We start from the raw sequence: 222,010 nt of genomic DNA on the forward strand, positions 1-222,010 counted from the left end.
AGCCTCAACTCGAGCCATAAGCTCTCGCTGCCACTCAGAGCATGAGAGAGCAACCCTGTTTAAGTCAGTCTCAGGGTGTTCGATGGAGCTTTTGCCCCAGATAAGGGTGCACAGGGCTGCTTGCCGTCTAGGGCTGCATGCACTTTATACAGGGCCAAAGTACTGTGTGCGCGCGGGCGCATTCGGGGGAGAGTCCCGTGAATTCAGCTTTCCTAGGCGGGAAGGAGCAATGGTAGTAACCTCTGGCTGCGAGAGCTGGACCATAAGGAAGGCTGAGCGAAGGAAGATAGATGCTTTTGAACTGTGGTGCTGGAGGACAATTCTGAGAGTGCCTTGGACTGCAAGAAGATCAAACCAGTCCATACTCCAGGAAATAAAGCCAGACTGCTCACTTGAGGGAATGATATTAAAGGCAAAACTGAAGTACTTTGGCCACATCATGAGAAGACAGGATACCCTGGAGAAGATGCTGATGCTAGGGAAGGTGGAAGGCAAAAGGAAGAGGGGCCGACCAAGGGCAAGATGGATGGATGACATTCTGGAGGTGACGGACTCGACCTTGGGGGAGCTGGGGGTGGCGACGGCCGACAGGAAGCTCTGGCGTGGGCTGGCCCATGAGGTCACGAGGAGTCGGGAGCGACTGACCGAATAAACAACAACAAAAGGCGGGCAGGCCGGCGGCGGTTCGGGCCGCAGCAGCAGCAGCAGCAGCAGCAGGTGGCTCTCTGCATGGCCCTGCCCCTCGTGCGGAGCCGGGCCAGCTCTTCCCCGCCCCCTGCCAGGAACAGCTCGGTTCCCTTGGTAGCGGCGGCAGCAGCAGCAGCAGCAGCGAGCGAGCGCGAGCCGCTGCCCGTCCACGCGGCTCCAGGATGTCTCCGTCGCCGCTTCCTCGGCGCGCCGTGCAACTGGCGCCGAGCTCGCTGGCTCTGGTGTTGCGCCGCCTGCAGCAGCAACGGGAAGAGAAGGAAGAGGCAGCCCCGGACGAGCCCGAGCCGGGCTGCTGCTGCAGCGACCGCGGCGAGGCCGTCTTCCAGGCGTTCCGGCGCGCCAACGCCGCCTGCTACTGGAACGCCGGGCTGGCGCGCGCCGTGGCGAGGGTCTGGCTGCAAGGCTGGCTGCGGGGCGGCGTGCTCCTGCTGCAAGGCCCGGCCGCCCCTCTGCAGCTCCTCCGCGACGCTTGGCTCCGCAGGGCGCTGCGCCCCCCCGAGGGCTTCCTCATCAGGGCTGTGGGTGAGTGAGCGAGCGGGAGCCAGCCAGCCAGCCAGCCAGCGGACAGGCCACCCGTCCAACCAGCCGCTGTCGCACCGGTCCCGCCAGGAAAAGTGAGCCTTTCTCCCAGGCTCGCTTGCCGGCGTTCGGCTCTGAAAAGCCTGAAAATTCCCGGTTCCGCCAAACTCCGCCCCCAACCCGCCAGCTTCTGTCGTGGCTCCTCCCTTAACCCTGCGGATCCAGTCCTGGTTCTGCCCCCCCATCGGCCAGATGCAACCTGAATCTGCCCCTGGGGCCTGGATCCATCCACCAGGTTCTGCCCAGGCGTTGCTTAACCTGGTGTTGACCCCGTTTGAAATCGAAAGGGAGGGGGGGATGGCATCCCTAAGAATGAGATTAGGCCCTGAGCACAAGCAGTAGTCATCTGAGTGCTTTTGAGCACATGCAGAGTACTTTTTCTCAGTCCCCTGAATTACCAGCCAGTTTTTGTCACCCCTGAAATGTGAAGTGTCGGGCTTCCAGGGCAGGTGGGTGTAGCTTCCACCTGAGCTTGAGCCCTAGTACCTCTTCCTTAGAATGTAAGGATGTGATCCGACAACCACACTTACACCCAGCTCCGAAAGACGATAGTTGTTACAATCTCCCAGGTCAAAGGAGAGCTTCTGAAGAAGGGGCCACACAAATCGTCTCTTTCAAAGCAGCCATCACCCCCTCCCATAAAGAAGCATTAGCCACCTCTTGGATCCACCCAATCAGTCCCCTCTGGTTTGCTGTTAACAGCCATGAGGGGCATGGGTCAAGCACACAGGTGGTTGTCTGAACCCCTCCCAGAAGTATGTCAACATGCTCGGGGTACATCAATTGAAATGGATCCCATAGAGACTAGACAGTGCTCTGGACACCTCCACAGCAACTGTATCAGTAACGGTGTTAGATTTTGGCATGAATATGACTGATTTTACCCTCAAAGTGCCTAGCAAATTTGTCACAGCAGGCCTCTGAGGCCACCAGGGTCTGTCTGTAATAAAGAAAGCTCTGCTGTACAACTGCTTGAGGATGCAATGGCAATAGAGAAGTAAGAATGCTTTGCTACTTTCACTGCAGCAATGTAGGCACAATAACGTGCAGTCACTTGTGCCTGGTGATAGTTGCTTTGAGACTTGCACCATCTGTGTTCCAGCTGTCATCCTTCCTGATTCACAGCCTGTAGCTGCTCAGAGAACCAGGGAGCTGGTTGGGCTCCACGTCATGGGAGAGGACACTTAGGAGCGCTCGTGTCAACATCCCTCTCTATCTCACAATTCCATGGGGAGACCAGGCCTTTGACAGGAGTGCCAACAGGAAACTCCCCAAGAATATTCAGGAATCCTTTGGATTCCATAAGTCTCCAAGGAAGGACCATCTTAATGGGCCCACCACCCCTGTGGAAGAGGTTAGTCACTGGCGATCTAAACTTTACCAGGAAGCTAATTATATGTTCCTACATACCAGGAAATGAGGTCAACCGAGATTGCTGTAGGGCAGCATATGCATGCAGTTTTAAAAAATGGATTTGCCATAGATGTTACAGGATGCATGTCATGTATGTGCTAAGCTAAAGCAGGGGTGTGCAACTGTGGTACGTCTGGAGGGCATATTTGCCCCTGGATCCACGCTGCACTCCACAGAGTGCTATGCAGCCCGTGGGGTGCCTTGAAAAATAATGTTGGCTTGCTGCTGAAATTCAGTAGCAAACTGCTTCATTGCACTCCATAGCACTGTAAGGGTTAAATTTAGCTTGTTTTCAAGCTGAAAGTGACCCTTTTAGCACTCCCTAACTGATACGACATGCTAAAACAGTCAAATTTAGCTTGCAAACAAGCTAAGTGTAATACTTTTTTAAAAATGTAAAGTACCATCATTCTGTCTTTAAAAAAAAAAAATTGCTTCTGCCAAATTTGGCAGCATAGCAGGGGCTGCATGCCGCCTGCAGGCTGCATGTTACCCACTCTTGATGTGAAGTATGAAAGATCCCTTAAGGTAGATAACTGGTAGCACTGTTGGTCCCTCAGAAGGAGAGATGTTACATTAGTACTTTGATCAGCAATGAGAAGAAACCCCTGCAAATGTCACTTATCACAACTGCATACCTGTATTTGGCCTCTGAATTGGAAAAGGTGGAGGGGCAGCAGGAGGTATTCCTGAGTGGGCTGGTTTTGGTCAATGGGCTGTTGGTTGCTAACTCCTACATTAAAACAAATAAATAATTACTTCTACCTTCCATATCACCCAGTTGTAAAACACATTTATTGTCTTTACAATAAAATCAGAAGAGAATCATGAAACATTTGAACTCTAAGAAGAGTTATGAAATTAGTAATTACTGCTAGTGGTTGTTATAAAAGCATTAAAAGGTCTCTTGCATGTGTAATGCAGTGTTAGGTGTCAAGAGTGAGGTTGGACTCTAAGTAACATTTGTGAATATATACAGCATCCAGGAATGATGGTGGCTAGAACTTCTAGACAAATTATAGCCAACATGCGGAAACCACTTTAAGGGTGTGATCCTATGCATGTTTAGACAGGAAAAACGTCCTACGTCTAGCCCGGAGAGATGAGGCATGCTGGGAATTGTAGGACTTCTTCTGTCATACATGCATGAGATTGCACCCTAAATTGCTCCTAAGTGGTGGCTCCCCGCATGTGATGTGTTGTGGAGTAGACCACTTTCTTTGTGCTATTGCAGATTTTTTTATATATATATATTTTGTTTGTGATAGTGTAGAGAAAATTTCCAAATGAGTTGCGCATTTACAGCTCACCACATGGTTTGTTTTAAACTAGCCTCCAAGTGTGTGCTAGTCTTTAGCTTGTTTATTAATCTGTAGGAAAAGGATGTGATTTTCATGGACGCAGGTGGCTTCTTTTCTTCTGTTTCTCTCCAATAATTTCAAGGTCTTCCCGCCCCACTGTGTGTTGGGAGGAACTTGATTACTGTAATACAGGTTAAAAGAAGATAAGGCAAGTGAGCTGTTACCTCTTATTGAGCCAGCAATTTTTTTTTAATAGTGGAAGTGACCATCTGGACTATGAATTCCTTTTTATGATTAGGCAATCTAAACGCCAGTTTCCTGTCAGTTGGGGGTTTCATTTTGACTGTAATCTCTTCATTGCCCTAAGGGCCCCTTAGCTCATCAGGCACAACCTTGTGGTCAACCTATTGTTTGTGTGGGGGAAAGATGGAGGGATGGGGAGAGGGTAAATAAGAATTCACTACACAATGTAGGCACTCCAAAGATTAATCTTTTCCTTTTTTGCTTGCTCTGTGGGGTTAGGAAGAGTATGCTACTTTTTAATTGAAAAAAGAGGACAGGCCTTTTATGTCAGAGGGAAATAATCTCCTCTGGGGGAAGCCAGATGCCCTCTAGGTAAACAACTGACTAAAAAAAAGAAAGAGAAAATAAAATACCTTCAAGCAGGATGAGAATATTGCTTCTTTTACTCACTGAGATGTTAGCAATTGTTGCGTTGCCTCAGTAAAACTAGAGTTCCTCTATATTTTCCCCACCTTAAACCCAGTCACTTAAATATTTATATTTGTGTGGTTTCACTTTGGTGAATATTAATCTCCCTAAGCATTGGAAATGGGACTTTGTATGGATTTTGTGGCACCTGCATGTATAATACAACCAGTATGGTAGAGAAAACACGACTGTTCCCATAAACATAGCAATTTTCTGTAGTATAATTGCCTGTAGTATGGTACTCTTGATTCCATATACATGAAAGCCAACACATAAAGGAAATGGTTACAAATGCTGGATCCTAGAAACAGTATTGTAAGTTTTCACTTAACAGTTATCTCCTTGATCCTGCAATTGGATCCATCTGGGAGACTCTTGTGCCCATATGGAGTTCTGTTGAAGTTAACCGCCAAGTAATACAATTTATTTAGTGTTAGTGGGTCAGGAATTTCTTCCAAGAGGGAATGCAAGTGGTCTCATATTCAGGTGCTGGGAATCCATTGAGGAGATTGCACAGAGTTCTTTGTAGAAACTTTCTTGATCGAAGTAGATGAAAGTTCTCAGGATCCTCACTTAATTATTCAACCCTGGTTCTCTGAGTTCGTTAATTCAGAATGGTTATGGTACAATCCTATGCACGTTTAGACAGAAGAAAAGCCCTAGAACTCCCAGCATTCCCTAGCCAGTATGGCTAGCTGGGGAATCCTGGGAGTTATAGGACTTTTTTCTGTCTACGTACGCATAGGATTGTGCACTAAATTTCCTTACGTCACGTTTGAAAAGACAGTGCTGCTAGTGCTTACCTCCAGATGAACAGGAAGAGGTCAGAGTCCCAACAAAAACAAAAGACAGCTGCACCAGTGTTTACATTCCTGACACCTTTCAAGCTTCTCTTTATCAAGGGCAATTGATTTCTTCAAAACTTCCAAATAATGCTTAGAACTCCTGGCTTCTAACTCATTAGAGGTGAGATTTGTTTAGGAGCTGTTCTTCTTCCTCTTGGTTCAACCTCGGATTATTATTTTGACAGTAAGGATCAGATTAAGAGTGGTATAAACCCGAGCTAATATATGTAGGAGTCTTCTAAAGTGGTAAAAATACAAGAAGAAGAATGCTTAGGAAAAGTGCCATATATTAAGTGGGTCACACATATCATCACAATATCTTTGCAACAGACCTGTAAAAAAGGTCAGTAATGAGGCTAAACTAGATGATGGTAGAATTGGGTCTGCTGTAATGAGTGGAGTAGGGCAACTTAAAGCACAGCAGAGGCAGGCCGGACTTGGACGTTCCTCACATAGGTCTGCAATCCTATACCCACTCAGTGACTGACAGACTGCTGAATAGACATGTGTAGGATTGAATTGTCAGCCTTGCAAATAGGCTTAAAGAAGTCAGGTCCATGGTTGACCAGATCTCTCCCTACCACCCTTTCTTTCTTCTGCCTGCCTGATTGTCACTACAACCTTATTCTTCCTGTTAGAGTCAAGCAATCCTGGAACTATGCTTTCCATAAGGGGACTTAATTACAAGTGTGTGTATACATGGTGGGTGTGTGGGAATCCTAGTCTTTGCATGCATAATATGGCCCAGATTCAATCATTAGCATGTCCAGTTAAAAGTATCTCAGGTAGCAGAGCTAAGAAATAACTATTTGAGACAGAGCCACTACAAGTCCAAGAAAAGCAATAGTGAGCCATGTTGTAGAATGGGATTTATACAGTTACTGTGCCACCTATAAGAGAAACAGATTGAGATCTTGAATTACTAGATCTTGAAGAGGATAATTTCCTTCTCCTGACAAACAAACAAACACAAACCCCAACTTACTTTCTTTGCTGCCACACCACTAGAAGTCGGGTGGGATCTGCTGGTTAAGTCCCCTAAAAGTCTAACCTTCCCACAGTCCACAGTCCCCATTTGGATGCATTCCTTGCAGCTGTCCACACAACATGCTAACCCACACTCAGTGGTTGCATGTGGGTTGTTTTGAACTGTGGGTTGTTTGTTGAACCATGGGTTAGCATGTTGTCTGAACACAGATAGACTAGCTTAACTATGTAGTGTAGCTTATTTTCTTGAACAAACCACCTTGAGAACCCATCATTTGTTGTTGGGTTGTTCAGGGTGATTAACAAGTCACACTGCATGGTTAACAAACCACTTTGGCTGCATTCAGACAACATCCTAACCGATGGTTCAACAAACAACCCATTGTTCAAAACAACCTACACTCAACCACTGAGTGTGTGTTAGCGTGTTGTATGTGAGGTCAAAATCCCGACCACAATGGCTAGGAAACCACCCTGGCTAGCCACCCCTTTGTAGTGGGGTTAAGGGGGCCAGGGAGGCTTACCATGTCGTGTTGCGGGATCCCTTGTTAAGAATGGCTGCTTCATGTGAAAATGTGTCAGCCATAAGGATGGCAGCCTAGAGCATCCGCCACTTCTGGCTACACCCTAGGCAGCATGGCCATACTCTATGGTTGCTGTTGCATAGTGATGAATGGAACGGCTGGTGTGCAACATTTCCCAGCGCAACAGCTGCTGGGATAAGCAGCGGTGGGAGGACGATGTGGTAATGATGGAATGCGGATGGGTAAATAAACTACAGTGCACCACACAGTTGCCAGTCATGTGATGGGCACGCGCATCGTAGTTAGCCTAACCCTTCCTGCTCTGTATTTACCCTAACCAGCCTTCCCCTGTTTGTGTGTGAATGGGGCTATTATGTTTTTGGCAGTTTTGCTGGGCTTAGTGAATCTACACCACAACGTTTCCTTTCTCCCCCCACCCCTTACTGCTGGTAAGTGTGGAAATAATTGAGCATTAAGTGCGAAAAAGGCCATAATATAACTTTTACTTAGCAATGAAAATACTAACAACGAAAAGAGTAATGGAGAAATTGATTTCTATTTACAGCACTTGAGCAAGAGATAAAAGCAAGAAAAATAAAAGGTGGAATAAATATATTTCATTTTCTATACTTATTGTAAGACTGTAGTCCTATACCCACTTACATAGGTGTAAGCCCCATTAAAGCCAATAGGATTTAGTTCTGAGTAGACATGCACAGAATTGCATTGTAAGATGGAAAAGGGCAAGTATAATATTTCCTGTTACAGAATACACGGAGAGCCTCCAATGTCATCCCAGCTTCAAGCAAAGGGATTACCATTCTGTCTGTCCTTCCCAGACTCCTCCTCTTCTTTACTTACAATTAGGTCAGTAATTTTCCAGGGGATTCTGGTAAATCCAGTTCCTGGAACTTTTTGGATCTAGCACCTTCTGTCTACTAGAGAGAGGCACTGATTAACAATAGGTTGAGATTTATTATTTCAATTTATATCGCTCCCTCTTGCATTTTCACACACCCAAGGCAGTTGAGAAGATTTGCATTATTAACACATGTCTCTCTAATAATAACACATTATTAATATAGCAGTAGTCCAGCCTTGAGAGGCTGGTTTTGGCTAACCTCAGAGCACAAACAGGGTACACATTATTGATTTCTTAACAGAAACAGTATAAGCTAGGGATGTCAGAGAAACCTGCAATGAACAAAGAGTTGGGATTTTGATGAATCTGACTAGCAGATTCCACAGTGGACCAGCTTTTCCCCTGTCAGGCAGATTCTGCAGACTTGCGGACCATTTTTCTCACTTTCCCAGTTTTGCACAAATTTCATCATAAAAATATGGGAAAAAATGTAAGGCCCCAAATGCGCATTTCCCCATATGCTAATGTGTGAAAATGCACATTTGGGGGGATTTTGTGCATTTGGGGAGATTTGTGCATTTTTGCACCTGGGGATTTGCGCAAATTTGGGAACTAAAACAATCCAAATCCAGCAATGGGCGGACTGTGGAATGAAAGGTGCCTGACAATCCATGAAACACAGCCGGAACGGATTTTACACAATCCCTACATCCCTAGTATAAGCACAGAGATTGGGTGGAGGAGTCATTTCACAGCAAGCCATGAAGACCAGTGGCTTGACTCCGCATTAAGGCATCTACATATGGGTTGTCTGTGGCATGGGAGAGAGGGGGAGGCGTGATTGCCACTTGTCTGCTCACCCCGGGAACAACTATTTTCCCCAACCCAAGAAAGAAGACAAGTGGCCAATGGCACTAATTATAGACTGAGGCAACTGAAGAGGTTGTTTCAGGCTAACTGATTATAGAACAGAAGAAGAGCTGTGCTGGGTCAGGCTGAAGGTCTGTATAGTCCAGCATTCTGTTCCCACAGTGGCTATGTAAAAACCACAGGCAGAATATGAGTACAATAGCAACCTCTTGCTCATGTTCCCAAGCATACTGGCTCTAATCCTGGTGGTAATATATAGCCATTATCACTAGCAACCCTGAATAGCCTTATCCTTCATGAATTTGTGTAGTCCTTTTTTAAAGCCATCCAAGTTGGTGGCCATCACTACATCTTGTGGCAATGAATTCCACAGATAAACTATGTGCTATGTGAATAAATATTTCCTTTTGTCTGTCCTGAATTTCCTATCACTCAGCTTCATTGGATGACCCCGGGTTGCAGTATTATGAGAGAGGGAGAAAAACTGGGTTAACGTTTATATTGTGCTGTCCACCACAACCTCAAGATCCTTTTGCTCGTCACTCACCACAAGCTCAGACCCCTCAAAATGGAACAAAAGGGAATATAGAATATTGAGATCTTTAGCCATTGATGCATACAGAGGTCTGTGTGCAAAATGGTATAGGGGTTCCAGGTTGCAATAGATGCTGTGTGTAAACAGTGGCTTGGTTCACAAATAACAGCAACCTTGAGAATGGGTTGTTGTTGAATTTGTGTGTCCTTGTGACTATTGTGACAGGACAGTGGAATAACACTGGGGGAAAGAGCCATTTTAACTTTCACAGAGCGGGCCTGCTAGCAATGTTAGTTATAGTGCTTGAATTGGGAAGTGTAAAAATAAGTGTCACTTGTGAAATGTTTCTCTATCTTGTTTTAAGTATATCAGAGGAATCTCTCTCTCTCTCTCTCTCTCTCTCTCTCTGCTTATTACAGTTGCCCTTTTAATGGGCAGTCTCCTAAGTAGCTAAATTTCCTAACTGACAGTGACTGAAAAAAATAGCATAAAGGATTTGTTTCCTTGTCATGTTTGCCATTAATCAATAGGCATTTTATTGCAACATCATTACTTTCACACAAGCAGGTCTGAAACAAACTACAGTTGGATTACAGGACTCCTAAACTATCTTGAGGCTTCCCTGAAAAGACACAGAGAAGGGTGCTTTGGAGCTTGGATTGCAGTTTACTGATTATCTTGGATCATTTTTGACATGGAAATGTGGGCAGTCTGTGGAGTGATTATAGAACAATGTAATAGATGCCTTATGCATGGCAGTTAATCATTAAGCTACATGCTAGTTGTATGTCAATTTACAGGCTTGCTTGAGCCTGTAGATCTGAAGTGTATACATTTTACAATAAAATGCCTAAACTTAAAGGTGGTAATTATTAACACTTGTACAGGAAATGTTTGAACAACAACTTGTAACAGAGGAGAAAGTTAACAGCTGTTCACCCAGAGAGAATTCTCTCAGGGTCTTTCCAGATGACAGCTTCCCCCCCTCCCTATTTTATTCTTTGCCCCTTCATCTTGATCAATTGCTGGTGGTGCAGTATCCTACTCCCACGTAAGGGTGTAGTTTTCCTGCAGAGGAATAGTGTTTCGATTTTCTCTTTTTAAAAGGGGAAGATGTGAGGCCCTACACTGGAAAGGCTGAGTGCAGTGTTTCCACATAGCTGTGGGGGGAGTGGGGGGAGAAGTGATAAAGTTTACAAAATTGCTGGGTCCTGTCTGTGATAGCTTTGTTTTAATGCATTATGGGCCACTTAACTCCTGTGCTGAACTTACTAGAATGCTCTTGTGCTGCTCCTGCCTATTTTAATAGAACTTGTGCTGGAGATTGTGTGGGTGGCTTTTGTCTCTAGTTAGCATTCTGGCACTGTTTGGATAAGCCAAGTAAAAATGCATTTCCACACCTTAAATCTGACAACAGTTGGTATACTGTAGCTTGAGAACTCAGAAGGACTCATGGTAGAACCATATAACACGCTACACAGGACAGGCATCTATGGCCCAACAAGGCATATCTTCCTCTTACATCTGTTCTTTTAGTGTTTTCATTCCTCCCTCATTCCATAAAAATGTCTAGCTGCCTGTGACTTGCCTTTGTGGCTTTACCTTGTAACGTATTCCATATGTGTGCTGGGCTTTGAGTGAAATGGTTTCAATTTCAACCCGGTGGCTCCTTTCCCTCCCCACTCCCACACCAAATATCTCCTAAGGGCAAGAACAAGGCCTGTGTTATATATGAGCTCCAGGACCACAACCATCCGCTTCTGATTTTTGTACCTCATATTTTGATCGCTGAGCCCAAATAATTCTTTCTTCCTTCCTCATTTTAGCTATTGCTCAGTATCATTTTCTAGGTATTTTATATTAACTGTTAAACTTTGAATGACTATATTTCTGTGCACCCTCTGGAGTATTTTGGTTTTATGTTTCTCCAAAATCAATGGCCTCTTTCAGTTACTGACACAGTAATTTGAAAGATATCAATCCCACGGTGTCTCTTGAAATGCCTTGTGCTTTCCTACCCTACTACAACTTTTTTAGCCGTTTTGAAATCAGGGCTGATTCATATGATCACTGAGAGCATGGGTGCTTCCAGACGAGGCATTTGTTGTGCAGTCACCCTGCCTCATTTACTGAATTTTACAGGGGTCCCGACATTGTAACCCTCATGTGTTTTCCCACTGCTGCTTCTGTCCTTTTTTTTTTTAACCATACAAATCTGTTAAAAAGGAGAAGACAGAATGGCTGCATAACACCTTTTGATTGGTGGTACTAGGAGGTGGCCATCTGGAATGATCTGTTCCTTCCCGTGCCCCAGTGGTCTGCCTGCCCAAGCTACTGTTTGCGGCTCCCATTCGCAATAATCGGAGCCGCAAAAAGCGCAAGGAGGGGGGCATAGATCTCCCTTAAAAAGACTTGCTGGAGACTTCGGGAAGTGTGGATTAGAAGCAGGGCACCCCCAAGCATCAGGTCAACACTAAAACCCTGAAGATAACCTTGCTAAAGAAGTGATCCAGGACCGGTCCCCTTTTCCCATCCTGTCAACTGCTGTCAAAGTTGCCTACATGTAGTCCTGATCTTGTATGCTTCACACTGCAGTTGGTTCCCTTCAATAGCTGAAACATACAAGGCAATAGGCCAATATATATATTCTTTTCGACAGCTGCAACTGCACACTTGCGCAGCTGCAAAAAGCCGACTTTTTAACAAATAATGTAATAACAACAACAACATTTGAACACCTTCCTGGGTCTGAAAAGATAATTTAAAAAATATATTCTGGACACATCTGTGCAAATCTCAGGGCATGAAAAAATTTTTTTTAAGGGGCTGGTGAATGAGTGACAGCCGCTCCAGAGTGCTGTTTGGGCATTGTTGGAGGGGCTGTCACTGCAACGCAGGTGAGATTGCTTGGGAAGAGCAGCAGAGCTTTTTTCCGGTCTTGCTGAGTAGCTTGCTGCCAATCAGCACAACCCACGATGGGTTGGCTGTGCCAGGTTTGGATGACACACCAACCTATCATGGGTTAAACAACCCCAAGAACAAGCCATGGGTTGTCAGGATGGCTTGTTGGTGAAAAATAAGCCACCCTGTGGGAAGCGGTCCAATGATACGACAACCCACCGTGCCTTGTTTCACACAACAACCCCCAACTGGGTGTCATCCAAACCCAGTCTGCCACTTTGAGCTCCTTGGGCAAAAGGTGGGATAGAAATCAAATTAGTGGTAAGAATTCTGTGCATGTGTGTATACACATCTTTTCCCAGAGTATAATAATTCCTGCAGATCTGCTTTGCTGTACTACATGGTGGAATGCTCAACTTAGTTAAAGGAATCCTTTGTCCTTTCATGCTTCCTATATGTAGAAATAATGCCTGCTAAGCAGCCAGTGAAGCCCTTCTAGCCACCAGTTACTTCTAAAACCATTAACTCCAAAGTATATTAGCTTCAGCGCACGAAAGTGTAGTGAAGTGCATTGTGTGGTTGTTAATCTGTCAGCAGATACAGATAGCATTTTTAAAAATGTTCATGCTTTAAAAGAATTCAAAATTGTAGGGGCCCCAAGTCCATTGTTCAGTTACATTCTATAATAGATGGAGCTCTGGGCGTCAAAACGAAAACTCTTCCAAGGCCCATTATATTTACTGGATAGATGTGAGCCCCTGAGCTGTAGTTACTGATGGAAGAATCATGGAATTTCATGTGTGGGTAGGGAAGCTGGTATTAGCATATATCTTACTGATACAGGGATAACTCAAGCTCTTCTGGGGTCCCTCCACCTGCAGAGGAAGAGGTTTGGGGCTGAAAGATCAAAGGAAAGTGTGAGTGCTTGGAGGCTAAATTCGAAGTGAGCACAATACGTTACACTCTATACTGCTTACATGGCACAGATGTTAAAGTGGGTGCCTTAATGTTCAATATTCTATTCATTTATTTTGGTGCATGAGTGATTTTTTAAAGTGTTTTAGCTCTTTTCTAGAACTGCAGGTTTTTTATCCTAGAATCCCGTGTCGGTATAGTTTAGATATTTGCCCTGATGGAACACCATTGTATAAATAAATTCCCTATGCTGTTGCGGCTACACTACATGGCAGTCAGTGGTGGCAGAGGTTCTAGTCAGAGTTGCAATGGAAACCTGCTGGACTAGGTTCCCTTGCACCTTGTGGGTAGAAGAGGATACCCCTGGAAATGAGGAAAGGAGGAGGCAGTCCTCCTCTACTTAGTGTAGATTACAGGGACATGAAAACATGGAGAATGGAAGCTGATACTGGGAACTGCTGAGACAATGCCAGAATCCCCATTCCTAGCAATATGGGCGAAGGAGGCAGTGGCTTTTACCATTGCCAGAACTTGTGGTAATGGTAGATGAAAGTAGATAGTTACTGCCACTCCTGCTCCTGGCCAGGATCCACAGAGTGTTTTGCATGTGCCTAATGCGCTTCCACAGTAGTAGTGTGGGTTTTCTGGGAAAACCTTGAATTGGATTTTTTTCTGGAAATTTTCCTAAGCAAATTAGGCCAATTTGCATTGGGTAATTTCCATTGGAAAAGTTTTAGTTGGCATTGGAAAGTGTTCAGATGCCCTAGAGAGTGATCTCATTTAACATGTTTATTTTACTTGTATTTAGTAAACAACAAAGCTAAACAAAGTACCCCATGTTATTTTTTTTGTCCCAGCACACCACAATATTTGACCTGAAATATCTGAGGGAGGAAATTAAAGCACACTTAGGGCAGCAATCTTGACCAGATAGGCGACCACCTCTGAATTCAGAGGCGACCACCTATCCTAAGCAACACAGGAGAGGCACGGGGGGGATCGTTCCCTCCGCATCTCTTCTGCTTTGCTCTTTTTTGCTATACAGCCGTTTTCAGCTGTCTAGCGGCGGGGGGCCTGACTGGGAGAGGAAGCTGCCATATGACATATAGGATGTGTCGTATGGGCAGCTCCGTTCTCCCCACCCCGGAATGCCACCCAGCCCCGCCCCGTTTCAGTCGCTCCATGCTCGTCTTCCGAACGTGGAGGGTGGGGCTTCTCTGCGCTGCCTCAGAGGCAGCCCGGACGAGGGGGGAGGTCGGATTTCTGGGAACCGATCTCAGAGCGTAGGCTCCGAGGTTGGTTCCCGGAAAGGAGCATATCCTATTGCGCTCTAGACAGTGTCTAGTGGCCATAGGATTGCTCCCTTAATATGATTTAAATGTTTTATTATGTAGAATTTTAATTGGTATACTTGTAAAATTTTAAAGAGAATAGCATGTATTTCCCGTATTGTTTAAATTTAAGGAAAAAGTAAATGTATTGAAAGCTGCTGACAGAGTAATAAATCTTAGCAACCCAAAGAACTGTGTATGATATGCTGACAAACGCTCATTTATTTCAACAGAGTTCAACTGTCTTCCACTGAGGTTATTGGGGTTCTTTCACGTTCACTATTACTATTTATTAGTTGCATTTCACACTGAGACATATATGTATTTTAATGACATATACATATTCTCTCACCTACTTGCTAGGGATAAGCACCTGAAAAAACACTGACACTACCAAGCTGGCCTAATACTGTATTTGCAGTTAGCATCCATTCATTGTTACTAATGAACTTACAAAATGGAAAATTTTCTGCAGAAAAATAAAGCACTAGAAAAGTACCTGGAAAATTTTCTACCCCACTTCACTGTTTCACACCCACACTAAGAAGTTTCTAAATTCCCTTTCTGACTACAGCTCACTGTGTCTCACTGAGGTGGTTCAGACAATTAGCAGTGCACCACCAGTTGTTTCCCCTTCCCCTGCGTGTGCTGGTCACGTGACCGGGATTACCCTAATTACCCACGCCCACATCACAGGTTGCTGTGTCGTCCAAACCCAGCATGCGGTGCAGGCATAGTGCATTTTCACCCACCCTACAACCCATACTGCAAGCCGCGGGTTGTAGGGTGGGTGAAAATGAACTATGGCCGCGCCGTGCACCAGGTTTGGGTGACACAGTAACCCATGATGCGGCGTGGGCAATTAGGGTAATCCTGGTCACATGAGCAGCAGGGATGGGGGAAATGGACGCTGCATTCTTTCTCCTACTGACTGTCCAAACCTGGACATTGAATGCCACTCCTAAGGCCCCCACAACTTTTCAACAGTAAATTTTCAGGAGCACAAGAACTGAGTGGTTGGGGGCACCTTAAAAGCCTCAGCACATATCCTTTAGATCCTAGCCACTGTTTTTAGAGCGTTTAACATGATCATACAGCATATCACTACTTAATTTTTTTTGCCTTTCTATTAGAGGAGCTGAGAAAAATGTTACCTAGTTAAGAATTAACCACCTTTTGTCTGTGGCCTTCAAATTAAAATTTTATCTATAGAGGTTAAGAACGAAAAGGTAGAAAATAAAAGGCTGCAAACTAATGACCTTCTAACTAGTACTTGCCTTAATAGTGAAAGTCTCTGCTCCAAATACGGTGAAATTTGAAACTACTTGTTATTTCCAGCAAAACCTTTTTGCCACTAAATAATTGCAATACTCATATTTTTATAGTTGCCTTTGTGAATTTCAATTTAAAATAAATTTTGCCTGTAGTCAGTTTTAAAATACCATGACATTTTCTGTAGATTTTTAAACAAATGAACAGAACAGGAAAAAGGGGCTTCTATTTTGCCCTATCCTAGGGCTAGCAAAGGAGCTATTGGTAAAGGAGAGGGGAGACAGGGAAATAAAGTAAAGTTTGTATCATTATTTTGAATGGTTTAGCAGCCTGTGTAGTTGGGAACATCATGTCAGCATGTTAAAATATAAGGGAAATGTGTGGTTTGTAAGCAGCACACCTAACGTTTGCTTAAATATCCAAACATTCATGAATCTTGCACTAGCCACTTGTTCTATGGTGATATACCCTCAACCAACACTGCATACGTCTAATGAGGGATGACAACTCAGCAGGGGTTTGTGTATTTATATGCTGCTTGAATTCCTTTTATGACTGCCTGTCTTTCATCTCTGTTCCATGTTTTGATCCCATCTGGCAAACGAGCACAGGTTTGAAAACTCAAGGCCCATGGTCCATTAATATTGGACTTAAGAAGTACTGAGTTTTATCATTCATAATAATTGTATGCATTCATGCCTTTTAATGATGCTCTCCAAATGTCTTGATGGTCTGAAATGCACAGAATATCTTTGTACTGGATCAAATAGTCATTAAATCAGGCCAAGGAAAGCTCACAAGCAGGGCAAGATGGAGATATCCGACCCTCTTTATTTCCACCATGTGGAACTGACAGGTGTACTGCGTCAGATCATGGAGGCTTTATTCCTACCTATCAGCCATGAAAAGATGTATGCTCTTAATTTATCTGAGCCTTCTATTTATACTCTTGGTTATCACAAAAAATCCTGTGGACATTAAATTCACAAGTTAACTGCATGCCGTGTGACAGTTCTGCAACATTATTCTACAGGCATGAATGTTTAGAAGAAAAATAGGATTGAAACTTTTTGTGTTTCCAGATTTGGTTACTGATCATTTAGAGTGTTTGGAGAATTAAAGGAACAGTCTGGCCAAATGCTGGTTTCTGTCAAAAGAGACCTATATAGACAAGGCTTTGTATATACTTTATGCTTAAAAATAAAAATCACCACCCAGGCATTCCAACTTCAGTGCAATGAAGAGCTGTATTCTGTACCCTATATGAATTATACAAAGAAAGCAAATTTGCATAATATCTCTTGTTTTGCATAATGCTGATTTTACTAGGCATGAGACTGGCAAAGACATTGAACTCATTTCCCAAAACACTGGAAATCTTTTTTTAAATGAATATAACAACTACATACATACATACATATATACATCTATAATTAGACTTAAAAGTTAGATCTTTGTAAACAAAGAGTATGGATATTGTATACTGCCACTTTAAGAGGCAAGGCCAGAAAGAGCCATTTGGCCTGCATAATCTCCGGGGAGGCCAGGACAATCCTGGGTTTTTATGACAGTACCAGTTTCAAAGTCACTCTGTGTTCCTGTAAAGTATAATATATAGCTCTTGAGTGTGAAGGCATCCAGTGTGTGTTGCTGTTCCTTATATACAAAACTGTGGTGACGAGGATGGGATTGTCTAATGCTGGGAAACAAATCTGAGATTATGCCACCATTGTTTTTCCCTTTGCTTCTCTATATTGCTGCTGTGGGAAAAAGAAAAGAAAATGGCCGCATTGCACTATATTTTTTTTCTTTTGTGATTTTTTACAAAACAAACAAAACATTACAAAACCTAAAAAAAAAAGAACAAAATAAAAATACAACATGTTCAAAAATCCTCCGTTTCTAATATTACAATATGAGAGAGAGAGAGAGAGAAAATATGTTACACATAACTTCAGTAAAAGCAGACCAAATAGCCACATATAAGTCCATTTGCAAGTTACGCCTATATACCGCTCTTTCAAATGTTGCTAGTGTTGTTAAGTCTATAGGCGGTGAGCTTTTATCCTTCCAATATCATAGTATCGGTCTTTTAGCAACCAAAAGGGCACGAAAAATCCATTTGCACTGACCACGTGTTACATTCCAAGAAGCAGGTAAATAGTTTAAAAGAATATGTACATCAGTAAATATTAAAGAGCTTTCCCGTACAAAATTTATCTGTACAATAACTTCCTCTCAAAAGGAGGCAGCCATTGGGCATTTCCAAAACATATGAATAAAAGAAGCATTGACTGCATTACACCTCCATCAATTAGCTGAATTTGACAAACCTTTACTAAAAATCGTTGTGGCATCCAATAGAAACGAGCTTTTGCTGAATAAGGTGTAACCAAAGATCCATTGAAATATCCGATACAGACGCCAAAATGGCAGTCCATTGATTAAGCAAAATAGGATGTTCCACTTCCATTCCTGCTGTAAACCACTTGTAGCATATTTATTCATTGATAATAAATGTTTATAAACCTGAATCCTAGGTGGATACATCTGATCAGCTTTAGTAAGTATTTCCAATAGCGAAGGAGACTTCAAGGCAGTAAAAGCCGCAGGACCAAATCTAGATACCAACAAATGTTTCAATTGCAAGTACTGCCATTCTGCTGAAGCTGGCAGATCAAATTGACCTCATAAAGTTGAAAATAACAAAAACTCATCATCAACCCCCACTAATTGATCTAAAGTAAAGATCATCTTATCTGTCCAGGTCCACCATAAAAACATTTTCTTGCCAATTCTTAAATCTGGATTTCCCCATAAAGTCAATTTAGCATGGGAAAATGGATCAAACTGTAATTGACATGACATTATATGCCAAACTTCCCTAACTGCCAAAATTGTGGGAGGAGCTCTGTCTACCTTAATATGCTGAGAACCTAATGCCATCCATTTAAAGAGAGGCCCCAGACAAGAAGATTCCAATACTGACCACGGAGGAAACTCTAATTTGAGTGGAAAAGACCAAACTTTAGTAGAGGTCAGCAAATAGACCCAATGGTACATAGCTAGATCCGGAAAACCGAACTCTCCTTCATTAATTGGAAGTTGCATCTTTTTAAAAGATATTCTTGGTGGCGAGGAACCCCAAAAGAATTTATGAAACAAAGCATTGAGGTTTTGAAAATATTTACCAGGTATTAAGTATAGGGATCCCACATATAACATAAATAATTCGGGGCAGGGGTGTTGCTAGGTTCTTAAAAGATCTGGGGCATAGGCCCATAACACAAATTTGTGCATATCTCTCTCTCTCTCCACACACATACACACAGGAGTCTAAGTGCATGTTTAATATATGTGTGTGTGTGTGGTGTGTGTGTATAGATTACATACATACATATATAAGATATGTGCACTGACCCCCACCCCACTTCAACTCAGACTCCGATTCAGCATTTTGGAAAACATCCTGCTTCTGCTCTGGCCAATTTGTAGTTGGACCACTTCAGCTCAGCACCAAACCTGAGTCAATGTTTGGAGAAATTAGTCTTTATGCTTCCTGTTGACTACCATGGGAACTTAGAAAAAAATTGTTAACTTTTTTCTCTTGATCAGAACTGGATGATCATTTCAGGCATAGTAGCCCCCTAGAAGGGGATTACACCTGCCCAATGTCAGAAAAATAGGTGCACAGTTTATATTGTGATTTTCTTTCAAAGGGAACTGCCAATAGCATTTTTATTCCTTGGAAGAATTGAATAAAAATTTCAGGATTCATTGCCCCATCAGAGGAGATCATGTCTGCCAAATTTCAGCATGATAGCCACAAGGGTTTTTGTACAAGGGTGGCCTTGACATTTTGAGGTCTCCAAAAGAGGACATACTTATCTCCCTACATTCCTTGTGGATCATTGTTCTGAAAATTACAGACAGCCTACAGTTGTCCCTAAGTAAGAAACCAGCAAAGTTTCAGAAGGATAGGTGCAGCAGTTCATGTGGAAGAGGTGTTCTCCAGTTTGGGGGAGGGAGTGATTTGCTTTCCCTTCCATTCACCCCTTCCCCAATAGTTTTTGGGTAAATTTGTAAGACAATGCACAGGTCATTAGAGGTGTCCCCCAGGCAAGAAACCTGCAAAGTTTCTGAAGGATATACATGCATTCTAATTTAGAATGACTAGAATTTATTTACATTTCACCAACGTTAGCAGTAGGGGAACATGGGTGGGAAGGTGCTATTGCACTCATGTCCTGCTTGTGGGTTTCCTATGGTTGGCCACTGTGTGAACACAATGCTGGACTAGATAGACCTTGGTCTGATGCAGCATGGCTCTTCTTATGTTCTTAAATAGAGAGTGCCTCTGAGCATGTGCAGAATGTTTTTCTTTCACCGCTGAGCACTTACATTCTCCCCCTACCAATTCTGTTCCCTTCCATGCAACCATCCCTCCTCATCCTACCATCCTCCAGCAACTCTTCATCAAAACAGATGTCTTGTTTTGTGCAGCTCTTCTCTGCCTTCTTGTTATGCACAAGCTCTCACTGTATCTTCCTCCCCATAACTTCATTTGTGCCAAGATTTCACCAGGATTCAGCCAATGAGTCTGTTTTCAAAACTAGGGCTAAGTTATGGAGAAACTCTGAGCATGCACTAAGTGCCTTACCCTCACCACTGAAGCTAGAGTTCATGCAAAAAAAACCCCAAACCCACAAATGACAAAACATGCATAGGACTGAGCTGAAAGGGTAGTCAATTCATTAAACAGAATTGCGTAGGCATTGTATTAAGCCTGCGGTGCCATGCTCACAACTCAGGACTTATTTCTGAGTAAACATGAGGAACATCAAGGTGCAGACCTCCCTGCAAAAGTAACTTGTGCTGGAATCCTATGCGCACTTTCATGAGGGTAAGCCTCATTAAACATAATGGGACTTCTCAGTAGGCATATGTAGGATTGCATAAATTAGCAATATTTATCTCTCCTCCACTTAAAAAACAACCCAAAAACTCCTTAAAGCTTTCTGTTCAGAGGAACATAGGAACCTGCGTGTACTGAGTCAGACCCTGGGTCCATCTAGTCCAGTATTGTCAACACTGACTGGCAGCAGCGGCTCTCCAGGGTTCAGGCAGGATTCTTTCCTAGCCCTACTTGGAGATGCCAGGGATTGAACCTGGGACCTTCTGCATGCCAAGCAGGTGCTCTGCCACTGAGCTACAGCTCTTCCTATTGCTCGATAATGGCAACTGACAAACAGCCCCAGATTTGTTTCTCTGCAATCATGTGAACCCACTTTTCTCAAAGGCTTGAGTGAGAAGGAGCAAAACAAAAAGAAGGAAATGTGCGTGGGGGTGGGGGGCAGAGAGAATTCCCTAAGCCAAGTGGCTCCTTTCAGAGAGGTAGTACTTCAGAGGACTTTAGGAGGCTGTGGACGGTTTGTACTGCACGTACTTAAATGAACTTTATGAGGTGAGGTGGCTGAGGGCTTTTTCTAGCTTTTTTAAAACTGTAGAACCTATTTAAAAGCTCCAGCAGTTTCTCAGTCATGACACCACATAGTCCTAACCCTCCCTTTGGGATTATTTGAGCCCTACAGCTGTTCAGGAGAAATTAAAGTGGAGGGAGAGAAAGAAGTTTGTGGAGGCTGATTGGATCCTTTGCTGTACTGAAGCTACTAAACTTCTGCAGAAGCCAAAGTTTCCAGTTCAGGGCAGTAAAATCAGATGCTGTGTGAAATACCACTATTTCACATGGAGCTCTTTCTTCCCTTCCTTCTCCCTCTTTAAAATTTTGTTGCAGGCAAGCTCACAACAGTGGGCATGAAAGAGCAGAAAAGAAACGTAGGGGGAGGGAGGTTTTTTGCACCTCAAAAGAACCCTACACCAGAGATTAGGGATAGTGACCTACTAATGGTCACCTTAAACACATTCTGATTGGGATTTCTAATCCCCTGGGTGACTTGACAGTTTTTACTTTTTGTTTTAGACTTTGAGAAAAGGAAATTTTACTCATGGCTAGCATAAACTGTCTGAAATTCGGTAGGTTCAGTCATCTCTATAGGTGCTTCCAGGTCCCCAAATTCCATGCACATATGTGGAAGCACAAAAAAATTATAGCTCTTCTTTGACACATTTTCTTGAAAATAGCAAACTTTACCTGTGACTAGCACAAAAATAATTGGACTTAACTGCCTGAAATTGGGCAGGTTCTGTCAGCTCCACAGGGGCTACCAGGTTTCCAAATTCCATACACTTATGTGAAAGAACAAAGAAATTATAGCTCTTTGCTTTGACACATTTTCTTGGAAAAAGCACATTTTACCTGTGGCAAGCGCAAAAGCCACTAGGCCTAACTGTCTGAAATTTGGCAGGCTCAGTCATTCTGTGGGGGCTGGCAGGTCCGGGGCCTGTGCCCAGGTGGGCCGTTTCCTAACGATGCCCCTGATTTGGGGTTTGGTACTCATCTTAAGTGTATTCACCTTACCCCATAAACTCAGCTTTAAAGATGCCCATCTATCTATATCTTGTTAAATATCATTAATCAACTTGTTTACATTTAAACGAATCATTTGAGATATATCTCAAAGAATAATTATTCCCAGATAAGTAATGAACTCTGGGCACTATCGAAATTGCCAGTTTGCTAATACACTAGAGTATATCCTATGTCCAATCAGCATTATTTTTGACTTTGACCAATTAATTGAATAGCTGGACAATTTACCGAAGTTATTAATCAATTTCATCAAAGCTGGAACTGACAACTGGAGCCTCGAGATAAACAACAAACGATCATCGATCGTTGATAAACAACGATTAGCATAAAGACTAATTTTAAATTCTAATCCAAAATGGACAAATCCATGAAGACTATTATTTTGTCTAATAGCACATGCCAGGGGTTCCAAACATAAATTGAATATCAATGGGGAAAGTGGGTGACCTTGTCTGGTGCCCTGCCCTAGTAAAACTAAAAGCTGAGAATAAACCGTTAGTTGTTATTCTCACTCTAAGAGCTGAATATAAAATTTTAAACCATTCCAAAAATTCTATAGGGAAAGCAAAATTAGTCAATGTAGTAAAAATAAATTTCCAATGAATTTGTCGAAGGCTTTTTCTGCATCCAAGGAAACGATGGCCACCTGATCAGTTCTTTCAGAGTTTAAAGCAACCAGATCAACAACTAATCTAAGACTATCAGCCCCCTGTCTATTTTTAATAAATTCCACCTGGTCTGGTCTAACCAATACAGCCATGACCTGTTGGAAACTATCGGCCAAGATTACTGTTAGTATTTTGATATCTACATTAATTAATCATATAGGTCGATAGTTTGTGCAATAGGTATGGTCCTTGCTTGGCTTAGGAAACACAGTAATATAAACATCATTTAACAATGAAGAAAGGGAGTCCACTTCAACAATATGGTTACAGAGGCAATACAACTTTGGGCCTAAAAAAATAGAGAATATATTATACCATTCATCTGGGAATCCATCCGGTCCAGGTGATTTCCCAGTATTCATTTTCGTTATTGCATTCATAATTTCCTCTAAAGGCAGAGGAGCTAAAAGGAGCTGTTGTGAAGAATCTAAACGTGGAAGATTAATCTGAGGAAAAAAGTGTCCATATCTTGCACTGATATCTTATTACTGGTACTATACAGATCAGAATAAAACTTTAAAAATTGTGAGTTTATGTCTGTAGGAGAAGTATATACTTTGCCACTCCCATCTTTAATAGCTGAAATAACATTTTGATGTTGGTGCTGTTTAAGACAATGTGCAAGAATCTTACTAGGATGTTCACCATTTCCCCAGTATATCTGTCATAGACAAGTCAGAGCAAATTCCGCCTGTTGTGAAAGGATATTATTCAACTCATACTTAGTATTCTGTAGCTCTTGATAAAAGATGTGCTGTGGGGGAAGTGGCAAACTGAGTTATGAGAGATTTCAGCTTCTTATTTAAGTGCGTCTGTTGAGTTTTTTAAAGCTTTTTTTGATAAGCATAAGAGATAATTTGGACCCTTATAAAAGCTTTACTAGCCTTCCATTCAGTGGCGCATGAACCTGCTGTACCCTTGTTAGTATTGAAATACTCTATTAGTTCAGCTAACATCTGGGTTTTACACTTCTCATTAAGAAGTGAAACATTAAAACACCAAAGACCAGGGGCCCTAGGAGTATCAGAAAATTGCAGTTCCAAACATACTGGGGCATTATCTGACACTACCAATATATCAATCTTGCAATCTTTGATTTGACATACTAAAGTTAAAGAAATAAAAAAATAGTCTAATCTAAAGCAGTTATGGTGAACTGGTGAAATATACTCTCTGTCAGCAGGATGTAAAATTCTCCAAGCATCAGTTAAACCATATTCCATCATATAGGCCTGGAGTGCCAGTCTCACTGCAGATTGAGTCTTGGGAGAAGGTATACTCCTATCTAACAAAAGATCTAAGACCTCATTGAAGTCCCTGCCCACAATCAAATAATCATAGGTAATATCAACCAGTTTAGCAAAACAATCATGAAACATAGCTGGAGAATCAATATTTGGCCCATATACATTGATCATAACAATTAATTTGTTCATATACCTAATATGCATTGGGCCATATTAAAGAATTTGATGTGAAACAACCAGCATCTTGGGACTCATGTGCAGAAAAGCTAATAGAATTGAAGGTGCAGAACAGAAGTGTGCGATCCTACTAACTGTCTGTCGGGCAAAAACATTTGCCATTGTTTTCTCACAGCACCTGCTTCACCAAGCACTAATACCTATGCTGAACTGATTGCTTTGCTGAAGGCACATTTTTGCCCAACGCCCTCTGTTACCTAATAGAGGTTCCACATCTTTATGCCAGCAAAAGTATAGCTTACTATGTGGTGGAGTTACCTCGCCTTGCTGAATTTTGTGAACTTGATGATCTCTTAGGTGGCCTGATCTGTCTCATTAGTTTGGCGCTTATACTTACAAACTCAAAACAAAAACTCAGGATTCAAACTCTGCTTAGTTGAACTCATGTCTAGTAATCTTCTATACTAATATCCCTGGCTTCCCTACCTCCTCCCCTGCTAGCCCCACAGTTGTCCTCGGTTGACCCATGCACCAGCCTGGGTCGAGCATCTATGCCCACAGGTGCTACTTCCTCCCCTATTGGTTTTCACTTAACCATTGCCACCAGATAAAAGATTTTGCGGGGTGAATTTACCGATGTCTTTGCCCTGCTCTTTTGCAAGCCCGAACCCAGCGATAAAGATAGGACCCGTGACCGGGATCCTGAGCAGAGCAAAGCTCACAAGGTGCCTTGCACCTGGGCGAACTGGTTGCCAGGTTTTTTAATTTACGCTGGCATCCTCCAACAGAGATTCCCTGAGAGGGCTTGGGTTCTCACCAAGTACCTCAACATAATATACAGGGCTTACACCGAATATGAAGGGAGCGCATGGCTGGCCTACGATGAGGCCTTCCGAAGGAGGGCCGCCATTGACCCCTCCATGCGCTGGGACCTGAAGGACCAGGACCTTTGGCTCCAATTTATGACCCCTTCCAGGCCAGGCTTCGGCGACAGGTCCGACAACGGCCACATCCTGGCCAAGCTGTCACCTGCAATAGCCGCCAGGCCTATTGCGGGTACAGGGGTTCAACACCGCTGGCTGTGCTGGGAGTTCAGCTCCAAAGGTTCCTGCTCCCGAAACCCATGCCGCTTCCGGCATGAGTGCTCCCCTTGTGGCGGTCAACACTCCTGCTCCTCTTGCCCAAGAGCCAGAGGTTGGAGAGGTCCCCCAAGGGATGGCCGTGGTGGCAGAAAACAGGGCGGTGGGCATCCTCCCCCTCCCAAAGGGCCCCAGCCCAGTTAAGATTCTTCCACTCCTTCAACTTCTAGGGCGTTACCCAAATCGGCGGCAGCGATCTTCTTGGAACGCGGCTTCACACTGGGTTTCAGGATCCCCTTTAAGGGTCTGCGCAAGCCGTATTTGACCGGTAACCACCGGTCTGTTCTTTGCATGCGGCGCTTGGTGCAAGATAAAATTAACAAAGACGTTCAGTCAGGTCGGGTCATTGGCCGCTTTTCCTCGGCCCCGCTACTCAACCTGCGGATTTCCCCTTTGGGAATTATCCCCAAGAAATCGCCCGGTGAGTTCAGGTTAATTCATGACCTCTCTTTCCCCAAGGGCCAGTTGGTTAACAATGAAATCCCATGTTCTGTGCATTATACATCCTTTGACACTGCGGTAGCCATGATAAGAGCCCTGGGCCACGGGGCATTGATGGGCAAGTGTGATATCAAATCCGCTTTTCGCATTTTGCCTATCAATCCTCTGGATTTTGATTTGCTGGGATTCTCCTTCCAGGACAAATTTTACATCGACCGCGCCCTCCCTATGGGATGCTCCATCTCTTGCGCCATGTTTGAAACGTTTAGTGCCTTTCTGGAATGGGCCATATGGGATAAGACGGGCTGCGGCGATGTGGTCCTTTATTTGGATGACTTCCTGTTTGCTGGACCCGGGGACGGCAGTCAATGCTCTGACCTGATTAGGGCATTCATATCCCTTTCCTCAGATTTAGGTGTCCCTTTGGCACACGAGAAGACAGAGGGCCCAGCTGTTACTTTGACGTTCTTAGGGATCGAGCTCGATACCCTCGCACAGTGTTCTCGTCTCCCTCACGATAAATTGCTGGTACTTAAGAATAAGCTCCAGTCCATCTTGCACCTTCGTAAAGTCTCCCTTAGAGCCCTCCAAGAAGTCGTTGGCCATTTGAACTTCGCTTGTAGGGTGGTGGCCTACAACGCGCCTTCCTGCAACGGCTCTGCTGGGCAATGCAGGGTCTTCAACTCCCGCATCATCGCTCCAGAGTCACCTCCGCTATGCGCATGGACCTGCGGGTATGGCTTAAATTCCTGAGGGACTTTAATGGCATCTCCTTTTGGAGGCGCGAGTTACTTCTACGAGCCGACATGTAGATCCATTCGGACGCGGCTGGCACCTTTGGTTTTGGGCTAATTTGGCAAGACCGGTGGTGCCTGGGCCAGTGGCCGGAGAGCTGGGCGGCCGGCAGTATTTGTCGGGACCTCACCTTCCTGGAATTCTTCCCCATTTACGTGGCTGTACATATTTGGGCAGACTTGATGGCCAACTCTGTTGCCCTTTTTTGGTGCGACAACTTGGCTGTAGTGCACATCATTAATACATTATCCTCCAGAAACCAAAGGGTCATGGAGTTAGTTAGAGCATTTACCCTCCAATGCCTATGTCACAACATATGGTTCCGCGCCCGCCATGTGCCGGCTCTGGGGAACCCTGTTGCCGATGCTTTGTCACGAAACCAGATCGACAGGTTCCGGGCGTTGGCTCCGTGGGCACGTCCGCTGCCAGACCCCATGCCAGACGAACTGTGGGAGATTGGCGCTCTCAAGTCGAACACGCTATCCTGAATTCTATAGCCCCCAGCACTAGAGCTGCCTACGAGAGAGCAGGTAGGGAGTTTTGCACCTTCAGGTGCGGACTTCAGTTGCAGGATGTGTGGCCCTTACCTGTGGACTACTTGTTACAATTCTGTGTACATCTACATAACAAGGGACTGTCCGCTAGGACCATTTCGGGGAGGCTCGCCTCTTTGGCCTTCTGGGCCAAAGTGCGATGGGTGGAGGACTCCACCTCAGATTTCCGAATTAGGAGGGCTGTGCAAGGCTGGGCACGGATGTCTCCTGCCCCGCCAGATTCCAGGCATCCTTTGTCGCCAGTTATTCTTATAGGCCTTCGGGCATTGTGGCCTTCCATTTGCTCTTCTCCACACGAAGCTTCCCTCTTTCACGCTGCAGCTTTAACAGCCTTTTTGGGGGCCCTCAGGATTTCAGAACTGGTCTGGGCATCCAAATCTGACACCACCGGGGGGGCCTTGAGGTACTCCGATATCCAGATCCATCTTAGCCTGATTCACCTCCATATTCGACGATCAAAAACCGACCAGTCAGGCAAGGGAGCATTGGTGGCCCTTAACCGGGCCCAGGCCGACGAGTTATGCCCTGTCAGGGCCTTGCAGGCTTTCATTGAGCACCGCGGGGCGAGTGAGGGTCCCCTATTTTGCCATGTTGACGGTTCACCACTGACAAAGTTCCAATTTTGGGTGGTCACTAAGTTAGCCTTGACCACACTGGGTCTGGGGCATTATCGTTTCGGGACTCACTCATTCCGTATTGGGGCGGCCTCTACAGCAGCTGCCATAGGTTTTTCATCCAAGCAAGTGAAGGCGGTAGGGAGATGGCGCTCCAGGGCCTTCCACTTTTACATTTGCAAGTTGCCTGATGCTTCATGATGATTCTCTTCGCCTTCCCCAATGTTTTATTTAGATGGGATTCGACCGACGCCGGTACGGGTGCTCATTTGTGGGCACAGTATGGTTTTTTGGGCTGCCCGCAGAGCTTCTACGTCGGCCTACATTGGCTGCAGTTTCCCCAACAGGTGGCGATGCAATGGCTCGGCCGACGGGGTATGCGATGGGACTGTCTTCTCCCCACACTCTTTCAATGAGGTTTGGTCAGTTTCCCTCCACAGGTCCTGGTGTTGTACCTAGGAGGGAACGACCTGGGCTGCAAGCCTGGAAAGGGCTTGATTGAGCAGGCATTGGTCGATCTGCGGACGATCCGACATCGCTGGCCGGGGGTGACCATATTATGGTCCTCAGTGCTCCCGAGAATCATGTGGAGGGCGCAGAGCAATGCGGCCATGGAACGGGCCTGGCACAAGGTGAACAGAGAACTGGCACGTGGGTTGTCAGATCATGGTGACGGTTGCATCAACCACCAAAGAATCCATTGGACTAGGAGGGAACTTTACAGGCAGGACGGCGTCCACCTGTCAGACATAGGGAACGACTTATTTTTGTCTGATCTGCAAAGGGGCCTGCGGGAAGTTCTTCTGCGCAGGTGGGGGAAGTTTCACAAGCAATAGGCTTGTGACTCCTGTGGCGGCTAGGACGGGCAAAACAGGAAAGGGAGTAGGGATGGTGTGCATGCAGAGGCACCTTATGGTGACAGGTGATGCCTGAGGCCCCCCGAACGGGTTGTGCGGCTCGGCGGGGGGATAAGGGTTGCCTGGGAGACCAACCCTACTCACTCACCCAGGTGTTGTGCGGCACCGGGTTGGGGGTGACACCGGAAGGTCTACCTCCCCCAGAAGGGGCAGTCCGGAGGGATGGCGAGATCACCGCCACCCCTCAGGCTGGGTGTGTTTTCACCCAAGAAGTGTCAGCTAGCCGCTGACACAGTTAGATGCCCGTCCTAGTTACCCCTTTGCAAATATTTCAATAAATGTGGCCCAGTTTTCAACCCAAGCTTGTTGTCTGCGTCTTCTTTGACCCATCTCCGCTCACAGTGTAATCTCTCTTATTCTTATAACAATTTCTTGGGCATTATTGATAGGTCCAGGAAATACGTTCATTATACATCCTTTGATGGTGAGTAGATTTGACAAATTCTCTGCTGTCTGTTCCCTTCCACATTTGTAGGCTTTCCTATGCATGATTTCAAAGATGTTTATATACCACTAGATGGGATCTAAATCAGTCTAATAGCATATTTGTTTGAAACCTGTGTATATTGATTTAAAACAAATCGAAAAGAACTAATTGTAACCACAGGGAACAGTGAGGGGATAAAAACCAGTTCAAACCAAAGCAGAGCACATGGTCTAAAAAGTGGAGGGGGGTGAGGGGAAGTTGTTTGGTTGGAAATTAACTTTGAAATGGAGTTAATCCTACACTGATGGAAATGGGGGATAATGATTTATTTGCTCCCAGTTGACAGGTAAGGCAAGGGAAAACTGTCACCTAATAAATCTCCCAACCATGAGACAGATCTGTGAATGTTCTTATTGCACCTTTCTTCATTGTTCCCTTTCAACTGCAAATGAGTTACTAAAGGTTTACATATATTGCATTCTGTAGTGACCATGTGATGTTGTGATCTAAACAAGTGAAAATAAGAATAAAAACATTCAAGAAAATAATTGGCAAAGTTTGTTCTGAGGTAAATTTTTTAACAGCAGAGATGCCAAAGTCATCTATTGAGGTTATCTGTCATAGTTTTTTCTCTCATAGCTATAGTAACTAAAATAACTGTAGAAGGTTATTGTACAGGGTGCTTATAAGCCAAGAAATCCAGTTATATCATGGTACAGTTGGAAGGTTTCCGTTATTTTAATTTAGTTGGATGTTCTGGTGCTGAATTGAAGTCAAACCTAATTTGTATAACAGCTGCCCAAACACCAGTACAGTAATGAAAGTAATTAATGGTGGGAAGTGGCCTCTTAGGCAAGAATTGGGGGGGCTGGCATCTAGACCAAACAAGTGGAAGCTGGATGTTGAAGTCCCAGGAAGGAAGCAGTTAAGCAGTAGGGTGAAGGATATTCAGAGGAGAAAGGATAGGAGCGAATAGGACCAGCAAATTCAACATGGAAGTCTTGACTTCTAACTATGATCACAACAGAACAACCAGGACCAGGCCTGAGCTGGAAGGGTTTATAGTTTCGTATAAAACTCCCACCCAATTGGAGGATTGCGGTTGTATCTAATGATGCATGAGGCTGTTCAAGTTTCAAATTCTTTGAGCAAGGAAGACTCACTAAATTATGGAAATATTAATTATGGCCCAAATTCAGAGAAAATTATTCTTGACCCATTGAAATCAATAGGACAAATTAATTGCAACTAATTTATGTCCCATTAACTTTACTGTATCAAATTGTCTTTGTATTGGGGTCTGTTGTTTCGGCAAAAACAAGGGTAGCAATATAAAACCTTGTGTGAGAAGAACGGTTGGAAATACTGGGGACAAAGGAACAGAGAAGCCTTGTGGAATAGAGTGTTTCGGAAAGAGGGGAGGGAAAGTATTTACAGGCTCTTGTTCTGTCCTGATCTCTCAGCCATGAAAAAAACCCTGGCTTGGACTGTAAGAAAGTACATTTTATTTCGAGTGTCCAGAGGATGAAAATAAAATCAGAAAGAAAATGCACTGCAAAAAAATACAAGATACACAACATAGTTGCACCATGGCTGCAGTTCTAAAGACTGTTAGTAGGGAGTAATTCCCACTGAAGGTAGTGGGACTTGCTTCTGAGTAAACATGCCTGAAGGACTGCACTGAAAACTACAGAAAAAGTCGTTGTTGTTGTTCAGTCGTGTCCGACTTTTCGTGACCCCATGGACCATAGCACGCCAGGCCTTCCTGTCCTGCGCTCTCTCCTGGAGCGTGCTCAAGTTCATATTCATTGCATCGGTGATGCTATCTAGCCATCTCATCCTCTGCCGTCCCCTTCTCCTTTTGCCTTCAGTCTTTCCCAACATCAGGGTCTTTTCCAGAGAGTTTTCTCTTCGCATTAGGTGGCCAAAATATTTGAGCTTCAGCTTCAGTATCTGTCCTTCCAATGAGCACTCAGGGTTGATTTCCTTTAGGATTGACTGATTTGACCTCCTAGCAGTCCAAGGGACTCGTAAGAGTCTTCTCCAGCACCACAGTTCGAAAGCATCAATTCTTCGGCGCTCAGCCTTCCTTATAGTCCAGCTCTCACAGCCATACATTACTACTGGGAAAACCATAGCTTTGATTAGATGGACCTTTGTCGGCAAGGTGATGTCTCTGCTTCTTACTATGCTGTCTAGGTTGGCCATAGCTTTCCTCCCAAGGAGCAAGCGTCTTTTAATTTCATGGCTACAGTCACCGTCTGCGGTGATCTTGGAGCCCAAGAAAGTAAAATCTGTCACTGCTTCCATTTCTTCCCCTTCTATATGCCAGGAAGTGATGGGGCCAGATGCCATGATCTTAGTTTTTTTAATGTTGAGTTTCAAACCAGCTTTTGCACTCTCCTCTTTCACCCTCAACAAGAGGCTCTTGAGATCCTCTTCGCTTTCTGCCATTAGGGTGGTATCGTCTGCATATCGGAGGTTGTTGATAATTCTCCCGGCAATCTTAATTCCGACCTCTGATTCATCCAACCCAGCATTTCTCATGATGTACTCTGCATATAAATTAAATAAGCAGGGTGACAATATGCAGCCTTGTCGTACTCCTTTCCCAATTTTGAACCACTCGGTTGTTCCATGTCTGGTTGCTTCTTGACCCTCGTACAGGTTTCTCAGGAGACAGGTAAGGTGGTCTGGTACTCCCATCACTTTCAGAATTTGCCACAGTTTGTTGTGATCCACACAATCAAAGGCTTTAGCATAGTCAATGAAGCAGAAATAGACATTTTTCTGGAATTCTCTTGCTTTCTCCATGATGCAGCGAATGTTGGCGATGTGATCTCTAGTTCCTCTGCCTCTTCGAAACCCAGCTTGTACTTCCGGTAGTTCTCGGTTCGCATATTGCTGAAGCCTAGCTTGTAGGATTTTGAGCATCACCTTGCTAGCATGTGAAATGAGCGCAATTGTGCGGTAGTTTGAACACTCTTTGGCATTGCCCTTCTTTGGAATTGGAATGTAAACTGACCTTTTCCAGTCTTGCGGCCATTGTTGAGTGTTCCAAATTTGTTGGCATATTGAATGCAGCACTTTAACAGCATCATCTTTTAGGATTTTAAATAGCTCAGCTGGAATACTGTGATCTCCGCTAGCTTTGTTGTTAGTAATGCTTCCTAAGGCCCACTTGACTTCACTCTCGAGGATGTCCGGCTCAAGTTCAGTGACCGCACTATCATGGCTATCAGGGACATTCAGATCTTTCCTGTATAGTTCTTCTGTGTATTCTTTCCACCTCTTCTTAATCTCATCTGCTTCTGTTAGGTCCCTGCCTTCCTTGTCCTTTATCATGCCCGTCTTTGCACAAAACTTTCCCTTGAGATCTCCGATTTTCTTGAAGAGATCTCTAGTCTTTCCCATTCCATTGTTTTCCTCGATTTCTTCGCATTGTTCATTTAAGAAGGCCTTCTTGTTTCTCCTTGCTATTCTCTGGAACTCTGCATTCAGTTGGATATATCTTCCCCTTTCTCCCTTGCTTTTCGCTTCCCTTCTTTCCTCAGCTACTTGTAAAGCCTCATCAGACAGCCACTTTGCTTTCTTGCATTTCTTTTTCTTTGGGATGGATTTCGTTGCTGCCTCCTGAACAATGTTACAGACCTCCGTCCATAGTTCCTCAGGCACTCTGTCTATCAGGTCTAATCCCTTAAATCTATTCCTCACCTCCACTGTATATTCATAAGGGATATGATTTAGGTCATACCTGAATGGTTTAGTGGTTTTCCCGACGTTCTTCAATTTAAGCCGGAATTTTGCAACAAGAAGCTCATGATCTGAGCCACAGTCAGCTCCAGGTCTTGTTTTGCCTGACTGTATAGAGCTTCTCCATCTTTGGCTGCAAAGGACATAATCAATCTGATTTCGATATTGACCATCTGGTGATGTCCATGTGTAGAGTCGTCTCTTGTGCTGTTGGAAAAGAGTGTTTGCTATGATCAGCGTGTTCTCTTGGCAAAACTCTATTAGCTTTTGTCCTGCTTCATTTTGTACACCAAGGCCATGCCTGCCTGTTATCCCAGTGATTTCTTGACTTCCTACTTTAGCATTCCAATCCCCTATGAAGAAGAGGACATCTTTTTTTGGTGTTAGTTCTAGAAGGTGTTGTAGGTCTTCATAGAACCGATCAACCTCAGCTTCTTCAGCATCAGTGGTTGGGGCATAGACTTGAATTACTGTGATGTTGAATGGTTTGCCTTGGATTCGTACTGAGATCATTCTATCATTTTTAAGATTCTACCTCAGTACTGCTTTTCCCACCCTTTTGTTGACTATGAGTGCTACTCCATTTCTTCTAAGGGATTCTTGCCCACAATAGTAGATATGATGGTCACCTGAATTAAATTCGCCCATGCCTGTCCATTTGAGTTCGCTGATTCCCAAGATGTCGATGTTCAATCTTGCCATCTCATGTTTGACCACCTCCAGCTTACCTTGATTCATTGATCTGACATTCCAGGTTCCTAAACAATATTGTTCTTTACAGCATCGAATTTTCTTTTCACCACCAGACACATCCACAGCTGAGTGTCCTTTTGGCTTTGGCCCAGCCGCTTCACTCTTTCTGGCGCTACTTGGAAATACCCTCTGCTCTTCCCCAGTAGTATATTGGACACCTTCCGACCTGAGGGGCTCATCTTCCGGCGTCATCTCTTTTAGCCTTGTGATACGTTCCATGGGGTTTTCTTGGCAAGAATACTGGAGTGGGTTGCCATTTCCTTCTCCAAAGGAAAAAATCATAATCAATGTTAAAACAAGAAAGAGAAAGCTACATATACTAGTACGCAATATTTTGAATGAATGGTGCAGCTCAGTTTTGGTTGTTTAATTTATTGATTGTTAGTTTTGCTTCTTTGTGTTTTTGCTTTTTGATGCTTCTTTTAGACTGGTAGTTGTGTTTTAATGATGGATTGTTTAATTTTATGCCTGCTTTTATATTTTGTAAGCTGCTTTGACCTACCCCTTGTTGCAAGGGAAAAATGTTGTATATATTTTTGTTGTGAATAAATATAAATATCCACATCTCAGAGGGACAATAAGAACATAATATCGGAGCATCATTTATTAAGAGTATTTATATATCACTTTTCTGCCCCACCAGTTTCCTCAAAACAATGTACAATAAAATCACAGCAACAAAAACTTAAAAATATACACAGAATATTATTTAAAAACAAATCAAACACAATTTTAAAACCCAAAGGTCTGGCAAAACAATATCGTTTTTACTGTGTGAAACTCAATAGGGATGGAGTATCCCTTCGGAGGGTGTTCCACAACTGAGGTGCTACTACAGAAATGCCTTGCCTCACATACCCACCACCCTAACTTCTCTTGCTGGTGGGTCACGCAACAGAGCCTCTGATGAAGATCTCAAATAATGGGCACGTTCATACAGAAGGAGACTGTCTCTCAATATCCTGGCCCCAAGCCGTTCAAGACCAGTAATATATGGTCTCCAAAGCACATGCCAGACAATAGTTTGGCTGTTGCATTTTGCACTAGATATAGTTTCAAAACATTTTTCAAGGGTGGCCCCACATAGAATACATTACAGTACTCTAAGCAATTACTGTTATTTGTATTAGCTGAGTCAGAGTTTTGATATAACCTGAGCCCTTAATTTACCAGCAGCTACAGTAAAGACAGCTTTTACGTGTGTGATCGTTTCATTCCTGTAACAGCTGGGCCCCAGATACATGAGCCTTTTACTCCGGGGCAGCTGTGAGTCCAGGTCCTTCGGGACAGACGACGCAGTCGTCACTTCGCAGCCATCCATGCTTTTCTCCCAGAAAATGCAGATTTCCAAGGAGGCGTTTTGCTGCAGTTTTTGGTTTGCTGCGGGTTTCCCCACAGTTGCAAGCCATCCCTTCACCAAACCAGCTTCACATTTTGCAGTGGGCCTGTTGTAGGCGTGTGTAGTGCTTGCATCACTCTGTGATGCCTCTTTACTCCCCCCGTCCCTTCGCAGCTGCACAGTTACAGAGGCACAGAGAGGCGTTGTCATTTATTTAATCACACTTTCGCACATTTTTGCAGCTTCGTATCTTCACAGTGTTTGCTTTTGGACTCAGTGCCCAAGGTCTGGGGGGGGGGGGTTTGGGGGAAGACCAACTTCACTCCAGCCACCATTTCAGAGCAGTGGGTAGGCACGTACCGCTCACGCCTTGTGAGTGTGAACGATCACGAGAGTCTCAGGCTGGGGAACTGACAAGCAGATGGCATGGAAATGAAGGGGCACAGAACACCCACTTTATACCTAACGAGGGATGGACAGACACAACAGAACCCCTAAAATACAAAACAGCCACTGAAGTGTTGCACCCCCAACCTCATGGGACTGCACAACTGCACATTAAAATATAATGGCAAAAAAAGGGCATGGCAGAGTCTGTTAGGGAAGCCCGCAGTAAATCACGAGTGTATCCGAGCAGAAGCTAATTCGAAGCTGAAATGTTGCGCAGTTGCGCAGTTGTGACGAAGTGAAGGGTGAAAGCGGTGCCATGTAGACAGGGCCCTGGTGAATTTTGAAGTCCATGAGATTACGATTTTTAAAGCTCCTTCCTTTCCTACAATAAGGGGTATGCAGCAGCAGTAAAGGAAAGTGTCTTTAAAAATGTGCAGAATACTATAGTCTTTTCATTGAAAAATATCACTATTCTCTTTGCGCCCATGAACCCCCTCTCTTTCAGAGTGCCAGTTTGAGGTGAAGAGGAGTTTGAAAAAACCAAGACAAATAAGGTAATACTGTTGTCCTTAAATGCATTTTGCCCTTTTTTGCCCTTTGATCATTGTTCAAACTGCCACTGCATTGGTTACAGTTAGCAAGTAGACTGACTTGAAGACTGATTTTATGCTTGTATTTCAGAGCATGTATTCTTCTGAGCATTTATTCTGAGATTATAGACAACAAAAGTGCCTTGGAAATCAATTAGAAACATGTTAGAATTGCAAACTTGTTAGAATGAATTTAAATTTTAACAACTAGGACTGTTTTTATTCCGCAAAGATTGCCTCCCACACAGAATGTGAGTGATTCACCTTCTCATCATGATTCTACATCCCATCCAGTGTCTGGAAATGTGTATCTCCCCCCAAAAGATGGGTGGTGTTCCCGATCTTTCTGGACACCATATATGGTTTGGGGATACTACGTGTCTCTATTATTTCCTCTACGTTTGTGGGCTTAGATTCAGCCCAGGCATTTATTTCATTGCTGGTTGGAGGGGTGTGGGGAGGATGGAACAAAACCTAATTTGGTTATTATTTTTATATTGTCGTTTTAAACTTTTATATTGTATTTTATCATCTGTATTTTATCATCTTGTATTTTATGGTTTTAATTATTGTGAACTGCCCAGAGAGCTTTGGCTTTTGGGTGGTATAAAAATGGAATAAATAAATAAAATAATTTGAAGTCTGAATGTAGCAAAGCCTTGTTGGGCTGCAGATGAAAACTGAATTAGGCTGCAATTCCATATGCTTCCCTGGGACTAATCCCATTGAACTCGAGGGGGGTTACTTCTTATTAGACATTTATAGGATTGTTCTGTCAGTGGTAAGGATGTAGGAAAGTCACTTACCTTTTTGAAGGGTGACATTCGCGGTGGGGGGGGAGGCGCTCTGTCCCTCCCCCTGAAATTCTCTCTGGGCGGCTCCGCTCCAAGGAGATTCCGCAGAGCCGCCGGCCAGGGCCACCCGCAGCTGGACATCCGGCTGCTGGGCAGCCTACAGGGACGCAAATGGTGGCTTATAGCCATGATAGGCTATAGCCAATTACGGCTATAACGATTATGGCAGCCGCCATTTGCGTTCCCCCCCCTTTTTTTCTGTTTTAGCCTATGTAAATATTTACGTAGGCTATTACGGCAAAAAAAAAAAAAAGGAACGCAAATGGTGTAGTGGCCGCCATTTGTGTCCCCCCTTTTTTTTTTGCCGTAATAGCCTGCGTATTTACGTAGGCTAAAACAGCAAAAAAAAAGGGGAACGCAAACGGCAGCGGCCATAGCCGCCATTTGCGTCCACTTTTGGGGGTTTTTTTTGCTGTGATCATGGCCTCCGCAGGGATGCAAATGCCCTACGTTAGCCGTCATAGGCTATGTAATTATTTACGTAGCCTATCACGGCTATAGTGAGAAAGCGAATGGCCGCAGACATGGCCGCCAGTTGCAAGTCAGCGCGGATGGCAGCAGGTAAGTGCTCCTTTTCACGCGCCTTTCGTGGGGGGGGGGAACGGGGGGCTTTGTTCTGCCACGGATTTCAGGGGGCCGAATGCACTGGCATTCGGCCTCACCGAGATCCGTGGCGGAATTCTCTGACATCCCTAGTCAGTGGGGACAGCAGCTTCCCGGCAGGGAGAAAGCAATTTAGATTGGGAAACAGTGCAGAGGAAAAGAGTGATTTCCCCTCCTCTAGTGCCACCGCTTTGATCAAATTCAGAGCCCCTTGCCCCAGCTCCCACAGCTTTTCTAAAGTAAAAATAGAAACGTCATGAGATCCAATCACAGATCTTCCATCATGTCTCCTGTAGATTGGCCTTAAATATCAGGGCCTGCTCCAGGTTTTTGAGGGCCCTTGGGCAAGACACCCTCAGTGGGCCCCCTCTCTAAGTAAGTCTACCTTCTCACCACTGTCACTTAGCTACTATTGCTCCTCATCCTTTTTCTCATCATTGCTACCACTTGCTTGCTTGACAGGCAGAGAGCCAGTGGGCAAGGGAGAGAGGCAGGTGAACAAGCAGGTTGCAATGGGGAGGAGGCGGAACTCCACAGGGCTCTTGTCAGTGGGATGTGGATCCTTGGTAGGTGCCTGACCATGCCTTTCTTTGATGCCAGGCCTGCTAAGTAATCAGTAATGCTCATCAGTAATGTGAGCTACCAAGGTATATTTAATAGTGTAAAGAGGAATTTGGCTCCAGTGTGCAGCAGATTTGTTGACAGTAACAGAACTGTGCATCACAACTGAACCTGAATGTCAGAGAAATGTGCTACCTGCCCAGTAAAGGCACTGTTAATCTGGCAAAGCTCAAGTTACCAGGGACAGAACAAAACATCCTTTTAGGTTGGTGAAGCGTATCTGGAGAGTTTTTGTTCTTTATGTTTGGTTATCTGACTCTTGTATTGTAGATGACTTTCCCACATTTATATGCTCAGAAAATAAGTTCTCAGGTTTCATGTGTGTAAATAATTAGCTGTGTTTTGAGTAGACTGGTAAAATCATTTGAGGGTCAATAATACATGAATTTTTGGCAGGCTGTCTAGGCTAGAGTTTGGTAAACAAATTCTTTCTCCCCACCTACCCACCCACCCCCAAAAGTGATTTCACCTAATATGGAAGTTGTGCTGTATTTTAGCAGTCAGTAGAGCTTACTGACTGCTAAAATAATATAGAGCTTAGGTTCCTTCTCTCTAGGCCAAAACAAATATTCTGGGTAAGCTTTACAGATAGTTTATGAAAAGTGTCATGCCAGAAGGTGTGTCTCATTTCTGCTCTGCACAATAATAAGCTCTATATTATTGTGGTGCAGCTCGTTGGCAAGTGACCATGTAGGTTGCATCCAGAATCCGTTCGTGGAAGACCTGATTTTGGGGGATCCTCCCCCACCACAACTCACCCCATTCAGCAGGATCTCCTGACTCTCTGTGTAGCATTTTCAAAGGGCTGGAGGGGCTGCCATGGGAAGGAGGGGATGGGGAAGTCCACTTCTGTCAGTGCAGTTGAGTCAGCATAAATTTGGATCCATTCCAATAGTGCAGGTTTCTGATGCTAGGTTGTCAAGCCTGTAGACCTATTGATGCGGGGAGAGGAGTGCAGGTCCAAATTTGTACTGTGGTGAACCTGCTTTTTTTGGGGGGGGGACATCAAACCAGATGAGTGGAAAGACTTCCTCATTAAAAAAAAGACTACCTTTCCATCCCTTAGAAAGCAGAGTGGGCAGAGTGTAAAGCTGGTACTGTTCCTTTAGTTCTCTGGTGATGTTTGATAGGAACAAGAGAGACCCAGGGTAGAACCAGCACCTCCCTAGCACCTCTCTGCATGTGTAGGGTAGGTTTTTAAAGCAGATCATTAAATGCACTTCTGAACCCTTTCAAAACTATAGAATTGTTACTATTCTTTTGTAAAACAGGGAGGGTGAGATGTATGCAACTGCAGTTTGGTCACATGCAGAGTATTTGTTGATGCTGTTTATAAGTTACATAAGTTAATAACTTTCCATGGTACAATTTGAAATGTCTAGCATGGTACATTCTTCCCTCGCCCTGCCCCCGCTCCACCCTGTTCTTTATCTCTGAGGGAGAGGCTAGATTTATTTAGAGGGTCAGGGACAACAAGTTGTGGCAGAAGAAAAAGGGCTTATGGCAGGGCTGAAGAACCTCTTTCAGCCCAACAGCTGAATTCCATTTTGGAGACGCTCTCAGGAGCCATGTTCTAGTGCTGGGTGGGACCAAAAGTACAAAAAATACCAGCATATTTTAGGTTAGAGCCTTTATTTCCAATTTTGTTGTTGCTCAGTCGTTCAGTCATGCCCGACTCTTCGTGACCCCATGGACCATAGCACGCCAGGCCTTCCTGTCCTCCGCTCTCTCCCGGAGTGTGCTCAAGTTCATGTTCATTGCATCGGTGATGCTATCTAGCCATCTCATCCTCTGCCGTCCCCTTCTCCTTTTGCCTTCAGTCTTTCTTTACTTCCAATACCGAAGCCTTAGGAGAGGCATTTCAACCTTTTAGAAGTGGGGGGGGGGACCACCAAATGTTGGGTGGTTGGGGGGAAAGGGCAGGGTTTTCTGGGGAACCCCAGAGGGCCAGATTTGGATGGATTTTTCTGTCTAGGTCAAAGTTTTCAGAGGCTTGCAGTCAATCTCTACTTTGCCACATGCAAAACCTTGGCAAAGATCCACTCCACCCATGTATTCAACATGCTGATTTGGTCATACAAATTGGCCTATGGGGCTACAGCAAAGCCTTATTCTCAAAGGCCAATTGTTTTTCTTTTAATAATGGGGCATTCTTTCATTTGAATTTATAGGGTTGTATCTAATGGTGTCATTCGCTAACACAAAGCTACTACTGCTTGCAGAAACCCCCGTTTTCATCTTTGCACAGGTGTCAGATCCAATATTTCGATTCTGCTTGTGCAAGCCATTGCAGAAGGTGTTGCACAAGCTGCTCCACCAGCTGTTCCATGACGTCATTAGGCTAGTTCTGCTAATGGTTGTACAACCACTAGTGGAACAATGCCAACTCTTGTAATTTTTCCACTAGTGTAACATTGGATCTAACCCACAGCTTCTGTTCATGGAAGACTTTTATAAATAGAAGCTCTTTCCATGAATAGAACAGAACCTTTGGATCCAACCAAGAGTATTCACTAACAACTTTCAAAGTATTGTGAGCTTCTCAATGTTAATTGAATTACCTTTTCCTGTTGGACATGTTTTCCAGCTATATATTTCTTTTTCTTGCTTTCTTTTTTAATATTTAGTGTCTTCAACCCAAATTAGTTCTGGATATGAACAGTGAGCCAAAGGGTAATCTTTGTGTGTATGTCCCTTAAACACATTAACTGTGTAGATCTTAACTTTAAAAAAAAAAATGGGGGTGTAATCCTGGCATTTCAAGATGGATTCGGGTGTGTTTATTAAACTGAAAATATAAGGGCTTGAAAAACGTATTAACGAAGCATGTGTGGGAGTTAGTCCATTATACATGTTGATGCTGGTCTGCCTTTTGCTTGATGACTTTCTTTTCCTGGAAAATAAACTTTTGCAATACTGGCAACAGTAAAACAGAAAAATACCCATTTAAAGTATGCTTTGCAAGGAATTGTTCTGCTTACAATAACTAGCCTAAATTATGCACTATTCACAGTGGTTTTTCCCTGAATTCTCCTATTCCACACAAAGCAAGCTGACAATGATTTATACACCTGCTGGTAGTAGCTTAGCAACATCACTGAGGAAATTATTCTTAGGAACGTTTCTAAACACATTCTGTTCAATATAACCTTTGCTACTTCTAAAACAGAGGTCAAGAACTAACAACTTCTTCAAAAGGGACTGTTGTTTATTTTGTTGACTTAAGAGAAATAATCTTAAAGAGACTTTTTTCCCTCTGTAACTGTAACGTGAGACAACTGTTTTAGTAGGCTACACTTAATTTAAGCTGGAATTATATTGCCCTGCTCATTGAATTGCGCAAATGCTTTGGTGAGACTCCTGTAATAATGTCTAAAATGTTGTAACATGTAGGTTACATTTTTCACATAATTCCAAGGCAGACATGTAGCGTTCCCACTTTACCATGTAGGCCGCGGTGGCTTAGTGGTTAAGATGCTGAACTGCAGACCGGAAAGTCGGCAGGACAGCAGTTCGAGACCCGAGTGCCGCGTGACGGAGTGAGCTCCCGTCTTCAGTCCCAGCTTCTGCCAACCTAGCAGTTCGAAAGCAAGAAATTGCAAGTAGATAAATAGGTACCGCTTCGGCGGGAAAGGTAACAGTGTTCCGTGCACCTCGGTGTTCAGTCATGCCGGGCCACATGGCCACGGAAGCGTCTTCGGACAGCGCTGGCTCTTCAGCTTAGAAAGGGAGATGAGCACCACACCCTAGAGTCAGACACGACTGGGTGGGGACACCTTTACCTTTTACTAATGCCCCCACAGCCCCAAGAACATATGCACTTCTGTTCTAAGCATTTGAATCAGCATATCGGCCTAGAACTTCTACTCAACACATTACACATCATAGAGGTTGAAGGTACTTTGGAGGTCATCCAGTTCAGCCCATTGCTCAATGCACAATCGGCACTGAATGGTGGAAATATAGCATCGATGACAAATGGCCATCAGGCCTCTCCGCTTAAATACCTCCAATGAAGGAGAGCCCACCACCTGCCAAGACAGTGCTGTTACGATGGCTGGTATCCCCCATCTTAGCACTTTGTGTACTAGCTCAATAAGGGCTGACGCACACTCACCATGGTAGGGATGGGGTGGGGGCGCTGCTGCAAACAGCCTTCTTAAGCTGAGTGTTCCATACCGCAGCCACACCATACACAGTATATCACTCTGTGGACTTGTGGAGAATCTTCATTCCCCTGCCAGTGGTTGGCAGAGAGATCCTTTGGGGACTGAAGTCCTTTAACTGTTATGGCTTGATCCTGGGAACTCAGTTTTATGGTGGTGCTGAGAATTCTCCATTCCAGATACACAACTTTTTCATAGAAAGATCCTTTTCCAAGGGTTCTTCACCTAATGACAATTCAAAAATGATTTATTTTCATAGTTTTAGGCATAGCTATAGTTCAAGGGCTGGGTTGAAGTTGATTTAAACATAGCTTATACTGTACATTTTCTTTGGAGTAGAGCAAATTACATTGTTGAAACCTATGGTGATACAAAAATGTGTGCAGACAGAAGTCATGTATTAAGCCCTGAAATGACAACCACAATCATTGATAATAATAAAGTAAACTGTAATTAAGATATATTATCATATGTTGTTTTATTGGATGGACTGTTTTTATTTGTCTCATCTTGTGAGATGCTTTGAGTGCTCTATTGTTCAAATGTGGGATTACATCTTATTAATATTTAAATATGGTAGTTGTGTAGCAATGAAGAGCCAAGTGTACCTTGTGACTTCCTGGTCAGCCCCACCACCCTTTACTGGTTTTGTCCATTTCAATTCCTCTTCTGACAAGTAAAGATGATTATGTGCTCGGTTCTTTGGTGACAGTGGTGGTGAACCTATCAGGGACATACCAAGATGTTTTGGTACCTCAAGCAGAAAACCGAGATAGCATTATCCATTCGTCCCAATAAAAACAAACCATTTGCCACCTTTCAGTGGCCCTCAGAACTTTCTGCCAGCTGTTTTGCTCTATCTCAAGGGTGCGTAGTAGATTGGCATTTATTGGTAGTTCATTGGATTATTTGCAGTACATTGTCCAGAGTTTCTGACTCCCAGTTGTATAACAATAGCAACAACAAAAAGGCTTTAAGAAAATTAAACTGTAGGAGTCATTCCAGTGTATATGGAGGTATGCTGTAGTTAACTGGCTCTGCTCTCAAGCTGCCATTTTGTATCTGTCTCCATCCCATTCAGACACTGATTTGCAACTGGCTCTAGTTGCTGGAACTTGGATTTCTAGTAAAAAACCAAAGTAGAATCCACAAGCCTGATGTCTGCCCAAGCCTGCTGTATCGCATGGTGGGGTTGGTCATGATTCCATGGAAGTTTCTGAAAATGTATAGCATGAAGGTTTTTTAAATAGCCATTCACACTGCCTTCATACATCCCTTCTTCACTATGGGTAGAATGTGTCATTGAATATGTATTACCAAAAAAAAAAAAAAAAAAGTTTTGTAAAGGCACAGTCCTATGCATTTTTAGACAGAAAAAGTCCTACAACTGCCAGCATTCCCCAGCCAGTTATGCTATGGTGGCTGGGGAATGCTGGCAGTTCTGGGACTTTTTCCTGCTAAACATGCATAGAATTGTGCCCTAAGTGGCTTATGCATTGTGATATATTGTGCCGGTATTTTTGTTCATAATTTATGTTTGGCCTGTAATAAAATTGGTACAGTATTTGAGCCTACATATGAGGTTTGTTGTGTGTAAAATTGCCAGATTTTAAAATGGAAACATGAAACAGTGATAAAGGGTAGCTACTCTGTATGGGTTCCTTGGGAATGAGCAGGAAAAAATGCAATCCAAAACAGTTGTTTACAAGTAGGGACGTGTGTGTGTGTGGGGGGGGGGGATTATTGGCCCCAGAGGAAGCATCTCCTCTTTGTCCAAGCCTGAACCCAGTTTCCATACTTTAAGCTCTTGACTGAAGGGAAGCAAGTTTCGCCCGTCAGCCTGAGAAGTTGGAGCCACTCTAGCACAGGGCTCTCTGCTGCCTATGTTTTCCTGATGGCATGAGAGCAATGCACAACCCTCAGCCCCTGCCCATTTTAAGAGGAAGCAAGAGGTCATTTCAACTCCTCAGTGTTTTGGGTCAAAGAGTATGGGACCTAACTTTGAGGCATCTCAAAGATGCTCCCTCCATTTGGGCCTCCAGTGTGACTGAATGCAGTTCACTCAACCACTACAGTTCACTCAATATTTTGAAGCAAAAAGACATTACAATCTCTTCCTCCACTACTAGAGTAACAAACACAATTCAGCAGTGCAGTTCAAATAACTACACTTCTTCAAGGCTATTAAACAAAAAACTTCCTTGCTTTTCTGCATGTTTGAGTTTGCTGCTGAAGTTACTTTTATTTCATTGGAACTATTATCTCTACCTCTCTCAAGCTAACTTTAAAGAGGACATTTTGAAAGGGTAACTGATTAAAAAAGGACAAAATATTCAAAAGTAGAGAAAGCTCATTCTTTTTTTCTTCTCTCCTCTGTGTTCCTTTTAGGTGATGTATTTCCAGTGCACATGAATCCCATTTCACAGTCCCAATTTGTTCCTTTGGCAGAAATCTTGTGCTGTGTTATATCTGATATGAATGCAGCTCATATTACTGTTTCACAGGAAACCTTACTGGATCAGTTGGGGAAACATTATCCAGGTAATCTGTTAAATCATGGGTTGCTGACATTCAGTATAAACATTCAACTCAGAGGGTTTGCAGCTAGCAGAGTGAAAGAATGCTTACTGTCTGGGAACTGGGAAGTAATTTGAATTACGTTTGTAAATCAACATATGGGAAAATAAAATGCAAAAGTTAAGTGTCCTAACATGCTCAGTGTTGCAAATAGAGGTTTCTAGCTTGCAGTCATCAAAATTCACGAAAAATGGCACAAGGGTGATGATAATCTGGCTTCACTCAATACTGTCTCCATTGAAGAGAGCGAAAAATGTGCCCTGTTCCACCCTCAGTGACAGGGATGGACAGGGGGTCTCTGTCACTGCAGCACACTCCCCCCCACACACACACACACAAAGCCCGGTGTGCAGTGTGTCTCTGCAGCACACACAATTTGCAAAGATGTACTGTTTCTCCACACAAGGGGCCCTTTATCAGTCTTCTCTCACCCTACCCCACCCCACACATGCCCCATCTGTCACAATGACAGGTACTTTGCTAACTTTACAAATAAATCGATGTCATTTTCTCCTCCCTTCTCCCGTTACAAGTAACCCCTCATGCAACCGGATCCATTACCAAAGTGGCAAGGAAACTTGCTGTAAGCTTAGTTTGACTAGGTTGAAGAGTGGGAGATGGCCCATATTAAAACAGTGGCCTTGGCGGTGACATCTTCAAATGTTCTGAACCTTTCCCTGTGTAGAATGGGTGTAGAAAGTCCCTTTTGGACTGTGGCAGAATCAGAGCTTGACCCTCTGGAAGGACTTTCTGTTCTGATCTGCATTTTTAATTGCATTGGAGAAAGAGACAGCATGCAAATGCTGTTTAGAACAAACTGCCTTGAGTACACTTTGTGAGTTCTGTTCATTTCATCCCTTCCCCATTGTTCACATATATCTGTGAGAGCTGGTGTAGTATAATGGCCAATTTACTAGACTGTGGGCCACAAAGTCTCTGGTTCAAGTCTTGCTTTAGCACTGAATTTGATTAGGGCAAGCTGTTATCTTTCAGCCTTATTCCCCCATCATCTGCAACATGAGGAAAGAAACGCTGACCTACCTTATAGGGTTGTTGTAAGACACAAGTATCAAACTCAACCCCCATCCCACCCCAGCACATGTCCAGGAGCTGCACCGAGACATTTTCATCGATAAATTCCTAGTTCTGAAGACAGGGCAAAGTCACTAATGGGACTTGTCATTCTCACTGCACTGTTCACACTCTTTGACAAATCTGCTGCTAATTTAAAAGGAATGGTAAGCCCCTTTTGCCCTATGAAGGAAATTGTCTTCCTACCGCTGAAAATCGTGGTAGGGGTTTCATGGGCCACACTGGGGACCCCAGACAGCCTGAAGAGTTTGACAATCTCTTGTAAGGACTACTGAGATAATGACTGTGCAGTGCATCAGCACATCTCCCGCTCCAAAAGACTTCCATCTGGAAGCATCCTAAAAAGAAATGGCCAGTTCATTCCAGCACCTTCATGGTTTTAACGTGTATTTGCTGACCCCTACTGTCCAACTGGGAGAACGCATCGTGCCATTCGCATTAAAGGAAGACAATTGTCTAATTTAAAAGTATATCTAGGGAATACAAGTGGGGCCTCTAACAAAATGTTGCAGTGTGGGGTGCTCCTGTTAAGGGCTCCAGCAAGCTAACCAAGCCCTTTTCCAGGATACTCCATTCCATCCCTCCCCTGTTTTTTCCACTTACAGCATTCTGCTTTCATTGGGTTCTCCCCACACCTTAATTTTCTTTAAAGTGTTTTTGTACTTCTGCTAACCTTGTGGCTTCCCCAAGCTTGCTGATACCTCCCTCTTTTGCATGGGTAGTGCCTTTTTAGCTATATAAGGATCCACACCTGGAGAGTGAATTCACGTAATACAGGCATGGGCAACATGCAGCCTATAGGCCGCATGTGGCCCCTGCAGCCCACCAGTGTGGCCCCCTCCACCCCCTGAAATTCAGGGAGGACCCCCCATCTAAATTTTTGTTATGTTTTCAATCCCCTCCATTTTTGGCACCCCAGGGGGGGAGGGGGCCAAAATGACCCTCAGACCTCCTGAAGTTGCCCACTCCTGACTTACTCTCTATAGAGAAGACTGAGCTTGGATTTTTACATGTGTGTTAAAAGCTAGCAAAAATTCTCATGAAGCAATTGCTGCAGGCAGTGGTTTTTGGAGAGGTGCCATCTTCCTGCTTCCAATGATATCTCTGCCATTAAACAAAAAGCATTGAATTCCAAAGGTTTTGGGAGAGCATTTTGACTGCAGTTTTACCTTCCTAATTTGTGTTCTCAAAACTGAGAATGGAGATTCTTGTATTTTAAAAGCCCTCCCAGTTATTTGTAGGATTTAACATAAATATACATATCACAGGCCACTTGCTGTGGTACAGTTGCACTGAAATAAATTATACCCACAGCCAGCTCAGGACATGTGCCCTAGTGAGAAAATCTGAATATTTTTCCCCATGGAAAAAACAAATAAGAATTTGCAGTCTTTTAATGGATCCCCAAACCAGTAACCTCAGTCTGCCTAACAGTAGGGCCAGATGCCCTGACTACACCAATGTTACTGATTTATGAAGATCAATGGGACATTTTAAAAATTCGGTCTGTGTGCTCAGATCTTAGATTTTGGGGTACACATTTATTCTACATTTGCTATAGCAATCTGTTTCTAAATACAGACATTTATGATGGTGTTTCAGGGGATAGAGACCTTCATTTGGGCTTATTATTTGGAAGTTGCAGTCTCCATGCAGCCACAGATGCTGGTTGGCCATGAGTAGTTAACTATCTCTCAGCCTCATTTTTCCATCTGTAAAGAGATTAGGGCTGTAATACTATGCACACTTACTTGGGAGCAAGCCCCATTGAGCACAATGCAATTTAGGTTTGAGTAAACATAAGCTTGTGCTGTAATACTGGCTTAGCCCACAGATTTGTTCCGAGCCTGAATATGATTCTAAAGTATTTTGTTTCCTGAATATATTACAAAAATGAATAGTAATGTACTCTTGTCCTTATTATTCTAGGCATTGCAACTCCCACACATGATATTCTATACAGTACACTTGGAATGCTAATTAAAGAACGGAAGATATATCACACTGGGGAAGGATACTTCATAGTGACCCCAAATACCTATTTTATCTCTAATAATGCTATGAAGAGCAACAAGAGGGTCCTGCTGGAAGATAATTGCCCTCCAGAGCCTTCTGTTACATACCTTGTAAGCATGGAGGATGCTGCAGAGCTGATCCAAGATAATTTGCCTGTTGCATCTCATTGCAGATCCTGTCATTGTATTTCTGAGCAAACTGCAATGAATGAACAGAGACCTCAGCAGCTGATTAGCCGTGAACCTAATGGGAAAAGTCAAAAAGGGTGTTCTGAATCCAGATTTTCCGTTCAAAATGCAGCCACTGATACTCTTGTTGGCAATCATTCTTGTGAAACTGCTCGCTCTGTACATTCAATGAAGGAAAAGGAGAAGGTTAAAAAGTTCAGTCTTAGCCTTTTCTGGCGCAACACTTCTAAGAAACAAAAACCTAAAGAAGTTCACTCTTCATTTTCTGCCCAGTTTCCTCCTGAAGAATGGCCAGTAAGAGATGAAGACAATTTGGATAACATCCCACGTGATGTTGAACATGAAATTATCAAGCGCATCAACCCTGTGCTGACAGTGGACAACTTAACTAAACATACCGTGCTTATGCAGAAAATCGAGGAACAGAAGAAATATATCAGTAAAGGAACTTCTACAGAAGTGCTAACAATGAAGCACAAAATTTTTTCCAAAGGGTGCACCCGAAAAAAACAAAATAAAGCTGCAAAGCATCGGAGGAAAGTGCAGTCCAACAAAGAAAAACAAATGAGTAAGCCACAGAGAGAATTTAAAACCAACATACTTACACCAGCTAATGGCAAATTGAAAAACTCTGTTGAACATCCATTGTCTTGTGTTGCAAGTGAAGCTGTAGTTCGCAATAAACAACTGTGTGAGGATGCAATAGATATTGATTCTCACTTTATATACAAAAAAGAAATTAATAATCCATTTCAAGATATTCCATATAGAAGGAGTAAGTTAACAAAAGGACACAAAAGTCAGAAAAATACTGATGTAAAGTCCAGAGCTCCTAGATCAGAGAGGAATTTTCCAAGGTCCCAGTCTTTGGATTCCTCAAGATCTAAAACAAAACAGTCGCTTACTGTCAAGTGTGATGCTGGAGATGACAAAAAGAAACAGCTAGATTACCCACAATACCAAGTTTTACAAACAGATGACAAATGTGGATACTTGAGAGAGAGTGTAGCTTACAAACATAATTTACACAGAGGAGCAAACCCCCAAAATATGGTGGACATCCAGGTAGCTTCTAACACTTATGCTGCATTCATGGATGAAGGAGCAGAGAAAAACTATCTGCAGAATTCCAATCAAACTCACCAGTATGATCAAGCTGGTATATATGGCTTACTGGGTCAGAATTCAGATCAGGTAAAAAATGTTTATCTTCCCAGTGATTCAGATGCTGCTTACCAATTTAAACAATCTGAAAATACTGTTACCCAAGGACAAAGTAATGATTTAAAGAGTGAACTAAAGTCTAATAATGCTAGCAAATGGCGTGAGTCTATTAACCCACAATATGAAGGATCTACTTATGATGAAGAGACTCAGTATCAAAAAGTGGATGATGGTCATGCTTGTAGTTCTCTGTATCATGGTGATGATGATCAGGAACGACGTATGGAGTTGTCTAAGTTACAGTCTAACCAACTCCTATATAGTTCTTCAGATACAGGGAAGTGGAATAACATTGAACAAGAACTGGGAGCTGAAGTTTTGGGAAATGGAAGTGTTAATTCTCACTTCCCAGGGCGCAGAACTGATGTGGAGGTTGATACATGCAAGCACGACGAAAATGAATTTTTTAATCGTACTAGATGGAAGGATAGTTTAGAAGAGTATCAGAAGATGAGCCTTGAAGGAAAAAGTTGTGGGTGCCACCAGATACCTCAATATGCTTCCAAAAACAATGAAGAGAGAGAGGATGTTGATCATGGGCAGATGTCAGATATTGCTGAAAGCTGTGTGTTTGATTTCTATGACGTGCATGAGGCAGACACCAGAATTTGGCAGAAGTCGGTAAATGAAGCAGGTGGGAAACTAGCATCCTTGGCACTGTCACCAAAAGGCTGGGAAATTAAGACACACCTTGTGGAAAAGCAAGAGTCATTTGCTAAGACAAATGATGGTGCAGTTCTAGATCAGAAGATCGAGCAAGAGCAAAACCACTTGGAAGGCACAGGAAACCACAGCATTACAGGAGATAGTGGAATAGATTCTCCCAGGTAAGCACAAATGTTAGAGTGGTATTTCTGACACACGCTTCCATCAGTTATACTCACACTTTTTTTACATGGCCTTCATGAGATGTGTATTGGGAAAATGCCGATTTCCTGTTGACAGAGCAAATTCCTAACTTTGTTCATACAGGCCTCTTCTTTCTCATTCCCATTGAATGCATTGGTATGGGATCCTAAGGAATGGTTGGATAATTTTGCCCACGTCGTTTTAACTTTGGTTTTGTGAAGGAGATAAAAAACATGGTCATGGACAAAAGTGTGCTCTTATTACAGAGTATTAAGTCCAACCTGATGTAAAGAACCTATAAAGTAGCTGTTAAGACAGGCCTAGGTGCCTCCGGTGGGGACAGCATGTTGTAGGGCAAGTACTCTTCTGCAGCACAGTAGGTGGAAGGAATCATCAGTGCTATCACTGTGCACTTGCTTCTGTTCCTCAGGAACGATACAGAAAAAGGAAGACTGGAAAATCAGATACTACAACAAGGCAAGAAAAGGCCAGGCAAAAGATCTCAGTAGGTGTGGGCTGGCCGAGCTGTCCAGAAGGTGCAAAAGAGAGCCATACGTAGATGAGCAGCAGCAGTCTGCTGGGTCATGGCAGACAGGACTTGCTGAAAACAATGGAGGGGTGGGAGCCATTCAAGGAAGCAGCAGTGGCAGCCATAGGAAATGGGAAGACTTTTTAGGTTCAACAAGCTACACAAGGTCAGGCAAAATGGATGTGGAAGGCATAGTATGAAAAAGGAGGGAACCCTCTAGCTGCTTAAACAAAAAATCTCTGCAAGTTGAATGATTGTGAAGATGTTTAATTGAAGCCCAACATCTTCGCAATCATCCAACTTGCAGTGCTTTTTTGTTTAGGCACCTGGAGGGTTCCCTCCATCAGTCTGCACAGTGTTCTGGTCCCTTCCCTCTTCGTTTGTTTAGAATGAAAAATAATTCTGGATCCCATTCACAATCATATGTATTTCCCCAAGGGTGTCAAAAGCCCAACCATGAAGTAGGAGAGTCTATTGGGTTGTCAGGCCTTGTTCCCCTATTATGAGACATGATTATTTTGGAAGATGATAGACTTCGTATTCTCCAAGTATTGCCTGACTTTAAGAGTTCAGGTGTGTTAACGGGTTTACGTGCTTCTCTCTGGAAAATGTGGTCGTTACATATTTAAGCATTTTCTGAAAGCTAAATGATGTATAAAACTCTACAAAGAAATAATGCTGGCTGCATTGTTGTTGTTCAGTCGTTCAGTCGTGTCCGACTCTTCGTGACCCCATGGACCATAGCACGCCAGGCCTTCCTGTCCTGCGCTCTATTGCATCGGTGATACTATCTAGCCATCTCATCCTCTGCCATCCCCTTCTCCTTTTGCCTTCAGTCTTTCCCAACATCAGGGTCTTTTCCAGAGAGTTTTCTCTTCGCATTAGGTGGCCAAAATATTTGAGCTTCAGCTTCAGGATCTGTCCTTCCAATGAGCACTCAGGGTTGATTTCCTTTAGGATTGACTGATTTGACCTCCTTGCAGTCCAGGGGACTCGTAAGAGTCTTCTCCAGCACCACAGTTCGAAAGCATCAATTCTTCGGCGCTCAGCCTTCCTTATAGTCCAGCTCTCACAGCCATACATTACTACTGGGAAAACCATAGCTTTGATTAGACGGACCTTTGTCGGCAAGGTGATGTCTCTGCTTCTTACTATGCTGTCTCAGTATTCCTCATCCTTAAAATGAAAAGAAATACTCTGGTTTCCATAATACTCTTGAACATTGCACAATAAGGATTACTTTGGGGTTGTGGTTGTGGTGGTTGAGCCAGCTGCTATTTCTTTTGAAAGCAGTGGTTTTGCCTGTAGTTACTTTCTTGGAAAATTAGTCATGATAAATAGCTGAATATGGATAAATTGGCTTCTTAGTGAATCTTCTGTTTTACAAAATAATTCTTTCTAGGACACAAAGTATGGTTTCTGCTAATTCTGCCATCTTGGATGGACTGAAGAAAAGAAGAAGCTTTCTCATGAACTTGGAGGGCATAGAGAAGACTTTACAGAGTGGAAGGAATCTTACACGGAACTCCTTGCTCCAGTTGACTCCAGTCATAAATGTTTAACTTTTTTCTTCTTACCAAGTTTTGAGAATACCTTTGTAAATATGTTAATATATGTACTGTAAGGGAGCAATCCTAAGCATGTTTAGACAGAAAAAAAGTCCTACAACTCCCAGCATGCCCCAGCCAGCCATCCTGTCTGGGAAATGCTGGGAGTTGTAGGACGTTTTTCTGTCTAAACATGCATAGGATTGTACCCTAATGTCTTAAACAATTAAATATCTTAAAGTAGGTAAAATAATTATATTCTCATCATAAAATTATGAAAGTTTTGTAATAAACATTTTTCTGTCATTTTCTAATTTTGTTATGGTAATACTTATTATATTGACTAAAACAGTAGTTCATTCTATTTGTCTTTGCCATCCACATAGGATTCCAATATGTTCTAATTGCTATTAGATTATTGGAGTAGATGAGTCCAAGGCAGTGATCCTAAAGGTGTTTTATAGGCACACTTCAAAACAGTAGTCAACATTTTTCCCAACTGTGCAATGATCCCATCTTCCCCTGTCTTCACACTACAAGTATCAGATGTACTTGCCTCAGATTTTAAGTCTTCAATTTTGTCTCCCATCATACTTCCAGCAGGGTATCTCCTTTTTCTACTGTTCAAAGTTTGGCTTGTACATTTATGCATTTAAAAATACTTTCAGGTTTTGAAGAATTGCTTTTTCATTCAGAGGAGGGGGAGATTTCAGAGTGGCAACATGAATGCCATCCAATTAGCACTGTGCACATTCTGCTGGCTTCTGCTCCAAATTGCTGGACCTGTTTTGCCATGAGCTTGATTCTGGAAATAAATTGTATGTCTGACCAGAACACTGTGAGTAGACTTCCATGCTGGACCCACTCCTGTTTAAGTATCCTTATACGTACCCTTAAAAACACAGAATCAAGTTATACTGAAATCAGAAGGACTTTCCTCCAGCTAAATGTTCTAAGCCAGCGGCAGACAAAGATTCCCCTGGGAACACTTTCCACATCAGTTGTTAAAAATTCATAGAATCATAGAATAGTAGGGTTGGAAGGGGCCTACAAGGCCATCGAGTCCAACCCCCTGCTCAATGCAGGAATCCAAGTGAGAGAATCCCTGACAGGTGGCTGTCCAGCCTCCTCTTGAATGCCTCCAGTGTGGGAGAGCCCACCACCTCCCTAGGTCATTGGTTCCATTGTCGTATTGCTCTAACAGTCAGGATGTTTCTGCTGATGTTCAGCCGGAATCTGGCTTCCTGTAACTTGAGCCCATTATTCCGTGTCCTGCACTCTGGGATGATCGAGAAGAGATCCTGGCCTTCCTCTCTTGACAACCGTTCAAGTACTTGAAGAGCCCTATCATATCTCCCCTCAGTCTTCTCTTCTCAAGGCTAAACATGCCCAGTTCTTTCAGTCTCTCTTCATAGGGCTTGGTTTCCAGTCCCCTGATCATCTTTGTTGCTCTCCTCTGAACCCTCTCCAGTTTGTCTGCATCCTTCTTAAAATGTGGTGCCCAGAACTGGACACAGTACTCCAGATGAGGCCTAACCAGTGCTAAGTAGAGGGGAAATAGTACTTCCCAGGAATTGGAAGCTATGCTTCTATTAATGCAGCCCAAAAGAGCATTGGCCTTTTTTGCAGCCACAGCCACATTGTTGGCTCATATTCAGCTTGTGATCGACAACAATTCCAAGATCCTTCTCGCTTGTAGTGTGGTTGAGCCACGTATCCCCCATCTTGTAACTGTGCATTTGGTTTCTTTTTCCTAGGTGCAGAACTTGGCATTTATCCCTATTACATTTCATTCTGTTGTTTTCTGCCCAGCGCTCCAGTCTATCCAGATCACTTTGAATTTTGTTTCGGTCTTCCAAAGTATTAGCTATCCCGCCCAATTTTGTGTCATCTGCAAATCTGACCAGCATTCCCTGCACCTCCTCATCCAAGTCATTATAAAAATGTTGAAGAGCACTGGGCCCAGGACTGAGCCCTGCGGTACCCCGCTCGTTACCTCTCCCCAGTTTGAGAAGATCCCATTGATAAGCACTCTTTGAGTCCGATTCTGTAGCCAACTGTGGATCCACCGGATTGTTGTTTCATCTAGCCCACTTTGAGCTAGTTTGCTCATCAGGATATCATGGGGCACTTTGTCAAAAGCTTTGCTGAAGTTGAGGTATATTATGTCCACAGCATTCCCACAGTCCACAAGGGAGGTGACTTGATCAAAAAATGAGATCAGATTAGTCTGGCAGGATTTGTTCATGACAAATCCATGTTGGCTTCGAGTAAGCACTGCATTGTTTTCAAGGTGCTTACAGATGGATTGCTTTATCAACTGCTCCAGAATTTTCTCAGGGATTGATGTCAGACTGACTGGTCTGTAGTTCCCAGGTTCCTCCTTTTTATCCTTTTTGAAGATAGGGACAACATTAGCCCTCCTCCAGTCATCTGGAGGATGAACAATCATCCAGTTCACCCGTCCTCCATGATTTCTCAAACAGAATAGACAGTGGTTCTGAGAGTTCTTCTGCCAGTTCCTTTATTACTCTAGGATGCAGTTCATCTGGCCCTGGAGATTTGAACTCATTCAAAGTAATTAGGTATTCCTTGACCATATGCCTATCCATCTCAAGCTGCAATCCTGCCCCTTCAGCCTGTACTTTGCCTTTGCCAGGGGGGTCATAGACCCTCTTTTGGGAGAAGAATGAGCCAAAGTAGGAATTGAGCACCTCTGCCTTTTCTTTGTCATCTGTTATCATTTTGCCATCCTTATTTAATAGCTGAACTACTATTTCTTTCCTCTGTCTTTTACTATGCACGTAGCCGAAGAAAGCCTTTTTGTTGCTTTTAGCATCCCTCGCTAACCTCAGCTTGTTCTCAGCTTTAGCCTTCCTGACGCCATCCCTGCAATTCTGTGCTACCTGTCTGTACTCTTCCTTTGTTGCTTGGCTTTCTTTCCACTTCCCATATGTGTCCTTTTTTGTTTTCAGGTCATCTCCAAGCTTTTTGTGAAGCCACATTGGCTTCTTCTGTTGTCTTCCACCTTTTCTTCTTGCTGGAATTGTTTGTAATTGTGCCTTGAGAATTTCCTTTTTTAAAAGCTTCCACCCATCTTGGACTCCTTTTCTCATTAGAGTCGTTTGCCAAGAGACCTTACTGATCATTGTTCTGAGTTTATTAAAATCAGCTTTCCTAAAATCCAGGGTATGCATTTGACTACACTCGGCTTTTGCTTCCCTTAGAACCAAGAACTCAAGTATAACATGGTCACTTTCCCCCAGAGTTCCCATAACTGCTACTTTATCCACTAAGTCATCTCTGTTGGTTAGGATCAAGTCAAGGATAGCCGATCCTCTAGTTCCATCCCCTACTTTCTGTAGGAGGAAGTTATCCATCACACAAGTCAGGAATTTCCTGGACGGGCCATGTTTTGCAGAATTTGTCTCCCAACAAATATCGGGGAAAGTGAAGTCCCCCATTACTACTGCTACATGCTTCCTTGAAACATTGGCTATTTGCTTTTCAAAAGTTTCATCCTCGTCTTCTCCTTGATTGGGTGGCCGGTAGTAGACTCCGACCACCAGGTTCCTTTTATTCTTTGCTCCATTTATTTTGATCCAGATGCTCTCGATGGGGCTACCAAGCTCATCCTTCTGTATTTCTGTGCAGAGATAGGTATTTTTCACATACAGTGCAACCCCACCTCCCTTTCCTCTCCTCCTGTTCTTTTTGAACAAGTTATATCCTTCAGTTGCTGTATTCCGGTCATGAGAGTCATCCCACCAAGTCTCAGTTATACCTATCAAGTCATAATTTCCCTCTTGTATTAAGAGTTCAAGTTCGTTCTGTTTGTTTCCTATACTCTGGGCATTAGTATATAGACATCGAAGACCATGTGCTTCATAGTCTGGCTTTCTTCCTACATGTGTCTGAAGACTACTATTGGGCGCTATTAGAGCTGTTCTCTCCATTGCAGTGCACGAGCCTTCGTCCATTGTTACCCCCAACTTTACATCTCCCTTCCCCATAGGATTCAGTTTAAAGCCCTCCTGATGTTTTTCATGCTGTGGCCAAACGCATTCTTCCCAGCCTTTGTGAGGTGCGACCCGTCCCTTGCCAACAGCCCATCTTCCAAGAAGTATAGCCTGTGGTCCCAGAATCCAAATCTCTTGCACCGGCACCAGTCATAGCCAGTCATTCACCCGGAGTGTTTTTCTTTCCCTTTCTATCCCTCTTCTAACTACTGGAAGGATGGATGAGTAAACTATCCGGGCCCCAAAGTTCTTGAGTTTCCTTCCCAAAGCTTCAAAGTCTGACGTGATTTCTTCGTAGCTCCGCTTGGCGGTATCATTTGTTCCCACATGGATGAGAAGAAAGGGATACCTGTCAGTGGGCTTTATGAGTGCAGGCAACCTTTCAGTCACGTCTCTAATCCGTCCTCCTGGGAGACAACATACCTGGCGAGTCCACGGGTCTTCGCAACATACTTGGGGCTTGATCCCATGCAGCAAGGAGTCTCCCACTACTACTACTCTTCTTGTCGTTGTAGGCCTGGGTTTCATTGCCTCTGCTTGACTGACCTTCAGCCTCTTGCTCACTCTCATGCAGGTTCCCCTGTCATTCCACCTCTGCAGGCTGTCCTCCAGTCTCATCCTCAAGTACCTGGAATCAGTTCCACAGCTCCACTACTTCCACTGGTGCAGAGTGACGTCTAGTTCTTCTTCTCCTGTCTGTCACCCTTTTCCAAGGAGTATCCTGTACTGCATTTTTCCTCACCTCAGCATTTCCCACTTCTGCCTCAGCTTGCTGTTGCTCTTCAAGCTTCTGGTCTTCACTTTGCTGCTGTAGTTCCACCGTTCTGTCCAAGAACTCTTTGTGTTCTCTTATCCCCTGGAGGGTTGACAGTCGCTGCTCCAGTCCTCTTACTTGTTCTTCAAGCAGCGTGATCAACTTGCACTTGTTGCAAGCGTAGGCCATGTTGTTCTCAGGCAAGAAAACAAACATTGCACACACCTTGCAGGTCACCACCACTGGAGAGTCTTGTCCTTCCATAGCCTCTTTTCCCTTTTTGTGTCTAGCTTTCTGATTGTTCTAGACTAGCTTGTGCCTGCTCCTCTACTCACTAGAGGTTAAAAACAGAGTCCCACTGATGTGGAAGTGTGTGTTACAAGAAACATTATTTATTTATACACACACACCACCTTTTAGAGAACAATTGCCCAATCACATATCCTAAGGATTTTATTTTAAAAGCCTCATGATCACAAACAATTCCTGCAACATTTCTACGTTGCTAGCACCTGTATCTGACCTGCATAGCCACCGCTACTGGGAGTTGGGGGGAGGCACATGCTAATGAATTTAAAGATGTTTCAACACTGGCTCAACTGGATTATATCATTCCAAAATACATTACAATAGAATATGCTATCTGGTGGAAGAAATATGTGTCATCAGGGAAAATGGTGTAGGTTTCATTTCTATAGTACATGTGTGCTAATATATAACTCAGTTTTGAAATCCAAAAGATTATTGTATTTGGGAGCTAGGTATGTGATGAATACCTATACTAATACACTTTATACTAATTTGTTCTATCTTGGTGTTAAAAAATTGTATTATAGGTTCTTCATATTGTGTATTGCTTTGGATGTCTGCACAGAAAGGCACCCTATTATTTATTTATTTAAAATATTTCTTGGCTGCCTTTCAGAGCAGAAGCCCTCCCAAGGCGGCTTACAACAACAAAATACATAAAAACAATTAAAACATATAAATACCATACATGAAAATATTGTAATGCCTAGGCAGATAGTGCTTGTATGCTGCAATCTCCTGAAGCTTTGCCTGACACTAGACTGTTGTAGGAAAGCAACAAGTCTTATGGCATCTTAAAGGCTAACAAATTTCGTCTGACCTAAACTTTCGTGGACTCTGGGCATTTCTACACCAGCCTAAAATCCTGCATTTAAAACGGGGCTTTCTGCTTCCGTTTTAAATGCAGCATCACAACTGACTCCCTTTACACGTGCTTCCTTTTCCCCTTCCCCCCTCATCCCTCTGCCCTTATCTGAAGGGATCTCTATACACCTCAAGTTTATTGCGCATTCATGGTTGCTCACTCACTGAATTGTGCGGGTCCGTTACATGACATCGTCGTTGTCCAGTCATTATTCCACTATTTCCTCCCACCTATCCTGTATTTTCCTCAATCTGAAAAAATTGGGTATTTTTCTAGATATGCACAAATGGAGCACCATGTCCTCCCTGTGTATTTCTCCCCTAGCTTGAATGAAGCGCTGAGTGTGGTTGTTGGGGGTGTGGTCATGATGTCGAAGATGGTGATGGGTGTTCAGCCTTCCCGCTTTTGTGCCATTTTGGCTCCTTGCCATTTTCAGCCTGCCTGTGCAAAACGGAGTGGTGGAGCTGCAGCAAGTGGAGGCGGCAGAGTGGAGGAGCAGCAGAGGGGCTGAGTGGCAGGGACTGGCCAAAAGCGTAGAAGAGGGAGGCAGCGCCTGGGAGATCAGTGGGGGGGCTGTCGCGTGTCAGTCCCCATCCACCAGTTATGTGCAAAGGGAGGGAAAGGGGCAGGAACCCAGCAGCAAGTATCGCTGAACCTGGAGCATGTACAGTGCCTCTTCACAGAAACATAATGCTATGGAAATGGCCATCTACAGAGAAGGAAGCGTGTGTAAAGGGAATCAGTTGTGAACCTGCATTTAAAACAGAAGCAGAAAGCCCTATTTTAAATGCAGGATTTTAGGCTGGTGTAGAAATGCCCAGAGTCCACGAAAGTTAGGCCAGATTAAATGCAGGATTTTAGGCTGGTGTAGAAATCCCGAGTCCATTATCTGTGATTGATCTTGCACCTCTTCTTGCTGCTTTAACTCTTTTCACGGAGGAAACTGAAGAGGAACACAAAGGGGTAATTTGATAGCTCATTATCTGCAATCTATTTAAAAACGGAAGAAAGGGCATTTAGTGGAGGAGGTAACTGCAGGGTCAAACTTCCATGAAGGAGCAATCTCAATCACAGGATAAATGCTCCGTGTGATGAAGCCCTCTATTCAGACTATTATTACACTGATATCTCGCCTTTTTTCTTCGTGCAAGGAGGCGGCTTACATGATCCTCCTCCTCACAACCTTATGCCAGAATAAATGTCAGAAATATAGTTGTGCAGTATAGAATAAATTTGTTAATCCAAAGGTTTTCATTTCTTTTCTTCTAATGGAGATAGGCAGCCCGGATATAGGGCTTCTTGTAGTTTTGGTGTTAGGTGAACAAAGAACTCGGTATTAAGGTGCTCTCATACACGTGTCTTCCCTGCCGCACGCCACCTTTTCTGCATCTGTTATTGGAACCTAAGCTCCCAACTTTTGCCAAATTGCAGTTTGCAATGTAATCCTATGCAACAGATTTATTTCTGGGCAAACGTGCGTAGCGTTAGGCTGCTAATCAGTAATGCTAACCACGTTTACCTGGAACTAAAATCCTACTAAAAATCCGTAGAATTTGCATTTGGCAGTGGAAAATGCTTATATGCTATAAGCATTTATTCAGCATGCTCATACGGAATTTGTTCCAGTGGAATCAAAGGGACTTGCCTGCATGTAAAATAAAAGGATGTAATGGAATTAACTCTTTGTTGGGGGCACCACCTACTCCATTAAGGCTGCAATCCTATGCATGTTTAGACACAGAAAATCCTGCAACTCCCTGGCTGGGGAATGCTGGGAGTTGTGGGACTTTTCCCTGTCTAAACATGCATAGGATTGTACCCTGAAGCATGCTGGAAATCTTTTAAATACACACACACACCCCGATAGGAGCAGGTATGTAATCCTACCCGCCTCCCTCTCCATCCTAGCTCTCTCAAAGAGCAGTTGATGTTCATGGCTGTTGCAGCTGAGGGTGTCAGTCCAATTGATTCAGAAACATGCATGGCGGCGTCTTCCGCCCGCCTCTCTTTCCGTGGGTAGTTTTGTAGTATTGTTGCTATAGATCCCAACTTTAACACGGCTACCCCCTGGAACCCTTTGGATGCTGTTAGCGGAAAGCGAGGTCTCCTTGCTGCGGCTCTCTCCCGCCACCTCAAGACAGGCCGCTGAACTGAGGGAGGGAAGCGACAACCCGCCTCGGCTTCCACTTCACCGAGGGCGGAGCTGCTGGTAGCGGTAGTCGGCTGTGGCGCCTGTGCCGCTTCGGAGGGCATGGGATGGTTGTGTCGCGGCCTGATACCGCAACGGGCCGTCTTGCAGGCCTTGCAGGCGTCGGGCCTCCCTTCGCGGGCCGCGCTCCCTCACCCGCTCCAGAGCCGCGGCTTCTCGGCCTCGTCCCGCGCCCTTTCCTCCTTCCGCTCCCCCTGTTGGCAAGGACGGGCCTGCTCCCGGGCCGCCGCCTCCCTCCGCCATGCGCCGCCGCACTTCCTCGTGAGCGTTGCCGGGGCGGGGTTCTTTCCTTTCACGCCGGCTTCGGCCCTCAGCAGCCGCTTTTCCCACCACCTCAGCGGCGAAGAGCCCCAAGAAATGCCCGCAGCCCCCCGACCTGACTACCAGAGCGAGGACGAGCTTGAGCCTGAGACCCCCATGGAGTCCGAGACCGCCCTGGAAGCCGGCAATGGCAAGAAGCGCAAGGTATACGGGGCCGGAAAGGAGCGGGGGGGAGCGCCGGAGGAGATCGCGTAAGGCCGGCTGGGCCTCGTGGCTGCAGGCAGCGAGTGGGAAAGTAAGCCGGGCCCGGGAGGGGGGAGCCGAAGGCGGGAACAGCAGCAAGGAAAGGACGCGGCTTTTCTCTCGAACCGAGCGGCCTCTTGCACGCTTGTTAGGAAGGGGCTGCTGTTGGCCTAAAATGTGGCGAGGTGGGACCGGGCGTATCGGAGCCCCAGCCGAGTTCTCGCTGGTGAAACCGCGGAGTGTTTAGGGTGGGCCACTGCCACGCCGCCACTTTTAACAACGTGGGCCTCGCCATTTTTTTGTTTTGTTTTGTTTTAATCCTTTCAAAACCAAGCTGAAAAGTCAGGGCTCACTAGTGCTGAATTCGTAATATCAAAGATGCTGGGACCGGAGCGTGTTTGAGCAGGCAGGGTTAAGAACTTGCGTAGTGTGCGCAATTGCTGCTTAATCAGAAGTAAGCCCTATTGAGGTCAGTGGCACTAACTCCCGGGCACGTATGTATAGGATCGCAACCTCAGAGGGTGAGCTGGGAAGTGTCCAGTTAAAACATGGCCTCAGTCAGGAACTCCCTAAGCATATGCAAAATTGCATATGCTCTTTTATTAGGGTGCAAGTCTAATTAAACTCGGTGGTACTTGGATCTAAGTAAATATGCAGAGGATTGTGTTGTAAATGACATAAATGCTAAGCTTTTTTTAAAAAAGCCAGGTACTGTGGACAAGCTCAGTCTTTCTTCCCTTTTTTATTCTGCCTTTCTTGATTATGGACACGACTGAACAACAACAACAAATTGAAAACAAATTCTGATTGTTAAGTCTCCAGGGGCCTTCAAAAAAAAAGTCATGGGTTTTCTAATTTCCCCACTTCCAGATGTTCATTGGTCTCATTAGAATGCAGGGTCTAGTGTTAACAAAGCACAGTGGTAATAGATAACCATCATTCCACAGAATAAGAAACTGAAGCAAAGAAGATACTTCTAGTTAAATCTTGTGGTCTTTGTTGGAATTAAGTTTTTAACTAAGCCTGAAAAAGGGTATGTAACAAAGGTTGCTGGCACTATTTTGAAGTCTACCTAGTACAATAAAAGGTATCCTCTCAATTTCTAGACATCTTGCATTAAAACAATCTTAACCAAAGCAAGTTCCGGAGATGTTGATTGTGAGATAAAGCGGTGTCTCTGGACACACTGGCATTTTTAGAAAAGCTTGTTTTTTACAAGACAGCATGTACTGTAGTTAGAGCCTTACAACTTTTAGCCTGTCTTTCCAAGGAAGGACATATGTTGCCCTATATGGTTCTCTCCTCTCCCCTCCCCCAGTAAGTCTCTGCTGAGAATGATATAAGATGAACATGTATTTGTCGTTTTTTGTAGGAGTCTAACTATGACACCAGTTTGGCCTCCAGCCATTTATGAGGGAGGAGTGAATTAACAGAGGTTGTTTTAAGCTTAAGCACACTTTATAGCTTAAAAGAGGAAATATGTAATTAAAATTTTACATAGATACGCAGGGAAGTCAGTTAAGTTGCAAGAGGAGATGAAGTATCTTGTATCTTTTTATCTTGGTTATTTAATTAATAATTGTGAAAACATTTGGATAATCTCTTGTCATAGTACCATATTGCCGTATGCATATTTGGGGATATAAATCAGGACTTTGATTTCCATACTTGGTTCCTCAAAGTTGCCAATAAGGGAACAATCCTGTGGCCCATATTCAGCATCTGAGGGGCCATAGGATAGTTTGGATTCCCAGAACTGTGGTCAGGGACAGCGCTCTAACCTCAGAGCTGAGAATCGGCGCTCTGCCCCCTCCCCCTCACAGCCAGTGTGGAAAGAACTGTGCCAGCTGCCTCTCTGAGGTCAGGAACACTACCTTGGAAGAAGGGGTGTTTTGGGGGGAGGGGAGGAGACTGGAGAGGCCAGGATATGAGCTATCCTGAGGCCTCCCCTGCCTCCTTCCCTCCCTCTCCAAGTTGCTTTTGCTAGACGGGCAAAAAAGCCCATCTAACAAAAATGCAGGAAGGGAGGCAAAGTTCGCCCCTGCTACTCCTCCCACCCTGCATAGGGTGATCTTAAGCCTTCGAGTTCGGAGGTTTATGATCGTCACAATAGGATTGTGCCCTAAATTACTTAGTGAGGATTTGGCTTGGACCTGTTCAGTCTTCGTTAGTTCACTGTTATGAATGACAAGGCAGCAAAGGGAGAATAATAATTTGAAGATTCTACATAAGACTTCTAAAAATCAAAATTAACGAAAATTGAAAGTCTAGTGACAATCATAATAAATGAGGGCGCAATCCTATGCATGTTTAGACATTAAAAAGTCATAAAACTCCCATCATTCCCCAGCCAGCACTACTGGCTAGGAAATGCTGGGAGTTGTAGGACCTTTTTTTATGTCTAAATATGCATAGGAGCACATCTTAATTGTATTATCAGTCAGCCCAGCCATTGCTTCTTTGTTCTTTAGATGTTTGTTTTTGTTAGTAACTTACATTAGTTCTAATAGGTTAACCAAATTAACTTTAGACAAAAACATAATGTAAAAATATAAAAAACGCTCTCTGTATGTCATTAGACAATACTAAGTAACAAAAACAAAAAAGCAAGATTGTGGCTTGGTGGTGATTTCTCCTCTGGTCAATTTCTAGAGCAGGGGTAGGTGACTTGGTGATTTTGGGACTCCAGTTCTCATAATCCCTGGCTAAGATGGTTGGGGGTGATGGGAATTGTAGTCCAGAACATCTGGAGGCACCAGGTTGCCTATTCCTGTTTTAGACTATGGCATAACTTTTGTAACTGTATAGCAACAAATAATAGTAAAAATATGGTTTCCCATAGGGGTAGGTGGGGCCTGTGTGTGTTGATCTGAAATTGTTCTTTTCTGTTAATATCTTTGCCTTTCAGAAGGATAAAAAAGATAAATCTAAAAAGGAGAAATTGAAGCAAAAATGCTTACCAGAGGAAAATGAGCTGTCTGATTCGGAATTGGAGCCTCCAAAACCAAAGAAAATCAAGAAGAAGAAAGGAATGGAGGATGATATTGAAACCATAATTGCAGAATACAAGACAACATCTCCTATGAGTAATGGGGTTGACCACTCAAAAAAACAGAGTAATTCAGGTGAAGAATCAAATACAGAGTGTGAAAGTGACCAAGATCAGGTGAGATACTGCCTTCATGCCTTTCAATTTGTCTACTTAATTGGTGTGAGTAATGGAATGTGCAGAAGACTCTTTGATACCTAGGGTTTTTAAAAACGGAATTTAGTGCTGTGGGTGAGAGAGGTCAGTGAATTATCCAGTGTGCCAAGGCAAGGTGTTGGAAATCCATTTCCAAGCACAATTCAAGAATTGGTGCTTTCCTTTTAATGTGGTGTGGGACTTGAGTACCTGAAGGAATGCCTGTTTCCACATCAACCTGCCCATATGCTGAGATCATCTGCAGAGGCTCTCCTCTGTGTACCTCTGTTGTCTTGAGATGAGGTGGGATTTGTTTATGGATTTGCTTTGAAGGGAGGCTTGCCTGGTGTCAGTTTTCTTATGTTTTCAGCACCAAGTGAAGACTTTTTTTATTCACTCAGCGTTTTAAGGCTCTGTGTTCCAACTGTTACAGTGACTGGATTCACACATCATGCTAAGGTGGGTTGTTATTGTGGGTGCTCACAGGTGAATTAGCGTGACGTCCAAACCCGGAGCGGTTTTCCCACCATGGATTTTGTGCAAACAAGCCACCCTGAAGACCCATGGCTTGTAGTAGGGTTGTTTAGGGTGGCTTGTTCTCAGGGTGGCTTTTTGTTTCATCTGAACCCAGCAGCATGGTTTTTTTCGTGGGTTGTCAAGAACCAACTAGAGAGCTGGGTGGCAAGAGTGATAAAAACCCCTGCCCTTGTGATCCTGCTAGTGCTGCTGCCATTCTCTCTCATCCCTTCACAGCCTCGGGATGGATTTTTTTTTAAAAAAAAATCTGTAGGAATCGTGAAGAAGGGTTACTGGAGAGTGTCCCAAACACATTCGCAAGCACTGCTATGAATTTTGCAAAATTTTTGCGATCCCACTCACTACTCTGTAGCCCTCATATACATCTGACAGCTAGTAATGGAAACCAGTGGAGGGAAACAAGAAGCACTAGGGTGGGGAGGAAAGAAAGCGGCTGGTGGCTGCAGGAGAGAAGGAGCTTTAGGGTGGGTGTTATTACTTCAGTGCAATGTGAAGCACCCCTTTTTTTAAAGGTGTTTGCTAGGAAGGGAAGCACTGAAGAGGAGGACATTGGCAAACGTGGGATCTGGCTATGCTGGTCTCAATAGCGGGCAGACAGACTTGCGCAAGACCCCCCTCCAAATAATAATTTAAAAATCACAGACGTGTTCCCGCTTTCATAAGGGCTCAGAAAACTATTTTCTTTTTGCATTCTGATGCTGGGCGGGGGGTGGGGTCACTTGGGAAGTGCCAAAGTGGAGGGTGAAATTGATAAAGACAGTGACAAGAAGGGGGTCTGGCTATGCTGGGCTGAATACCTGACAGGCAGTCAAGGCCCCCCCCATTGTAAAAAAAAAAAAGTTTGTGAATGCATTCTTGCATTCATAAGGGCTCAGAAAAATATTTCTTTTTTGCAATCTGAGGGGGCGCAAGGGGGAGTTTCTCTTGTCAGCCAGCAACTGCAGCACACCAGTTGCATAAAGGGTGCTGAGGCAGGGAACGAGGAAGCATGGATTTCTGCCACAAAGGCCTCTGGGATAAGTGCCAGCAGCAGCCTAGAGGACTGAGGGGAACTGAGGGAGAAATAAGCCATAGGAAGCTGCCAAGCAGGCAATTGGCTTATCAGAAGTAAGGAACAAGCTACCCACCTACTTTAGCTTCTTCTTGGGGTTGCTTAGTGTGATGTGTGAACTCACCCAGTGGCTCCATTTAATCGCATAGAATTAGGCTCTAGGTCTCTTTTTTCCTGAGTTCAAATATATAGGTATATGAACTTTGGGCTAAAGGGCCATGTTATGGATGTGGTGGCAATAAATATTCTAACCAAATATTTGCTCTTTTGTTATCGCTATTCTCTTGTTTATTGCCTGTGTAATTTAATTGTATATACCTTGACTTCCATGTGTGTGGAATTACTTTTAAAAAAGGGAAATCTACTCAAATTATGTGTATATATTAGTATTTGCATCCCACATCTTAAGTACAAAGTACTCCCAGGGCAACAGTTAAAAATATTAATACAATTTAACAGTAATTACCAAAAGTAAGTAATATAACACAACAGTAAAAACTGCAGCAGCTAAGCTGCATCAGAAAGTTGGTTAAAATCAACCCAGTTGATGTTTTAAAGGCCTGGGAAAACAGACTGGTAGCCAGTGAAGCTATTTCAGGACTGGTAATATATATTCCTTAGGTCCGGTCCTGGTTAGCAACCTAACGGTTGTATTCTCAGTTAACTGAAGTTTCTGAGAAGTCATCAAAGGAAGTCCCATATGTAAATTCTCAGTTGTAGAACACATGCGTTGCATGCTGACGGTCCCAGGTTCAATCCCTGGCATCTCTAGGTTTGGCTGTCAGGCTGGGAAAGACCTGTGCATGGAACTTGAGCTGCTAGCATTCAATGTAGACTGAGCTAGATGGACCAGTGGCCTGACTTGCTATAAGGAAGCATCATATGTTCATAAAACATGGCAGTAATAAAATTTGGAAGTTATGAAAATATGGATCACTGTATTAAGGACCAACATTAATTTTTAGAATAATCAACAATTTCCTTCAGTTTTCACATGGTACCAGTTCCAGTATGTAATACCATCTGTGAGCACAATCATCAGTGATTTTTACCTTTCATTTTTTATAGAAATACAACTTGTCAGTTTTGACAGGTTGCAATTTCCCATTGTTCTGATGAATTACTATCTTGTTTATTTTACTATGATGATGTTCACACATCAACAACAACCCTAACAAACTGTGGGTTATTGGAAATACAGTGGGAGCAAGTGTACCTGCTAGTTCCCATGCACCCACTTCTGCTGCAATAAACTCAGGGACACCCTGGATTATTTATGTGACATCTGAACTTCATGTGAACAACTGTGGGTTGTTCATCCCAAAATAACCATGGTATAGCCATTCATTAACTGTGGATTGTTGGCAATGTGCGAACTGGGTCTATCTCGCACGGTACAAGAACATTATGCGAACCTTATTTACAGGTTATTTCTTGAATTTTGTTCCTTATTTTCTCCCAAAATGTTTGAGCCTGTGAGTTCTTCTATCAAATGTTACCATATGCAGTAAACGCTTCTCCTTTCTTTTGGCACTTTCATCACTTTCTGGAATATTTTTATTTTGTAGCCAATCTTTTGATATTTTAATCTAACAGGAATTGACAGCAGAGCAAAAAGAAGGAGACTTTGCCAATTTTGATCTCTCGAAAACTACTATTGACCTTCTTAAAGGTACATTCTTTGAATGTTTACAATCTGAAGCAGAACACTCTTCCTCCCCCATCTTTTTTTAATCCACGCTTCACCAGGTCTGGTAATCTGATGTTATATCTATAACAGTGGGTGAGAGTGACTGGGTGACAGTCAGTATAAGTACAAAATGATGCACACTGGGACAAAATACCCTAACTCTATAAATATGCTGGTAAGTTCTCATTTGGCTGTGATTATCCTAGAAAGACTCATAGTGGAAAGCTAACTGAAAAATCTCAGTGCAATGTGGCAGGGGGGGGAAAGCAAATTCAGTGTTGGGCATTAGTAGGAGATGAATTGAAAATAAAATGGCATGTATCATGCTGTTATGTAGATCTATGGGCTGGCTGTGTTTAGACTGTTTAGTTCTATTTATTTATTTCATTTCTATACTGCCCAATAGCTGAAGCTCTCTGGGCGGTTCACAAACATTAAAACCAAGAAGCACACAATATAACAATATAAAATATATAAAACATTAAAACCACAGTATAACAATACATCCAGAATAAAACCTAGCAGCAGTGCAGTAATTTAAAAATTCTAGGCTATCAAAAAAGGCATACTGCTGGAGAAGATGCAGAAAAGGGAAACTCTGATGCTCAAGGGTAGGAGCAACATGGATATAGGGTACAGAGTTTAGAGGATTCTAGTTTAGAAACTTCTCAGTACTCAACTGGTTCTCAAACGAAGAACCCATACATCATGGATGCACAACCCACAGGCTGCATTTGGTATAGAAGTAGCAATGCTGGCAAGGATCGCTGAAGTCTTTTCCTCCACCCAGTGACCCTGCAGTAGCCAGATCACTGCTTCCGTGCTAACTCTAGTGGCCTGGAAATGGCTATGCCTTTTCCTCCATGTGGTGACCCCACAGTAGCTGGCATTACGGTTTCCATGCCGCTAATGGCAACGCAAAAGCAGCAACGCCCTTTTGGGGTTGCCGGAGGGTGTGAAGGAGGTTTTACAGACAATTGTAAGATCATTTAGGGAGTAATCTTATGTTCCCCAGACAGTGTCTGCGGGGCCATAGGATAGTTCAGTTTTCTGGCTTCGAGGTCAGAGCCAGGGCTCTGACCCCAGAGCCAGGAAACCACATTCCCCTCCCCCTCAAAGCCCGCACAGAGAGAACCATGCGGGTTACCTCTGTGTACTCGGAAAACGGAGCATGGAGATGGGGGGAAAGGGGACGTTCCCGCGGGAGGGGGGGAGACCAGCCTCCTACCCTCCCCCTCCGAAGTGCTGCTGCCAGATGGGCGAAATTGCACAGCTAGCAGAAATGCAGGGTGGCTGGAGCACAGAGGTGAAGATCACCTCTGCTGTCCTCCCACCTTGCATTGGATAGTTGGTAGCCTCTGAATTCGGAGGCTGCCAGCAATCCACATAGGATTGCACCCTTAATTATGGAAGCGCTAATGCATGTGATAGCAATGGCCAATAATATAGAACTTGATACCCATTTCTAAATTATACTGATAAATCTTCTAAACCACAGCTCCACCTGAGCATTGCCAAACCTTTCTTATTCTATTGAGAAGTGTTTTTTAATGAGATATTGTATATTCCCATGCGTGTATGTGTGTTTTATTACTCATTTCTTGCTACTTTTATTGCTACTTGTCTTAGAAAAAATATTTTTGAAACCTCTGTTTTTGATTTTCCCCATAATTATTAAAACAATTTCACATAATGGTAGAATTCTGAGTAATCCAATGCAATTGATTGGCTGTAGGTTCAGGACAGAAAAAGGACTATGCATAATTTATGGACTCCATCGCTTAGGGAGCAGTCCTATTGTCTCTAGACAGCGGCTAGACAGCCATAGGATATATTGTTTCCCGGGAACTGACCTCGGAGCCCGTGCTGTCTCAGAGGCAAGAGAAGTGTGGAGTGGCCGAAAAGGGGCATTCTGGGGCAGTGGAAATGCCAGCCTCCTCCCACACACAGCCCTCCCACGGCTATACAGCAATCAGCTGTCTAGGCGAAAATGCAGGGCAGGAGACGCGCGGAGGGAACAATCCCCTCCGTGCTCCTCCTGCCCTGCTTTGGATAGGATTGTGCCCTTAGATTACTAGTTTAGATAGCTTTCAAGGAGGATTAAACAAATTCATAGGTCTATCCTCTGTGGCTATCAGCTATGATATATTTTCAGAGATGATAAACCCCAGTTGGTGGAGACAATTGGGTGATGGGGTAGTCACCCTGTTTGTGAGTAATTTAAACATCTGTCTGGTGTGGCTACTGTTTGATAGAATGCTGGACTGGATGTACCTTAATTTAATCCAGCAAAGCAGTTAATGATGTATTTAATTGAAATGCATGAAGCTTTGTAACTATTTATTTATTTATTACATTTATATCCCGCCTTTTTTCCTCCTTAAGGAACCCAAGGCGGTGTACATAATCCTCCTCTCCATTTTAGCCTCACAACAACAACCCTGTGAGGTAGGTTGGGCTGAGGGACTGTGACTGGCCCAAAGTCACTCAGTGAGCTTCCATGGCCAAGTGGGGACTAGAACCCGGATCTCGCGACTCCCAGTCCAACACTCTAGCCACTATACCACACTGGCTCTTTTCCCCCATATGTGAATAAAAATGCTGGTTTTGTTCATTTGCTGTGAATTTGGTTTTTTGTATAAGAATTGATGAGTGATTGCCAGCTATTGAATCACAATGAATGCACAGCTTTCTAGATAAAAGCCTAATTGTGCTCTTCCACAGCTCGTGGAGTTAACTACCTGTTTCCAGTACAAGTAAAGACTTACAGGCATATATATGATGGCAAAGATGTGATAGCTCAAGCTCGGACTGGAACTGGGAAAACTTTCTCTTTTGCCATTCCATTAATTGAAAAACTTCATAGAGATCCCCAGGAAAGAAAAAGAGGCCGAACACCAAAGGTACTGAAGTCACTGCAAGGCTTGTAAAGCTCACTTGGATGGGGAAGGAAAGTGGTATTTTTCCACATGATTACACAATACTGCTGCATAACTACCTGTTTGTGCTGCATTTGTACTCCTTGGGGGAGGTGGGGAGGTGAAATTCCTTCTCTCTTTCGTGTGCACCCAAAATCACTTGTAAGCTTGAATTGAGAAGCCATGCTTGTCTGCTTCTGGAGGGAAGCTGAACAAATTTTCAAGTGACTGAAAGTGATCTGAATGATTGAGCTGTTTTGGATAGGGTGGTTATGAGGATGGTAAAAAACAAGGTTAAAGAAATGCTAATGTAGTATGAAATGGTTGGATATTTCATGCAATGAATACAGGCTTTCTTCATATGGCAGAGGTGCAAAATGATCAGGAAACTGGGAGAAGATCTCTTTAATGATTAAGAAACTTAGGGCGCAATTAGGTTTTTCAGTTTCTGGGAACCTGACTCCCCACCCCTGCTGCCTTGTAGGTGGCACATTTTGTCCCCGGCTCCACGCTAGTAAGAGCATTGCAGAGTGGCCGAAAAGGGGCATTCCTGGGGGTGGGAAGGGGACCGCGGAAGCACCTTTATGATGCTTCCTATACCCATCTGGCCTCCCCCCCCCCCGACATGCCCTGGGTAGACAGCTGAAATCAGCCATCCAGCCGCAAATGCAGAGTGGCTAGAGCGTGGAGAAGATCCCCTCCACACTCTGCCCACCATGCATTGGATAGTTAGCCACCTCTCAAGTTTGGAGGCAGCCATCTATCCCCATAGGATTGTGCCCTGTGTGGGTAATTGGTTACAGATGGTCAGAATGGTTTTTTTTTAAGCCTGGAAATCTAAAAAACATTTAGAACGTGGATTAGGAAGATTTGGCATATGCTAGTGAATAAAATAGCACCATTTAAACATGGCTGGTCCAGAAGTTTTAATGTAGCTTCTCCAGGAAGGTTGTCCATTTATGGACTATTGAAATAGAACTCAGTAATTGGAAGCATTTTGGGATGAGTTACAACTGATGCTTTGACAACATCACAATACTATTAATGTTTGCTCAGAAGAAAGACCCACTGTGTTCAATGAAGATTGCAGCTCAAGTTTGTTTATAACAGAATAAAACATTCAGTACTGTATTTACATTCCATCTTCTTACCTCTTGCTTTTTAAGTTGATATTTTGGAAGAGTGTGTGTGTGCTCGCATGTGTTCATTTTTTCTTTTTTCCTTTTCTGTTGATAACTTAGTGCTTTCATTAGAATTGTACAACTGGAGAATTGAGGGGTTTTATTTGCTGTTGTATAGGAATTGAATGAATGTATTTTCTAATAAAAATAACTTACAAAACTCTGAAAATTGAGATCAAAAGATAATTCAGTTCTTAGTAGTACAGCACTCCACTCCTTAGTAGTACAGCTCTCCACTAACGTAACTCTATTCCTTGCTGATATATATATATGATTAATTAGGTGCTAGTTCTTGCTCCAACAAGAGAGCTGGCAATGCAGGTGGCCAGAGACTTTAAAGACGTCACGAAGAAACTCTCAGTGGCTTGCTTCTATGGAGGAACAGCATATAATGGACAATGTAAGAAATCACAAGGAGATACTTTTTTGGTGATGGCATTTATTTAAGAAATAGTTGTCTTCAGTCTCTATAGGTTCCACTACAAAGCCTTTGGGGCGGGGTGGAGAGAAAGAAAGGGCAATTAAAATGTGAAGAATAATGCCAGTTTGAAATAGGCAGGGCTCTGTGCTACATGCATTGGCATTGTGCTAGTAGGTACTAAAGAACATTCATGTTACATCCCAACTTAAAAAAAAATATCCAAATCATGTTTTACAGTCTCGTTGTGCTTGTTAAAAAAATTATGGAAGCTGTGCTGGTCCATCATAAAAAATAAAATTAAAAAGTGCTTGTAATGCTTCGCTCTGTTCATCATCTCTTGTGTTCAGGGAAGTGTGGTGAAATTTGAAAGTGGCCTACAGGGAATCTGTCGTTTGAAATAGGTGGAGAGGTACCTCAAATATGGGGGGGGGGGGGGAATCACAGCTCAATCCTGTGCACGTTTATTTGGAAGTAAGCTGCACTATGTTTAATGAGGATTACTTCCAAGTAAGTGTGCATAGTGTTTCAGCTGTAGGTGATTACATTTCTGCAGTGAAAGGTTTTAGCAGGTTACTAAAAAAAGCCTCTAAATGAGAACTAATCAGTGCGCATTTTGGAGACTTGCATGAGGATTTGGGCTTCTACCAATGTAGTGCATGCAGATTTCAGAACCTAGGTATGACTGTATGTCATTGAAGACAACATTTTTAGATGTTCAATTTAAAATTTAACAGTGCTGTTTCTACGCCACATGCACTTTGTCACGACCCTTGAAATTAATTGTCCAGCAGTTTAATATGTAAGTGTTAATGTTCCTTTCAGTTGATCTAATTCGAAATGGTATTGACATCCTGGTTGGGACTCCAGGCCGAATCAAAGACCACCTTCAAAATGGCAAGTTGGACATTTCTAATCTGAAGCATGTTGTCCTGGATGAAGTTGACCAGATGTTGGACATGGGCTTTGCTGAACAAGTAGAGGAAATCTTAGCGTATGCATATAAAAAAGGTAAATACGTCGTCTGTGCAACTGTCAATGTCAAACATAGAGGTTTCTGATTCTGAATCTATTTTCTCTGCAGGCACTCTATTGCAGTGCACCTTATTGCTCATATTCTCTAGTCTGAACTATAAATCCTCTGGAAGATTGGTGTGCAGGTGGTCAATCTGTGAAAGTCACTTGCTAATTTCTGTTACTGATTCTATATCAGAAGTCTTTAATTGCTAAATAAGTTCAAAGTGTAATATTGCACATTTATGAAGAATGTGCTATATGCACCTTGGACTTGCATTATTAAATATAGTATTTAAAAGTTAATTTAATATGTAGAGATACGGTATTTTTTTGTGAAGGGGAATGATGTTCTGAAAATACAGTCAGGGCCAGAAATACTGGAACAAGGATAACTGTTTTGGCAGTTGGCCTCTGTACACCACCACATTGAAGTTGAAAGGAAACACACCCAGATGGGAGCGAAGTCAGGACTTTCAGCTGTAATTTAAGGGGTTTGACAAAAGTGGGGCACTAACCATTCAGGAAGTACAGCATACACACACCCCCATCGTTGGTGGCTCATAAGTAATGGAACGAATGGCTGACAAGCAGCTGCATGGCTAGGTGTGGCCTGTTTCCTGGGTATCCCATGACCAATCAAGCAGATAAAAGGCCTGGGGGTGGTTCGGAGTGTTACATTTGCATTTGGTACCTGTTCACTGGAACTCCCAACATGAGGTCCAAAGAGGTGTCCATGCAAGTAAAGGAGGCCATCATTAGGCTGAGGAAACAAAATAAACCCATCAGAGAGAGAGCAAAAACAGTGGGAGTGGCCAACACAACAGTTTGGAACATCCTGAAAAAGAAGGACTTAACTGGCAAGCTCAGCAACAGCAAAAGGCCTGGAAGACAACGGAAGACAGCTCAAGTGGATGATCGTAGAATGCTGCTCATGGTGAAGAGGAACCCTTTCACAACATCTAGCCAGGTCAAAAATGCTCTTGAGGAGGTAGGCATGTCATTGTCAACATCTACAGTCAAAAGACGGCTTTATGAATGTAAATACAGAGGCTTCACAACAAGGTGCAAACCACTGGTAACGCTCAAGAACAGACAGGCCAGATTAGCCTTTGCCAGTAAACACCTAAAAAAGCCTGCCCAGTTCTGGAATAAGATTCTTTGGACTGATGAAACCAAGATTAACTTGTACCAGAATGATGGGAAAAGTCTGGAGAAGGAAAGGAACAGCTCATGATCCAAAGCATACCACATCATCTGTCAAACATGGTGGAGACAATGTTCTGGCATGGGCATGTATGGCTGCCAATGGAACCGGGTCACTGGTGTTTATTGATGACCTGACTGCTGATAAACGCAGCAGGATGAATTCTGAAGTGTATAGGGCTATACTTTCTGCTCAGATTCAGCCGAATGCTGCCAAACTGATAGGACGCCGCTTCGTATTGCAGATGGATAATGACCCAAAACATACAGCAAAAGCTACCCAAGAGTTTCTGAAGGCAAAGAAGTGGGATGTTCTTCAATGGCCAAGTCAGTCACCTGATCTCCACCCAATAGAGCATGCTTTTCACTTACTGAAGACAAGACTGAAGGCAGAAAGACCCACAAACAAGCAGCAGCTGCAGTAAAGGCCTGGCAAAGCATCTCGAGGGTGGAAACTCAGCATTTGGTGATGTCCATGGGTTCCAGACTTCAGGCAGTCATTGACTGCAAAGGATTTTCATCCAGGTATTAAAGGTGATCCTTAAGTTTGAAATGATGTTGGTTTGTTCCATTACTTATGAGCCACCAACGATGGGGGCGGGGGGTGTATGCCACTGGCTGTCCTTCCTGAATGGTTAGTGCCCCACTTTTGTCAAACCCCTTGAATTACAGCTGAAAGTCCTGACTTTGCCCCCATCTGGGTGTGTTTCCTTTCAACTTCAGCGTGGTGGTGTACAGAGGCCAACTGCCAAAACAGTTATCCTTGTTCCAATATTTCTGGCCCTGACTGTAATTGTTCTGAGATGCTCTTAGAAAGACTATCTCAAGAGTACTTTCCAATTAAAGCTTTCTAAAAATTAAAGCAGGAAGATACTCAAAAGTATAGTGTGATACACTTTATAAATGGACCTATGGTAGGTTCCCATTATCTCTTCTCTAAACCTGTTCCTGTCTAAACATATTTTGAGAAGATGTGTGAAAATTGGCAGTAAGTACAGGCACCCTGTCATTTAATTTTTCTGTTTCCTGTCTTGTATTCTGTTTGTCTCTGCTTATTGTATCTTATAGGTATTATGATTTGAAATTTCTTTATTTGTTCTCTTACTGTAGAAATCATTTGATTAGCTTTAACTTTTTATGAAAAATTTTTTTTATAAAATGTATTTGTGTTAAAGATTCTGAAGACAATCCCCAGACATTACTCTTTTCTGCAACTTGCCCACATTGGGTTTACGATGTAGCAAAGAAATACATGAAATCCAGATATGAGCAAATTGATCTTATTGGAAAGAGGACTAAAAAGACTGCTATGACTGTAGAAGTAAGTACTTTTTTTCCTAGTAAAACAAGATTAACTTTGTGTGCTTATGGTAAGTATATGTACATTTATGTAAAGATATTGCATGGTCTTTTCTGCTCTTTCATTACTAATCAACAGTTTTGTTTTCTGACAGCATTTGGCTATTGAGTGCCATTGGTCCCAGAGAGCTGCAGTCATTGGAGATGTTATTCAAGTCTACAGTGGTAGTCATGGACGAACCATCATCTTTTGTGAGACAAAAAAAGAGGCAACTGAACTGGCCCTGAATGCTTCAATAAAACAGGTGCAATGTCCCTGACGTTTGAAAAGGATTGCTACAAATGTAACTTCCTTTCAGTTAATTGTAGGGTGACCAGTAAAGAATTAATAACTTAATAAGAAATGCTTGGAACCTGATGAGTGGGGTACTTGTGAGATGTTATTTCAGATACTTCTTTTGGAATGCTTTTAAATTCATTAAGGGAGCAATCCTATGGCCACTAGTCAGCAGCTAGATGGCCATAGGATATCTGGTTTTCTGGGAACCAACCATGGAGCCCGCTCTCTGAGGTCGGTTCCCGGAGAACCAACCCCCCCCCCCCCCCACGCTGCCTTGCAGCCCCGCGCTCCGAAGAGAAGCACAGAGCAGCCAGAACGGGGCATTCTGGGGTGGGGAAGGTGGAAATGCCGGTACAACACTTCCTATGTGTCATCCAGCATTCTCTTCCCCTGCTCTGCCTTCCCACGCTAGACAGCCAAAATTGGCTGTCTAGCTGCAAATGCAGGGCAGGAGAAGTGTGGAGGGAACGATCCTCTCCGTGCTTCTCCTGCCCTGCATGGATAGGCAGTTGCCTCTGAGTTCGGCCTAACCCCATAGGGTTGCACCCTTAATCGGGCTTAATTGATCCAGCTTCTCCATAACTGCAATAACGACTCCCCCTGCCTTTCTGAATAAAATTTGCTGGGTGTAGCAGACTTTTTTATTTTTATTTTTCTGTAGTTCACTGTGGTGTGTGTTCCTTACAACTTCATGCTCTGGAACAAGGATAATCTTGATTCCCTAGTACCTGTCCCATTATATTGCTCACAGTTTTGCTTTTGTAAATTGGCTTCTGCCCATCCCACCCTGTCTCATATTTGGTTGCAGATGTCTATATACCATACAGGTAAAATAGACAGGTTCATGACATATTCCAATATATTCATTCATTTATTACATTTCTATTCTTCTCAATAGCCAAAGTTCTCTGGGCCGTTTGCAAAGATTAAAACCCTAATAGAATATAATAGAAAACCAACAAAATATAACACTGTCATCACCTTCTCAAAATACATTCCTGTAGTTTTTTTATAAAGTTCCTAGCTGTGTCAAATGGTATTAGGAGATGCAGAGTTCCCAGATGTTTTGCACGCTCTTGGGTGTCTCACTGAAGTAGATGCCATTTCAGCTGTCACATAATGCAAGACATTCATGTGAACTTTGGAATAAAAACATAGGCAGAAGATATTTTTGACATAGTGCTTTCCTTAAAAAGTAAAAAAGTAAGTATATCAGAACTTTGGGCAGATATTGGTCTGTCATCCAAAATACGTGAATGCTCATTTAAATTGCTTTGAAAAAAGATGGAAATTGTGGTTCTTATTACTTGTGCAGTTCCGTCCATAACTCTTCATAACTTTTTAATGTACTTAGGATGCACAATCCTTACATGGTGACATCCCACAAAAGCAGAGAGAGGTCACACTGAAAGGCTTTCGTAATGGATCATTTGGAGTTCTTGTTGCAACCAATGTAGCTGCTCGTGGCTTAGATATCCCAGAGGTTGATCTGGTAATACAAAGTTCACCGCCAAAGGTAAATTATTAATTTTTGGTGGGAGGGAGAGAACCCTGTTTAATTTTATTGTCATGTTAACAGAACAGGACCAGGTGATTTAATGTTGCTTGCTTAAAGTGGCCCAGGAGAGGGTTCTCAAGCCTGTTACAAAGCGGACCCACCTGTTGAATATTGTTTGGGATCCTCATGTGTGTGCCCCGTCCCTTTCAAAGTAGTAATCACTTGTTTGAGAGCACAGCACAGCTGTAAAATCAGTTGTGTTCTCTCTCTTAAGGGTTAGAACAGTTTTGTTCGAATTCATACATCCTCATTCTATTTATGTTAGCTAAACTCAACTATCTTGTTTGTCAACCCCTTTTTACAAATTTCCGGTATTTTACAAGGGATCCTAAGATTATCAATGTGTGAATTATTTTGCTAATAACTGGGAAAATTCACTCAAAAGTGGTTTTGCTATGAGGAAGTGTTACAAAGGCAATTTGTGAAGTGTGAGAAATGTAGTTTTTGGAAAGCATACAGTATGTACTTGGTGATCAGCCTTTTAGGGTGTCTGATGGTAGGTAGCTAACCACTTATTTAGGCAAGTTGTAACTAGCTTCCACACAGAACTCCACTGCGTTTCTGCAGTCATAACTACATGACCTCTCTTATGTATCAGTAAATCTGAACTTTTGGCTTCACCATAGCTTGTTGGTAAGTCAATGAAACCATTTCTCATGAATTTTAATTTGTAAAGGATGTAGACTCCTATATTCATCGTTCTGGGCGCACAGGCCGTGCTGGACGAAATGGGATGTGTATCTGTTTCTATCAGCGCAAGGAAGATTATCAGCTAAGACAAGTAGAACAAAAAGCGGTAATTATCTCTGGGTTTCTTATAGCTTTTGTGTCACTTGTGTGTTAGGTACGTAACCCACAGCATGCATCTCTACGGGTACCTTTTATTTAAATGATAAAAACATTCTTAAGCATTTTATAAATTGAAAAACTCTGTAGACATTTAAGTGCTATTCACAGTTAAGATTAAAATATTAGCACAGCTAGTTTTGTGACCAACTTCTATTAATTTAGCAATGTGTCCTTTAACTTCAGGGGATTACATTTAAACATGTAGGTGTTCCTACAGCAACTGACATCATTAAAGCTTCCAGTAAAGATGCAATCAGGTATGTTTATTTACGGTTTATATTTGGAATTAAGCCTTAAAGTTAATGTTGGTCTCTCTCTCTCTTCTCACTGAAACATCTCAGTTCTAGGGGATTTGTGTTTACTGCTTTCCTTGATTACCAATGTATGTGTCTGTTGATTTGATTAACCAGTTTTTATTTGCATAACATAAAGCTATAGGCCATCTTGCTGTAGACACATATACAACATCATTGAAATTTACCTTCCAAGTAACAACAAAGTACATTCTATTCCAAATGACATCTTGATAATGGAAATACCATTAATTTAGAACATTAAACGACACATTAAAAGTTTATTAGCAATATTGCAGTTCCTGTCTGTATTGTCACATATGATACATTTTGAGAGTACATCACTTTGACAGTATGTGGAGCACAACACTTAAATTCTATTATTTTAACACTCTTACAGGCCCTTTGAAAAGGGATGTTTACATAAATCTGAACAGGTTGTGGCAGAGTGTCCAGTAAATGCAGTGAAATCATTTTAAGTCCTTCCTTTAGGTGTTCAACTGTATTTGTACATCATGGGGAATATTTTCTTTATTACAGATTTAAGATTTTACTTAACCACCTTCTCTTTAGCTCACTTAAGGGGACAATAACATTGCTGTACATTCTGGTTAGGAAATTGCATTCTGCAGCATGATAATTAATTATTTTGTCAGCTGGGCAGAGTAGAATCTAAGATTCCAAAGCTGCAATCTTGTTTATTCAGAAGTCAGTTTCACTGTTCAATGGGGCTTACTCTACTGTTTTTTGGATTTCAGCTGTGTTTACTTTGATAATTCATATGTTCATGAAATGTACAGGCTTTGTCTCAGTAGTTTTATGTACACTGACTTTAAAAATTTTTATTCAGATTTTTGGATTCTGTTCCTCCATCTGCCATTGACTACTTCAGACAAGCTGCTGAAAGACTGATAGAGGAAAAGGGAGCAGTGGAAGTTCTAGCTGCAGCACTGGCTCACATTTCAGGAGCTACTTCTATTGAACAGCGTTCTTTACTCAACTCTGATGCGGTAAATAGAATGTTTACATAGTCAAAGGACTATTTAAGCATATCCTAATCTTTCTAACTTCCCTGAAAGGGATCCTCAAGACTTGTATGACAACACCCATGAATCACATTTTTTCATGCATGTATTGTATGTTTGCATATCAGTATGCAACATCCTCCTCTCTAAGGAGAACGTCCTCCACTCTAAGGAGCTACCTTGTATTTTATATAGGTCTAATTATCAATCATTTGATTGTCTTACAATATGTGTCTAAGGAAAAAAGTTTTTACAGGCTTTGGCTGAAAAATGGTTCTGTCTTTGTCAAAACTCTTTAACTATTAACAGTCTTAAGTTATTTTATTATAAACATGTATCACTGCTTCTTTTAAAGGGTTTTGTGACCATGACACTTCAGTGCTCAGTAGAAATGCACACCATTGGCTATGCTTGGCGAGGTCTGAAAGAGCAGCTGGGTGAGGACATTGACAGCAAAGTGAATAGAATGCGTTTACTCAAGGGGAAGATGGTAAGAAATATTGTCCCGTACATTTTGTAGATCCTGCTATTTGAGCATTTTATAGCATTTATCCCCCCCCCCCCCTTTCAAGTCTTGCACTTGAAAACCAAAATGGTAAGGGATGAGGGGAAGGTTCTTATAACATCAGACAGTGTTAATAGTGTTATCCCAGGATAGGGTTTGGACCTCTATTGGGAAGATAGAGGAAGAATCTGTGTTTGATTCGCTGCTTAGGGTGACCCTGAACAAGTCCCAGTTGTTCAACCCTCCCAGATTTCTAACACTGTAAATAGGAACATTCCTGATGTACTCAGGATGACTGTGAATGAGGATTATAAAGCATGTTTTAAAGTGTAAAAGTCCAAAAGCAAAGCTGATTATTCATTTCATTTATATTGTAACTAAAAATAAAAAAGCACTTTTTTGTAGACTCATTTTTGCAGGACAACTTTCTAATAGAAAGTTTGTAATAGAGCCAGCGTGGTGTAGTGGCAAGAGTGTTGGACTAGGAGCTGGGAGATCCGGGTTCTAGTCCCCACTCGGCCATGGAAGCTCACTGGGTGACTTTGGGCCAGTCACAGACTCTCAGCCCAACCCACCTCACAGGGTTGTTGTTGTGAGGATAAAATGGAGAAGAGGAGGATAATGTAAGCCGCCTTGGGTTCCTTGCAAGAGGAAAAAAGGCAGGGTATAAATGCAATCAATCAATCTAATACAGCTGATCACTTATGATAAGCATTAATGAGTGACTAATCCTTTCATGCTTCTCCATTTGACTTCCATTATTCACAAACCATCCACTATTATCCTGAGACAAAATAGTCCTTTTTTTTGTTATTCACACTGGTCTCTAAAGTATATGGCATTCACCAATACATGAACTAGCTCACTTAGCCCTTCTTTTATAATCTTCCTTTGAATAAATCAAATTTAGTAGGTAGCTTTGTAAAAGAATAGGCACTTCTTACTGCTGCTTGAGTGTTGTGCTTCTTAACATGTGAATTAATAAGTGTCTTATTTTCCAAAGCGTCACTTGTTAAATAACTGACAGTAAATGTTATCTCTCTTGTATGTAGGGTGTGTGTTTTGATATACCTGTAGCTGAACTAAGCAAAATACAGGTAAGGTCCTACTACTGCTCATGTTACTATTATGTTAATGGTTATGATGTTTTTCACTAAAGTGAAAAAAAATACAACCTTGACCATCAAAATAAAATTCCATTAAAATGGGATGGCTGCATTTGAATTAGCACTAAAACCCAGGGATCTCAGTTGTGGCGTTGAAGATTCCCATACACTTGGTCAGAATAACTAGACACCATTTCATGAATCCCTCTAAATCATGTACTAAGCCTCCTTTAAATACAATTGTTTCGCAGGAAAATACTAGCCACATGCTTGCCATTTCTCACCTTCTTGAGGTGATCCCTGGCCTTCGCTACCTCTTTTCTTTGACATAACTTGCCTTTGTGCACCTTTCCCCTATCTTGGACAATAGGTTATTTCCCATTGGCAAATAACCCCTCAGCTGTTACTCATGATCCCCCTGATTAGATAGCATAAAACAGAATATTTGTTCCTGTGTTTTTGTCACACTCTGACCATATCAAGAGGCCCCAAGAATTACTGAGTGATCCTTATTCTGTGACATAGTCTCATGTAAATGTATGTTGAATTGCTCAGTTTAGATTTAGGTAGATCAGCATGCTCGTTTATTTTACTTTCTTTCTTTCTCCTATTTCCCATTTATATTTTTCTTTAATAACCTTAATTAATTTGGAAACCTGGGCTGCATTGGATTCCTGTACCAACCAAGGGATAGAATTCCTTCCATGCTGCCTAGACCATTTGGGTTATTCTCAGCCTTTCCCAGCCTGGTGCCCTCCAGATGTTTTGGACTACAATTCCCAGCATTCCTGGCCATGCTGGCTGGGGTGATGGGAGTTGTAGGCCAAAACCTCTGAAGGACACCAGGTTGGAGAAGACTGTAGGTTAATGTGAGGTAAAGAGGGGAGGACGGGCTAATTGCGTGACCACTGAAGACTGGGAGCTTGGCTGGTATTCCCCCATTCCCAAATAAGTTGTGAGGAGCCTCTGTTGCCTCAAGTTAGGTTGATTTAGGAGTGAGTGATGGAGTGAAGGATACATTGATGGTAGATTGTAACCCCCATCTCTACACCAGTCATACACAATTAATACCTTGGAAAGAGTTGAAACCTTTTTGATTCTGAGCAGAATTGTGAGTTTAATAAATAAGAAATTTAGCTAAACCGGGCATGGTACAATCTCATATAAACAGGGTGAGATGGCTTGATTGTACTCTCCTTTATTATTGCAATACCTCTTGCCAGTGCCTTGATTTCATTTTAGCACAACTCTTTATCATATGTGGATAAAATTAATATTTCAGGATTAGCTTAGAGGCAGTTTAATTCACTTCAAAGAGGATGAAGTGAATGACCTCTATATTGCCTAAACACTTTTGTGTAAGGGTTAAATAGACATTTTGCTCTTTCCTCTTTTACTGTAATATACAACAATCAGCTGTAAATGATTTTAAAGGCATTTCAAACTTGCAAAAGCATTTAATACTGTGACCTTGCTCTCTCAGTGTTTGCTTTAAACTGTTACCAGAGAAAGCAGTCATAGTTTTAAAAATGCTTGCTTTGGGAAGTTTTGAAATGCCTTTTAAAGAAACTCATCTCTTAGTATAATATAGATCAAGTTTAAAGAGTAACGTACTTATTTTTTACTTGAGACACAAGGTGTGAGATAAATAAGATTTGATGACTTGTCTTGCATTTTATGTTCTGTGTAGCTCATATTTTTTATCCTTTATTTTCTGTTGGGATATTAAACATTGGTCACCATGCAGGCTTGTAAATTCAGTGCTGACTCTAGAGATAACCAAAGTAACATGCAGCTTGTTTTTTATTAGCAAACATGGCAAGACACAAGACGCTGGCAACTTTCTGTGGCAACAGAATTGCCTGAACTTGAAGAATCGCCACGTGAGGGTGGCCGAAGTGGCAGTGGCTCAGAATTCAGGAACGGAAGACGAGGTGGCGGCTTTAATAGGCACGACAGATTCAGAAACAGGGGCCAAAAACGAAGCTTTGACCGGGCTTTTTGATCATTCGTTAATGTCATATATTTAAATGGGACTAAATTTCTTGTTTTATCAAAAGTAAAGTTGATTTACACTTTTCCTACGTGCTTTTATTACCAGCTTGGATTTGTCTCATTCATACAATTCTCACTGTTAAACTTGTCAACATACAAGGAACAAAACTGGAGTGTCCTAGTTGTGAATATCACTACAAGGGCTTAGGCATAAGGCCTGCTCTACTATCATCACAACTTTTCATGTTGGCACTAGCATCACAAACCTAGTAACTACCTTGAGTTAGAGTTACTGTGAAAATTCAAAGCTGTTAAATGCAAAAGAAATGAACAGAGTATAGTGTGGCAGGGATAGAACTAAAAACAACTTACACATAATTGTAAAGACATTTTTACAGCCCATGGAACCAACCTTGTTACAGTCCTACATACCTGGAATTCTTTGGTAATTGGTTGGATGCACCTGAAACATTACTGCTATTGTTACTATTTTACTTTTCTGTGATATAGTCCCTTATTTGTAACATGTTTATCCTACCCTTCCTGTAATGGAGTGAGTGGACTTTTATTTGCTAAGCTACTTTGACAGAGTGACTAGCCAAGTTAAGTTCAGTAGCTGAAGGAGATGGTGGTAGCAAATCAAAGGAACACTTCACCTACACTTCTCAATTAACTATCTTTGTCTGAAATGCCAGTTTAATCAGGGATGGGTGGAAGATCTAGCTGAAGACTGCTGGGTGACTTGCAGTAGATGAGCAAGGTTTTCTGACATCCAATTATTTAACAAAAGCAGCAACAAAGTGACCCACACCTGCCCAATTAATAATACTGCAATACAGCTAAAATGAAGAAAGGTTGTGATAACCAGGAGTGGATTTTTGCATGGAAAGACTAATCTACATTCTGTTCTGGTACTCAAAATTCCTGGATGAAGAATTTGCCCAAGAAGTGAAGGAAAAAGGTCATAAAAGCTACCCACTTTTTTTCTTTTACATGCTAGATGTTCAAACTAGGTAGGTGGTCACAGTATAAAAATGAAATTTTCATATAAGGGAAATGATCCAGTTGGGGAAGAGTTAATATTGGCTACTACTAGATGGGAAAGTTAATACTAGATGTTTTCTTCAGTGAGTTTTTATTTTGAGCGACTCTTAATCGGTGGGGCAATGTCAGTTCCAGGTTTTTCAGGGTCCTTGGGCAAGATACCCTCAATATGCCCCCTCCCTCAGTAAGACTACCTTCTCACCACCATTGTCACTAGTTACTACTGCTCCTCATCTGCTTTCTCACCACTGCTACCACTTGCTTACCTGACAGCTGGAGAGTGAGTAAGCAGGTAGTGACGTCTATTACACCTCCTTTTCATCACCACTGTTGTTTGGGCTAGGGGCAGGTGAACAAGGAGGTTGCAATTGTGAAGAGGAGTAAGTCCACGGGGCTCTTGTCAGTTGACCCCGGCTGAACTATGGTCCCAGACATGCTTACCCTTCATGCTGGCCCTGCTGGGGATATGAAAAAATAAGCATTAATATTTTTTTTGCACTGGAAGAAGTGTCTTTGGTAAGAGACTGTCTCAGTCTATTAGTACTACAACCATACCAGTTTTATTTCAAGTTAACAGAGCCAGTGTGGTGTAGTGGCTACAGTGTTGGACTGGGAGTCAGGAGATCTGGGTTCTAGTCCTCACTCGGCCATAGAAGTTCACTGGGTGACTTTGGGCCAGTCACAGACTCTCAGCCCAACCAACCTCACAGGGTTGTTGCGAGGCTAAAATGGAAGAGGATTATGTATGCTGCCTTGGGGTCTTTGAGGAGGAAAAAAAGGTGGTATATAAATGTAATAAATAAACTGGCTTACTCCCCACATCTGCCAAAGATGTGAGAATTCTTGTTTGGTGAGGATGTCAGCAATCCTTTGCCTGCCTTCTCTCACAGAACCAGAATTCCTTGGTCAGGGCTGGAAGCGAGTTCTAAGTTTTAAAATGTAATGTGGATGCTGAATCCCAGGTTTCTGAGCAGCCACATTTACGCATTTCTATGAGGCAAGGCAGCGATTTTCCTGACAGCTTCAGCTCGCTCTCCTGCCTCGGCCGGGTCCCCAGCTACTGCTGCGGACGACGGTCCCTGTCCATCAGGCCTCCATTTTAACTAAGGGAACACCGTCATGGCGGCTGGAGCCGGCGGCGCGTTCCGTTGCGCTCGCGCGTGTCTCTGTCCGCGCATGCGAGGTACTGCGGGGAGAGTTTAGGGTGGACACCGATACAGCCAACGGACTGAGCGCGAGGACAAAGCAGCGGAACAAGGAGAGAGGAGTGGGGGAAAGGAAGAAGATGGCGACCCCCGCCGAGTGGGCCTCGCTCTGCGAGAAGTTCCGGAGCGCCGTCAATCTCTCGTATGTGGAGTCCAAGAAGGACCCGGAGACCGAGCCTTACCGCTCCAAGTACGGGGCGCGGGAGCTGCTCGAAGGCATCAAGCAGCTGCTGGGCTCCGAGGAGGCGGGCGAGGCCGAAGGCGCGCCGGGCGCTGGCGAGGACGACGGGAGGGAGCGGCTGCGCGCCGTGCGGCTGGCCGCGGTCGAGTACGAGCTGGGGGTGAACCACACGGACACCCAGGAGTGCTCCGCCGGCGAGGAGCACCTGGTGAAGTGCCTACAGCTGCTGGAGCGGCACCGCCTCTCCCGGGAGTGCGTCTCCCTCTACATACAAGCCCAGGTGGGGAAGGGCTGGCTGTGCTTCTGGTCGTAGTCGAGGGCGGCCTTTCCCAACCTGGGCCTCTCCAGAGGTGTTGGCCGCAACCCACGGCATGCTGGCTGGGGGATGCTGGGAGTTGTAGGCCAGCACCTCTGGAGGGGCCCAGGCTGGCTGGGGGATGCTGGGAGTTGTAGGCCAACACCTCTGGAGGGGCCCAGGCTGGCTGGGGGATGCTGGGAGTTGTAGGCCAACACCTCTGGAGGGGCCCAGGCTGGCTGGGGGATGCTGGGAGTTGTAGGCCAACACCTCTGGAGGGGCCCAGGCTGGCTGGGGGATGCTGGGAGTTGTAGGCCAACACTTCTGGAGGGGCCCAGGCTGGCTGGGGGATGTTGGGAGTTGTAGGCTAACACCTCTGGAGGGGCCCAGGTTGGGAAAAGCTGTTCTAAGGTTTTCTCACAGCCACGGCCAAGCGCATTGGGCAGCTCCTCTAACCGTAAAGACTGGAGAGGCAAGTGATAGCGCCATATTTATAAACCATAAAACAGGGTAGTTGTGCCCACACACACTTTAAACCCTGTTGTTGAGATATATGCTATGTACATGTATCCTTAGGAGAGAAATAGTGCACGTTTCTAGATTTCATGAGGTTCAGTAGCTGGGTGGGTTATATTGCTTGATCAGAATAGATAAGCCGTTTGACATCAGTTCAGGTGCATGTCAAAATGTGTATTATTTGCAGTGTCCAATTGTTCTTTCTGGCGAAGGACGTTAGTGGGATTTTGACACTGATAGAGTGTTTATATTGTTTTGTAAGAGTAAACTTTGAATTTCCCAGACATGTTTATAGTAGTACTCATGCAACTGCATTTCAAAATTAGCCTCTCTTCCTCTCCAGAGTTCTATCACATCATAGTGTTATACTAAAAGAGCTTCAGCTGTTGGGCAGTACAGAAAGGTACTAAATAAAAATAAATACTAAAAAACAGCAACCAATAATTGAAACAAAACATGTGAACATTGTGGTTCTGTTCTCATATTTATAGAAGTATTAACACCGTCTTAAAGCCTTAAGAAAAGTTGGCTCTACCATTTGGTGCCATAGCATAAAGGACTATCATATCTGCGTTTTCAAGCCTGGGCAAACTTAACATGGCCTGTAGCAACTGTACTTGCTAAAAGATGAGAGAGCAGGCCAAGAGATATGTTGTTATAACATTGTTTTTGTGCTTTGTCCACAAGGGTGCTTTCTGTGTTCCCTTGCTTTTTTTTGTAGCCATGTGTCTATTCTTCTGGTTTTGGTGCCAGAAGGAAAAAAGAGAGAGTGCAGATGCTGAGAGAGGGGGCGGTGTGCATGCATGTGTGAAATGCACTGCCATGCAGTGGTGGGAAACATTGTGGGAGGGGTGAAGGAAAAACACTAGTGTGGGCTGAGATGGTGGTGGCAGGCCATCCCCTGGAATAATTGTTGCAAGGCAGTAATGTTTCCACTTCAAGCAGTGAAAAGAAAAAATTGTCTCCTCAAGTGCTCTCAGCTTTGATTAGTTACCATTGCAGTGTGGAAGCTGCTATGGGCCAGCAGCAATGGCAGGGGAAGACATTTTGATATTCATCAGGTCCATATCCTTCACAGATTTTAATGGTGTGGCTTGAGACACAACATTTCCAGGAAGTTTGAAGCCAGTTTTCCCTGGAAAAATGGAAATCTTAGGAAATCTTGCAAAATAAGCAGTCCTGATTTTTAGTGCTCTTTACAGATCTAAAGCCCCGTTGTTGTTTTAGAACAACCTTCCCCAACCTCGTGTCCTCCAGAAGTTTTGGACTAAAACATCCAGCATTCCTGACCACTGGCCATGCTGCCTGAAGCTAATGGGAGCTGAGGCCCAAAGGAACATATCTTACGTATAATTTGGTTTGCTCATAAAAATTTTTAAATTAAAAACTTTAAAAAGTAAACTGTTAGTAAATCTGAAATTATTGACCGAATAAAGTATACTTTTAAATTTAATATGCCAATCATGATAATTTTATGAGCGAACCGAGATATACGTAATGCTTTTTAAGTTCCTATTTTATGTCTGAACAGAAGGAAGTTGTACTAATCCCTGAAACATCTGATTCATCCTAGAACCCAGAAGAAACACTGGAGGCAGAGGAAAATTGGTGTAAAACATCTATTCCTGTTTGTAAGGAAGTTTAGGGAACTTCCTAAAACTGTTCCTGTTTGTGGGACAGAGTCTGAAAGAAAAGATTTTCAGACTGTCACCTTTTGAGATTTAATTTATCTGGGAAAGACTCAGCTTAGGAATAGTAAGCAACCATATTTAATTTAAGAACCTTTATGCAATCTCAATGTATTATTTGAAGAGTGACATTTTATTCACTTTTGAAAATAATTTCAATTAATGAACATCTTACTTTTTGTTCAGCTTGAAAGGTTGTCTCTAGTGGTGGTGTGAATCCCAGGCCTGCACCATAGGAACCAGCCTACTGAGTTTCTTTTAGGTAGAGAGGATTTATTCTAGTGGCAGCAGTTAAAACATTTTAGAGCTGATGCAGCATTCCCTACTGTTGAGGTTGAATTGAGAACTTTATTAAAAACTGGCCATGAGTTCTATAGACCCAAGTCTCAAAGTTAATTAAACAAAAAAGAAACATAGGTGGGATAAGGATAGGAGGGAGGCTTCATCTCCTAAGTGTCCAGCATAGAATTTCTATGGGCTGGTGGTGAAGGCATGAATCGCCCTGTCTTTCTGCCACTAGAACACCATGTTTCTGTGCTAGACACACATGAGGCCACCTGCTAGCATAGAAACACCAGGCTGGCGGTGGAGGATAGTAGCACTCCTTCCCTCCACCACCATCCCTCTTGGTCTCTATACTGGACATGTAGGTGGGAGCTTCCCCTCCCATACATCCAGTGTGGCACACAGTGGGCCGCTTAAGGAGGGATGAAGCACTCTGCCCCTCCCATGGCAGCCCCACTGGTTGCTGCGCTGGGTGGACAGGAGGCAAAGCACCCTCCTACATGCCCAGCATAGAAACACAGCAGGTTGCTGGGGGAGGTTCTGAGCAAGTTCCATCCCTCTTCCGGCAGCCCACTCACTCCCCTGGATGAAATTCTTAGGGTGCAGTCCTATGCGTGTTTAGACAGAAAAAAGTCCTACAAGTTGTAGGACTTCTTTCTGCCTAAACACGCATAGGATTGCACCCTTAGTCTCCTGTGGTGACTGGGCGAGTGGTTAAAATTAGGACTGTGGTAGTGGCTCCCTCTGCCCAATTGGGTTTTAGGCGTATGGGATTGCAAAGGGTATCCAATACAACCTTGTGGACAAATTTGAATCCCTTTCTGTTTTTAGCACCTGAAAAGGGTGGATTATATTGAGATAATGTGTCACAAGTCACTGGTTTGCTTCCCAGGAGTTGCCTCTAAGGCAGCCTTCCCCAGCCTGGCGCCAGTGGCTATGCTGACTGGGGATGATGGTAGTTGTAGTCCAACACATTTGAAAGGCATCAGGTTGGGGAAGGCTCTAACAATTTTAGTATTTGCACTTAGTGTAATTCTTTTATTAGTAGTTCCAGAGTGGCCCTGTGTTCTTCCAAAGTCAGTTCAGTGAATGAGTATTTCATTCTCTTTGTGCCATTCATTATTTTAAAAATAACAATTTCATCTCCTCTTATTTTGTAGAATAATCTGGGTATTCTGTGGTCGGAAAGAGATGACATTAAAACAGCTCAGACTTACTTGGAATCTGCAGAGGCTTTGTATAATCAGTACATGAAAGAGGTAACGTATGGAATGAGTTTGCCTTATGTCTCTGCAATATGCCTTGGATGCCACAATTGCACATTTTGATGTGGTGTGCTGCAGTCATGAAATAATAGACAGGTTTTCTGGATGCATTGTTCTTCGGCTTTGAAAATTGATGGCCCTATCTTATGTTATGAAACGTGGAGCACTTTTTGAGAAAATGTGTAGCCAGGATATTTGAATGTCTTCCTCTTGGATGCTGTTCTTTTGAAAATTGATAGTAGCTCATGCCACCTGAAATACATCTACTATTGTAATTTCACTTTTAAATAACTTCAACAATGGTTAGCATTTAAGCAGAATGATTAGTGCAAACAGTTGATTAGAATATGAGCATCAGTACAAAATGAAAATTGTGTTATCACTATAACCACATAAAGCATCTATAAAACAGCTTAATGACACTTCAATTATTATTGTTACTGATTGCATTAGAATAGTCTTTTTTAAAACTTATACCTCTTGTCTGGCTGTAATTCTGCACAGAAGCAAGCACATCTAGTTGTCCAAAAAGATTTTTCTGTATATCAGGAGGACATAATAAGCTAAACCCTTTATGCATAACAAGCAGCCTTCTAAGTTGTTGCCTCTGCTGTGCAATAGCATTGGCACAATGGGGCCTTTGTTACAGTCTCTGAGGCACTATTTATACTCTCAGCTGCCTCAGGAGACATTTCCAGTGTTTTTAAATCCCCTGACACAGCTTTTATGAAAACAGTGGAATGCTGCACTTTGGCAAGTCCTAAAAAGTGATGGTGAAGATACTTCAGTTGCTTCATGTTAAATGTTGTTCTGGCCTTATTTAACTGAATTTGCCTTAACTAGAAATGATACTGTGGAGAAAGGTCTGGGGATCAAGTGCCTGTTACTTTAAAAAAAAATCCACTGTAGGTTCTGATGGTTCTGTTTACCAGGAATAGATTGGAAAACTTCTCCCACTTCTCGCCTCTTACCTACACTTTCCTGGATTGTTGCCAGTGGCCCATCTCCCTAGGTGCTCCTCTGCATGCTCAACTGGCCATTTCCCTAGTCTCAAAATTCTTGTTCCTACCGGTGTGTCCAATCCCACTAGGTCATGCCTGATTGGAGGATCCAGCTCCCCTAGTTCTGCAGGGTTAAAAATGATAATTATTTCCACTTCAGGCATTCCACTGGAACACTATTTTAAAAATCCCTAACTTGCCCTTCCTCTTGATGGATTCCAGGGTGGCATACAATAATAAAAATCTTATAACATAACACATCAACCTTCACATAAAAATACGACTGAAGGGAACAAGCAGAATGAATTGCCAAGCAGAACAGAAGCAATAAAACCAAGTTAAAATGCCTGGCCAAATAAAAATGTTTTGACCCGGCACCAGAAAGATTGTAGTGTGGCACCAGTCAAACTTCCTTGGAAAGGATATCCCAAAGTTGTGGCACCACCACAGAAAAGGTCCTCTCCATTATACCTACTTAATATCCTCACCAACTGATGGTACTCAGAAGGGTTTTTTTTGACGATCTTAATTCACAGGCAAATGGTATGGGAGGAGGTGCTTCTTGAGGTATTTGGGTTCTTGGAAAGCCCAATTAATTTGAGGGGCTTACTGGAGTGTGTTTGCACACCCATAATTAAAATGTGATTTGTAATATTTTTCCTCTTTAAAAGGAAAGGGTATTCTTCCAGAGTTTCTGACTTCTTTGTTTCTATATTGTTACCATTACTGATATTTATTTGTTTAAAAATTCCCTCTCTTACTATCAACACTACAAAACAGTTCTGCTGATTCCAGAATAGTTAACTATTTGAGTGTAGAAACAGGTTTTTAGAAGTATGTAGGGTTAGGCGTGCCTTCGGCTATTGGGTGGTATAGAAATAAAATGAAATAAATAAATAACTGCTTCTGCCATACAGTAGGGAAGCATTTTTAAGTGGTATCCAGATTTAACTACCTTGGATGTCTGGAACTTAGATGTCTTGTGCAATAAGAACATTTCAGGCCTCTTAAGGTGCTTTATTTTAGCTTTACGTTCTGTGCAGTACCAAAATGCATCCAGTAGAGAGAGCACAAAGTTACTGAATGTACTATCTCTAATATATGTTATGTTTTGCAGAATGGGAATCCTCCACTTGATTCCAATGAACACTTTATGACTGAAGAAGAGAAACTCTCTGACCAAGAGAGATCAAAAAGGTGTGTGTTGATTAAAGCAGAAGGTGGAGATGAGTGGGAGAGTGTCTGTCTTAAAATTAAATCTAAACCCCCTGTTTCCCCAGATTTGAGAAGGTCTATACTCATACGCTATATTATCTGGCACAAGTCTACCAACATCTGGAAATGATTGAGAAGGCTGCGCAGTATTGCCATACCACCCTCAAACGGCAACTTGAGTATAGTGGCTACTATCCAGTAGAATGGGCTCTCAATGCAGCTACTTTGTCTCAGTATTATCTCACAAAGGTAATTGCTTAAATATTGTCTTCTGTGTACCTAATTTGTCAAGATGCTACCATAGTCAGAATTGCTGATTGATCAGCTATCACACTTGTGGCGTGGCCCTCAGTGGCTGCCATTGGGTTGGATCTAGACTTAGTTGAACTCATTTCCTGTTTAAATCAGTGGGGCCTAAGTTCAACTTGGATCCAGAACTTGCTCCGATGAAGGGTTTCTGCAGGCAAAAAGGGTGAGTAGGTGATTTTTGCCAATTTCTTCTACCTCCCCCTGCAGCCCCATATGCCTCCAAACAGTCTGATCCAGAGGGTTGGGGACCCTCTGGGACAGCATGGGAGATGATGATGGGAGCTGCAGGGGGAAGGGGAATTGGTGAAGATCGCCTAGGGAGTGCTCCTGCTCAGGGAGGCAAACTCTAGATTCAACCCATTCTCTGCCTTTAAAAGAGTGAGTTGGCCAGACTTTACCATGGGAACAGGCTGCCAGGTCTCTGCATATATGCATGGCAGATTCTAAGAATAAGGGTCCAGTGTGCAATAGATATATAGCATCCTTGGAATACTATAACCCTACAACTGATACAGTTTTAACATCTAAAATATTGTTTACCCTATGCTCAGTCAACTTTAAAAAAAAAAAAAGCTCTAGGCCAGGAATACCCAACATGGGGCCCACAGGCACCATAGAACTCACAGGGACCTCCAGCAGTGCCCACTGCGCTCCTCACTCCCTGCCCTCTTCAAAACATTTTTTAAAATAAAGTCCTTAAAGTGTTAGGACAGTCTTCTTTCTCTCCCTTTCTAGCTTCTAGCCTTGCTCTTTCTCTCCCCTCTCCTCCTTTGCCTTGCTATTTCCATCTCCCTCCCTTCAGTCATGTTCCATGTGAGGAGTGTGGAAGGAACTTACAATGTTATGCTTCAGTTTTGCTATGGTGGCTGTGTGTCTTGTGAGGGAACTCCCAGAGAAACAATTTTGTGTTTGCCTTCAGATTTCCTCCTGTACAGTGTTGTCAGATTATGTCCCTAGATCTTTCAGCAACCACATGTTCAGGCATCCCATTTCAAAACAATAATATTCAATAACTTTTTAGTATTTATACTAAAATACTAAATACTAAGTGCAAGTAGTGGCTTGTTACTTGCCAGGAACAAACGCCACCATGCCCTCTCCCCACAGCAATGTTTCATGGAATCCAGGCATTGTTTAGCAGCTGCCAGTGTCATCTTTGGCCAAGCTGGACAAGTGCCATCTGCAGAGGACAGTAAGTCATCTCATTGCAGTCTCAACTGTTGTGGCTTTGAATTAAATGGGTTAATATGGATGTTAAATGGTCTGCTTGCTATTCAGAGTTTTAGTAACGGAACTTCCTTTCATTCCCTTCATGTGATCTGGTCTAATCAGTTTCATTGCCCCATTGATTTTGTGGGACTTCCACAAAAGTTCCAACCTTCTGGGGCCAGTGAACACATTTGGAATGTTGGAAAAGTTGGTGGGCAGTCTCACAAAATAGCTGCCATGGTGGATGTGGCCAGTCATAACACACTCATTTCCCAGAAGGCAAAATAATGAGACTAAACGAAAAGTAACTTGCCCAAGAACCTAAGTACAAGGCAGAGGTGGGGTCTGAGCTCCAAAACACAAAACCACTCCTTTGAACCCACAGTTTTCTGCTCCAACACCCATTTCACACAAGACAAACTGAAATACTCATTTCACAGAAGGCAGACTGATGGTGGTCCAAGAAATATACGTGCATGCACTCAGGTAAAGCGCGCGCACGCATGCACACCCCACAAGGACTTTGGGTGGCTAATCTTTCTTTCTTAAGAAAGCTTTTCAAAATCTAGCTGTGAACTAGAGCACTTCCAGACAAGCCTGTATTCACTCCGCCTCATTCAAGGAATTTTACAGGGGGGTCAGACATCGTTGTCTTTATTTTGTAGTGCTTCCACGTTTTCCCACCGTTGCTTCCATCTTCTTACTTTCCACAAAAAAATCCATTAAAGAGGAAAAGGTGGAATAGTTGCACAATATCTTTTGACTGGTAGTGCTAAGAGCCCTCCATCAGGAATTACCTCTAGTCTAATAAATCGGTCGTAATATTTTAATTCAGATGAAACAGAACAAGATCAACAAGATCTTCGACAGAGGAAAGCTGAAATTGCCAGATGTTGGATAAAGTACTGCTTGAACGTGTTGCAGGGAGCCCGGAAGTTGCTTGAGGTAATCAAGAAATGAGTGCAAATAACCATTTAATGTTTGCAATAGTAATTAACCCCAAACGGTTGTGCGGCTGTTAGTGATGCTGAGACTCTAGACCAGGGGTAGGGAGCTGTTTTCATCCCAAGGGCTTCATTCCCTCATGGCGTGTCTTCTGAGAGCTGCGTACCAGTGTTGGCTGGCGCCACAGGAAAAAGTGGGTGAGGCCGTCCACACACATTCTTTCTCATACAAACAGACCCATAAATTTTTGCACGTAATACAAAACACGCATGCACCTGTTTATTCTTGCACATAACATTTGCACGCACTGCATGTGCACAACCAGGCTCTCTCCCCTCACACATGCAGCAGTTAGACTTGAAAAAAGTCTCCCATTGGAGCCAGTGAGAGGCTTTTTCTCAGCCTGACTGACATGAGGGGGGAAGTGGTCATAATGGGTGGGGAAGATTAACCCTTTTTCCCTAGCTGTAACCACCTCTGAAAACCCTGCTTCATTTAGGTTTGGAAAAAAGCCTCCCACTCTGTCCAATGGGAGGCTTTTTTTCAAGTCTAATTGCTGTGAGGAGGGTGGCTACAGGCCAGTTGGGGAGGCTCTGCACATTCCTGCTTCCTCACCCCTGCTCTAGAGTATATTAAATCAAATCAAAGCTGCTGCATGTACAAAGATGGAAGCCAACTTCAGCTGAGTGCTGGAACCTATTCTTACCTTCTAAAACTGCTAGCAGTCTTCTGCCTGGGCAGTAAAGCACTTAAATCTTGTGATCACCAACTGTTTTTATCAATATATTTATTGATTTTCATTTTTAGTTTATATAAACATAATAAACATAACCATAACAAGAAAAAGACAACATAAAGTAAAAGAAAAAAGCTGGTAGAGGGAGGAGGGGAGAGGGAAAGAGGTGTGGATTGGTGGTGATAGATCTTGTTCATTCCCAAATTTTTCAGTTTATGGGAATGTCATAAACAAAATACCTTTACTTTCAGCTACTGATTTCCAGACCTGACTGATCATATCACCTTGACTATTTGATAGACCTTGATGCTTTACTGTCTCAGTGTCCAGATGGTTTCAGTTCTAGGAACTGAATATATTACCTTGCTAAGAAAGCAGAGATCCATTTTGCTAAAGCTAATCTGCCATTGGTTCACATCCCATTGTTACATGGTGTTCAACTTTGGCCTCTTTAGTGCTTTCTTCTTACCACTGTCATGTTAAAGGGTAGATATTTGGCAGTTAGGACAGGTGAGCAAGCAGGTATTCCCAGGTGTCCCTGTGACATGTCCATTTCAGCATCAGACCCATGATAAAAATTGGCTGTGTAATATTGACTGCCATGTTAGGCTTTTATGTGAGTTGTCGAGACTTTCAGTTCAAGAAAGCCATTCCTACAATCCAATACATTGTGGTGTGAATAGTAGGTTGGAATGAATAACCCACCCACCCCCAGATATAAACATGGCAGCTAAGAAGTACCAAAAATCTATTTAGGGGAGCGGCGGTAAAAAAAATAATCAAATAACAAGAATTAATGTTCGTATCTATATAATCCCTTGTGCTGTAATCCTGAAACCATTTGCTCTGTAATAATTAAGTGATGTCAAGGAAACTACCCCAGAGAACTGGTTGGAGAATTGTTGCAAAATCCGTAATATGCTCCTTGGTGCTTTAAGCTTAGTTTGTTTCTGTTGAATTGCTGCCGTAAATGAGATAAAAATATATGGAGACCTGTTACATGTTCCTGCTATATAGACATACTAAAAAATTCTGCATTGGTGCATTTAAACCTAGAAATCCAAAACTGATGGGGTTCTGTATTCTACAAGCAGCACTGGAGTAACAGAGGTTGCTCCTATGGAAGTGAATAGTTTATCAATGGTCGTATTTAATCTCTGAACCTGTTATGGCAAAAATATTTTACACCTGAGTGTTCTTGTTTTAGGACAACATTGGTGAGCTGGATCTGGACAGGCAGTCAGAGCTTAAAGCCCAGCAGAAAAAAGAGGAGGACGAGAAGGAGAAGGGCAGGAAGAAGGCCGTTCTCTTTGGAACTAGTGATCTATGTGATTCTATTTTGGCCACGGAAGAAAAAGTGAGCTGTGTGTTCCCATTAGACTTCAAAGAAGCCAGGGAAGTCTTCTTGGTGGGTCAGAATTATGTCAATGAAGCTAAAGAGTTCTTTCAGGTAGATGGGTATGTCACTGACCACATTGAAATTGTGCAGGACCATAGTGCCTTGTTCAAGGTACTGGCTTTCTTTGAAGATGATTATGAGAGGCGTTGCAAGATGCACAAGCGTAGGATCGATATGCTGGAGCCAATATATGCAGGCTTAAACCCTCAGTATTATCTGCTCCTCAGTAGGCAGCTTCAGTTTGAACTAGCAGATACCTACTATGAGATGATGGATTTAAAGGTGGCCATTGGTAATAGACTAGAGGAGCTTGATTCCCACACAATAAAGAAAATAAATTTTCTTGCTCAGCTGGCAATAAAATTCTATGAACTCTTTTTAGATTCACTGAGGAACCCTGATAAGGTTTTCCCTGAGACCCTGGAGGAGGATGTTCTTCGCCCTGCAATGGTGGCCAAGTTTCATATTGCACGCCTTTATGGCAAGCTTATTACTTCAGATGGCAAGAAACAGTTGGAGAACATGCAGACGTCATTGGAATATTACTCATTTCTGGTAGACTACTGTGAGAAGCACACAGAGGCTGTCCAGGCCATTGAAACTGAGTTAGAACTCAGTAAAGAAATGGTTGGTCTTCTTCCAACAAGAATGGAAAGGCTAAGGGCGAAGCTTTCTACTTTCACCTAAACATCTTCCTTCCCTGGAAATGTGCAATATTAACATGATCTCTGTCCAAAGAGATGGTTTCCCTTATGGAAGTTGCCTTGTAATAACCCAGCATCTTCTTCTGTTGTGAGCTCCCACTATGACAGGCAGCATAGAGCCCGTATCAAATGGAAAACTGTCAACTGTAGTAGTTCTCCCACAATTCAATATTAAATATACGAGTGGCCAACTGGTGCACTGTATTGCTTGCTCTGTACTGACATATAAACCTTCCTGACTTATTTTTCTCCATCCACTATGCAGTTTAGTTTCTGACTGTCGTGCTGTTCTCCAACAATTTCCTCCAATGGGTAACTTTTGGGGTAGGTTATGCTAACAGTCCAGTCCATCCCCACAAAATAGGCTTTAAGTACTGTGGTATAGGCAGAATTTTAGATTCCTCAACTGTCCCTTGAGGTTTTTTTTAACAGGTCGCTCATTTAATGGTGTCATATTTATTTTTGTATATGTTCAGTTGTACCTTTTTTAACCCTTTAAAGGGGTTCAGTAAATAAACATGCCTGGTAGTACATTCTCTTGACATTCTTTTGTTTGTGTGTGTGTTGTGACCGACTTGGCAGTGTAGACTAGCTCTGCTTTTTCTCTTCAGTCTTAAATGCACTCTGGATTCTATCAGTTCTTAGATCAGGGCTCTCTTTAGTCCATTCTAAAATAAGAAATAAATAAAAAGTCTACGCCAAGATAACCAAACATTATGTAAAGAGAGCCTGAGTTCTGTGACCTATATAATTCATTTGCACTTGTTTTGCATAATTCTAGGTATAAGACCAAAAAGGTATAGACAAAGAACACTAAAGCCCCACCTTACGACCATTGGGAGTTTAATTTATTTAACTGTTAAGTTATTGACTTGCTGTAAGCTGTCTGGAACTCTTTGGAGATAAGCCAGTGTATAAACATGCTAAAATAAAATAATAATTCAACTATGCCTCCACTTCTACAGCATCACAAGACATTTCCTACACACTTTGAAGTTTGTATTCACAGCTATAAGGATTAGAAGTAATAAAAGCTGAGGTTCTCTGGAAGCTAACCTTTGTGCTCAATGCCGCCTTCTGCAATTTTTCAGTTAAGCCCTGCAGAATATAATCAGCTTTGTCATAAGTATAAGGTATGGTACATGAATAGAAGACAGGAGTTTCATTTGGTACTGTTGTATTGTTTTCGGGAATACAAATTAGATGTGTACAGATCTTCAAATATGCATGTCTTTAAGGTATGTATATCATCTCTATAGAATACTGAACTCTGTGGGGATATGTTAGGACACTTACTGGTTTCCCCATAAACACCCATCTAGTTTTACCAGGAAATGGTGGTGGTTCTTTATGGTTTCTGTGCATCACACATATGGGCTCTGCGCCTGCATGGAGCTCCAGTGAGGAAACTTCGATAGCTGAGGAATTTTGACAGGAACCCAACCCCACTATCCCATTACACATGCCCAGTGGTTGTGTTCTCGCCTGACTCCTCAGTTCCCTTTTGACCGCCACTTTGGCAGCCTCGCTGGGAAGCTTCTCCATTGTTCTTTACCAGGAAAAAGAACAAGCTTAGGATCTTTTTCATTTTTCTCTCTCCTCCTTCTTATCTTTGACTTTGCATTTTTTTATTTTTCTTTGTGTTCTCCATGACAGCCTGAGGGCTTATGGCCCTCCAGAACCCCTTTCCACAAGTGTGTTCTCTGTGGGGTCAAACTTCCACAGTTTTGCCTTTTGCACCTTGCTGAAGGGCACAAGGTGGACATGTGCTCCTTTTGCCAAGCTTTTACAAAGCACAAGTGCTGTAATCATTCTGCAAGGCTCCGAGCTTTTCTCTGGCAATGGGCACTGTGGGTGGTGCCTAAGTCAGCGGAGCAGGTACTGTCAACGATCTGCTCATCTTGGAGGCTTGGAGATGTCTCCCCTTTCTAACAACCCACCTCAAGAAATGTCAGGCTTCTGACCACTCCAGTGGCATCCTTGGTGGCTTTGAGTCAGATGCTTACACCGGTACCAACCACATCTAAGAATGCAAGCGGCAATCTGTACACATCTGCTTGCTGAATATGATTGCAGCCCGGAAATTGACTAAAAAGACCTGCAAACTGTTTGAACTGACGTGGAAGAAGAAGGTCTCTGAACGTGATTCTCCTGTACTGGTATAGCTGCCGAAATGTCTATCCATCTTACGGAGCAATCCTATGGCCACATGTCAGCAGCTAGATGGCCATAGGATATCTGGTTTTCTGGGAACCGACCTGTGCTCTGAGGTCGGTTCCTGGAGAACTGATCTTCCCCCAGCCCAAGCTCCGCACTTGGAAGAGGAGTGCAGAGAGGCCAAAATGGGGCATTCTGGGGCAGGGAAGGCAGAAATGCTGGTATGACACATCCTGTGTGTCGTCCGGCAGCCTCCTCCCCCGCTCTGCCTTCCCGCGGCTAGACAGCTGAAATCGGCTGTCTAGCCGCAAATTTAGGGCAGGAAAAGCGTGGAGGGAATTATCCCTTCCATGCTTCTCCTGCCCTGCTTTGGATAGGCCGGTCGCCTGTCCCCATAGGATTGTGCCCTTAAACACCAAAGTTCAACAATACATACACTGCAATACAAAGGCAGAGCTTGTAGCCATTAATTAGCTCTGAGGTTTCCCCTAGTTGCCTGTCAAATTCACAACCAGCAGAAGCTGCCAGAGCACTTTCTTTGTTGAAAACCCCAAGTGTTCCCACACTGGAAGAGAGGGGCACACTCACAGCATGAGAAAAGTGCTCGGACAGCTCCAGAAAGCCAGGGAGTCTGAAGAGCAAAGGAAGCATTCTATGCAGGTTTAGACAGAAGAAAAGGCCTACAACTCCCAGCATTCCCCAGCATGGCTGGCTGGAGAATGCTGGGAGTTGTAGGCCTTTTCTCTGTCTAAACCTGCATAGGATTGCACCCTTAATGGCTTAAAAGACTTTTTCCAGTCTTTTTCCTTGGATCAAAGATGCCAGGCCTCTCCTCCTTTCCTGAGAAGGGAATAATGAGTGTGTGTGTGTGTGTGTGTGTGTTTAAACTGCAATTTGTTTTGGCTTTCCACTTGTTGATATCCTATTCTTGACCTCAGCCCACTGAGATGTGGTGTCTTATGCACATACAAGCTTTGGAAGTTCAGAATTCAAAGACACAGCAAAATAACAGGGCCAAAATTGGCCCCTGAATTCAATAAAAACCCTCAAAAGTTCCCTTTCCACCCCTTGGCTTTGCACAATGTTTGGCAAGAGTGGGGAACTCTTTTCAGCCGGAGAGCCAAATTCAATTTTAGAGAAACTCTCCAGGGCTGCGTTCCAGTGGGGGGTGGGGCCAAAGGCAAAAGGGGTGGGGCCAACCCCCCATATTTTAGCTTAAAGGTCTTACTGCCAGTAAATAGGCCTTAGGAGAGGTGTTTCAACCTTTTAGAATAGAGGAAAAATTGCACAAAAGCCAGGAAACCACCAAATGATAGGTGAGTGGAGGAAAGGGGCTAGGGCCAGGGGAAGGAGGTATGGCAAGTCTGGGGACCCCAGGAGTTCTGGATTGGGGCCCCAACCTGAGATTCCCCAGCCCTGCTGTATATAATCTATGGCCATAACTACAGGAGGCTAAACATTGCTTACTCTGGGGTATATGTGGGAGGTTAATTTACAGTGTTCCATTTGTAGCCCACTCACTTGCACTTCTAAACTCCAAGCTTCAAATTTCCCTGTGAATCACCACTGTGGTTCCCCACTTTTATTTGGGGGGTTGTTTCTAAATTTTACTTAAGGTCCAAACGCTCCTGTATTCGTGAATTTATAATCGGAAAAACTTCAAGAAGCTTCAAACCAGTGGAAAATAAAACTCAGATTTTGTCCCTCTACCCACTAGCATATATGAGAGTTTTGAAAATAAAGGGGGGGTGCCCACTTCCTGTTTGCTTACACTACTCTTCTGCACAGCTGATCAGTTTTTCCAGTTGTTGGTAGAAATACTGACAAACGCTCACATACCATGTACGTGGATCTGGTTTTGTGATGTATGTAATTCAAAACATCTATTGCCCAATACTTGGGGACAGTAGTTGAGCTGTGGGGTGGGCTTTGCGATTTCTGAGAGTCCATGCATTCAATTTTCCTTGGTTCAATTTTGCAAGACTTACTTTTTCTGGGTGGTAGTGTAACATTTGATGTATTTCGTATTATACATGTATGCTCACTAGCCTGGATCTAGGACCTGCCTTCTGTGGACAGAAGGGCTCCTTCCAACCACAAAAAGCTGATCCAGCAAAGCATTTCCACTGGTGGAATGGGGGAGGAGGCAATATCTGCTGATTCCACCCTACTTCTGCAGTCCCCTATCCCCCAGCTCCAAATTAGCTCTGGAGGGTTGGGGTCCTCTCCAGAACTGTGTGGAAGGTAGTGCTGGGGGCTAGAGTGCATCTCTTGATTGTTTTGGTTCTAGCATGCTTCAGACATGAAATTGCATAAGAGTTCATAGTTGACAACTGTCAAATACTAACAATGATTAAGTGTTATGCCATCAAATGCTACAAGGTGAATAAATACAATTACATGCCAGTTACTGAAAACTACCTAGTGTTATATACTATTACATGCATGCCAACCATCAAATACCGTCAAATATGATATATTTGCTAGCAGGGTATGATCTGAGAACCCATAATGCAGCCACCTTGCTGAAGCTAAGTAGATCTGGGTATGGATAGTGCTCAGACGGGCGACCACCTAGAAACTTGATATGTATTACTTTGAATTTCACAATGGAAAAGGTGAGATATAGGTGTACTAAACAATTATCATTACACCAGTATTTTGAGAAATGTTGGATTTTTTGGAAACACATGTTGGGTTTCTCAGTTTAAAACAATAGCAAAAAAACACAACTCATTCTGTAATGCACAAGCCCAGGGGAATGCATGTTGGGTGTGCTCTAGGAACACTTGCAGTTCACAATGAGCAAACTGGGGCCCAACGTTGCCCCATGTGCCCTAGAATATTTTTGTATTTTTTACACCACCCTTCCTCCAATGCTGTCAGGATAGTGTACATTTTACACACTGCCCATTTTATCCCCACAAGAAGACAAATATTGAGTGGTAGATTAGGATGAGAGGTTATTCAGTGAGTTTCACAACTGGACAGATTTGAATTGGGTACTTCCCCAGTTCTAGTCCAACAATACAATACATTACCCCACACCCAACATGCACCAGAATCTTTTGCAATGTGCAGTGTTTCTGTAGCAGACACATCAAGATTCCTTGATGGATGTCAGTGTGGAATATTGTTTCTTCCAATGTTAAAATGTTTGAAATCCACTGCAATGCATTACTGCATATTAGCTATCAAGACTTTCAAATGGCAAATAGTATTAAACATCAACCATCAAATACTGTGACATATCAACAGCTGGATATCAAATACAGAAATGGGATATCTCTGGGTCTTAAATACTAATTGGAAACATTTGGAGAACACTTGAGCAGCCAGAGAATATTCAATATAAACATTTGCAATGGCAGATTTTTGAGAATTTTGGGAAGCAAATTTGTTTCAATGAGATATGGTGCTGACCACAGTTGCTGTAAAAAAGACTCTGAAGGAGGATGCAGGGCAGGAAAGCAGGAGCTTCAAGTTGCCTACAGGAGAGGTTTGTGGAGAGGAACAGCCACCACTAGGGCAGCCATTTGCAACCCTGGGTCCTCAGATGATGATGGACTACAATTCCCATCATCCGTGACCATTGGCCTAGGGATTGTGGGAGTTGCAGAGCTGACTCGGGGCATATCCATATATGCTATAGGGAATAAATGGCCAACGCATCTGCTGTACCTTGAATTGGTGACACAGATATAATCAGTTGGGTTTTATTCAGACCCTGTTATAATGCTCTGTATTTCACAGTTCTGCCAGCAACTCAAGTTTGTATGTTAGTAATCAATGTGATATGCTTATGGAAAACTAACTGGGGAGTGGAGTCCCCAGAGGCTGCCATCCCAGTGTTCCCTGCATTGTGACTGGGGGTGGGGGGTGGGGACACATGGGTAGACTTGATGATCCTGTCCTGCTATCATTTATCTGTCCCTCCTACATTAGAGGCACATTCCATTCACTATTTGACAAAGATAACTATATTCAGAGGGCACACCATAACAGCAGGATGTTTATGTGGTAAGTTAATTGCAAGCTCATGGGTAAATGTTGGTTGTAAAAGGCAGGGAGGTATCATTGCACAAACTATTTGATGCAACTTGCCTACAATTCTTCTCTCGCCTCTGCATCCCTACTGATACTGCTTCAGTCTTTGGCTGACACATTATGGAATTCTTCAATGATAGGTCAAGTACCATAAACAGCCAGAATTAGAGGTCTGTTATTTGTTTGATTCAGTCTGGAATATTTTTAGTGAACTAGGCAGGCAACAACAAGAGGCTTTCTTAATGCCAGAGCTTTTGCTATTAGTAAGGGGGAAGGGTTGCCAAGCAGTGCCCCTGAGCAACTGTCTCTGAGCACATACTCCTTCCCTTGCCCTGCAAGACTTTTACATCACAAAAGCTGGCTGTGCTGTGGGCAGCTGACAAAGTCTCTGGCTGTGTGGGACATCCTGTGGAATGTTGAGGAAAAAGCTTGCTCTTTATTCTCACCCCTGGTAAAACTGTACATGGCTGTGCACGCCCCTCAGAGCCCTGAGTATAGAACAAGCTATATAAGCCACAGGGGGCTGCCTTTGAAGGTGGTTTAGAAACCACTGCTGGTTCAGAGTGCTGTGGCATGGCCACTGTCAGGAAATGGCTGTTTGGAGCCCATGACTCCAATACTGTAGATTCCTCGGATTGAGCTGGGGACCTCCTTGATCAGGGGTGGGCAACTGGCTCGCCAGATGTTTTGGCCTACAACTCCCATCATTCCTCATCACTGGCTATGCTGGCTAGGGCTGAAGGGAGTTGTAGTCCAAAGCACTAGAGGGCCACAAGTTGCCCACCCCCTATTCTGTATGCAAAGCCACCACTGAGCAAAAGTCCATCCCTGAGTCTCCTCTGGGCCCAAGTCAAAGTGCTGCTGGTGGGTACCTTTTAAAGCCCTAAACAACTTGCACTCAGACTGCTCAAAGAACCACCTGTTGTTGTTTATTCGTTCAGTCGCTCCCGACTCCTCGTGACTTCATGGGCCAGCCTACGCCAGAGCTTCCTGTCAGCCATCGCCACCCCCAGCTCCCCCAAGGTCGAGTCCGTCACCTCCAGAATATCATCCATCCATCTTGCCCTTGGTCGGCCCCTCTTCCTTTTGCCTTCCACTTTCCCTAGCATCAGCATCTTCTCCTGGGTATCCTGTCTTCTCATTACGTGGCCAAAGTACTTCAGTTTTGCCTTTAATATCATTCCCTCAAGAGAGCAGCCTGGCTTTATTTCCTGGAGTATGGACTGGTTTGATCTTCTTGCAGTCCAAGGCACTCTCAGAATTTTCCTCCAACACCACAGTTCAAAAGCATCTATCTTCCTTTGCTCAGCCTTCCTTATGGTCCAGCTCTCGCAGCCATAGGTTACTAGGGGAATACCATTGCTTTAACTATGCAAACTTTTGTTGTCAGTGTGATGTCTCTGCTCTTCACTATTTTATCAAGATTTGTCATTGCTGTCCTCCCAAGAAGTAAACGTCTTCTGATTTCCTGGCTGCAGTCAGCATCTGCAGTAATCTCTGCTCCTAGAAAGACAAAGTCTGTCACTGCCTCCACGTTTTCTCCCTCTATTTGCCAGTTATCAATCCAGCTGGTTGCCATAATCTTGTTTTTTTTTGAGGTTTAACTGCAACCCAGCTTTTGCACTTTCTTCTTTCACCTTCGTCATAAGGTTCCTCAGCTCCTCCTCGCTTTCAGCCATCAAAGTGGTATCATCTGTATATCTGAGATTGTTAATGTTTCTTCCAGTGATTTTAACTCCAGCCTTGGATTCATCAAGCCCAGCACGTCGCATGATGTGTTCTGCATACAGGTTGAATAGGTAGGGCGAGAGTATACAACCCTGCTGTCCTCCTTTCCCAATCTTAAACCAGTCCGTTGTTCTATGGTCTGTTCTTACTGATGCTACTTGGTCATTATACAGATTCCTCAGGAGGCAGACAAGATGACTTGGTATCCCCATACCACCAAGAACTTGCCACAATTTGTTATGATCCACACAGTCAAAGGCTTTAGAATAGTCAATGAAACAAAAATAGATGTTTTTCTGAAACTCCCTGGCTTTCTCCATTATCCAGCGGATATTGGCAATTTGGTCTCTAGTTCCTCTGCCTTTTCTAAACCCAGCTTGTACATCTGGCAATTCTCGTTCCATGAATTGCTGGAGTCTACCTTGCAAGATCTTGAGCATTACCTTACTGGCATGTGAAATAAGTGCCACTGTTCGATAGTTTGAACATTCTTTAGTGCTTCCCTTTTTTGGTATGGGGATATAGTTGGCCATTCCAATCTGATGGCCATTCTTGTGTTTTCCAAATGTGCTGGCATATGGCATGTATCACCTTGACAACAACATCTTGCAAGATTTTAAACAGTGCAGCCGTCGTCTCCTGCTGCCTTGTTATTAGCAATGCATCTTAAGGCCCATTCAACCTCACTCTTCAAGATGTCTGGTCTAACTCACTGACCACACCATCAAATCTATCCCCGATATTATTATCCTTCCTATACAGATCTTCCGTATATTCTTGCCACCTTTTCTTGATCTCTTCTGCTTCTGTTAGGTCCTTGCCATCTTTGTTTTTGATCATACCAATTTCTGCCTGGAATTTACCTTCGATGTTGCTAATTTTCGGGAAGAGGTCTCTTGTCCTTCCTATTCTATTATATTCTTCCACTTCCGCGCACTGCTTGTTTAAAAATAATTCCTTATCTCTTCTGGCTGACCTCTGGCATGTTGCATTTAATTGGGCATATCTCCCCCTTTCACTGTTGCCTTTTGCTTTCCTACTTTCCTGGGCTACTTCCAGTGTCTCAGCAGACAGCCATCTTGCCTTCTTGGTTTTCTTTTTCTTTGGGACGTTTTTTGTTGCCACCTCCTGAACAATGTTGCGAACTTCTGTCCATAGTTCTTCTGGGACCCTATCTACTAAATCTAGTCCCTTAAATCTATTCTTCACCTCCACTGCATATTTATCAGGAATATTAGTGAGCTCATATCTAACTGGAGAAGGAAATGACAACCCACTCCAGTATTCTTGCCAAGAAAATCCCATGGAACGTATAACAAGGCTAAAAGATATGACGCCGAAAGATGAGCCCCTCAGGTCGGAAGGTGTCCAATATACTACTGGGGAAGAGCAGAGGGAATTTCCAAGTAGCGCCAGAAAGAGTGAAGCAGCTGGGCCAAAGCCAAAAGGACACTCAGCTGTGGATGTGTCTGGTGGTGAAAAGAAAGTCTGATGCTGTAAAGAACAATATTGTTTAGGAACCTGGAATGTAAGATCAGTGAATCAAGGTAAGCTGGAGGTGGTCAAACATGAGATGGCAAGATTGAACATCGACATCTTGGGAATCAGCGAACTAAAATGGACAGGCATGGGTAAATTTAATTCAGGTGACCATTATATCTACTACTGTGGGCAAGAATCCCTTAGAAGAAATGGAGTAGCACTCATAGTCAACAAAAAGGTGGGAAAAGCAGTACTGGGGTACAATCTTAAAAACGATAGAATGATCTCAGTATGAATCCAAGGCAAACCATTCAACATCACAGTAATTCAAGTCTATGCCCCAACCACTGAGGCCAAAGAAGCTGAGGTTGATCGGTTCTATGAAGACCTACTACACCTTCTAGAACTAACACCAAAAAAAGATGTCCTCTTCATCATAGGGGATTGGAATGCTAAAGTAGGAAGTCAAGAAATCACTGGGATAACAGGCAAGCATGGCCTTGGTGTACAAAATGAAGCAGGACAAAGGCTAATAGAGTTTTGCCAAGAGAACACGCTGATCATAGCAAACACTCTTTTCCAACAGCACAAGAGGCGACTCTACACATGGACATTACCAGATGGTCAATATCGAAATCAGACTGATTATGTCCTTTGCAGCCAAAGATGGAGAAGCTCTATACAGTCAGTAAAAACAAGACCTGGAGCTGACTGTGGCTCAGATCGTGAGCTGCTTCTTGCAAAATTTCGGCTTAAATTGAAGAACGTAGGGAAAACCGCTAAACCATTCAGGTATGACCTAAATCATATCCCTTATGAATATACAGTGGAGGTGAGGAATAGATTTCAGGGATTAGACCTGATAGACAGAGTGCCTGAGGAACTATGGACAGAGGTCCGTAACATTGTTCAGGAGGCAGCAACTAAATCTATCCCAAAGAAAAAGAAATGCAAGAAAGCCAAGTGGCTGTCTGAGGAGGCTTTACAAGTAGCTGAGGAAAGAGGGAAGTGAAAAGCAAGGGAGAAAGGGGAAGATATATCCAACTGAATGCAGAGTTCCAGAGAACAGTAAGGAGAGACAAGAAGGCCTTCTTAAATGAACAATGCAAAGAAATCGAGGAAAACAATAGAATGGGAAAGACTAGAGATCTTTTCAAGAAAATCAGAGCTATCAAGGGAACGTTTTGTTCAGAAACGGGACAAAGAAGGCAGTGACCTAACAGAAGCAGATGAGATTAAGAAGAGGTGGAAAGAATACACAGAAGAACTATACAGGAAAGATCTGAATGTCCCTGATAGCCATGATAGTGCGGTCACTGAACTTGAGCCGGACATCCTAGAGAGTGAAGTCTAGTGGGCCTTAAGAAGCATTAGTAACAACAAAGCCAGCGGAGATTACAGTATTCCAGCTGAGCTATTTAAAATCCTAAAAGATGATGCTGGTAAAGTGCTGCACTCAATATGCCAACACATTTGGAACACTCAACAGTGGCCACAAGACTGGAAAAGGTCAATTTACATTCCAATTCCAAAGAAGGGCAACGCCAAAGAGTGTTCAAACTACCGCACAATTGCGCTCATTTCACATGCCAGCAAGGTTATGCTCAAAATCCTACAAACTAGGCTTCAGCAGCATGTGAACTGAGAACTACCGGAAGTACAAGCAGGGTTTCGAAGAGGCAGAGGAACTAGAGATCAAATCGCCAACATTCACTGGATCATGAAGAAAGCAAGAGAATTCCAGAAAAACATCTATTTCTGCTTCATTGACTACGCTAAAGCCTTTGATTGTGTGGATCACAACAAACTGTGGCAAATTCTTCAAGTGATGGGAGTACCAGACCACCTTACCTGTCTCCTGAGAAACCTGTACGAGGGTCAAGAAGCAACAGTAAGAACCAGACATGGAACAACCGATTGGTTCAAAATTGGGAAAAGAGTACGACAAGGCTGTATATTGTCACCCTGCTTATTTAATTTATATGCCAAGTACATCATGAGAAACGCCGGGTTGGATGAATCAGAGGTCGGAATTAAGATTGCTGGGAGAATTATCAACAACCTCAGATACGCAGACGATACCACCCTAATGGCAGAAAGCGAAGAGGATCTAAAGAGCCTCTTGTTGAGGGTGACAGTGGAGAGTGCAAAAGCTGGTTTGAAACTCAACATTAAAAAAACTAAGATCATGGCATCTGGCCCCATCACTTCCTGCCATATAGAAGGGGAAGAAATGGAAGCAGTGACAGATTTTACTTTCTTGGGCTCCAAGATCACCACAGACGGTGACTGTAGCCATGAAATTAAAAGATGCTTGCTCCTTGGGAGGAAAGCTATGGCACACCTAGACAGCATAGTAAGAAGCAGAGACATCACCTTGTTGACAAAGGTTCGTATAATCAAAACTATGGTTTTCCCAGTAGTAATGTATGGCTATGAGAGCTGGACTATAAGGAGGCTGAGCACCGAAGAATGGATGCTTTCGAATTGTGGTGCTGGAGAAGACTCTTACAAGTCCCCTGGACTGCAAGGAGGTCCAATCAGTCCATCCTAAAGGAAATCAACCCTGACTGCTCATTGGAAGGACAGATACCGAAGCTGAAGCTCAAATATTTTGGCCACCTAATGCGAAAAGAAAAGTCACTGGAAAAGACCCTGATGCTGGGAAAGATGGAAGGCAAAAGGAGAAGGGGACGGCAGAGGATGAGATGGCTAGATAGCATCACTGATGCAATGAATATGAACTTGAGCACACTCCGGGAGAGAGTGGAGGACAGGAAGGCCTGGCGTGCTATTGTCCATGGGGTCACAAAGAGATGGACACGACTTAACGACTGAACAACATCAACATATCTAACTGATCTGTGGGTCTTCCCTATTCTCTTTAGTCTGATTCTAAATCGTGCAATAAGAAGTTCGTGATCTGAACTACAGTCAGCTCCAGGTCTTGTTTTTGCCGACTGCATAGATGTCCGCCACCTTTGGCTACAAAGGATGTAGTCAATCTGATTTTGGTGTCCACCTTCTGGTGAAGTCCATGTATAAAGTCGTCTTTTAGGTTGTTTGGAGAGAGTGTTCGTTATGCACAGTGAGTTGTCTTGGCAAAATTTTATCAGCCTATGTCCCGCTTCATTTTGTTCTCCCAGGCCATGCTTGCCTGTAATTCCAGGTGTCGTTTGACTACCCACCTTAGCATTCCAGTCTCCTGTAATGAAAATAACATCTCTTTTTGGCATATTGTCCAGTAGGTGCTGCAGATCCTCATAGAACTGATCTACTTCTGCTTCTTCAGCATAAGTCTGCCCACCTTCTGAGATCTTTTGGAACTGCTTTACTCCTCACCCCACATCTACCTGAGGGTAGGTTTGGGTGGGTATATTGGGAAGGGCCTTCTCTGTGGTAGCTCCTAGGGTTTGGAACTCCCCAGGAACCTGTTTGACATCCACTGCTCAGCATTGCAAAAGGTTGTAAAGACAACCCTTTACAATTTTTTCTAAGTTATAATGATTTCCTATTCGGATTTTCAGTTGTTGCCTTTTTAGGGATATTTTCTAATTTTTTATTGATGGTGATGATGATGATGTGTGTGTGTGTTATTATGTAGTTTTATTGAGTGTGGTAAGAGGTTGCTTCAAGGGCCACTTTCGTGACAGAAAAGCAGCATATAAATGCTATAAATAAATTAGAATGCATGTTTAATAAGGCCTCGTTTTACCCTTGTACTTGATAGAAAAGCATAAAGTTGTGTTAATCCTAAATACAATTTAGTAATTTCTATGCTACAAATTTAAACCAGCTTAACTGTCATGTTGTTGTTGTTCAGTCGTTCAGTCGTGTCCGACTCTTCGTGACCCCATGGACCATAGCACGTCAGGCCTTCCTGTCCTGTGCTCTCTCCCGGAGCGCGCTCAAGTTCATATTCATTGCATCCGTGATGTTATCTAGCCATCTCATCCTCTGCCGTCCCCTTCTCCTTTTGCCTTCAGTCTTTCCCAGCATCAGGGTCTTTTCCAGGGAGTTTTCTCTTCGCATTAGGTGGCCAAAATATTGGAGCTTCAGCTTCATTATCTGTCCTTCCAATGAGCACTCAGGGTTGATTTCCTTTAGGATGGACTGATTTGACCTCCTTGCAGTCCAGGGGACTCGTAAGAGTCTTCTCCAGCACCACAGTTCGAAAGCATCAATTCTTCGGTGCTCAGCCTTCCTTATAGTCCAGCTCTCACAGCCATACATTACTACTGGGAAAACCATAGCTTTGATTAGACGGACCTTTGTCGGCAAGGTGATGTCTCTGCTTCTTACTATGCTGTCTAGGTTGGCCATAGCTTTCCTCCCAAAGAGCAAGCGTCTTTTAATTTCATGGCTACAGTCACCGTCTGCGGTGATCTTGGAGCCCAAGAAAGTAAAATCTGTCACTGCTTCCATTTCTTCCCTTTCTATATGGCAGGAAGTGATGGGGCCAGATGCCATGATCTTAGTTTTTTTAATGTTGAGTTTCAAACCAGCTTTTGCACTCTCCTCTTTCACCCTCAACAAGAGGCTCTTTAGATCCTCTTCGCTTTCTGCCATTAGGGTGGTATCGTCTGCATATTGGAGGTTGTTGATAATTCTCCCAGCAATCTTAATTCCGACCTCTGATTCATCCAACCCGGCATTTCTCATGATGTACTCTGCATATAAGTTAAATAAGCAGGGTGACAATATGCAGCCTTGTCGTACTCCTTTCCCAATTTTGAACCAATCGGTTGTTCCATGTCTGGTTCTTACTGTTGCTTCTTGACCCTCGTACAGGTTTCTCAGGAGACAGGTAAGGTGGTCTGGTACTCCCATCACTTGAAGAATGTGCCACAGTTTGTTGTGATCCACACAATCAAAGGCTTTAGCGTAGTCAATGAAGCAGAAATAGACGTTTTTCTGGAATTCTGTTGCTTTCGCCATGATGCAGCGAATGTTGGCGATTTGATCTCTAGTTCCTCTGCCTCTTCTAAACCCAGCTTGTACTTCCGGTAGTTCTCGGTTCGCATACTGCTGAAGCCTAGCTTGTAGGATTTTGAGCATCACCTTGCTGGCATGTGAAATGAGCGCAATGGTGCGGTAGTTTGAACACTCTTTGGCGTTGCCCTTCTTTGGAATTGGAATGTAAACTGACCTTTTCCAGTCTTGTGGCCACTGTTGAGTGTTCCAGATTTGTTGGCATATTGAATGCAGCGCTTTAACAGCATCATCTTTTAGGATTTTAAATAGCTCGGCTGGAATACTGTCATCTCCGCTAGCTTTGTTGTTACTAATGCTTCCTAAGGCCCACTTGACTTCACTCTCTAGGATGTCCGGCTCCCCCAAAGAGTCCTCAGAATGGTCATTTTGTGAGTGTGGCGAGAATGTCTTCGTAAAGATCTCTAACCCTTTCATAGATCCTCAACTCCCTGGGTTCCAAGACTGGAAGCATTAGGCTGCAACCCTAAATACCGTCACAAAGGAGCAAACCCCACTGAACACTATGAGACTGCTTATTTATATTTATATCCCACTTCTCAGGATACAAATCCTTCCAAGGCAGCTTACAAATGGCATCAACAAAAATACCGTCATAAAATCACAACAACAACATAAAAAGACAAGTCTTCAGAATCCTTCCCACAGATGTCAGAAGGCCATGAAGGAAGTGGGGGGGAACCATCCAGCTACAGCAGGCTCTGAGATAGTCTTTGCCTCCCTCTCTCTCTCTCCTGGAATCCTTCCTCCAAGCAGTTGGTGTACTTCTGAGTTTTGTTTTCCAGATTTTACCATACCTGTATCTTCCCTTCATAGTTGCTATTCTTTCGCTGCGACAAAAACTAGTGTACATGCAGCAAACACAATTGCCACACATACACACATTTTGACCTGGTTCACATGTAATGACAGCCCAGAGTACAGGTTGAGTATGGGTTGTTGTTGAATCGTGGGTTGTTATATCATGAATTGTCGTTACATGCGAACCCTGCACTATGGTTTAAGTACAGGTTGTTAACTACCAACAAACCAGAGCTCACAACCCAAGAACAAACTCAGGATTCTCTTCCTGGGTTCTTGTGGTTAACAACCCATAGTGCAGGGTTTGCATGTAACGACAACCCAGGATTCAATAACAACCCACACTTAGTCCATATTCTGGGTTGTCATTATGTGCGAACCTGGCCACAGAGTGTAAATTGGCTCTGAGGACTGATAGTCCCATTTGCAGGAGGAACATTGCCTGTCAAGTGTGACTAATTAACCATGCTTAGCCTTACAATCACGAATGATACTGTGGCAATGTTACTGAATTCTAGTTTTGTTAGCCATGGAGAGGGGAGATGGATCTATGAAGGTCAATGACGGCCAATCCTCAACCAGTGGAAAGCTTATTTAGTGACATCTGCAACATTCTGGAAACTTCCAGAACCAGAACTGTTATGATAACATTTGGTGTGCCAACCTGTGGTGGCAAGCTATGGAGCAATTTCCCCCTGCTCTGTCACAGTGCAGTCCTATGCACCTTTACTTGGAAGTAAGTCCCACTGTGTTTCATAGGGACGACCCCCTAGTAAGTGTTTAGGACTGCAGCTAACAGACTGTTCTGAGCTGTATACATACAAATTGAGCAAATCATAATGGTTAGCTGTGAATGACCGTAACACTCCATAATCATAGCTTCCCAGGAAGACTAAAAACATAGGAAAAGCTGTATTGGATCAGATCAACGTCCATCTAGTCCAGTATTCTGTTCATACAGTGGCCAATCAGCTGCCCACGGGAAACCCACAACAAGGACATGAGTGCAACGGCACCCTCCCACCCATGCTCCCCAACAACTGGTTGTTGAAAAAGCTATGGGCACTTTAGTTATGGTGTTTCGATTTGGGTAAAATTAATAAATCAAAATAATGGTTTGATGCTCCTGGTCTGTTGGTATAGAAAACGTTAGCAGCAATAGCACATCCCAAACACACAGTTTCCTCTCCAGCCTGATGTCAGCAATGATAGCAAAGGTATGGAAACTGGATGCTGATAACCAAGAGTAATAAAGGCAGTGGAAACCATATATCCACATCATCTTGCTACTTTAAAATTGCTTGGTGAAAATACTTGAAGCATGATCCAGCCAAAGGTTATCTATCTATTTCTAAGTCCCACTGATTTCAATTTAACAGTTCAGTAGGTACCATTGCAATGTAAAAACAATGAAATAATGCCAATCCTTAGCTTTGGCAAGATTGTCCTGTAGGTCTCCTTGTTATCATAATAAAAAAAGCAATAGACCTTCTGGTGTGATCCCATAATTTCCCTAAACATATCTCATTTTCACAGAATACTAAGCACACAGTGCAATTTGCATGAAGAAAGTTTACTGCACATGTTTTGAGGAGGGGGTGTAGAATACACACACACACCCCGGCTAGAAGTCCCGTTTCCGTGGAGGAGGCTCTTGAAATGTGGTGTAGTAATTAACAGTATTGTGGTATGTCTCTGATGTGGCAGTACAGTCCTTGAGGCGGGTGAGTTGTCATTGACACAACTACAAGTTCCTTGTATACTTATGGAGAAGGTGTAAGCCCCACCTGAAACATGCATAAGACTGGGTTGTAAATGGTTAATTCTGTGTTTTGCTTATTGCATGGCTTTGCAACATGTCTGCCTAACGTCTCCTGTGGCCTCAGCATGAAGCAATTGCTGTGAGAAACACGGGAATTACATACATCACCTAACTGCTAATCCACAGAGGTCAGGACAGATGTTCACAGAAAATTACTCTATACAACTATGGCCTAGTCCTTAGAAACAGCAGATGAGATGGTAAACCTGTTTCTGGACTGTGTCACTTCAGAACTACAGGGGGGGCTCACATGATTAAATGGTCCTATATGCAATTAGAAAACTAGATAAGAGAAAGAAGGCTCATAGCCTAGATTTCTCCCTGTCATACCAGCCTTTTCTATGCAGGATATTCTTTGCTTTCAGGAAAGAGCAATCGATCATGTTGTCAGAAAAAGATGAGTAGGGTCCTCACATGATGTTCAGGGGTCCTCTACCCTTTTGCGTCTATGGACACATTTGGAATTTTGAGTGTCATGGGTGCTCTCACAAAATGGCTGCCATGGGGGCTTCCCCATTCACAAAATGGCTGCCATGAGGGATGTGACTACTCACAAAACACCCATTTCTCAGAGGGTAAACTGGTGAGACTAAAAGAAAAGTAACTTGCCCAAGAATCTAAGTACAAGGCAGAAATGGGCTCAGAGCTCCAAAACACAAAACCACATTTGAACCCATACGTTCCTGCTCCAAAATAGTAGAGGGCAACTGAGCAGAGGGCAAGCATGCCCTCCAAGAGAGGACAAACTGGTGAATTTCAGAGACTAGTAATTTCACCAAGAAATTGAGTACAAGGCTGAGGTGGGGTTTGAGTCCCAAATTCCAAATCACATACTTGCCCAAAAGCACAACAAAATATATATATTTCACAAAAGGCAAAGTGATGATGCTCAGAGAAACACAAACATACAGGCAAAAACTCACACATACACAAGGCACAGGCAAAACACTCTCTCTTGCTTCCCATCCCTGTCTAACCCTCCAGGGCCATCCCCAACTTAACTTTTTCTTTTTTCTGGGAGGTTGGGCATGCTAGGCTGCAGCATCCCATCATTTTTACTTCCTGAGGAGGCCTAGGGCATTCTGGGTAAATAAAATGGAGGCCACTAGGAAACAGCTGCCAAGAGAGGCTCCACTGCTGCCAAAGGAATGTAAGCCCTCCCAGCCCCAAACAGTATAAATATGAGTAACAAAAAGTACCAATGTGTTACTAAATGCATTAGTCTCAGAACAAACAAAAATTGAACCAAATGGGCCTCAGTGGGTTCTGTTTTTAATTTGTTCTGAATGTGTACCCCAGGACTTTTAGGGCACAATCCTATGGGGATAGTTGGCCCCCTCTGAACTCGGAGGCAGCTGACTATCCAATGTAGGGTGGGTTTAGCACGGAAGGGATCCTCTCCTCCACACTTGGGCCACTCAGCATTTGTGGCTAGACAGCAGATTTCGGCTGTCTCGCCAGGGTGGGGTGGGGGGACGGTGCATAGGAAATGTCGTGACAATGCTTCCGCAGTCTCCTCTCCTCCCCAACCCCAGGAACACCCCTTTTTCACCCGCTTCATGCTGCAGGTACGAGCATGGAGACGGGTGAACCATGCTGCCTACGAGGTGGTAGGGGAGGAGGTGAGGAGTGAGGTTTCTGGGAACTTGTGGCCTTGCAGAAGTTGTTGGACTCCAACTTCCATCAGCCCCAACCAGCATGTCCAACGGTCAGGGATGATGGTAGTAGTAGTCCAACATCTGGAAGGCCACAGGTTCTCCACACCAGACCTAAAGTCAGCTGTTTAAAAAAGACCAGTTTTGTTTAAGCTAGAAAAGGCTGTTGCTGCTGCTGGTGAACTGTGGAGTTTACTTTTGCTTTTTTTGGCAGCTGACTTGAAAATAAAATATAAAAAATCTGTCCAGGCCATTTTTTGCTGGTCAGTTGGCAACCCTAGGTATGTAGATAAGCACTTGATAACTCCTGTAACCTGTGTGAAGTGGCTCTTAAAGGGAAAGTTTACTGGTCAATATCTATGTTGCTGAGGAAATAGCATCAAGTGCTGAAAACTTTAGTTATCCATCTCAAATGTTAAAGATTATACTGTTCGAGATATAATTAAAGTCGCTTGTGTTCCAGCATCTCTATCGGAAAGACTAGTCTGTTGTATATTTTTTAATATAGATTGGATCTTTAAGCAACAGCTGTTTGATGTTGATTTTTCATGCTTGGTTTTTATGCTTGGAACGATTCGTTCTTTCTACTTAAAACAGTCTTGTTCTTCTTTATTGATACAGAGACAGGATCATATACTCAATTTCTGTTTTAACACAAGCAAGATAGTAGTGCAACAGTATGTATAGGTTATGTAGAGAAGCAATATATTACCAATCCAATAAATTCTTGTATGAGATTGGCTTCAGATTAAGATTTGCTCATTTTAGGATGCTTCCAGACAAGGCTTTCATTGTGCCTTGCCTCTTTAACAGAATTTTATGGGGTCCAGATGATGTCATCTTCTATTTGTGACCCTCCCATGTTTTCCTACTGCTTCTTCCATCTTCTTTGCACAAAATATCCATTAAGGAGGAAAAGACAGAATAGCTGCACAATGTATTTTGACTGGTAGTGCTAAAAGCCCTCCATCTGGAAGCACCACTAGTTGAAATTCACCCATTTAAATGGATTTAGGCATGCCTAACCCTGTGTAGGTTTGGCTGCTTACCTTTAAATGCCTGCATGGCATAAAGGGCAGCTTTGATTAGATGAAATTGCTACCTATCAAGTCTCGCTTAACTGGATTGTGGATTGGTCTTTCATTAAAGTATGAATGTCCATTCCATAAGATGGCTGACCTGGCTCATGTGCCGCAGAATGCTCAGAAAATTTTCTTAGAAATAATTCCTGCTGAGCACAGTGGAGCTTATTTCCCTTATCACTGTCCTGAAGGAAGGCAAAAGAAAAGAAACTTAAGCCAGGGAGTTCATGCCTCAAGGGTCTGAGAGAACTCTGCTGGTCCATACTTTGCTTGTTTTTAATTTTTTAAATATTTTAAAATTGTACACACACTCAGGTGATTTGGCAGAAAGGTGGTATATAAATGCAATAAACAAACAACATAAGTTTCCCAAATGTGCATACAAAATTGCACCCTGTCAGACATTGCTGAGAGCTGTATGATGAGCCACTGAACTACAGGCAGCAGCTTTGCAGGCCGTGGGGCCTATCTTCATGGGTGATTTGCTGCGGATTGGGACCATTTGAAGGTCCTTTGTGGCACATGGTGTCGTGGCCTGTGGGGAAGCTGCATTTTTGCAATGTACTTTTACTCCATTGTTTTTCTTTAATTCAGCTCCCCTGCAGTTTAACTGCTGTGTGCCCATCCTTCCACTTTAAATTTGGTATGATTGGGTGTGTCTTTTACCTGGCCATGCATGACCTAGGTAACTAGAGTAACTAGCCTGCCTTTCTAACACATCAAAGCACTAGAGCGCTCTTTCAAGCCTTCAGAATTGTGCTGCACTTCCTTTTCACCAGTGGGAGTAACTAGCCTCAGTGATTATGCACTTCTCTGACGTTTGCGTTACTTAGTATCTCTCATGTTGTGTGAAGTTGCTTCTCTGATGTTGTGTTACCTTGCTTCTTCATGCTGCTTGAAGTAAAAATGGGTTGGGAAGCATTAGACAAATGCACATAAGGGCTTTATCGCAGTAGTGATCTACCACAGTCTTGGGATCACAGAAACAGAGAAGTGTGTCACTGCGAGCAGGGAGAATTGCCCAGAGAAGGAGAGAGGGGGGTTGGAAGCTATAGCTCCATGATAGTTTGCTGAAATGGGGCGAAATTAGGGTGGTGAGTTGCTCTCAGAGAGAGCCTTCAGATGCTGCACTAGATAGTTGGGGATTTTGGCTTCTCCATGAAAAAGTGTGCACATTTGGGAAAGCGGTGGGAGCAATAACTCCATGGCAATTTGCTGGAATGGGGCAAAATTGGGGTGGTGGGGTGCTCTCATATGGAGCCTTCAGATGCTGCACTGAATAATTGTGGGGGTGCTTCTTAATGGAAAAGTGAGCATTTTCCCCCTTATTCCCCCATTTTCCCCTATTCTCTTTCCTTTGGCATTAAACAAATGTGTATAAGGGCTTTATCGCAGTAGTGATCTACCGCAGTCTTGGGATCACGGGAGCAAAGAAGCCTGTCATTGCAAGCAGAGAGAAGTGGCCAGAGAAGGAGAAAGTGGGGATGGAGCTAGAACTCCTTGATTGTTTGCTAGAATGGGGCTTTTTTGCATTGGTGGGGTGCTCTCATGGGGAGCAAGTATCTAGCCTACCTTTTTAGTGCTGTTTCTAGCCTTCAGAATTGTGAATTAGTTACTCTCCATTCATAATAATGTTGTAGCAGGGGGAGCCTGGACAAAGGTGGGAAACAAGCCTCTCTCATTGGAGAGAGCCCCTGCCAGTTTGATGACATTCAGTTCTATTTCTCACACCCAGCCCAGAAGTATGTTTCTTTCAAGCAATGTGTGACCCGCGAAAAGTGGATTTTTAAGGTACGGTACACTCGGCTTTTCTTGCTTTGTGCGTCCCTGACAAACAAAAGCCAATTCCAAATAATACTCCAACATGTTTCTTATTCTGTTGCCGTGAAGCTCCCACCCACCCCGGACTGACTCCACCCACCTAGGCTGGGCATTGGACCCTCCTAGACAGGAAGTACTTTAAAAGGGGAGGCTTGGTTGAGTAACAAGGGCTTCCTGAGCTCTAGCACGTTCTGGTACCCTTTGGATTGGTCTTTGGTTTTTATTTTCTCTTTGGTGCTGCTGCCCATGGCCTCGTTCTGACAGAGTCTAAGAACCAAAGCAATTATACCTAAAAATGTGCTTTTTAGAAAACAATGGTACTTTAAGAGTTTGCATAAAACTGACCCCAGCAACCATTATTTTTTCAGCCCATGTTTTGAACTCCCTCAAAATAGGCAGCAATAGCTCTGAACGACTAAAATTTCCAGGCCAAAACAGCATCTTTTGTGACACAGACTGTTTTAGCATTCTAAATCAGGCAGCCTCTTAGTGAGCGGAGGGTACTTTTAGGAAACGGCTTTCCTAGTCATTACTGTGAACTTGGCACTGTCAGTATATCATTACTTTGCCTCATTCTGCTAAGACCTTGTGTTATGAATAAGTGAAATCATTGTGTTTCCAAGACTCTTATTGTGTGAGCACTTCAATTATCGAAGGCAGTGCAATAGAAATGCTGACAGAAGATTCGGAAGGCAGGGCAGGGTACATCCCAAAGGCAATGAAGATCTTATTCTACTCTAATAGTTTTCTCTGTAGAGAAATACATATGGAGAAGAGTACACTGGAAAAAGTCAAAGAGCACATTTTTTTGCTAGAGGAACAATTTCATGCGGGGGTGGGGGTGGGGGAACAGCAACAAGATTTCAGTGTGTGGAGGTGCTAAAAGATGATTCATAGTATTTTCAAAAGCCCACTCTTGGATACGTTCAAATTTAAACTGCCCCAAAGCAGTGTTTCTTGAGAGTGTTTGTTGTGTTTCTTTTCTTTTATATTCCCAAATAATGACAGCCTTGTAACTGATATAGGTCAAAGCAGTAATTTATTTCAGGGATTTATATCATATTTCTCCATGCCACAACTGTCTTGTGAGGCAGATCAGTTGCGCACCCATATGTCTGATCAGTAGGATGCCGCCACCCCATCTCCACTCCTGTTTCCCCTAACCCTGGATAGTGGGACCCCAGAACAACAAGCTAGTTACCTCTCTGAGATGAGGTAGCGACCACCTGAGACCTCCCATCTGTGGGCAGCCAGCCAGCCAGCTAGCTTTCCTCTTACTTCCTTGTAGGGACAAATATGTAAACTTACGTAGGTGAACGAAGTGGCTAGGCAGGCAGGGAGAGAAGCTTCTGCTGGAATCGCCAGAAACTCTGCTCAAAACTCAGGTCCAAAAGAAGAGAACCTATTTATTAAAGGAATATAATAGGAGACAAAAAGAGAAAGCAGAAGAAGTACTGCAGAAAATAAAGTAAAAAGCTTGCTAGCCTACATAAACTCTGAGGTAAAATACTCACAATGCAGGGGTCACCTGAGGAGTTGCAACATGCACAGCATCTTTGGGTGGTCAAAGGAGCGGGGAACCAGAGAGACCAAGTGGCAAAGGAATAAACCATATTCCATTTTAATATGTTTGGCTGTGGGAGAGGGCAGGAGTGACCACCCAACAAGTTTCACCAATCAGAGGAGTGGCATGTAAGCAGGATGATCTGCTTCTCACCTTCTAGATCTGGGAGATGGGCTACTAGAGTGTTAGTTTAAAAGGAGATGGCTTTAGCTGTCTCTGGCAGACTGGATACATCAAAAGGCTTCCTGTTTTGTGGATCTGGAAGCCCCAGGAAAGATGTATGTAATTTCAAGTGGGGTATGGATGCCAGCATCCAGGTCAAACACGCTTGCAGCTTTAAAGAAACTGAACACTGAGAAACAGCAACTCAGCATCACATTTGTGTCTTTGCATAACTAACCAGAGATGCTGGTGCTCCTGTGGAATCACATGTGGCCTTCACCTCCCTTAAATGGCAGCCACTTTGTGGGGAAGATTTGTGGCCAGAATTTCACAAGAATCTAGTATTCTGCATATAGATATTCTTCTCCAAGATCCATGTATGGTGCAGATAATGGATCTCCTACCACACCTCTGCACTGGGGCTGCAACCCACCACCCTGAAGAGGGCCCTAACAGCCTCCAGGCTGTAGATGGTGGCCTCCTGTTGCTGCCATTGCCAGGCAAATTGTAGGGCAGTCTGGGACAATGTCATTAGGATGTGCCCATGATGACATACCTGATCTTGCCACCTTGTACCAATATGGAGACCATCGCCAACTTGAGGACGTGCCCACGATGTCCTAGACATTGGTGAGCGGCAGGTGTCTTTGGCTGCCATTCTCATTACAGCCAACTCTCTCATCACGAGGACTCAACTGACAATGTGGGCACATATCTGGGGTGGTCTCTGTCCCCAATAGCCCTGGCATGCTCAGTGCTAAGATGACTGGATCCCCATTCCCCTGCTACCCACACCCCCTGGGAACACATGTTAAGTTGGCATGCTATGGGTTCCCCAACCCACCTGCTCAACTTAGCCCAGCCTATGGCCACTCCCTCTGACCCCTTAGCTGTTGCATGCTTACCTTCAGTCCCTGATGATGCATTCTCAGATTGTGATGCCATGCGGATGATGGCCATGGTGCAATGCTGGCTCCTCCTAAGGGACCAGTGGGACTTCAGGAGCATCCTCTCCCATACTTTCCCAGCCAATCTCTCTCACTTGCTCTCTCTCTCTGGGTCAATCTACACTTATGGGTTTTTTCGCTTCCAATGAGGTTTCACCGCCCCTCTTTCACACTACGCAGTAGCTGCCTCGAATTGGAACCGGAATTTCCCGCTTCTGTGCTCCTGCTTTCAATACCCTGATATGCTGGCATTTCCCCTTAATGTGTTCTGATTTTCCGCCTTTGCTACTGTATCTGGTCATAGTCCCCTCCCCTGGGAGGGGTGTTTGTACTTCGGTGTTTGTATTTCCCTCCTGTCCAATCACAGCTCTCGATGGCCCCATGTCGTCTTCCGGCTACTGATCACATAGCTTCCTCAGCACTCAATGTTTCCTCAGCAGCAAGCAAAGGGCTGGATGTGCGCACGCTTGTCTGATCTCGGAAGCTAAGCAGGGTTGGCCCTGGTCAGTAGTTGGATGGGCGACCAACCGCCTGGGAATCTTGCTTCCTTCATTGAGCAGGGGGTTGTTCTATCCCTTCAAATGAGACTAAGTTTCACCCCCTCCTTATAACCCTTTGGGATTAAGCTTTGGATTAAAAAAAAATTAAGGCGTTACCTTCAGAGAATTGTGGCTTCTCTGTGATATTTTGTTTTGTTTTTCTAATTCAGGCATGATCTTCGAAGATTCAAAAATTTGAAGATTTGAAGCTTCAAATCAGCCCTCAGCCTAATTTCATGTGGTCCTCAGCCTAATTTCAAAAGCCCTCTGCATGTGATCTGTTCAAATCTCTTTCAAGAGTGATCTGTCCCTTACCTGGTGGCCCACTGGGTGGGAAGGGAGAGAGAGAAAAAAGGGTGGCAGAAAGAGAAAAGAGGGCACCCTCCCCCTTTTGGTTCAGACCCTTCCCATTGCTGGATTTGGCCCCACCAACATGTGGCCCCCAATGGATTACCCACAAGGGAATGTGGCCCTTGACAGAAAAAAGGTTGCCCACTCCTACTGTACTACAATCTGTACTATAGTTAACTGGAAAGTGTGGGTGTGCGCGGGGGGAGGGATTCCCCTTTGGATTTGAACCAGCATGTTTGTGTCTACTGCACAGACTGCACCACAGGGGTTTCTTGCTGCTTCCGCCGCCTGGTTATTCGTCTTTTTTCTGCTGGAGCGTGTGCTGGGGAAAGGTAAAATGTTTTGCCAATGATGGACTGAACCAGCAGCCCCATTCCCCACAGATGGACCTTAATGCAGAAGGGACCTTAATTTGGCATGTATCCCTGCTTGCTCTGAAGATCTTCAGCATGTTTTTTCTGTTATTTTTTATTGAGGTCTCATGGAAATACACCATGCCTCATCTGTGCACCTGACAGATAGGTTAGCTGCACTACAGTATGAGAATCGCTGCTCTGAATTATTTTGATTAATCAGTTTGTCAGGGGTGAATATAGTGTATTGAGGAACATGGCCTGGGGCAAAGTGTTGGACTATACAAACTTCAGATGCTGCCCAGGCTGTATCTATGTTTATGAACTACACTGCATAGCTTATTCACAGGGGTGACTTAATGTTACGTGCGAACCCACCCAAGGCTTTTTGATAACTACCTCCATCCTGCATACATGTGTCTTAGGCTCGGTATTTTTAACCATACATATATGAGTCAAATAAACTATATAATCCTAGGAAGGAAATAGTTCTGAAAGCTGGGACCTGGATATTATTTCATAGAAAGGCAATAGTTTTGAAGCCTCAAGTGCTTATTTGCTCGTTATTAGCTATTCCTGAATTTCAGAAATAACCCCAAGCATGCAACAATAAGTCACATGGGGCTGCATGGACAGGCAGGCCCATAGAATTCAAAGAAAATAAATCTTTCTTCCTAAATTAATGCCTTGGAAAAATGCAAAGCTCTTAATCTACTTCACATGTGGCTTGAAAAGAGCATTTGCATTATGGTTCAAACTGTAAGAAACAGTGAAGGAAGAATGTAATGAACTGGGTTACGGCCATATATTATGTTTCCCCCAGCAGAATATACTGTATCATTTGTTATTTTTTACTTCTGGATCATCTTAGGAAGAATAGGTGATCACCCAGCTCCAAGGCAACCTTAAGAAACAAAATAGCAGAAGCATGTGCTTGTTGGTGGACCCTGCAATTTTGATAAGATCATTTGATTTAGGTTTTGTAGTTTTGGAAAGGTCGTTCTATTAGATGGCCTCCCTCCATGCATAGACTAAGTTATAATTTAAAAGACTTCTGTCACTGAAAACTTACAGTTTTGGCACCATTTAGATCAGGGATATTGAACCTCTTTCAACCTGAGGGCCCAAGTCAGTTTTGGAAAAGCTCTTGGGGGCCCCATTCCAGTGGTGGGCAGGGTCAAAGGCAAACAGGACGGGGGCAAAATACCAAAAATACCAGCATATTTTGGCTTAAAGCTTTTATTGCCAGTAACTCAGCCTTAGGACCTTTTAGAATGGGGAAAAACTCAACAAAAGCTGGGAAACCACCAAGCAATCTGTGGCCAGTGGAAGGGGTATGGTGCCTGGGAAGAGGGTGTGGCCATCTGGGGAATCCTGGAGGACTGGATTTGGCCCCCAGATATCCCCAATTTGGCCCCCAGATATCCCAGATTTGGCCTCCGGGCCTGAGGTTCTACACCCCTGCTTTAGATCAGTAGCCAAATACCCATGGGCATCAAAGAGATGGCACTTTTGATCTATCTTGGTGTAAATCACAAAGTCTAGACATGCTGTGAGGAAAAAGGAGAGGTATTCCACTTCCCAATCTTTCCTGCACTGTTACATTATCATAAACATCTTGCATGTAGTTTGCTTGTTACACACACCTCTTGGCAATCTTAATCATTTGCTTCTCCCATATTTTGATCATGTCTGCTTCTCAGGTTTGAGCTACAGATTACATTAAATGTGCAGTGGTGCCACAAATGACGGCCACATGTTTAATCCCTCCCACCCATGTGTAACTTCTAGGACAATGTGGCATGACCTCTTGGCCCTAGTCCCAAAACAAAGTCTGCTTCCCATGGCAGGCGGGCAATACTCAATATGCCACGACTTCAAGACAAAGTAATTTATTCTAGAATTAAACGCACGGCTGCTGATTTTGCTGGCAGTCATGCTTAACATAATGTGTATTTCTAGCTTCAACGCTGAAGTGCAAAAAAGTGAGGCTTGTGAAATACAGAGGTTTGGATCCAGATTTTAATGCATGCAATCAGGCTTGTAGAAGGAGACTTACCTGTCCCTCCACTCCACGGCAGCTCCTCCAACTCCCTGAAAATGCTACACAGAGGATTGGGGGACCGTCATGAATGGGATGAGCTGTCATGTGCAGGGGAAGGGGGGATCCTTGAAAATCAGGCAGAAGCACCTTCTGTGAGCTTCATCCATGGAAGGCCGATCCTGGAATGTGTAAAACATAGGGTCAATCAATGCAGATGAGCAAATGGCAGTTTACTAAGCAGTAGCTTATTGTGTTATGCATGTAAGTGCTTGGTAAGCCAGTTGTCTGTATTATTCAGCCAAAAAGCATGAAGAATTTTACCTCACTTCCACACCTAATTAGAGATCTGGACTAGATCGACATGGAAACAGAATGAGAAGCGTTTTTCTGTTATATCCAGATTTTAATGAAATCACTTTGGTCCATCAGGGGTACATGATGCAAGAACAACAGAGTATACGGTACCTAAAAACCTGCTTTCGTGGGTCACACAGCACTTGAAACCCCCATACTTCGGGGTTGGGTGGGTGGAGTAGAATCAACCCAGTAGGTGCTTCCTAGCAAATGAGAAAGGCTTGTTCCCCACCCCTGTTCATGCTCCCCTGCTCAGGGGAAGTTTACTGGAAGCACTGAATTAAGCCCCATAGTTTACCCCACACGTCTCCCCACTCATCCACTGTTGAGATATTGTGAAACATTAAAGATTAAAACTGGGCTTATATGAATGAGAAAAACAGGCTGCATTCTGTGAACTGTTAAAACTGTTACTGCAGTATTCTGACTGATTGGAACAGCGAAACTGCGGTTTTCACTATGTGATGTCAATGGGTAAAGCAGCTTGTGAATGGGAAGTAGTGCTAAGTGGGATGAAGCCTGTGCCCAAAAGCGCTACTGTGAATGTAAAGAAGCTACTTCGCTATTCTGAATTATTGAAACCATGCTACTCTAAGACTGTGAATGGGAAAAACGGGTTATTCTGAATGACTGAAACTGCCAAGAGGCATTACGTCCCTCATAGTTTTGTAAGAGCGGAGCTTTGAAGTAACAGGCTTGCCCACCCCGCTTATGCTTTTGAGGACCTCTCAACAGTGAAGGGAGGAAACTGCCAAGAGGCAGGGAGGCAAGAGGAGGGGGGGAAAGGAGAGTGTGTGACATTCCCCCCACTCCCACCTGACTCCAGGGAATTATTAGTCACCTGTTGGGGACGAGGGTATCCTCCAATCCCCACCCTCTGGTCAGTGGTCTAAATGCTGGAAACAAAGACAGGCAGGAGGTCTTCTCCAAAGCAGCTGCTGCTGCTGCCGCAGCAGCAAAACAGACAGCTGAGGAGAGATGGAGGTGGCGGGAAACTTCTGCACACATTTGCTGATCCGGAAATTTACATTTCCCAACCCCTCTCTGTTCTCGTACTCAGCAAAGTGCAACTGAACGCAATGAGTCACTTCAGAGTAGCCATAGCCTTGTGTCCACCCTTTCAAGATGCGAATGGGGAAAAACCTGTGTCCCAAAAGCATGCTGCTGCCAATAGCAGAAAATAAGGAAATGGGGGGGGGGGTGGATGGTTCCACCCCTTGACCAAAGGTCACAGCCAGGCATAGACACACCCCTAGGTATGCCCAGCATGGAGGAATTAATTCAGGTGAATGAGGCACACTGCAGCTAAAGTGATCAGGAGCCCAATTTAAGGAAAAATATGCACTAAAATGACTTTCAGAAAATGCACTTTTTCGAGGGGGAAGCTGTGGGGTTGCAACAACGCCATGTGACCTGAATCTCAGCCTGAAGTGCTTTCCCTCCACACTAAATCACACATGATGTAGATGACTCCCTGGGTAAGTAGAAAAGCAGACAGATTATCCTTGCTGAGACAATACAGACAACTAATATAGCAAGTAGTCAAGAGTCGGACACGACTGAACAACTGAACAACAACAACAAACCATTACGCCTTGGCAAATGGCTATCTGGGTGAAATCACAGTTTTGTCCTACAGATGAAACAGATGGGAATATTTCCTTCTTCTGGTCATCATAATTATGACCCCAAGGAAAAAAACAGATACAAGAAGTTATTCAGTGTTATGTTTCAAACCCTGGAGAAGGGGTTAAAGACAAGAGGAGGAAGTTTTACGCTTATGAAAAGATTACTGTTGAATTGCAAGATCAGTCTTGAGGGATTTATCAAAATCTCTAAGAAGAAGGCAGCTTCCTTCAGGGAAGTGTTTAGATTATCTTTGATAACCATGTCAGATTTTTGTCTTGGTAGCTATTTTAAACTCAAGTTTACACACATCTTTCACTGAAACATCATTCCACGGAGGCAGATATTTAGAAACCATGTTTTATGTCTCTTTCCCCAAACATAGGCCTTTTTCACTTAAATCAGTCTGCAGTGAAATCGTATAACGTACATTGTCAAGAATGCATGTTTTATCCGGCCAGAACAACATTCAACCCAAACAGTACACTTTTTGCACTGCACTGCCTTTTTTTAGGGAAGCCTTCCCAACCTGGTACCGTCCAGATGTGTTGGGCTACAACTCACAGCATCCCCGAGCCAGACATGCTGGATCTGGGGATGCTGGAAGTTGTAGTCCAACACATCTGGAAGGCACCAGGTTGGGGAAGGCCATCTTAGGGCCAAACCAGTTATACACAAATGCTGGGTTTGAAATCTTTGAAACCTGTGCTGTAAAAACCACTCAGGGTGTGCATGATGAAACAGTGGATGGAAAGGCAACTGCTCCTTTCTTCACTTCCAGTTGCCTCTTCCTGCAGTGGCTTTTCCTGTGAAGGAAACAACCATTAGGCTACTGTTAGATGTGTTTGTGTATAATGTATGGTCTGGTCCTTTGGTGTCTCGCACAAACATGGTTGCAGATTGATTGCTAGCCGCCTCTGATCTTGCACAACCCCTTACTTTCAACTGTCTCTTATGAATAGTTGAATATTTTCTTTCTTTTGTGCCTTCCTATCGGGATTGTCTTCATCTGCCCTTGGTACATCATGTACATACAACCCTCTTTTGTATCCTTTCACTGTTAACACGTAAGTATCATTCATGAGGCATTTCCTGGTGATATGCCATCTCTGGAAAACACTATTGTGCAAACTTTTTCACTGCTCTCAATCATTCTGCAAAAAATGGTTTGCTCCCCTACCTGTCCATATTTATATCATGAATTCATAACCTAAAAGAAAAAGATGGAAAACTTTTATAAAGCTTCCTTCCATGGTCACCTGGAAATGATATAATACTTGCCAAAGGTTTGTTAAAACAAATATTAAAAACAAACCTCATTTTAGGTTTTCTCAAGAACCTCTCTTTTCATCACCCATATCCAGGTGCAACCCAAACATTTTGCTACCTGAGATGAAGAACAAGATGGAGCCAACCCTTACCCCCCCATACAGAATCTGGCTGGACTGGCAGCTGAAACTTACTTCAACACTTGCAATGGGATAGGTCTTCTACCACACCTGAGGCAACAGGCCAGTTTATGGGCCCCAGGGCAGGTTGAGTGGCATACACAACTCTGCCCTTCAACAAAGGGGAACAGCTAAGGAGTTCAGGAGGAACAACTGGGTGACTGCCACAGCTGCCCCCCAGAATCTGCTGCCTGAGGCAATCACTTCACTTTGCCTAATGGTAGGGCCAGTTCTGCCCATAGGCATCTCTACACCAGTCTAAAATCCTGCATTTAAAACCGAGCTTTCTGCTTCTGTTTTAAATGCAGGATCACAATGACTCCCCTCTTCACGTGCTTCCTTTCCCCCCCACCCCCTTCCCCCTCCTTCTCATTGCCACTTTTACTCTTTTCAGGGAGGGAACTCAAGCGGAACACAACCAGGTAATTTGATAGCTCATTATCTGCGATCTATTTAAAAACGAAACATTGGGCATTTAGTGCAGGAGATGCCCTGGAGGGTCACGGCATCATTTAAGAGCCCACAAACTTCCATGAAGGAGCAATCTCAATTGCAGGATAAAAGCTCTGTGTGAAGAAAGCCCATGCGTGTCTCACACTTAAACAAAGAAGGAGGACGGATCATAACTAAGGAGAGGGACCACAGCTCAGTGGTAGACAGAAGGTGCTCTGTTCAATTCCTGGCACATCTGATTATAAGGATCCGATTGCAGGGGATGTATAAAACCTTTGCCAGACAGAGCAGACAATAGTGGGCTACATGGACAAATGGTTTCACCTGTTATAAGGCAGCTTTCTATGTAAGGAGGTATTATAATTCAAACAGCATTTAATTTATGTGTTTATTAGTCATGTTGCTGTTTTATTGATGATCTATTTCTGTGGCTCTGGAAATGTTATTTTACACTGACTATATTATAACATATTATTGGTCTTCTGCATTTTTTGAATGTTAACATTTTATTGTATTACATTATTGTATTTGTATTTTTATACTTGTATTTTGTTTGTTGCCTTGCCTGAACGTGGTCCAGAAAGGCAGCATTTATAAATATTTTATACATTTTATAAATATTTAAATAAATAAAATCACTGTCTTATGCAAGCCTCACCAGCCTGGACATTTGGCCTTTTCTCAGAGATCTCCCACTTCGTTTTGAACCTGCTGGCTTCTCCTTCATTCCTCAGCATTCCCTGCTATTGATTTCTCCATTTGTCATTTACTATTCAGTCAAGGCTCTAAGTTCTTCAGTAACTCATGGGGGATGATTTTGGTACCCATCTTATTTGTACATGGTGTCGGTAGGTTGGAACGTTTGAGCTGGGTAGCGTGGGGATAGCTGCGAATCTGCCATGTGACCTTTTAATGGCTCCGTAAGAGAGGAGTGGGACTCCCTGAAAGCGAGAACTCTGTTCATTATATCTTTCTGCGCATGTGGAAGTGCAGAAGGGGGAGTGCGGCATTTGGGTCAGAAGGGCCCATTGCTCACTTTAGACTCCATATACTGTAATCAAGCATGGAGCTCATGTTTTTTCTTCTCATTGGGAACCTTCCTGTCTTCAGTATTAATCTGGAAGACTGTTTTGCCTCTTGTTTATTAAAACTGTAATAATAGGACGTAGGAGGAGAAGTGGGGGAGGAGGAGAAGAAGAAAAAAGGGGGAAGGAGAAGAAAAAGAAGGGGGAGGCAGAGGAGAAGAAGCAGAAGAAGGAGAAGAAGAAGGGGGAAGAAGAAATAATAATAATGGAACAACAGTATCAGGGTTGTTGCCTTTTTTTTTTTTTCCGTCAGGGCTCCTGGGTCTTTGATAGGTTCTTGTCAGGCAGAAATTCAACCAGTGCAAGCATATGGTCATAAACAAAACTTCAGATCTTGAACTTATGCCTGTCGCACAGCTGTTAAGATACAGGAGCCCTGTCCTGGGGAAAAAGTGGCAGCCCTACCAAGAAAGAGCAACAACAAAACACTCTTGGGTTCTTGTCTGTCCCTCTTCAGACAGCCATGAGTGTTGCTTCAGCTGTGAAGCACACAACTAACATCCACACACACACACTCACACACGCACTCCATGCCATGCTTTATAAATACTACATTCTAGATATGTTGGAGAACAACAATCCCCCCCCCCCAAAAAAAACCTGTTTGCTAACTGGGATAAAAAAGGAGTTTGCTTCTGCTCCCCTGATGCTAAATCCATTTATGTGGGAGTAAAGGTAAAGGTAAAGGTGTCCCCAACCAGTCGTGTCCGACTCTAGGGTGCAGTGCTCATCCCCGTTTCTAAACCGAAGAGCCAGCGCTGTCCGAAGACGCTTCCGTGGTCATGTGGCCGGCATGACTGAACACCGAGGTGCACGGAACGCTGTTACCTTTCCCGCCGAGGCGGTACCTATTTATCTACTTGCAATTTCTTGCTTTCGAACTGTTAGGTTGGCAGAAGCTGGGACTGAAGACAGGAGCTCACTCCGTCACGCAGCACTCGGGTCTCGAACTGCTGTCCTGCCTACCTTCCAGTCTGCAGTTCAGCGTCTTAACCACCATTAAAGGATAGTATGTTTGAAAAGCAAACATTATAAAATGAGCATTTGTAACCATGTACCTGCCCAGCTGGCTGCCCCCTCACTGTTTTAAAAAATAAAACAAAGAAAAGATACTTCTGCAACCAATATCAGTCCCATGCTCCCTCAGGTGCCAACGCTAGGCTTGTTTGTCGCTGCCCCATCAGTTGCTGCTCTTTGGGTGGTCTTCCTCACCCCCACCCCCACCCTCGCCACCCTCTCCTGTGTTGCAGAGCACTAGATTTTAGCCCTCAGGTCCAGCCCTACCTGCATCACTGCCTCCTGATTTTTTTGGCCTACAACTCCTTTCAGCCATAGCCAGCAGAGTCAATGCTGAGGGGTGAGGGATGAAACATCTGGCGTTGCCAACCCCTGCTCTATAAGAATCAGTACGACATGTTTTGTTTTTTTCCTCCAGGCAAGGCCTTTACTGAACAATCGCCCTGCCTGATTCACAGAATTTTGTGGGGGTCCAGATGTCATTGCCTTCCATTTGTAACCCCTTCATGTTTCCCCACCACTAAATCAGTCTTTTTTTCTTAGCACAGCAAATCCATTAAGGAGGGCAGGTCGGGATACCTGCACAATGTACTTTGATTGGTAGCCCTTGAAGTGATCTGAGAGGTCTAGGGGCACCCCTGCATTTTCACACTCTGCTTCTGTTGCTGCAATTCAGTTTTAAACTTTGGGTAAGAAGAATAGTTAAAGTATTTCAATACCAAGACCAAAGTGAGATAGGCAATGGGATGGATATAGCATAGGTTTGGCTGTAGAAGCCATCTCTGCATGTGTTTATGAATGGTGGAAAACTTATGTGTGGATTTAGTTTCTTCAGCAGTTCAGAATGCTCCCATGGAAAGTTTGATATTGTTATCATAAGAACGTTTTCTGTGACACAAAGGAAGTAGCAAGAGATAAGCATTCTAATTATTCAGGCTACAGAGTCATTCTGTCCAATTAGTTTCCTCCTGAAGCTGTTTATCACCTCTTAACAAAAAGAACTCTGTTAATAAAAATAGGAAATAACAAACACATTTGCATAGGAAGTAGCAAACACTCTTGCTGCTGAATGTGCGGTCTGTCAGTTCCTTGAGGTGTGCTTCACATTATCAAGAGGTTGCTGATGGGAGGAGAAACAAGCAAACTCAAATGTGCAGACATTCAGATAAATAAATTGTAAATTGCTACTTTACTTCTTAAGAGTACAATCTCTCTTCTTGGGTGGGGGGTCGTTAAAAGGGGTGGGGGCAGGAGGGTATTGATTGTGAAGGAGGCTCTTGAAATACGTAGTTGCTCCCATAAGCCTGTTTCTTGTGGCCTGCGGGATGGTTGCTACAGCATAGTGTGGTAATGACTCTGCCTGGGTCTGCTTCCCCTGCTGGTGAAATTAATGTTCTGTATCATATTATCATCCATCTGGCACACGACGTATTAGAACTGCTTGCGTGTTTACTGAGGAAAGAGAGAGTGAGATTACTACGTGCTGCTTCTGCCCCCTGAATGGCTAAAAGTATCTGCTAGTATAGTAGTAAAACTAGCGTAGTTGAACTGAAAGAAAACACTACACCAGGGGAAAGTGCTGTTTCCCCTGGTGTAGTTATCTGATCTTCTGCCAAGCAAAGTATCACCTGTTCAAAATGGGTTAGGAAACTGCTGTCTAAAGGTGAGCATGTCACAGGTTGTTCATATACCTGACTTGCATCAACATCATTTGTAAGTGTTCCACACTTCCCTGTGTGGTAAGTTCCAGGGGCAGTGCTTACTAGGGGTTGATTTCCTTTGGAAGGAGCAGGGCTGGCCCAAGACATTTTGCTGCCTGAGGCAAAGAACAAGATGGCGTCCCCCATTTTTGTACATTCCATTTTGTATGCCTGGATTGGCAGATGAATCTGTTTTCAACACTGATGATGGGACACAGCATCAACTGCACCTGAAGGTGGCAGGCTAAGTTAGGGGCGCAGAACAGGCCTCTTACCACACATTTGGTATGAGGCTTAGCATCTGCTGTCTGAGGCTACTGCTTCACTCTGCCTTATGGTAGGGCCAGCCTTGGAAAGAAGAGATCACTGGAGACATAATGTATTTTCTAATTAAATACCTGAATAGAGCATCTCAAATTGCATCTTTTTTACTGCAGGGTATGTGTTGGGGGCATGCCCTTGTTGTCATGAGTTCATTGGCTCCCTCTGTATATGGGCAGCAGCATGTGGCACAGCCCATGATTGGTGGGCCTTGGAAGTGTTTGTAGGGTCACTGTGGGTGTGTCTGCAATTGTCCTGCCATTTCTATATTTTCTGGTTGTGTTTTCTTTCCCTCCCCTCCTGGGCTGAACATGCACTGGATATGGTGGCCATTCCACTGGAGTTGCAGTGACATATCTCCAGTTCCACTGAAATGTTGTACAGGATTGCTCTGTAAATCTACCCTTAAATAATTATGTCTTAATTTGAAAGAACTGAGGTAATTTCAGTGATGTTCAGATACATGTTAGATGCTGCAGATGTTGTCTTCTCTTTCTAATTGTTGTTTTCATGTCCAGTAAAGTGCACCTCAATACTTTTCAGACAGTTCCTTGTTTTAGGAACACTATAATTTAGGTATAAGCTGAATGAATATTGTGGACAGTGAACTTCTAAAACATTTGCCAGTACAGCTTGTCTAATAATTTGAAAAACTAACAGCAAGCAGAAGCTGGGTGAAGAAATAAGTAGAAGTGGGGTCTGAGAAGATGGCACAAGAAATCCAGTGTGAAAGTGTCCTCTGTTGCCACTTCCTTATAGTATGTGAAGTAGCTGTAAGAATCTTTCAGGAGCGTTACCCATAAGACAACTTTGTTTAAGGTGGCAGGGGGGGGGGTAGTGGCCAGGCATGTGAGGGGATTCAGTCTGCATATAATTGGACATTTTAATACCTGTACTATATCCAGACTCATAGCTTGGGAGCTTCTCCTCGCAGTTTGGATAGACTTCCCTGTCCCATGAAGGGTCCTGTAAATAAATGATTAAAAAGATACTACAAGTCTCCAGTGCTCTCCCTTCCAAAAGATACCATCCCTGGGAATCTTAGAAAGAAACCCCCACTACTCAGAAAAGCAGGAGAGAAATAAGATTTTTATCTGTTTATTCACACATACTGGCCTTCATCTGAAGATGTCATGGTGGTTTACAAAATTAAAACACTAAAACAAACAACAGTACAAATAGTGTTATTGAAATATTACAATATTTTATACTTATATATACATAATTAATATTCAGTAAACAATAGCTTCCAATTCATTCTTAAGAAATATTTGGGCTAGTATAAAACTGGTGAAGGGGAACCCTTACCTAGAGCTCCAAAACAAAAACATTAACTGCTGTATATTGTACTGAGTTCTGTGTGCAGATGCTGAAGTCTCACACTTTAACAGTACAATCCTGTACATGTCTCCTCAGAAGTAAGCCCCACTGAGATAAATGGTAATTAACTTCCAGGTAAGTGTGTATAGGATTGCAACCTAAGGCCATGATCCATAACTGTTTTTTAATGTTTTATTGAAACTGAGGCTGCAATCCTATGCACACTTGCTTCGGAATAACTCCCATTGAATTTGGTGGGACTTACTTCTGAGTAGACATGCATAGGTTTCTGTTGGAAGTCTTGTTCAGGCAACATTCTTCCTGTGGTAAGTGGATCGAGAACTGTAGAAGTAGGGACTAAGTTTTGATATGAGATGTGTCATTTTTCTGTGCTCAGGAAGTTGTGACGCAAGTCATGGGTTGGGTTTGAGGTTTTGGAAACCTTTTGTAAAGGCAATCTCCCTCCTTGTTCTGTTGCATTTCCAGAGTAGCACTGACGGTTGGCGGAGTGTGGAGGTATTCAGGCCAAAACGGAGATGCTTGTCAGACATAATGGGAGGATTTTCCTGGCTCTTTGTGTAATCCTCTTTATGGGATACACAGTACAAGGTAAAATTGCAAGTGGCTGTTCTTTTTTGTAATCTCCTTGTTAAGCTGTGTAGCACTTCATAGCAGAAACCAAATACGAGCCCAAAGGTGCAATTCTATACATGTCTATTCAGAAGTAAATTCCCGTTTAGTTCAGTTGGGGCTTACTCCCAGGTGAGTGTATAGGATTGCAGCCTAAAACATAGGGCTGTTCCAGATGATGTCCTCCTCTTCCGGATGTTATGCTTAGCCATATATACTGGTGCTAGCACCAGTAGTGTGATATCCCATTTCCAAATATGAATGTGGAAGGAGCCTTGCTACACTCTCTAGTAGCTGCAGAGGTGGCCATTGTGAAGTGATGCATTTTGTTGTTGCTGTTTTAACATTTTACTGAAAGAAATTCTTTTTTTTTTTTAGTGTATACATAAAATACACTAAAATATTTTTTAAGGGAGGAGATGTGCACTCCTGCTCCAGAAACGCAGGAGTGAACAGCCTCTGAAGATTTAAATAAGAAAATGGGAGAAAAGAATAAAAGCGGCAAATAAGGTTCTCAGTTACAGGACATTGCTGCAGAAGGAAAGGATTGCCTTGTTGGAATACGTTTGTTGATGTTGTTTCTATTTGAAAGGGCTTCATGCTCTCCTGTGTTTGAGCACCGCAATAGGGAAACATTCAACCTTTTCTTTAAAAGGTCACAAAACGGCCTAGGCATATGGGAAGGGAGTTGCGTGTAATTTGTCACAAGTGCTATCATAGTACTATCATGGACAACTATATTCCACACAGCACTCCACAGTTGCGCTGGATATGTGAGCTGGGTGGTGGTGGGAAAATAACATTTTCACAGCAACAAAAGGTGCTGGGAAAGTGCACTAGACATACAAGCTGGAAGCAACAGTTGAGTAAAAACTACACATTTATTATACAGTAAAATGGTTATCGGGAAAGGCTTAAGAGGAACATGTTATCATTCAAATATAAAGTAATTATAATAAATACTTTTATCGTCAAAAAGTTCCAGCCTCTGTAACACGAAGGTTGTAGAACTAGCACACATATTTGGAAGTAAGTTGATTAGCGAAGTAAAATAATTTTTACCCTTATATAATGTTCTATTTATATTGTTTTAAAATTTCTGATAGCACTTTAAGACTGACATGTGTGATAAATTATAGAAGTTTTAATTTAAAAGACAGCAATGCCATAACCCCCTATTGTATACGTCAGGGATGTATAAATGTCATGCTATTTCTTTTAACTGTGTCTTTAATATTATAATAACCAAAAATGTACCGGGCAGCCCAATCTTTTGCATGTTTGCTCAGAAATAAGTCCCACTGAGTTTAATGGGACTTACTCTTATGTAACGGTGGTAGCCTAAGGCTGCAAATCTAAATGAACTAACTTCTAAGTAAACATATTAATTATTAAACTGACAATTCCACATAGAAATAATTGAAATTACCCCTCTATTGTTTCTATATTTTCTAGAATTGTTTCTAGAAAATTGTTGATACCTAAACAACTGAAAATTTTACAAAATGTTAGCTTGAAGAGGAAAACAGGTTGTGCTAACCATGTTTTCTCTATGTAATACCTACATTGGCTGTGTTTGCATGTCACTTTATTTATTACATTTCTATAGTGCCCAATAGCCAGAGCTATCTTGGCAGTTCACAACAATTCAAACCACAAAATACAACATACAATACAATATAAAATGTAAAAATTCGATCCTGGTTTAATAAACCATTATGTGAATGAGCAGTGTAGAATTGCATGCAGCCAATTGCTCCTGCTTTGGTCCTCCCTTCATGAGATAAACAAACCAGGAGAGAGAGAGGGTCATGTTACATCTGAATCTGGGATTATGGTTAAGTGTGCCCAAACAAGCTAGAATTCATAAGGGAGCTTTAAACTATGGGTGGTTGTTAACTTACAAATTCTAGCTTGTTTGGACACTCTTAGGGCACAATCTATGGTTGCTAGACAGTGGCTAGATGGCCATAGGATTCGTCAGTTTCTGGGAACCAACCTCGGAGCCTGTGCCCTGAGGTTGGTTCCCAGAGAACTGCTTCCCTGCCCCCTCCCCCACCACCTTGTAGGCAGTATGGGCTCATAACAGCAGCACAGAGCTGGGTAGAAGGAGGTGTTCCAGGGGTGGGGAGGGGTGGGGAGTGCAGAGGTGCCAGTACGACGCTTCCTATGCGTCATCCGGCCTCCCCACCCCATGCTCAGACCTCCTAGGGCTAGACAGCAGAAACTGACCATCTAGCCGCAAATGCAGGGCGGCTGGAGCATGGAGGAGAGGATCCCCCTGCACTCTTCCCACCATGTATTATATAGGCAGTCACCTCCAAGTTTGGAGGCGCTGCCTATCCCAATAGGATTGATCCCTCAACCATTCTACTGGATGTGGATGTAAGCTATCCCTTCCTGGTTAGTTTCCCCCTTGGTTTATTAAGCCAGGATTCCTGCTTTAAAGTCATGTGTAAACACAGCATTGGTTTCGTCTGATTTCTTTGTGGAAATAAACAAAATAGCAAGATGTTTGAAAAGGCATTCAGCTTCCCCTGTAAGGGCATCACGTTTCTGTTCTGGTGCAAAAGGAAATTTGTGTAAGTGTGAAGAAATTGTGGGCTCTGTTCGTTAGAAGTTACCACACAGGATACTTACAGCACAATCCTATGCATGCCTACTCAGAAGTAAGTTCCACTTTTAATGGATCTTACTTCCAGGTAATTGTGCATAGGACTGCAGCCCTAAGCAGTTAAAAGGCAATGCAATTCACAATCAGACAACTGAGATGCATTTATCCTATATTCTAAGAGTGAACTCATTTTCCATATGCTGATCCTCCTTACAGAGTCAAAATGGTACCCGTCCATGCTCAGGAGGGAGGTAGCAGCAGCAGGCTCTGGAGAACCCCAAGGCTTGCAGGAGTACCAATTTTTTTTTTTTAGAAAAAACACCTTAATTTGGGGGGTGGGGTGGCAAAAGCAGTTTAATGAGGACTGATCATGGAACACTGATTAACGGAGCATCAGGGGAGGGAGGGGAGGGAGAAATGAGAAGCATGGGCGGGGGGATGGAATGGAGTATCCTGCAAGAGGGCATGGCAGGCTGAAACCCTGAACAGGAACAGTCCACATTAAGGTGGCCAGATGTGAAAGAGATGACAAGCTACACCTGCTGATGTTCCCTCTTTTACACAACTATTAATGATACAGGGGCCATGTCCTCTTTTGCTTCTGGCCACCTTACTCCACGCTGCAACATTTTGCTGTATGTCCTACTTGTGAGACCTCTAATTTTCAAGTTTCCCTTTCCTGTTAGGCTAATGAAAATAGTGGTTTATGATGAGCTGTTGCTGAACTTACCGTGCTGTGATCATAAAGATGACATTATAATATACAATCTTTATATTCAAAGCATTCAGTTCTACAGCTGGCATCCCAAGAGCTGCTTTGGTTTACACAAGGGCACTAGCCAGTGAGTGTTTTCACTTTCCCCCCCTCTTTGAATGACAGGCTCCATGCCATAGCATGAGCTGCTTTTGTAACTCTCCTTGGTTTTATCAACAGGGTTCTGTTTTTAGGATATCTCCCTTGGGCTGATGGAACTAATTTCACAGTTCTTTGGATTTCCTTGTGAAGGTGGTGCCTATGACACAAATTCTTTTTTTTAATAGCTAGTATAAAGGGACTTTTTGAAAGTACGGTATTTGACAGGGGCGTTGACCCTCTTCCTGCCCGAGGGCTGAATTCCATTTTGGAAAAGCTCTCTGGGCCCTGCGCTCCAGTAGTGAGCATGGCGGGAGGCAAAAGCGGTGCAGCCAATGGCAAAAGAGAGCCAGTGTGGTGTAGTGGCGAGAGTGTTGGACTCGGAGTCAGGAGATCCAGGTTCTAGTCCCCACTTGGCCATGGAAGATCACTGGGTGACTTTGGGCCAGTCACAGACTCTCAGCCCAACCTACCTCACAGGGTTGTTGCTGTGAGGATAAAATGGAGAGGAGGAGGATTATGTATGCCGCCTTGGGTTCCTTAAGGAGGAAAAAAGGTGGGATATAAATGTAATAAACAAATAAACAAACAAACAAATAAATAAGGGTGGGAACAAAAATACTAGCATATTGTTAGCTTAAAGCTCCCACTGCCAGTAACGAAGCCTTAGGAGAGGCATTGTAACCTTTTAAAGTGAGGGGAAAATGTACAAAAGAAACCACCAAACGAATGGTGGCCAGAGGAAAGGGTGTGTGGTCTGTGGAACCCCAGAGGGCCAGATTCGTTTGAGACTGAGGGCTCTCAGGCAGGCAAGATTTGGCCCCTAGGCCTGAGGTGCTTCACCCCTGGTATATGAGCTGAAGGTATTAAGCAAAAAAAAATTGTCATGCGCAAACAAAAGATGTATGCCTTTCAGTAGCTATCCCAAGCATTGTTTATTTAATAAAATCAGTCTGTGCTTCTCAGAAGGCTGGGAAAACAGTTTAGTGCAAACTTGGAAGTAAGCATAACCGAAAAAACACTGCCATACAACCCCAGTGAAAGTCAGGTAAAAACAAAAGGGATGAACACAACTAAAAAGCTTTCAATATAATCAGTTAATACTACTAAAGAGAGGGATGAAAGATTAAATCCGCAAATTGCTCAGCATGGTTTCAAACTTTTCATTCTACGCCTTTGAACTTCAGAAAAGGAAAAAAGAAAAAGGCCCACATTGGAATGTGGTTAAGCTAAAAAGGAAGGAGCTGAATTGAAACACTTCAGTCACTTAAGTCAGAAGGTATTTAGGAAACATCTGCAGCAACGATTTCCCACAACTGGTAAACAGGCATTTATGAGGCTATCCAGTGGTGCAGCTAGGTAATTTTAGACCTTAGACCTATTGGCCTTACCCACCCCACTTTAAGATGGATTGTGTTGTGAAGTGAGCAACTAACATGTCTCTTTTCTGCCTGCCCACCATTTCATGTGCTACAACTAATTCTGCATTGCAGATACGTTAGAGCAAAACAGAAACAACTGTTTGCCTGCCCTGATTAAAAAAGACATACTTTTGAGCACATGAAGTTTTGCATTTTAAACTCACTTAATTGTAGCACCATCATGACTATAGGAATAAAATGGAGTTTGCTTCTGCTGCCATAGTGCTAAACACATTTATTTGGGAATAAACAACATTTGTTGTAGAAAAGGATAATATATATTTAAAGTAAAAATAATAAAATGAATGTCTGTAACCATATACACGCCCAGGCAGCCAACTCTCGACTACAACAATGTTTTAAAAATAATAAAAAAGGAAGGATAGTGTGAAGAGCAGCATCAGCCCCAGAGCACACCGGGATGCCCATGTCAACCCAGGTACTGATACCATGCCTGTTTGCCGTTGCCCCATCTCCCGCTGCAATCCGGGGGGGTCATAGTGGGGTGGGTTGGTTTGCAGGGCCCTGGGTTTTGGTCCGAAGGTCCAGCCCTAACTGCACCACTGAGGCTATCATCCATTCCTATTGCCTTTGTCTAAACCACCTTCCCATCCTTTGTGTTAATATACCTGATGGCATTCCTCTGAATGGAGCAAATATCCCTACATTTGGGAACCTGGCTACTGAGTTCTCTCTTTCTGTGTCTGCCATAATCCCTCCCATATGCAAATCAGTCTATCTTTCCTCAGTCTAGATATGCCTTGTTATGCTTCTTTATTCCTTCTCTCCGCCTTTGAGTGCAAGTTATAGCTGCTCTTGGTCACCCAGGGTTAGGTGCGTCCCTGAAAGTGGGTTGGGTGGGGGGCTAGGCTAGGCAGCTAGACAAAGGCATGGGTACTTTGTCCTTTCCCCACCAGCTGTTTTACTTCTCAAAATGCCACCCCCCCATCAAACAACCCCCCCCCCCCCCGGACATATATGCTTCACTAGTGGTTCTCATTTTGTTCCACTTTGTTCACCCTTTGAAACTTCACCATCTGGGAACCAGTCAACATGTATGTGGAGGGAAAGCACTTCAGGGTCGTTTGGGACACATGAAGTTGTGGCCACCCTGCACCCACATCACCACTTCCCCTCCTAAAATGTGCATTTTCTGAAAGTCATTTTAGCGCATATTTTACTTTAAATGCAGCTCCTGCTCACTTCAGCCGCTGTGTGCCCCATTCTCCTGAATTTAATCCTGCACGTTGGGCGTGCCTAGGGATGTGTCTGTGGCTTTCTTCACACAGAGCTTTTATCCTGCAATTGAGTTTGGTCCTTCATGGAAGTTTGCGGGCTCTTCACGTGACGCCCTGTTCATCCAAGGCGTCTCCTGCACTAAATGCCCTTTGTTCCGTTTTTAAACACATCGGAGATAATGAGCTATCAAATTACCCCGAAAGAGGAAAAGTGGCAAGAGGAGTAAGATCAATGAAAGATAATGGAAAACTCAGATATGGGGAGAAGGAGGGGGGAGGGGGGAGGGGGGAGGGAGAAGCGGGTGAAAAAGGGAGTTGTTGTGATCTTGCATTTAAAACGGAAGCAGAAAGCTCTGTTTTAAATGCAGGATTTTAGGCTGGTGTAGAGATGCCCGGTGCCTGGCTGTTCCTGGTCAGGAGAGAGGGGTTGGGAGAATAGCCCGCTAGGTCTACTCGGACATAAGGAGCAGAGGCGAGGAAGCGAGCCAAAGGGGGGGCGAAGGGATGCTGTAAGGAGCTGCCATTCTGCTGCCACCTGCCCTCCCCATGGCCTCTGTAGCATCTTTTTCCCATTGAGAAAATGGGAGCCCCTCCGCCTCCCTTCCCAGGGCTGCTTTCCCATTAGAGGCTTGAGTTTTTCATAGAATGCAGTCTGTTTCCTCCCTTCTTAAAGGCGCAGTCTCACAATTCCAATGTGTCAGGATAGCGGCTTTACTCGTTCATAGAATGCAGCCTATTTTCTCCATTCATAAAAGTGCAGTTTTAATCTTTCACAATATCCCAATGGTGGATGAGAAGGGAGAGGTTTGGGGTTAAACTATGGGGGCTTAATTCAGAGCTTCCAAACTTTCCTGAGCAGGGGAGCATGGACAGGGGCAGGGCACAAGCTTCCCATTTGCTCACCAGCATCTACATATTTGATGACGTTCACTGCAAGTGGCGGGACCCTGCCCACATGACCCCACAGTAAGGAGGATTGACATGCAGTGTGACCTGTGAAAGTGTGCTTTAAGGTACTGTGTACTCTTCCTTTCTGGCTACGCGAGTCCCTGATGGACCAAAGCTGATTTCATGAAAATCCGCATTAAACCTGAAAGCGCTTCACATTCCATTGCCATGTAGATCCAGCCTGGAACTTTCCCTCCACATCTACAATTTCAGAATTTTAGTTTATCGCCAAGAAGTAACAAAGATTTATTTGCAGTGATGTAATAAAGGACTGTGTATCTAAGCATGTGCAAGAGTGCCTTTCCCAGACCAACTGCAGCTGCATTTCCACATACAGAAAAAAGAGGAGGTTGGATTTCAGTGTCGATGGCATGGCTCCAATGCAGGTCTGAACACCACCACCACCACTTCTTTTTTTAAATAGTTCCCTCACCTCCCATGCCAGCGTTCTGGAATCCTGGAACACAGTCTATTCCTTGCCACACAAAGTCCACTCCCATTTTCCTCCTCGTCTTCCTTCTAGCCTTCCACAACAACAACGAAACATCCATTTTCATAACTTTTATTCTCCATTACTTACAATAGGTAGACTAGTCTGCACAGAACAGGACAGATCCTCAGCATTTCAGCGGGATTTCTGGATTTTATGAGAAAGCAGGCTGTAGCATTGGCCAGTTAGGGGAGCAGGCTATAGCATGGGACAGCATGGCTAGAAATATGTGTGTTGTCTGAGCAGACTGAAGTATGCTGCCCCATACCTCTAAAGGGGGTGGCTCCAGCTCTTTCTACCCATGCACGTTGTGCCTCCCTTTACACAGCCAGTCAAACAGCTGACTAAGTTGGCAGGGGTGGGGATAACCTTGGCTCTGTTAGGCTCCCATCCCATGTGGTGTCTGGTGTGCCCACAGTTTGGGAAACTACATGTAACAACTGTCTGGCCCCATGTGTGTAATGTGCAGTTTGCCCCTTAGAAAGAGGAACCATTTTGCTCTAAACTGTAGGGCAGGGGTGGGAAACTTGTGGCCCTCCAGATATTTTGGCCTACAACTCCCATGATCCCTCACCATTGGTGATGCTGACTAGGGCTGATGGGAGCTGTAGGCCAAAACATCTGGAGGGCCACAAGTTGACCACCCCTGCCTTAGAACACACAGTTATACATTCTGAAATATTTTCTTTTTGTTCTGCTATGTATACATTAAAGTCCAAGAGGTGGAAATACATGACAGAAGATCACAATGGCTACTTCTGGGACTAGGAAATAAACACATGTTGCTGTTTTTTTATTTATTATTTTGGCCAGGAAGTAGCTGTTGCACTCTTCCTTCTGTCCCCACTTCAGATAATGTTAAGTAGAACACTTGCATGAGCAGTTACTACCAGATTATATGTGTATGTTACCCACTTATTTGCCCTGCTCACATATAAAATAGGGTTGGAAATGGAGCATGTGGGTGAGGGGAGCAAAACCTGTGCCCCTTCCCTGCCTTTCCTCTTTGCACTCCACTGCTTCCCCCCATTCTAGCTCCAATATTGGAAGTTTGACGAGCAGAGAGAAAACTGCTTAAAGCTAAAGAGTGCAGGAGGTGGCAGGTTTTGCTCCCCTCCCCTGCATGCTCCATTTGCATAAAGAATAGACTGCCACCTCCGCTTTATATATGAATGAGGCAAACATGTGTTTAACATACACGCAGTTGCCCAGCACATCTAGGGTGCTTCCAGATGGAGGGCTCCTAGCACTACAAATCAGAAGGCATCGTGCAACTATTGTGTTGTTTCCTCCTTAACAGAATTTCTGTTGAAAGAAAAAAGATGGAAGAAATTGTGGGTTACAAATGGGAGATGTCGTCTGGACCCCCTGTAAAATGTGATTTGGCCCTTATTTTCAAGGGTTAGCAGGCTGAAGTAATTATTTTTTTACTGGCTCTAAGGGTGCTTTCAGAGGAGGTTTTTATCATGCCATGTCCCTGCCTCATTCATGGAATTTTATAGAGGGTCCAGACAATGTTGTCTTCACTCATAACCCTCCCATGTTTACCCACCACTTCTTCCATCTTTTTTCTTAGTGTGAGAAATCCATTAAGAAAGAAAAGATGGAATGGCTGCACAATTCCTTCTGATGGTAGTGCTAGGAACCTTCTGTCTGGAAGCACCATGACTTCCTGTCATAGTATCCCAGAAGACATCCTGGTTGGCTGGTATTTGGATTTGTGTTACAAGACCTTAGCTTTGTCAAGCCTCTTGCTTTGTCCACAATCACAATATCTGGCTCCCTTCACTCAGGTAAACACCTGTTCAGGAAGATCAGCTATCTCAGCTGTTGGGAGTTTGTTTCTCTCCCTCCCCAAGAGAATTCTGCTGCGATTGTCAGTTGTTCTGTGGGTACAGATGTTAGGAGGACCCTCCCGGGTCAGAGGAACAACTGTTGCATATTCTCTTTCCCAGAGAGAATATGCACCATAACTCTCCAAGTCACTGCTGTAGTGCACTAGTTGTTTGGGGGCATTTAAAAAATATTCCAGGAAATTCCATTTAGGGGGAGCTTCTCCTTTTTTTATATACAACTTTACATATTGATGTAATTGTTATATTTGTATAACACCCTTACTCTAAGGCAATGGGGTAGGCAGAAGAATTTCTGACTCCCAATTGTTTAACAATGCAAATAACAAATAGGTTCTCCACACTAACTAAATTAGGCCACTGAAAGAAAGAAACCTGGAGGCAGGGGGTGGGTGGAGAGAGCAAGAGTTAGTTTTTGTGTGAAAGGTCTATGAGCTCAGTTCTGATACTGAAAACAAATTGGATACAACATGTTCTCAGTTGCAGCCTGTTCCTTAATTCTCTGCCCACCCTCCAGAGCCACTCTTTTTTTACACTCCAGGTAGTGGACCCTGGGGGCTCTAGTAAAAAACCAAAGTACGTCCCTCAAGCTTGCTGTCTGGCCACCCTTGCTCTAAGGAGCTTGTAGAGATGTACATAGGGTTATCCCATTTGAATCTGCACAATAACTGAGTAAGGTAGGGTAGGATGGAAGAGAGTGACTGACCTAGTTAGCTTCATTACTTCAGAGCAGGGATTGGAACTTGGGTCTCCCCACCTAAGTTAAGTGTGCAGATACTGGAAGCAGGGCAGATGACCACAGGCCCACTGCCTGCTTCATGCATTGGTTCAGCCTTCCCCAACCTGGTACCTTCCAGATGTTTTGCACTACAACTCCAATCAGTCTCAGCCTGCATGGCCAAAGGTCAGAGATGATGAGAGTTGCAGACCAGCAACATCTGGAGGACACCCAGTCAAGGAAGGCTCCATTGGCTTTGTGCATGGAGCGGGCTATTGTGGATCCATCCCCCCTTTTGTTTCTAGCCTACCCTGGTTATGAACTGAGTCTGGGATATCCCATTAGTGAGAACATGATTAGAAGTGGGCGAATCATTCTATTTCTGGTCATGGTCACTTTTGAATGTGCTTATTCATAAGTCAGTTCCACCCCATTTCTATATTAATCTGTGATTTTAAAAAATCTGCGTGAAAATTCACATGTAACTATTTTATGTTCTCTGAAAATACGCATTTCTAAACATCTTTTCTCCTAAAATATGTTTTTTTTAAAAAATGCAATTGGATAAACATTTTGAGCTGAGAACTGAATCAGAACCATTGTGAGGTGCAAATGCTGCTGGATTGCTACGTTCTGATTTGCACGGTTAGTCCAGGAGATGCAGATCAGGTCAGTTCATATTGGACTTCACAAGCGTCAAATTCCTGAAACATCCCTAAACATGATTACTTCCTTCCAGGGCATCTTTACACCAGCCTAAAATCCTGCATTTAAAACAGAGCTTTCTGCTTCCATTTTAAATGCAGGATCACAATGACTCCAGTTTTCACCCCCTTCCTTTCCCCTCTCCCCCTCCTTCTCCCCGTATCTGAGTCTTCCATTATTTTTCATTGATCTCACTCCTCTTCTTGCTGCTTTTCCACTTTTCCTGGAGGGAACTCAAGTGGAACACAAGGGGTAATTTGATAGCTGCGAACTATTTGATCTGCGAACTATTTAAAAATGGAACAAAGGGCATTTAGTGCAGGAGATGCCGTGGAGGGTCACGGCATTATGTAAAGAGCCTGCAAACTTCTGTCAAGGAGCAATCTCAATCATAGGATAAAAGCTCTGTGTTAAGAAAGCCCCAGACAGGGATCCTCTACTATCAAACCCACCAATTTTCTAGCCACTAAACCAGACTGTATTAGGGAGCAAAACCTTACACCACTCTCCTCTGAGTCCAGACTGTGTTTCATACACTGTTGCCATAGTCTGAACCATCAACTTGTCATAATTAGACTCTGGGCTTCACCACACCAGTTTTTTTTATCCCGCAACTTACCGGGGCGTCTGCTTCCGGATTCTTTGCAGGATTTAAATTGGTTGTTTACACAGCTGGTTTTTCTTTTACTACATAATGCTACTTGCCATTTACTCTGGTGGGTGGAGCCTGGCGGGATGTTATCAAAAGTCAGCAGTGTTGTATGCCCTCTGTCCACCCCTCTGGGGTAGCCCCTCCCCCCTCTTGGCATGAACTTCTCCATTTCAACTTCCTTGCTACCCGTTTTTACTTCTGCTGCCTCTGATCCCTACCTTGGCAAATTCTATATGCAATCCACAGTATGTTTGTAACTTCAGAAGTCTGCTCTCCCCCCTCCCCTGCACAAGTCAGTCTCTTCCATACTGTACTAGTGAAACATCAGTATGCCGCATGTCTGAAGTCCCCCCAGCCTCACAACTTTTCTTGTTTGAGTATATACTGGGAGAGGGGATTGAGTGGAAAGGGGTTGCAACATTGCAGGCATTTTGGAGCAGCAGTGGTCTCTGCCGTGCTGTACTAGTGAAATGCCAGTATGCTATACTAGTGAAACGCTGGTATACTGTACTTCCGAAGTTCCCAGCCTTATTCCCAGGAGCGGAATGGTGAAGGGACTGGAGGTCAAGGAAGGCCGTGGAGGGTAACACTCCCACCCAATAATCATCACTAGGTGATGTCAACACCGAACCGCCCAACACCTGCGCATGTCGTAATGTGATGTCAGGACTACACGGGCGGAGGATGGCGGATTCATTGCCTGGCTGCAAATAATACCGCACTTTCAATGTACAGAAATATCACGGAGGAAAATAGGGAAGGTGTGGGACAGCTTATGCATGACAATGACATTATGTATTGCACGAGGGAAATACCGTGAATAAAGAATGACAATCACACCTCCCCCCACAAAACCCCCTGTGAAGGAGCCTTAATACACAGTCTAATACACAGGGCCAGTTTCAGTATAACTCTTTTTATCCTCCCCAGGGCAAGAACTAAGAGTTGCTCATGCATCAATTGAGAAATCTAGGATTTTAGTATGGTTGTGAGTGGATACCATCACACACGCACACAGCAAAAACAAGGAGCTTCCTGCTCTAATATGGGTGAAAAAGTGTTTTTGTTTTTTTTTTAAGTTGGTGTTATTAGACATATAAAACTGCAGTGTGGCTGCATGCAAGTGAGTGGAGCACCTGGCTTCTTTATGCAAGCAGAATAATGCTAGATTTGGGTTGGGAGGGATTGGGCAATAAGAAGACTGACTTTTGCTGCAACCTGGAGTGTTTTTGTATGGGGGATTTCAGACTCAGCCCATCTATAATCTGCCATATTAACACTAAAGCAAATTACAGGGTTGTTGTAAGCTGTATCTTAGCCTAAGCCTGATGCCTGATCTGCAATATCATAACTAGACTACACTGCAGGGCTACCAGAAACCATTTTCTCAGCTTCAGCTCCCCCAGACCTACAATATGCAGCTAATGGACTGTCTTGGCACTGGAATTTGCATAGGCAAGTCCGTTTGTTAAATGTTTAACAAATGTAAACAAATAAAACAAAAAATCTATTTTTTCACATGAAATAAGTACCTAAAAGGTGCCTCACTTTGGTGGTACCTTTTGTTTTTTGGGAGGGGGATGTTGGTGTAAATTCTTGGGTTCTCCATTGATTACTATGGGCATTTCTCACTTTTGCCTCAGGGAATATTTAAAAATGGCTTTTCCCATGAGAACCCCAAAATGCCTCTTCCTGTTTTTCTTATCTCTGTGGTCTGAGCCAGGGGAGCTACTGAAATCATCTGATCTGTTTACAGCCAATTGCTCCACAGTGTGTCATATATAACTTCCTCTTCTTTAGGTGCTCATTGTCTGAACAGTTTGTGGCAGGGCAGGGAGTAAGTGTGTGGGATTATATTTTTCAAATTTGGCCAGACCTCATTATGTTTGTTGAAAATATGTGGGACCGTTTTAGGTCTGCTTGAAAAGAAGTCATCGTGACATGTCATTGTGCCCCATTTTGAGCACTGTTTGTCAGAGATCCTGATAGAACTGCCTTTGATCTTCCTGGCTTAATCTGCTTCATGTGTCTGCTTGTCAGCCCTTCCTTTGCGCTTCCCTGTTGGTCTTTGCCCTTGCCCAGTTCTGGGTCCAACCCTGCTAAGGATCATGCTCGCTCTAAACTCCTAACAACTACGACTTGCCGACTTGCCGTTAGAATGGTGTGATTCCTTGAGCCTGTGTTGCCATTATTCCCAGTGGTGTCTTTCCTCAGGCTCAGACAATCTCTGAGAAAAACCTGGTATGGCTAAACTTTGCATGGCCAGGGCATGATTTCCAAGGTGAAGCAGGAGATGACTTAAAATGGTTATTAAAGGTTAGGTAGGGAAAATGCCTTGGTTGGCCAAGCCACTCCCTTTAGTTGCCCAGGTGCAGATCCTGGTACAAACAAACAGATTTTCCTAAATCAGAAGTGATCTAGTCTTCCAATGGCAGGTTCCATTCCGGAATGTTTTTTAGGCTCAGAATCTGTGGCTTTAAGATTTTTTTTTTTGAATTGGTAACGTAGGAAGATGTACTTGCCAATTTTATATTGAGCAAGAGTCCATAGATTTTAAGGGTTATCTGTCTACCATCAGCCACCAGTCCCTGGTCTTGTTGCTCCCTGACCCCCTATCCCTAGCTACCATGTTTTTAAATGCTACAGCGCATATATATGCATAGCTGCCACTTTGAAAATGAAACTAACTGATGGTGCTCCCAAAAAACTGATGGTTTTGTGAGATGCAAAATATCACCCAGAGGAAATGTCAGGTTGCTTGCCTTCAGACCTTGGCAAATTGGGTGGTTACTTATGAATCGCCAAAAAAGAGGAAATACATTACCAAAGAAGAGGACGCAAGAGATATGTATCGAATTTGCATATGCTAATTTATAGATACAATAATAGAAATTACTATTATAAATTAAATAGAAATATATTACATCTCATTGTATCGTGAAAGGCTGACCAGGTAACCAGAAGCAGTGCAAGAACCTGGGGTTGTGCAGCTCCAAGGCTGCTCTTCTTTCTGATGGTTCTTTATCATTAAACCAAACTTGGACTGGACAGTCCTTCACATGGAGGACACGTTCAAAATAGAGGACAGTCCTCTGGTAGCCTTCAATTAGAAGACTGCCTTCTGTCAAAGAGGACATGTGGCCACCCTATATGGCAAAGGACACCCCTTGCTTGGAACTTTAATACTGAATTATCTTTTTTTTATAAAGTATAATAGTTGTATTGAATATGATTGTTATGTATTAGTATTTGATATTGCAGGGTTATCATGTTAGGGCTTCTCTACACGGGGCTTTTATCCTGCTATTGAAATTGGCCACTCACGGAAGTTTGCGGTTCCTTTACATCAGCGGTCCCCAAACTTTTTGGGACCAGGGACCGGTCCGTGGAAGACAATTTTTCCATGGACCAGGGGGGGGGGATAGGACCGGGCTGCAGTAGGGGTGTGGGAACCCCCCTTACCTTGGGTCCGTGGGGGGGGCGATCCATCCCCCCCCCCCGAATCCTTGTCGGCCCCGGACTCGCCACAGAGCTGCTGGCCAGCTCCGGCCAGGGGAGGACTTCCGGCCGCTGGGATGCAAATGGTGTCCGCATAGCGGATGCTATTTACGTCCCTGTTCTTTGCAGTAATAGGCTATTACTGCAAAGAACAGGGCCGGAGCTGGCCAGCAGCTCCGCATACTTGCTGCGGAGTGGAGCCGGCCAGGGCCGGCGAGGATTCCAGGGCAGGGGGGAGGGACGGATTGCCTCCCCACCCCGCGGACCCAAGGTAAGGGGGGGTTTCCACACCCCTACCCGGTCCCTAACGGGCCATGGACCGGTACCGGTCCACGGCCCAGGGGTTGGGGACCCCTGCTTTACATGATGTCATCAACCTCCATGGCGTCTCCTGCACTAACTGACCTTTATCCCATTTTTAAAATATCAGAGATAATGACCTATCAAATTACAGCACTTTGAATTTCCTTGTGAAAAGTGGAAGTCCTAAAATAAGAGGAGCTAGACCACAGTGCCATCTAATGGCTGTATAATGAAACATATAGAACATGCAGATAAGGGGGAAAAGGTGGGCAGGGGGAAGGGAAGCATGTGTAAAGGGAGTCCGTTGTGATCCTGCATTTAAAACAGAAGCAGAAAGCTCTGGTAAAGTTGGGGGATTTTAGCCTGGTGTAGAAATGCTCTTAATATTTAACTTTTAAGGTTTAGGAATAAACCTGATTCTAATAGATGTAAACGTTTTCATCAGGGGCTCCTGTTCAGAAGGGCCGATACATGTGGGTTAAGTGCAGACCTGATGCCCGTTCTGCAAATTGCATTGAAGAGCAAGGACCTCGTTTTGTAATTCCGGATGGGAGTGCTAACATGATCCTCCCTCCCAAGGCTGATCCAATGCTGTAAGTAAAATTAAATTCACCTATAATACTCATTTGCATTGATCTTGAAAATGCTGAATGTTTACTAAGCATGTGGTGATTGTGACATTTACAAGGTGATGGTGCAAAGCATTTCAGATCATATTACTTGCATAGACAGTGTGAAATATTGTACATTTTGGCAATACACATCTGTAGAAATTGCTTTGCATTTGTTCAGACCCACCATTACCTGCATTCTAAAAATGAATGCACAGATAGGTTTCTTTTTTCTGGCAGGGCAGCTCTGACAGTGGGCTGAATTTCAGGCAGTGATAGAAATTCAACGGGTGAAGCTCTTCCCACCAGGAAAGTGTCAGAAAATAGGATTCTACATGAACGGCCCAAAGAACTGCAGCTATTGGGGGGTATAGAAATGTAATAAATGAATAAATAAGCAGGTCTTGGTGAGAAGTAAGAGCTAGATTAGTGTATTTCTGATCCAGGTTCAGCCTCTCCCCCACATTTGTGTATATTTTTACTCATAAAACTCAGTGAAGCACAGTAAACATTGACAGCTTGGCATAAGTAATAAATAAAACAAAACATATGTTTATTATATTTTTGTCCTCCCTTTCTTTCTCAAATCCCACTTTTGGGGTGGGGGGGCAAGGCTTTTGGTTTAACCCCCTAATCCCAACTATAACCAAATTTAAGCATGTGTCACTGCATTTGCTCCCAATCATCCCACCCTCCTCATGTCTCTCCTTCCTTACCAGCTGCTTTCTTTCTCATTTACTATTTTAGATAGCAAGTTCCTCACCTGGGGAGGGGGAGGCAGGGAACTATTTTTTTCTTATGAAGTTCTGTAGAGAGCCATCTGCATGGATGTTGCTGTATATATAAATTTAAAAATTGTACATGCCTCCCTTTTATTATAATAGCCCTCTGAGGTAGGTTAGGCTGAGAAGGAGTGACTTGACCAAGACCATCATGTCCGCGTGGAGATTTGGACCCACATCCTCCCTATATTTTATCCATTCCATTTTTACATTTGCCTTTCCTTCCTACCCAAACCCCCATGCCTGAAAGCCTAGTCCTCTGTTTCTGGGAAGGATGCCTCTCTCATCAGGCATGGATCAGTCATAATGCCTGGCTGGAAAAGGACAGTCATCTCCTGTTGCTCAGGATCCATTTCTTAGGTAAAAGGCTACACATGTGGTCCTGTGATTCCCGACAAAAGGGCCTAGCTCTTTGCCATCTCATCTAGAGAGAGCCATTCAAACTTGCTGCCAAAGCCTGGTGTGATGGATTTGAAAGCCTCTCTCCTCTGTAGCTGGAAAGTAGTAGCAACTGTGCTGAGAAATATTCAATTCCTCTCCCAACCATTCAGCCAAGTAACTTGTTGGCTTCCCAGAAGGTGCCCTAATAATTTGCAGCTACAGCTGTGATGGATACAATGATTACACCAGAGGTGGGGGGCTTCAGATCTGGGGGGGGGGACAAATCTGGACCTCCTAGGGTCCCAATTCAGCCCTCCGGGGTTCCCTAGATGGCCCCACCTTCTTTCCCTTGAGCACTGATTAGTGATTTCTGGCTTTTGCATATTTCCCCATTCTAAAAGGTTGACATGCCTCTCCTAAGGCTTAGTTACTGGCATTAAGAGCTTAAGCTAAACTATGCTGATGTTTTCGCCCCACCCATTTTGCCCTGCCCACCACTGAAATGCAGACCCTGAGAGCTTGTCTGAAATTGAATTTGGTCTTCTGGCTGAAAGAGGTTCCCCACCCCTCAATTAAACAGCCAGCTTCTTATATCAAGGAAGCACAAATCCACTCGCTAACAGCCCACAAAGAGCCAGTCCAGCCAAATGTAAGCACTTTTAAGAATCACTGATTTCAATTGGAGAGGTCTCAGCATGTGCTGAATTTTTCCATTGAAAATGATGGTGTGTAAAAATGCTTAACTTGGGTTGAATCATGCCATATATAGTTTTTCTACATAAGGAATTTATTGTGTGCTCATCGTTACCTACTCATGGTTGTTTACGGGTTCTTTAGATGATGCTGTGACACTCCAGTTTCACTTCTGTGTCTAAAGAGTACTTTGGGGAATTTTTTTAGAGCTGGGGAAATGCGGTATTTATGTGTAAAAGCGAAAGAAACCGCTTTTTTACTTGTGTATTTGCGCTATTTCACTATACCACAGTGCCACCTAGAGTGCCTACTAGTTATATAGTGGAAAAACAGGAAAGGAAACACTCTTCGTGTAGTCCTTGGATCTCAATTCTGTGACAAAACCAAAAGTAGATACAGCGGATTAACGGACTCATGTAGAAAAATTCATAGAGCCTTTTCCCATCTTAAATGTACACACGATTGCAATTCAGTTTTTAAAAATGTGTGTGTGCGTGCGTGTGTGTGTGTGTCAGGGGGAAATAACCTGCCTAGTGCAAGAAGGAGACTGCATCGGTTCTAGCCATGGCATATTCTTCCCCATTTTTATTGGCATTCTTGGAAAGTAATTTCAAGCAGGGAAGCACACGTTGCTTCTGAAGCACTGCAAGAATAGCTTGATGCATGGAACAGGGAGAGCAAGCTCTCCACCCATCTTCTTGTTCAAAAGACTGGATTTGATTGGTAGCTTTCATGCTGGGAGCATATCAGTTACTAAAGTAATACACACTTCCAGTAAATTGTGTGACTTATCATCTTGTATGACTTGTGGTCAGCCATTATATTCCTGATCATGTGAAGAAGACGGTGACCTAATTATATATTTTGTAAGTGGTTGAGGCCAACAGATTTCCTCGCAGAATAAAGACCCCAGTTGGCAAGGTCATCGACTCCAAAAAGAGACAAATACACTTGGCTTGTTCCCTGCTCCTCCTGATATGAGTAGGAAAGGCCCTGCCTCCCTGGAGTGCAATGAAAATGATCAGGCCAGGTCTGCACGACGTGTGTTCCTCCAAGCTGAGAGCAGTGCACTTTTACGGCATCTCATTAAGGGCAAAATCAAATCTGCACTGTCTTCTGCTGGGCTGAGGCTGGATGATGAAAACCCAGGAAAGTTGTCAAGCCCCTAGCAGGCCACAACACATGGCTATTGGGCTGCACTTGGCTTGGCAGATCACACAGGAGTGGTGTCAGGGATCTGCATCCTCAAGCACCTGCCGAGGCTCATGCCTCAGCAAGGGATCCCATCACTGACCATTAGAGCTCCTGCTGCTGCTCCTCCTCTTGCCCTTGCTGCCTAGTGTATCCTTCTGGCCTAGCAGGAGAGTGTGCGTGAGGGACAGGAGCAAGGTGAAAGAGCCGCAGCTACCGGCTCACCCATTTCCCTTCGCAGCCTAGGCAGCCATGGGGTGCAAAGGCAGAGCAAGTGGGTGGTGCTGAGGAGGGCAACTTGCGCCCCTCCTGCCCTCGCCCCCCAACCCCTGGAGCCAGCGCTGAATTCACAAGTCGTACAGGCAAATTAGGGTTATGTTCATCAACATCTGGTATTTGGGAAATGCCAGTTTGCCTGGACTGTGGACTGATCTTGGGGGGGGGGGGGAGAAGCTGTGTCAGGCAGACACCGTAATTCTAGAAGGCTGATTTAGGGGAACTGCCTTGGGTTCCCCTAGATCAGCCTTCCCCAAGTTAGTGTTCTCCAGATGTTTTGAATGATATCTCTGATCAACTTCAGTCAATTGGCTGGAGGATGATATGAGTTGTAGTCCAACACATCTGGAGGGCACCAGATTGGGGAAGGGTGCCTTAGATAGCAAAGGCTGTGTCGCATAATACACTGCAGTGAATATTTGTTTACCAATGCATGTTTACATGGTGAAGAATTGCATCCAATTGTTTCTCCCTGGCAGGTATACCCATGGTAATCAAGATGCACTGGTATGCATGCGCATGCTACAGTTTTATGTATGTGTTCAGCGCTTTGAATGTATATCTTGAAACATCATGGACACAATCTAGCCAAATTATTAAGCATTTTCAAGTCCCACCATTTCAGTGGGAGAGAGTTGTGCATGCTTAAATCTCCCAGTGATATTAATGAGATGTAAATGAGCTTAACTTTGCTTGGATTATATGGTGCTTCCAGATGAGACACACTGCCTCATTCATAGAATTTTACGGGAAGTCCAGATAACAACAACTTCCATATGTAACCCTCCCATGTTTTCCCACTGCTGACCAGAAAAAAATTAGTTAAGTGGAAAAAAGATGGAATAGCTACCCAATGTCTTTTGAGTATTAGTGCTAGGAACCTGTCTATGAAAGCACTCATACTTTCAGATGAAACAGTCTGATGAGGGTCTATATCCACCTTCTGTAAACACCTAATGAAAGGACTGGTTGGCAAGCAGAACCAAAAAAGTAACCTGTTGTTGTTTTATCTGAACATTGCTTTTCTAGTGCATTTTTTCTGATTCTGATGGACCAGAGGCCATATAAAGAAGCTTCTGACTTTTATTTTAGTATCTTAAAGGTTTTTTTATGTATTTATTCGTGTCAGAAGCATCACAATTAAAAACATACTATAACACGTAACATTTAAAATATAAGATGTAGAAGCTAAAATATATAAAGGTTAGACAGCTCTAACTTTGAGAGTTGAATGCCAGAAGCATCCTAAAGTTGATTCAGCTTATTTCTGGAAAGGAGATAAGGAAGATCTCAAAGTTATATCGAAGATTTGTAATGACTGTTTTATGCTGTGTTTCAGAATGAAGACATTTCAACGCCACCCTATTAGTTTCCCAGGTACTGGAGATGAATATGGATCAGGAAATTATATCGAGCTGGAGTCTGGTTCAGGCATGGAGTACGATGTGGATGATCTCAGTATTTCTGACTCCGTGATTGACCAACCAGATCAGAAGCTGAAGCTTAAACTAACGAATGAAGATTTATTCTTCCAAGGAAACACATTGTGATCTATGTGATCTTATTTCTTCCATGCCTTTTGTGTTTTATGACGCGGTGAAGTTAGACACAGGCAAAAATATTATGTAAACTATAAAACCAACCATAAATGCCTTAATTTTTGTGTGTGCTTTTCTTTGGTATAAAATGTATTGAATGCAAGCTTTTCCTTTTTTTTAAGATATAGACTAACCTTCCAGAAATTTGGGATCTCTCTTCATTTGTGGGACAATAGAATTTGAAAGAATTGGCAGTTTTTTCAAATGGAAGCTAAATTAGGAAAAAAGGCAACTAATAAAAATAATAATGAGGCAGAAGTGCTATAATTAACCATATAAAGTAATGGAATGCAAGGCAAATTCCCTCCTCATTTCTCTCTTCCTTTTATTTGTCTGTTAACTTAGAGATGGCTGACCTATTTTGCTCATTTTTTGTGCTGCCCAAGGCAAGTCACTAGGAGTTTGCTCTGTAACCCTGTGTCATTCTGAAGTATTTTGTGGCGCACATCTCTTTGGAGGGGGCAGGCCATGCCAGAAGCAGTGCAAGAACCTGGGGCTGTGCACTGCCCTCAGTTGGTGGGCTCCCCTCGAATTATGCCACCCTAGGCAGCTTCTGTGTGTCTTGTAGAGCCCACTAATAATTTTCAAAATAAGGAGCAAACAAGCATGTTTTTGAGGTGTTTGCATTAGTAAAAAAGTGGTATTCTGGTTCACAAATTAGTTATATTGTAACCTCTCTGAAATTTGTGATTTGCAGTCCGAGGAGCCACACTTTTTAACATGCCGAAATCTCTTGTAGTATTTCAGTTACATCACTTGGCCTTGTCTTTAATCTTTTATTCATCTTAAAAGCAGATACAGCACGTGTTTTTTTTACAGTACGTTAAGCTGCTTCCCCTGATAACCTGCATTTATTCTGCTTTAATTCTATTAAAATTCAAGCTGCAACTAAAGACTCATTTTTTTATTTGTTAAATACTAGACGAAGGCTGCAACCCTATATCCACTTACTGGAAAGTTACCTGGGAGTACATTCCACTGAGCTCAATGGGACTTATTTCTGAGTAGATGTGAATAGGATTGCACTGTAAATATTTTTAGTATACTGCCAGAAATGTCTCATTAATATGCCATCCAGACAAGAACACCCGTGAAAAAATTAAAATGTTAAAATCTGAGATGCAAGAAATCCATTGTTACAGAAAATCCACAAGTTTGAATACACATGAAATGCATCTTTCAGGAAGTGGGAAGTGGGGTGGAGCGGGACTGGATTATTTGTTGATAGATTATTATCAACAGCAGCTCCTACCAAATTTCCAATCTCTCTCAAGTGAGATTGCAAGCTTGTAATATGCAAGCTTGTAATATGGTGCAGCTAAGGGCCTCGCAGCCCAGCACCTCCTTGCAATGGTCACTTGCAATGACCACCAAAGAGCAGCAGATGATGTGGGCTGTGACAAACTAGGGCCCATTAGACTGCTGCTGGTTACCACAGAATCCATATATATAAAATCTATATAGTCAGGGGCTGCCAGCTAGGCATGTTCATGGTTACAGATGATCATTGTATTTTTATTTTAAAACCATCCTTTTCTACAACAAAAAGGTGCTTATTCCCAAGTAAATGTGTTTAGCATCAAGGCAGCAGAAGCGAACTCCATTCTATCCCTGTAGTCATGATGGTGCTATGATTTAAGTGTGTTTAAAATGTGAAACTGCACATGCTCAGAATATTTTTTATTTTTAAATTAGGGTTATCAAACTGGGTTTTTTTGGTTTGGTTTTGTTCTAACCTATCAGGAACGTAGAAGCAGTTGTCAAGCTCAGAATGGCAGTAGTGTGGAGTGGAAAAGAAAATCAATATTAGTTATGTGCGTCACAACTGAAGTAATACTACATGGCCATCAAACCCCCACCCCACGCCTGCACCACCCCCCTTTCATTTCAGTGGACACAATACATACAACCAAAGTCACGCACTTTTAGTCTTCACCTAGGCACCCTTACTAGGAAGTATATCCCATACTGACAGAATCTTGAACACTCAGCTCCAACTGACAGTTGCTCTGGGACTGTCATGGAGGACCCAAGCCAGAGCGGTATCATAGCATGGACGATGTAATCCTTTGCCCCCCGTTGCAGCACCAACTGAAATTGCCTCCCGCTGTGCCTGTTTGCATTGTGGGAGAAGCTCCCATCGGAACAAATATGAGCTTCCCCTCTCCAATATTAATAGCGGGTGCAGAAGTCCCAATCCAATTGGGGTCAAATGGTTAAATCTCCCATACCACAGTCCTGATGTGTGTGTTGTGTGGGTGTGGGAGTGTTAGAAAAAGTTCTTGCTTCTGGTCAAATGAGAGGCCAGGCAGGCGACAGTGGAGCCAACAAGTTTTATTTATCGTTTTGCAAAACGGGTACAGAGCAGTCTGGACCCAGAGCGTGGCACGCCCAACCCTTTTATAGCCACTCATAACGGCTCAGTATTTTTCCATCAGCAATCTTTCTCTGCGCATGCTCTCGGCTTAAGCTGACTCATTGGTCACGTGGCATGCCTGCGTGACCGAGTCGCTAGCTACTTATGGCATCTTTTCTTTTTATCTAACGCTCCCCCCTTTAAGTCTTTTACCCATGTCTCACAGCTTGGTCTTTGCGGTCCGAGTGCTTCCCTTATCTAAAGTGGGGTTGGGAGGCCAGATTCTATTTTAACCTCCCACTGAATGAGAGCAAAATGTCCTATCAGTGACCTGACCTAATTGCATATCAGGGCATAGGATTTCCTGCCTTTATACCTTTGCTGGCCCCTTTCGGGGTGTTGGGTTTGGCTTACGTAATGTACCTTTATTTGGCCCTCTGCCCCTATTACACAAACACCTTGATTGTCAATGTGCAATCCCCCCATGAATCTCAGGTTAGGCTGAGTCGGACCTTGGCCTTCCCCAAGTGTTGGAATTTGTAAATAACAGGCGATTGTGGCTCCTGGGTGGTCTCTTCGCCTGTGTCCTTGGCAGCTTCCGGGTGAGTGCCAGGGAGCAGAGGGCTGTTGTTTCTGCCCGTGTCCCCCTGTTCTTTCCGGGTAACAGGAGGAGACAGGGGCCTCTGGAAAGGTTTTATCCGACTGCAGTGGGTCCACTTACTAGATCTTACAAGTTTTATACATGAGTGACTAGTAGGTCCCACTAAGTAAGGCCCCTCTCACTCCTCCTTTAGAGCTTCTTTATTTTACTTTTTCAGCAGCACCTCGTCCCCTGGTTGAAATTGGTGGATTGGCGCATCGAACGGTAGCCTCTGGAACGGCACAGAATAGGCCTGTAGCTGCGAGAGAACAGACTGCAGAGTAGTTAATTGCCCCCTCAGCATCTGATCTCCCAGTTCCCATTTAACCTCTTCCCTTCTCCCGCAATGCACCTGGGGAGAAAACCCAAACATTAATTCAAAGGGAGAAAGTGTATGCCTTTCTGGGCATTCTTCGAACTTTTGTCGGGGTGACGGGCAGGGCTTCGACCCATGTGAGCCTAACTCCTCTCTGGAGCTTAGTTAAAGTCTCTTTGAGGCTATGGTTGGCCCTTTCGACTTGGCCACTCGCTTCAGGTCTCCAGGGGCAATGGGGATGCCAATCTATCCCTAGGGCTTGGGCCAGTCCTTGGGTAACGGTGGAAGTGAAGTGCGAACCCTGGTCTGACTTGATAGTCTCAGGCAAAGAAAACCGTGGTATTACCTCCTGCAATAATTTGGAGACTACAGTTTTCGCCTGGCAATTTTTACATGGGAATGCCTCTATCTATCCTGTCATTTGACACACAATGATGAGCAGATATCTGTAACCCCTGCAAGGTGGCATTTCAGCAAAATTAATCTGGACCCTTTGGAAGGGATAATATGCCCAGGGCCTCCCCCCTTTGGGCGGAGGAGGCGGTTTTGCAGGGTTAGTTTTCTGGCAGATTTCACAAGTTGATGCTAGCCGATGGGCGCGAACTGTCAGACCTGGGGAAACAAACAGTCTTCTACAGTACTCAATCATGGCTGAGGCTCCTGGATGTCCGAGGGAGTGATGCACCTGTTCCAAGACGGCCTTCTGCAGGGTCTGTGGTAGAAGTAACCTCTCATCTGTCATCTGGATCCACCCATCGGCTCGGGGATGTACTCCGTGTTCTCGCGCCATTTGCACTCAGAGGAGGAATACGTAGGTGGGTCCTCCTGCCTTGGTAGGACTAGAAATACCCTTTGAGCTCCCTCTCGGGCTGCTCTCTTCGCCGCCTCGTCTGCTTTTGATTACCTCTCCTCCATTTGTCCTCCTCTTTTCTGTGGGCTCAGACGTGGACGACGGCTACTTGTAGGGGCAGTTGAAGTGCATCAAGGAGATCTACTATTAGGCCCCTGTTGGCCACCGGGGACCCGTTAGCCGTGAGGAAGCCTCTTTCCTTCCATAACTGTCCATGGGCGTGCACGATGGCAAAGGCGTTTTTGCTATCAGTGTAGATATTAATTCGCTTTCCTTTTTTAGCTTGAAGCGCTCTCGTCAAGGCCACCAACTTGGCGGACTGGGCAGAAAAATGTGGTGGTAGCCGTTCTTCATGTAACTGGACCCGTCAACAAACAAATCCTCGGCCCCTTCGATTGGCTCATCCTCTAGGTCAAGTCGGCCTTTTGTATCTAAGTCCAGTATCTCGAGGCAATCATGATCGGGTGGTCTGGAATTATCTGGACCCTGGAGTATTGGCAATAGTGTGGCGATATTAAAGCTGGAACAAGCCTTGAAAGTAAGGCTCTCATTCAGGAGCAGGTTTATCTCATATCTAGAGTGCCTGGCAGGGTTGAGGAATTTGCTTCCTCCTCCGAATCCCAGGATCTGCGGCACACCGTGGGGGACCCAAATGTCAGTGGGTCCTCCCATCGTCATTTTCTCTGCCTCTGTGTTGATCAAGGCTGTGGCAGCCACAGCTCTAAGGCAGCTTGGCCAGCCCCTTGCCACAACGACTAGGACCTTGGAATAGTATCTCACGGGCCTCCAGGCCAGCCCTTTCTTCTGGCAGAGAACCCCTGACGCTATTCCCTTATTTTCATGTACATAGAGCCTAAAGGGTTGGTTGGGGTTCGGTATAGCCAGAGCGGGTGGAGTTACAAGGGCAGCTTTGAGACTGAGAAAAGCCTTATTCATTTTTTTGGTCCATCTCCATTCTTTTAGTCTGTCTTTTTGCAGCGCTTCATATTACTGGCTGTAGTCCCATCTTTCCCTGTCGCGAGAGGGGGTATTGCTTCACATGAACTGGCCTGGCTCCAGGTTTAAGGGGTACTCTGTAAGGTACGGCTGTCTTGGCGTGGGCTGCCCCCCTCTTTTTAGTCCAAACCAGGGGATTAACTGGGTTTTCTATCTGTTTCCATTTTTCCCTCTCCTCTGCATGGGGCTCCGGCATAGCGTTTAAGAGTGCCATCTGATAATTACTACTTTGCCGTCTGGGGAGCCGCACCTCCATTTTTCCATCTGGGGTAAATGCAATTTCGAGTTGGAGTTTAGCCAATAGGTCCCTCCCTAATAATGCCACCAGACAAGAGGAGGTACAGATAAACACATGCTCTAAATGGGTGTTCCCAACCTTAGTGAGGAGTGGTCGGGACAAGGGCACCTGGGCGGCTCTCTCTTCAATGCCCATTATGGTGGTAGTCCCTCCTGTTCCTCCTGGTGGCCGAGTAAGAGGAAGGACGGACAGGGCGGCCCCCGTGTCTATGAGGGCATCGTAAGGACAGCCCCCAACCTTAATTTTGACCATGGGGTCCCTTCTAGCCTCTGTTATGGCCAGGAGGGGGCCGGGCCCCGGTCCGTCCTAGTCTTCCCTAACATGGAGGACTCCTTGGGCTCCTCCCTCAGCATCCTCCCTCTCTTTTCGTTTTAACGCTTCACATTCACGTTTCCAATGTCCAGTTTTCTTACAGAAGGCACACTGGTCCTTCCCAAGGGGAGGCCCCTTTCTCTTTCCTTTCCCTCTCCTTCCTTCCTCTTTTTTTCTTCCTCCCCTTTAAACACAGCTGCAATAAGCTTTGCCTGCCGTTTTTCGTGCACTTTCTCTTTTTCTTCTTCGCGTCACTCGTATACCTTTTGGGCCACTTCCACTAACACTCCCAGGTCCGCTGCCAGCCCCCCTTCAACTTTTTGCAATTTCTTCCTAATGTCTTGGCAACTATTACCCACGAACTGAGTCGTGAGAATTCTCAAATTATTGGGGTCACTCAGGTCGATGTCTGTATATTTCCCAAAGGCTTCCCTCAACCTCTGAAGGAAGGCTGCGGACGACTCATTTTTGTCTTGTTTTAATGTTAAAACCTTTTGTAAATTGGGGGCCTTTCGCGCAGCTTGTCTCATGCCCGCTAAAATGAGCCGAAAATACTCGGCATGCCGTTGCCTTTGGGCAGCGGTGGTTACTCCCCAATCGGGCCGCCCTAGGGGCAGCACCGCTACTATTTCATCTTCAGCCGCTTGGGGGCGTTCCTCCCTAAGCTTGGCACGCGCCCCGGCAAGAATAGTGGGCTTCTGGCTGAGAAAGCAAGTATTCAATAACATTTGGGTATCGTCTCAAGTGGGGTTGTGAGTGAGTCTCACGTTTTCTATTAAAGATAGGAGCGGTCTGGGATCCTCATCAAAACGAGGGTTGAATTGCTTCCAATTGTACAAGTCAGATGTCATAAAAGGGACATATATGAACATAGTCCCTTGGGGACGTTGAGCAGTGGGATCCGGGACCTCTCTTATGGGGAGCGTCAGCTTGGTTGGTGGTTGCGGATCTTTCCGCAGATTATAAATGGAACCTCCCTTTTCCCCTCTACTCTCTGGGCTATCCACCTTTTGTAGGACAGGTCCCACTTTCCCCCGCCATTGTCTTTAGGGCTCTCTCAAGTACCTCTACACGCTGTTGGAGGCGATGGCGGTCCTCCGTCACGAGATCACGATCTCCTACCTCCTCACTGAGCAGGTTTTCCGCCGCGGGGGAGGGAAGGCCAACCAAGTGGGGCCACATGGCGCCAGACACGGCTGTTCCATAGGGCGGGGGAAGTAATGGGTCCTCCGGCGCCGTGGGTAAGGTGGCCGGCGGCTTTTGTTTTTTGACATGTCTAGTAGTCATTACGGGGAGGACCAAGGACATACATTTTACCACCCAAGTCACCAGTTTTCCTTCTAAGGGCACATTCGTTGCCCAAGAGTCAATGTAGGGGAACTGGTCCCAACTTCCCCTTTGGGTGACTATCACATGCACAGCGGATACAATTTTTGGGTCGAAGGACCCCTCGGGCGGCCACCGCGGTTCCAATACCGGCCACTCCTGGGTACAAAGAAGGACGAGACTGTCCTTCGTCATTTTTGTTCCATAATCTTGGTTAAACTTATTCCAGTTGTGCAAACAACATCCTAAGGGTGTCTGAGACTTTTCTTCAGGCCTAGAGTGGGATCCGCCCATGACAGCAGTGGTTTCAGCTAACAATCTGTACGCTTCGCCCTCCTCTGACCCAGCCTGTTGCCGGGGTAGGGAAATGCAGATCGGGGCTCCTCACTCGCTTCGCCGTGAGGCGTCTCACACAAATCTCGACACACACACCACTGTCCCGTGAATTCCCCGAATGTAAGTTGTCACTTACCCTGAAGTCTCAGTACTTCACCTGCAGCTGCATCCAGCTGCCTCATGGATCCACTGTCGGTGCCTTAAAAGGGTGTTCTCGGTCTCCCTTACAATGGCGTTGGTCCCCGAGCATCTCCCCGCTGCCAGGGAGGGGAAGGCAGTATAAGTTAACCACCTGTGGCCACTTCCCCACCGCGGCCCCTTGGCTCGACGCACAAGGACGTGCCCCAGAAGGCACGATCCGAGTCACGGCACCAAATTGTTAGAAAAAGTTCTTGCTTCTGGTCAAATGAGAGGCCAGGCAGGTGACAGTGGAGCCAACAAAGTTTTATTTATCATTTTGCAAAACGGGTACAGAGCAGTCTGGACCCAGAGCGTGGCACACCCAACCCTTTTATAGCCACCAATAATGGCTCAGTACTTTTCCATCAGCTCTCTGCGCATGCTCTTGGCTTAAGCTGACTTATTGGTCACGTGGCATGCCTGTGTGACCGAGTCGCTAGCTACTTATGGCGTTTTTTCTTTTTATCTAACAGGAGGGAGCTGTGCTGGCTATCCGTTTTAGAAAAAACAGGTATCAACACCAAACTTTGTGATAAAAGTCACATCTAGCTTGCCCCTTAGGAAGTTGGGCCTTGGCTACTGCTCTGAGTTAGCTGAAGTACTTGTGAGTGCAGGGATTCTTTTTGGGAATATGATGCGGGTTTGCTGAATTTGCTGCCTGCTGTACAAGTGTGCTTTAGCTTCCAGTATGCTCTGCTTGCATATTTATGCATAAAACAAATATTACAGACACTGTAAGTCTCCATTGCTCTTTTAGGAAATTAAACTCTGCAGCATTATCCCCAGATGTTTCTTTACTACTGCTTCCTACAAGGAAGCCTGGCAAATAGAGGTTCCAGTTGAAGCTAAAGGTTGAGTTAGGGATTCTTCGATTAGTCCCCAAGTGGAAGCCATAGTTATTAAAGTTATTTAGACTGGTAGTACAGTTTTTTTCTCAGGATTTTACTGTTGCTTCTGGTACAAATCATTAAGGTACAGATAATGGTTTTGACTCTTTCTCTTCTCCTTGATTTTTATCATTTGTTAACAAGTATGCAATCACTATCTAAAACATGTGCTTGGAGGGACTGTAGCACAGTGGTTTGTATGCAATGCAGAGGGACCCAGCATCTCCAGATAAACTAGGAAAGGCCCCTGATACCCTGGGCTGAGGAGCCTCTTACAGACATCTTGAGTATTTCCACACAGAGTTCCCTAGCGCTAAGAGTCAGAAGGCTTTGTTCCATCTTTTGTTCTCTCAATGGATTCTCTGTGTTAAGGAAAAATACGGAAGTAGTTAAAAAAAATCATGGGAGAGGTATGAGTAGAAGACGACATCTGGACCCCAGCACCCCCTGTAAATGTCTGTGTGATGGTGCCAATACAGCCTTGGCTGGTGGTGTCAGGGAAGTTCAAGTTCTTGTGCTACTGCAGAACTGCTCTAAAGAGCTGCAATGTACAAGTGTCTGGTGCTGTCAGTGAAAGAGTGTGCCTTCCCCTCAACACTGGGCAATGGCTGGGTAAGGCGGCATATTATGGACCGCTGCTATGCTTTAGACGTGTTGCTGGTGATGTGGAGAATTAAACACTTTCACTTCTATTATATGGAATTATACTACAGTAAAACTTTATTGTGAGAAAGTTATTTTATTACACAGCTTGAAGCAGTAAGATGTAATGCAGAATTAATATGGCACCCATGAAGAGCTGCCAGCATGATTTCAGGGGTGGAGGGAGGAGGAAATGGTTTAAATATAAGAACAGCATACATCCTGATCTTACATGCACGTTTACTCATACCTATGTTGCCCTGTGTTCAATGGGGCTTGCTCCTAGGAAATCTGTATGTTTCTCTGTATGTGTCATAGAAACCTTGCTTTCACATACAATTATATATACATATATAGTTAACGAAGTTGTTAAGTCGGGTACCAAACAAGAGATCATGCATCCAACCAAGCACTAACAGAAAGTAACAATTTCCAGAGCATAGGCACGTTAGTCTATTGCAGCAAAAACAACAAAGGGTCTTGTGGCACCTTAATGACTAAATGTGGCATAGGCTTCCGTGGACTGTAGCCCACTTCATCAGATGCAAAACATTTATAGAAGGCTTCAAGTTTATATACAGTACATATGGTTGTAGCTGCAATCCTAGGCAGATCAATGTGGAAGGAAGCCCCACTGAACTCAGTGGGATTTACTCCAGAGTAAACGTACTTAAGATCGGGCAGCACATCCGACAGCATCCAGCACGGGGGCGGGGCGGGGCGAGCATTGCCGCTTCCCGGTTCCCCTTCGGCCTCAGCCTCGCTACAAGAGTAGCGCCCTCTAGCGCCCCTCGCCTTTCAAAGCCGCTCTCTCCCCGCAAGCGCCGCGCCGCGCCGCGCCGCCCTTCCCTTTCACCACCCCGCGGGAGGGGCGGTCACGTGCCGGGGGCGTGGAGCGAAGTGACGGCCTCTAAGGTCACATGACAGGGGCGCGGGCCGGGTTGCTACTGTTGCTTGGGGTGGGGGGCCGGAGTCTGACTGACCATGGTAAGTAAGCGGCGGCCCGGGGCTAGGGGGTTGTGAAGAGAACTGGGGCTGGTAGTGTTGTGTCGCTTCGTGGTTTCGAACGCCTGGAGAACCGTTGTAGCATGAGTGGCGCCGCCTTCCCACTCTTTTTCTTCCTTCCCCTTGTGCGGCAGGACGGGCCTTGGGGGCTTTTGAGCCAGGGAGGCTGAGTGAGACGTTGGCCGTTCCCATGGATACGGTACTCCTCTCCGTTCCTCCCTAGGCCGTTGACCCCGCCCCCACCCTTCAGCCGCGTCTTCTCGGCGCGCGGGGGGCTTCCATTCGATGTCACCCCTCCTCCCTCTCCCTCCTTCCGCGCGCTCACCCCGCCTTTCTTGGTGACGTTATAAGAAATGCGCGCGCGCGGCAGGCGGGGAGGGGGCTCCCCTGCCACTCTCAGGTTGTCTTTGGCCTTCAGCGGAGCTCGTGACTCCTCTGTCCAGTCACGACGCCCGCGAGCCAAGTGAGCAGGGAATGGGAAAGTAGTTGGGTTTCCTGTGGGCGGGGAGTCACCTGGCCGGACGGTGGCTGCGTTGGGAATGACACCTGGAAAGAGACATACCTTCAAGATTGCACACTCTGGCCTCAGAACCTTGGCCTCTAACCTTGCCTGTCTCTGAACTGTGGGAGAGGCGTTCTGCACGTGCTTAGAAGCACACTGTTACCTCCCATGTTGCAAAACAGTAAAAAGGTAAAGGTGTCCCCAACCAGTCGTGTCCGACTCTAGGGTGTGGTGCTCATCCCCGTTTCTAAGCTGAAGAGCCAGCGTTGTCCGAAGATGCTTCCGTGGTCAAGTGGCTGGCATGACTGAACACTTGAGGTGCACGGAACGCTGTTACCTTTCCCGCCGAGGCGGGACCTATTTATCTACTTGCAATTTCTTGCTTTCGAACTGCTAGGTTGGCAGGAGTACTGGCATGAAAAACCTAATCTATTTCGTAGGGTGGCCATTGCGAGGGTTACAACAGCCTTGTCATTAATGAAAGTGAAATACCTCTTTGCTGCATACTTGAGAAAGTTGAGAGGACTGGAATGGCAGTGGCTCATTGCTTTCAGACTTCGCCTGCATAACTGGTCATTTTTTTATAGGGGTGATAGTCAATATACCTGCTGATTCTGGCATAAGCATTTGTGGACACTGTCTACTTAAGTGCCCACAAAAGCTTATGCCATAATACATTTGTTAGTTTTTAATGTGCCACAAGACTTTTTGTTTTTGCTGCACTAGACTAACACGACTACCTCTCTGTAAAATGCACCTTTTGTCCTTTTGCTCTGATGATTCCAGAGATCTTCCTGGAAGCTGAACTGGGTCTTACTTAGGTAGTTTCAAGAGCAGGAAAAGGCTACTTAAGCAATAGGGCATAAGGAGCATATATTGCTCATGGGAGTGCTAACTGTAGAAAACAGCCCCCCCCCCCCCGCTCCCTAAGGTTATTCAGTGGTTTTTATAGCATGCTTCATGGAATGTAAATACTCTAAAGCTGACTGTTCCCTTTCCTCCTGAGTTTCCTTATATTTCCTGTTACCACATTAACATTTTGACAGCATGCCAAGCATGCAAAAGTTGTTATTTCAGAAAGTGGAAAGCATTTGAGATGCCTTTTAAAAGTGCTTTCAGACAGCTAAACTTATTTTTTTGCAGTAGTTGAAATCAGTTTTGACACAGCAGTTGGTATGGTTAGTGGGGGTAGCCTTTCACTTTCTAAACTAAAACATCAATTTTAGAACAACCTAGAGAGCAATCCTATGGCCACTAGACAATGTCTAGATGGCCATAGGATTTTTTGGTTTCTGGGAACCAATCATGGAGCCAGGGCTCCGAGCTCGGTTCCCAGAAACCATGCTTCTCGCCCCTTCCCCCGCTGCCTCACAGGTGGCACAGTTCTCCCCTGCCTCCTTGTTTATAACTCTAGCACAGAGTGGGCAAAAGGGGAGTTCCCTGGGGCGAAGAGCCTCGTGTGGTGCAGAGTGGTAGGCGGCAGTATTGCAACTGAAACTCTCCCCACAACCTTGGATCCCAGCGGAAGCTGGGTCCCAGGTAGCCGGCTCAGGTTGACTCAGCCCTCCATCCTTCCGAGGTTGGTAAAATGAGTACCCAGCTTGCTGGGGGAAAGGTAGTCACGACTGGGGAAGGCAGTGGCAAACCACCCCGCTATAGTCTGCCATGAAAATGCCAGCGAAAGCGGCGTCCCTCTAGGAGTCAGCAATGACTTGGTGCTTGCACAGGAGGAGCCGTTCCTTTCCCTGGGGCGTGGAGGGGAGGAGACAGTGGAAGTGTTGTTATGACGTTTCCTATGCATTGTCCAGCCTCCCCCCCCCCACTCTGAAGCCTCCAGCTATACATCCAAAATCAGCTGTCTAGCTGCAAATGCAGGGTGGCCTCAGAATTTGCAGGCGGCTGACTATCCCGATAGGATTGCGCCCTTAATTTTAAACTTCAAGCTAATCCTTGTTAGATGGATGTTACTTTTTTTTTTAAGCTACTTTGAGGAAGTGTACAATAGAGTTGCTTGTTACAGTGTTTCAATAATAGGTTGCACAGTCCTTTAAAATATGCAGTTGTATACAACTTGCTAATCATTTAATGCTATTGATAGTACTTTCTGGCAGAGTATCAGTGATTCCTCCTGAAGGAGTATCATTAGATAAGTTGCATAACATGCCAGGTTTGGTTAATGGATTCCTTAGGGCCAACTGATTAAAAGTGAATTCTGCCCATGAAAATCCTGGAGATCCATAGTCATTTAGCTTATTTGATAGAAATCAGCCTTTCCCAACCTGGTGCCCTCCAGATGTGTTGGACTACTGCTTTCATAATCCCACAACCAGCATAGCAAAGCAGATTGTAGAAATATGGGAGTTGTAGTCCATCACGTCTAGAGGGCACCAGGTTTGGAAGGGCTGTTATAAGGTGTTGCAACAGTTTTATCAAGTGTTACATTCAAGGATTTCCTCAGGCTTCATAAGCTGTAGAAATCTTTGGTACATTTAGCAGATAACTTATTCCAGCATGATTAGCTATCTTTCTGTCATTGCTAGTGCTTTTGCAGAAATTTTGCAGATGAAATTCAAGAACAGCCTAGCTTGATTAGACCAAGGGCTTATCTCATTCACCATCCTGTTTCCCAAAGTGGCCAACAGATGCCCATGGGAAGCCCACAACCAGGGCACTAGGGCAATAGCCCTCTCATGCTGCTGTTCCCCAGTGACTGGTATTCAGAGGCAAGCTGCCTCTGAACCTAGGGGTGTAGTATATCACCATCATGCCTAGTAGCCATTGGTAGCCTTATCCTCCATGAATTTGTTTAGTCCCCTTTTAGAGCCATCTATGTCGGTGGCCATCACCACATGTTGTGGAAGCAAATTTTGTAGTTGAACTTTGTGCTGTGTAAAGTACTTCCTTTTGTCTGTTTGGAATCTCCCACCATTCAGTTTCATTGGATGATACTGGGTTCTAGTATTATGAGGGGATAAAGTCTATCCACTTTCTCCACAAAATGCTTATTTTATACACCTCTAACATATTCTCCTTTACTTGCCTAAGTTAAATAGCCCCAAATATTGCAGCCTTAACTCAAAGAGCTGCTCCAGCCCCCTGATCTACAGCATACTTTTTGAGGTGTGGCTACCAGAACCTACACAGTATTCCAAGTGTGGCTACACCATAGATTTATATAAAGGCATTATAATATTGGTCACTTTATTTTTGATCCCTTTCCTAATGATCCCTAACAAGGAGTTTACCACTTACACAGCTGCAGTGCTCTGGATCAATGTTTTAATTGAACTAACCACTAACCCCAAGATCCCATTCCTGGCTAATCACCACCAGCTCATACCTCATTAGTGTATATGTGAAGTTAGAATTTTGTCCCAGTGTGCATTCTTTTACACTTGCTTATATGGAACTGCATTTGGCATTTTATTGCCTATTTACACCATTCGGAGAGATCCTTTCAAAGTTGTTTTCAGTTCTTTTTGTTCTTCCTACCCTGAATAATTTGGTGACATCAGCAAACTTGGCCACCTCACTGCTCACCCCTAACCCCGGGTCATTTATGAATAAGTTAACAAGCAATGATCCCAATACAGATCCTGGGGACCCAACTTCTTGCATCCCTCCACTGTGAACCATCCATTTATTACAACTCTGCTTCCTTTTCTTTAACCAATTAGTAATCCATTAGAGCACCTGTCCTCTTATCCCATATTATTTGCTTGTATTTCTTTTGCCAAATTTGTGTTCCTTTTTGCCCTCATTTGGGCAATTATTCCATTTTGTGAAGGAAGCCTACTTGCCTCTAGCATTTTCCTTGAGTCTGCTCATTAACCACACTGGCTTCCTCTTGGACTTGGTGATACCTTTTCTGATCTGTAGTATACTTTCTAGCTGAGCTCCTATTCAGGTGGTTTAACACCCAAGCATTTTGGAGAGATTTGTCACTCTTGACTTTCCTTTTCAATTTCCCTTTTACTAATCCCCTCATGTTTGAGGTGTTTCCTCTTTTGAAATCAAATGTGACTTCAGCTTTTTCATGTACTGAATTTCTGCTTGTCATGCAAATATTAAAAGTACAGGAGCCCTGGCAGGCAAAAGGGTAAGCAACTCTACTTTGGCTTTGTTTCACTAACCTGATGCTTATTCTTGTGAAAAATACTTCAAGATGTTGGAATACCAAGGAGACATTTGCAAATGCATGCTTATGGCTCCAGTATTAGTGATATGTTGCGTGTGTTTGTGAGTGTGGAAAGACTAAGACAGATCAAATGCCACAGATAGCTGTCTAAATATCATTTCAAATGCAATCTGTTTAGGGCCATGCACATGTTCAGCTGATAATTGATTTTTAATGTCTAAATGTGTTGTTATATGAATGAGCCTTCCAGGATCCTTGGGCTCATGCGTTCCTTCCTCCCAACACATGCTGTAATTCCCTCCCTTGTACAATTCAAACCATAGCTTGCCATATTGTCTGAACTGACAAATTGTGCTTTTTGATTGTTTTGCAAGCCAGGATTGTAAACCATGGTTTGTTCCTGGTTTGCAGAGGAAGTCCAAAGTGTAGAACATTAGTTGAGATGAAATGGCAGTAGATGAAATGTGCCCGAGTATAACTCCAGAGTAGATCATATAGTAGCAAAGTACAGTGTCTAGTATTCATCATGGGATGACTCATCAAATAGAGGCATGTGCAAATCAACTCTGAAGGGCCACTTCACTTCTTCTTGCAGTGACATATGCATGTTTTTATTTTATGAACATGTGGTCGGACTTATGAGCCACTCTGGTTCCCTTACATGTATATGCTTGTCCTACATGTAGTTGAAAATGCACAATTGTGACATGTATACATTGGGTTTGATCCAATCCTGTGAGTGTAGCATCCATGCACAAATCCCTTATGTCACAACAACAACTCCCCCCCCCCCTCCCGGCATACAGAGTGCCTGCACAGTGCTGTTATGGGGAATGTGAAGCACACATGCAACTCTCCTTTGCCATAAAAGCTTGGCATAGTGTTTGTGCATGCAGAGAGGGTGGGGGGAACATGGCTTTGTTGTGCTCTGTGGGGAGTCCTCTGGGCACTGCAATACTGGAAGACTGGATTGAAATCATTGTTCTTAGTTATGCATTTCTCACATCTTAAACAACCTAATGTGTAAATGTAGCAGCCCTTGCAAAGGATGAAATTCCTGGATAATTATTTAGGTGTTCTTTGAGGCTAGGCTCTAAATCAGGGGTAGGCAACCTTGTGCCCTCTGGATATTTAGGACTACAACTCCCAGTAGCCCCAGCCAGCATAGCCAATGGTTATGGATTATGGGAGTTGTAGTCCATAACATCTGGAGGGCGCTAGCTTGCCTAACCCTGCTCTAAATATATTTAGAATTGATTCCATACTGTATTTTCTTTGTGGAAGTTGCAAATGGTAATGCATATTGTATGGTTATGTGTGGACTATCTATTTTTTTAAAAAATAGGTCAGCGTCTGACTTACACACACCTCTTTTCCTTTGTCAAATTTTATTCTTCTTCCCAATATGGCAGCATACAAGCATACTTTGTGTTTTTAATGTTTTTGAGCATTTTAGAGATAGTTGATGGTAGTTATGTATTTGAGTATTTTGTATTGTTAATGTCAAATTGCTGTAGCTATTTTCTCAGCTGTGGAATCCTATGGTTTCTGCATGCCAACACAAGACAGGACAAATTGTATGGATTAGGCTCAAAGGGGTGCTGAGATCATAACAATAGAGTGTTGTAAACACATTCATTTTAGGAACTGAGGGTTTTTCTGAAATAATTCCTTTATTGGAGATCAAATTTCTTCATAAATATGTAGTGTATTTAGGCAGTTGAGAAATGTTTTGCCATTCTGCCAGAAAATGCAGTTTGTTCTGCCTTTAATGGTGGCTTATTGAACTCTTCTAGGACTCTTCTAGGACTCCTTTTGAAGTCTGGACTTCCATTGTTTATATTGTTTAGATAGTTAGCCTAGTTCTTGCTGATAGAATTAGCAAGCTTTATTATTATTATTTTTAAAAAAGAGGCTTGCAATAATAATGAAGGTAAATGCCATCTAGGATTTTTAAACAATTCTTCAAGGCACTAAGACAGAATACAGGTGCTCTGTCTCCATCTATTTCTCCACAAGTCTCCTTGCTGACTCTCCTTCCCTGCTTTTGGGGCAAAACTAAGAGTCCTGCTGGCTACACCAGATAGAAGAGCTAGGCAAGGGGATCAGTGAAGGAATGAATGCAGGAAGCACATTAGCTGCAATCCTGCCTTGGAATATTTGAAGGTTTAGGTCATGTCTCCAGGCAATGAGTTGGCAACCTGAATGTCAATGTGTACTTTAACAGTTTTTGGGATCCCTGTAAGACAACTGTTAACCTCTATAATAGGGCCAAATTTATCCTTGAGTAGTGGTGCTTTTCCTAGGTGGGGGTGGGGGGAGTATGGTTAAGCAGCATCTGTGGCAATGGGATTAGGTAACAGATTGTTCTGGTGTAGGGCATGGAGTCTTGCCATTTCTCCACTCTAGTCAGAGTGGCCCTCAGGAAAAACTAGTTGCTAATTCTGGTTCTGTAGTGTAGTTTTAGTGCAGCTTTCCCCAACCTGATGCCCTCCAATTGGTTAGGACTTCAATTCCTATCAGCCCCACTCAGCATGGCCAATGGTGAGAAATGCTGGGAGTGTAGTCCAAAATATCTGGAGGGCACCAGGTTGCAGAATGATGCTTTAGTATACAGTCAGGGCCAGAAATATTGGAACAAGGATAACTGTTTTGGCAGTTGGCCTCTGTACACCACCACATTGAAGTTGAAAGGAAACACACCCAGATGGGAGCGAAGTCAGGACTTCCAGCTGTAATTCAAGGGGTTTGATAAAAGTGGGGCACTAACCATTCTGGAAGTACAGCCAGTGGCATACACCTCCCCCCCATTGTTGGTGGCTCATAAGTAATGGAACGAATGGCTGACAAGCAGCTGCATGGCCAGGTGTGGCCTGTTTCCTGGGTACTCCATGACCAATCAAGCAGAGAAAAGGCCTGGAGATGGTTCTGAGTGTTACATTTGCATTTGGTGGCTGTTCAGTGGAACTCCCAACATGAGGTCCAAAGAGGTGTCCATGTAAGTGAAGGAGGCCATCATTAGGCTGAGGAAACAAAATAAACCCATCAGAGAGATAGCAAAAACAGTGGGAGTGGCCAACACAACAATTTGGAACATCCTGAAAAAGAAGGACTTAACTGGCAAGCTCAGCAACAGCAAAAGGCCTGGCGGACCACGGAAGACAACTAAAGTGGATGACCACAGAATGCTGCTCATGGTGAAGAGGAACCCTTTCACAACATCTAGCCAGGTCAAGAATGCTCTTGAGGAGGTAGGCATGTCATTGTCAACATCTACAGTCAAGAGACAGCTTTATGAATGTAAACACAGAGGCCTCACAACAAGGTGCAAACCACTGGTAATGCACAAGGACAGACCAGATTAGCCTTTGCCAGCAAACACCTAAAAAAGCCTGCCCAGTTCTGGAGTAAGATTCTTTGGACTGATGAAACCAAGATTAACTTGTACCAGAATGATGGGAAGAGAAAAGTCTGGAGAAGGAAAGGAACAGCTTATGATCCAAAGCATACCACATCATCTGTCAAACATGGTGGAGGCAGTGTTATGGCATGGGCATGTATGGCTGACAATGGAACCAGGTCACTGATGTTTATTGATGACCTGACTGCTGATAAACGCAGCAGGATGAATTCTGAAGTGTATCGGGCTATACTTTCTGCTCTGATTCAGCCGAATGCTGCCAAACTGATAGGACGTCGCTTCATATTGCAGATGGATAATGACTCAAAACATACAGCAAAGGCTACCCCAGAGTTTCTGAAGGCAAAGAAGTGGGATGTTCTTCAATGGCCAAGTCAGTCACCTGATCTCCACCCAATAGAGTATGCTTTTCACTTACTGAAGACAAGACTGAAGGCAGAAAGACCCACAAACAAGCAGCAGCTGAAGGCAGCTGCGGTAAAGGTCTGGCAAAGCATCTCGAGGGAGGAAACTCAGCATTTGGTGATGTCCATGGGTTCCAGACTTCAGGCAGTCATTGACTGCAAAGGATTTTCATCCAGGTATTAAAGGCGATCCTTAAGTTTGAAATGATGTTGGTTTGTTCCATTACTTATGAGCCACCAATGAAGGGTGTGTGTGTATGCCACTGGCTGTATTTCCAGAATGGTTAGTGCCCCACTTTTGTCAAAGCCCTTGAATTACAGCTGAAAGTCCTGACTTCGCTCCCATCTGGGTGTGTTTCCTTCCAACTTCAATGTGGTGGTGTACAGAGGCCAACTGCCAAAACAGTTATCCTTGTTCCAATATTTCTGGCCCTGACTGTATCTTGTGTTTTTCTCCTCCATCAGTATAGAAGTGTATATGTAGTAAATCACTATAGTTATTTGGATTAGGTATCTGTGTCATGTTACACTTAAAATCTTTTAACTAAAATTATTTTCTAATTCTTTTAAAAGGTTATATGGTAGATGAAAAGTTTTATAATTGGTGTGAGGTGGAGACCTACCTTGGTCTGGAAAACAAGCCTGGCTTTCTACTCTGGCACAATCATTGCTTTTCTATAAGTGTATCTCCCATAGCAGTGTTCTGCCGCTGCATCCCAATGCTTCAGTTTCCTCCTTCTGATGAAAGTTGTGGTAGAATTTAATTTCTACTTCTATTCTCCAGAGATGCAATTGTAATAGAGGCTGTATAGAGATTTCCTTCATTACTTAGCTTCTGATATTTGCCAATGCTTTGTGGCTGCAATACTGTTCTTGATAAAGTTGTTTAGTGTATCTAAATGAATATGCTTTTTATTGCAGAGTTTTCTTGGAGGCTTGTTTGGTCCCATTTGTGAGATTGATGTTGTTCTTAATGATGCAGAATCACGAAAAACAGCTGAAATCAAAACAGAAGATGGTAAAATAGAAAAACATTATTTGTTCTATGATGGAGAATCTGTTTCAGGAAAGGTAAACTCATTCCACACACATCCAGAAATCAGTATTTTATAGAACACATATAGGACAGAAACATATTAATGAGGTTATAATTGTGACTTTGACTCACATTGTTCCAGTTAAATTATTTTATTTTGAGGTAAATCCGGAGTAACATGAGCAGACTTCTACTCATGCAGTGGATGTTTCCCTTCCCCTCCTCCTGTAATCCCCCCCATCCCCCAAATCTACTCCAGAGGGTCTCTCAACCCTTTGGAGCAAATTTAGGGAGCATGCAGCAGGATAGATGTGGAAGGGTGGATTCAATCTACCAGTGGTGTCTGTTCTGCTGGCGGAATGACACAGTTGGATAAACCTTTGCTTCCACAGTAGAAGTTAAGCTAGAATATGCTTCCTGAGACTAGTTATTCAGTAGTTAACTCAGTTGGCTAAAGGGTGATCATCACCTCCAGCTAAAGATTAACATCTGTGGCTCTAGCTCTTTGTTCTCAGAACTAGATGTTATTGTATGAGTTTTCTTTTTCTCTTTTGTACAGTCCTTAGAACAAGATCCATTTTAAAAAGGGCATACTCAGCATGGTTTTTAATAAAATGCATTCATTCATTCATTCTTGTTTGTTTGTTTTTTTGTTTATTTCATTACTGCCCAATAGCGGAAGCTCTCTGGGCAGTTCACAAAAATTAAAACCAAAGAGCACACAATAAAACAATATAAAATATATAAAATATTCAAACCACAGTATAGCAATACAATCAGAATAAAACCAAAATAAAACCTAGCAGCAATGCAGAGATTTAAAATACAAATTTAAAACAGCAAAGCTAAAAGTCTAGAAAGCTAAAATGCCTGGGAAAATAAAAAGGTCTTCACCTGGTGCCAGAAGGAATACAATGTAGGTGCCAGGCAAACCTCACTAGGGAGCTCATTCCATAGCTGGGGTGCCACAACAGTAAAAGCCCTCCTCCTAGTAGCCACCTGCCTCACTTCCTTTGACAGGGGCTCACGGACAAGGGCTGCTGAGGATGATCTTAAGGTCCGGGCAGGCACATATGGGAGGAGGCAATCCTTCAGATAACCTGGCCCCAAGCCATTAAGGGCTTTAAATGTTAATACCAGCACTTTGAATTGGGCCCGGAAATGGACTGGCAGCCAGTGCAGCTGGAAAAGTACTGGCGTAATATGAGCTCGTTGGCTAGTCCCGGTTAACAATCTTGCTGCCCTATTTTGGACCAGCTGAAGTTTCCAGACTATTTTCAAAGGCAGCCCCATGTATAACGCACTGCAGTAATCCAGACGAGAAGTTATTCATGTAATAGAAATAAGACTTTTTCTGATGTGCAGTATTACTCAATATTGTTAGGTTTTGATTTGGAACAATTATTTTGCTAATTAGGAAGGTTGGGTTAACTATCAGAATCCTTAAGCAGATAAGAAATATTACATTTCATTGAATGCAAAAAAATTGTATGTTGCTTTAAAACCACCTTACCTTATACACTTTCTGGTGGACTGATCCACAAGCTTGTCTTCAGTGGAGCTTGGGTGCAATAACACTTATTTGGGTTTGATGTGGAAAAAATATATCCTCTTAAGAGCTGTGGTCATGATACCAATGTAATATCAAGTAAATGTTGCTGCATTTAGATAATTTATTTAGCATGTGCTGTTTTCACAACTGTAGTGGTTTAAAGATTTCCTTTAAGATAATGACTACAATTCATGCAAATGGTTAAAAGGGATTTGTGCATGCACTAGCCCCCATAGTAAGGCTCTGATGTGCACAAGAAGCATGTAAAAGGCCTGGAGCTGCCCCACTTTCTTATGTTAGGGAATTCTCCGTGGGTTCATTAGCTATAGGGTGTGTGGGCATTCCCTGACTTGTAGAATGGAAAAGGACAGCATCTGTAGCCACATTAAGACACTGGATCTAAGCATCAGTATTCTTCTGTCCTATTACTCCTCATCACCCCTTTCAAATGTTAGAAAGATGTGGGGTGGGGAATGCCATATTTATCTTAGTCTTTTGCTCTAAAATTTCTGTCTTCTTCCTACTACTTGTTTTTATAACTTGCCATGCACCCCTTGCTAAATAGCTGCTTCACTAGTTTCTCTTCCCACAGTCATGAGCTCCTTATACCTTTTTTTAGCTTTATATATGTGGGTGGAGGAAAGCGTTGAGTTCATCTAGCAAAAGCCTAACTATTTTACTTGTGGAAGAACTCTGAACTGGAGTTGGAAGGAATAAAAAAGGCATCCTATGTTCCTATCTAGTCCAGCATTATAACATAGGGCAGGTAAAGGCAATGCATTGTACCTCCAGCAGCTTTAAAAAAGAGATTGGCTTTAACTGCTGCACCTGTTGCTGGTTTTTTCCTGTTAGGTTTTGTTCTTAAACTGTGCTGAGTCCTGCAAATATAATGGAAGAGTGGGATATAAATAATTCTAATAAATAATCCCAGTTTTGTCCTTGTGCAGAAAATGGATCTGTGCATCTATGCTGAGGGGAAGAAGTGTTTCATCAGTGTCTTGGTTTTTGCAGGTGAACATAGTCTTTAAACAACATGGAAAGAGGCTAGAGCACCAAGGAATTAGAATTGAATTCGTAGGACAAATTGGTGAGTTACAGAATTGTCACTGAGCATGGTTAACTGCAAAGTGCACATAACCAAGTTTATGAAAATCATAATCTGGAGATAGTTGAATAGCTAGTATGTTGAACATGTCCTTGAAATGAATAGCCCTTGAGAGGGAGAAAAATCAGTTTTCTGTATTCTGTCAAGCAGCAGTTTTGCAAAGAATATACATCTTTACAATAAGAATGTAATCTAGCTAGGGGATTGTTGCTATGTTGGTCACGAGGTGCAGTAAGTAAAGATGATATAATCTATTGAAGTAATTTATCTGCAATTTTGTTTTTTCTTCTTGAAGAAGACCTTTATAAAGCTTGTACATTTCGTTTCATCAGCAGAAGTTCAACAAAATTTTTCTGCTCACAATATTAGAAATGAAGAATTACATATATTTTGGGGGAAGTTCTATTAGATTAAATTTATGTCCTTGAGTTTACTGCATACAGATTGTTGTTAGTCAAGCTGGATGTGTTGGCATTAAAACGGTGGGCTGTTATGCAGTATAATTAACAAAATAGTAGCATTTTCTAATTGAATGGAGGGTCCTTGCAGTGCAACTGACATACTGGCCTGGTTTGGATGTCATGATAATCTAGGAACCTTGGCTTATTGAGATCAAGCAGCATGTTTGCATATGCTGCTGGATCACTTGTGCTTGACTTCCTGCAAGCTGGAGTGGCTAAAATAGGGGTGGGTAACTGCTTTTGGGTAGGGGGTTGGATGAGCTCCACGTACCCCTCCATGGGCTGAATGACAGCAGTGGGTGTTCCTCAGCCAAAGTTCTGCTTTGAGCTCCTTTGGCCAGGGACCTAGTTTTACTATGTGAGGGCTTTTCCTGATGAGGGAAAGCCTGCATGCAGCAAAGCTGCCCTAGCCAAGGCACTGGATCCACCTGGCACCTCGGCCAGCAAAGCACTTAATATGCCCTTTGCCCTTCCAATTGGGAGGAGGAATAGCATGCAGGGGAATCCCACTTTATCTCTGATTATACATTGGATATAACAGTGTGGATTCCTCTCCCTGCTTCCTCCTCAAGCCCCTGGTAGCCTCCATGGGGTGGCACCTGCTGAAGGAGCCCAAGACTCTACAGGCCAAGGTTCCCATCCCTGGGCTAAACAAACCATTGATTGTCCATCCATTGTTTATCGTGATATCCGAACTAAGAACTTTGGCTTGTGTCTCTCCTAACAAACTGGAGTCTTAAGGCATGGTTTGTTGTTTATGACTCTGGCTTGTTTGGGGAGTGACAAGCTAGACTTCTCAGTCTGGACATCCCAATAAACAAACCATAGACAGGCCATGACTCGTTTAGCTGCTATTGCTTGCAGAAGCCAAGCAGGACTGTTAAGGCAGTTGTGTGAGCATGCTGTTCATAAACGAAAATCAAGATTCTCTGGAACCTTAGTTTATTAATGTGTCTGAATGGGGCCATTGAAGGACTACTGAATCCTGCAAAATACTAAATTTACTTTTTAAATTCTTGTTTTTAAAATGTGAGTGTTTTAGGTACGTTGAATCTCTTACCATCTATTCCCTTCTGTCCTTGCCCACTACTTCCAGCTATCCAAGTGTCAAGCCATTAAAAGACTGTTCTTCGGGAAAGCTTCTGTTATGTTCTCTTTCTGATTGTATTCCTTAATTTCTTAGAACTTTTCAATGACAAGAGCAATACTCATGAATTTGTAAACCTAGTGAAAGAGCTGGCCTTACCTGGTGAATTAACACAAAGTAGAAGTTATGACTTTGAATTTATGCAAGTTGAGAAGCCATATGAATCCTACATTGGTGCCAATGTCAGATTGAGGTATGGAAACTGAAAACCACTTTTTCTCCAGCTGCAGTTATAGCAGTCTAACTTACTTGTAGTGGGGTATTGGTATGCATAAATTTTTAAAAACAATAGGTTGGATCAAAGGTGACCTTCCATTTGTGGAAGGGAGTTTGATCCAACGGAGCTCCCACAAACAGAAGAGAGGGAAGTGATTTTTGCCAATTGCCCCCCGCAGCCCCTTGCATTACTTGAAAACTGTCATGGAGAGTTGGGACTGCAGCGGGAATGGGGTATTGGCAAAACATTACTGATCGAGGAGTATCACTTTCTGTCAAAGGCATTCATACTGATTTTTAGTATTATTAAAATACTTTGTTACAATGTTGTTAAACTTAAGAAACACAAAAATTCAACAAAATACTGTAAAGAGAGAAAAAACTCATTTATAGGAAAAAATAAGAGTAATCCAATCTTTCTGTGCTACAATTATGATTCTAAAAAACTAGAAATGGATGCAGTTTTAAAAAGCTTCAGGTACTTTGTATTTGCAAACGCTTCTTATTTAATTTAATTGATTTTACACACGGAGCTTGAATTTAAATGTGTGCAGCTTTTAAAAATAAGCTAAGAATCTTGAATTTAAATGTAAGTGGGTTCACAAAATATATTCCACCCTGTCTATAGATCTGTAAAGAAATATTGTATTAATTGAAATTGGAATAGCCTTTTCTCTTGCTTTGGGAATATAACAAACTGCTATGAATTTCTTAGGATGGCTTTGCAACAAAAGTAGGTAGAATTGTGAGCTGATTAGTTAATATAGCTCTAACCAGTAATGCAAGTTGTGAACCTTAATGTAGTGTTCTGGCGTTAGCTAATTTGATAAAGATGTCCACCTCTGCAGATCTAGCCTATATGTGTGTAAACCATTCTATGTATACCACTAATTTCATTCTTTTATAGGTACTTCCTTAAGGTGACAATAGTAAGAAGATTGTCAGACTTGATAAAAGAGTATGACCTCATTGTTCACCAGCTTGCAACTTACCCAGATGTTAACAACTCTATTAAAATGGAAGTAGGAATTGAAGATTGTCTGCACATAGAATTTGAATACAACAAATCTAAGTACGTATGACTCTGAATAAGCCAAACACATGACTTTGAGAACAGCAACCAGGGAAGGTCTTTTTGATGAAAATAGAGCACATAGCAGTGATTAGCAACTGATTGCTAATAGGGATATGTGGGTTAACCTTCCTCTCCAAGGTTGTCACAATTCAGAAGGATTCCTGTTGTCTTGAAGCAACTGCTCATGTGGCTTCTCCAGTTTCTCACTTGTCAAGAATAAAGTCTGGGCTAACCATGCGGAAAAATGAGGTGGTGGAGTCCTGAGCATAATAGAACAGACGTAGGACTGCAGGAAGGGGAATCACATTTTGGGATGTTCTCTGTTAAAAAACACACACAACTAGAATAGCAAACAGAAAACCAGCACAGCAAGGAATATACGAGGCTAGTACCTTTCTCCTTGATGTGTTAGTTCTTCACATTCAAGGAGACTTTTACATGGGGAGCATTTGGAAACTACATCTACCTACAGCCTAGAATAGTAGCCTTGCTTCCTCAGGTGATTGGGGAGACTCTTATCCATGTCCCACCACTGTTGGAGGTTCAGGTGGTGGGTATGCACAATAGTTGTACCCATGTTCTGGAACACCTTGTCCTGGGAGACCTAGTTAGACCTTCCCTGATGGCATGTAGATGCCATTTGAAGATTATTCTGTTTTAGTGGGCTTATGGTTTGATTTCTGAACCCTGCTCAGAATTTCATATCTGGTGGCTGGGTTTCTGGGATTTTAAAAATCTTGTTACCATTTTTGAATTACACCGACTGTATTCCTGTTTCTGTATGATGAAAAAGTAGGATATAAATCTCTTTAGTGTGTAGACCAGGCCTATGTCTTCTGCTAGCCTGGGGCTTTTTGCACTAGCTGGCTAAGCAGCAGAGAAGGGGCCACTATTTGATCTCTGATGACATCAGTAGGCAGAGCCCACTTGCTTAACTTTGGTACATATTCAGCTATTTTGTAAAGTCCTCTCCTTCACTACTATCCTTTAGCATACTTGGAGATGGCTTTAAAGTGGCTCCTCAAAATATACTGCTTGATTGGGGAATAAAACATTTTGTTGCTGCAAACTTTCAGTGGTGGGACTGTACTTGAGTGAAATAAATAACTCAGTTCAGTAGAGAATAGTGCTTTCTTATCCTTTTTTCAGCAATGAAAATATGAACGTACACCACAATTCTCAAAAGTAGTTTAAAATGTGCAAATTCTAATATTTTACAAGCCCTGTTCCTTTGTCTTAAGGTATCATTTAAAAGATGTGATTGTTGGAAAAATTTACTTCCTCTTAGTAAGAATAAAAATTCAGCATATGGAGTTGCAACTGATCAAAAAGGAAATCACTGGAATTGGTAAGATGAACATAGAGAAGAGTGTCAATTTGATGAAAGTTCTTACTTTTTAATTTGATGTGTTCGAAATCTAGCCTTTTCTAATATTTTTTCCATTTGATAATACGCTGTGGTACTGGATTGTGTGTGAAGGTTGTCTGGAAAATTATTGTAATTTTAAAGTTAACTACAAGTAGTGACCAGTACTGATTTGTAGAACAAATTTCTTCAAAGTGGACTTTGAATTGTGCCTGTGAATTGGTTCCTGGAGCCTTGTCTTATATAATACTAACACACACACATATTTTTTATCTATATCTGTATAGCTATTTTTTATCTATATCTGTATAGATCAGGTATTGTTTTGTTACTTTTGACTGCACAGGGAGAGGTGGAATACCTTATTATACAGGGACTTTGCATTTTAAAATGTAGCAAAATCTCAGAATTAGCGTAGCATGGAGGTACTGGTAGCAGATGAATGGTTCATAACAGCGGTAAACTAGGGTGACCTGTTCAGATGGAAGATGGGGTCACTCATTGCTTTGGCAAATTCCTGTACAGAGTTAAGATTAACATGATTTACTGGTTTAATATCGTTCAGAATAATCCCGAGGATCTGTTATGCTGTGAAAGGTGGAAATACCTTCTTGAGTATTACTAGTAAGAACTGTCTATTAAAAGTTCTGATTATCTGTGTAATTAAATAGCTAACAATGTTTGGTCAAGGCATAATTGCTATGGGCTTCTAGTCTATAGAAATGTATAAAAGTACAAATAAACAGCCTGATAATTGTTTAACCAGGGCCCAGTACCACAACAGAGACAGAGACTATTGCAAAGTATGAAATAATGGATGGTGCACCAGTTAAAGGTGAGTCAGTGCATGTCAACATCTGTGGAGTATTTTTATGTTAAAATGTAGGCTGTTTCTTTTAAATGTTTATTTTTGGGTAATACAGAATAGGGTTGTCTTGAAGTCTAAACTGGAACAAATTGGAGACCCAAAGCACTAAAACAACAGTACGGGCTCCTAATCCTAGGATTGTTTGCAAGACCAGGTGATGTGAGCTGTTAGTAGTAGTAACAATTGTGAAAATATGCCATTTTCCTCATGAAATGAACAGTGCCTCAAAGCTATTTATTTTGTGAACTTGGTTAAATATGAAATTTGCTACTCTGATATGTTCTAAAATATGCAGATATTTACCATGGATAAGGATATTTACCATGGCCTATTTAAAAGATAGAGCCTTGTGTTGAGATCTGGTGTGAGTGGTTTAAAGAGAGAGTTCCTCCTTTTCTCTTGAAATAGTTATTATGCCAGGTCCCCAAACTGGTGTGTTTTTTTTTAATTTGGGGACATTTAGAGAATACTGCAGCTTCTGAAAATGAGCTTTTCATTTGTGTACCTACAGAATGTCAGCACAACTTAGCTGATAGAAAATTTTCTTCTCCATACCCCAAACCATTAATTGTCAGAAACTATTCTAACCTGTTAAAGGTTCCTTCCTTTCACCAACATAAGTAACCTTGGCTTCTTTTAATTTAAGGTGAATCTATTCCCATAAGACTCTTCTTGGCAGGCTACGATCCTACTCCTACAATGAGGGATGTGAATAAAAAGTTTTCAGTAAGATACTTCTTGAACCTAGTGTTAGTAGATGAAGAGGACAGACGGTACTTCAAGCAACAGGTATAAGGTTCTGCAAACTGGAATAATGTAATAAAATGGATTTATTCTTGATAACTTTTCTATTCAAAAATATTAAAGGCAGCTTGCAAAGTACAAAAGCCACAAAATAATAACAGTATTTAGGACACTAAACACATTCTGCTAAACCAGCAGTAATAAATCGGAACGCTGATAAAAACCTATCAAAACCCATCCCCTGATAAAAGAAATGTATGAAATAATAGTCATGTTTGCACACAATGGGTTGTATCCAATGTTAGTCCTACTTAGAGTAGATACATTAATGTATAAATTGGACCTAAGTTAGACCAACATTGGATACAACCCAGTGGTAAGCCAGAAACTATCCAGAGCTGCACAGTATGGGTGCCACTGCTGAAAAGGATTGCGGCTTTGGGTATTTTGGCTTTTTCAAACGCCTACATGGAAGTTCTAAGAGGCTTGGAGTGAGGAGCCTGACTCCAATCCCCAAAAAGAAAAGTGAAGAATTTTCAGCAATTCTTTCTCCTTGCTAAAAAAAAAATAGTGAAGGTGGTTAGCAAAGTACAAACAAAGTAAAACTCTATCTAAAACTCTAATGAAGACAGTACAATGAAATTACAATTAAAAGGACAAAATCAGTGCAGAAGCCAGAAAGAGATCAACATTCATAAAATATCTAAAAAGCCTGTCAAAAAATAAGTCTTGGCTACACATGAAAACTACATTGTTCACATTCTTAAGTCAAAATTATATGTGTGATATGTTCTTTAGTTTTAAATTTTCTCTTGCATATATGAAAAGTGGATTAACAGGTCTTATGTAATAGATGGTCATATTTGGACAGGCAAAAAGGAGGGGAAGGGGTGGGGTTCAACTTTCTCTACAGCCAATACACTGTCGAATACAGAAGCATATCTAGAAAAACAACAGATTTGGAACATTATAAGTCTTTTGTGTGTATCTGATGCAGTATCTTAATTAAAAATGTGCGATGTGCATTTCTCTGAAAACAAAGATTTGAATCTGAAGATTGCTTCTTGGGTGTCAATTGACTTAAAAACATGTTGGGAACATAAAAGTATCTCTCTCCTGTTTTTCTGTTGAAGAAAAACTTCAGCACTGAACAACAGACTTTCCTGGACTGCTTATGTTTAAGAATATGTTTAACTGTTTTCAAATGTGGATATATATTTTTTTCCTTTTTAGCTGATGTTATTTTTGTTTTAGTTTTAATATTTGGTTTTAAACCACCTTTTAAAGTTACGGTGAGAAAATAATTTTGTACAATTTATGTTTTATAGAAAAGCAGGATAAAAATGCTGTAAGTTCATTAAAGATGCTGCATTTCATCAGATAGCAAGCTTATGGAAAGAATTGGGTGGGTTTGAATCAGTTTTTAGTACAGTTGCTTCAGTCTGCAACATATTGACCTGTTCAAATATCAAGTTTTTAAAGTGTATTTTCTCCCACTCTTAAAAGGAGATCATTCTTTGGAGAAAAGCTCCTGAGAAACTGAGGAAACAACGAACCAACTTCCACCAGCGGTTTGAAAGTCCAGAACCACAGGCATCAGCAGAGCAGCCAGAAATGTGAACTGGGTGTAGGGGGTGAAAGAACTGTTGATAGATCAGCAGGTTAAAGGTGGCAACAGCCTGTAGGGAAGAAGGCCAAAACTCACAACAGTCTTCCTCATCTTACAGTGCTGCATTTCCCACACTACTAAAACATTCTTCAAGTAAAAATTCAAGCGTGTACATACATTTAAAATAAGTGCTTTCTCAAACACTGGAACTTTCTTAAGCTATTTTATACTGCACATTTTACTCTTGTCTGGTGTGATGCACTCAGATATACATAAAGCTTAAAGTCTAGTTATGTGTTTCCATGCATGTAGGCTGGCGCATTTAAGTTTTGCTTATCATTGATGGTAGACTAAAGCATTTCCTCTTCCTATACCACATTTCATATCATACATACTTCCTCAGTGTCTGTTACCTGTGTCCTTGGAAACTTAATAAAAAAAAATATGTTGTACTAAAATGACAGATCTGGGGTTTATAATGGGATTTTGCCCTGAAAGTAAACCAGTGCTTACCCCAGGGAAGTAGGTAACATGTAAAAAATGTTATGTACTTGGGATAGGTCTGAGACCATACCATTGTTTTAAGAACCCCTTATCTTTCTGAGGAATGTGTGTAAGCAAGCTTCTTTCTGAAATTAGCTTTATAAAGAGTGGTGGCTGCTCTTCTATTTTTTTCTTAGCTCCTCCATCCTAATTATTCTATTATCAGTTCCAATGTCCCTGAAAGCTCATATGCCCTGTGCTAAAATATTGAATTCTCCCATTCAACCCTGTTTCAATGGAGGGCGTATGTGAGAGAAAATGTTTTACTATAGCTTTTACTGATTACACTATTAAAATCTGGATCACATGCACAAAAATTCATTATCTTTGCACTTTCACCATCTTCTTTCCAATATTTTCCAAACGTGGGGAAACTTTCATTTTCCATTATAAGGAAACCTGTGCTTATAGAAAGGTGTAAGGATGGAACCCAACTGGAACCCAACTGGAACCCAACTGAATCCCAAGTAGGTGCTGGAGGTCTATGTAGTAAAACATCTTTTTTTATCTTTATAATTCATTGAGTGAATTTATTGTCTTTGGACAAACCTTGTTAGCCTCCATCTGTCCATAATTAAGCATATAGTTTTCAGAAAACACACTGCTTGTTTTGGGCACAACATGGAACCTGCTGAATAGAAGGCTACTCACGTTTATACTTCACTTGGCCTATCCACCAAGAATGTTTCTAAACTTCAGTGCAAGTGTTATTGGTTACCTTACTTTATGAGTAAGTGAAATTACTAAATTATACTTCAGTAAGAACTTTTATTACTATGGCACTTTGATCAAGCAGTCAGAGATGCTGCGTGCTGGGATATTTCTCATAATATGGATGCCTGTGACTGAGAAAAGTTAACTCCCTCATGTAAGTGCCTCTTCAGAATTTCAAACAAACAAAACAATGCCAAATATTTTCATGGACACTTGCATGTTGCAATCTGGAAACTATTCCAATAAATTTTAAAAACTGATTGTATTTAACCAGCCTCAAATTGTGCTACAATGTATAATAGACACAATGAACTGCTATTTGAATTATTAAAAATAGCTGTATTCTCACTAAAATACCTTGATTGTCTTTAATCGTACACTGTACTGTGTCTGTCACTTCTACTTAGTCATATAGAACTGTTAGTAGATAACGAAGTCAGACTTGGATTGTTCTAAATAGCATTTAATCCATTGTTGGGGGAGGAGGAAAATTTTAGTTTTATCTCACAAGTAGTCTTGACTACTTCCCTGCCCTGTATATCATTCTGGTCCATGGATTTCTAAAGCAAGACTACATATCAAGCATGTTTTATTATTTATGGCAAGCTTCTCTCTCCTGGTGCCCTCCAGGTGTGTTGAACTGCAACATGGCCAGTGGCCATACTGGCTGGGGATGATGGAAATTGTAGTCCAACACATCTGGAGGGTACCAGGCTGAGGAAGGCTGTTTTATGGCATAGCTGCTTTATGTTAAGTGATTGTGGGAATGCAGTTTTGTACTATCTGCTAAAGATCCACTGAGTCCAGCATTCTATGAAGCAATCCTAGTACTAAGCAGCCTGCTAGAAACTGGTCTACCGTTGCAGAATGATTTCTGAACTAATCAGTGCAGAGCAGCAAGCACTGATCACTGGAGCGCTCTACTGACATTTTCTGAAATACACTTATGATCAGCAGCGCTTGGTTTAATTGTTGAGTGTGAATGCTGGGATTTCCTAAGATAGGCTTCCCGCCACATACCCCTTTCTTGTTAAATGCGGGCTTGTTTATCCGATGGAGGTTCAAATAAGAGTGGCGCTTGTGCCTTGGCAAAAAGTGTTCGCTTTTTTCCGATCGTCGGGGTGGGAAAAGACGCCCCACCTTCACTTACACGGGAATGGGGTGGAGAGAGCAAGACAGGCGGCACGTCGGCCTTGTAACAGCTACAGATAAGGGATGGAACGGACATGACCCTACAGCACTTACCCGTGTACATACGGGTATGTTCCCCACCCATCACTTTATGATATGGGTCGGCGAATGCTGCCTAGGGATGCTGGGAGTTGTAGTCCAACACATCTGGAGGAAATCAGGTCGAGGAACGGCTGATCTACAGTCTGGTCTACACGCACGTGGTCGCCTTTTAATGTACTTCGCAGTAATGGGTGTGCTATTGCGCTGCCTGAGGAGTAGTGATATTTGGCGGTCGTCTTTAGATATGTTTGGAAGAGGGTGGGGACACTGCTTTAGTTCGCAGTCTCCGTCTTTCTAATAGGCCTGTTAAGCCTATTAGAAAGCCTATTCCTGGTCAACCAGAATAATATTTTGCTATGTCTTTTGCTCTCTGCTCTTTCAGGCACTTTACTAGGCTTCCCTTGGGGCCTGGCTCGCTCAGCGATGACGAAATAGCGGAGCGCCGGCGGCTTCGAGGCACCCCGATGCTCGTTTCGATGTCTGCGGGCTGCTACGCGCGGCTGCTTTCTCGGCTCCCGTCTGGCCGCCTGCGCTATGGCGGCCCCGTCGCTCTTCGGAACCGGCGCGGTGGCCCGAGTCGGGCACCCGTTTCTCTCGCCACAGCAAGAGCCGCCTTCTCCGCTTCCTCTAACGGCGACGGCGGGAGTGTTAAAGGCCCGGACACTTCCTTGTTCGTGCCGCTCCCGGTGCCCCCTTCGACGCCTGGCCCGGAGGGGGACGTTGGTGCCGAGCTCACGCGCCCGCTCAATAAGAGTGAGCGATAGTGCTGAATCTATGGGGGAAGGGAGGGGAGGGGAGGGACGGGGACGCGTCGGGGCTCCCATGCCTAGCGCCTTCCCGCTCGTGCCTTGTTCCTCATCTTGATTGTTGATCGCCTCGAGGGTTTGTAGGCGTCGGTGGCATGGATAATAAGGGGCTGAGAGGGGGCCGTGAGAGCACGGCGTATGAAGGGGCGGGGGCTAGAGATTTCACGCACCCTTCCCCGATAGCTTACTCGGTAAAAAAAAAAAGTAAAAAAAGTTTTTTTTTCACGGTAAAAAGTAAAGCTTACTTTACTACTTGTAAAGTAAAGTAAACTTTGCAAAAGTAAAGTTGGTCAGCTTGGCTGGGATAGAGCTGATGGTGATGGCATCAAGCATAGGCTCGATACGTGCTGATGCTGCGAAACTGATCAGGCTGCTTTTCCCCCTCTTCTGTGACAAAGTGTTAATAGATCTCCTATAGTCTTCAAATAAAAAAAATGGAAAGTAAATGCACATTTAAGGTTGAGAGCAATTCTTTGCACGTGCGTAATGTGTACCACACATGGGTGTTTTCTGAGCATCTGTAAGCCCACTGGGTTCCTTCTCTTTGACTTAAGGAGGCACTCCTTCCTTTAAGAAAAATGTTGGTATAACAGTACTGGGGAAGAAGCTGGAGGTGGCATGACATTAGTTTTTCTAGATGGGGCATCTAAATTCTTATTTAAAACAGTTATATCCTTTCAGCCCCAAAAGCTCTCTAGGTAGCTCACAGTAGTCAAGACAGTAAAACACAAAATCAGTCAGTGCCTGGTACAGTACTGTGAAATCCCTTTAAATAACAGAGAAATACATTAATTAAATGTTTGGTGCCTAAAAGTCATGGACTCATGGCCCAGTTGGAGTCCACCAGGAAAAGAGCCTTCAGTGTGGTGGCCCCCTTCCTGTGGAATTCCCTGCCTTTAGAGGTCAGGCAGGCACCAACATTGTGTTCCTTCCAGCACCTCCTGAAGATGTTATTTCAAGAGGCCTTCCTTGCATGACCAGCTGTGGTTTGTTAAATTCCACTTTGGTGGGGTTTGTTTTTTCAAAAAAATGTTTTAAATCTTTTAACCTGCTATTTTATTATTTTACTGTGTTCACCGCTCCGAAATCTTCTGATGTGGAGCAGTATATAAATATTGCAAGTAAATAATAAAAGTCAACCAAGTTGGCACCATGCTCTGGAGAGAGTATTCTACAGCCACACAGCGAAGGTCCTATCTCTGGTTGTTCTGTGCCTAATTTCAGAAGGTGGGGGTACTTGGAGTACTTGTCTAGGTCTCAGTGGCCCTTCCAAGTCTTAATTGAGGGGTGTTAGGATAAAGATTTTCTGTATTTTAACTTGTATAGAAAATAATAGTGAAGACTCCATGTGTATTTAATTGTATTATGCTCTCATGTGCTTTCTGGAAGCTGCTAGTCTGTCTCATGAGGGGATCTTTCAAGAATCACATGTATTCCATACCTCCATCTATTAGTGGCCTCATATCAATGGAGTACTTGTATATCTCTGAATCCCTTACTAGTAGATCAGGTCATGACATCTTTATTATAGAGAGCCTGGCTATTCATGAGGTGTCAGACAACCACTGTCTGGAGAATGGAGTGTTCTCTAAGAATGTAGAATTTGACAATCCCTAATCTGAAGAAGTTATTTAGGATGGCAATTCTTAATCAGCATATTTATTTGTTTGTTTGTTACATTTCTATACTGCCCAATAGCAGAAGCTCTCTTAAGGATTTAGGATTCTTAAATTACTATGAAGGTAAACGTTATCAAGATTATTAGTCTCCAAAGCAGGTGGAGATATATATTTCTTGATCAAATACTTGAAGGCTTGTAGAGTAAAAACCTTTTTCTGTGTATAATTAATGTGTTATACCAATTGGCATGACAGCATCTATATTTTGTCTTCTAGGTGAAGTACTGAAAGTATTAAATAAATTTTACAAGAGGAAAGAAGTACAAAGACTGGGGGCAGAAAATGGGCTAGACGGTATGAAATACCTGGTTTTGGGGCAAATTGAAAGTTGATGAATGTTTTTTCATGCTTTAGGAGAAGTGCATGTCTGGTTTTATCTCTCTTCGAATCTTAAATTATTCTAAGCAAATCCTACTTCTAAAGCTGGTTGCTTAAGACCAACATTTTGTTTGAATCTTAGTGTTCCATAGAATAGCGTGTTTAGCTTGTCAGGCCTCTGACTTGATTTGAAATGCCTTGAGTGTTTCAGTAACCATATGCATTGGTGTGTAGTCCCATTAAAAATAAAGTATTGCATAACTCTTGTGTTTCCTTAAAAAGACCTCGTGCAGTGTGATCCTATACCTGTTTACTCAGAAGTAAGCCCCATTGCGTTTAGTGGGACTTACTCCTATGTAAGCGTGTCTAGCACTGCAGCTTTAGTATATTTTTCCTAGATTTTGATCAAAATTTCAAGAAGTGAAACATTATGTGCAGTGCTAAACTCTAGTTTGGGTATTTTCTCCTTTACAGCTCGTCTTTTTCATCAAGCATTTATAAGCTTTAGGAAATACATTATGGAGTCTAATTACTTGAGTCCTGATGTTCATATTATTCTAAATGATATATGCAGTAATGCAGGTAAGCATATGGAGCATCCAGGTATTTCATAATATACTTTTTAAAAGTACCCTTGCATATATAGCAGGAGAAATGTTATTGGCATTACCCTTGTTTATAAGGATCTTATAGGGTTAGAATCTTTGGTGATGTGGCATAGTGGCCAGGAGTGTGAACTGGGAAGTCCCTTGTTCAATTCTTACCTTAGCCACGAACCAGTAGATGGCCTTAAGCAACCCTCTGTGTGTTAAGTGAGTACCTGCATGTTGCCAAGAGAGAGACACAACCTATTACTAAGCAAAGCGCAGATAAAAAAGAGTAACGGCGCAATCTTATGGCCGCTAGTCAGCGGCTAGACAGCCATAGGATAGGTTGGTTCCCGGGAACCAACCTCGGAGCCTGCGCTCCGTGGTCATTTCCTGGAGAACTGACCCCACCCCCTCCTGTGCTGCCTCATAGGCAGCACAGATTGGCCCCGTGCTCCGCTCCCCTAAGAGCAGCACGGAGTGGTGAAAACAGGGTGTTCTGCAGGGTGGGGAGGTTGGAAATGCTGGTATGACACATCCTATGTATTGTCCGGCCGCCGCTTCCCACGCTCCAAGGTCCCACGGCTAGACATCCAAAATCGGCTGTCTAGCTACGAAAGCAGGGCTGGGGGAACGGGGAGTAGATCCGCTCCTCATGACTCCACCTGCCCTGCACTGGATAGGTGGTCGCCCCCGGGCTTGGAGGCGACCGTCGATCCAGGTAGGATTGCTCCGTCCATGACGCAAGACACTCCCAGCTAGTGGTGAAATGGGAAAGCAAGATGAACAGTACTGATAAAACCAGTGAGCCAGTGTGGTGTAGTGGCGAGAGTGTTGGACTGGGAGCCAGGAGAACTGGGTTCTAGTCCCCACTTGGCCATGGAAACTCACTGGGTGACTTTGGGCCAGTCACAGACTCTCGGCCCAACCTACCTCACAGGGCTGTTGTTGTGAGGATAAAATGGAGGAGGAGGAGGATAATGTAAGCCGCCTTGGGTTCCTTGCAAGAGGAAAAAAGGCAGGATAGAAATGCAATAAATAATAAATAAATAAAACCTAAAGACAGACTGTTACATTCTGAAATGAGTTAGCTGCTCCCAGTCTCACAGGTTTTGTGGCACATTAATGACTAACACATTTATTATGGCAGAGCTTTCACGGACTATAATCCACTTCATCAGATGCATACTCTTAATTTACAGTGGTGGGGATTGTAAACAGTGAGGTTATGGCGAAAGTATGGGCAGTGACAACGTTATTAACAGTGGCCACTCACAAAATAGTTGTTGCTGATACCTAGTGCCAGGAGGTTTGTGTTAAGCCAAAGGAATTCCAACTCTGCAGCTTCATGCTAGTCTCCTTTCGATCCCGTTGTGCTGAAGTGTGGCAACCTTGACTTTTCCCCACTGGTTTTTGATTCTTACAGTTTTTAATGTCTGATTTGTGTCCATTTATTCTCTTGCAGAGAGGCCGTTCTTGCATAAATGGCAGAAGGGCATTGCTGGCATGTATTTAGACATTTGTCAGTAAAGGGATGGGGGTAGGTATCGCACCTAACAGCAATTGCTCCTCAGATCCCATGATAAGCACGCACATTTCATAGGTTCTGGCCCACCAAAATTTATGTCAGAATAAATGGGTTAGTCTTTAAGATGCCACTGGTATTGTTTTTGCTGCAGCAGACTAACACGGCTTTCCCTCTGGAATCTTTTGTTTTGCCTTGTTGTCTCCTAAGGTTACAGGGGTTTTGGCTCTGCTTTAAAAGTTTGCTAGCATGGCTCTTCAACTTGTTTCTGTTTCAGTACTTGCATCTCTACTGGTACTCCATCTAGAACCAACGCATGTGCATTACTTGCCTTTCCTACGTACACTGACATTCTTAATCGCAATACTGAAAGTGTTAGTAGATGATTTCACAGAGCAAGAGAGTACAAATAATACTTAGTATGTATTTTATACTTATCTAAAGTGCAGCATATAGGCAATTATTGGCCTAGGGTATGAACTTCACCCTTGTGCAGTGGGCAAAGTGTGAATTTTTATTTATTTATTATTACATTTGTATTCCACCTTTTTTCCTCTTGCAAGGAACTGAAGGCGGCTAACACGGTTCTCCTCTCCTTTTTATCCTCACAACAACCCAGTTAGGTTGGTCTAACAAATAGGTTAGGCTGACTAGCCCAGTAAGGTTCATGGCCCAGTGGGGACTAGAACCTGGATCTCCCAAGTCCCAGTCCAGCACTCTAATCACTATACCACGCTGGCTCTCATGTGCCAGAAAGCAGCAATGCAACATGCTATGACATGACAATCTAGAGACCTTCTACTCCTATGGGCATCTAATTTTGCAGGCCTCATATCAGATGAGAGAAGTTCTCAGATCTCTATTCTCAGTAGCACCTTGGCCATTTGCTGCTTCTTGGAGAGGAGCAGAGATTGGGCATCCAAAGAGCATTGGGGGCAGGCCGAGCCGAGGCTGATCCAGACTGCTCCTTCCTCCCGCTCCCTTTCTTATTCACATGGTTTCTCCCAATCTCTGCATTACAACTCACATCCCATGGAATGGTTTTGATGGGGATTCTTTGTTTTAAACAATAGAAACTGTATGAACTTTAGAAGCTTGAGGCTATGATTGCAGTTTTATGTTTACTATAGTGTAAGAGGGGAGATGTTGCAAGTTCCTGGGTTGTTTGATGTGATGTGTGGGCTGGAGCTCTGGGTTGTTGGGGGATGAACAGCCCAGAGTTTGAACCCATGGTTTGTTGTAAGGTTAAAGCTCTGGTCTGTTTATCCTTCAGCAGCCCAAAGTTCTGGGTTCGCACATTGCATTGGGTGGCCTGGGGGTGGGATGTTCCTAGGTTGTTGGTGAGAGTGGTTGCAGAGCGGAGGTTCAGAGCATGTAGGAGGCAGTACATTTGCTCACTGCAGCACAGCCCCACTAATTCATGGATTAAACAACCCATGGATTGACATTGCATGCAAACCAGGTCAATATAACATTATAATGAGATGAGTGGGGAACTGTGGAGTTCAGAAGTGGGAGAAGTACTGTGACTTCTTAATCCTGCGAAAGAGGCCTAACAGGTTGTATGTATATGGAGCACTTTGTTGTGAAGTTAATTTTTGTGAACCGCCCAGAGAGCTTTGGCTGTTGGGTGGTATAGAAATGAAATAAATACATAAGTGGACCTGTAAAAAAGAGAAATTTGTATAAAAAGAAAATTCTCAACATGTTGGAAATTATTTGTTCCTCAAGAGGCATTTTTAAATCTTTGTTGTTGTTGTTTAACTTGAAACAATACGAAATTCAGAGTGCTCTGGTTTTCTTGTGATATGATAGTAGTTTAGAAATGGCTTCCCAGTTAATTCTTTAAGGGTGTGAGGAGTTGTCAACTGGCAAAGTCAACTAGCCAAACTTAACAAGGTTATCATTATTCTAAATGCACCATTGGGTGATGGTTTATTAGTAAGTTTTCAAATGTCCCTTTCTCTCTCTTCCCCCAGGGCATGTTGATGATCTGTTTCCATTTTTCATGAAGCATGCTAAGCAGATCTTTCCAATGTTGGAATGTATGGATGATCTGCGTAAAATCAGTGACTTAAGATTGCCACCCAACTGGTTAGCTTTTTAAAATCGCATATACATCTTCCATATGATAATTAACATCAGTAACTATGCTGAGACAATGTTTATGTCATGTTCCTATAAAGTGTTTAATTCCTTTTGTTGTTACCATTTGTGCTTTGTCTTGTAATGAATTACGGACTGACTTTTATTCTTTGAAAAATTGTGTTATGTAATCTTGGATGCTGAGGCATGAGATCACATGGTTTGAAATCAAAATATCTAAAGTTGTATTCCCAAGTTAATGGATTTCAATGACATTTGGAGGGAGCAATCCTATGCCCTCCAGACAGTGTCTGGGAAGTGGCGTAAGAAAGTTTGGTTTTCTGGCTCCGAGGTCAGAGACAGGAAACCACGTTCCCTTCCCCCTCATTGCTGGCGCAGAGAGAACCACATCATCTACCTCTCCGCACTTGGAAAACAGAGTGTGGAGATGTGGAAAAGAGGTTGTTTTGCAGGGCAGGGAGGGGAGGAGACTGGGGCAGCTGTGCTACGACCTATCTTATGGCTGCCCCTTTACTGTGTAAAGTAAATGCAAGAGGAGGGAGCTAGCACTAGCTCTGCCCCCTGAAAAGGAGAGCCTCTTCTATCCATGGAGGCTTTCCGTGTGATTTTCCATGCTGATTTTCCATTAAGCATTAAGTTGTATCAAGCAGTAAAGAAGTAAAATCATATCCTAGGAATCAAGACAGTAATAGGATGCTTAATTAAGCTCATTGGGTCAGATTCTAAATCCAGTCACTTATGCACAAATACCATTGATTTTTTTTTAATGATTCAAATGTAGAAATGTTCAGAAGTGGCTAAAGGCTTCTCCCTCACTTCTGTCTTGAGTGTTTGAGAAATTCAGTTGAGCATATATTTATTAACATGTATAAATTGCACCCTCGCCTACCAGAAGCCCAGGGCAATATACAATAACAAAATCATAAAACCAAGAAACAGGAGCTATAGCCATACCATAAGTAAAATTTGAGAAGAACACAACTCACAATAATGCAAGAAAAAAAGAAGTTCTGATCTTGGCAAGGAGGACAGCTTGTTTCTTAGTTTCTTGCTGATGGCCAAGAAGATAATTTTACCAAGGAAGTGCAGTACATGTATTAGGAAAGGTGCATGCATTAGGACTTCTATATGAATAACGATGCTTGTTTTTGCATCCCTGGAAGCAATTCCGTCTTTCTCAGTTGAATAACTCAGATTAATCTGAACAACTAGGGAAAATATGACAGGTAACACATGCTACAAAATGGGGTGGTGATCAATTCAAATTTGAATCTAGACTGCCTGGCTCAACTGTGCATTTCTATGTTCCAGGTATCCAGAAGCCAGGGCTATCCAAAGAAAAATCGTGTTTCATGCTGGCCCTACAAATAGCGGCAAAACCTATCATGCAATCCAGAGATATTTGGCAGCAAAATCGGGAATATACTGTGGCCCTTTAAAGCTTCTGGCACATGAGATCTTCCAAAAGAGTAATGATGCTGTCAGTATGTCATTGTATTTCCATACTTCTATGACTGTTTGGCAGTGTATGCCATTCTGTGAACAGTTCTGATGATGATGAATGATCTAGTGCCGTTGGTGTGTGTAATATTTTTTACAGTTGCATAAATAGGCACCCCAAGAAAGCATATAAGGTTGTATTCAATGCTAATCTAACTTAAGTCCCACTCATTTCAATGGGTCTACTCTGGATGCATAGGATGCAACCCATAGTCTACATTTTGACTGTGGGTGGTCACAACAGGTGGAGGGGAGAGGCAAGACTGAAGAATAAGAGAATGCGCAAGCGCAGAGATAGTAATTTTAAAACTAGCTCTCATTTTCTGTGTGCTTGATTTAATTTGACTATCCTTTTTTACTTGAGGCTCTAGTGAATTCTGGAGTTCTCTAGCTGTAGAGTTTGTGAACAGAATCTCTGTAGCTGGGACAGCAGGATCCAGACCTTTTGCAGGCTGAATATGTGTGCCTCTCTAATAGTTATTTTATTCTGTGTTTCTTGTAACAGTGTCTGTTAAGAGAGTGTAAAATAATTGTGAGCTGTTTGAAGCTCACACTCCAGCAAGACTTTGTACAGCTATGTAAGCCTTTAAAACTGAAGCACAATGTAAGGAAGGCAGAGATGTTTAGCTTTCTGTTACTCTGCTGTGCCGATTGTCGTTACAAATCCAGGACCGATACGACGTTTTCTACCCATGCACATTTGTTTGCCATCACAGTTCTCTCTGTAACTACAAGGGCTAGAAACCTTTTTCCTAGTTGCTTCTGAGATGGGAAGGGCCATAGCTCAGTGGTAATGCACATACTTTCCATGCAGCAGATCCCCAGGTTCAAGCCCCAGCATCTCCATGTAGGGCTGGGACATTCAAATCCTGTCTAAAACACTGGAGAGCTGCTGCTAGTCAGTGTAGACCAGGGGTGCAGACTCTCAGGCGGAGGGCCAAATCTGACCCTCTGCGGTTCCCCAGAAGGCTCCATCCCTTTTTCTCTAACCACATATTGTTTGGTGGTTTCCTGCCTTTTGTGATGGGGAATAGCTGAACATTGTGTCTGCTTCACCATCTGATGAGCCCCTCCAGAAGGTGTCAGCTGAAGAAAGAGTTATTTTTTTAACAGTTTATAAATAGCTCCAGGGTTCTTTCTGCCTTGCTCTTGAAGGGACTGTCCTTCCACCTCTGCCCCTGGGGTCTCAACTTCAGTTTGCGTCCTTTTATTTCTAAATCTACTTTCAAATGAAAATTGTGGTGCTCCGGTTTTTAAAAAGGCCCTGGTTGCCACATCAAATGCTTTGTTGGACTGTCTGTTGTCCACTCACATATTTCAGTGTTGACTTCTTGGGGAGGTTCCATTGGGTTTTCCTCTTGTAGGCAACCATTTTGTTTATCTCTCTTTGTTCAGAATGTGCCATGTGACTTGGTAACGGGGGAAGAACGAGTCTGTGTTGATCCTGAAGGCCGACCAGCTGCCCATGTTGCTTGCACTATTGAGATGTGCAGTGTTACTACCCCCTGTATGTATACTTCTTTTAAAAATGTTCTTCAAGGCTATGGAAGCATATCGCGTTCTATTTTTGAATTTGCCTTTACAATATTCTGGCATATTTTCACTTAGAATTTGTTCTGTGTTATAACATACGAACAGGCTGGACCGATAAGAACGTAAAAGTAGGGATGTGAGAGAATTTTGCCACGAATCTCGCCACAAATCTCGGGGAGGCTGAATGCCAGCGCATTCGGCCCCCCGAAATCGGTTGTGGAACAGTCTGCCCCCCCCCCCCCCCCGGGACAGGACTTACCTTGGGCAAATCTTCCTGGCGGCGGCTCTGGCGGCCGGTCTTCTGACCGGCTGCTGCCGCCACCATTTCCAGTAAAAAAAAAAAGTGATAGGCTACGTAAAGATTTACGTAGCCTATCACGGCTAGATTTTTAAAAAATACCGTGATAGGCTACGTAAATGTTTATGTAGCCTATCACGGCTGATTTAAAAGAAAAAAAAAACGTGCATATGTCTACACTATTTGCGTTCCCCTTATTTTCGCCTTCTTAGTCTACATAAATGTTTACGTAGATTAAGACGTGTCAAAACAAGGAACGCAGATGGCGGCGCCCATGGGTGCCGCCATTTGCGTACGCGCGTGTTTGTTTTTTCTTTTAAATCAGCCGTGATAGGCTATGTAAACATTTACGTAGCCTATCACGGCTGACTGCAGGGACGCAAACAGTGGCGGCTATGGCCACCGCCATTTGCGGAGCCGGCCGGCCAGGATTCGGGGGGAGGGACGGAGCGCCTCCCCCCACGCCAGAATTTCGGGGGGGAGGGACGGAGCGCCTCCCCCCGGCCAGAATTTCGTGGGGGAGGGACGGAGCGCCTCCCCTCCCACCGCGAATGTCACCCTTCGAAAAGGTAAGTGACTTTCGTACATCCCTACGTAAAAGCAATTTTTAAATGGAGCAGATAACCAGTTTAAAGAGCTCAGGCTGGAAATTGTCATTACTTCTGTACCATTTAAAGTTTGTTTCACAGGTGCCTTTTACCACATACCACACTTTTTGTCTTTTTTAGATGAAGTGGCTGTGATTGATGAAATTCAGATGATTAAAGATCCTTCGAGAGGTTGGGCTTGGACGCGAGCGCTCTTGGGTATGTCTTTCTGTGAGTTTACTCACAGAGTAAACACAGAAGCTGATTGGTGGGAGATCCAGGACAGATAAAAGGAAGTCCTTCTTCACACAGTGCATAGTTAAACTATGGAATTTGCTACCACAGGATGTAGTGATGGCCACCAATTTGGATGGCTTTAAAAGGGAGTTGGACAAATTCCTGGAGGAAAAAGCTATCAGTGGCTACTAGTCCTGATGGCTATGAGCTACTTCCAGTACCGGAGGCAATGAGCCTATGTACACCAGCTGCTGGGGAACATGGATGGGAGGGTGCTGTTGCGCTCATGCTCTGCTTGTGGGTTCCTGGCCAACAGCTGGTTGGCCACTGTGTGAACAGAATGCTGGACTAGATGGACCCTTGGTCTGATCCGGTATGTCACTTCTTACGTTCTTGTGTACTGTTATGAAAACATCTTACCCCAATTCGCAAGACTGCAGCTCCCCTTTGTACAGTGACTGCACCGGAATATTGACATAACCTGCCCAATATATGTGTGTGGTGCACAGATGCATTGTTTAGGCAGTGGTACAATCTCATCTTGCTGTGGTACCTGTAAGCTTTGGCTCCTGCTCCACTAGAAAGGGTTGCTGCTGTCAGTTAAGGAGCAATCTACATCTCAATAAAATCAGCAACTCTTCTTAGTAAGTCAACAAACCTCTTTGAATGGATCAGGACAGTACCCACTGGTTGAATTGGCCTAATTTATTCTGGTCAAAATGCCTTCGGGGGGGTGTCTGTGTCTCTGTCCGTCCCCTAAATGAGTTCAGCTCACGTTTCCTCCTTCTAAATTCTGTGCTACATGACAGTCCTATGCAGCACCGTGTCAGTGCAGATGGCTGTTGGTGTAACAGCATTGATGGGAACATAACTTAAATCTTTGTTGCGATGAAGACAGGCTTTATATCAGGGGTGCAGAACCTCTTTGAGCCCGAGGGCCAAATTCCATTTCAGAGAAGCTCTTGGGGGCCACATTCCAGTGATGGGTGGGGCCAAAGGCAAAAGGGGCAGGGCCAAAAACAACAACAATACTGGCTTATTTTAGTTTCAAGCTCCTGCTGCCAGTAACTAAACCTTAGGAGAGGCATTTCAGCTTTTCAGAATGGGAGAAAACTATATAAAAATAGGGAGACCACTAAATGATAGGTGGTTGGGGGAAAGGGGCTGGGGCCAAGGATTGTGGCCTTCAGCCGCCCCGAGGGACTGAGATTCTGCACTTCTGCTCTAAAGGCTTCTCTTAATCTTCTCCTCTCCACTGAAACAAACGGAGGATCCACCCTTCTAAATTTGCAGCATGTATTTGTAAACGTTTGTGATCACAGTTCTCCATTCTGTGAGGTAGGGGCCTCTTGACAGGGATTCAAAGAGCCACTTAAGGCATGCCCAAGGGGCCTGGACCCACCCAGTGGAATTCTTTTATCTTTTTGTGTTGAATAGCAGACCCTCATGCAATATCAGTTGTTTTTGGAAGCCCTCTCAGGTTCAAAGTGGGTTTGCTGTGTGGCTTGAGGGCCTGCTGTTTGAGAAACAGGTGTGTGGTATCCGTTGCAAAGATTGGGATTCCAAGTGTTGCTTCCATCTTGAGCTGTTGTTGGAAAACAAAATGCAGACCAATGTGTTCAGTTTAATACTACCCAATGGACAGATGCCCTTGGGGTGGTCTACAATAATAAACTGAAACCAAAATAATACATAAAATCATGAAAATATCAAAAATATTAAAAGATTCATGGCTCAATCCTGTGCATGCTTAGACAGAAAAAACTCCTCCGATTCCCAGGAGCATACTGGGCATGTAGGACCTTTTCTGTCTAAACATGCATAGGATTGTACCTTAACCATATTAAAAAGCCGGCAGTGAAGTTAATAATCAGAGCAACAGATAAAGAATTAAAGCTGGAAGAGGAAGGTCTCAACCTGGCATCTAAATGTATACAATGAAGACACCAGGCGGTTCTTCCTGGAAAGAGCATTCCGCAGATGGGAGGCCACTACAGAGAAGGCTCCTTTCTGCATATCTACTCAGGAGTAAGCCCCACTGTCTTCCCAGGAAAGTTTGCATAGGATTGTACCCTAAGATAGAGACTGGGATGTTTTCAATAATTCTGTGGTGTCTCCAGGGAGCCTGCATTGCTTTTGAGTTTCAGAGGCATACAAGACTAGCCGGGCTTTGCTGGCTAGGGCAATCTGTAAACAAAGCATTTGATTCTGTTGCTACCATAAGGATATTGTAAATAATATGTCTTTATCCAGTACATGTGCTCCATGTAAAATTCTATTTTATTGTTTTGTTTGTTTTTTAAATTCAGGACTCTGTGCAGAAGAAATCCATGTTTGTGGTGAAGCTGCTGCTATTAACTTGGTGACAGAGCTCATGTACACTACTGGGGAGGAGGTTGAGGTAGGCAGCATACGTTTGTTTGTATATATACATCTTCCAAGCTCCATTTGTTTAAAAGATTCATTAGATCCAGTGTATTGAAATCCACATGACTTCCCTCTGGTGTTGACACTTTTAAAGCAAATCTTCCCAAAGGTATTTCTGGCATAACTGTATTATATGCCAGGAGTGCTTTTGCAGTGGTTGCCCTGCAGTTTATACCCCAACAACACTGGAACACCCCTGCTGGATCAGACCAAAAGCCTCTCTTAACCAGCATCCTGTTTTCCACAGCGGCCAACCACTGGGAAGCCCGCAAACAGGACGTGAAGACAATAGCCCTCTACTGCTGTTGTTTCCACAGTGAAATGGGAATCCTGCTCTAGGAATAGCAGTATTTACAAATGACCAAAGCATACAGTAGAAGCAAGTGACATTACAAGGATGCTAATCTCCCCCCCTCCCCAACCCAAAGGTTCATATTTGCTTCCTGTATTAGCTTTCTTTAGAGGACTTGCACTCTAAATTAACGGGATACCTTGCCTAGGACAGGGAGTGTCAGTTTGAATCCTTCATTCCCAGTGTTCGTTCTTATGGCCTCTGCTCAAGATCAGAAAGGGACATAGGTATAACAAGGTCTGTGCACTGCCTCCTCTCCCCTGTTCTGCCTGGCAAGCTGTGCTTGAATTCCTGGGGACTTTCAGCATCAGGTTGTGGGGAAAGAGGATGTCTCGCTGTACACACAGAAGCCCCTCTGCACACCACAGTGACTCACTTGATCACTGCCCATGTTTCTTTTTGATTACAATTCCGTCATGGTTGCAACTGTAAATGGTGCTGTCTGTCTCTAGGTGAGGAACTACAAGAGGCTTACCCCTATAAAGGTGCTGGATGAGGCACTGGAATCACTAGATAACCTTCGCCCTGGAGACTGCATTGTCTGTTTCAGTAAGAATGACATTTATTCAGTGAGTCGGCAAATTGAAACACGAGGCCTGGAATGTGCTGTCATATATGGAAGCCTACCCCCTGGTAAATGCTCTTAATATATGTTTGGGAGTGGGGGGAGAGAAGCAGCTCTGCTTTTAACCACTGATGTGTGAAGGATGTTTTGAATTTAGCTATTTAATTTTGTACAGCATGAAGCAAACATTTTGTGCCTAGTGTGTTAGCTTTTAGGTGTACATTTCTTTTCTTCTTTGCACTTTTATCTTACATAATTTTAACTTTTCCATCCAGTTCTTGTTTTGTTTGCTGATTCTTAATAGGCAAGCCCCTTCATGGATCACTGCCTTGTTGTGGCGAAGGGGCTTGCGTAACTCAGTGAAGCCATAAGCTATGCTGTGCAGGGCCACCCAAGACGGACAGGTCATGGCAGAGAGTTCTGACAAAATGTGGTCCACTGGAGAAGGAAATGGCAACCCACTCCAGTATTCTTGCTAAGAAAACCCCATGGAACGTATCACAAGGCTAAAAGATATGACGCCAGAAGATGAGCCCCTCAGGTTGGAAGGTGTCCAATATACTACTGGGGAAGAGCAGAGGGTATTTCCAAGTAGCGCCAGAAAGAGTGAAGTGGTTGGGCCAAAGCCGAAAGGACACTCAGCTGTGGATGTGTCTGGTGGTGAAAAGAAAGTCTGATGCTGTAAAGAACAATATTGTTTAGGAACCTGGAATGTTAGATCAATGAATCAAGGTAAGCTGGAGGTGGTCAAACATGAGATGGCAAGATTGAACATCGACATCTTGGGAATCAGCGAACTCAAATGGACAGGAATGGGCGAATTTAATTCAGGTGACCATCATATCTACTATTGTGGGCAAGAATCCCTTAGAAGAAATGGAGTAGCACTCATAGTCAACAAAAGGGTGGGAAAAGCAGTACTGGGGTACAATCTTAAAAATGATAGAATGATCTCAGTACGAATCCAAGGCAAACCATTCAACATCACAGTAATTCAAGTCTGTGCCCCAACCACTGATGCCGAAGAAGCTGAGGTTGATCGGTTCTATGAAGACCTCCAACACCTTCTAGAACTAACACCAAAAAAAGATGTCCTCTTCATCATAGGGGACTGGAATGCTAAAGTAGGAAGTCAAGAAATCACTGGGATAACAGGCAGGCATGGCCTTGGTGTACAAAATGAAGCAGGACAAAAGCTAATAGAGTTTTGCCAAGAGAACACGCTGATCATAGCAAACACTCTTTTCCAACAGCACAAGAGACGACTCTACACATGGACATCACCAGATGGTCAATATCGAAATCAGACTGATTATGTCCTTTGCAGCCAAAGATGGAGAAGCTCCATACAGTCAGTAAAAACAAGACCTGGAGCTGACTGTGGCTCAGATCATGAGCTGCTTCTTGCAAAATTCCGGCTGAAATTGAAGAACGTCGGGAAAACCATTAAACCATTCAGGTATGACCTAAATCATATCCCTGATGAATATACAGTGGAGGTGAGGAATAGATTTCAGGGATTAGACCTGATAGAGTGCCTGAGGAACTATGGACGGAGGTCCGTAACATTGTTCAGGAGGCAGCAACGAAATCCATCCCAAAGAAAAAGAAAGGCAAGAAAGCCAAGTGGCTGTCTGATGAGGCTTTACAAGTAGCTGAGGAAAGAAGGGAAGCAAAAAGCAAGGGGAGGATATATCCAACTGAATGCAGAATTCCAGAGAATAGCAAGGAGAGACAAGAAGGCCTTCTTAAATGAACAATGCAAGGAAATCAAGGAAAACAACAGAATGGGAAAGACTAGAGATCTCTTCAAGAAAATTGGAGATCTCAAGGGAACGTTTTGTGCAAAGACAGGCATGATAAAGGACAAAGAAGGCAGGGACCTCACAGAAGCAGATGAGATTAAGAAGAGGTGGAAAGAATACACAGAAGAACTATACAGGAAAGATCTTAATGTCCTTGATAGCCATGATAGTAATGTCCTTGATAGCCATGATAGTGCGGTCACTGAACTTGAGCCGGACATCCTCGAGAGTGAAGTCAAGTGGGCCTTAGGAAGCATTAGTAACAACAAAGCTAGCAGAGATGACAGTATTCCAGCTGAGCTATTTAAAATCCTAAAAGATGATGCTGTTAAAGTGCTGCATTCAATATGCCAACAAATTTGGAACACTCAGCAATGGCCGCAAGACTGGAAAATGTCAGTTTACATTCCAATTCCAAAGAAGGGCAACGCCAAAGAGTGTTCAAACTACCGCACAATTGCGCTCATTTCACATGCCAGCAAGGTGATGCTCAAAATCCTACAAGCTAGGCTTCAGTAGTATGCGAACCGAGAACTACCAGAAGTACAAGCTGGGTTTCGAAGAGGCAGAGGAACTAGAGATCAAATCGCCAACATTCGCTGCATCATGGCGAAAGCAAGAGAATTCCAGAAAAATGTCTATTTCTGCTTCATTGACTACGCTAAAGCCTTTGATTGTGTGGATCACAACAAACTGTGGCAAATTCTTAAAGTGATGGGAGTACCAGACCACCTTACCTGTCCCCTGAGAAACCTGTACGAGGGTCAAGAAGCAACAGTAAGAACCGGACATGGAACAACCGAGTGGTTCAAAATTGGGAAAGGAGTACGACAAGGCTGCATATTGTCACCCTGCTTATTTAACTTATATGCAGAGTACATCATGAGAAATGCCGGGTTGGATGAATCACAGGTCGGAATTAAGATTGCTGGGAGAATTATCAGCAACCTCCGATATGCAGACGATACCACCCTAATGGCAGAAAGTGAAGAGGATCTAAAGAGCCTCTTGTTGAGGGTGAAAGAGGAGAGTGCAAAAGCTGGTTTGAAACTCAACATTACAAAAACTAAGATCATGGCATCTGGCCCCATCACTTCCTGGCATATAGAAGGGGAAGAAATGGAAGCAGTGACAGATTTTACTTTCTTGGGCTCCAAGATCACCGCAGACGGTTACTGTAGCCATGAAATTAAAAGACGCTTGCTCCTTGGGAGGAAAGCTATGGCAAACCTAGACAGCATAGTAAGAAGCAGAGACATCACCTTGCCAACAAAGGTTCATCTAATCAAAGCTATGGTTTTCCCAGTAGTAATGTATGGCTGTGAGAGCTGGACTATAAGGAAGGCTGAGCGCCGAAGAATTGATGCTTTCGAACTGTGGTGCTGGAGAAGACTCTTACGAGTCCCCTGGACTGCAAGGAGGTCAAATCAGTCCATCCTAAAGGAAATCAACCCTGACTGCTCATTGGAAGGACAGATAGTGAAGCTGAAGCTCAAATATTTTGGCGACCTAATGCGAAGAGAAAACTCTCTGGAAAAGACCCTGATGCTGGGAAAGACTGAAGGCAAAAGGAGAAGGGGACGGCAGAGGATGAGATGGCTAGATAGCATCACCGATGCAATGAATATGAACCTGAGCACACCCCAGGAGAGTGCGCAGGACAGGAAGGCCTGGCTTGCTATGGTCCATGGGGTCACGAAAAGTCGGACACGACTGAATGACTGAACAACAACAATAGGCAGGGGCTTAATTACCATGACAATATAGCAGCTCTTTCCACCTATACCACTTTATGACCGTCAAATGATATGCAACTCAACCTACTCCCATGGTCTTTTTTTCGTTCCATGTTTACTGTATTGCCATGTAGATTTTGTATTTCTTCAGGGGTCTGTTCTATTCTTTGCTTTTCTCTCATGGACACCTCAGCCTGGTTCACAGAATATGGGTTGAGTATATGCTGAGTATGTGTTTATATGAGTGTGTGTTGTTGTTGAATCATGGATTGTTGTTATGTGCGAACCCTTCACTATGGTTTAACTATGGGTTGTTAGTCATGAACAGCCCAGAGTTCACAATCCAACAACCATGGGTTCTCATCCTGGGTTGTTCATCGTTAACAACCCATAGTTAAACCGTAGTGCAGGGTTTGCACGTAACAACAACCCACAATTCAACAGCAACCCACAATTTAATGACAACCCATACTCATCACATACTTTCTTAGCAAGGCTGGCAGGTAACTCAAAGGGGGGTTTAGGGCCCGTGTCCCACAGGCCAGGATCATTTAAAGGGAGGGTAGCAAAGTTGTGCTTCTCGCCACAGGTCTGTCTTGGCCCCCTTCCTCAAGGCAGAGAGAGTGGGGGCCAGTCTCAACTCCACCGGGAGTGCGTTCCAGAGTTTGGGAGGAATGCAGGAGAAAGGCCATCCCCGTGTGCCCAATAAGTGGGCCCCTGTGAGTGAGGGTGAAACCACTCTAGGAGTTGGTTCAGCCATTTTCACACTATCATGGAGCTGGAATGAACTCCAAGGCCATCAAACTTTGCAGGAAATCCTGTCCTACAGTATCCATGATAGGTGACCATTCTCTGCTTAAAAACCTCTAGTGAAGGAGAGTCCACTACCTTCCTAGGCAGTCTGTTCCACTCTCAAAAAGTTCATACCGTCAGGAAGTTCTTCTTAACGTTTAGTTGAAATCCCTTCCCTTGTAATTTGAACCCATCATGGAAATAGGCTCATACAGAGGCATTAGTTGTGTGGACTCACAGGTCCATGTGGGGTAGTATGTGTGTGGCCACTGAAGCTTCAGCAGTGGGGGCAGCTTAAGGTTCCACTGTCATCAAAAGTATCTGTGGCCACATATGCACTGCCCCACGTGGACGCACCGGTTCACAGAGATAGAGCCTCCATGTGAGCACAAGCGGAATGCTCCTGAGGTAATCTCAGCAGGCCACCAACATGTCTGAACTGGTCCTAAGCCATTTTTGTTACTGGCTTGTGCAAACTGCCATTGTGGAAGGGGAACGTAAAATGGTAAATGCTATACTTCATGCCAAAATAAAACCAAAAATGCAAATGTAACCTTCTTGTGATTGTTTCAGGAACAAAACTGACCCAGGCAAAGAAATTCAATGATCCTGATGATCCATGTAAAATCATGGTTGCTACAGATGCAATTGGAATGGGACTCAATCTGTAAGTATTCTGGGTGAATTAAATATTATACTTCAATGAGGAGAATGTGATGTAGTTCTCCGCTTTTTCAGAATTTGATATGTATCCCCTGTGGCCCTTTGTGTATGCTGAAGTCTTTAGCTAGTTGATGTAACCTGACTGGGGCAGGATTTCTAACCATATTTGCCCCATGAGTTGAAACAGTGCAACCAGTGTAAATATTGTCTAGGTTGGCAGGCTACATAACTAAGCATGCTCTCCATCAATCCAAATTGATGGGGACAGCTATCCCATATGAGGCTGCCTGTGTGGGATTGATGTTCAACCTCTCTCTTATACTTCCTACCCTTCCAAGTGTGTGGAACATTGAATGTCATCAGAGTGTGGCAGGAGGGACAGCTTGATGCAGCCTCTTGGAATTGTATGAAGGCGGGAAAGTTTATTCCCCACAGGTCATTAGAAGGAGTTGAGGGGCAGCTGGAGGTTGGCCACTAGAGCACTGTTTGCCCCATTGGGTGAGCCCTGTCTGCATAGCCGAGCTTCCATAGTGCCCAGAATGAACATTGGATAGCCACCAAGCCTCCACTAGTATGGAGCAAGCATTTGGGAAGCATTTCTGCTTATGCTGAATCCCCTAAGACTGCCCAGAGTCTTTATACTTTCTGTGTTATCTGTTCAGCACCTCTTCCCAACTTACATTTGGGTTCTCAGTCAAATGATGTGTCAGCCTGACTAAAATCATATCCGGAGAATTAAGTTGTTGTCTACGAAATATATAGCAGTTTTGCGTGACTTCAGTGTTTAACCATCATCTATGCTTTTGTTCTAGGAGCATAAAAAGAATCATTTTTAACTCCCTCATTAAGCCAACGGTCAATGAAAAGGGCGAAAAGGAAATGGATACAATTACGACTTCCCAAGCTCTGCAAATTTCAGGCCGAGCTGGAAGATTTAGCACAGTGTTTAAAGAAGGGGAAGTCACCACCATGCATCGTGATGACCTTGCTTTGTTAAAAGAAATCTTGAATAAACCGGTGGATCCCATAGTGGTAGGAGTTTAAATATGTTGATCTGGTTGACGCGTGTTACAGCCCCCTAATTGCAGAGTGGCATTGGATCCCCTTAACATGAGTTGAGCAATCCAAGGAAGCTGCCCGTTACTAGGTCAGACTCTTTATTAATCTTGCTTGGAATCATCTATTTTGCCTGGCAGCAGTTCTCTTGGGTGTCCGCCAGAGGTTTTTCCCGTCCCTTGCTCCCTAATCCTTTTAACTGCAGATGCCAGGGATTGAATCTGGGATCTTCTGCACACGAAGCAGGTGCTCTGCCTCTGAGCTATGGCCCCACCTGAAAGGACCTTGGGAATATGCAGGTTGGATAGACTTTGGACCAGTTTAGATACTTTATCTGCTGGCTCATTTGTGCAAATAACCACTCAGACAATCAGTGTGATCTGGAATAAAAAGTAATGGGGAAGATGCAGTAGCAACGTCCACGAACAGAGTGTGTTGGGAATGAGGAAATCCTTGCTCGAGAAATCACTACTACCACTTATCTCATATTAAGCTTATCTCATATTAAGAAATTGCTACTGCTTCTTATCTCATATTAAGAAATTGCTACTGCTTCTTATCTCATATTAAGCTCATGTGTGTAAATGAAGATACCATTTTTAGCTGCTTCTCTGGAATCTTTTCCTTGTGTAGCTGTTTGGCTTCCTCTGCTTGATAATTACATTCAGGTTTGTGCTGTAAATGTTAATGTTAGAGCTTACTTGGCCACCTTCTTTTGCAGGATATTTGAGTGATGTCTTCTGATAGTCACATCTAATAAACTTTAAAAGGTTTAATTCTTGTTGAAATGACTATTCTCTTCTTCCCCACCCCTTTTTTCCCCCCAGGCTGCTGGCTTGCATCCCATTGCTGAACAGATTGAAATGTTTGCATATCATCTTCCTGATGCCACTCTGTCAAACCTAGTTGTAAGAATCAGCCAATTAACTTTTCTGTGTACAACAGTTTAAAATAGGGGTGGGCAACTTATGGCCTTCCAGATATTGGACTGCAACTCCCATCATCCCTCACATTTGCTGTTCTAGCTAGTGCTGATGAGAGTTGCAGTCCAACAACATCTGGAGGGTCACAAGATGCCCATCCCTGGTTTAAATGCTGCATTCTTCTAGTTAGGTCACAACTAACTATCATCCTTGGTAGTTCTTTTAGGCACATGCAGTCTGCACAAACAGGGTTTCCTTTGTGATTTTTGCTTCTGTAGCTGATGAGCTTTGCAGTTTTTAAAGTCTTAAGGGCTTGCCTCACTGGCCTTGGAGCTGCAACAGGAAAAGGGCTGCCTGTGCGTGTGGTTTCCTTGTGCATAAATTACTCTTTTGGATCATGGACTATGTTCTGTGATTCTGTGATTGCACTGCACAAGCACATAGTTTGGTACTGGGCACGAATTTAGTCCCCTGAGATTCTCAGCTTTTATTCTTAAGGAGGGTGCTTTTAGCCTTTAGGCCTGCAAGGGTAAACCTGGATGTGTGTGGGCCAAGATGGGATTCAGGTAGTCTGGGGAGGCAGGAGAGCCTGTGATGCACTTGCTCTTTCCTCCGCTGTATAAAATATTAAAAACAGAGTAAGTTCTGCAAAGTAAGTGGACATGTTCATATTTGCTTGATTTGTGTAAGGGCCATACGTTGTAGAATTTGTCCTTCTTTGGCACATAAATTTAACTTCTTGTATTGAGCCCATAATACACACACACCTCTGAATGCAGCTGAGGCTTTGTCTGGTTAAAGCTGGGGGTGTTGAGCCACTTTAAGCACGAGAGCTCAATTTCATTTTGGAAATGCTTTTGGGGGACTGCATTCCAAAGACGCAAGAGGCAGGGCCTAAAATACCAGCATATTTTATTTAGAAGTCTTGACTGCTGGCAACTAAGCCTTAAGAGGGGCATTTCAACTTTTTAGAATGGGAAAAACTGCAAAAGCCAGGAAACTACCCAACGATTGGTGGTTGGGGAAAGGGGGAGGGGGCGTGGCCATCTGGATTGGAACCCCAGGTAGGCCAGATTTAGCCTCCAACCTGAGGTTCTTGACCCCTCAAAGAGTCTTTTATTTTAAAAAAACAGGATATTTTTGTGAGTCTCTCTCAAGTCGATGGCCTCTACTTCGTGTGCAATGTTGATGACTTCAAGTTTCTTGCTGACATGATTCAGCACATTCCACTGAACTTGAGATCCAGGTACGTGTTCTGCACAGCACCCATCAACAAAAAGCAGCCGTATGTGTGCACCTCGCTTTTGAAGGTAAGGGACTTGCATCTTTTTCATAATGCTGTGGGTGGGCGCATGCATCTGTATGCATTTTGTGGGAGTAGATTGTGTTATACTTAGTCTGTGTCAGCCTCTCCATCCTCTGGCCATCGAACTTGTAAGCACGATAATCCGGTCAGAAAAAGGATTTCAGTTTGGCAGGGAGGAGAGTGCAATATGACATTTTCACTGCCTTATTCCTGTTAAACAATGATCTGTTGTGGTGCATTCAGTAACTTTAACAAACTTGTAGTATAGAAAAGCATTCAGTGCTCTTTGGTGGGGTGGTCTTCCGTTGCCCTAAGTGAGACACTGCCTTTGCAGCAAGTGTGTGAAACTGATGGGAATTGCTTTAGATTTAACTAAATTGCTAGTTTAATTGAACATAGAATAAAGGCCAGAATCACTTGCCAATATTAAGAGTACCCAGAACTGGTTATAAAACACTTCTGTGATCAATCAAAAGAAGAATAGGGGGTGGTGAGATCTAATATTATCCTTACACTGATGGGGAAAGAAATTATCCGGGTAGTCACATGACTTCCCCCTTCTTCCCCCTCCTTCTCTTTGCCCTGGAGCCAAACCTAAAGGGACTGCAGCCTTGGAAATGACAGCTGGCCCAGGGCCAGCTCCGTTAACCAACCAGGCGGACTCTTCTGAGGGGCCCATGTAAGACCCTGCTAATCAGGTCAACGTCTAATTCAGTTGCTGATCCCATGAATGTGTGACATTTTGAGGAAAACAAAGCAAGTGTAGTTACCAGGAAAGGTTTATGGGAAGGCAGAATGGAAGATTATTCACTTTTACAGAAACAGGAGAAACTAATGCTGTTCTTCCTCTTTCCTTTGCCCAATACCTGTTCTCAAGCACCAGGGAACATATTTTGCTGATATTTAAAAGAGGCATATACATTTTGGCTTGTTAGTGCTTGAGCTTCTGTACTGAAGCAAAGCATTGTAAAAAGTTTATACTTAGAGTGGGGAACCTCAGGCCCAGGGGCCACATCTAGCCCTCCAGGGTTCCCCAGATGGCTGCACCCCCTTCCTTGGCCCCACCCCTTTCCCCCAACCACCAATTGTTTGGTGGTTTCTCAGCCTGTGCGCAGTTTTTCCCCCATTCTAAAAGGTTGAAATGCCTCTTCTAAGGAGTTGTCAGGGTGGACACTGAGCCCATGGAGTCCCAGAGTAGTTCTGATTCTGGGAAGAGCAGTCGCTCCTGGGAGAGGAGCGCGCTCCTCTTTCCCAGGGCCAACAGCTGACGGAGATTCCTCCCACCAGCATTCCTAGCTTAGAAAGCAGTCCAGGGAGTGACCGAGCGCAGATAGCAGACTTGGTGGACGCGCGACGCCGACACAGAGAGCGGCGCCAGATGGAGGGCGCGGAAAGGAGGCATAGTGCTCGGTTGGCGCGCAAACAACGGCTGCGCCCAGAGGATCCAAGGGAAAAGGGGAGGGACTCTCCCTAGTCCTTAAGTTCAGGGGTCTGCCAGTAATTCCCTTTCAAACGGGGACCAACTGTTCCAACTTAGGGCATAGGTACTGTGCTGCTCAGATCTAGTTGCAAACGGTATAGTTGTTAAGTTGTAAAAGAAGAATAAAGCTTTGAAAGGAATCCCTTTGTCTGTGTCTGGACTTGGCTACTGGAGTAGACTGAGAGAGGCCTCCAAGGAGCCCTTGACAGGAGTAGTTACAGGCAGTAAGAGCTTTAAACTACAATATGCTGGCATTTTGGCACTGCCCTTTTTGTCTTTCGCCCTGCCCCTTTTGCCCTCAGCTCCACCCACCACTGGAGTGTGGCCCACAAGAGCTTATCAAGAATGGAAATTGGCCCATGGGCTAGAAGAGGTTCTCCACCACTGGTTTATGCTATAAACTGCTGAAATTGCTCCGCTACCTGTGCTGGGCAGAAAAAAAACTGTAGTCTGTCACAAGAAGTATTTGGCAGTGTGAGAGATTAATGGTGGTATTGTTCTGCAGAAATAGTTATTGCTAAATGCTTTTTTTCATTTCCTAGTTTGCACGGCAGTTCAGTAGGAATGAACCTTTGACATTTGACTGGCTCTGCAGGCATATTAATTGGCCCCTGACCCCACCCAGGAACATAAAGGAGCTTGTACATCTTGAAGCTGTCCATGACGTCCTCGATCTCTATCTTTGGCTGAGGTATTGGAACGGATACTTTCTTTCTTCCTCCTCTTCTTAATGCAGCTTTGGGGCATCTGCTTGGAGTAAGAGGTAATTCAAGCGGCATCTCATAACATACTACAGTCCTCCTGTGAGGCAGTACCAATTTAGAAGGCCATGGGCAACTGCTTTGTTCGAAAGTCCCACCCCCCCTTGTCAAAATTTTCCCTGTACTTGGGAAACACATGACAGGGAGACATCTTTTAACTTTGTCTCCTCCTTGATGGTTAGCGTTCAGTGTTCAGGGGGATTTTGACACGGAGACATTTCCAAACAACCAATCCTCCCCTATAGATCTTGAGGAGGTACAATCCCCACAGGAGAACGGTGCCATCTCGGTATGCCTGAATTTGCTTTAAGTTGGACTGTGCAGGAATTGGATACTGCAGGAGTGGGAAACCTTTTTTCTGTAAAGGGCCATTGACCCATGGGAAAAATGACCTGGGGGCTGGAGCCGAAGATGATGAGACCAGTGATAATAACCTTTATTCTCTGCCTGTCTCTCTCCCCCACTCCCCTTCTGTGTGTCTCTGCCACCCCCACCCCCCAAGGCAGCATCTCCATGTGGTCTTTTCAGCCCTCTCCTCCCCCACTTCTGCTCTGGCCCATGTGATGCTGGCCTGTATGCCTTCCACAAGCAAGGCCTTCTTGGAGCCTTTTCCTCCCTCTTCCCTCTTCTCACTCCAGTCCTTTTTCTCAGTCGCTCTGCAGTAGCCATGCAGGGGCTTGCTAATCACATCCTGAGGCTGTGATGATATGTGGCTGTGGCTGTATCTGGCCGACAGGCTAAGGGTTCTCCACCCATCATGTTCAGAGTCTTCTGAGGCTCATCTCAGACAAATACAAGTTCATAGGTTTCAAAATATGCCCTCTGATCAACCTATATCAGGGGTGGTCAATTCATGGTCCTCCAGATGATTTGGCCTATGACTCCCATCATCCCTCGCCATTGGCTATGCTGGCTAGGACTGATGGGAGCTCTAAGCTAAAACATCTGAAGGGCCACAAGTTGCCCCCCTGATCTACATGATCAGTCAGTTCCTTTAAGTACTGCTAGCTTGATGCAGAACAGAAACAAGATCTCTTAGAAGCAGAGAACAGAGGGTGGGTGGATGCTTGTTGTGGTTAGATTTCTGTACTTGGATCAGGGAAGCCTGGGTTCAAATTCATGCTCAAGCTAACCTGCCACACATGATTGATGTGAGTATAAAACCCTCTGTGTGCAGCTGCCCTGAACTTCTTGGAGAATGGTGGGATAGACGATAATGCTTTTCTAGATGATTTAAATATTTCAGGTCAGATTCAGACTTGCACTCAGCGGCATTCGATGCTGGAGGAAGAGGGTAAGGTGGTGATTTTCACCAGTTGCTCCTTACTGCCTTTGCTCCCAGAAAAGCTTCTCTGGAAGGTTGGGGGTCTCTTCAGAGTAGCATGGGAGGTAGTGGGGGGGGGGCCTGCGGGGGAAGGGAAAGTTGGCATAAATTGTCCCCCTGCTGTCTCCAGGTGGAAGCCTCCACTGGATCCCAGTTCTCTCTGCAAACACAAGGAGCCCCATTCGCAGAGGGGCACGTCAGGATTCAACTTGTCATTTCTATCAGCCTACACATAAATCGTGTGATATTTAAATCTGCATTTAAGTTTTTTTGTCTTAACGGTCTAATACAAACTAGTATTACATATTACAAATGCTCACAAATTGTGTGTGATTTTGAGGGGAAATTTTATGTATTTATTTATTAACATTTATATACCACCATACCTGCTAAAAAGCCATCAGTTTAGAGCGATAGCTCTAAATGGAGTGGACAGTGTCCACAAAAGCTTATGCCAGAATAAATTTGTTTGGCTTCAAGGTGCCACTAGACTTTGTTTTTGCCACAGCAGACTAACATGGCCATCCCTCTGGAAATACTTACATTTGTATCTTTTACCTCAGAGACCAAGTACATAACTGATAATATAAACACCGATCAAGCCATACCCAAAACTACTGAGATCCAAAGGAGGTTGTAGAAAGTGGGGGAGCTCTTAACCTTTCCAGAATTCTTAGTTTAGGATTTTACTATGCATGCCTGCTTTCTTACAGTTACCGGTTTATGGACATGTTCCCAGATGCTACCCTTGTGAGGGACATCCAGAAGGAACTGGATGACATTATACAAATTGGGGTGCTCAACATCACGAGACTGATCAGAGCCTCCCAAACCACTTCTGGGACTGTAGTTGTGCCAGATGATTTTCCTCTTCAGAGGGCCAGCATCAGCGATGGGATGCTGAATGCAGAAGACCTCCCCCAGGCTAACAGAACGCCCTTCCCAAGCGAAGCCAAGGCCCAAGGGCAGCGAAGAGCAAGGGGATCTAAAGCGATGAGCTCTAGGCCTGCTGACACCCAGGTTCGAGTCCAGGGTGCTCTGGCTGCTAGACTAATACAGCAGGGACTCCTCACCCAGGACATGCTGAAACAGTTGGAGCGTGAGTGGCTAGCTCATCGTAATGGGGATGACAGCAATGCGACTGAAAACACAGACTCAAACAAATGCAAAGGGAAGAAAAAGTAAAATACCTTTGCCAAATAAAAACATATTTAATAGCGTTTTGTCTTTTGATCATGTATGTGTAGTGTTTTTTTATTCTCATTATAAACAGTGAAAAAACTGTTAGTTATGAGTACTATAATTATTTATTTGTACATCACCTTAAATAGTGCTTTACACCAAAAGCAAAAGGGGGGGGCAGGGTGTTTAAGGTCTTCCATTTGAGGGGGAGAAGAACGGGAGGAGAGGCAGTGGTGTAACAAGGGATTAAGGTGAGCACATGCAGTTACAGGCACTTTGTCCTTGGAGAGTAAGTCTTTGGCAATAATCAAGTGTAATGGCTGTAGCAATTGCATTTCCATTAATGTTGTTCATTCTATGAAGTTGGTCCAAAGGAACCATAAATCTGTACTTAAACGTTTAATTTGGACAGCTCAACACACACTTGAGTCATGTTGCAAAGCCTGGGCACATTCCTCTAACAATGGAGCATAGTTTGTCATCCAATTCATTCCCCAAGGTTCATAGTTCAGCACATAAATGTATTATAAATGGTAATATACAACTTCACAGGAAGTCAGATTAGCAGAATGACAATCTGACTTGGATAGAAAGCACCTTTTAATTGTCTTCCACCAGAAGGAAGTTCATTTCATGTTTTGGAAGGTGCTTAGGAGGAAAGCTCTACCTAGTAAAGAGGTCTTTAAAAGTAATAATGCCAGTACTCTTCAACTATGAAAATGTATCCCATATTTCTTCATGCAAGGCCAACAATATTTAATGGCAACTGTAAACAGAATTCAGACTTTGACCCCTGCACATCTGACATCTGATCATCTCCCTACCAGTGGGAGCAGCCAGTCCCTACTTGCCACAAGGCTGGCCCTGCCCATGTGGGAGTCATATTTGTAGCTTAGGGAAGCGTGCTCAGGGGAATAACTGTTTCAAAGAAGGGTAATTATTTGGCAGGCAGGGAAGTGCAATGGCACAGATTTCAAGGGTAAAAGTGCTTATAGTGGCAAAGAAACCTCTTCTAAATGGTTGAAGTAAAAAAGGTTATTTTTCAGGGGTTTACTGTTCAAACATACCCTGTTACCTCTGTGTTTGTGAAGTTAGTCTTGGCAGATAAGATTTCCTTTTTGTGGGAGGTATAAAGCATCCAGTCAGTAGAACCAATTTAAAAAAGACTGCATGGGATGAATCATGTTTTTCTCCCACTACCTCATTAGATTTACAAATGCATGTTTGTAAATCCAAGGTCCCCCATGTACCAGTGTAGCTTTTTATACTGGTGTTGGACTGTGCTAGATTTGCTGTCTGCTAGCTTCTTGATCAAATGCCATGGGACTGAGACTAGGTGTGTTTATAGCTGGCGGGTTGTGATGAGGCAACCCCAGGGGTTGTGGCTGTGTGAATGGCTCTGGAGGGCATCCATTTGCTCTGGATTTCTTGTAGAGTATCTTCTGACAAGGAAGCATTTGGGCTATGCACTTAGGCAGAGGTATAAAATGAAATCTTATGTTTTGAGTAATGAGGTTTTAAGGACTAAGCTACTAACTTTTCTCTAGGACATTTTTGGGGATTTGGTGAGATTAGCATTTCCTTTAATTAGTTGCATGTTCCCATAGTGTCTCCATAGTGACGGTTGTAAGCACTCAAGTTTGTTCAGGCATTTCAAAGGCTGATTTGGATGAAAGTTTTCTTCCACACTAATGCTGTGGACGCAATTAGACTTAACGAAGAGTACCAGTTTTACATGATTGAAATGAATAGGGTGTAGCACTGCATGAATCCCCTGCTAACAAGTTCTGGAGGTAGCTAGCACAGAACAGAATTCTCCACCTCTTATGGACCTGAATGGCAATTTAGGATGCAGTAGATTGGGGAATATAGCAATATGAGACTGGTGCAGTATGTGAGAATTTTTGACCTTAGGTTTTGTCTGCAGGGAGGAGTGTGAAATTCGCCAAATATTTTTATGGGAAACATACTATTTTATTGAAAGTATTTATAGATTACTTCTCTGCCCACCAGGGCCTTCAAAATGATGTACAATTTGAAACAGCTATGCAACAATAGAATCATAAGAGTAAAATAAAGTAGAAATGGAACCTTCAAAACAAGCCAAAGGGCAATGCCGAAATCCATCAAAACCTCAGCAAAACAGCACAGTTCTTACTGCTTGTCTCAAACATGGTAAAGATGGAGCCAACCTGGTCCGTCCTAGGGGCAGGGATCTCCATTGTTGGAATGATGTTACAGAAAATACCCTTAGGAAACGCATTAAACTCCTGTCCAAGTTGACTACATGTATAAAACCAATGCTGAACCAATCCAGCTCCCTGCTTAAATATCTGCCGTTTGTAGTGCTAATAGAGAAGGTTTTGCTGCTCTGGTCACCTCTGGTGAGTCAGAATTGCCCCCAGGTGACCATATGGAAATTCCCTTCTCTAGCTTTAAAGCACTATTGCCTCTTTCAGGTAATACAGGCAGCAAAGCGGTAAAAGGGAGCCCCCCACACAACCTCCATAACGCATCTTTGCTTAATAGAAGTTTGCATTCTGGAGGTTGAGTATAAGGCAGAGAATAGCCCCTCACAACACTTTGCTGGGAAAATATAGTGCAGTGCTAGTGTTGACTCCCCGTCCAAGCTCTCCTTGTCTTCAAAAGATCGCATTGTGAGAATGTGCACAGTGCACAACAGGAGTGGTGACAAGGTAAGTGCAGAGAGCCTGTACATCAACCTTCCTGAACCTAGTGCCCTCGAGATGTGTTGGAATGCAACTCCCACAATTCCATGTTGGCTGGGGCATGCAGGGAGTTCTCTAGCACATCTGGGGGGATGCCAGGTTGGAGAAGGCTGGTGTAGTGGAAAGGAATGCTCAACTTGACTCCCGAATCCCTGCTCAGCTGTGGGGCTTGCTGGGTGACCTTGTGCCCAGCACCATGTCTCAGCTGAAAGCGCTTAATGAAATTCTTAGCATAAAATGGTTCTGCTCCCCTAAGCTATTCCATACAAATGCAAAAAACATGTGCCAGGATGGGAGGTGCTAGAGACTTAAGGTGTGCGGAACAGTGTCCTTTATGGACCACCTTTTATGGACAAGGCTGCGATTTGGGTTTTGTAGAATCTGTTTTGTAGATTCAGTGACAGTCTTGGGCTGGCCAGCTAACTGCTGAACAGAAAGAAACCCAGAGGGAGGGTGTTTTTGCAATAGTCTCCAACCTTTCCAGGACCCACTGTTGGCCCCCGAATGCCTTTGGGGACCCATTTCTTAATTTTTGACCATATATTTGCATGGTGCTAGTGTTGCTGTTGCAGCCCAGTTTAGGCTGGGCCATGATCCTGGGTCCTAGCTTGCCAGATGAAGACCGATGTGTTTGGGAACCTTCTGTTCTCCATCCACCTCTTTCAGGAAGTCATCTGAACAAAAGCGAACATTGCTGTACTGGCATTGTTATGTACTCTGTAGCAGCTGCTCTTTAATTGAGGGAATGAGAGAAGGGGTAATAATGATGTCACTGGTGGACAATAAGTCGACTGTTCTTCATATCTGTGTGCAATTGTGTGTGTTAGAGGCCTTCAGATGGAGGTGCAAGGAAGAGACTGAGAACAGCTACAGTGGAGGCTCCATCTCTGCATGTGCCAAGCATCAGCCTGAGGGAATTTTTAGGGCTGCTTTACATGTGACATTTTACTACATGGAGAGAATCTCTGTCTGCAGAAAGATACCTACACAGTTGCATGGTGTGAGTGTCTGCTACGCTACTGTGACAATTGGGAAGCCCTTGTTTGCCTTGGCTTTCCAGCATGTGGAAGGATTGTGGCAAAATGAGCATCCCTACACTCTTAACCCACTACCAGTGTGCATTTTGTCTCCCTACAAAAAGATAATCCGTGTTGGGAAAACATCTATGAAACAAACCACCCTGACAGAGCTGGAAGCCACTTGGTAAATGCTCACCTAGATTATGGTCCTTTCTGACCCCCCTAATGTGCAATTTAAATGTGACAGGTGGGATTTAAAAAGCTAATTGAGGCTAGGCCAAGGGCATGTTTTGGGGGAGGAGGAGGTTGCAACTACCCTCGTTTCAGTCCCCTTTTGTCACAGAACAGTGGGGAGTGCTGCTCAAAAACACAAATGCAAAGCAACCCTGCTTGGTGTCTGGAACTTGTTGAGCAATTCTTTGGATTTTGACCCCCAAATAACAACTATGATCTAGAGCAGTTTATTGCACTGTGTTTTGTCTTGGGTGATAATGTTTGTGGCTATACTAGAGCTGCCTTCTTGGGGGTGGGGTGGGCAGGGAGAGTACAGAAATCTGTTAATATTTTTCATGACTGGCAATATGACCAAAACATTGGCTCTTCTCAGTCTGGGCCTTTCACTGTTTCAACTTGGTGTCCTCCACATATTTTGGACTACAGCTCCCAGCATTCCTGACCACTGGCATCATCTGCCACCCCATCAGACTTTCCTGTTCCCTCTGAGTTTAGCTGCAAGTCTCACAGCAGCCGGGGGGAAATTGATTTTCCCAGCAACAATATATGGTTGTGAGCTCTCTCTGCTGTAATGCAAAGTATTTTGGGGTGACTTGGTCGAATGGGTAATTAAGACCCACTAAAGATCAGATACCTAGAGATTTGGTGGTGATGGTGAGTTGTGTGTCAATATTTATTTATTTATTTATTTATTTATTTATTTATTTTCATTATATTTCTATACTGCCCAATAGTCGAAGTTCTCTGGGTGGTTCACAACAATTAAAACCATAAAATATAAGATGATAAAATACAATTTAAAAGTTAAAAGTTTAAAACTACAGTATAAAAATAATAACCAAACAGAACCTAGCTACAGTGCAAAGATTTAATATACAATACCAGATTTAAAACAGAAACTAACATCTGGGAAAATAAAAATGCCTTCACCTGGCGCCAAAAAGAGCACAGTGTAGGCACCAGGTGAGCCCCTCTGGGAAGTTCATTCCACAACCAGGATGCCACAGCAGAAAAGGCCCTCTTCTTAATAGATACCCACCTTGCTTCCTTTGGTGAGGGCTCCTGGAGAAAGACTGCTGAAGTTGATCTTAGGGCCTGCAGGTGTATATGGGAGGAGATGATCCTTCAGGTAACCTGGCCCCAAGCCATTTAGAGCTTTGAATGTTAATACCAGCACTTGAACTGCACATGTATTTTGGACATAGAAGTGCCATCTACATTGCAATGCACATTTAGATGCAAAGCATCGATCCAGTGCAACCACTTCTGCACTGCAGCATGGGGATGTGTGTTCCTTCCTAGTTATCACATTACAGCGCAAAAATGAATGCACAATCCCACCTATCCTGGGTGACTAGTTATGAGCAACACAACTGTTTTGTGTCTATCTTTGGATCAGAGCCAAAAGCCGGGGCTGATTTTTGGTCATGTGAATGCATAATATTATCCAGTTATTGACCAGCAGACCTAATGTTTTGCTTCCATCTGAATTCAGTTTCTTCCATTATGCTAGCACACACACAGGATCGCTTGATTAAATACCAGTAGGTTTTAGGCTTTAGAAAGGGAAGTATGTCTTCACACAATGTGGAATTCACTATTGTAGGATGTGGCGACTGGTCACTCACTCTTTTAGGGCCAGGCTAAATATGACAAGAATGTATATATGAGCCCAGGGGGAAACTGAACAACCTCCAGATCATGGGGTGGGGGTGGGGAGGGGGAATTCAGCTCTTTTTCTATCTGCCTCTGCAGAGCTGTTTTTGTTTCAGGGGAAGCTCTAATGAAAGCTTCCCTTGAAATTCAAATAGCAAGTTTGGACAGGCCATTTTTGTTGGGACTGTGGCTCGGGGAGGGATGCAGAGGGTTGTGTAACCCTCACATAACCTACGCTCACCACCTTCACACAACATGGCAACCTCTGAGTGGGGGTTGCATATTCAAAATGATGGCTCTATGCACTTCAGCCTCACTGTGGATTAAATAACCCATGGTGGGCTGTCATGTTGTGCGAACAGCCCCAGTGTGTGCATTAATCTCCCTCTTCCTACGCCACGCAGTCCCAATGCTGCTCAGGCTTTCCTGCCACTGCCGTTTTACGTAACAGAAAACATTCATGTTAATTGAATTCATGCAATTAACATCACATCTAATTTTTAATTAATGTAATTAATTTATTAAGTATTTTTATTCCATGTTTCTGTTAAAAACAAAGCCTCCACCAAGGTTGTGTACAACCTATCAAAACAATAAGAACAACAACAAATAAGCATTAAAACAGCGATAAAAGCCTCATTAAGCCAGTAAAAACAATAAAAACCAGTTTGACCCTAAGGTGACTTTAAAAGATAGAGCGATAATTTTCATAGCCAAACAGAACCCGCATGTCCAGAGGCACCTCTGAAGTACTAGATTGGTGCTGGAGACAAAGAGGGGAAGGCGCTTATTTTCCTGCACTGTCTCTCAAATTTCAGAGGCTTCTGGCTTTTTGCTGAAAATGGAATGCTGCACCAAGGGAATCTTGCTCTGATCCAGCAAGGCAGTTTATATGCTCTCAGTTCCTTAGACTGCAATCCTATATATCAGACTTCCCCAAGTTGGTGCCCTGCAGATGTGTTGGATTGCTTCCAGAGGGCTCCAGCACTACCAATCAGGAGGCATTGTGCAGACATTTTGTCTTTTCTTCCTTAGCGGATTTTCAGCAGTAAGAAGAAAGGTGGAAGAAATGGTGGGAAC

The 222,010-nt window shown here is 43.5% G+C and overlaps 6 protein-coding genes, 2 long non-coding RNA genes and 1 other non-coding gene across 16 annotated transcripts; 6 read left to right on the forward strand and 3 right to left on the reverse strand.

The window, feature by feature from the left end:
• Positions 1-791: 791 nt before the first annotated feature.
• STOX1 (storkhead box 1) lies at positions 792-52,626 on the forward strand. 2 transcript variants are annotated; one of them, XM_084845433.1, is made up of 4 exons: positions 792-1,230; positions 44,681-44,833; positions 47,891-50,216; positions 52,170-52,626. In XM_084845433.1, exons 1-4 carry the CDS (start codon positions 870-872, stop codon positions 52,327-52,329), a joined length of 3,000 nt encoding a protein of 999 aa, XP_084701559.1. In that variant the 5' UTR covers positions 792-869; the 3' UTR covers positions 52,330-52,626. The 2 variants fall into 2 exon arrangements, with proteins under 2 accessions (XP_084701559.1, XP_084701560.1); XM_084845434.1 differs by having other exon boundaries at positions 47,891-49,865; positions 52,489-52,626.
• TRNAA-GGC (transfer RNA alanine (anticodon GGC)) lies at positions 20,902-20,970 on the reverse strand. The gene has a single exon. It is a non-coding gene; the product is annotated as a tRNA-Ala (tRNA).
• LOC146350702 (uncharacterized) lies at positions 40,888-48,663 on the reverse strand. Its single transcript, XR_014789360.1, has 3 exons — positions 48,085-48,663; positions 42,244-42,517; positions 40,888-41,700 (listed from the first exon to the last, which is right to left on the reverse strand). It is a non-coding gene; the product is annotated as an uncharacterized LOC146350702 (long non-coding RNA).
• Positions 52,627-60,475: 7,849 nt separating the features above from the next.
• Positions 60,476-83,228, forward strand: LOC146350703 (nucleolar RNA helicase 2-like). 3 transcript variants are annotated; one of them, XM_084845435.1, is made up of 15 exons: positions 60,476-60,935; positions 63,883-64,140; positions 67,343-67,418; positions 70,161-70,339; positions 71,818-71,935; positions 72,779-72,964; positions 75,349-75,494; positions 75,628-75,777; positions 77,167-77,328; positions 78,047-78,166; positions 78,403-78,476; positions 79,363-79,522; positions 79,893-80,027; positions 81,095-81,139; positions 82,959-83,228. In XM_084845435.1, the coding sequence occupies exons 1-15, from the start codon at positions 60,513-60,515 to the stop codon at positions 83,151-83,153; spliced, it is 2,427 nt and encodes an 808-aa protein (XP_084701561.1). In that variant the 5' UTR covers positions 60,476-60,512; the 3' UTR covers positions 83,154-83,228. The 3 variants fall into 3 exon arrangements, with proteins under 3 accessions (XP_084701561.1, XP_084701562.1, XP_084701563.1); XM_084845436.1 differs by having other exon boundaries at positions 63,886-64,140; XM_084845437.1 differs by having other exon boundaries at positions 60,759-61,026.
• On the reverse strand, positions 82,783-85,817 carry LOC146350704 (uncharacterized). Its single transcript, XR_014789359.1, has 2 exons — positions 85,575-85,817; positions 82,783-84,645 (listed from the first exon to the last, which is right to left on the reverse strand). It is a non-coding gene; the product is annotated as an uncharacterized LOC146350704 (long non-coding RNA).
• On the forward strand, positions 85,368-98,472 carry KIFBP (kinesin family binding protein). The gene is made up of 7 exons (XM_084845438.1): positions 85,368-85,853; positions 89,518-89,616; positions 91,741-91,820; positions 91,904-92,087; positions 93,255-93,339; positions 94,192-94,301; positions 96,245-98,472. Exons 1-7 carry the CDS (start codon positions 85,473-85,475, stop codon positions 97,121-97,123), a joined length of 1,818 nt encoding a protein of 605 aa, XP_084701564.1. The 5' UTR covers positions 85,368-85,472; the 3' UTR covers positions 97,124-98,472.
• A 1,995-nt stretch (positions 98,473-100,467) lies between these two features.
• On the forward strand, positions 100,468-156,359 carry SRGN (serglycin). 4 transcript variants are annotated; one of them, XM_084845442.1, is made up of 4 exons: positions 100,468-100,613; positions 134,498-134,620; positions 150,380-150,527; positions 155,208-156,359. In XM_084845442.1, the coding sequence occupies exons 2-4, from the start codon at positions 134,548-134,550 to the stop codon at positions 155,416-155,418; spliced, it is 432 nt and encodes a 143-aa protein (XP_084701568.1). In that variant the 5' UTR covers positions 100,468-100,613; positions 134,498-134,547; the 3' UTR covers positions 155,419-156,359. The 4 variants fall into 4 exon arrangements, with proteins under 4 accessions (XP_084701568.1, XP_084701567.1, XP_084701569.1 ...); XM_084845441.1 differs by lacking the exon at positions 100,468-100,613 and adding an exon at positions 132,068-132,333; XM_084845443.1 differs by lacking the exon at positions 100,468-100,613 and adding an exon at positions 134,290-134,337.
• Positions 156,360-165,523: 9,164 nt separating this feature from the next.
• VPS26A (VPS26 retromer complex component A) lies at positions 165,524-186,887 on the forward strand. Its single transcript, XM_084845446.1, has 9 exons — positions 165,524-165,592; positions 174,997-175,146; positions 177,675-177,750; positions 179,413-179,569; positions 180,500-180,664; positions 181,909-182,015; positions 182,800-182,868; positions 183,548-183,690; positions 185,152-186,887. Exons 1-9 carry the CDS (start codon positions 165,590-165,592, stop codon positions 185,263-185,265), a joined length of 984 nt encoding a protein of 327 aa, XP_084701572.1. The 5' UTR covers positions 165,524-165,589; the 3' UTR covers positions 185,266-186,887.
• Positions 186,888-188,180: 1,293 nt separating this feature from the next.
• Positions 188,181-215,328, forward strand: SUPV3L1 (Suv3 like RNA helicase). Of its 2 annotated transcripts, none has more exons than XM_084845445.1 (15): positions 188,181-188,497; positions 190,446-190,523; positions 191,022-191,129; positions 194,639-194,753; positions 196,077-196,245; positions 197,661-197,772; positions 198,825-198,902; positions 201,230-201,321; positions 202,152-202,332; positions 207,171-207,264; positions 208,073-208,292; positions 209,144-209,224; positions 210,373-210,549; positions 212,568-212,788; positions 214,824-215,328. In XM_084845445.1, the coding sequence occupies exons 1-14, from the start codon at positions 188,209-188,211 to the stop codon at positions 212,754-212,756; spliced, it is 1,983 nt and encodes a 660-aa protein (XP_084701571.1). In that variant the 5' UTR covers positions 188,181-188,208; the 3' UTR covers positions 212,757-212,788; positions 214,824-215,328. The 2 variants fall into 2 exon arrangements, with proteins under 2 accessions (XP_084701571.1, XP_084701570.1); XM_084845444.1 differs by having other exon boundaries at positions 212,568-212,716.
• The last annotated feature ends 6,682 nt before the right edge of the window (positions 215,329-222,010 follow it).

The sequence above is a fragment of the Heloderma suspectum genome, chromosome 3 (assembly GCF_057233095.1).
Source record: "Heloderma suspectum isolate Gila_16-S chromosome 3, 16-S_ref, whole genome shotgun sequence".
NCBI lineage: Eukaryota > Metazoa > Chordata > Lepidosauria > Squamata > Helodermatidae > Heloderma > Heloderma suspectum.

Excerpts from the sequence above, each read along its gene's own strand:
- SUPV3L1 (XM_084845444.1), top strand. The coding sequence starts at position 188,209 with ATGCTCGTTTCGATGTCTGCGGGCTGCTACGCGCGGCTGCTTTCTCGG. Across the intron at positions 194,754-196,076 it reads TTAAGATTGCCACCCAACTG|GTATCCAGAAGCCAGGGCTA; the intron begins GTTAGCTTTTTA and ends TCTATGTTCCAG. Across the intron at positions 202,333-207,170 it reads ATATGGAAGCCTACCCCCTG|GAACAAAACTGACCCAGGCA; the intron begins GTAAATGCTCTT and ends TGATTGTTTCAG.
- LOC146350703 (XM_084845435.1), top strand. The coding sequence starts at position 60,513 with ATGGGATGGTTGTGTCGCGGCCTGATACCGCAACGGGCCGTCTTGCAG. Across the intron at positions 80,028-81,094 it reads GTTTACTCAAGGGGAAGATG|GGTGTGTGTTTTGATATACC; the intron begins GTAAGAAATATT and ends TCTTGTATGTAG. Across the intron at positions 81,140-82,958 it reads CTGAACTAAGCAAAATACAG|CAAACATGGCAAGACACAAG; the intron begins GTAAGGTCCTAC and ends GTTTTTTATTAG.
- SRGN (XM_084845442.1), top strand. The coding sequence starts at position 134,548 with ATGCTTGTCAGACATAATGGGAGGATTTTCCTGGCTCTTTGTGTAATC. Across the intron at positions 134,621-150,379 it reads TATGGGATACACAGTACAAG|GGGCTCCTGTTCAGAAGGGC; the intron begins GTAAAATTGCAA and ends CGTTTTCATCAG. Across the intron at positions 150,528-155,207 it reads CCCAAGGCTGATCCAATGCT|AATGAAGACATTTCAACGCC; the intron begins GTAAGTAAAATT and ends GCTGTGTTTCAG.
- STOX1 (XM_084845433.1), top strand. The coding sequence starts at position 870 with ATGTCTCCGTCGCCGCTTCCTCGGCGCGCCGTGCAACTGGCGCCGAGC. Across the intron at positions 44,834-47,890 it reads GTTGGGGAAACATTATCCAG|GCATTGCAACTCCCACACAT; the intron begins GTAATCTGTTAA and ends TTATTATTCTAG. Across the intron at positions 50,217-52,169 it reads AGTGGAATAGATTCTCCCAG|GACACAAAGTATGGTTTCTG; the intron begins GTAAGCACAAAT and ends AATTCTTTCTAG.
- VPS26A (XM_084845446.1), top strand. Across the intron at positions 179,570-180,499 it reads GGTGCCAATGTCAGATTGAG|GTACTTCCTTAAGGTGACAA; the intron begins GTATGGAAACTG and ends ATTCTTTTATAG. Across the intron at positions 183,691-185,151 it reads GACGGTACTTCAAGCAACAG|GAGATCATTCTTTGGAGAAA; the intron begins GTATAAGGTTCT and ends CACTCTTAAAAG.
- KIFBP (XM_084845438.1), top strand. The coding sequence starts at position 85,473 with ATGGCGACCCCCGCCGAGTGGGCCTCGCTCTGCGAGAAGTTCCGGAGC. Across the intron at positions 89,617-91,740 it reads ATAATCAGTACATGAAAGAG|AATGGGAATCCTCCACTTGA; the intron begins GTAACGTATGGA and ends TATGTTTTGCAG. Across the intron at positions 92,088-93,254 it reads CTCAGTATTATCTCACAAAG|CAATGTTTCATGGAATCCAG; the intron begins GTAATTGCTTAA and ends CTCTCCCCACAG.